Here is a 279,193-nt window from a genome sequence, read left to right on the forward strand (position 1 = left end):
CACAATCCTACCAGTTCTCCAGTCACCTACCTGAATTTCAAATGTAGAAAAACAGGATCAGTCCCACTATTGGAGGTCTATGATGTTGTGGGGTGGTCCGTATATACCACAAGAATTCCTATACCCTCTCTATTTGCTGTATATCACATCCTATTCACCGTATCTCAAGACTCATATCAAGACCTTGTCCATGAAGGAGTAGATCTCTAGTGCATGCCTTACCTCTGACATGCGGAAAGCTTGGTTATTCCCCTTCCTGCCCATCCCTAGGTTCTCACATCATTGAGCCACCAAATGGCTAAGGCTGTACTGTATCAGAGGGGTAGCCGTGTTTGTTGCTTTTTACAGATCCAGACTAAGAGTCCTTTGGCACCTTATAGACTAACAGATGTATTGGAGCATAAGCTTTCAGGGGTGAATATGTGCATCTGACGAAGTGGGTATTCACCCACGAAAGCTTATGCTCCAATACATCTGTTAGTCTATAAGGTGCCACGGGACTCTTTGTTGCTTCTTAAGGCTGTACTAATTCACAACCAAGGGAACTATCCAGCCATGGGTCAGTAAAAGTACAACAGGAGGCCTGTAGCAGGGTGGCCATTTGCCTGGAACCCCCTCGTGGCCAAAGACATTTCCACGGGGCCCTTGCTCTGTTCCCTCTCTTCAGGAGCAGCATACAGCCTCCCAAGGTTATCACCAGCTCTCACCTGAAATGGGGTTCATAGCCTAAAGTAATTCAAAATAGACCTTAAAGTCACAAACACAATGTCCATCATACTAGCCCCATAGTTCATACCCACCTCCAACGCAACTGCCATGCACAAAGCCCATATTCCACTCAGCAGACACCTCACCTACCTCCATCTGCGCACACAGCCCTGGTGCTTACTGCTGCCTTTTACACTGGCAACAGTTGACTCCTCTCAGGTGAGTCTCCTCTTGCAATAGTTCTGGCTTAGACCCAGGCTCTCCGGCCCCTGGGCAAGCCCCCCCCCGATACAAGACCTCATCCACAATCAGAGCATGGCGAGAACTGGTTTTATTAACGAGCAGTCTGGTGTTGGTCGGCTGAAGTCTGGAGTCCTTGTCTACTGTTGTCTGGTCATGTAGGGAGTGGAGCTCAGAAGTGACCTGAGGGGCAAACAATGAACCCCTGCTGACCAGGCCATGCCTAGGCTGGTGGTACCCTACCCTATTGCCCCTTGCCGTCTGGGACAGGGAAGGGAAACCATGGAACCTCGACACTGCAGTGACCAGCACTTGCAGCCTCCCAGTGCTCAGGCCTTGTTCCCAGGGGTCACCGTCCCATTGCAGTCATGGGCCCAAGACCCCATGCAGGGTATGTCCCCTCCTGCAGCTCAGGTCAGAGCAGAGCTATGCTGGGGGCTGCCCTCACTCAGGTAGGCTCCTGGTCCTGCTAGTAGCATGGCACTGGACATAGTTAGCAGGCAGCACCCGGGGACACATCCAACCAAGGGGCAGGGGGAATGTGTCCTGAGCATCACTCAACCACCTGTGCCACAGCCAGGGGCGGGGCCTATGGTAAATAGGGGCGGGGTCAGGATGGGGCAGGGCCCGTGGGAAGAAGGGGTGTGGCCACGTGCAGGGGCGCGGCCTGGCACAGGGGCGTGGCCTATGCGGAGTAGGGGCGGGGACTGGTGCGGGGGTGGGACTGCCGGCTAGGGGAGGGCGCGGCGGTGGCAGCGGGAGCCCGCGGGAGGGAGAGGCGCTGAGAGCCCCGAGCCGGCACCATGAACCGCTTCAAGGCGTCTCGGTTCCGGCACGCGGTGGCCAAGCCGGCCCGCAAGGAGGTGAGTCCGGCCGGGGCAGGGCCGCCCCCGCAGCCGCGCACTGTGCGCTCCGCCCCGCCTGCCGCGGGCAGCCCGCCCCGCCCCGGGGGGCCCCTGAGGACCCGCGCTTTCCCAGCCTCGTCCCTGGGGACCCCAACCCCCCCCCGTCCCTGCTCTCCCAGCCCCGCCCTCGGGAACCCACGAAGCCCCCGCCTCTGTGGGTCCCCGAGCCCCTTTCCCCTGCTTACCCCACCCCTGAGGATCACCCCTGCTTCCCCTGTCTTGCTCTGGGGGGGCCCTGCCCCTGAGGCTCCCTGATCCTCCACTTTTCCCACCCTGCCCTGGCCCCTGATGGTCAGTTTCCATCCCCCCCCCCCACAGGCTCTAGGGGGTAGAGGACACATGGCTCTCCCCTTGGAGCCCCTTTCCTGGTGCTCCCAGGTGCTAGGCAGAGCTGGGTGGTGCAGTTTGAGGGGCTCTGACATTTCATGATGCTGGGCAGGGTTGGCTGGGTGGGCCCCACAAGGGCCTTGTCCCCTCCCCTCTAACTCCCTCCCTGCCCATGCAGCCTGGGGTGATGGGGAAGGGGACAACGTCTCTTCCTGAGGTTGCCCAGTCACAGCTGGTCCTAGGCAACCTGTGGTTGGGATGGGCTCTGGGGTCCGAGTCTGTTTGCTCTATCACTCCCAGTTACTGCACTGGGATCCAGTGGAAGTAGAACCCTCCGCTCCCAGCTTGCTCTGGCATGAATAGCCATGTGTGGTGCAGGATGGTGGAGGTCCTGGAGTGGGGGGCTCTTCCCTGACGGACAGTGATCTCCAGGTGCCTGTCCCGGCTGTGAGTAGACGTGAGCCCTCTAGTTTGGACTTACCAGTGCTTCCCCTGTCCACATCCAGACTTCTAAACGGCATCACATTTCCTGGGCTTTATTTGATTTCAGGCCATCTCCAGGCTGCTTTGTTCTGCATTATTTTTTAACTGTCAGAAATCAGAGAACAACTCTCATCCCAACAACCAGTCCCTGAACACACATGCTGGTTTTAGATTTTTTTCATACCAACAATCACTGGAAAACAAGATCCAGCTGACTCAAAATGAGTTTTCAGTGACTTCATTGCTATCTAGGCTGTGTGGTTGGCACCCTGTCTGTAAAACACATACTGTTGTGTTCCTGTGTTGGATCTTAGCATTTTTCACCTGGGGTTATCTGCCTTATTGTAAGTGTTCTCCCTAGAAACTTTTTTCCTCATGACACTGCTCTGCTAGATATTATGGTGCCATGTGGCTTTGAAATGCTAAGTTTACCACAGTGTGCTGTTTCAATGGACTTCTCAAAGTGTTGTTTGCAACTGTTTTCAGTTTAGGTTTTTGTATCACAAGATGTTCTCAGCATTTCCGCCCTCTCTTCCTCTCAGGGGTTGAGTAACCTCTTCCCTGTGCTGTAGAGCTTTTGTCTACAGAGCAAATTGTAGCTTAACCTGCTAGGAAAGGAAAATGTTTCAACATGCCCTTTATGCTAATGTGGCAGAGACTGGCTGTGTGCATGTTATGCTACCAGTGAATTAGAGCAGGAGGTGAGGACACTGCATGACAGCGATCCACAAATGCAACACTATGGGGAACTTCTCTCAGTGCAAACTGGGAATCTTGGGTGTCAAACACTCTGAATGCAATAGGCTGGAAACTTAAGCATTAGGAAGCAGAAGAGTGAAGGTGCTCTAACAAGGGCCTCATCCTGCAGCCTGTTTACATGTGGTGAGTGGCCTCATTGGCTTCTGTTAGCCATCTCATGCAAACTAAGGCTAGAGGATCAGCCCCTTAATTTGGAGGCACACTGCATAAGCCTAACTCGTAATTGCACTATGCAGGAACTCCATTGGGAGTTAAGGATGTTCAGCGTATCTTTCACATTTCCTCACTCTTGAAAGTGTAAATTTGCGGCCGTTAAAGGCAAAAGAAATATATTAATACCCAACTATTTCCTTTACATAAACAGAAGATTGAACCTGCTCCTGTGATACCAAGGGACTGCCCAAGTCAATTCTGTGCCCCTGAGTGGTGCAGAGTGGAACTGTGCAGTCCCATGATTCTGTAGATAAGGAAGTGAGGGTGCAGACTTGTGGATAGCTCGCTGCAGTGCTGTATAGTGCACAGTGCATGCAAGTGTGAGAAGCTCTGAATGACTACATTCAAAATGATGAAAATGTTTTGTGCCTGTGTAGTAATGATCTCCCTAAAGAGTCTAAAGTTCTGTGACTCTCTGCCATGCTATGCACAGCCCTGCACTTCTGTAGCAGCTGGCTGGTGGGGATCTCGGAGTGCTGCACTGGCCATTTGCCCCAGCTCCCCTGGGGGATAGGTGAATCCCTGGCTAAGATTTTCATAATGAGTGTGTGCCTAAAGTTAGGTTCTAGTGTCCATATGGAGGCATCTAAATAATCTCTCAATGCTGAGTACAGTGGCTCCCACTGTCTCATTTCCAGTCTGAGGCTATCGATTTCAGATATGCAAATTCAGCTACGGGAATAGCGTAGCTGAATTCGATGTATCTGATCCGACTTACTCTGCTGTGAGGACGGCGGCAAATTGACCGCCGCGGCTCCCCTACCCGGGCTGGTGGGGTACACACGTCGATTTGGGGATCAATTATCGCGTCCCGACGAGACACAATAAATCGATCCCTGAGAGATCGATTTCTACCCACCGATCCGGGCGGGTAGTGAAGACAAGCCCTGAGTATCTCCCAGGTTGGTGTCCAAGATGTGCAGCCCTCCTTGACAGTACAGTTTTCTGTTTCCTTAGATTTCCTCTCACACACACCGTTTCCCCAACTTGCTGTGAAAACAGCAACAGAATTTTTGTTCTGGTTTCTCCTCAAGGATAACTGAAGGTCTTCAGTTCAGTTTTGAATTGTTGTATAGAGCTGTTGTGTGCTTCAGGTCAGTTCACTCCCCCCAGAGGTGGCTGCCTTTTTGTGGGTTGGTAAGAGAAGGGAAGTGATACGTTTGAGTGCTCAGAAATGAGAGGTGCTATATAGCTTGTCAGGCTTGTTTTTGTATAGAGCAGTATAATTGCACATGGCACTTTACAGTCACATTGGACGATGTGTCTGCTTCCAGGTGCTCACAGTTCAGTAGAGAGAGATCACTGGCAAACTGTTAGAGTATCCGACTCACCAACCGCGCTTCTGTTTAGTTTTTGTTTATTGGGCAGCAAAGTTTAGCTTTAAACATTTAATTATCCCCCTCTCAAACAGTTGATTTAATGTCCATTAGAACTGCTTGAGCCAGTCATCTTGTGGGCAAGTGTTGTGCAAACTTCACCCACCTAAAGCTGCTGTTCCGCTCCTGGACACAACTTGGCCCTGCTGATGCACCTCCGTCCTGGCCTGTAGTCCCTCTGCTATTCCGGTTTAGGATCAGGGCACAGCTCCTTGTCTTGCTGCCCGTCTCCGGCACACAGTGCTTCCCAGTGGCAGCGTAAAACTGACCAAGATCACATCTCTTCTGCAAACTCTGTTCAGGCGCACAGGGCCGATCCTGGAAGAAGGGAGGGAACTGGAACAGGAGGGAGCCTGAAAAGAGAAGGAACAGCTAGAGAAGAAATTGGGAAAGGAACGGGAGTAGGAAATGCCCTGAGGTGCCCTCTGTTGGATCATCCACTGGGAGACCAAATTTTGTCTGTCTGTATTCAGACCATCAGATGGCTAGGACTAGGGGACAGGGCAAAGGGAGGAAGTATTGCCTCATGCTACTCTAGTGACCCCATCCTGACCTGCTGTTTCAGGGCTTGGGAGGTTTTTTGACACCCTGTTATGAGAGCCATAAGGACTCTAGATTAGCCTTTCTGGGTTTGGTGGCCTTTATGGGTCAGGGATGAAGAAATGAAGGGCAGGGGACTAGGGGCTTGTTGCAGAGCCCCCCTTGAGTGGGAGTTTGTCTGTGAGAAAAGAGGCATGCACAATATCTAGGCAGGGAAGAGGTGGGTGAATTGGGTAACTGCAGGTGGAGAGGATATTGAGTTTTTTTGGCTACCAGTCTGAGGCTATGTCTACACTATGGGGGGGAATCTATTTCAGATACGCAAATTCAGCTACGGGAATAGCATAGCTGAATTCGACACATCTGATCCAACTTACCCCGCTGTGAGGACGGCGGCAAATCAACCGCCACGGCTCCTCCGTCGACGGCGCTCACTCCTACCTGGGCTGGTGGAGGATGTGCATCGATTCGGGGATCGATTATCGCATCCTGACGAGATGCGATAAATCGATCCCCGAGAGATTGATTTCTACCCGCCAATCCGGGCGGGTAGTGAAGACAAGCCCTAATTCCAGGGGGTGTAGTTGTTTTGGTAGCCCTGACTGGCTGGGTAACTGTGCATTCTGCCCTTTCCTGCGGTAAATACATTGCCTTGAATTATGGCCCCTCTTCTTCCCTGGGTGCAGGAGCACTGTGCTCAAGTAGTACTGAAGTGCAGACCTCAAATCTGTTGTCAGTGTGAAACCTGAATCTCTTCCTAGATCAGACAGAGCAGGTCTGAAGGCAAGGCAGCTCAGGCCCTGCTGATAAAAGCCAATGAGGAATTCCACAAATACCTTTAAAGAACACCGAGAAAAGAAAGGGAAGGCAAGTGTTAGGGGGTTAGGCTGGTGCCACGGTGGGTGGCCAGGCTGCAGGGTGATGGCGCTCAGCTCTCTGAGGGAGACTACAGGGCTGCCTGGCACTGGAGATTCAAGTCCAAGCAATTCAGGAGGAAAAGTCAGTGGGGGGGAGGGGAGGCTGCAGCAGTGCAGCGATGAGCCTTGAGTGTTGTGCCTGCAGCTCCCCTCTTTTAGCAGGCACAGGTGATGACCTCTTCCCTGAGGCCATGTGGCAAGGTGCGGCCAGACCAGGTTAGGGTTTGTTACTGGCTTGCAGCTGTGAGTGAGACCACTCAATCTTGCTGCCCCTCTACAGAGCACTGTCTGGACAGTGCTTGGTGCTGGCTGCTCTCCATGAGATCTGATGTGTATGACCCAAATTCTGATTCCTTAACATGAAGACTTTTTTCTCCTTCCATATTTTTAACTGCAAACCGTAAAAGTTCTCATAACCCAGGCCCTGTGCAATGAGCGGCTGTCTGCCAGCAGTTCTTGTGTGCAGGTCAAATTAATTCTGCAGGTAAAACCGGAAGCAATGCCCTAGTTATAGCAGCTCCCTGCACCTCCCAATAGGTTCTTGGCTTTGTACTTCGGACCCCAGTCAGGTGTGCAGAGCCAAGAACCCACCTGGCCCATTGATGCTTCTGGAATCTTGACTGGCTGTGGCTTAAGCTTTCTTCAAAGGGTTGATTCTCCATATTCAGATTAACAAACTGCTAAATTTCAAAGGCCTAACAGGAGCTGAGCTGCCTGCTAACAGCAGTGAGTATAAAAATACACTCTGACTGGCAGGTGTTATGGATGTCACTGCTCACGCTGAAGGCTGTGGGAGCTGTGCTGGCAGCAGGCCCATGTTTCAGCTGGGCTAGTTATGGATTTTGGTAGCCAGCAAGGTCCAGCTTCTCACAGGATGCTCATGGCTCGGTTTAGAATAGAATCAGATGCTTTGTGGAAGTGTTGGGCTGACAGCTGTGGAGAACGAACTCCTCTGCTTGCAGAGTAGGGCGGCAGTGTTTGCTCCCCTCGCTCCCACCCAGAGGAGCCACATCCAGGAGTCGGGGCAGGTGGGTCTCCATAGGCCACTTGTTGGCTTCTCTGCTGAACCTGCCCATGAAGGAACAAGGGCTGCCAGTCAGGAGGGTTTGCTGGGAATGTTGTCCAAGCCCCAGGGCTCCTGGGCAGCAGCTTGGCAACACCCATGGGGGTGTCAGGGAGACTCAAGCCTGCAGCACCAGCTGTGCTCTGTCTCTCGCTCCCAGCATGTCTTGTTGCTTTCCTTGACATCACCAAGAGGGCAGGTGGAGCTGCTGGTTAAACCAGCATCCCCCTCTAGCCTGAGAGAGGCCCCGGAGCAGGCTCCTGCTCCAGCACTTCCCCTGCCACTCCTGTGAGGTGAGACCAGGTTTGACTGGGGTGCCAAAAGAGATGGGGGCAGAGCCTAACATCTTGTCCTGGGCTCCGTAATGCCTGAATGGGAGGGGCCAGTTTCTGGTGAGTGTTTGAGGCAGCTCATCCCCTGGGACCTGGAGGGAGATCAGCAACATGCATCGCCTCTGCCTTCAGGGAATAATGGCGGCGTCACCACTGTCCTGGCCTCGGCTTTGAACGGGTGACCAAGACGCAAAGGCACTGCAGCGATCCCTGGTTTCCAGCCCTGCACCATTCAGCCTCTGGCCTGTCCACGTCCTGGGGGACAAAAGTTGCTCCCCCTCGGTGTCTGCCTCGCTGTTTGGAAGGCACCTGAGAGCGAGGCTTGCATTCTCTCTCATGAATGAGAGCTTGAGGTGTGGGAACCAGGCAGCTACTGTAGCTAATTGTCCTTGGAGAAATGAGGAGAGATGAGTGTCTGTGTCAGACTGGCCAGGCTGTGGTAGCTCCTTCGAGGTGCCTCAGGCGTTGGGGGAATGCATCCATGTTTGGCGGAGCTGTTGTCTGCTGCAAGGAAGTCTTCCCTTTGGCATGAACGAGGTGCAGGGCCGGATTAACTTTTTGTGGGCCCAGCGCCAAACATATTTGTGGGCCCCGATTGGGGAAGTAGGGCATGTGATGGGGGTGGTGGTCTGCAGAGTGAGGGGCCGGTTGGGGACAATGAGGTGCAGTGCAGCAGGAGTGGCCCCACTCAGCCCAGCACAAGGGCACTGTTTACAAACCCACAACTGCTAGGCGCACACTGGCCCGCCCAGCTCTGCACTGCCAGCGTGTCCCTTCCACCCTGCCCAGTGTCCTGCCTTTATGCCCGGCACCCCCTCACCCAGAGACTTCCCTCACAGATTCCTATGCCCAGTGCCCCCTTACCCAGAGACCTCCAGCACAGTTCCCTATGCCCAATGCCCCCAGACCCGCTATGCCCAGCACCCCCTGCCCAGAGACCCCTCCCACCACAACTGCACAGCACTCTGCACACCATACCCCCTGCCCAGGTCCCTGACTCAGATCCCCTACTGTCCTGCACTCCCTTCACAGTCCCACCATCACAGCTGTACAGTGCCCCATATTCCTGAGGGATACATATGCATACAGTGGAAAATATAGTAGGAAGATGTATACACACACACAGAGAACATGAAACAATGTGTTACCATACACACTATAATGAGAGTGATCAATTAAGGTGAGCTATTACCAGCAGGAGAGGGGGGAAAAAAAACTTTTTCTAGTGGTAACCAAAATGGCCCATTTCCAGCAGTTGACAAGAAGGTGTGAGGACCGGTATGGGGGAAAAATAAACATGGGGAAATAAAAACAACAAGGAGTCTGGTGGCACCTTAAAGACGAAGAAGTGAGGTTTTTACCCACAAAAGCTTATGCCCAAATAAATCTGTTAGTCTTTAAGGTGCCACCAGACTCCTTGTTTTTGTAGATACAGACTAACACGGCTACCCCTGATACACGGGGCAATAGTTTTACTTTGTGTAATGACCCATCCACTCCCAGTTTTTATTCAAGCCTAATTTAATGGTGTCCAATTTGCAAATTAATTCCAATTCAGCCGTCTCTCATTGGAGTCTGTTTTTGAAGTTTTTGTTGTTGTAATATTGCGACTTTTAGGTCTGTAATCGAGTGACCAGGGAGATTGAAGTGTTCTCCAACTGGTTTTTGAATGTTATAACTATTGTGTACTTATTCACTTGGGTGTCTCTGAAATTCTTCACAATCTCCTCTAGTCCTGGCTAATCTAAGTCATTGTCATCCTGCAAATATTGCCACTTCACTGTTCACTCCCTTTTCCAGCTCCAACAATATTTTTCATGTTGAGAATAATATTCCCAAGTCATAACCTTTGTCCCTCTTAGCCAAAACAGGATCAGATCCCAGGTAGGAGCATTTCTTCATCTTGTCACTCAAAGGTGAGGATTAGCATTTAAATGTAGCTAGCCTTTTAAGTGCAGATGACTAAAATGGCCAGCCTGTCCTGAGGACAGCATGATGCAGATCTGGCAAGTGCCTTTATGTGTTAAATTCCTTCCTTCCCTCAGTATCTGTTCCCCTTCCCCTGCTAGCCAGCAGCCTCCTAATCTAGTGCTCTGCTGACAGCGCTAGCTCTAACTGCAGTAATGTAACTAGGGCCCAAACCAAAACCTCTCGGTTTGAATGAAAAGGGATTGATAAAATCTAATATGACTAGAAATATTTTAAGATGGCTTTTGACTGTGACCCTTCTCCAGATCCTAGTGTCGCATGAGCATCAGGCCTGTCAGTGGCAGTTATCATCTTTGCCACTCAAGCTTAGGGATTTGCAAAGTAAAAAGTTGACATTGATTTCTGTGCATTGTTCTCGTGTTTCCCTAGTAGCTCCAGCGACTGTAGGAACAGTCATTAGCGCGGGTGACTGGGAGTCAGAATTCTGGGCTCTGTTCCAAGTTCTGCCACATATATTTGCTGCTTATATTTTGTCGAACTCCTAGATTGCAGGGCTGTGTTAACAAATTGTCTGTAAAATGGGCAGGGGCTACAGAGGTCTAAAGTGATGGCAATTGTGGATCAATCAGAGAGAAAAACAAACCTTGTAGCTTGCCAAGGATATTGTCTCAGTAACTCTGGGCATGCACAAGCCAAGTTATGAAGCTGCCAGTAGCCGCTGAGTGGGTAGAAATCCTTTGCATAGGCAGTCATAAACTGTTATAACTTCTACTCTAGAGTTGGACTTAACCCTTAGAATGTTGGTAGTTTTCAGCTTCTCAGCCTGATGGCTACTTAAAAGCATGTGTGTTTTCCTCATCCGGAGCATTAATTTCCAGCTGAAACAGGACGTGGAAGTGCTCTACCAAGTTAGTGTCCAGCAACAAAAATAACTAAGTGTTTTAGGATGATCTCAATTAAGTCCCTTTCCTCCGACCTGTCTCAGACAGGAAGTGTGCTGAGCAGAAGCAATCTACCAACATCAGTGCAAAACCAACACAACAATATTTTGTTGCTGAGCACAAAACTCCAAAGGGTTTTAAGCCAGTACCTTACAGTCTGAATTGATCGAGCTGCCTTGAACTGTTAAGAGTTTGGGAGTTCAAGAACTAGAAATTACATTGAGCCATAGCTCCAGACTGGCTATATTAGGCCTTGGACCAGTGCCACGAAAGCACTGCTAGTCCAAGGGTCCAGTGAAAGTTGACCTGCCAGGGCTACAAGTCAAGGCTGCGTGCCATTAGAGATCACATCTTTTCAATGGCGTTCGACAGGTGATTCGTAGCCCAGGTAGTTCATGAGAACAGACTTACAGCAGGGCTTTCAGTTCCCATTGTCCCTCTCTGTCCCTGTTCGGTTCTGCCCGGGGTTAGTGGGTGGCAGCTGTCTCCAATGGCTAGTGCTCGAAAACAAAGTGGTGCTACGCATGGAGCTACTCTAGGCCCCGTTTCTTGCACAGTATTAGCTGTTAATCTGCAGCTCTTGGAAAGGGGCTACATCCTGGTGTTGGTCTGGGGATTAAAGAGGAATATGGTCAGAATGGTGCTGCCCACTTCTCACCCGTCGGTGTCCCTGCTAAATGGTCACTGTGTAACTTCTTGCTGGTCGCACTAAACCTCTCCATGCTGGTCTCTGCCAAGGCCTCGTGCCCCAGAGAAAGCTGAGTCTTTCATGGTGCTGTTGTAGATGGTGAAAACTCTTCACAATTTCTGCTAAAATTTTCTCGGGCATGTGCTTGAAAATCAGGGCAAGGACCAAAAGAGTCTGGGCCCTGAAGCTGGCCTTTGAGAAGGTTGGGTGTGGACTGAGATGCTGCTGGGGGTGGCTGTGCGCAGGGGTGTGTGAAGGCTGTGGGGCGAAGGGGATTGTTCGGAGGATGTGGGTGCAGATGCTGCCCTGTTCTGCAGTGATTCAGCCGGGCTTGGGGCTCAGAGGCGAGTGCTCAGTCCCAAGAAGACTGAGTCTTTCTAGACTAGAGGAAGCAATGGAGAGAGAGTGACTCTCTTGTTTGCGGGACTTTGCCCATTGCCTGGTAATTAGGGTCAGCACCAGGGAAGCTGCTTTGGCTCCCAGCTTCTTCACACTGTTCCAGCTAGGAGCGATTGTTGAGCACGGACACACACATCAAAAAGACCTTGTCCCAGTGACCCAGTCCTGGGCCGTACTGAAGTTAGATTCCTGCTGTGGGACGTGCTTTCAGGCCAGCCAGGAAGTGCAGTTAGTGCAGAGCGTGTTTCATAGGGTATGTCCGTGTTGCAAATAAAAGGTGTGTTCTTAATGCTTGAATTCCACCTCAGGCTCCCTTACAGGTTTTAACTCCAGCTCCTAACCCAGTTAAAAGCCACGGGACTGTGTTCTTGCTGCTGTTGTAAGCCAGGTTAGCTAACCTGAGCTAAGGTCACACCTCTTGTTTGCAGTGTAGGCAGAGCCCTTGGCAGTGCAGATCCTAGAGCCCAGGTGCAGTCACTTACCAGGTGACACATCAGGTTTTAGATTTGCCCATACAAAGCTGTAAGTCTTCAGCGGGCCCTGATTGCTGGGGAGCAACTCTTGTGGTGCCAGGACTGGTGTGGTCAGCTGAAGTTTGCTGTCCCCTGGCTGGTAGCAGGGAGTTCTCAGTGAGGCATCCTTGGCTGTGAACTCAGACATGTCTATGCACCCCCTTGTCAGATAGTGCCTGGGCTGGGGCCATCAGGGTGCGCTGTGAGACTCCTCTACCATGGGGGTGTGGAGAGAGGAGGAGATGCTCATTCCTGGCCGGATGATGTGATTGTGTTTCTGCTCCTAGAGACCTGGATAGGGGCTGTTCCGCATGAGCCATCAGGGCAGGATTTGAGGACTGACAGCCTCTGGGGTAACTTAGTGCAGGCAGGCCCAGAGCAGGGCTGGATTGCCTGACGGGCACTCCCCAATCTGAGCAAGAGGGGAAGGGTCTGGGAGTGGCAAATAACCACTGGACAGGATTCCTTGGAAGCCAGCCCTGGAATGACCTGTCTGTAACTCTGGGCTTGTGGGGGTAGGGGTGGAGGGGAGATAGGGAGTGAGCTGTGGAGTACGGGGGAATGGGGAACCCCACCGATCTCTCCTCGTCCTGATGGGGGGAAGCCTTGTTTGGGGGGCTGTTTGCCATCTGCACCCCCAGTGACAGTCTGAGAATCCACATGCTCTGCACTGCCTGCCTTGCCTGCGCCCCAGGGTGTGCCCGGGCAAGCCTGCTGAGAGCCCCCTGGGGCTGGCCGGGGAGGCTGGGCAGGGCAAGTAGCTGCTCCCAGAACTAGCCTGCAGTCCCAGAGGGCGCCCAACACTGCTAGAAATGGAGCAAGGGAGAGGGATGCTGCAAGTAACCCCCTGGGGCAAGCAATGGCTTGGGGAGACAGGGGCACAGCTGTGTGGTGGTGGGTGGATGAAGTACTGTGTTTCTCCCTTGGATGCATGGGAGATCTGGCTCCATGGCTGCTTCTCTCCTCTTCCTTCTCCCCAGCTCACTCAGGGCAGGCCTCTCCTAATACTGATTTCTCCTCTGGATTCCAGGCCTGGATCAGGGATGTCCGAGCCGGCTCCACCATCTCCTGTGGGAACCATATCAAGTCCAGCTGCCACTTGATAGCGTTTAATGCTGACTCGGCAGGTAAGGAGATGGGCGGGCTGGAGTGGAGCCTTGGCGGAGAAGGGTCACTCGGATTGGTGTGGAACACGGATAATGTTTACTTTCTATTTAGACAAGACGGAGAAAGGAAACATTCCCCCCATTGGATAGGTGGGGAAACTGAGGCACAGAGGGGCAGTGACTAGAATCTGAGTCTCTTAACACTAGAGGCTCCAGACTAATAACAAGGTGTAGTGAGTTAGAACAACCAACAGCAGGGGGCACAATAGGTGGAAGCAGAGGCAGGGAGGCTGGATTACAACAAGATCATGTGATTTCTTATCTTCCTTAAAGACAAGAATATAACGGACCTCAGTGTTCAGGGCCCCTGCCTCATGGGGAAGATGGCTTTAGCAGCACAGCACCCCGTATGCCCTGCGGGGCATTGGTTCGGCAGAATGTCTCCGGGAAGCATGGTGGTACCATGTCCCCCAGCTGGTACCATGGTACACGCATGGTGGACCACGTACCCCACGTCTGTGGTTGGCGGCTGCGCCATTCGGGTACTGGCCTGGTTTTGCTTGGTTCCTGGGATCCACTGAGATGTCGAAGTGAACGGGGTGACTGTCATCTCAGTCATTACTCGCCAATAACGGACCGTAACTGGAATGTGCTATGTGAACCCTGGTGACCGTTATCTCCCCCAATAGCGCTCTGTGCTTCAGACCAGGCCGATACGAAGCTGGCAAACTCCCTTGGTGGTGCGCTCTGCTAATGATTGGTCCAGGCACTCCCCAGCAATGGCTGGGGGAGCTCTCACGTGCTTGCCCTCAGCCCTTGAGGTGTCATCTGTGACTGTGATACATCGTTAGTTTCACAACCCGAGTCTCCCTGTGAACATGCTGTGGGAATGGAACCCAACACCCACAGGAGGTGGGAGCTCCCAGCTGAGCTGGCATCAGAAGCATGTCCACTCGCCACCCCTAGCTTGCTTTTGGATGCTAGGCTTGTGTGGTATGTGGCACTCCTGGGTAGCAGGATGGTGTTCAGCAAGGGGCGGCCATGATGGACTGGTGGGCAGCTCGTGACCTATGTTGTCTTTCAGGCGTGTTGGGCATTGTGCCGCTGGAGAGCTGGGATGGAAGGAAGAGGGCTGTGTCCCAGCTGTGCTGCCATTCAGGTGAGCTCGCCAGATCAAAACATACCGAATAAGGGACCAGCGCTAGTGGGTGGGAGCCAAGCAGTCTCAAAGGCCTTTCTGACCCTACCAGGAAGGGACAGGTTTGTGAGGCACTTTCCTATATGCTGAGAACAGGACCGAGAGCCACCAGATGCATTTCATGGGTCAGCCACTGGAAGGCAAGGAGTTTCTGTGATTAATGACCCGGTGCGGATTTGAACTGGTGACCTAGCGGTGAGAGTCTCCCTTGCCTACTGCTAATCCATTAGCCATGGGCCACCTCCCATGTCCTGCACGAGGTTCTTGCAGCCAAGCAATGTCTGGATCTCTCTGTCAGTGGCTCTTTGGAAAGGAGCTGGCACTTGTCGCCCACAATCCCAATAACTGATGTGCTAGGACAGAGCGTGTGAGAGTACTTGACCACTTAGTGGGATTGCAGGGCAGCGCCTAGACAGCCTGCTGGCCTGTCTCAACAGAGGCTGCCTGCTCCAACCAGAGGATTTTTCAGGGCATATGCAGCAGATATCAGAGCCGGAGAAGTTTGTGTGTGTGTGTTTTTTTTAATGCTTTATGGGTCTGTATCTCGTCGTTTTGTACAAATGGAAAAGTACGCAGTGACCTACTTTCTTGAGCGTGCCAGATGCAGCAGAGGGGCTGTTAATTACTGTGCCAGCCTCCCTCCCCCAGGTCCCTGCAGATGGAGTTACAAGGAGTGCCTTTCAGTGGCCTGCATGCCAAACCAGGGAATCACAAAGGGGTATTTTGTTACCAGCGGCGTCGCTTGCTGAACCAGGGCCTCGAGCCGCAGTAGTGCGTCCTGACAGAGCTGTGCATCTGCGTGCTGGCCTTGGCGCTGTCTGGGCTGGACGCTGTCTGGCTGACTTCGTGAGGCTCCTGCAGATGTTCACACCAACTGTATGCCTTAGTTAGCAAGGCATTCCACTGCCTCTCTTGTAGGGGGCCAGCAATGGAAAATCCACTTGGGCTCGAGCCCTTTGATAGGTACAGAAGGCCTGAGTGCGGGTGTTAAAGCAGCAGGTTTGCTCCCATTACAGGGTGTACAAATCAAACCCAGAAAGCTGAGTCCCTGCTCTCCTGGGCTATGATGGGAGCTCTTCTGGCCTTCAGATGGGATGGCTGGATCTTTCACACAAAGTGCTTTCCTCCCAGCTGCTCCAGACATTTGAGTTGAGTAGCTGTCTCTGCTCCTCCTCCAGGGTTTTCAACGGTCTTCCGAGAAAACTGGAATTTCTTATATGGAACCAGTCGCCACAACCTCCCTTGTCAGGCCTTTTCGATCCGTCCCTAACAAAGCAGAAAGGGCACCAAGCCAGTTCTCTCCATCCCTTGGCAGGACACCTGGGACAGGCTGGTTAGCTCATGGCAGCAGAAGGGAAAGGAAGGTGTCCCACAGCGGGTTAGCAAGGGCTGAAATAGAGCCACTCTGCTCTCCTGAGATGCCTAGCTCAGCAGTGGGGCTCCAATGAGCATCTGATCTTCCGGCTGCTCGTGGAAATAGAGCTGCTAAGCCAGTGGAGGTTTGTCCATTGCTGCCTGCCAGGAGCAATGGGGTCTGGGAGAAGCATGTAGCAAGACTGTTGTAGGGCAGAGAGCGAGAAGGCCGTGGCCGCAGCAGACATGCTGCGGCCTAGGGGCTGAGAGCCAACATGCTGTTGGAGCGAACCTCTGCTCTCCTCTCTCCCCATCAGACGTGGTGACGGACTTTGACTTTTCTCCATTCGACGCGCTCCTGCTGGCGACAGGCTCCGCTGATGAAACCGTGAGTGTAAATCGAAACGGGGGCCGAGGGGGGTGCGTGCAGCAAACCCCCTGAGCAGGGGAGCGGGGTGGCCCTGTGGCTCTAGGGTCATCTCTGGGCTCTCCCATACAGAGAGCTGGCCCTGGTTTGTATGGCACCTTTCCTGGAGAGCTAAGGAGTGGGGCTGAGGGGTAGCCACAGGGCCGTGAGATGGGGATGTAAAACAGAGCTGTTCAGAGGAGGGTGCTCGGCCTTTGGACTGCGAGAAGGATGAAAACACCTTCTCAGTTGTGGGGGGAGAAGCAGCTGCCAAAAGCCCAAGGAGATCAGTCGGATGCAGGCTCAGTGCCCCCCTCAGGGTCTGGGGCAGTGACAGGCTATGGGAACTGTGCTCTGCTGGCAACAAGCCAAGATGTTCATAGCTGCCACCTCTGGCAGGGAGGGTGGGCTTGAGGGGCAACCGCACTTGTGAGGCAGGTGGGCTGTGTGTCAGCTCCGTCCATGCTGGGGAAGGAAGGGGAAAGGGCTGTGATTGCCTCGGATCTATAATCCCACACGGCACCCAGGCTGCATACCCAGTTGGGTAGGATTGGGGACCCCACAGAGGCTCCAGTCACCCTGCCTGGCAGGGACAAAGCCCTGGAGATGAAAGGCCAAGCAGTTGTCGCCAGCTTTCTAGGTTAGGGGAGCCCAGTTCAAACCCCACCTCTACACATGGGTGCTGTGACAAATGGAGCCTTCTGAGTGTGTGGCATCTTCCTGGGGGATTTGGGCATGGGGGAAGGGTCTTGCCGGGGTTCACCCTACTGTTTCGGGCTGTAGGTGAAGGTGTGGCGCCTGTCTGAGAGCGGCCAGGACCTGCCCTCCTGCCCTGGAGTGACCCTGGGGCCGGCAGGGTGCCAGGTGGAGACACTCCAGTTCCACCCGACAGCAGATGGCGTACTGGTGAGCGGAGCTGGGAGAACGGCAACGGTCTGGGATGTGGCCCAGCAGAAACCCCTGACGGGTAGGCACGGCCTTCGCAGTCCTGCAGAGCATGTGCCTTGGCCTGGGCGCAGTCTTCTCCTGAGTGAATGCTGGAGCAAGTCTCTGCTCAGCTGTACTTACTCCGGGAACTCCTGCTACCTGCCTGGGGCTAGACCCTGGGCTGGCTCTGTGTCCCCTTTGTGGATGCAGTGTCTTTCTGAACGACCTCAGTGCTGGTGAAAGCTGCCACCTGAGCAGTGCTGCAGGGCATGGGAAGTGACTTTCCTAGACACCCATCAGCATCTTAACCCTGTCCCAAAAGGGCCACCCTACAGGGAGTTCAGGCACTGTGGCCCAGTTACTCCTTGGCCTCCCTGCTGAGACACCTGTCCAGAGCGTGTGGTGCGGGCACCTGCTCCCCTCACTCTAGGGCCTGTGTGAGACCAGCAGACGTGTCATGCTGGCCACTGAACAGCCCCCCTGTTGGGATGGCACTTGGGCACTCCTGGCCTCAGCTGGGTTTGAACCAGGGCCCTATATGAAGGAGGCCTATGCTACTGCCAGTCCCTCAAGTGCGCCATTTCTCCTGGTGCTGCCTGCCTCTGAATTAGACTGGGAGTCGTTGGGGCTGAGGCATGCCCCTTGTGTGAAAATGAACCCAAATTCAGTCGCCTGTTTATTTCCAGGCAAAAATCCAACATTTGAAATGGAATTGTTAGCTGGAGAAGAGACTAATGCCTGCAGTGGTGCAAACTGCAGCCACTCTTCTAAAGTGCTGCCATGTGCTAAGTGTCTGGCCTGTGGCATGGCCTGGGATGAGACTGTATATTTGTGGGGGTGGGGTTGAATCGCCCCCCTTTTGCCCTCCCCTAGTGGTAACTGACAGCTGTGCCTGGCTGGCAGCTTGTGCCCGGCAGGGATTGACTCCAATTCTCGCTTACCTTCCCAGCACTGGAACCTCACGGTGACCTGATCCAGAGTGTGTCCTGGAAACAAGATGGCGCCCTCCTCGGCACCTCCTCTAAGGTGAGTGCAGTGGGTGCACCAGGTTGGGTGGGCTGGGAACCCCGAGTGCTATTTCCTGAGCAGATCTGGTGTGTGGCGTTCGGGGGAGGCTCTGAGGTATGATCGAGCCACTGTGTGATGGGAGCATCTGAAGATCATTCCCCTCCCTCTGCTGTGCTAGGAGTGCTGCTGCTGGAGCCTGGCCTGCTGCCTCTTCTCTCAAGCAGGCCGGGCCTGCGCCCTGCAGCACCTGTGGGCAGGCTTGTAGAACCAAGGCGTGAGCATCAAGCAGCTTGTGCACTAGATGCCCAGGTTCTCTAGCCTCCCCTGCAGCAGAGCTAAGCCTGGACTAGCCTCCTGTCTGCTAGGGAGCGTGTGACACCAGTGCAGCAGGGGATGGGACTGGACAAGCTGCTGGAGGGGCTGAGCCTGGCAGAGGAGAAGGGAGCAGGAGGGGAAATGGCAAAACGCAAAGAGCTCTCGCATGTGCCGTCTTTGGTCTTGTCCCTACTGAGCTAGCAGGCGCAGGCTGGAAAGGCCTGACCTCAGCTCTCCTTTGAACTGATCCTTGCCTACTCCCTGGCCCAAACCCCTCTCACCCCATGTGCTAGGGGAAAGGAGTTCAGCTTTTACCAGAGAAAGGGGTCTGACAGAGGTGAGTCAAGGGCCTGATGCAAGGGGAAGGGGCAAATCAGATACATGGTGGCTGATTGACCTGGTTTGTGTGCTCCAAATGCACAGTTTGCTGCTTTCCAGTGATGACCTCCCACTCCAGTACTAGGGAAACGGCAGAGCCTTTGTCTAGAGAGCCACTCGCTTTGAAAGGCAGCCAGGAAACCAGCAAATGTCTCTTGCCATGCGTGCTCTTACCCCTGCAAAACCGCTTTCCTAGAACCACGAGGCTAGCACCCTCAGTGTGTCACCTTCTGCTCCATGTGGTCCCCTCTCCTAGGTATTGCCAAGGTCTGTCATCAGCATTTCTGCTTCCCTCCTCCAGTCTCGGGTTGAAAACACTTGATATGTTATGAACAATTGGGCTGTCTCCCTGCAAAACAGCAAAAGCAGCTAACCCATCACCTTCCCCGTCCCACTGCTCTTCTCCCCTTGACAGCCTTTGCTGTTACCCTTCCTCTTAGCTCACCATGTGAACTCACTTAGCAGATTGGAGGCTGCAGTTCCCATGGTGTTCCTTGCCATAATTGGGCTGTTAATCCTGGTTCCCTGTTCAAATAGCATCACCAGTTGGGTTCTGCCTCCCTAAATTCCTCCTGCAGTTTCAACTGGGTACAATAGTCACTTCCTATCCTTAGCTGTTATGCAGTGTTGCTGTGTGCTATTCTGTTCCACCTGTGACAGACCCAGACCAGTGGGGTACAGGAGTCTGGTAGAGGGCAAATATACTGGTCACTGGAGGAGTAGTTTTCTGTGACCAGAGCAGGGGCTGCACTAGAGTAATCAGGAACCTACTAGAACCAGTTAAGGCAGGCAGGCTAATTAGGACATCTGGAGCCAATTAAGAAGAAGCTTCTAGAATCAATTAAGGCAGGCTAATCAGGGCACCTGGGTTTTAAAAAGAAGCTCACTTCAGTTTGTGGTGTGAGTGTGTGAGGAGCTGGGAGCAAGAGGCGCAAGGAGCTGAGAGTGAGAGGGTGTGCTGCTGGAGGACTGAGGAGCACAAGCATTATCAGACACCAGGAGGAAGGTCCTGTGGTGAGAATAAGGAAGGTGTTTGGAGGAGGCCATGGGGAAGTAGCCCAGGGAGTTGTAGCTGTCATGCAGCTGTTACAGGAGGCACTATAGACAGCTGCAGTTCACAGGGCCCTGGGCTGGAACCCGGAGTAGAGGGTGGGCCCAGGTCCCCCCCCCCACCCCCCAAACCTCCCAATTGACCTGGACTGTGGGTTCTCCCAGAGGGGAAGGTCTCTGGGCTGTTCCCCAACCCACATGGTGAATCTCTGAGGCAAGGAAATCCGCCAATAAGCGCAGGACCCACCAAGATAGAGGAGGAACTTTGTCACACACCCTAGAGGCTGCTGCATTAAAAGGTTCCTGTGAGGTCTCTGGGGTCCTGCATGAACACAGGATGCTGTTTTCCTACAGTTATGTAAATCCACTAGTCATGGAGTGGGAATTCAAGAGGCTGGCCTGCACTCCAGAGACCTGCTCAATATCTGAACACATCCGGTCCTAATGAACAATGTGACTCTTTCCTAATAAGAGTATCTGCAGGGAAGAGTTCGGGGGTGGGGGGGATACCACTCTGCGGAGGCAGACCCCCAGTAAGCACCCAGAGCAACGCTTCATGTAGGGACTATCAGCTAGAGGAGTAATCGCTCTCTTTGAGTGGAACCTGCATTCTGGCTAATCTTCAGCAGAAAGCCTGCCAATGTCCCTGCAGGAGAGAGAAGAGGTTGAGTGGAGGGAGGGCATGACACATTCTGTAGTACTATATGTTGCCAGCAATGACTAGTCGAATGTATGGGCGGGTGGCAAATGTGAGACCAGAGTGTGACCCTGGATTTGGTGTTGCTCCCTGAGCAGCGTGTGCTGCAGAGGTGGAGTACTCTATGCAATGTTCTAAGGCTATGTAACAGCTGGCTTGCTTGCATGGGTACCAATATAACCTTCAGGCAGCAGGTCTATGCATAAGAACTGCAATCACAGAGATTAAGTCCAGAAACAAGCTTTCCTGGGGATATGCTCAGTATGTATAGAGAACTGCACCAGAGTGCACAGTAAGCATTTCTCCAAGTTTCTTTCAAGTCTATGGTAATAGTAAACTTGATTCTTCCTTCTGTAAAATAGGAATGTAATATTAATGGAGTCACTAGATGGTGCTATTGCAGATTGTAGTTCTCTTCATCTGGCTGAATAAGAGTTAAATATTTTATTTACTAGATACAGTATTTTCAAGACACTGCCACTTAACATCAGACTTAATCAGTTATTAATGTCATCATAATCAGTAGTCATAAGGCCCTACTTAACTTGCGGTATTGTGGATTCTGCAATATTAGGCTTCCATCACAATTTTGACAGTGGGAGCCCTGCCGTGCCCTCCCGGGCAGCTGACAGCAGAAAATCGCGGGAAAGTAATAATATACTTTAATAATGGATCTTATTGTTTGTGGTAAAACTTTTCTGCAATTTCCATGGCTTGTCCGCAACTCAGCTGCAATTTTTTGACAATCATTCTGCAATTCAAGTAGAGCCTTAGTCACAAGTAGTCTGTCAGGCAGTGCTACAGAATGGCCAGCAGAGGTCACCCAGGATTTTCCATGATTCTTGATTTGCCTGGCTTCCAGCAGCAGAATTCACGCAATTGTTCTCTCTAATTGTTTACATCCATGTGCAGAATTAATTGTATTATGTGCACCAATATGGAGATGATGTGTGGTGGGGGTGGGACCAAGGGGTTCGGCATGTGGGAGGGGGCTCAGGGCTGGGGCAGAGGGTGGCGGGGGGGGGTGAGGGCTCCAGCTGGGGATGTGGGCTTCTGGGATTGGGTTGGGGATGAGGGGTTCAGGGTGCAGGAAGGGGCTTGGTGTGGGGCAGAGGGTTAGGGTGCAGAGGGTGAGGGCTCTGGGGTGGGGCTGGGGATGAGGGGTCGGGGGGGAATCATGGCTGTGGCAGAGGGTTGGAGTGCAGGGGGGTGAGGCTGGGGATGCGGGGCTTGGGGTGCGGGGGGATCAGGGCTGGGGCAGAGGATCTGGGTGTGGGGGGTGCTGGCTCTGGGTGTGGGGCTAGGGATGAGGGGTTCAGGGTGCTGGGGGGGCCTCTGGGCTGCGGAAGAGGGTTAGGGTGCAGGGGGTGGGGGCTCTGGGGTGGGGCTGGGGATGAGGGGTGCCCGGGAGGATCAGGGCTGGGGCAGAGGGTTGGAGGTGTAGGGGGGGTGAGTGCTCCGGCTGGGGATGTGGGCTTCTGGGGTTGGGCTGGGGATGTGGGGCTCAGGCCTGGGGCAGAGGGTTAGGGTGCAGGGGGGGTGGGGTGAGGGCTCTGCGGTGGGGTTGGGGATGAGGGGTGGGGGGGATCAGGGCTGGGGCAGAGGGTTGGGGTGCGAGGGCTCTGAAGTGTAGCTGGGGATGAGGAGTTTGGGGGGTGGGACTGGGGATGACTGGTTTGGGGTACAGGCTGCCCCAGGGCTGTGGTGGGGAGAGAGGACTCCCCTCGGCCCTCTCTTGCCATAGCAGCCTGAGGCCGGGGGTGAGGCACCTCTCCCCGCCTGCACAGCCCTTGATATCTGTGTGGCCACACAGCTTAGAGGGAACTTAGTTACTAGGTGTGTACAAAAGTGTTTGAGATCCTGATGAACAAAACTCCCACGGTTTACAAGTAGAACTTCTTGATCTATAATCAGAACCAACTGTATTCAAAGTAAATTCCTGCAACTTGTCCCTCTCTCTGATTGTCCAATCATTCCTGCAGTTTCTGTACCCCATGATCTCTGAGGGTATGTACGATCCTTGGCATGGCCGGTGCTGGCTCTCCCTGGCTACCTGGACTCTGCAGGCATACTGCATTTTGTGCCTCTAGAAGAGGAAGTGAGGCAGTAATATTCCTGTTGATGCTGGCAAATCTGTCTGCAGCTGGGCTAATGACTTCTAGTTGCTGACTGGGGAAGGCAAAATTAGACATCCGTGACAGCTCGCTGATATCAGCCCAGGTAATCACATGCCATCGATTGGCTGTTCCCAGGGCTGTCTCTTCCCTGTGTGGCTGCACTGGCGGGTGTCTTGTTCTTTGTCCCATCCCTTCTGTTTGCCCACGGGATTGTAGACCGCATGGCTGAAGTGCATGTGAAGGCAATCCAGTGATTTTTTTCAAGCGGCTGGCGTTCTTGTGACTCGTACTGGTCGCTGCAGGCGTCTGACTTTGAGCCCTCTGAGCGCAGGGCTTCCATTGGCCAGGCTGGAAAGGCTGATGCCACCTCTTGCCATGGCAGAGATGACATGGCTTGGGGGATTATGGGCTCCTTGCCTTAGTAGGTGATGCTGGAGGCAAATAGGACACTTCAGCAGCAAGAGGAAATTCTGGCCTGATGCTGTCAAGGGGCGTTCTGCCATTAGCTTCAACAGGCCAGGATTTCACCCTAGATCTCAGGCCCTATGCCTTAAATCCCATGGGTCCCTGAAGACTGAGCTTTGTCACTACCAATGCATGTGACTGGGACCATCAGACTCCTCCAAAGCTGTTGGGTCTTTGCTGACCTCTGTCATGGGTGGCAAGCGCATGCTTTTCCTGGCCAAGCTGTGGGGGAGATTCCAGCAATGTGTGTCACTCAGAAACTCTCTCTCTTCGCATCCCACTCTGACTCCTCCAAACAGTCCTGCCCCTCCTGCTTTCTGGGGTAGATTCTTAGCTGTATTCCAGCAGTTCCCAGGCACCTTGGCCAGGCTTGAGGTCCCATTGCGCTAGGCGCTGTGCAAACACTGATGAGACTGCTGTTGAAATGACCAGACCAATGGTGTCTGGGCGGAAGGAGGCTGTAAGAACAAACCCTGGCATGCTCAGCTCACGGTACGGCAGTGCCACCAGCCTGAGCTGGGTTTTGCTGGGAGGTGATTAGCTCACCGGCTGGAGGATGGGAAAGGGTGGGGAGTGCACGGGGCAGGTCGGGAGATGAGGGAGGACGGTGGCACCCCCAGCAGAGGGCAGAGAATACCCAGTCAAAGCATCAGACATGGTGATGGTGGCCAAAGGTTCCTGCTGTGGCTGATCCTGACCACTCCTGTGCTTGTGAGTGGCTCTTCCCAGCCTGTTCTCTTCCCCAGGGGGTTGTGGCAAGAGGTGGGGTCACTGGTGCTTGGTGCCCCATGAGGACAGTGTGGGAGGGGTAACTGGGCTGGTTTCCCCCCATAGGATGGCTGCCCTGCCAGGCTGTTTCCACATTGGATTTCAGCAGGGGCAGCACAATTACCCCTGGCACCTCTGCTGCTCATTGGAAGATAAAGGGGAGGATGGGCTAAGCTCCCGGTGGGTTCCCCTGTTCCGGGTCTCCTTGCATTGTGTGGGAGTGAGGGGCAGGCCTGCTCTGCCGTGCTGCGAGGTGCCTGTGCAGTGGGCTGATGCACTGCTCTGGTCAGTCAGCTGTGCAGAAGGGAACTGGCAATATTCAGCTGGTCTGGGGTGGGCTTGAGTGATGGAGACAGCTCTGGCTCTGAGCCCCTGGGCCCCATGCTGGTGAGAACTTGTTTCAAGGCCGTCGCTGTGATGCTTTTTGCCCTTTGTACCTGCTCATCTTACCAGTGAAGGTGTTGAGGGAGGGAGCCCTAGCTCTGTAAGGGCCCTGGGTGTCCTTGTGGATGCTTCCCATTCTTGCCAGCGTTAAAGGACCTGTTTTTGTCCCCCTGACACCTGGGCAGGCCTCTGCCTTCAGGAGGGGCAGACATCCGTTGAGAATTTAGTGGATGCCTGTGAAGAAATATGCTGCAGCTGCCCTTCCCCACTACCCAGGCTAGGCTGTCTTTGTCCCTACCAGCCCTACAGACACCAGCTTCCTCCCCCAGAGCTGGGCGGGCTCTGCAGGGCCCACAGGAGCGAGCGTGCCCCAAACACACCTGCAGCAGAGCTGGAGCATGGGAAGGACTCCCCAGCCTGCAATCTCCTCTTCATAGCGGAACCCAGCATGAGATGACTGATCTGAGCAATGCTATGGAGAGCTGTGCCAGTGGGCATGAAGCAAAGAGTGATCAAGAGGAAATGGGTGATGGGGATGGATCACTGGGTGATTACCTGTTCTGTTCATTCCATCTGGGGCACCTGGCACTGGCCACTGTTGGAAGACAGGGTGCTGGGCTAGATGGACCTTCGGTGTGACCCAGTATGGCCACTCTTGAGAGAGAGGGCAGAGTAACACATTGCCCATCTGTAGCATCTTCCCCCAAGGATCTCTAGCAGCACACGCACTAGGCACATACTTAATCCCAGCGTACGGCTCTGGGTGGGGGCCCAGAGGTAGAGCTAGTAACAAAGCTGTGACCAGAACCTGGCAATCCTGCATTCTGGGCAGCACCTCTCTCGAATATACAGCACCTAGCACAATGGGCCTCCGTTCACTAGCATAATAATGAGTCCATGACCGCCAGCCCAGCTCAGTTCACCAGAGAGATGGAGTCTTCCCTCCTAAAGAAACCTGCTGCTTACTCCTGGCCATTGGTCCTAGGGACAGCAGAAGCAAACTTCGTTCCCGGCTGAGGCAGGGATGTGTGTTAGGGTTGCCAACTTTCTAATCACACACAACCAAACACCCCTGCCCTGCCACTGTCCTGCCCCTTCTCCGAGGCCCCGCCCCCTACTCGCTCTATCCCCTCTCCCTCTGTCACTCAATCTTCCCCATCCTCCCTCACTTTCATTGGGCTGAGACAGGGGATTGGAGTAGGGGAGGACTCTGGGGTGGGGCCAGGGAGAAGGGGGCTCTGGCTGGGGCAGGAGAGTGAGGGCTCTGGGGTGGGGCAGGAGATGAGGGGTTTAGGGTGTGGGAGGGGACTCCGGGCTGGGGCAGGGGGTTGGGGTGCAGGAGGGGGTGAGGGCTCTCATTGGGGGTGTGGGCTCTGGGGTGGGGCAGGGGATGAGGGGTTTAGGATGTGGGAGGGGACTCCAGGCAGGAGGTTGGGGGGCCAAGCCCTCTGAGGAAGCAGCTGCCAGGTCCCTGAAGCCTCTAGGCACATGGGCAGCCAGGCAGCTCTGCGTGGTGCACGCTGCCATCGTGCCCACTGGTGCTGCCCCCCGCAGCTCCCATTAGTCACGGTTCCCAGCCAATGGGAGCTGTGGAACCGGTGCTGGGCAGGCCTAGGGGCCATAGGGACCTGGCGGCCACTTCCAGGGGCAGTGTGGAGCCAGGGCAAGTAGGGAGCCTGCCTTAGTCCTGGGCCCCTGCTGAGTTGCTGACCAGACTTTTACTGGCCCGGTCAGTGGTGCTGACCAGAGCCACCAGGGGCCCTTTTTGACTGGGTGTTCTGGTCGAAAACCGGATGCCTGGCAACCTTAGCTTTGTTGGAAAGTCACCAGGCACATTCTGGGCACTGTAGAAATGATGAATTGGGGGCAGGGCGTCTCAGAGCTGGCTGCGTTTGTGTTCTAGGTGGGGCATCGCAGCGCACGGTTGGGAGAGGGAGAAGGTGATGGTGTGGGACTGGCGAGCGAGCACTAGATGGTGCTTGTGACACACGTACTGCTCTGGAAGGGCCAGCTGTGTGGCACTTTCCCTGCCTGCCTCCAGCATCCAGCTTAGGGCAGGTCTCTGGATTCTGCAAGGGCAGGCCTCCAACCTTCAGGGCACCCCAGCCTTGTCTGTACTCGACTCTCCAGCAGAGCTGGGGTGGGCGGGCTGGCGCTGCTAGGGTCCTGGCACTGTACCTCTTGCTCAGAGCCAGTCTGGGGGGCATGGTGTTAACGCAGCCCTATCCCTTCTAATGTCCCACCGTTGTTGGGGCTCCCCATCACTAGAGCTCCCTGAGGAGTCTCTCCAGACCAGTTCTCTGGAGCTCTGTCCTTGCACTCCCGTCCTCCCATGCCCTTGTGGGAAGGCTGGAGCTGGGAGAAAGGCTCTGAGCGTTTGAACAGCTTGAATCGTAATCATTTCTCTCCACTGCAGGGTGCTTCCTTGTAGGGTCACAACCTTGCTATTTCTCTGCTTCATCAGCCCTTGGCTGCCTGGGGGCTCTGCTTGATGGAGGTGAGGGGAAGACGCCTTTCAGGCAGACATGCCAAACCCATGAAAAAAACACAGAATTGGGCTTGTTTTTGGCTTAATTGGCTTGCGAGTTGCTTGTTGGCTAGTTTTTGGCTTGTTGCTTGTTTGGCTTATTGCTTGTTGCGTTTTTTTTTTTTTTTTTTAAATCCGCTCCTGGCAAGCAGGGGCAAGGTGGGGAGAGTCAGGGGTGCACAGCAGGCCCACCACAGTCCCAGACTGCACACTGGGGGGATCTAGTCACCTAGAGTGTTGGGGATCTTAGGGATTGGCTTGTTTTGGCCTTGTTTTGAAATGGGATTAGCTTGATTTTTGGCTCATTGTGAAAGTCTGGGTGCTTATTTACCGCGTGAAAGTTGGCAACTGTGCTTTCAGGCCCCCTTTATAAAGCATGCCTTAAGTTCCCACTCCTCAGAGCTGAGCGGGGTCAGCCTTGCTGCCAGTTCAGCAGAGGTCCCGTGGCATTGGCACTAGCAAAAGAAGCATAGACTTGTCCTGGGTTTGTACAGCACCTAGCGCCTCAGAGTCCTGCAGTGTCCTGGGACTGCTAGGGTGATGCGCTTAATCAATAAGCCAGTGAAGAGCACTCCTGGCCCCCGGCAGGGAGATGAGCTGAGTAGCAGGGCTCCCCTCCCCATCTCAAAGTGATTTAGGAACATGGATCATCTGCAAGGTGCCATGCCAGCGGGATGCCTGAGAGGCAAGGGAAGTGTGGTGATGGGGCAGGTGACTGCGATGAGGTCAGCTCTCAATCCTGCCGCCTTAGAATCGGGCCCTGCTGCAGTTTCCCTTGGTCCAGGCATTTCTAGTCGCACCTCCTCTGGGAGCCTCTGCCAGGAGAAGTGAGCCCCCTAGCCAGGCCAGTCGGCACCTCTAACGCCCCTGTGGTGTGCTCGGAACTGTTATTGATTCCACTGAGGGCTCCCCCCACCCGTTGGCCTTCACCACGGCTGCCTTCCTCGACTCATGTTCCCCTGGACACAGGCCAGGGCACATGGGCAGACAAAACAGACCCCTGGACTCTCCTGGAACAAGATAAGAGATGGCCCCAAGAGCACAAGAGAAGAGGAAGCAGCCCAGGGACGCAGGGTTTCTAGGGCGGAGATGGAGCAAGGAATCACTGCCACTGTCCTTGTCTGCACCAGTGTCCTTGATCATCCTGGACTGTGGTCAGTGCAATGTTGATAAGGGGCTTGATCCCTGGGGCCCTGGCCTGCAAGAGGAGTTTGCAGGGCGGTCAGTGCCTGGGGGTGTTACTGGGGTGGTGAATCCAATTGGGGCCACTGTGACTGGATCCCATGGATTGTGCATGGGAACACTCCCTAACACACACAGCCCAGAGCTCTAGGGACACGTGGGGTGTCAGGCCGAGTCTGCCGACTGCTGTCACCACACTCCCCATGCATATGGCAGGGCTCTCCAGGGTAACGCTCAGACCAAGGGCTTGGTCGTTGTACTAACAGCCAGGCCAAAGGCACATCCTTCCTCTGCAGAGGCTGCAGCCTCCTCTGTCCTCCTTCCGGCCCTCTGAGCTGCTGCCACAGGGAGCTCCCCAGCCAGGCTCTCAAGAGCTGGAGGCGAGGGAGCCTGCAATTCCTTCCTTAGCATCTTTGGGGGCAGGTGTGGCTTTCCCCTTGTTCAGCTCTACTCCCCCCCACCCTGACCTATGGGCTCCTGATGGCTCAAGTGCCGGCCTCGACCCTGTGAGTGAGGGGATGGGTTTCCATCTGATGGGGGAGGAGGGAATAGGTAGGCCCCAAACTGGTTAAAGCCCCAAGCCTGCATGCCCGTGAAGGGGGATCAGGTTGGGGTGAGCACCATGCTGGCTCCATGGGAGAGCCGGTCACCCTGGCATGGGGGGAACTCTGTCCCGCCAGAGCCAGCGTGCTCGGGGGTGAGCACAGACAGCGGCTTTCCAAGCACCAGCCCTGTCAGTGCCCCTGGGGTCTGCACACCCTGCTGGGAGTTCTGCTGCCAGCGCAGACTTTGCTCATACGCCAGCCAGATAAATTCAGCGTCCTCTCCCCTAACCAGAGCTGCAGGGCTCGCCACATGTGGCAGAGCAGAGGAGTGGCATACAGAGGAGTGGCATACAAAGGGTTGTTTCTCAGTCACTTTATTTCACCTGTAAATGCACTTTGATCTCTGCCCATCCCAGTCCCCGACAGCATTTCCTAGGCCGATGGGGTTCCCTTTCCTTCCCTCATGGACCGTGAAGTGACTTTTTTAACAAGGCAGATATATAGACCTCAGGGACTTGGAGCCCATCTGCACTGCAGTCCTGGGGCACGATCGCAGCTCGGGTCGATGTCCCCAAGCTAGCTTTAACCCAGCCAGCTCAGGTACCGGAGCAGGGAAGCTGCAGCAGCTTATCCTAGCCCCATGAGTGAATCCCCAGGGGTGTGCGGACCACACGCGGCAGGTGGCTTTGTGGCTCTGGTAGCTGGCCTGGCTAGATGACAGCTAGCTCCAGTGTGTCTGTGAGCTGCAGTGACACCTTGGAGACTCCCTTAGTGGGGCTGATTGGGAGGCAGCAGGATGCATGAGAATAATTAATCAAGCTGCCTCTTAGTGTGACATGTATCAGAGGGGTAGCCGTGTTAGTCTGAATCTGTAAAAAGCAACAGAGGGTCCTGTGGCACCTTTGAGACTAACAGAAGTATTGGGAGCATAAGCTTTTGTGGGTAAGAACCTCACTTCTTCAGATGCAGGACTTGCATCTGAAGAAGTGAGGTTCTTACCCATGAAAGCTTATGCTCCCAATACTTCTGTTAGTCTCAAAGGTGCCACAGGACCCTCTGTTGCTTTTTAGTGTGACATGGTTCCTCCACTTTCCAAGCACGGTGTGTGGGACAGTCACTGGGCTGGGGGTGTGCCCCTGGCCTTCACCTCCACCTTGGGCCCAACGACCAGGCATTTGCGGGTCTCTAAATGACCCTTGTTTTAGAGTCCCCTCCTCCTCCAGGTGTGAGTGGTCCCTAGGTGCCCCAGGGCAGCAGTGCTGGCTGGTCCCCCGGGTACCAGGGCCTGCACTCTCTGCTTGCTCTGGCAGACCCCCCCCCACCCCCAAGCAGGCAGGACTTGCCAGCTATTACTCAATGGAGAAGCATCCCTGCTAGAGTCCAGGGGGAGCCCCCTTGGCTGGAACAATGCCAGCTCTGACTGGCATGGGGAGAGGAGTCAGAAAAGAAACAGGCTGGGGGACCTTTGGGGAGTCGCAGGGACCCATCTCCACCCCTGTCAGGAGAAAGCAGCTTGAATGAGGGCAAGTGTGACTATGGATCTGGGCGTTGACTCGGGTCTCTCCTGGAGCAGGTTCTCTCTGCTGCAGCTGCTGGGGACTGGAAGCTCTGGCCATTGTTCCACTCCAACAAATTGCAGAGCAGGCCCCGCTGAGACTGGCTCCTTGGGCAAAGTCTGGCTCCCCACATGCCCCCCTTCCCCACACACACACTGTTCACTTAAAGCAGACTGCATTGGGGGTTCCCCTCTAGGGGGCTTTTTGGGAAGGGATGGGGCGAGCCATAGGGGAACAGGAGCCAGCAGCCCCAAGGAGGGTGGAGGTCATGGGCTAGTGCCGTTCTGTGGCTGGTGGTCCCCCATGCATTCAGCCCAATGTGCGTTAACTGTCCTGCGTTCTCCATGGCGCTCACCTCCGACTGTTCTTGTATCTCTACAGGATAAGAAGCTGCGGATCTTTGACCCAAGGACCAAGCCAGCTGCAGCCCAGGTACTTCCTTCTTTCCTTGGTCTGCCAGCAGGGTGGGGGAGAACGAACTGACAACCTGGGAGGAGCAAAGCGAATTAGAGATTGGTGGTCAGATACCACGGTGATGGGCCCAATAGAAGGAACTGAATCGACCAGAGTGCTACAAGCGCAGATAGTCCAGAGCCTGTGTGTACGGGATCTTTGTTGTAGAGGTCTGATATTTGGGAGAGGTACCAGGGTTTGGAAGGATATCGTTACAGACTGAGCTCCTTGCGGTGGGGTGTGCTCCGGGCAGCTCCACGGAGGCTGTTCAGCATGGGATGAAGAACTGTACCAACCTCTGGGTGTTCATACACCCAAACCACTGAATCTTGGATGCCTGGAATGGCTGCTGGCTGCCGCAGGCTCTGGCTGTCTTTTGCCTGGTGAAGTCCTGCCTGTTGCCACCTCATCCTCTGGCATAGGGTCCTTTCTTGGCTTCCCTGAGGCTCTCTGCACAGAGCATGGGGAAGCTTTTAGGCCATGAAGACTTCAGTGCGGGACACCTGCTTCCAATCTGCAGTCCCCTTTCATCCTGATCCTGGTATTCTGTGAATTCAAAGTGACTGGTCAGGGTCTGTCAGCAGTCCCAGCTCCAGCGGGGAGGGAGGTGGCTCCCACATGGGTTGTTTGCCTCCAGGTTTTTCCAGCAGCTGAACGAAATAGCTTCAGCGCCATTGAGTTCTGACTGACCAGCTCAGACCGACTCAGCAAATGCAGTGATTAGAAAATAAATAGTGGGGTCGGAGCTGCATTCAGCATGGAGATTAAACACCCCCCCATTAAAGGTTTCCTGTGGGTTCTGGGAAGCTGAGGTCCTTCTCCCCTCTGGGATGGCTTGAGTTATAGGAAGCATTGAGGAGGGGAAAGAAGTAGTGGCTTCCCCTGTGTGCCCAGCCTGTGTTTCCTTCCAAGACTTCCAGCGTCCACACCCTCCAACTGCTCATGCTACAGCTCTACCATTGTATGTTAGGCCTCGCTTTTTGGTGTGTGTGTGTGTAAGACACCGGCTGGTGTGGTCTCCCCAGTCACACATGACATCAGACGGATGGTGGGTTGTGCCAGTTAGGTCCTTCCACCAGTCTCGTGGCTGTGGCCTGTCGAGAACTTGCTGCACTAATACCGCTTGTAACCAGTGGATAGTCCTCTTCAGCACCAGCACTAGAGGCCTGTGTGCCAGGAGCTGACAGTCTGCTCTGCTGGGTGTCTGTCCATCTGTCTAGGTGCTGGCAGTGGGCAGAACTTCCTCTCCCATCCCCCCCCCCCCCCCCCCCGTGTGGGAATGGGGATTAACGATGCATTATTGGCCAGAGTGCAGCGAAATGCAGCCTCTCACTGCAGAGTTGGAGAGCCATGCCACTTGGCCTTTGTGGTTAAAGGGCCACTGGCTATTCCAAGTGCTTGCCAGTAGCCCACGCACAAGGGGCTGAGTAGAGGCGAGCCTGGGGCGCCTGGGTGTCAGCTAGCTGGGACAAGGCAGCATGGGCTGGCCTGCGTCTCAGTTCTGCACCGGTCGCCCTTGCCCCATCCTTCGGCCAGTCTCAACAAATTGCTCCGGCTGCTCAGACACTTCCGTGGGACGCGGTGGAGATGCTGCTCACGCACAAGCCTGCAGTCTTCTCCCTGGAACGAGCCAGAAGGCTGGCTGTTGGGGGGTGCGGGACCTCCCTCCCTTTGGGGCTGAGTGATCAGTTTCTGCCAGGTTCCTAGCCCTTGCTGGCTGGGGCATCCCACAAGATGGCCCCTAGCGCTGTCTGAACCAGCTGGTTCATACAGCCATGCCCCCCTTGGGCTGTTCTCATCAGGTGGCATAGGCTAAGCACGGTCAGGGCAGATCAGAATTTGGATGGGTGACACCGACAGAAAACCCAGGCTGCTGCAGGAAATGGTGTGTCTGATTCAGGAGGTGGTGCTATTCCATCTTGGCTATTGAACCGGTGCACCAGCATGGTGCTAGGGGATTCCCTGCTGCTGGAAGAGCCTTAACTCTGACCATCCGGGGCTATCATCCCTCCCACAGCATCCTTCCTGCACGTCGGAGGTGTTAGCTCCGGGGTCCTGGCCTGACTTCTCTTTCCATTGGTTGCACTAGTCTGCCTCCCCTCCACAGCCGTGCTATGTTCCAACACTGAGGTGGCTATGCTCAGCAGCGAGGGAGGTGGGGGTCTCCCAGGATGAAGGGCACACAGGGAATAAGATTTTCAGTGACACTCTGAATTTACATCACTATAGCTACGTCTCTGGGGGGTGGGAAAGATCCACCCCCCGAGGGACGAAGCTATACTGACCTGACCCTTGATGTAGACACCTCTTGGGGTATTCTAATCACGCTGACGGCAGAATGCATCCTGTCGCCGTGTCTACGCTGCACTACAGCTGCGCAGCTGTTGCGTTTTAAGCCCTGACTGCCTCTTACCACACATTGCTCGGGTGCCAATCAAAGCACCTTACATACACCTGGCTTGTACACAGCCCCTCTCTCCCCTAGGGTGGCTATATGCACAGTGCCTGTTGTGGGGAAGTGGAGCAGCTAACACAAGCTAGAATGGCAAATGTTCACCTTTTGAACTGCATCTTTACCTCCCACTGCTCCAGGTGTACGCCCAACACTGCTGCAAAGCACCGAATCTCTCCTTGCTGGCGTGCAACCCCATGCTACTCCAGAGCACCTCCTATTTATTCTCTGTGAGCTCCTGTCTGGTTGTATAATGGCACGTTAGCAAAGGCTGAACTCGGCGGGTTCCAGCCGAGTCTCCCAGAAAGGGTGGGCCCCGTCTAGCTGAGCTATTAAAAATATTGTGTGAATGATGGTGGCTGTTGAAATTAGGCAGTTTGCCTCCTCTGCCGTCTGATCCATCGATGTTTGTGTCCAGTGCAAGCCCCTCATCTGTGTCTGGGGTTGCCAAGAGAAACATGCACCTTCTTGGCAGTTACCAAGAAATGCTTAGTTGCAGCCATAATCCAGTCTCGCTCATAATTAATGACGATGTTTAGTCTTCTAGAAATGCTACATATTATATTGTGCTGAAGGGAAAACCTTTAAAATACCATAAATCCTGAAAGTTTGCACAGGATTTAGTTAGCCAAGAGGAATAAAATCTGATTTTCCTGTTGCTGGAGCGGCTGGGTTACTTGGAAGGGCTTCTTCTCCTGTGGCCCAAAGCTGCTATGAAATAGTGTCATCTCAGGGCCGCCGTGGAAAGCAGTGGGTTGCTACGCTCTGTCCTTTATCGTGACCCAGTTTGTATGGCAGCTACCGAGGCAGCAGTGCAATGAGTTTTCCAGGTCAGCTGGAACCACTGATGTGACAGAAATAGGGGCAGGATGTAACTTAAAATCTGATGCAAAACTTGTGATGCTGATATCCGGAGGCTCCAGACCTCTGACACCACAGGCATGTTCTGATCCTTCATGGCATAGAATGGTCACAACCTTTCCTCTTAGAGCCTGGGTACTGCAGTTACTCAGGACTGTCTCACTAAACTGACTGCTCCTTCTTTAATTTAAAAACAATCTGACCAATGCAAACAAGAAGCCGGGGATTGGGGCTGTGACCACATGGAATGTTGGTGTCTGACTGGCAGCCCTGCGGCCGGGGGTCCTCTGTCTTTCCCTAGGACAGGGATAGTACGGGCTAGGGCCATGTGAACTTCCCTCAATAAGGTGCCTCTCCGTTGACCTTCAGGTCCGCTCCTGGGGTGGAGTAGGAGTTCTGTCTGAGACATTCAAGCCTTGATTGTTCTGCTGAGGCTGCCAACGCCCTGGTGCCAGCTGTGGTGGTGGATTTCTGCTATGCATGTCTGTCCCCTCAGCACTAGAGGGCAGGGGAAGGGAAACTATATAGTCGTCTCTTTTCTAAGCTGAACAGTCCTGATCTTTTTAATCTCCTATGGGAGCCTTGATCATCTTTCTTGCCCTTCTCTGAACCTTTTCCAGTTCTACTATATCCTTTGAGATGGAACAAATAGAACTGGACACAGTGTTCAAGGTGTGAGCGCATCAGGGGTTTATATAATGGCATTATGATATTTTCTGTCTTATTATCAATCCCTTTCCTAATAGTTCCTAATATACGGTTAGTCTTTTTAACAGCTGCTGTGCACTATGTGGAAGTTTTCAGAGAGCTATCCAGTGGCTCCGAGGTCTTTCTTGAGTGGTAACCACTAATTTAGACCCCATCATTTTATATGCATAGTTGAGATTTCTTTTTCAATGTGCATTATCTACATTTAATTTCATCTGCCATTTTGTTGCCCAGTTGTAAGATTCTCTCTGTAACTCCTCACAGTCTGCTTGGGACTTAACTATCTTGAATAATTTTGTATTGTCTGCCAACTTCGCTGCTTCATTGTTCACCTCCTTTTCCAGATCATTAATGAATACATTGAACAGCACCGGTGCCAGTACAGATTCCTGGGAGACCCCGCTGTTCACCTCTCTCCATTGTGAAAACTGATAATTTATTCCAAGCCTTAGTTTCCTGTCTTTCAACCAGCTTCTGATCCACGAGAGGACCTTCCCTCTTATCCCATGGCTTCTTAGTTTCCTTAAGTGCCTTTGGTGAAGGACCTACTCAAAGGCTTTCTCGAAATCCAAGTACACAATAAATTGACTGGATCACCCTTATCCACATGTTTTTGATCCCCTCAGAGAATTCTAATAGATTGATGTGGCATGATTTCCCTTTGCAAAAGACTTTCCCCAACAAATCAGGTTTATCTGTATCTGATAATTCTGTTCTTTACTATAGTTTCTATAAATTGTGCCCTGTACTGAAGTTAGGCTTACCAGCCTGTAATTGCCAGGATCGCCTCTGAAGTCCTTTTTAAAAACCGGCATCACATTAGTTACCTTCCAGTCAGCTGGTACAGAGGCTGATTTCATGGTTATAGTAATTTCCATAACACAGTTAGTAGTTCTGCATTTTCATATTTGAGTTCCTTCAGAACTCTTGGGTGATACCATCTGGTCCTGGTGACTTTTTACTGTTAATCAATTTGTTCTAAAACCTCTTCTATTGCCACATCAATTTTGGACAGTACTTCAGATTTGCTACCCAAAAAGAATGGATCTGATGTTGGTATCTCCCTCACCGTCTCTGCAATGAAAACTGATGGAAAGAATTGATTCAACATCTCTGCAATGGCCTTGTCTTCCTTGAGTGCTCCTTTAATTGCTGTGTCATTTAGTGGCCTACCTGCCCATTTGGCGAACTGCTTCTGATGAACTTAAAAAAAAATTACTGTTTTGTGCATCGTTAGCAAGTTGCTTCTCAAATTCATACTTATACTTTTACATTTTACGTGCCAGAGTTTGTGCCCCTTCCTATTTTCCTCAGTAGGATTTGATTTCCAAATTTTAAAGGATGCCTCTAATGTTCTCCATTACTCTGCTCTTTTGGTTCTCCTGGCGTTTTTGATTTGGGATATATGTTTAGTCTGAGCTTCACTTATGGTGTGTTTAAGTAGTTTCCAGTCACTGTACCCTTGTGACTGCGCTTTTTAATTTCCATCTATCATTCTCATTCTTGTGTAATCCCCCTTTTTAAAGTTAAATGCAACAGTGGTAGCTTTTTTTGGTACCTCCCCCCCCCCCCCCCAAGCATGTTATATTTAATTACATTAAGGTCACTATTACTGAGCAGTTCAGTTACTTCTTGGACCAGCTCCTGTGCGCCACTTAGCACTAAATCCAGAATGGCCTCTCCCCTTGTGGGTTCCAGGACTAGCTGCTCCAAGAAGCAGCCATTAATGGTGTCTAGAAACTTTGTCTCTGCATCCTACCTTGAGGTGACATGTTCCCAGTAAATATGGTGTGATAGATCCAGGCCAGTTGAGTACAGCAGAATAGCAGAAGGCAGATATACTGGCCACTAGATTAACAGTTTTCTGTTCCCTGAGCAGAGCAGGGGCTGCTCCAGGCTAATGAGAACCCCTGACTCAAATTAACTTGCAAAGAGTCAGGTGAGGCCATTAAGCTAATATGGCCACCTGACTCTAAGGCCCCACTGATACTATAAAAAGGGCTCACTCTAGTCAGGCGGGGGAGAGCTAGGGAGCCAGAGGAGAAGTGCAGCTGAAGGGCTGGTTAATGAAGACACCCTCAAGTTATTGATAAGGGAGCTCTAAGGTAAGGGTGAAGAAGGAAGAAGCAGGAGAGCTGTGGGGAAGTGGCCCAGGGAACTGTAGCAACTCTGGCAGTGAAAGGTTGGCTGCTAACAGCTGTTACCATTAGAGTCCCTGGGCTGGAACTCAGAGTAGAGGGTGGGCCCAGGTTCCCCCCTCCAACCCACCACTACAGGAACACCTCCTGCAAGGGGAAGTCAGGCCCTGTCAGGACAGGAGGCTAAACTGTTCTAAAACAAGCCTAGGAACAATAGAGACTGTGGGAGTTTTCTCACCAACCTCCTTGCTGGCTTATGATGAAAAGGGCTCAGTAGACTGTAACCCTGGCCCTAGAGAGAGAAGTGCTACGTGGAGGTCACAGTGAGCCACTGAGGCTAGCATATACCGCCTAGAAGCGCAGGACCCATGGGGGCAAGGTCAAAGCTCTGCCACAATGGGGATAGCTGAAATCCCCCTTATTAAGGATAAGATGATGTTATAGAGGTCATGGATTCTGTGACTTTCAGAGACCTCTGACATTTTCTCCCGGAGTGGGAGGCCAGAGCTGTCAGCCAGCAGGGGCCCTGGAGCTCTGAGCCACCACGGGCTGTGGGGGCCCTGGCGCCCCCAGCCCTGGAGCCCCCTTGGGCAGAGGGGTGGGGACCCAGCACGCTGAGCCACCTGCCCCAAACCCCCAGGCACCATGGAGCTATCAGGCAGTGTGGCACTGGTGATGGACTGCCGCGCGCCCTCCTTCCCCCCACCGGCCCAGCCTGGCAGAGCTATCCACAGAGATTTTATGGGACTGTCCAATTCATTTAAAATCTTCTCCTTATTTGGCTGTGCTTTTTCTAAACCCATAGTGCCACTCCCCCATTAGCATGTCCTACTCTGTTGTTCCTGGGTATTTGGTACCCTTGTATTACTGTATCCCACTGATTATCCTCATTCCACCAAATGACAGCCTTCCCACAGTAAGCTTCCAGATCAGCCACATCTTACCAGCTCAATTTCAAATGCAGGAAGACCAGATGTGAGCACCCTAGGTCTTGGGATTCCAAGCTTAGAGTTTGGTTTGGATTTGCTGATCTTCCTACTGGGGGTGTAGGTGGGAACAGTCAGTCAAGGGAAGGAGCCAGTGCATTTAACTAGAGAGGGGCTTGGTTTACTATTCGAGGCCATGGCTGTGAGTCTGCCCTGGGCCCTGGTGTTCGGAGGATGAGTCCTTGCACGCTCTAATAGACTCTAGGGCTACGTTATGATCCCCAAGCATAGCTACGTCTACAAATAAGAAACGATTCAGTAGGTCACAGACTGCCCAGTGATCACATCCTGCTCATCTTTCTGGGTTCCATAGATCCACTGATTTTTTTTCCCCATCCCACACTCCCCCTCCGACAAGACATTGAGTTCAGGGAAAGAGGGTCACCCAAATGCCCTCCAGAACCACCCAGCCATTTTCGAAGGACTAGTTTTGACAGGTTGGTTGAGGATTCAAATCCCCTCACACCTCTGGATTTACAGCTGTGCCCATTAGCCCACCTTCCCCCTTTTGGAGACCACCTTGCCTCTTTCCAACACTATAGGCCAGGATCATTTCCAATGCCAAGTGCTTCCCTTCGGTCTTTCCTCGGCCCCAAGGGTGTTCTTAAAGGTCCTGGTGGTAGTGGTGGCTTCCCTCTGACAAGAAGCAATCCTAGTCTTCCCATACCTCGATGACTTGCTAATCAAGGGCTCACAGGCGCCGACTTTTCAAAGTGCCGGGGGGTGCTCGACCCCCAACTCCGCCCCAGGCCCTTCCCCACTCCACCCCTTCCCCCAAGGCTCCACCCACGGGATCCTTGATCTCTGCTCTGAGACTATAGGGGTGGATATCTGGGAGTATTATCATGTGTTATGAGCTACAGCGATTCACCCCATCCCTGCAAAGGGCGGTAGCACATTCATTCTGCTCACTGGCAACACCTACAGTATCGCTGAACAATGCATCAGTATCTGAGATCTGTGGGGCTGCTCCATGGGCTTCGAAACCTTACTCTCTGATCCATGCTGTCAGGTCCAATGTGGCACTTGGGTCTGCAGCACAGTCTTCAGTTATGGTCTCTGTTCTGAAGCACCCTCCTCCATCTGGGGTACTGCTCGGGAGGTCGCTGCAGGGGAGCACCCACAGGGACACTGCTCAAAGGGTTACTTGCTCTGTGCCGTAACTGTGGTTCGAGATGTCTCCCTATGGGTGCTCCATGACCCAACCTCCTTCCCCTCTGCTTTTGGACAACGTTTGGATGAAGAAGGAACGGAGGGTTCGCCCATACACCCCGATGTAGTCTCGGTGTCCAGCACGGGGAGGCACAGGCCGCATGTGCGGGTTGAACGGATGCTGAAAATCAGGGCTTGAGAGGCGCACGTGCCCCTGAAGTAGAGCGCCCAGAGGGACATCTCTCAAAGAACCACAGTCCCTGCATCCCTTCTTCCCTGTTTGGGGGGATCCACCCAGAATGCTGCTCACCAATTCTTGAACTAATCAAAAGAGGGGTGAGAACAGGAACTGTTGCAGCCCTGCTGGGCCAGCGGTGCACTGGGGAAATACCAAGCTGAGCTCATTGGCGAGGCATCGGTGAGATGGCCACTGGATGGGGATGGACGTCCCACCCCCAGATCACTGGTTGAGGATCCCTAGCACACTAGCTGTCAGTGTCTGCTGAGTCGGCAGCAGGGAAGAGCTACCCCTACACTGTTTAGGTTCTGACTCCAGAACCTGCTTGGATGGAGAGAGCCAAGCAGCGAGAGGCTGATAGCAGGATGGTGAAGCACCAAGTCCCCTGTGACCAGTGTCTGCTCTGCCGTGGTCCTCGGGACAGCGCCCCTCCCCCACGCTCTCCTCTGTACTGCCTAGCTGTTGCCAGAGATTGGGTGGGGTTGTTCGTAGTGTGATGATCTGGAAATCAAGTTAGAAATAGCAGAGTGCAGGCTGCCATGGTAACCAGGGGCCATGGGTTGGGACTGCATCTGCTCCTGCCAGCTGTGCTCCCTGCAGGCTCTGGCCAGGTTAAGGTGGCTGTGCTGGGAAATTGCTGGCCAATAAAGAGCCATTAATTAATGCCTTAAACCTGCATCCTCACTCAGTGTTTCTCTCCGGGCTTTCTCCTTGCTAATCTGAGCCAACCCCTCCATTTTGATGACACCTGCCTGTACCTGTCCCTGCAGCCCCACTGTCTCCCTGGCCTGACTTGATCAGCTCCTGCTCCCACTCCAGCTTCCATCCCTGGAGTGCTCCAAGGACCCAAATCTGCATATGGGGGAAGGTCTTGTGTCCCGCACTCTGCTTCAGCCCCTCACTTTCCCTGCAAGGCCAGACACCCCGTCTTCCCTGCCTCCCTTGCGTACCTGCTCTAGTGGCACCTCTGACTCCTGTGCTAGCCTGTTCTGTGCTCTCCTTCAATACCGCCCACTTACCTGTCCCCTCTCTAGGGTCCAGTCCTCACCAATCATGATGCCATGACTGCTTGGCTGTCAGCACTTGATGTGGACCCCCAGCCTTGCTCTGCTCCTCTCATTCCCCTGCCCACTTCCCTTCCTCCTTGCTCCACTCTCTCTCCCTTTGTACAGTGCTCTGAGTATGCTGCCACCGAGGCCCTGCCTCTCTGCTTTAACCCTTCCATTCTGCTCTAGCTTGCGTGCCTCTGTGTTTCCAAGTGAATTGGTCTGTGCTGGTCCATGGCACTGGCAGGACCGGGCCAGGACTGGCTCCTACCCGTTGTGCTGTGTTTTGGGGGCAGCAGGCCTACTGGAAATTCCATTTCTGTATTGGTTAAGGAAGATCCATGCAGAGAAATGGCGTCTCCTGGCCCCAGCCTGGGAGCTGATGGTGCAGGGATGGGGGGGTGTCCTCAAACGCTTGTTAACGCCCTTCTCTCATTGCACATGCAACGCCCACCCCTTCTCCCTGTTTAGCACGGGGTACCCCGGCGATTCTCTGTGGGGCAGAACCCTGAAGGAAGGCACCAGCCTGGCACTTGGTGTGGGCTGATCAATGCTGCAGCAGCCGAATCCCAATCCCAGTGAATAGGGAATATGCTACTCTCAATGGCACAGCATAGCATGCAGTGCAGTAAGTGCCGCCTCTCCTCAGACGGTGCCGCAGTGCTGGCTGTCATGAGTTGGATGAAGGGGTGCAGTATGAGATGATGCCCTGGAGCCCCCCATTGCCAGCGCCTGGTGTTGGAATGACTGGCTGGGTGCGTCTGTGGGACGGGGGCTCCTGCCCTGAAGTGTTGGGTATGGGTCACTGCCAGGGCAGCCCTGGGGCTGGATGAAACGGGGTCGGGGGGGAGGTGTCCTTGGAAAGGCACCATGCTCTGAGCTGGCAGGGGCTCTGAGGCTGTGTTCCCTTTACACAGCAGCATGACAGTGCCAGCTCTTTACTGCCAGGTGTCTCTGCAGGGGGGGCTGTTCCGAGGGGGATCCTGGCTGGCTTGCATGCAAGGGTGCACCCTGCTGTGGAGCCCAGGCTGGTGCTGAGGCACCTGAAGACCTAGAGGGGGGTTGCATGGGCGCGCTGGGAAAGACATTCAAATGCAGTCCCTGCACCTTGGGCTGTAACCAGTCAGGAGTGTGTGTATGGGGGGGGGGGGGGGGGGGGCAGCACTGGGAGTTGCCAACACTTCCCCTTGCTGACCTTGTCCCAGCTTACACTGGGGGGGCAGGGGGTATGCATTACCTGGTGCCCTGCCTCCAACAGTGCTTACACCGGTGCTAGCCTGACAGCGGGGGAAGGGCTGGAATGCCCCAGGAGCTTGGAGGTAGCCGTGGGTGGCTGTGAGGGCACGGTCACTAGGGCCGGGTACCTGGCTAGCTGTGAGGGACGGCTCCTGCTTGGGTGGAATCAGGCTCCCAGCATCGTGCCGCCGGGGAGGGAGGGACTGGGAGCCACAGCAAAGCGACCAGGAGAATGAGTTCAGCTGTCCTGGGGCTCTGGAAGGTGCCTCTTCAGGGCCATGCTCTCCGTTGTCCCACCTCCTCTGTGCACCACCACCAGACCCCCAATGTCTGCTGTCCCTAGGCCTTGGGTCTCCCGCTTGTTGGTAGAAGAGGAGGGACACTTAGATCTGAGTGGGGAGCAGGGCGGGGGGAGGGAGACACTGGGAGGTGCCCCAGGAAGTGGGTGGCCCTGCTCTGGGGCTGTGATTTCTCACTGGAAGGCAGTGGGCCTGCTTCACCCTAGGCATGACGCCGGGCCAAGCGCTGCTCTGAGTGCAGGAGCTAGTGACGTTTCCACCTGGCTCAGCGACCGGACGGGCTTGTGCGTTCCCTTGAAATGACTCTGCAAAGGGCCCTGCTGGTGCAAACCCAGCCCTGCCCCCTACCCCAGTCCCCTGGCTGGGGAAAGCTGCTGTGAGCTGAGCGGGGGTGTGGTAAAGGAACGCAGCCCTGTTCCCCTTCGCCCACTCACTCACTCATGTGCTGCCCAAGCACTGAGTGGCCCCAGCTGTGCATCCGGCCGGCACCTGGCTTCGATTAGGGAGCCGGGACGAGGCTGTGTTAATGAGCCTCGCTGGGAAGCCAGTGAGCGTGGCCCGTGTGGGATATGCAAGAATGCAGCATCTTCTCATGAGAAACTTCTCCTTGGGTGGGGGCGGTGCTGAGAGTGGGGGCGTGGGGAGGTGCGCGTGGCACGTCCTGGAAGCAAACACCCAGCATCTATCGATCCCCTCAATCCTTTCCCAGCTTCTTCTCTCCCCCTCCCCCCCTCAGCTGCCTCTCCCCTCCCCAGGCACCAGCGCCCAGCCGCACTCCCTAAGGCCGTGGGCAGCTGGGGCAGCCTCCTCCAGAGCCATGCCATAGCGCTGCGAGCCCTGGCGGCTGTTGAGCACTGTGTGCCTCTCCTCCCCCCAGCTGTGTGTGCTGGCTCTAGAGCCTGGCCAGGGAGGCAGGGGTCAGGGCTGGGGGCTACCAGGTGAGAGTGAGCCTCCAAGCCAGCTCCGCTTCCCTCTGTCGTGACCTGGAGGTGAATCGTTGGTCCTGGGGGCCTGGTACAGAGATAAATTGAGGCGTGGGCAGGTGGCAGGTGCTGGAGCTCAAGCCCTTTCCTTGCCCTTGTGCCCAGGTGTAAGATGCCCTAGGAGCCATTGGCAGAAGCTTGGGAACAGGAATGGTGGAGACACAGGAGGGTAGGAGATGGTAACCTTCCCTCTCTGCTTGGGGGCGGAGGGAGGGGGTGCTGCACCAAGGCAGACAAGGAAGTCGAGAACACAGGCCAGACCTGGAAATGCCCTTTCTAAGCTCTCGGTGTGTCCCTGGAACCGGCTGGATCGTCTCTCCGTGTAACGTTTGTACCGGGCTCTCTGCTGCGGTAATGTGGGTGTACCGGGGGTGGGGGGTGAAGATGACTGAGGGAACCAGCTAACTGCCCTGGCTGTGCCTGGAGGAGGAGACGAGTAGGGATTTAGACACAGGGCTCAGCGGGGCAGGGACGGGTGGAGCCTGTGTAAGCCAGGATGCTGGGAACAGAAGGGGCTGCAGGAAGGCAGACTCCTGTCACTCTCTGAGAGGGCAGAGGTGTGCTAAGGACTACAGAGGGAAGGCCATGGTCACGGCCTGGGAGAAGAGAGTTGGGAGGTTGGTGAACCCAGAGAGGGGGGGAAGCCAGGAAGGTAGGAGACGGCTCCAGGGAATAGCAGCAAGGTAGGACAGTCCAGCCCTGAGCTGGTGACTGGAGGGCTCCTGAGCTGGGACATGGAGTAGAGGGTGGGCCCAGGTCCCCCTACCAACCACTGGAGGAGCCCCATGGTCAGAGCAGTAAAGAGAAGGCTGCCATCGTGTATGGAGGGACTTTTACCATCCTCACTCCCCGGCCCAAAAGGGGAAACACGTGGTGACCTGGCTTTGCCAGAGGGCCCAGTCATGAAGATGGAGCTGGCAAGAGGCCAATGGGAGAGACACTGCCAGGGAGGGCACAGCGCCTGGCTGGAGCTAATCTCCAGGATGGCCAACAGGAGGTGCCATTAGTGGTGAGTGCACCCCATCACAGGGAGCAAAGACCCCTGCTGTCTCACACCCCAGCCACTCCTTCCACCATGCCTGGTTACAGAGCTACTGAATTGTGCTGCCTCCAGCCAGCTCTCCCATTTGCTCCCCGCACTAGAGCTCTATGCAGCCCCCCAAGAAGCAGCAGGGCCCAGGATAGCTGGTGAGCCCAGCTCAGGAGAAGGCAGCAATTGGGAAATGAAGTGCAGGTGGCTGAGAGCAAGAGTGGGCTGGGGACCTTGGAGCCTCCTGCTGCAGGTGGGGCTGGAAAGGCAGGCCCAGGACGCTCGCTGTGCTTGCTGCTGGGACATCATGGTGGCTACGGGGGGTGGAGGAGGTGGGAGGGATGGCTGAAGCCTTCCAGGCACTGTAGTGGCTTGAAGGGTGAGACTCAGTGGTAAACGCCCTGTTGAGCGGTATGGAGGCAATTAATGCACCCTGTGGGGGCAAGTCTGGTCTCCTTGGTGGCTGCTGAGGACCATCCTGCAGCAGCACTGGTGTGACTCCACACTGCAGAGTCTGGGCAGCACATGCTCCTTGCTCCCTGAGTGCCTGGCTGCTCCAGTGGGATGGGAGCTGGTAGGGATAAGGGGGGTGTTCTACCCATCTTCAACACCCTCAGCCATTCTCAGATGGCTGGGCACATGGCATAGGGACTCCCAACTGCACCGAGTGGCCTGGAGGGAGTTTGTCAATCCCTGCGTGGCTAGTTGGCCGGTTTGTCTTCGCTCTGGGGTCTCCAGCAGTTCAGAGTTCATCTAGCTAAGCTTCCATCATTCCTTGTGGTGGCGCTTGGGACAAGGGACAGACTGTCACCCCACCACTCTCTAGCCTAGCCTAGCCCACCCCATCCCCTGACTGACGAGGCTGGGAGGCAAAGGGGCTAGTGTGGTACCAATCTTCAGGGCTTGCCTCGTTCCCATGCTGACGCTGGTCACTGAGGGGCTGAGCACCTGTAGCTCTATCTCTGGCTCTTATCTGGCCCCTGTCGCCATATCTGAGCACCCAGCAATCTGTGGCAGGGCAGGGCTCTTATCCCCATCACACAGATGGGGAAATGTGCCACAGGGAGGCTGTGATGTGTCAAAGGTCAACAGGAAGTATGTGGGAGAGCAAGGACTTGAACCCAACTCTCCGGCCATCACCCAAACCACTGGGCCATCCTGCCTCTCTAGGTTCTTCTTTCCCACAGACTTAGTGGAGTCGGTGGGTGTGCAGAACCTACAGGAACGAGGCCATGTGTATCTAGAATTGTGCTGTCTGCAGACTCCCCTGGCTAGGCTGGGAGCCATTGGCAGGTCTGTCTGTACATGGTGAGTGGGAGCCCTACCCAGGCCCTGGGGGGTGAGTCTCTAGTACTAGTATGCACTGCCTAGCATGTGTCCCAAACGTATTTCAAAGGCAGGCAAGTGTCTCCGTTCCCGGTTGCAGGCGAGCCTGAGGAGTTCAGGGAGCAGCTCTCAGCACGGGGGCTGCTCCCTCCGGAGTGCAGGGCTTTGGCAGCTCTCTGCTTTGAAGCTGGCACCCCCGACTGCCTCGGGAAGCAGGCAGATGCCAGGGAGTGGATCACTAGGGTAGAGGGCCTGCTGTGCACAGCACCGAGCTGCTGTTTCTAAAGGATTGTCAGTAAACGGAACCGAGCCTCCTGGCAAACGCAGCTGGGCTGACGGGGGCTGGCCTCCCGTCTGGGTTCTCCACTCACTCCTGTTGATGCCCAGGCAGCAATTATGTGAACGGTGACTCCAGCAGCCCCTTGCTGGCTCTGCTGCTCCTCTCACAGCGACTCCAGCAGCCTGCCCACATGCACAGTGCCCCCTGGGTTTGGGATTGGAGGCCTGCCTGGGGCAGGCGTCTGCTCCCTCAACTGCTATTAGAGCTGGAGCTGCTAGGTGCAGGAAGTGCTGCTGTGAAGCAGGTTGAGGGGGATTTGCTGGACTATGCAGCATTGACTGGGGTACTGAGCGCCAGGTCCTGTGCTGGCTGCCTTGCTCTGATGGCTGGGGGGTGGGCCGGGGCGGGGTCTCTCTCTCTCTCTCCAGGGCCTGGAGGAGCTGGGTCTTTGTACGTGTGACTGTCACGGTTAGGCCGTACACAGCTGTGATCCTTCTGCTTGCAGATCGATCGGAAGGGAGACCAGAATCGGGTGGTTTCTCTGAAATGGATACCAGCTGAGCCGCAGTATGAGGGGGGTGGGTGGAACCCCATTCCTGATGGGCCAATCTGTCGGGGGCAGGGATAGCTCCCCCAAGGGCAGTGGGAGAAGCTCCAGTACACCAGAGAATGCCGTGAGGAGATCCAGCACTGCTCCCTGGGGCACGGGCTTGAACGGTTCACAACGGGGGTGGGAGATCTCCCAGAGAGAGCCTGGGAAATGCCGCTGGTGAGCCAGTAGGTGGTGCCCTTCCCCCAGGTGGGTACTGAACCGTCCGCCAGCGTGCTGCAGGAGGTGCCCTCTTCCCCGTGAATGCCAACATGAGGTTCTGCCCGCAGATGAGCATTGCAGAGAAGCTAGCACCCTGACTTGTGCCTAGCAAACTTCACAGGAGAAAATTACCCTCTGCCCACTTAAATTGCCTCTCCATTTCCGAGTGGGTAACCGTATTCTTCTCTTCCTGTGTTCGGCAGCAGCCGCGTTCCGCCCCAGATGCAGCCGCGTTTCACCGGTGGGTGACGAAGTTCCTGAATAGTGCACAAAATGCTTTGGGATGTTGTGAGAGGGAAGGCGTTGGAGAAATGTCTTATTGCTGCAGTCAGGGTTGCTTCCGATTTGGGTTACGGTGTGAGATGATGCTCTTTGCTAACCAGGTTGGAAACAACCCAGGAGTCCTGGCTGCCGACAAGGTGCACCCCTAACTGGCGTCATTCGTTCCTTGTGAGGCTTCTTTTCCCCGGTCTGTGCTCTCAAACATCCCGTTTTTGACATCTGATTTGGGCTTTGCTCCTCTTCTGCAGCATCAAATGGATGCTGCAGCCGCTCCTTTGCTCATGCTGCTAAGCGGCAGACCACTGCAAATGCCTGTCGTGGAGCGGTGAGCCAAGTCTGCCGTGGCCCATCAGCGTGGCCGCTGCCCCCACAACCCATGTGGTGAAACAACTTGAGAGCCAAAGAAATAACACCTCGGATCGTGGGAATTCATCCCTCTGCTTAGGAGATCCTTCCACGACCCTCTGAATCCGCCCAGGAATCCCCACTGCACGAGAGCCCATCCGGCTCTGCAACGTCTTCTGTCACGTCTGATCTCGGGGAGTGTCCTGTGCTTGTCGTGATGTCAGATCTCAGCTGGCTGGGGATTGCTTCGGGAAGGGGGGCTGGTGAGAAAAGACTCGGCAGCGCACAGAGGTTTAATTTTCTCTCCTCCCACCTCCCAGCCGACGTAATATCCCATGTGGAGGTCACCCAGGGGGTACCTGACTCCCACCCTCAGTAGCCAAACTTCCTTCATGCTCGGAGAGTAGTCCCCTGTATCCCACATTCCCAAGGAGGCCGTGGGAAGCTCTGAAAAAGTTGGCTAGCTATGGACTGTCTATTTATAGTAACACATACTACAGGCTCTCAAGCTTCTGTTCCCCAGTGTAACTGTACAAGACTGTTTATATTTCCTCTGCTCTTCTCCCCCTTGTCCGTCCTTCACAAGAATGCTGCTTGGTATTGCAAAGATGTGAAAGCGGAGGAGGAGCCAAGAGGACACAGTGCTGTTTGGTTTGGGTACCGTATGGCGGGAGCCGTCCGCCACTGGAACCAGGCAGGGCCCTTCTGCTTTTTCCTCTGAATGGAGTGCTGGCTTGGAGAGCAGCAGCTTCCCCCATGTGCCAGCCTGTCCCACCCTCGACAGGGACATGAGCCACTTCTGGTTTGTAAGCAGGGGTCACCAGGGGAGATCTGGGATGGTGGAGAAGGCAAGAGTCTTTCTGAGCAAGCACCAGCCAGCAGAGTCATGGCAGGATGTGCTCTCCACTTCTTGCTCTGTTGGAATCTGTCCCAGTGGAGCTGGGGGACTGCAACCCCCTGAGTGCTGAAACGTCCCGGGATGCCGTCTGATGCTGGCCAAAGGCCAGACCTGTGACCATCTGGGGTGAGGCGGCTCTGGGGCTGGTGTCTATGGCAAATCCACTTCTGGGGTTGTCAGGGATCATTGTCCCCACTCAGAGCTAGAATGGGGGCAGCGCTTTGCCAGGTTGCACCCAGATTGCTCTGCTCTTGTGTCGAGATAACTATGGCTGTCCCAAGGGGCCTGCTCATGGGGATGTGCAACCTTCTGCCTCCACGCCGCAGCTTGGAACCCCTGCCAGTGCACCTGTTGACATGAGACCATGGGAGATGAGTCCCCGGCCTCGGGGCGAAGCTCTCACCAGCTGGCAGTCTCAGGAGAAGCCAAGGGCTGCCAGGGTGGTCCAGGCTGCCCTCCCTGCTGGAGGCGGTCCCTCTGGGGCAGGCAGGGCCCCATTCATGAGCAATGGGCAGGCATGAGGGCAGAAGAGGAGGGATTGCAGCATGTAGCTTGCTGTGCTGCCCATGCTGTGCAGCGTTCATGTAGAGGGCTTTGTTGTCCACATTTGGCAGTCCTGACCCTCGTCTGCCCATGTGCCCAGTGGGCTTCTGTGTTGTCTGTGCCCTCCCCTGCCCCAGGGACTCGGGGATGGGAGTAAGCATCCCATTTGTGGAGACGCCTTGCACAGGTTCCTTGCAGTGCATGCGCACCATCCATTGGGAGCCCTGAGGGAAGCTGGAGGAGTGAGAAGGGAGGCCGGCTGCCTGGTAGGGAGGGCAATGAGCAAACATCCCAGCAGGGCAGCAGCATGCCAGCCTTCTGCTCCAGAGAGACCTGGCAGCTCCCTCCCTCTTCTGGGCCTGCTGCATGCTGAGGCAGGGTCTGGAAAAAAGCTCAGGCTGGAACTGAGGGTTGAGCACTGGGTCAGACTCCAGCTGTGCCCTGGCTGGGCGGGTGCAGTGGGAATGGCTCATGCTGTGCTGCTCTCTCCATCTCTCTCATAAGTATTCCTAGCATGGCTGGCCCCTTATGATCTCTGGCCCAGTGTCTGCTCTGGCTCTGTCCCCTGTTGGACTGGCCCCGACTAGTGTTAAATCCATGCCCTCGTTTTCTTTAGATGGTAGCTGGGCTTTCCCTAGGCTGGGCAGAGGGTCTTTGGAGATCAGGATCCCCCCCACCCCGCTCTTCACCTCCCTGCAGGCCCATGCAGGAGTTCTTGGTTGAAGTTTTCCTTCCTTCGACCCTGGCCGGCTTGTCCTGCCTTCACAGCCTTGCTCCAGGGCAAATGGGGGTGGTGAGGCCTGCTCACACCAGATTCCCGGCTTATCGAACGGGGAAGTTTGTACCATGCTTCCCACCAGGGCTGAGGCCTGACCACCTAAAGCAGCATCTCCCCAAGTCTGAACAGCAGCGTTTCCTTCAGCTCAGTCACGCCCTGCTGCAGCGGTCTGGCCTACCCAAAAGGAGCACTGGCAGAAGGCTATGTAGCTCTTCACAGTGTATTTCCTCTCCTTCCTTACATGCTCTAAACAGTGAAATAGTCTGTGTCAACACTGCTGTCACCATTGGCATCCTGTTGAAACCAATGGGATGGCTCATGCCTCAGAGCTATTGTTTCAGGCTCTCTGCAAACTTGGGCACATTGAGTCACATTCAGTTTACACTTTGAGAAATTTTCTTTGCAGCCTGTGACGAAATGGGATTGTTCTTAATATTTCCTCTGAATACTGTGTGGGTGCCTCAGTTTCCCCTATGCATTTCTTAAGTCTCCAGTGTGCATAAATGGCCGACACTTTATATCCTGGCAACAAATGGCTGGGGTCCTTCCCCCTGCAAGGGAATAGCTAAAGGTGAACAAAGAGATCAAGTGACCTCCTGGCCCGGGAAAGAGACAAAGGCCAAAGAGGAGCGGGTTTCAGCTGGGAGCTGGCTGGGGACGGGGAGTGAGTGCAGACGGGGTTGTCTGGCTCGCTGGGCCCCAGAATGGACCCGGCTGAGGGAGCGTGTTCTCTGTACCTACAAGCTCTGTTTTAGCCCGTGTTCCTGTCATCTAATAAACCTCTGTTTTACTGGCTGGCTAAGAGTCATGTCTGACTGTGAAGTGGGGGTGTGTGCAGGACCCTCTGGCTTCCCCAGGACCCCGCCTGGGCAGACTCGCTGTGGGAAGCGCACGGAGGGGCATATGCTGAATGCTCCAAGGTCAGACCCAGGAAGGTGAAGCCAGGTGAGCTTCTTGCCCTGAAGACTGTCTGCTCCAAGGGAGAGGAGGCTCCCCAAAGTCCTGACTGGCTTTGTGGGGAGCAGTTCCAAAGCATCGCCCGGGAACTCCATGACACAGTTGTAACAGCTAGAGATGGATGGAGATGGAGACTCTGAAGAACAATTGAGGCCTGTCTGGCCCGTGCAGCCCTGCACAGAGAAGCTAGCAATCTCTTCCCACGACAGCCACCCACGTGCCTTTATCTAAGGCTGGTCTAGGCTGAATAGCCGTTTAAGTCTCCAGGGTGCAAGGGCTGCTGGCCATTTGCTGGCAGGAAGCAGCGGGGACAGGTCTGTGAAGTAAGAAGATATTGTGCAGCAGAATACTGTGTTCCATCGGGCTCCATTCGTCTTACGGGAAGCTGGGGGACATGAAACTAATATTCAACCATGTGCATCGTCACTGGGACCATTCGACCCATGCCAGCAGCGTGGCTCCCGTGCTAAGTAGCATGGCTCCTCCATATGGCCAGCATAAGGATGCTGCAGCTGGAATGGCTGAGAAGGACCAACCCGAGCCTACCACAGTATGCAGGCCTCTTCAACCACCCAAGAGCATGCTTCTCAGTGAGGCGCCTGGTGTGGGCCAACTCGCCCTGCCCAGATTTCTCTGTGACGTTGACGTGGTGTGAAGAATGGTCTGCAGCTGGCGTCGAGAGATGGTTTCTGACTATGCTTGTGGCTGGTTTTGCTTTGCCACGCTACTCCTGAATGGGCCAGCGTCCGTGTGCGGCCAGCCTTCACCCCTGTGGGAAAAGACAGATGCTGTCTCCCCTCTGCTCTCTGCCCAGATCTGATGCTCGTCAGAGGGCTCTGCCAAGGTGGCATGGCTAGCACTACACCTGCTAAGCAGAAGAAATAAGAAGGTGCCATTTTTACAGTGGCTTGTCCAACCAGAGCTGCCCAGGCAGAATGTACGTGCAGGATCCTGTGCCTACCTGTGCTAATAACGCGTTAGTTACACAGGTGGAGACGGGTAACCCAGCCACCGATTGTAGGGACTGAGAGCACAGCAGTGTCTGCGTAGGCAGCTCATTGCCTTTGGGCAAGCCATCATTGGTGGTCACTCTTTGGAGCCAGGAGGTGGGACTTGCTGGGCTACAGATCTGGGCCATTTGTAATTCCTCAAACTCCAGCCCTACTCAGTCCCTCTTTGCAGCCCAGCCTGGCTGACCCCAGTGTCCAGCCCTGCTGGGCACACCTCCTGCTCTTCCTGCTGATCTGCCGCAGCTAGGGGTGCCCTGGCATTGGCTCCTTTTCTTCCTCCTGACCTGTAGCGACAGAGAGAAGGGGCCGAACTCTAGTGTTTCAGGCCAGAAGGGGCCATTAGATCATGTAGCTGGACCTTGTGCACAGCACAGGCCGGAGAGTTTCACCCAGCCGCCCCGGACTGAGCCCCATCGCTTGTCTGTCACAGCTGGCGAGGGGTGGGGGGTACAGCCCGCATGCTGTATTGTCTGCCTTGTTGTGCTCAGCGTTGTATGGGGCACGGTTCCTAAGGGAGTCTCGGTACGTTTCCTCCTGCCTCGTTATTCTGACCTTGGGCCTGGCAGGTTTCTCTCTAGCTTGGTGGATTCTGGACAAAGCAATCTTTTATCCACCACCACCCTCCCCGCCTTGGGGTGTGTATGCACGCTTTCTGCACTGCCAGCTACACACGTGCATGTGCAAAGCTGCAAGGGCCTAGAGAGAGCTTGTGCTCAGCTCATTCTACTCCCGATGCCCAGCGCAGGTTTGGCTCACCAGCGTGTTCAGCTGCAGCTAGTGGGTTCAGGTGATTGCTGTAGCTGTAAAAACAACAAGGAGACTGGTGGCACCTTAAAGACTAACAGATTTATTTGGGTATAAGCTTTCGTGAGTAAAAACCTCACTTCTTCAGATGCATAGAGTGAAAGTTACAGATGCAGGCATTATATACTGACACATGGCGAGCAGGGAGTTACTTCGCAAGTGGAGAAGCAGTGTTGGCAAGGCCAATTCAATCAGGGTGGATGTAGTCCACTCCCAATAATAGATGAGGAGGTGTCAATTCCAGGAGAGGAAAAGCTGCTTCTGTAATGAGCCAGCCACTCCCAGTCCCTATTCAAGCCCAGATTAATGGTGTTAAATTTGCAACACTCTTTGCTGCTGCCTGCTGTAGCTGTAGCAGCCATTCCATGGAAGAGGGAAAACCTGATGCCCAGAGGGGTCAAGGGCATGGCCGACTCTTGCAGTGAGTTGGGTCCATGGGCTTCACTCACAGCTCCATGCTGCACTCACTGGAGCAGGCTGCATGCTCCTCCCTCAGCCCTGGCAGAGCAGGAGCAGGCACGGGAAATGAGTGAGGGGGAGGGATTTTTGGCATGACTGTGCTGATCTCCCCGCTTTGAAGTTTCCCTGTGACCCGCAGAGAAAGCAGCTCCAATGGGGCGGGGGCGGGGAGCCAGCTGATGGGATAGGAAGTTGGCGAGGACGTGTGGGATTCTTCTCTTTTTTGTAAACTTCGGCGCTGATTTGACGTTTGCCTCTTTCCCAGTGAGCCGGCTGCCGCCCTCGGCTCCCAGGGCGGGTAAATAGAACCCGCAGCAGCCCAGGCCCGGGAGGCGAGAGCCGTGTAGCTTTCAGGCTGCATCCTAGCTACGGCTGCCTGGCCTCTAACTCTCCTGCTGGCAAGGGCCGGGGCCCACTCCCAACAACCTCTGTGCTGCTGAGCAGTTCCAGCCATCCTCCCTTGGCTGTTGTCAGGTGGAAAGTCAATATTCTCCCCGCCAACTATTGCTTTGACCATGGGAGCGGAGGCTGCGTTGGGGGCGCTGGTGACTTTCCTTTGTTCCCTGCGCTCCTAGGCAGCAGCAGTCGCTGTCTCGCTTCCGCCAGCTGTTACCAGTTTGCTGACCCATCACCCATTCAGCAGCCAACAGCTGCAACTGACATGTAGCATCTACACCCCATTCACAGGACCATCTCTTCCTGCCCCTCCCCAGGGCCTCCACGTCTCTTTAGCCTGCTGCAGCCCAGCACCCTGGAGCAGCATGGCTGGGGGCTGGAGGCCTGTGTTAGCCAAGGCTGTCTCCACTCAGCAGGCTCTCTGTGTGCCAGACATGGTTTGCGTTGGGCTGGAGCATCTCCGGGCTCCCCCTGTGTATTACGGGGCCCTGGAGTGCGGCTCTGGATAGCTTGGGGGGGCACAGCTGGCTCCAGGTGCATGGAGGCTGTCAGCACCAGCGAGGGCTGGTTCAGGGAGTAGTGGGTTGAGATTAACAGAAGGAAAACTCCAGCAAAACTTCCTGCCAGGGAAGAGCCCTCCAGGCTGTGGGTCAGTCTGCCAAAAGGGGCAGAAACTCCACCTCTGGGGCTGCTCCAAATTAGCCAGCCCAGGCACTAGAGAAGAAGGGGACAAGCGTGCCAGGGCTCCTGGCTGGGGTGACACTGGGGGGGGGTCCAAGATTCTCCCCCCTGGATTTCTGGGCCTTTATTAGTATGTACAAGAACCTGCCCACCCTGAGCTGGGAGCATCCTGGGTGCTCAGGGCCGCACGCGCACATAGAACGGAGCCCACCACCTCCTCTTCAGCTACTGGCCCCCTGACTATCAGGCACAGCAGCCACCATCTGCATTTGCTCCTTCCAGGGCCTGGGGAGCTCTTGTCCTGCCCCTGGGGGCGCGAGGGCCTGGGGAACCTGGAGGGGATAGATGCTACTGGGGAACCTACTCGATAATTGCCTTGTCTTGCCTTGGGTGCTCATACCAGTGGCTGGGATGCCGAGAGGTTTGCCATGCAGTCTCCTGCCCACCAGGACCTGGCTGTAGAGAATCCAGCAGGAGCCCACCACATGGGGGTGCTATGGCACACTCCAGTCACACGCCAGCACACTCCAGTTACACACACTCCTGCACACTCGCCTCTCGCTTGTGACATCTATACTGCCTGGTGTCTCGGCCACCCCAGCAGCAGTCGCCCTTCCTTGCCAGGCCCAGGAGAGCTGGTTTGTCTGCTCCACCACGTACTCTTTGCCATTGTGGGAGCGGGACAGCAGCCCCTTGTTTCTGCCCGGTGCCAGGGGACCTCCGTAAATCCCTCCCATGGGAGCCTGGTATGTCTGCTCTGGGCACGTCTCGGTGGGGTCCGCAGGGCCAGGAGGTGACACAGTCCATCCCTGTAGTCAGGAGGTGCCCACCTCTGGCCCCCCAAACTCCTGGGGAGGGGTTCTCTGTGTGCAGGGGATAGTGGGGTGCAGGAGGATGTACCATCGGGACAGGAAGAAGTTGAGTGTTAATCTCAGCAGTAAATTCAGTTGGCCGTTTCTGGGGGGTGAGTTGGGGGAGAGGACAGATCCCCAGCTGGGGGGGTGTAGATTGATGTGGCCAGTTCAGGGAGGGGGATGAGGTCCTTTGAGCTGCTGGCACTGAGCTGCATGCTCCCAGCAGCGTGGCTCGGTGGAGACAGGGCCCCTGCAATCTAGAGCATTTCATTAGACAGCTGGGGCTCCCAGGAGCAGCTCCCTCTCCCCTACCAGGCATGGAGGCAGGGCACAGTTCCTGCCAGCCCTCCTCTAGAGCAGAGGCAGCATCTCGCCTACTCCTGTGCCCCAGCCAGGAGCTGCTTGAGATGGATGCCGAGGAGATGGCGCTGGGGAATGATCCAGCACAGCCGGCAGCCCCAGGCGGGATGGGACTGGGGCTGGCTCCGCCTGGCTTTTGGCAGCTGACTACCTCTCCCCTGGCTAAGGTGGGAGCAGATGGACGTGTCCTCTACCCAGCTCATTGCAATGCCTCAGTAAAGGCCAGCCTGCTGTGGTCTTAAATGGTGGCCAGCCTGCATGTGAAGGACTGTGTCCATGGGATAATCCTGCTTCCCCAAGGCTGGCGGGCGCTTCTTCTCCCCCAGCCCTGGATCTCTGACCCCACTCTCGCAAAGGCAGTTTGCTCTTTAGTAAGAGTGGTGCTCATGGTGGGAGAGATTGGCTGACCCCATCCCTTTCCCCTCCCTCTTCCTTCCTGACCTGCTCCCATTGCAGTGCTCATGGGATCCTCGCTGAGCCAGGGGCTGGCCCTCCTATGCTCCTGGAGGGGTGGGTGTATCACCACATGCTCAAGCTGGATCAAAGCCCCTTATTCTCTTGCTTCCCCTCTTGCCGGGGTGCTGAGCAAGTGGCAGGACAGTCAAGAGCTGCTGGCTGAGCTGTCCCTCCATCTCTGCTCCAGCGCCAGCCCTGTGAAGCAATTCTCGGCTTCAGAAGAGCCGTTTCCTTGAAATCACTTTTCCAGCCGTTCCGCATGCTCCACACACCTGTTCTTTATGGAGTCCGATGCGGCAGGGTGTTAATGGCCTTCCCTCTGGGTCCATGCAGAGGTGCTAACCCTGCTCTCCTCTCCACGCGCCTGAGGCTCCAGTCGCAGCAGAGCAGGGTGTGTGTGGGGGGGCATTAGACTGTTCTGGCCTGAACCAAGGAGTGAGTCTCGAATGTGGGGAGCATTGAGGCCGGATTAAAGAGACTCCACTGCTAAAATGAGACCCTGTGTCTGAAGTGCAGTAGAGTTGACATGGCAGTGAAGGGTCCCTTTGACCAGGCCTGTGCTGAAAGGGTGGACTGGCTTGGCCTGGGCAGGGTCACTGCAGTGGGAACGGGCCGGCCTGGGCAGTTCTGCTGTGCAATCCAGCTCGCACGCCCTGAGCCATACTGGCCCCTTATTGGGATCAGACAAGGACGTCTGTCCCTGGAGAGCTGCCGGCTGCTAGGCCTAGCTGGAGACTTTCTGTCTTGACTGGGTTTTGAATAAAACGTTTTTGTGAAAAGTGTCTGCGGAAAGTGTACCTTTGTTCAGGGACAAATTGACCACTCTGAAATGGAGAGCTTTGAATTCTGAAATGCTATCACAGTGCCTCCTGCTTCCCTTCTTTGAGCCGAGGGCCGCAGCCAGCCACGTGATGCGCCTCGCCTGTGCAACTGCCGTGGCCTGCAGCAAGGGTGACCTTGGGGCATCCTCGCAGATGTAGGCTGACCAGGGAGCCTGGCCCAGAGCGCAGGTGGGAACATGAGGCCCTAGAATCATAGAATATCAGGGTTGGATGGGATCTCAGAAGGTCATCTAGTCCAACCCCCTGCTCAAAGCAGGACCAACACCAACTAAATCATCCTAGTCAGGGCTTTGTCAAGCCTGATCTTAAAAACCTCTAAGGAAGGAGATTCCACCACTTCTCTAGGTAACCCATTCCAGTGCTTCACTGCCCTCCTAGTGAAAAAGTTTTTCCTAATATCCAACCTAAACCTCCCCCACTGCAACTTGAGACCTTGTTCTGTCATCTGGTACCACTGAGAACAGTCTAGATCCATCCTCTTTGGAATCCCCGTTCAGGTAGTTGAAAGCAGCTATCAAATCCCCCCCTCATTCTTCTCTTCTGTAGACTAAATAATCCCAGTTCCCTCAGCCTCTCCTCATAAGTCATGTGCTCCAGCCCCCTAATTATTTTTGTTGCCCTCTGCTGGACTCTTTCCAATTTTTTCACATTCTTCTTTTAGTGTGGGGCCCAAAACTGGGCCCAGTACTCCAGCTGAGGCCTCACCAATGCCGAATAGAGGGAAATGATCATGACCCTTGATCTGCTGGCAATGCACCTACTTATACAGCCCAAAATGCTGTTAGCCTTCTTGGCAACAAGGGCAAACTGTTGACTCATATCCAGCTTCTCATCCACTGTAACCCCTAGGTCCTTTTCTGCAGAACTACTGCGTAGCCACTCGGTCCCTAGTCTGTAGGAGTGCATGGGATTCTTCTGTCCTAAGTGCAGAACTCTGCACTTGTCCTTGTTGAACCTCATCAGATTTCTTTTGGCCCAATCCTCTAATTGGTCTAGGTCCCTCGGGATGCTATCCCTATCCTCCAGCATATCTACCACTCCTCCCAGTTTAGTGTCATCTGCAAACTTGCTAAGAGTGCAATCCACGCCCTCCTCCAGATCATTAATGAAGATATTGAACAAAACCGGCCCCAGGACCGACCCTTGAGGCACTCCGCTTGATACCGGCTGCCAACTAGACATGGAGCCATTGATCACTACCTGTTGAGCCCGAGATGATCTAGCCAGTTTTCTGTTCACCTTATAGTCCATTCATTCAGCCCATACTTCTTTAACTTGCTGGCAAGAATACTGTGGGAGACCGTATCAAAAGCTAAAGTCAAGGAATAGCATGTCCACTGCTTTCTGTTCATCCACAGAGCCAGTTAACTCATCATAGAAGGCAGTTAGGTTAGTCAGGCATGACTTCCCCTTCGTGAATCCATGCTGACTGTTCCTGATCACTTTCCTCTCCTTTAAATGCTTCAAAATTGATTCCTTGAGGACCTGCTCCATGATTTTTCCAGGGTCTGTGCCAGCATTTCCCAACTGATGTAAGTTGGGGGGGGTTGATTGCCCCCCCCCGTCCCTCCCCGTCCCCCATGTGAAATGCTCACTGGGGAAAATCTGGATGGAAACAAATCTCCTTTCACTTTCCTTCCATTTCCCCAGGGCATCTTCTCCGTGCAGTACGCAGGTCCCACCTCTGAGACCTTGAGCGTGCGTTAGAGACCTTTGGTGTAGAGAAGGGGCACTGCTAGGAAGCCGACCGTCTCCTTTGCCTCTCCTTTGCCTCTGCGCTGGTCACTGCAGTGCCTTGGCCAGAATGGTCCGAGTCCCTGCCCATTCACAGCCAGTGTATTGTTCTGATCCCTGGGCGCTGGGTCCAGGCAGCTTTTCCCCCAGGAATTGATGGGAGAAGGGGTGTTTGAATTTGCAGGGGGGTGCAAGCTGGGGGGTGGGGGACATGAGACCAGGAGGGCAAAGGTAGGGGTGGGCTGTATGACACCAAAGTAATAACGTGAAAAACACATGACAGTTTTCGATTTCCAAAACAAAAGATGTTTAAAAAGTATTTAATTTAAATTGACCTGTGAAAAATGAATTATAGTATAATAAAAATGTTTAGGACAGAAACTCCCTGAGCTAACAACCTCTCGAGATAGCACTGAGGTGAGATAACGACCATGGCAAATAATGCATTTTACAAACCTTGGCCTCCTAGGAAACATATATTGATATAAGTTTCCCAGTCACAAATCTAGCATTCCGGAGCCAAGTCCCTAAAACATACTAAGCTAGTTGTCCCAAGAACAAGAAATTATGTTAATTCCTTCTATATGTGCATAAACTGTCATGGAATTTCACTAACAAAAGAGGAGCTAAGCTCACTCTCTGGCCAGCTTCGTACGGTTTCGTTGGCAAGGTGATTCAGCGCTACCTCTCGGCCCCACATTTTAAACATCATAAAACACCAATAAACACCAGCATTTGAATTTCTGATGATTTATTGTTGTTTATAAATCATCATTTGAAACGATTAGGTCGGCCAGCATCGCCGAAACGAACGCGCCGATACTGTCAGAACAAACACAGCTGTGTGAGGAAGCTTGTCTTCGTTCAGACTTTTCAAACCTATTATGCTTTTTCAGGTACAAGTATTTGATCATATATCTGCTTTTAAAGTGTGTAGTAATGTTTCCATTTCAGTTCAGATTTCCAACCACCAACTAAATGGAATTGTTTTCCAACTAGAAAATTAAAACCGCTCGATCTAGTTGGAAAATGACTAAATTGGCAACACTGTGAGTAAGTAGATAGTAACTAGTTAACCACTGGGAGTTCGGGGGGAGTTCAGGTGTAGGCAGGGCTGCCGCCAGAGGGTTCGGGCCCCCCAGCAAGGGCGGACCGGCTAAACAGGGCCAACGACGGGGGAAGCCAGGCCCCAGTAATTTGTACCGGCTTCCCCCCGCTCTCGTTGGCCCTGGGTGTAGGGAAATCCCTGGTTCAAGGTTTCCTCCCCGAGGGAAAAGAGCCCCAAACCATCATTGCTGCTGTTGAGCAGAATCCCCCTTCCCTTCAGATTAGTCTGGAGCTGTTATTCTTTTCTAATGAAACAAAGTCACCATTGGGCCTAACTGATCTGCCCGTGTGCCCCCACCTGGAGGGTCTGTGTCTAATGGGGTGGGAGGGGGCCTCCCAAGGGGCCAGCCCTGCCCCTTTAATCACTCTCTTACTACTTAAGCCATGGCCATGGAAGTTCCTGCTTGTCTGTTTCCCCTTGTAGGCCCCCTCCTGGTTTAATAACACAAGGGGCCGCTTGCCGCCTCTCTCCTTCCAAAAATCTCTCTCTGCTGGAGTGAACAGCTCCCTCCCTAGCTTGCCCCTTTCCCATCTGCTAGCCTGCCAGTGCCAGTGGGTTCATCCCTTCGCGTTGCACGCAGCCTACAACAGACCTGTCCTCTAGGAATTCCTGCCCGGTCCCAGGACTCGCAAGCCCTTCACCCAGCCCCACAGCCCTGCTGGAGGTTGGGCTTTGGAGCCCCTCACTAGCCATATGACTACTGTCCGTGCTACCAGCTGTGCAGTGTAGCCTGCTCGTCGCCTCTGAAGGGCCCCTTTTGTCCCCAGAAACACTCCTCCCCCCAGCTCCGTGTGCACCGGGATCCAGACCTGAGCATCCACCTGGGACCAGTTCCACGTGGCTTCTACTGGACTGGCCCCTTTGGGTCACATGAGAGAGCCATAAGGGCACTGGCAGGGTCCCAACCCTCTGTCCAGCTGAACATCTGCCATGTATCACACACCCCCATCCAACAGGGCAGCAGTGCCAGAGCCTCCCATTGGCTGCCGCATCCACCTTGAGGCTCTCGAGGTGCTGGAACTGGCAGTGCTGAGCGTGCAGGCGAGTGCAGCCCGGGGGAGCTCCGGAACGGCCTTTGTTTCAGTGTAGCACCCTGTCACAGGCACTCTGGGTCTGGCGACATTAGAGTGGTTGTTAACCATGAACCCTCCTTGGCCAGCCCGTGCAGGGAGCCGCAGTGCCTGGGATTCCCAGAAGGGGATCTCGCTGTCAATGAATTTGCCGAGTGGTTTGAGTGGCTCTGAGGTCGGTTGTGCCCAGCGCTACGGATCCTACGGAGAACACTGAGCCCACGTGCTGTGAAACATCACCGCTGGGACGGGGACCTGGGGAGGAGGCACAGCTCCGAACTCAGCACCTAGGTTCTTCAAAGCCCAAACCTGCTGTCCCCGCAGCTGGGCTCTCGCAGGGGCGCTGCTCCCTACAGCCTCTGGCTTTGACGTTATAACTTGGTGGGTGAAGAGTGGCTGGCAGCCAGCCCCCCTCTGCACTGGTGGTGTGATCGGCTGTCGGTGTGGTTCCCCCTCGTCTCTGGAAGGAGAGGTGTGTCACACTGTGGTATGATGGCTGGGCATTTGTATCTAGTGCCCTCCCTCCCCCTCGGGCTGCCTGCTGTCCCAGGCTCTGCTGCTACCATTGTGTGACCTTGGCAGGGTGCACCCAGCCCATGCCTCAGTGTTCCCAAGTATGAAAACTGGGGTCAAACCCCCTTTGCAGAGCGCTTGAGGGAAGGTGCTCGGGGGGCAAAGCATTTCTGCATTACCAGGGCTGGAAGTGTGTCTGTTGGGTCTGTGGAGATCCCATATGGGGTGGACAGGGGAGCGGGCTCTGGAGGGGTGTGGTGGGGCTGCCCAGGTTCTCTGCGCTGGGTTCTGCAGGAGCCCTCGGGCTCTCCGGCTTCGGTCCTGTTCTGCTGCTTGTTCATTGATTCTAAGGGGACCAGCGCCGTCACTGGGCCTGGCCTCCTTGCTGAATGGGCGCACGCCATCGGCTGGGGAGTGAGGGCTGAGCGTTCCAGGCAGCAGTGAGCTGCATGCATTGGGGTCACCACAGCAGAGCGTGGGTGCTCCCCGGGCACTATGGCCCATGCTCCGGAGAGAACATAAGGCCTTCGTTGAGTACGCAGCAGGTTACCCTGTCCCCTTCCCCCTCCTGCCCTCAATCCTCCTCCTTCCCGCTTCCTGAGGCCCCAGCGTGCTATGCGGGAGGCAAGCTGGGTGGAGGTGGCTGGGCAGTGTGGAAGGGCCCACAGTCCTGTGCTGTCTGCAGACCTGGCCTGCTCCCATCTCTGCCATTCTGGGCCAGCAGGAGAGAGGAGGAAGCCGTGGGGGCAGCTGCAGAACAAAGGGTGCACCCAGCCCATTAAAATCGGCTGCATGTCAGCTGCCCGAGAAGGTTACGCTCAGAGCTGGGTAGTGCCCGTGGGCGAGGAGCTGCAGGGCCATACAGAGCATCCACTGGAGCAAACCCAGCAGGATGAGCTGTGCTCTCCCTTGGCGTGGGGGCTGGGTGCCATTGCCATGGAGCAAACGAGCACATGTGTGGTCTGCTTCCACTGCACCCCGGCACATTGCAGGGCTGCGTGTGGGACCCAAGGAAGACCCGGACACAGCCACGCTCACTGGGGCAGCTCGCTGTGTCCAGCGGGGGCAGCGCAGGGGTGGGCAGCATGAGCTTACCAGTGCTCGTGGCTCCTTGGGGTGATGGATGCCTGTGGCTCCCCGAGACACTGGGGCAGTGGCTAAGCTGGGAACACCTTTGCAGGCAGAAGCTGTTCTCTTGGGAAATGAAATCTCTGCCGTGTGTTAGCCTGTAAGTCTGTAGGACGCCCCAACCCCCAGGAGGCCCATGGTCCCTGCACCTGCTGGCTGGCTGTGCTGCCCCATGGTGCATGCCAGGCCTGGGCACTCCAACCTTGTACAGCCATGCAGGGTGGAGTGGCTCCCTGGCTTTGCATACAGTCTCTGCAGGGGGGAGGTGGGATCTCTGTTCTGTTTGTGCCAGTGGATCTAAGGATCTGTGTGGGCTCCCCTCTCGGAGCAGCGCCACTAGCCCGCTTCCTTCCTGTGCAATGCCATAGCACTGGCACGTGGTGCCATGAAGGATGCTGCTGTGCCCTGGCCCAATCCATGGGCTGCTGTAGGTGACTGGGGCAGTGGCAGGGGGAAGCCGTGGAGGTGTCTAGTTCTGCGCATCACTGAAGGTGCGATCAGTCCCCCTCCACTGCAAACAGAACAAGCCGAGAGCAGCTCCTTCCCCCAGAGCCCAGCCACTCCCTGGCTTCCTGCCAGTGGGGCCAGTAGCAGCCACTTGTGGGGCTTGGGTTCCAGGGCACAGCTCTCCTGCTGCCAGCTCTGTGCTCGACCCAGGAGCTGACTCACCGTCCTGCAGTGTCTAGGCAGAGGGTGCATGTGCATTTGCCAACGCTGGTGCTAGCAGCATCGGGAGCCCCAGCATAGGGTACTGCTGGCGCCACTTTGGTTTCTAACACCACGTCTATCAGGCCTGCGCGGGGCAGAGATAGACGATCGTGCTAGATTTCCAGCTCTGTGTTGGTGCCCCTAGCATTGCAAATCCTGCCACAGCTGGCATTAGCCGCGCTGAAAGGGCAGGTCCGTTTCTCAGCAGAGCTAACACCAAGGCAGCTCTGTGTCCAGCTGAAAGTGCAGGGAGGCCAAATGGATTCCTTGAGCCGGGATTCCTTCGGGCTGTGAGCCCTAGCGCTGGGCGGCTTGCAGATGGAGTCAGCCCTGAGATCTCCTCTGAGCACCGGCACTTGCAACCTCTACCTTGCGTCTGAGTGATCCGTGGCCCACCGCAGCACAACCCTGGGACGCTGTATCTGGGAGCTGGTTTGGGTGGAAGAGCGCCAACCCCACTTCCTGCCACACTGTCATTTCCACACAGCCGTAGACCACGCCCAGCCCAGGGGAGCTTGGGAGAGATGACGGCCTTAGCCTGAGCGGGGCTGGTGGATTTGAACGGCGCCTGCTCGCTGCCCACTTGGTGTAATGACATGGAGCTGTTCTGGCCTCTTAGTTAATTGCTAGTTCAGGCCTGGGAGCTCTTGGGGAGAGAATGAGTTCTTCTGATGTCTGGAGCTTCCTGAAGTTGCATTCCCAGCTTAGCCCTGGCAGGGGCCTTTGTTTTCCCTGACGCTCTTAAAACATTAGTGGTTTGGGGTTTTTTTACAACTAGAACTTTCTCAATAAGCGTCTAGGAAACCAGCGTCTGGTGCGTAATGGGGGTGGGCACCAGCTGATCCACCCCGCTGGAACGCCGCTAACCGCAGGGCCCAGCTGGGGGCCGTCTGCTGAGTGGCAGCCAGCCAGAGCTGGTTAACAAGAGGTAATCCTCTGCCCTTCCTCTGGAAAGAGACTTTTTGGAAATGGCGGCGGGGGGAGGGTGTCTGCATCTCACTGCCTCTGGATCGAGTGAGCTCAGCTGGCAATAAGCAGAAGCGGTCTCTGCCAGAGTGTGGAGGGGCCCTCCTCGTGGCCTGGGATCCCCAGGGAGCCTGCCCTGATACCTGTGAGCCCAGGCCATGCCCCCGGTTTGCACAGGTGCCGCTGGCTGGAAGGCAGGAGAGAGCTCTGGAGTGCTCTAGCTGCCCTTCCCCATGCGCCAGCTGAGCTCTGCCAGCCCTATAGACTCCAGCCCACCCCCAGAGCTGGGCTGGCCCTGCAGAGCCAACAGGGGGACAAAGCAGACAGCTGTTTTCAGTTGTGTTGGTGGGCAGGGGAGCTGGTGCGTGCACAAGCGAGCAGGAAGGGGCCATTTCACATAGTCACTTTTCAGAGCAGAATAGGCTTTTTAACTTGGGCTTTTCATCTTGAAAGCACTATGCAAACATTAGCCCTCGTCGGTCCTGCGAGCTAGGCCAATGGTATTTGACTGGGGAAGCTGAGGCATGGAGGTTGTGCTTTACTCAAAGCCACAGCAAGTCAGGACTGGGACACAGGCTCTCTGGCCTTTGCTCAGATTCCCACCACCACCACCACCTCTGTGGCTGTAGGGGGGTAAACAGGGTTTTGGAAGCTTCTGGCCATGCCTGGGGCCCAGAGTGTGTTGGGGCTGGCTGAGTAGACAAGGCCTTTGCTTTGGGCTTGGGCTAAGAGACCATCTGCAAAGTCCTAGGATGAAACAAGCTCCTCTCTTCCCTACCTCGCTGCGCTGCCATTGCTCTGGGCAGGGGCTGCACAGCTGTGTGACTACACTGCCAGAGTGGCATAGCCTCCTGCCAGTGCTCCCCTCCCCTCGCCCCATCTCCTGCACCACAACCAGAGATGACAGGGTGCAGAGTGGGGGCTGTAGCGCTTCCCAGCCCCGCTGCACCCAGCTGCGTTCCTGTCACTGGGAATAGTGCATCCTCCCGAGTTCGACTGGCCAGCAACTTTCTGCTCGGAAAAGTGACTGTGTGAAACCAGCCCCTTCCTGTGGCACAAACTGGCCCAGAGCTGTGCCGTTAGTGCTCCCGTGGGCCTGCACGGCCAGCCCGGCTCGGGGGAAGGAGCTGAAGCCTGGTCCGCTTCATGCAACAGCAGCGGCATTGCTTGCTGAGCTCAGTGACACGTGTGCAAACCCAGTGAAGGTCACGGGAGAGACTTCATTACTGGGGCTCAGCGAGACGTGAGGAACCCAGCCTGGCTGTTGGTTCCCAGCCGGATTATGCAGGGCTGGCAGATCAAACTCGTGTGTAAACTGAGTCCCGGAACGACCCAGGGGTGCCCTTTACAGTCACTGCACAGAGCGGCTCTGCAGTGCTGTGCAAATAGTGATCATTGGGTCTCCTTTGTGTTTTTCAGAGCATCCAGGGTCACGAAAACAACAAGGATTCCAGGCTGCTCTGGATGAATGCCAGCGATTACGTCCTCTCCGTAGGATTCAGCCAGGTATGGCCCTCTGCTCACCCCAGTGCCCTTAGCTAGGATTGTTCCTTCACTGGGGCTTTCCATCACCTCGCTCCTGCAGAGCTTGTGCAGATGGTGCTGTGGGTCCTGCTGGTCACTCTGTACGTCCCTCCCCACTGAGGGGCAGCTGGTTCTGTAGGGGAGGCCAGCTCGCCTGAGAGCGAGAGCAAGTGGTATTGGCAGAGCGCTGCGCCCACTTCTTGGGCTTTCCAAGTTCCCTGGCAGCGGTAGCAGCCAAGTAGAACAGCCAAGCCGACACTTCGTCATTTCCCTTCCGAGGGGCTGCCTGGAGCTCTCACCACCTGGGGAGAATGAGGAGACGAGGTGGCCCTGCCAGGATTTGAACCTGCAGATCTGAGGGGGCTAGGGCTCTGAGCAGGGCTAGACAACACCGAGCCCAGCTCCCCTGCGCTGCCTGCTTCTGCCATATGCTGCAGTGCCGAGCTGCGCTGCTTGGAGCACACCAGGAGGAGACTTGCGGGAAGGGCTAGCGTGGCCGAGCCCACGCTGCGTTGGAGCAGGGCGCACTGAGCGGGGAGCTAGTACTGAGCTCCGTCCCCAGTGGCCGTGTGCAAGCGAAAGCCCCTGAGCTCAGTGAGTGCTGCCGTTTGCTTGCAGGGCCATGTGCCAGGCGGTTACTCTGGACGCAGCCTGCGTGCCGGGATCTGAGTGCTCCCGCTGGCCTGTGCACAGAGCGACAGCTGCTGACCCATCACCGTGCCCATATTTTCGCCCTCCTGGCCAGCAGGATGGAGTAGGGAAAACGACAAAGTCCATTGGGAGTAGTTAATCCCGACCTGTGGCAAGCAAGTGAGCAGCGAGCCCAGAGGAGCAGGCTCACCACTGCCCACTGAAGCAGCAGCCGGGGCAGGCTTGAGAGAAACAGCTTGGAATCGGCCTCCATCACCTCTCGGCTCTCCTGGCCCCTCTGACCCCACTGCCCATCCTTGGCACCACTGAGTGCTGCACTGAAGATGGCCAGGAGCTGCAGGGCTTCACCCCTTGGTATCTGCCTCTCTGCCAGTGCACTCCACGGGGATGGATTCCCCTTGGAACAGTGCCTGATGGGCGGCCGAGCCTGCCATGTGCCGTGGAAGACGGTGAAGGCCGATCAGATGCAGGGAGAGGGCTCCAGGCAAAGCCCTCGCTGTCTAGGGAGCTCGTTCCCCTGAATGCAGTACATATGCAATGCACCTTATCAGGGTCCCCTCTCCTCGGGGGACGTGTTCATGACTACCTGCCCAGGCTGCCTGTCCCTTTCAGAAAGGGAAAGAGGATTGCATGCTTTCGCTGCCTGCTCACCCACACAGCATAGCCCAGGGCTCCCCTATGCCCGTTCCAGGATGCACTGGGGTTGCCCATGTTCACTTTTGTCCAGAACTTGCTGCTTTTGAGTCCGTGTGGAGGTGGTTCCCTGGTGTCTCGCCCTACAAAAAGGCTCCCGCTTGTGTCCCCTTGCTGGGGGTTCAGCATGAAAGCCCCTGCCCTGCCGCCCCCCGGATCTAGTCTCTGCTCCTAAAAGCCAACCGCCATTCGGCCTGCAGCTTCTGTGATGGCTGCTCATTCCTGCATGTGGGCCTGGGGGAGGGAAAACCCCAAACGGCAGGGGGAGCCGCTCTGGTTTGATCTCACTGGGAGAGAGAGTGACCCCTGCTCCGTGTGTTCCACCCGGGACTGGCTATGCCTCTAGGGCCGTCTCATTGCCACCTCTGGCTGCAGCAGCTGCTGGTACTGCCCCCAAAGCACCGTGGCTTGGAGCCCAGCACCTGGCCATGTGTGTGTCTGTATGCGCACGTGTGTGTGTGTGTGTGTGTGTACATGTACACAACCAATAAGCATGTGTCTTTCTGCTCTTGCAGATGAGGGAGCGTGAGGTGAAGCTGTGGGACACACGGCGATTCAGCAGCTCGCTCGTCTCCTTCGCACTGGACACCTCCTCAGGGTAGGAGCACGACTCCTGGTCCCGGCATTGGGGGTGGGGTTGATGGGCCGTGCTGCTGACAGTTACTGGGGTGGGGGGCTCTGAGCTTGGTCTGTGCTGTGTGGGGTTGGGTTTGCATCTGGCCGAGCCAAGAGGGATGTTCCCAGTGAGACGTGCCAGGCTGCAGCTGCCCATTGTAAGAAGGCAGCCGGCCCCTTTCCGGGCCTGGGGGCAGAGCCCCTCCAAGCACGGATGGTTGGGCCTGGGCGGGGGATGATCAGCCCCAGCTGGAAAGGGGCAGGCGATTGCCTGATGGGCGCACAAAGGTTGGGGGAGTTGCAGGAAGCAGGCTGGGCCCTGTGGCAGGCCCTGCAGCTGGGTGTCCCAGGTGGGAGGTCTGGGATGAGCTGCCAGAGCAGGGAGGGGAAGGAGCTGTTGGGTTGGTGTTGAACCGTTGGGGTTGGGGGGGTGCAGAAGATGGTTGGTGCAGCCCATGAAGGGGCCTGAGCAGACTCTGGGCGTGGTGTTAGCCAGGCCAATAGCCCACCCATGTGTCCAGAGCCCCCTGCCGCGAGAGGCAGTGAAAATGCACGCGGTGGCTTGTAACTTTGGCATTGCCGGCACTGGGCATGAACAGACGCTGGCTGCCCACTGGAAATGCCCCGGTGCTCCAGATGTGCAATCGCTTTTCCTCCCCCGGCAACGCCCGGCTGTGTGGGGTGAAGAGCGGGCACTGGGGGGTGGAGTGGGGGAGATGTTGGTGCCAGGGGAGGTGTGGCAATACTGGAGAGGGGTGTGGGGGAGATGTGGGTGACAGGGGAGGTGTGGCAAAGCCAGGGGAGAGGGTGGCACTAGAGGCAGGCCTGGCAATGTCGGGGGGCGGAGTGAATAGGACACAGGTGCCAGGGGAGGATGGGCCCAGTGCAGCAGCGCCCGGTGAATGACGTCAGTCTCTGCTTGCTTCAATGTCAAGGGGACACTGACACAAGGAGGGGGGTGGTCTCCCCGGCTCCCCTGTACTTTCTGCTCGGGCAGCGCTGGATAACATCTTCTCTGCATGCTCCATGTCATGCTGCTCGCTGGGATCCGGGGGCAAACCTCCAGTACCTCCCGCTCTGGGTCCCGGGCAGGAGAGGGCTGGGGAGGCCGGATGCCAGGGGGAAAGTGCGGCACGTGGCAGGTTTCCTCAAATCTCCTTGGCTGGGGAAACTCCTCGGGGGCAGATCTCTCTCCTCCGGCCTGTGCAGCCAATTCATGGCGCTCTGGCTGTTCAGAGACGCCCCCGACCGTGCACACAGCTCTGGGCCAGCATACGGCAAAATCCCCCTGTGGGGTCACCTGGCCATGGCCCGGCGGGTGCCAGCAGAAATTCCGCCATGTACGGGGACATGCTCAGGGTACCCTACTGAAGCCCCGGATCAGTCTCGCAGGGGCCAGTGGCTCCAGGAGCAGGCTGCAGTAATACTGTCCTCCATTCCCTAGAGCAACTGCCTGGCTTCTCTCCCCTTCTCCCCGGGAGTGGCTTATGTAGGACCACGAAATTCAGTCCGACTGGAAGTTCTGGAGCGAGGGTGCCTTGGGAGGATGCACACCCCTTGCCCCTTCTGTTGGGAATGCTGGGCAGGGTCAAGTCACTGGTGACCCTTGCACTTTAGTGGTGCCAGTGGGGGCACTCAGCCGGGGGAAGGTGCCGGGGTCTGGGAAATGCAGGTAGTTGGATGTTTGGAGAAAAGGAGATTCCATGGGGCGAGTGACCCAAACCACCAGCTCCCTGCTCTGTTCTGTGTGTGGGACTGTGTCCGCCCGTCACCTGAAGATGCGTGCGGTGATTTGGGGTGCACATGGCGTTTGCTCACCCCCTGCTTGTGGGCTGTTTGGGAAAGGCGTGTTCGTGGCCTTGGTGGGTCAGCGCTCCCCAAAAAAGCCGTGAAGACGGCTACGCCATCAGGACTGCAGATATGACTGTGCTCCCTTCAGCCTGGCGTGACCTCTCCCACGCTGGGTTGGATTTATGGCCTTACAGAGAGCAGCAATTAGAGAAGGAAATTCATCTGCAGGGGAGAAAAACCCACCCTGAAGGGAGGGCCAGGTGGGCTGGGGGGCTCTTGCCCTGCCCCCAAAGAAGGGATTGCAGCAGGGCTGGTCGGTTTCCCTTTGCTTGTCAGTTGCACGCTTGGGCTCTCTGTGCTAATGAGAAGTTTCAATTTCTGGGTTAACACTGGTCCATTGAGCAGACCTGCCTCCCATGCCATCTCCTTGCTACCCTGCTCTCTGTCCCCCAGGCGTGCAGGGCATATGTGGGCATGGGGCTGGATCCCACGAGGTTTAGGAACATCTCCGCTTTCCTGGGTGACCATCTAGCCTTGCAAGGGCTGCTGATCTGCTCCTCTCCATTGCTCCATCACCAGCAGGCCGGGGTAATGGCTTCCTCCCTGTCCTTCTGGCTGGGCTCTCAGGTAGGCATCCTGTAGCCCCTTGCCCGGAGATCCAGGATTTGTTCACCTGTTTGAAGTTGGAGACGCAGAGTTGGGCAGGAGAGTTGGGGGTTCCTCTGGGTACACGTCTGAGTTTATTTCTCTGTTGCTCTCTCACTCCAAGCCAAGCTCCTCTACCCCAAGCTGCTGGGGAGCTGGGTCGTGGGTGCTAGGCAGGCTGAGGCATCTGGCACTATGCCTCAACAGTCTCAGCCCCTGCAGGGACCACAGTCCAAAGGTGAACAGCCCGGGTCCTACGGGAGGGCAGACTGATCCTGTCTGGCCTTGGGATCTCTGCATGGATACAGTATCTCCCCTTTCCTCCGCTCCCCATGCTTAGGATAGTGCTAGACTCTGCCCTCTTCAGTGGCTGGAGGGTGGCCAGTGTGGGGCTGTGTATGGATGCTGGTCAGTACCCGGCCCACGTCTGGGATAGCAATGGCTGGTGCCAGGCTTCAGAGTGGGGGCTGGGGCTGGCTGCAGCAGGGGGGAAAGGTAGAGTGTCCTGGGGGCAACCCCCTGCGTACATACAGCTGGTCATGGCGGGTGCTGCCTGGCATGGTGCCCATTCTAGGAGAGGTCAGATGTGCCTGTCGTGCATGCGGGGGAGCCAGGGCAGACTCAGCTCTGGTGCCAGGGAGTGGGGTGGTGAATTGGTGTCGCGAGGGTGTCCCGCCAGCACAGCACAGCACAACAGCAAGGGCTGCCGTCCGTCAGGCGGTTCCTGACATGAGCAGCATAGGATCATCCTAATTCCTCCCCTAGCAATGGTTCTCCCTACTCCCTCCCTGCGTCTCCTGGGCACAACATTGCTGCCGTGGCCGGGATGGGAGGCAGCCCCGGGAGCACAATGATTAACGGGTGCTGTCTCGAGCCTTGATTGAGGCATCTGCGGGGAGTTGTGGGGAAGGCACGGTTGGATTCCCCCTCCTGTTGACAAGCATTTTGGGTGCATCCATCAGTCGTCGCTTGGCACGGGTCGCCTCGGGAGCTGCCCCGGTCACTCTTCAGGAAGAACGGGCCCTTGGGCTGAGCTCTCCCCCACCCTGCTGCACAGGAGGGAAAGGGGGGGTGCAGGGCAGTAGGACTCGGGCTGTTTGCTGTGTCAGCACAGTGACCATTCCCGGGGGCTCTGCCTTATTGCTGTCTCAGGCTGGGCGCTGGTCTCAGGTGATCTTGTTCTCTCACTCTTCCCGTCATTCTAGCTCTCCCACGCTACATCCCTAGTGTCTGTTTTAGGCAGTTCTTACTGCAGGTGCTTAAAGGGGATGATGGGAGAGACTGCACAGTAAATCATTCCTTCCCTGAATTCAGGGGTCAGAGGTATGGGGTTTGTTCTCCCAGGCTCCACCCACAAGCTAGGGCACTCGAGAACTCAAGCTGTCCCTCACAGCAGACCGAAGATGGTCTCTCCTTTCTCATGTGCTTTGATCAGCAGTGAAATAGCTGACACATAAAACGTTATCATTACACCTCAGAGTTAACACTCATCTTTAAATTAGCTGGGTGGGTCTGGTGTTGTGGGTCTCATTGGGAAGCCCAAGGCTTTGGGTTGGGGCTTCCAAAGCTGCAGGGAAGGTTAGACCCAAAACATCCACTAATGCTTGAAACAATCAGAATAGCTGTGCTGTGCTCTGTGGATCTGGCGGGCCCTCTTTCTAGACAGCCTCCCTTGGCGTGCGAGGAGCGGCGTCTGGAAGCGGAGAAGTGTTCTGTGTGACTTAGAACAGGTGGAAACGCTTGGATTTTGGCTAATTGAGTGAGGATCCTCGTCATCAGAGCCAGCTCTGCCGTTCCCTGCAGGAACACAAGGGGGCGCTGGGAGGGTGCTGACTGTAGGTGCCAGGCCTGTAGGAATGGGCACCACTCGGGCTGATCTCGCCTGCTGCTTGGAGACCTTCTCCAATGAGGCATCTCCCGCTCCTTGGGGTAGCCAGAGGAAATAGCTTGGCAAGAAAGTACAGCACTGAGGCTCCTGCTTCGAGGGGCCCCCTGGCTCCAGCAGGAGAGGGAAGGAAATGCCCTCCAAAATCACACTCAAGCCCGTAATTTGCCAGGTGTCTGCACAGCCCAGCAGGAAGCTGGGTCCCTGCGCACGGGGCCAGAAATGTCGGGAGCTGCTGGCTCGGACACCTCACAGCTCAGCCAGAGGCTGGAAGATGCTGTTAGTGAGGCCTCTCCCCAATTACCTCCTGGACAGCACCGCTCCCCTTGCAGGCTGCTCTGTGCTGCTGGGATGGCTGGAACCTCTGCTCCCCATGCCCAGCATAACTGGGCACCCTGCTATTGCTACTGTCGCTCAGATGGCTGCCTGGCATCCTCCTTGCACACCCTGGGGTGCTTTCTGCAGGCACCCAGGGGTATCACATACCCGCGTGCACAAGGGTGCTGGGCACTGCTGTCTGTTGTGTATTCTATTGCTCAGTCCTTATTCTACAACACCCCATTGAGAACTCACTTCCCAGTAAACTGTTGCTTGCTTGTGTTGACTGCAGATCTGGCTAAGGAGCTTGTCTTAGTAGAAGAAATTTGCATTAGTAAAAATCTCTGAATGTTCCTTTGGCTGCTGACCCCAGAAATCTGCCTCTGCACCTAAACCGATTCTTGTTTCAAGGCCCTTTAGAACCACTCTGGATTTATGAGCCCTAGTAATCCTCAATCCAGACCCGCTGCTGCTGCTGCGCAGAATGGATCTAATATCTGTACTTAGAATCCAGCAAGCCCAGTGCACGCTGGGCGAGGCCTCCCCCAGCCCCTGCTAGCGTGCGCACGTGGATTGCTAAGGAAGGCAGCTGAGGGGCGGGTTGGAATTCAGCTTCTAAATTAGATCCAGAAGTGCCTTCCAGCTCCGCGGCTGTGTTTTTGCAGGGTGGGATTATTTTGGCTGCTGGGCTTTATCTGCGCTGGAGGAATGTGACTGGAAGGCTGTGTGCGCGGCTCTTATCTGTGTGTCACTTCAGGGGTTCATGGGGCGCAGCAGTATCGAAATCAGAGGTGATAAAAAGAACTGGGGGGAGGGAGCAGTTGAGGGGTCAGGAGCCGAACTGATTAGAGAGGGGTGAGCCAGGGGCTCTGTCCCCCCGGGATGCACACTGCAGAACCGAGGGAGGGAGGGGTGTTTTTAGAAAGCAGTGCAGTTGGGCTGAAATAGGAAGGCGAGATTCCATTCCTCCCTCCCCCCTCCCTCTAAATCTCTTTGAAATGACAAACCAGTGCAGGGTTTTGGCTTGTTACTTGCAAATGTGATAAGCAAATGCTGTTTTTCCTCTGCTGAAAACCTTCGGCTTAAGGCTCCTCCTTGGGCTGGTTCTGGGCCCGCAGTGCCGAGGACTGAGCAGAAGGCGCTAGCTGCTGTCAGTGACTGGATTGGAGGGGCCTCCGCATAGGTGGGCTGTGATGGACCGAAGTGGGGGGCTCACACAGCTGCACCCATTTCATGCCTTCAGGGAGCCAGCTGCTTGACCTGCCTGGGCTGCCTGTGAAATGGGATTTGGTGTCTCAGCCTAGCACTGGCTTGTCCATGTCACACAGCTACCGCACGCTGTGACCTGGCCAACGTCTCTGCTCAAGATTGGCCAGGGCTGGGCTAGCAAGGGGCTGTGGGTTGGGGTTGAGGGGCACCAGCACAGCTGTGTGGGGAGCCCGGCCTGGGATAGTGGGGGTGGGGCTGCAGGTTGGGATTGAGGGGCATCGGCAGAGCTGAGTGGGCACTATACAATTGACTGTATCCTTACAAAATTCTCTGCTGCCTGATGGTCCAAGTGGAATCCTTTTCCTTACTGAACTGAGCTGAGCAAGCCGTGCACTAGGTGAAACAGCTACACTGGGTCAGACCAATAGTCCCAGTATCCTCTCTTCTGACAGTGGCTGGTGCCAGATGCGCCAGAGGGAGTGAACAGAACAGGACAATTATTGAGTGATCCATCCCCTGTCGTCCAGTCCCAGCATCTGGCAGTCAGAGGTTTAGGGCCAGAGCATGGGGTTGCTAACAGCCATTGATGGACCTATCCTCCAGGAACTTATCTAGTTCTTTTTTGAGCCCTGTTATAGTTTTGACCTTCACAACATCACCTGGCAAAGAGTTCCACAGGTTGACCGTGCGTTGTATGAAGAAATACTTCCTTTTGTTTTCTTTTAAATCTGCTGCCTATTGATTTCATTGAGTGACCCCTGGTTCTTGTGTTATGTGAAGGGGTAAATAACACTTACTTTCTCTACTCCACTCATGATTTCATAGGGCTGGTCCACACTAACCCCCCACTTCAAACTAAGATACGCAACTTCAGCTACATGAATAACGTAGCTGAAGTCGAAGTATCTTAGTTCGAACTTACCGCGGGTCCACACGCGGCAGGCAGGCTCCCCCGTCGACTCCGCGTACTCCTCTCGCGGAGCAGGAGTACTGGCGTCGACGGCAAGCACTTCCGGGATCGATCCCAGAAGATCGATTGCTTACCGCCGGACCCGGAGGTAAGTATAGACGTACCCATAGACTTCTATCATATCCCCCTTCAGTCGTCTGTTTTCCAAGATGAACAATCCCAATCCTTTTAATGTCTCCTCATATGGAAGCTGTTCCATCATTTTTGTTGCCCTTCTCTGTACTTTTTCCAAATCCAATATATCTTTTTTTGAGATGAGATAACCAGAACTGCACGCAGTATTCAGGGTGTGGGAGTACCATGGATTTTTATAGTAGTAGCATTGTGATATTCACTGTTCTATTATCTATCCCTTTCCTAATGGTTCCTAACATTTTGTTAGCTTTTTTGACTGCCGCTGCACATTCAGCAGATGTTTTCAGAGACGTATCCATGACTCCAAGATCTTTGTTGCGTCGTAACAGTTAATTTAGACCCCATCATCTTGTATGTACAGTCGGAATAATGTTTTCTAATGGGCATTACTTTGCATTTGTCAACATGGAATTTCATCTGCCATTTTGTTGCCCAGTTTTGTGAGATCCCTTTGTAGCTTTTCACAGTCTGCATTGGACTTAACTATCTTGAGCAATTTTGTATCATCTGCAAACTTTGCCACCTGACTGTTTACCCCTTTTTCCAGATCATTTATGAATATGTTGAACAACACTGGTTCCAGTACACATCCCTGGGGGACCCCACTATTTATCTCTCCATTCTGAAACTTGACCTTTTATTCCTACCCTTTGTTTCCTATCTTTTAACCAGTTACCAGTCCATGAGAGGACCTTCCCTCTTATCCCATGACTTCTTACTTTGCTTAAGAGCCTTTGGAGAGGGACCTTATCAAAGGCTTTCTGAAAATCCAAGTACGCAATGTCCACTGGATCACCCTTGTCCACATGCTTGTTGACCCCCTCAAAGAATTCTAATAGATTGGTGAGGCATGATTTCCTTTTACAAAAACCATCTTGACTCTTGCCCAACAAATCATGTTCATCTATGTGTCTGACAATTCTGTTCTTTACTATAGTTCCAGCCAATGTGCCTGGTACTGTAGTTAGGCTTACCCACCTGTAATTGTAAAATCCCTGTGAGGTGACTTTGAGTTCTTTAGATCACTCGTCTGGTGAGCAACAGGACAACCACTGTGTCCTGGCAGCCTCTTCCCCTGAGGGCAGTAGGTTCTCTTGTGAAATTTGCTGGAGTCTTTTCCTCCCAAGTGCAGATCCAGGTGGGGGCAGGTGCTGTTCTGGGTGGGTCCCTGCTCTTGCCCTGTGCCCTCCTTGGCTCAGTTACTGCCAGCTGAGGAAAATCAGCTGGAATCACCCTGTCTCTGCGAGGCACAACAAGGAAAGTGCCCCACAGCCCTTTCCCAGCCACAGGACCCAGGATTCCTCAGGTACAGCCCTGGTTCATGAAGCGCCCTTGGCCACTGTTAACCAGGAGGCCACAGGGGCAATGGAAACCACAGTTGAAAGGTCAGTTCATCTTCAGGAGCCACCAAGTGCCTGGCTCTAAGACCCCATCTGTTCACACTGTCCAGCTTCACTTCAGGGCTGGTTGCCAGGAGTTTGGGACAGTCACTCTGGGTGGAGGAAGCAGGAGGGGGCCAGTCTTGCCCCTGTGTGAAGCAAAGCTCTTGGTGCCCAGGGAGAGGCCCATTTAGTCCCCTGGGCACTGGCTATGTACTCCTCTTAGGCAGAGGGGGGCACGTGAGGCCAGGAAGGGGTGACTGGCACCTCCTTTAGGGAACCAGGAAACCACTACTTGGTACTGCCAGCCTCTCTAGTCCCTCGTACCAGCCAGAGAGTTTGAGGAGGAAGTGAGGGCTAACACTAAGCGCAGCTGGCTTCCTCCAGGGCTTGGTCTTGTTCCATGGGGTTCCAGGCTGGGCATGGCCTGAGGGCAGCCCAGAAACCCTCCTCGGGGTTACGTGCTGCAGCCCACTCTGCATACCGACCGCTCCTCTCTGCGCTCTGGTCCCCAAGAAACTGGTAGGCACTGGCTGGTGGAGCAGGGCCCAGCGAGCGGCGGGCAAGGGAGTATTTGCTAACCAAGGGTCGAGCAGCACTGGCATTGAGTGTGTCTGTTCTGCTGGGGAAGCGGCTTGGAGGGGAGAAGTTGGCATGGGCATGGGGGGCACTGGGAAGCTCTTATTTGGTCTTGAGGGAAGTGTTAAGAGGCCTCGGCAGGGCCTGGAGAACAGGGCTGGGTTTCACAGTGCAGGAGTTCTGCCAGGCCTGGAACCCAGGTGTGCCACTGCTGAACTGAGCCCTGCCACAGTGGGACACTGGGAAGCCCTGAATGAAGTTAGGTGCCCCATGGCTCTGCCCCCATGGCCCTGGGTTCCAGCTGGGTGTCTTGTGCCCTTGGCCTCTTAGCCCACCCGCTTGCTCCCCAAGCTGCCATTCCTCATCTCTTGTGTTGGCGCACAGGGGCATGCTGGGAGCGAACGTAGCTCTACTTGGGGTGAGTCTGTGAACAGGGCAGGGCCCAGGGCTCGTCACAGCTGGAAGAAAGTGACTGGCCGGCTGCTGCTATAAACATCCTCCCTCCAGTGTGCACAAGGCCTTGGATAGCTCAGCCTCTGGCCCCTGAGTCGTGCTGGAGCTTGCATGCTGTAGCTAGTGCAGCCAGAGCCCTGCTGGCTCTGTCCTAGCCTGTCTCCCAGGGGCAGGACAGGAGTACTCTCTGCACTCTGTTTTCCGGTACTTTGTCCCAACAAATTGATTCACGCGCTGTGGTGTCTGCCTACACCCTCGGGAGGTTCTGTGAGAAGAGCTCTGCTGGATTTCAGGGCCTGCTGACCCTGGAAGCTGGGAACGGAGCCTGTTACCTTCCTTCCTCTGAGCGCAGAGGTGTGCTGGGGTGGGGGAAGTGTCCCATTCCCCTCAGAGTTCACTGGCACCAACCTGGAGGAGCAGGGAGGTGCTGTCACAGGCCAGGCCCAATAGCTGGGACATTCTTGTGTTAGGGGATGCTCCGGCCCCTCCCCTGTCCCCCGCACGGCTCCCCACCCCCCAGCCTAGAGAGTTCCTTTCCCATTGTAATGCCAGCCTCCCTCGCACCAGTGTCGCAGCATCCCCTGTTGGTGGTAGCACTGGGTGTGGTAGCACATCTGCCTGCTCTGGAATGGAGCCCGGGCTCTGGTGGCTCTGCAGGCGGAGATTGAGATTAACCCTGGGAAAGGGAGCAGGTGGGCACTGCAGGGCCTGGAACGCCGGCTGACTCGGAGCGGCTCAGGTTTTCTTCTCCTCCCTTCAGTCCAAGGCAGCTGATCCAACAAACCAGCTTCTGCCCTGATGCAAGCATAGTGTCTAAACCGCTGCCTGACCCGCTGCAGCCTGGTTTCCTGCTCTCCCCTTGGCCCCGGCGCTGCCTCACCCGAGGTTAGTGTTGGACGGCCTGCACTGGTACAAGCTCTGTAAAATGTGGCCGGGATTAGCAGTTAGTTTGGTAGAACAGCCACGTATGCCTGCACTAGCACACGCAGCCTGTTCCTGCCGGAAGTCAAATGGCCTCCGTTGCACTGGGATCCGTCAGGATGGGAGGGGCTGTTACCCACTCCCATGCAGCCACCTCTGGGGTGGAACGCAGCACAGCTTTCAGGAACGCTACAGAACAGCTTAGTCCAGGAAGTGAGGGAAGAGACCGTAGCTGGGGGAGTTTAGGGAGAGGGTCTTTGTCCAGGTCCCTGGAGTTAACGTCTATTCCTGGGGGAAGATCCTGGGGCTCTTTAATGGCAGTGTGTGGCTGGGCCTTGGTTTCATGACTGTGGTACCCCCCATCTGCTCAGGGCGGGGAGTCAGCCACAGACCTCTCGGCGGCAGTGAATACATAGCCTGTTAAATCCTCCTCTGGGAGCCAGCCACTGGGTACTTGTGGGGGAGGAGGGTTTGCCCCAAGTAGGGCAACCCTGGAAACAATTGGGGCAGCTCAGAAGCGGCATTAGAAGCAGCAAGTTAAAGGAAGGCAAACACTCAGAAAATGGGGTGAGGGAGCCTGCTTTCTGCCTGGCAGAAGGTGCAGTTCCAGGACTTGCCCAGGCCTGGGGGGTGCAGCAGTTAGGAAGTGAGATGCCCAGCCGTCCCGGCTTCTCTGGTTCAGCAGCTGCTGCGATGCCAGGACTCGTATCTCAGCTACACGGTTCCCTTGCCTGGGTGTTACCAAACCGGAGTAGAGAGCAGCGCGCTGGGTTAGGGCCGCAGCCTGGGGACCACTTCCAGGAGGAGGCACTCTTGCCGTCTCCGCTGCCCCAGTGCGCTAGGCGCTGCAGCAAAGCGCTTTGGTGTTCGGTGAACTAAGTGCCGGTCCCCACTGAGCTAGCTCCGGTTCTGCCTGGCACTTAGGGGCAGTATGGGAGCCGACTCATCTTCACCCATCTCTCCCGCCTCGCTGCCTGACTCTCCTAGCCTGCCGGCTGCCTTTGGCTTTCCAGTCCGAGGGGACCAGCCTATGCTGGCAGGGCCTGCCCGGGGCAGTTCTGTGAGTGGGAGGGTCGCAAATGGCTCGCTGGGCCAAAAGAGAGCTGCTTCCGCTGCTGACAGACAATCCTCCGGCTTTGGACAAGCCAGCTGCCCTGCTGGCTTTTTACTGACAACACTTCTTGCTGTCGTGGGGCTGCAGATGTTCAACCCCCATGGAGCCTGGCGCTCCCTTCCCGCCAGGGTAGTGGCACCTGCAATCGAGGGTTTCTAAATCCCTTACGGACATGACGTCTCGTCTCCCTCGCTGGCCTTGCCCAGTGTCCCTTGCCTCACCCTGGCTCTGTCCCCTGGAGCAGAGAAGCCCGGCTGAAACACGAGCCAAGGCAGGAGCTGGGGAGGGGGCGTGAATGGCGGGACTGTCCAAGGACAGACAGCAAAGAATGGGCCTTTCATGGGCACCAGCGGGTGCCGCAGGTCAGCAGAGCTGTCGGAGCCGCCTACCATCTAGAGACGCGCTCCGTGCTCCTTTCCGGTCCATGCTCCTTTGTCTGGCTCCGGCCGGCTCCCCCGCGTAGCACAGCAGCCACTGGGGCAGCCTGAGTGAGCTCTTAGAAGTGACCCTTTCCGCTCAGCAACTCACTTCACAGCTTCCCCTGCGTAGTCCCAGACGGCCCGTCAGTGCGTGTTGAAGCGAGGAGGGTACAAAGCGAGAGGTGTCAGCCCTGCCCTAGGACAGCAGCTCCTTGCAGCCCACTGCTTTCCTGTGCCCCTCGGTCCTCACAGGTGGGGGAGTGAATGAGAGCGGGTCTGAGGCATTTCCCAAGTGGGGAGGGGATATCGTCCCCTTTACAAAGGCAGGGACACAGCTCGCGCTCGCTTGCCAGGGGCTTGCCGAACACCCGCACCCCAGGATAAAGCATCCAGCAAGGGAGAGTGGGAGAGCTTGTCTTGGCATGTAACTGAGGGAACCGTGGCCCTCAGACTGGGTCTGAGCCTCTTGCAACTGGATGCAAATTAGCATGAGCCAAAGTGACATTCATCTTTAGTGAGCACTGGCAGAGCAGGAGGCAGCAGGGCAGGACTGAGGGGCACTGGCAGAGGTGGGGGCAGGGCTGGTAGAACAGAGGGTGGCAGGGCAGGACTGAGGGGCACTGGCAGAGGTGGGGGCAGGACTGGAGTAGCAGGGGGTGGCAGGGCAGGACTGAGGGGCACTGGCAGAGGTGAGGGCAGGACTGGAGTAGCAGGGGGTGGCAGGGCAGGACTGAGGGGCACTGGCAGAGGTGAGGGCAGGACTGGAGTAGCAGGGGGTGGCAGGGCAGGACTGAGGGGCACTGGCAGAGGTGGGGCAGGACTGGAGTAGCAGGGGGTGACAGGGCAGGACTGAGGGGCACTGGCAGAGGTGAGGGCAGGACTGGAGTAGCAGGGGGTGGTAGGGCAGGACTGAGGGGCACTGGCAGAGGTGGGGGCAGGACTGGAGTAGCAGGGGGTGGCAGGGCAGGACTGAGGGGCACTGGCAGAGGTGGGGGCAGGACTGGGAGAGCAGGGGGCTGCAGGGCAGCAGTGCCAGAGTTCGTCCCTCTGGCAGGTGTTGGTCTGCACAGAGTGGGACTGGGCTGTCTCTGCTCTTTCGAAACATTGGCCCGGCATTAGTCCTCCCCCCGCAGGCCCGTTTAATCCTCGTGTCAGGCGCCCCTCTCTGCTCAGGGCCTCTCGTGGGGAGTGAGCCCCCTGCTCTGCCTCTGGCTCGGCCCGTGTGAACTGCCTTGCTTGTTCCCACCGCCCTGGCATGTTGTATCGTCATTGTTGGGAGCCAGGTTCCGCCGGGGCATCGGCTGTGCCTCTCCAGGATGCAGCACGGTGACTGCCGGGGCAGACTGGTGAGGGTGCTGCCCCCTTGCCATGCATGGGAGGAGCTGCTGTGGGAGGCGGCTGGATGAGTCAAGCAAGCAGCTTGTTTAGCTCCTGGAGGAAGTAATCCAGGGGCGGCCAGGAAGCTCAGCCCAGTCATTAGTGCAGCCGGCCCAGCGGGAAGGGAGCCGTGCTGAGCTGGCTGCTCTGGCTGACACGCCCGGGGCAGAGCCCCGCCACCCGTGCTGCATGCCAGCAGCTCAAGCGCGTGGCCGGCAGCTGGGCCTGGCCTGTGTCGGGTGTGCAGACCCTGCCGTCCCGGCTGTACTGTCCTGCCCGTCCTACCATGGGGGGCTCTTCCCATGCTGGGGTGCCGTTCTAACACCTACTCAGCCCAAACTCCTCCGTGTTGCTGCTGCAGGTTCCCAGCTCTCCATAGCAAGGGCTCTGCTCCAGTGACAGGCAGGGTCTTAGCAGTGCCCAGCCAGAGCCTTGGGACTCTCGGACCAGACTTCCCCTCCGGGCTCAGCGAGGTCTGCTCCAGAGCACCTAGCAAAGTTCAGCTGTGGCAAGCCCTCGGTTCCCCTTCCTGTCCGGCCAGGAGGAGTCCTATTGCTAGCCATGGGCTCGGCTCCTGCTTCCAGGGTAGTGCCTGGCTGCTGGGCCGGGGGCAGCCCTGGGGGGTGAGCAGCTGCTCTGAGAGGATAAAGCTGGGGGTGTAGCACCATGTGACGCCTCCCCTCCTCCCCCCGCTGCCTCCACCAATGCTGTAACCAGAGCGAGCTAGCTCGGGCCTTCTGGGGCTGGCACCTCAGTGTTTCTGCTCCCTCAAAGGGCTGGGGCTAGTTCTCTGGACCAGCTCAGCCCTCCCTGGCTGGCAGCGTTCTCCAGCGTGAGCCCAGCGCTCTGGCAGCGGAAGGCTAGGTACCCCAGGCTTCCCCGCTGAGCAGCCCCGTCCCCAGCTCATGTTCTGCGGTGTGTGACTGCTGCAGGGTGTGGGAGGGGAATGCATCCCCTATTCCCAGCAAACCCACTCTGAGCGCTGTTGCCACCTCCCCACCATGCTTAGAGATGCACCCGACTCGCATTTCCCCCTCTGCTAGCTCTCTGCAAGCTCAGGCGAGCCTTGCTGGGTTTGCCAGGGGTCTTGCTTTCCCTCCACTCGTCTCCCACATGCTGCTGGAAGCCCCTGCCTTCTCAGCCCAAATTCTGAGGTGCTGCCCTGTGTGCCAGGTGCCAACTGGGCCCCAGTTACCAGATTGGACCATAAGCACCAATAAGCTTGTACGTTCATGCAGCGCCTTTCTGCTGGAGAGCTCCTAAGACAGGGGTTGCTTTGCGCAGTGCTGACACGCAGTCACCTCTGGGGAGGAGTACAGCAGCTGCCATTACACGACACTACTCCACTCCACGCTGGGACAGGAAGTAAACAATTCCATGTCCACTGGGAAACTGTGGGGTGGTTTCATGTAGACAGAGTATAATTACCCCAGCTGGAATTCAGTCAGACAGAGAATGCCACCAGACCGGTTCTTGTGTGGAGTGCCTGGGATGTTTAAAGATCACAGAAGGTCAGGACCTTGGGCCCGAGCTACACTAAAAAATTAGCTCAACCCAGCACCGTTGTCTCTCAGCAAAGTGTAGTAACTACACCGAGGGGAGAGCCTCTGCCCTCAGTGTAGGTAGCGTCTACACCGAAGTGCTGCTGCAGTAGTATTCCAGGTGTAGACAAGCCCTTAGCTTCCATCTCGTCTGAAAGACAGCGCCCCCGACACATCAGTGCGGTACTTGTTAGAGGGTGGAGAATCAGCACTGCTCCCTGCAACACTGGGAGTGCGGTTTGGAGGTGTCCCACCCCCTGCGTCCCCGGCTTGGAGGGCGGTCATGGTTTGTGTCGCCGGGGTGCAGGCTAGGCCAAGTGGAGGTTGTGTGCAGCAGTCCGTGGGCTGGGGCTAGTCCAGATACTTTCCTTCAAAAGATGGGTCCCCAAGGGGAAGTCAGTCAAACTAGGGCAGGCAGCCACAGCCGTACCGAGTCGGACCAGTCTCCAGTCTGTACAGACACTCCTGTTGGGCTGGGGTGGGGAGCCTGTGCTCCTCCACGGGGTCTGCACCGGGCACAGCATGCATTCCAGCCCCATGGCAGTGCAGGTGGCATCCTCTGGGTGTCTGGGTTTCAGACAGGGTTAGAGAGCTGAGCGTAAGAGCAGTCCCCAGCCTGCAAGCTCGCTCACCCCTCCCCTCCCGCACCCCTCTCCCTCTGGTCCATGTAGCCAGGAGTGAGCAAGGGGGACAGATCTGGGGCGGAGGGGAATAACTGGAGGTGTTCTTCCAGCTCTGCCTGGCATAGTACCCAGACTGGGTGCCAAGCAAAACCACTGTGCAGCCCTTTATTACCAATGATAGAGTATTCTGGCTGTGGTGAGTGGTGCTGTTGTGGATGGGGTCCCCTGGGGTGGAGATCTGTGCGCATACAGATAGTGCCCACCTCTGAGGGCTGGCCGGGTGAAGACACAGCCTGCCCAGGGCTGGGGAGTGGAGCTGTCGCCCACGGAGCCCAGCCCAGAACTGTAGGCTCTCTTGGCACCCAGTGAAGGGAGAGACAGAGCCCTGGAACTGGCCTCCAGCAAGTCGCGGAGCTGGGTGGGTGGTCGAGGCGCAGGACGCACACACGGGGCTGTGTGGCTGTGCAGGGCAGCCTGGCTCACGGGGCAGGGCACCGGCGTGGGCTCTCCCGGTTCTGCTATGCCTCGGGGCGTCACCGTGGGCAGCCGCCGGGGCCTCATTCCCCTCTGTTCAGCTTGCTCAGCTTGGAGATTCGTGGCTGGGGAGTACCGGAGGAGTGGCGGGCATAACGATACTGAACTGGTACAGGTGGGCCGGAAAGGGCAGCCTCTGGGGGCCTCAGGAGGGGGCCTGGTCCTGGGGGGTCTGTGCATAGCTCAGCCTTGGCCTCCATCCTGGCTTCTGGGGAGCAGCCTTAAAGCCAGCACCCCTCCTCCCTGGTAGCCAGCCCAGCCTCCCGGCCCACTCTGTGTAGTGTGAGGTAGAGCCAGGCACTGTAAAGCCTGCAGGGCTGAGGACTGGGCCAGGTCCGCTTTCATCCTCACACTGTCACCTGATTGTGTTTCCTCCGAGGCTCCAGCCGGCCGCCACTGCCTTGCCCTCGGTGCTCCTCAGGGGGCTGAGGAGAGGGATGCCGGGGTCCAGTGCGGGGGCTGTTGTTCCCGGAGCAACCTTTCGCTGACAGAAGTCTTGCCAGCATGAGCAGCTGCCAGCGGGCCAGAGCAGGAGGCAGGGCCGTTGTGTTGATTTAGGTGGAACACGACTCTGTCACTGTCCGACGTTAACCAGTGTTCAGCAAGGTCAGGGGGTGATACACAGAGACCTCTGCCAGCTTGGTACCGTGCACCACCAAACAGCCTTTGAACCTTTGACTGAACACACGGAAAAGCAAGAAAACCAGAGAAAATGTTTCAAATGTCAAGTATTAGTCGGGCTTTCGTTTGAACAGCATACCTTGTGTCCTTTCCCTTGGCTGGAGAGAGGGGTTAGAGAACCCCCTGGTTCGACTGTCTCTCGGGGGTGTTAAAGATGGTGCTAACTGGTCCGGGGGGGGGTGGGAAGAGGGGAAGTTGGCTGCGATGGGCTGGAGCTGTTGGTGCTACTGTTAAGGTCCCATCCCGTTTCCTGAGAAGAGCAAACAAGACAAGAAGGGGAGAGAAAAGACCAGCAAAGACAGTGCAGCTTCTGGCTGGGGAGTTGATTCATGTTTGCAGCTTCAGCGCTGGAGAAACACAGGCCCAGCACACGGTCTGAGAGCTGGCACATTTGGACCATCATTGGGCTCTTGAGGGCATTGCTTTGACTCCCTCCTGATCCCAGGCTCACTGCTTTGGCCAGCTAAGGCAGCTCTTATTAGACAGAAGGCGAAAGGAGAGGGGTAGGGACGGGCGGACATAAGGTGGGCAAGGAAAAAGACACACACGAGAGGGGGTGACACCGTCTCACACCCCAGGTGGAGTTTGGGAGTTAGCTTGAACAAGGGAGTTGGAGATGTTGTCTGGGTCCTTCTCTCTGGTCTGGTCTGCTCAGGACATCTCAGGAGGAGGATGGAGAATGCCCCGGGTCCCAGGAGATGGCAGCCAGGATGCTGACGCGCATTCCTCTGGTCATTCAGTCAGCCCCCTCACCCCCACAGTAGCCAGCTCCCCCCAACAAGAGCCTCTTGTTAAGAGCCCCAAAAGGGAGGGGGGTGGAACAGCCCATCACCTCACCATTTTGTCCACCAATTAGGCCCCATTTTTGACACATTAATTTTCAGTCCCACACTTCTCTTGTCTGCTGGGTACAATCATCACCCAGCCCGTGAGTTCTCTCAATAGGCCTGGTTGATTGGACTAATTCAGCATCTGTTTCCCTTCCACACCTTTTCCCAACCGCAGTTATTGGTATCAGCTATTGTGCCGCTTTGTGAACTTTCGCTCCCTTCTTACAGCTGGGCTCACAAGTCAGCTGGTTACCGGAACACCTGCTGAGCCCCGCGAGCAGCTCCGGGAGGAGAGCTGGGGTGGGGGACAGAGCAGAGCTCTGGAAGCCAGGCCGAACATCCAGCTGGGGGACCCATACGCCCTTGAGGGGACCCTTGGTTACCGTGTCCTCTTTGTACATCCCTCTTGTGCCTCTTGCTGAAATAGCCTGAGTGAGTGTGGGAACGGAAGGGAAAGGATAACCCCTTGGAGGGGAGGAGTTATTTAGGCCGGTGGAAAATGAGGGGTAATTGGGTGAAATGGAGAGAGGGACAGTTTAGGCTGACCTTCAGGGAATCATCCTGCTAGTGGGATGGCCGGAGCTGTGGTGCCTCCTCCCCAGGGAAATGGGGGAAGCTTTCGGCATTTGGGACACTGAAAGCTAGACTAGCCAAACCACTGGAGAAAGTGCAATGGGCCGAGTCCCGTACTGGGCCTTGGGGGTGGAGTATCTCTGAGCTTGGGACCTTTTCCAGCTCTCACTGCTGGGACGGCATAGCACAGCCCAGCACATTTCCCCCTCCACCCAGCCCGTCTTTCCGAGCGCTGGCATCACTGTAACTTTCGGTTGTCAGGCGAGAGAATTCACACAAGGCCAGGCTTGCCTGGTCTGACGGGGTTGCAGGAAGATGGCGCTTGGGTTCGAGGGAACAGTGCCCAGCTGCCATTGTCTGGCAGCCAGTGCTAAGAATTCTGGTATGCTTGGGAGGGTCTGTCTGGTTTATCCTGCTGCCCATCACTGTGGTATCGGAGCGCCTATCGTGGAAAAGTGATGGAAATAGCCGAGTCCCTAGGGGACTTCATGGAGTGTCTGGTTCTTTTCTCTCTTCGGGGATGGGGGGCAGATGTGGGTCCCGTGGAAACCTTCTCTCCTGGCCTGGTGCTGGGAAGAAGCAGGGAGGAGTGGAGGAAGGGCTCCAGATTGATGCTCCGTTAACCCTTTCCCTGCCGCAATGGATAGTCTTATCAAGAGCTGTCCCTTAGGAACGGAAGACGTGAGCATGTGCGTGTTCTCCTGGCTTGGCAAGAGGCTGCTTCCCCTTTGCGCTCTGAGGAATGCGTCTCCACCTCCCCAGCCGCAGGAGCTCCATCTCATCCCTTTTATCGGCTTTAATGGAGGTTTTACGATGGTTTTTGTAGTGTGTTTCCCGAGCCCCGCGAGTGCTGCTTTGACAGCTGGCCCGGGCATGGCAGCTCTGCGACTGAACCCCAGCCAGTGGCAATTAAAGCCAGGTGGAGAGGCGCTACTGTTGCATTTGGGGAACAGGAGGGAACTGTATCTTCCCTCTTTGCACAGACGATTGCCCCAAGCCCCTGTAGTGATCATTCACTCAGCTGCAAGGTCCCTGGTGCTTTAACCTGCAAAAATCAGGGCACCTGTTTGGAGAGTGAGGGGGACTGAGCGCTGCTGGGGTCTGTGTGTCCCGGGCACTTCCTGCACCGGGGCCTTGCAGAGCCACCACAGACCTTCCCTGGCATTAAACCCCTTTTGGACGGCAGCTTTTGACGGGGTCCTTATACTCGGCACAGTCAGAATTCGCACTCAGGAGCCCCTTCAGCAGTGCTAGGCTGGTGCAAGAAGCTCTGATTTATTTTGGGGCACCCCAGGACTGCATGACTCTGAGCCTGGGGCTGTAGCTTGGTGTGTGGAGGGGGATTGTGTCTCCAGTCAGTTCCTCTCTGCTCCTGGGTGTGGGCTAGGCCAGGACTTGGAAGTGTGTTAGCTAATCGAACACCTTCTAAAGGTCTAGTGGAGGGGAGGTGGCCTGGCTTGATAGAGCACTAGACTGGGACTTCAGACCCCTGGGTTCTGTTCCCAACTTTATCCTAGGCCAGCTGGGTGACCTTGGACAAATCACATCTCCTCTCTGTGCCTCAGCCCACCTGTAGAATGGGGACAATGATACTGACCACCGCTGTAGAGTGATTGGCAATCTCAGGATGAAAAGTGCTGTGGAACGGCTAGGTGTTATCTACCATGTGCTCAGCTGGGAGGGTCCCCCTTGCTTTAACCTGGCCACTGTCATTCGGGTTAAAGTCCACACTGCTAACTGGCTGGAGCACCAACCTAGAGATCCTAGGCCAGGCAGAGCCATGAGAGATGCAAGAGACAAATGCACCAGCCAGCACCTATTGGCTGATAAAATAGGAAACTGGTTTCCTTTGCCTCTGCTGGCCACGTGCCTGCCACCTAGTTCTTGTCCAGGGGCAGAGCTCTCTGGCTAGCTCTGGTCTAATACAACAGCAAGAAGTTGTAGCTCTGTCTGGAGCTTCAGTGGCCCCCACAACTGCACTATGTGGGTACCTCAGTCCTCAAGGTATTTATCCGTGAGCTGTCCTACATGGGCACTGAGTCGCAGTGAGCCTAAGGGACTTGTCAAGGGTCACAAAGGAAGCCTGCGGCACAGCAGGGAACTGGACCCAGATCTCCGGAGTCCCAGGCTAGCTCTCTAACCCCTAGGCCAACTTTCCTGTCTGCCACGGTCCTGGCATGTGTATATGGGGCCTCCCAGGGGAGTTCTCCATCAGGCAGGGGACCTGGTCCTGGGGAGCTGGATTGGAATGTTAGATCATCTCTGCCTCTGTCCCCCTCCCCCAGACACACACACACAGCACTCTCCTCTGCTCTGCGTTTCCATGGAACACGTAAAGGCCGGCTGCCCAGAGACCTGGCCACCCCCTGTGGCTAAGGCATCTGGAGGTGCTGTCCCTGTAAGTGCTCCAGAGGTGGGATAAGGGTATTCCCATTTCTGTTGATGCTGCTGTTGTGCAGAGGCAGGTTCTGGAAACCCAGCGTAACTCGGGGCAAACCCTGATATGTGCACTGCACTCTCCCAGCTGGCAGGCCAAAGGCAGAACACGGCAATTGCAAGCATGGTGCCATGTAAGTGTCTACGTTTTTATATCATTCCCTTTGCAGTGCTATCAGAGGGCCTTACAAATGGGAGAAGTAATCCGCCGGCTCTTGAGTTTAAGATGGAAGTGCTGGATGGAGCCCCATTAATAATCCAAATCTGAGGCAGTTTAATCAGTTGGCCACAGCATTTAAAACCATCTCCAGAGCAAGCCGCGTGGAACAGCCGAGCCATGATCAATCCAATGAGCTCTGCCAGGGAAAGGCTTGAGATGGCCCCAGGGACCCCTGACAAACACAACCCTGATCATATAACTTTCTCAGTGAAGGGCTGGGAGCTTTAGATTAACCCCTCCCATCCCGCTGCCCCCTGCACCTGCTGTGCTGCTGCTGCCCGGTGACCTTCTTCCAGTGACACTCTAACATATCTGTGCCATTAGCGGCATGGCCAGTTTGCTCTGCCTTGGATGTTCCATTGCTGGTGCCTTTGGCCGTGGGAGTGTAGGAATGGCCGCCTGGGATCAGACCAATGGGCCAGCTAGGTCGAGATGCCATTGCAAACAGGCCAGAACTAGATGGTTCGGAGGCAGGTGTCAGACCCACAATAGCCATGGTGGGATAATCTGCCTCCCACACAGAGCTCGGGTAATGGGTAGATCTCGGCTCGGCCTGGAGCACAGCATCTGAGAACCCTTCTGCAATGAGGGTCATTCAGTGCAATCATTCTGGATACACTTGGTCCATTCTCAGCCTCAATGACTTCCTGGGGCATAGAGCAGCCGGGAGATGGCGCAGCCTGGGAGGTATGGGCCATATCTGGCCATTTCTCATGCTGCTGCGCCCCGCGCATATAACTAGGAGCTCAGACAGGACAGCACTCAGGCACCGCCTGTGCCCTAGCAGCTGCACTGCTACTTTGAGTGTGCTCGCTCAATCCCAGCTAGAGCATGCATGGGAGTGACAGCTGCCAGGCAGGTTGTCAGCAGTCTGAGATGGTTCCTTCTGGGGAGGGGGAAGTGAGTAGAATGAGCTTTCCAGCCTGCCAGTCTCTTCCCAGGACTCCCTGGAGTCAGGGTGCAAGTCTCCAGGATATCCGCTTCCCAGGGCCCTTGCTAGGCCAGTCCAGCCGGTCAGGGTCTGCGCAGAGCCCTCGGTACCGAGCCCGGTTCTGGGGCCGCCACTTTCGGACAGCCGATGTGGAAGGCATGGCAGTGAGCTACCAGAGACATTAGGCAGAGATGCTGGAAGAGCGGGGGACAGATTTTCAGAGGTACTTCGGCATGTGAATATCTTTGAAAACCTGGCACAGGGAGCTTTATCTCTGCTGCTCCTGCTTTGTTGCCCCTGCTGCTCTGCCTCTTGCCCCCGAGTGGTGCTAAAACCCCTGCTTCCCCTTCTCCCATGTGCCCGTCTCCATGGCCCAGCCTGCTTCTTTACCAGTGACTCGTAGCCTGTGTGCCAGATGGGTGTGGGGTTTTGTTAGCAGTGGAGAGCAGAGGCACTCGCCAGTACTTGGAACGCCAGCTGGCAACATCCTTGGCAGGCTGGCTGCCTTCTTGCCATACTGGGAAACTGGTTCCCACCCCACCGAAAGAACAATGTGACTCTAATGCTCAGCCCCCAGCTTTGGCTCTGAGGGATCCCTAGGAGTGAGTGGTAGCGCCCCATTGGAGCTGCTCCTGCTGTGGCATTGCAGAGCTCCCCTAGCTCAAGGGGTGGAGTTGGGAGTTCTAGACCCAGCTCTCCTTGGGGAGTAGCACAAGGATCCAGGACAAGGCCACATTTAACCCTTCCCTGCCTGGCTCTCCTTGCAGTTGGGTGCTCCTGGGCGAGGGGGAGGGGAAGTTGCCTTTGACCCAAGTTCAGAGGCTGTTTCCTCTTCAGCGGCAAGGGGCCAGGCCGGCAGCCTGCAAGGCTCTGGGTAGGCCCAGCCACTACTTGGTGTGAGGACTCTCTGGGACGGTGTCAGCTGCTGCCGGGGAAATGGGTGACCCCCCACTCGGGTCCCAGCAGCTGAGGAGAAGAGGGAATTCCTGACTCCCCTTTGTTTGCAAACCACACTCCTTCAGATCCAGCCCTCAGTCAGTGGCCTCTGCTGCCCCCCAGCAATGCTTTGGGCTGGAGGTGGCTGCTGTCAGTGGGAAGGGGGCTTTCCTCCTTCCTTTGCCAGTACTTCACTGGGGAGAAGGGGCTGCAAAGACCGAACGAGGGGCTCAGAAAGCTGATGGGAGCCGAGGCCGTCCTTGAGCTGCAAGGCCTGCACTGGCCCCCGGGCCAGGTGCGATGGCTCAGCTGCCCACACATAATTGATCACCAACAGTTCTGGCGATTTCGTTCCCCACGTCCTGGCTGCCTGGGGGTTATAAACTGGGGGCTTGGCTGTCACTCTGTGGGTGTTCCAGCCTCCCCGGCTGTACTGCGGAGTTGCTCCAGCCAATCCCAAACCCGCCAGGCTCCCCTTTCGAATATTGTCCTTTTTCTCCCAGGGTTCACTATTCCTGGCGGCTGATCCCCTGCCATCAGAACCAGGCCCGCTATGCTGATACGGTTGGAGCCAGTGGGGGGTGAGCCAGGTGTTGGCAATCCCATAGGGCAGCTGCTTGCTAAGCCTTGCCGAGAGAAGCTGGCATTCTTCTGGTCCCAGAGGCTGGGGCTCCAATGTTCGAAGGGTCCCAAGGCAGTGAAGGCAGTTAGCCCCAGCTGTCCCTTAAGCCCTGAGAAAGTCTCCAGGCCCTTTGATCTTCCCTTCCACTCAGCTGGAGGGTGAGCTGAGGCCCTGGAGGGAATGGACCGGTGAGCATGGCTGCAGGCACTGCTGCTTGCAGGTGGTGAGCGCTGATCCCTGGGACAGGCAGGTTCCCGGGTCTCGTTTTGAGGCCCTGGCTCTGGGCATGCCCCTGCCAGCGGAAGCCTGCAGCTGTGCTCCCAGCATTGAAGCGATTTGCGGTCTCTTGAATTCCATTTCCTCTTGTCGCTCCCACATACCTGAAACAGACAGAAGTTGGTGATGACAGCGTTGAGCTCAGGGAGGGTTGGGACCTCGGCCCTGACGTGCCAGACCCAGAATTCTACATGGAACTCAATGGGTAGCGAGACTCCAGCGCTGGTACCCAGCATGGCCCCCTGCTGCGTCTGGGCAGCAGCGAAGGCTGCCCAAGGGAGATCCCCATTTACCACCAAGATCGAAGCCTTTGAAATGGCTCCCCAGGGCAAGGGTTATAACATGGCATGCCCCCAGGTTAATGTGAGGCTGGCCTGGAAGAGGGGGCTGCATTAAGCCTGGGGGCGGGTGCCGAACCTCCCCTGGGTCTGGGTGATTCAGGGAGGTGGCGAGCGAGCGAAGGGAGGAGTTCGTGCTGAAGCAAGACGTGGGGCTGTTTTTCCATGACTGGACAAAGTAATTCTGGTGATGGGATGGGGTGAGAAGGCAGGGCCTGGGTAAGTGCTGAGGGGTGTAGAAAGGGAGACCACATCACACAAACCACCCGCTTGGCTGGCCATCGCTGAAGACTGAACGGAGCCATGGATGCCAAGGTCAGAACTGAGGCACATTGTGGGGGGGCAGCCCAGGGAAATTTTGTCCCTGGCGCTGCCCGGATGCTGCAGCTGAGCTGTGGCTTGTCTCTGAGATTGTCAGCCTGGCCCCTTTCACCAGCAGGGAAAAACCAGCCTTGCCAAATGTTTGCTGTCAGCAGTTTGTTGTCATATTCAGCACTGACACAGCTCTGTGTGGTGTGTGCAGATTCCCTCCCCACCTTGTGCCACTGTCCCTCTCCCCCTCCATGTTGCTGGCACACCCAGATTGAGACACAAGGTGAAGAAATTCAAAGGCAGGGGCAGATTCTGCTCTGGCACTGCATGGTATGGTGCTCTCATGAACCCCCGCCTGGCCCAGGGCTCCCACCGCCCCCGGAGCATTGGCACCCGTGGGACGGCGCGTAGCCTTGATTGCAGCGTCCTGAGACGCAGGCCTGGGAGGGCTCGGGACTGGTGCTGCTAGACGCATCGCTTTGCGTGGACGCCGCTTGAAGAAGCGGCTCCCGAGGTCGTCTGAAGGTGATAGCCAGCGTTTTGTTGGCGAGGGCACCATTGCACGCTGTGCCAGAGACCAGCGCGACGCCCTCCCCACGGGGAGAAGGGATGCACGGGAGGAACTCCTGGAGAGAAGTGGGAGCTGCCATGTGGGTGCCCTGGCACCATGCATGGTATCTCGGCCAAAGTCTGCAGGTGCCATTTTCTCTGCTTCTCCCCCTGAAAGGGTTAATGGTGCCTGGTGAGCCGGGTTGCTGCAGGACAGGGCTGACCTGGTAATTGCTCCCTGTAAAAATAGCTGCGTGCAGAGTGAGGGGCCAGCGGGATGATGGAAGGCAGCTAGCAGTGCAATTGCTGAAATGATTCCCAGATGGGCCGGCGCCCTCGCCCTGGCTGTGGTTCTGGCGTACGCCTGCCTGCCTGCACTCAGGCCTCTGCAGCTTACCGGGAAGCAGGCGATTGCTCTCCCTTGCGCACGGGCTCTACATGGGAGGCAAGATCTAGATACACCCCCGTGCCCTGCGCTGGGTGCTGGAATGCTGCATGTGTCTGAGCGAGCTGTAGCTATGTCAGAGCACTGAGCTCTAAGCATGGCTAGCAGAGGGAGCATGTTGGAGTGCTGATGAGCTACCCTGCCTGAAAGTGCCCCTGAAATCCCACTGCTGGCCGCCCCGTCCCCCTCGCAGATTTTTACGTAAGGAGGATTGTGCCCTCGTGTTTTCTCTTTAAATCTCCCTCCATCAGAGCATCCCAGCTGTCCAGCCCTGCTGCCACATCTCCCTGGCCAGTAGGGTGGCACACAATTAACCAGCACCCTTGGTACCAAATCCCTCGCAGCTGCCATGGGGCTGGTGGGGGGGAAGGGGGGAGGGAGCTGCAGAAAGCACAGAAGGTGTAGCAGGAAGTGGAGGGGTCCCTGCTGCTTGAGTTACTGAAGAGGAGGCTGGCCAAAGCCCTGCAGACCACCCTGCCCAGCTGGCCTTGGTCTTTTTGTGTCCAGTCTGAGTCATTTGTAAACTGTCAGTGACCATCTATAGAACATGCTGAAATACTTCCCTGGGCCAAGGACAGTGAGGAAGGTCTGCTGGAGTCCATTGAATGGGGCTGGATTTACCCACAGCCACTGCAAATGTAGGCTGGTGACCAACAAGCCCTCCTCAGGTGGGGAACCTCTCCTGGGCTGGAGCAAAGGTGGAAAACCTTGTGTAGATGCTGGGCACAATGTTGGAAGACAGAGAAAAACCTGTGCTGGATTCTTATGGCCAGCAAGCTCTAGCCCTGTCTAGTCTCGGGGAAAAGATTGGGGCTGCTAGGTTTAGAGAAGAGTCAAACAATGGGTTCTGGCTTAGAGAAGGGAGATCAGGATCATCTAGTTCCCTTTCTCACATGAGAACAAGGGAACAGCTCATCAAACCGTAAAGGATGCTTTAAAGCTGACCAAAGGACATGCTCTTTCCACAGACACACAGCCTGTGGAACTCATTGCCACAAGAAGTCAGTGCGGCCAGGAGCTGAGGGGTTTGCTTGGCTGTTTCTGTGGATGATGCGAACATTCAGAATTACAATAATAAGGATTAAATGAAGAGTTTGGGAGGAGCTATAAACCCTCCTGCTCCAGGGCATGAGCCAGCTTCTAATTGCCAGGATCAGGAAGGAACTTCCCTTGTGGCCAGGCAGCCCAGAACTGCAGGGCTCTCACACCTTCTTCTGGAGTGGCTGTGGCCAGCGTCAGAGACAGGATCCTGGTTCTGCTCCAGCCTGGCCATTGCTATCCTCTGTGATTAGAGCTGTCAGAGAGTGCTTGGCATGCAGCACCGGAAGGAGAGAAACCCCACTTAGATTAGCAAATGGCAGCCTTGCCGAGTGTGGGTCTGGTGTGGGATGTGTGCCCCACGCAAAGCTCCAAGGCTCCGGCAGTGGCTTCCTGCTCAAGGTCTCAGTTACCAGCAAGGGCTGGATTTAATAGCAAGAGGGATTTGGGGTTTAATTGCAGGGGTTTTGCAACCTTCCTTGGTGCTGATTCAGCACCCAGGAATTAGCCACCGCTGCACAATGGGCCTCCTCTAATCTGCTGCTGGCGCACTCCGCCTGCATTGCTGCTGGCAGTGGGGCACTGTCGGTGTCAGGAAGCTGCGTGGTAGCTTTGGTCTATGATGGAAGGTTTGCGCCAGGCTGCCCTCGGACGCCAACTGCTGGGCCACGGTTCTGAAATGGCTGTGGCTTCCCAGGGGCCCTGTGGGCTGAGTGTCTGCAGATTACGGGCACAGTGATCTGTGGCGGTGGTAGAGGATCTCCCGCCACCACACAGCCTCCTGTTCTCTGCCTGGGGCTCCCAGGTCAGACCCTAAGCACGGCAATGCTTTGGTGTAAGTGAAGTGGGGCTCAGCGCAGGGGCATTTGGGCTGTGATAGGCAGGAGGATCTAATGGTCCCTTCTGGCCTTGATCGCTATGGAAGTAGGAGGACTTCGGTTTCCAGGGCTGTGGACCCAGCAGCTTTCACCAGCACCAGACTCACATGGGATCACTTCCTGGTGAAGCTGTCTGTGCATCTGGGGCCCTGTAAGCTGCCCTTACCTGGCCACGCCTCGGGCTGTTGTGCAGCCCAGCTGGGCTTCCTGTGGCCGGCACTGCATCCTCTCGACTCTTTGCAGTATTGTTTGCCAGCAGCTCAGGTCTCCTCTGTCTCCAGTCAATGCCTGGCCCTGATCCAGTGGTGAAGGGTGACAGTCCAGTCATGGCCTGACAGCCTGAAGCCCTCCCTCTCCTCCCAGGACCTGTGCTGTGAAAATCACGCCCTTCTGGGGGGTCTCAGGTAAAATCTTGGCCGGGGTCTTTAATGCCAGTGTCCTGCTCAATTCTAACTCTGAGTGACGTGCTTGCTACCTAATGTACCCCTGCTATTTCCGTTAGACACATCAGCTTGTGGCAGGAGATGAAGTGGAGTGTTGCTGTGTGCTGTTCCATAGTTGCTGTGATCCACCCTAGAAGTGGCTGCATTTAACCTGCATGAACCATCTAGATCCCTTTCTTACCTCCCAGGGTGCTGGGCTGCCTACCCAGCTGGTTTTGTAAGGTGTTGTCAGGGCTGCCAGCAGCTGTCTCCGTCTATATGTTCAGTACAGCCAGTTGACGTACCTGTTAGGCCATGCAGTAGGCAGCATGGTGCCCCTTGTGCTGACAGCCCTGGCAGATGAGCTGGACCCTCTCTGGAGAATCGGGTTGAGGAGCTGAGCCTTCTCGCTCTGTGCTGACCTGTTGTCTGAGGGACTGTGTTGCCTGGCCAACTGACATGGCGAGACATTTCACCTGACCTAGGCCAGGCCTGCCACCTCCGCCCTTTCTTTCCCGAGCGGACCAGGAAATACAGTGCAGGGCTCTCGCTTTCCCCCCTCGTGTGTATGGGAGCGGGTGTCGTGCTGCTGTTCTGCACACATCTCCCGACAACTACGGTGCAAAGCCATATAATGCCTCATTTGTTGCCTCGTGTTGGAAGATCCAGCGAGTGCAGTCTGGCTGCGATCAGCTGCTTCTCTGTACAAGTCTATTAACCCAGCAGGTCAGGAGCCAGTGCCTGGACAGCTGCCCATAGGGTTTGGAGGAGGTGAGGGTGGCCGAGAACACTGCAAAGCAACGGTTAATATTGCAGCCAGTTCGTCCTGGTGGTCTGGACGCCCCCTTCTAGCCGTCCACCCACCCTCCACTGGTTAACAGAAAGCTTGGACTTCAGAAAGGATTTTTCATCTCTTCGTTGTGGGGATGGAAAATATACAAAGCTCCCCGCAAAAATATTTAGTCAGCAGCAATTTTCAGAGGAATTTGGGATGTTAATTTAAAAAATCTGCTGGGAGGGGACTACAATGGGCCCTTTGAAAGGGAGAGGGCGTCCCTCGCGCCTGGCCGTGGAGATCTGAGTGCCAGCTCCCAGAGAGACGGCCCCTCCTCTAATAGAAAGCAGCCCTCCAGGAAGTCCACCTGAGGAGTGACTCTGAAAAATCTAGCTCGGGCCAGAATCCTCCGGGCGCAGGGCGACTTCTCGCGCCAGGCCGTCTGCAGGCATCAGCCCTTGGCACCCGGAGCTGCCAAGCTGCAGCCTCACAGTAGAACTCCAGGAGTCCTTCTGGCTCCTCTGCCCTGGGCCAACTTCAGCTCTGCTCAGACACGGATTTGAGGCTGAGCTTTGGGGCTGGGTGAGGGAGTTAAACTTACGACCCGTGTGAGGGAGCTAAAATCCAGCTGGTTGTTAGGCATGTGGTTAGCGCTCCTGGGAGAAAGGATGAAGGCAGCCAAACTCTATCCATGTAATAGCTACAGTCTTGTAATCTCCACCTCACCACTTGCCCACCCCAGTCCTTGGCTTCCCCTGCCAACAAAGGGGCCAGCTAGTTCCAGTGGACGAGGCTGTTTTTTATGATGTGCCTGCTTGACCACGAGGAACTGGCCTGAGATCAGCATCCGAACTCGCCTGGGCCCCATTGAACTGAAGTAATAGCTCCGGGACTGTACCAGTCTGAGTCATGTTCACACTGGCTAATGAGGGGCAAAGGCTCCATTTCTCATTACCAGCCCCAGACCACGATTCCATAGACCGGGAGTATAACCTCTCTAGCGCCCTGTAAGGGAGTAGGGATGGCCAGTGGTTAGGGTGCTAGCCTCTGAGATTCAGGAGATCTGTAGCCAGGTCCCAGCTCTGCCACAGACACCATGTGGGACCTTGGTCAAGTCACTTTGTCCCATCTGTCCAATAGCCCTGCCCTGCTCCTCAGGGACGAATACAGAAAAGGCTGTGAGGCACCCAGCTGCTCCAGTGATGGTGGCGAGGGACGTAGCAACAGTAGATATTATTTATGATAGATTACCGCAGGGCCTGGCGGCCCCAGCATTGAGCAGGGCCCCATTGTGCTAGGTGCTGTCTAGCCATGTGATAAGAGGCAGTGTGTGAAGGGAATGTGGAGATTTGGTGTTAAATGCTCCAAAGGCAGGTGCAGGGGCTGAGGCAGTATCCCTTAGCCCTCCCCTAGGCACTGTTCTCCTGCTGGCATCAGTGCTCCAGGAGCTGAGGCAGGTGACTGGAAAGGTGACCCAGCCCTGCACCATGGTCGGGTGTGCGAGAGAATCGCTCCACATGTTCACTAACCGGCCTGCTCCAGAGCTCCCCACTGCTCCTTGGGGAACCTGATTTCCAGGTCACAGTCCCCCTTTCACATGGGGTAACCCTGTCAGTCCCGCGGCTGCTAGAAGCCAACAAACCTCTGTCTGACGAGATGAGCGGCTGCGTCGCTCTCCTGGCAAGCAGAGCGGCTGACCTGTGTCTGCTCAGATGTTCCAGATGAAGCTGCGCACTGAGCAGAGACAGGCCTGCAAACTCCAGCCTGAAAGGGGAATGAGTCAGAAACTGCTGGGTGTGTGTGAGTGTGAAGTGTGTGCATGTGCGTGCGAGGTATGTGCACATGTGGGTGTGTGCTCACTTATATTCAAGGCTGCTAAGCTGGATAGTGCTGGCCCACAGGAGATGTCAAGCGAGCGCAGGCCAAGTGAATGTGTTGTGCTCTGTGAGACACATGCAGGCTGCACCGAGATCTGCGGTCTCCTGTGTACACGTGTGCGGCTGGGTCCTTAACAGTCCTGTGACGCTGCCCAGCAGCAATCTCATTGAGCCGCCCAGCACCCCAGCATGGTGCATCAGTATCCTGGCCCACAGCGAGTTCTCCTGGGGGGTGAATGACGACACTTGGAGGACTCGGGAGAATATGGGGAGCCTCCCACCTCAGCTCTGAAAGAAGGGGCGTAGGCAGTGTGCAGGAGGGACAGGGAACAGCCGTCCGAGCAGCGGGGAGAAGTGGCCTTTGAGCTGTGTGTTTATAATGGCACAGCCTCGCCTTGGCTGAGGGCCCAGGTCTGCCACCCTTGCCCCTTGCTCCCCGTGGGGCAGCCCATAGGCTGCAGCTCCATCCGGCAGAAGGCAGGGCAGTGGGACGTTGGCTGGCGCTCAGTGCTGTGCTCACAGCGGGGTCCATGTCAGTAGTGTCAAGGAGATCGTTAGACCTGACCCCTGCTGCGTGGGGTGAGCTTTGCACACTCAGGCTGGATCATCGGTGCCGCGGTTAGCGCTCTGCCAAGTACAGATTCCTGGTACATTAGCACCTTGGAAGGGAAAGCCTCCAGCCCAGCGAGCCAAGGAGCTAACTGCACTGACCGGATCCCAGCCTCTCCCAGACGCTCCCTAGGACTGTCTCATGCCTCCGGCAGCCACACCCAGCCAGGCTGTGCCAGCCCCCCGCACTCGCAGCTCACCCGGCAGAACCGAGCTGCTCAGGGGCCAGGGCTTGGCACAGGGCGCTCGCTTCTCCAGGCGGCATTATTGTGTGTCCGCACTACCACACTTGGCAGGCAGGAAAGCTTTTATCTGCATGGTCGAGGACAGAAGTAGCCAGGCTGGGGGGCCAGGAGCGAGGGGTCTGGGCAGAACTAGGGGGGCAGGCCCAGGATTGAAATAGCAGCAGCGCAGGTTGGCAAGGGTGGGGTATTGGCCCAGCTCTGGGGATGCAGGCGCTCGGTGGCTGCTTGCACTGGGCCTGACTCAAACCTCTGCTGTTCTCTCACAGCTGAACTTGTCTGGTTGGCAACACCTGCTCGGCAGAGGCCCCACGCTGGGAAACTCAGGCTGCTGCAATAGAGAGGGAAAGGGAGCCGGGGAAAAGCAGTGCCGCGGGGCCTGACCATCTCAGGCCTCTGATCTCCAAGAGCCCTGCCTGCCCCTGCACTTTGGAGGGGAGCTGGGCCAGGGGCTGCAGGCCAGGCCACACTCTGCTCCATGCGTAATCCGAGTTCTGTAACGCTCCGTTAATCAGAGCCAGGCGGCCCGTCAGCAAGCGGCTTCGGGGGGAGGGGGGCTATGCAGGGGGAGGCAAGGGTGGTGGGTGAAGAAATGAGAGGCAGCTGTGTAAATATTGATGGAATTTGGCTAAGGAAAAGTGAAACCAAATGATTTCTAAATTCTCGCACTCCCAAATCTCCATGTAAACACACTGGGGCTGCGTAAAGCCAGCCAACTCTCCTGCAGGCACATACAGCGCCAGGAAAACTGCCCCCTGCCCCCGTATACCCAGTACAGCATGCGCTGCGGGGCAGCTTGTCTTTCATTCATCCCCTGGGCTGGGGCATGATGGGCCGGTTTGAGTACAGCGACCCAGCCCCCGGTGCCTGCCAGGCTGGGGCTGGGCAGGGGACCCTGATGGTGCTAGCTCTTTGTCCTGTGGCTGAACTGTCCCCTCTGCCCTCTGATGTGCCCACAAAGGTGGAGCGGAGCATGAGATCTCTGCTGAACGCCTGTCTCAGCTTGTAGGCAGGACACGTCCCATCGCTGCCGGTTTTGGGGTCGTTGGACAATGGTGGGATCAGACGGAGGCAGGAGAGAGAGGGACCCTGCAGCGAGCTGGCGTGCATGGCTGGGAAAGCCATTTTCAGGGGCTCCTCCAGGCTGATCCTATCCTGCGCTTCAGCTCTACCCTGCATGATAGTTCCACCTGCAGCCGTACCCCCTGAGGCTGAGTGCCCATCTGACCCCCTGCGCTGCAGGAAGTGGTGTTGCTGATTCCGTAGGTGGCTGTCTCTTCCCTACGCCTGCCCTAACCCAGCGTCCTAGCACGGTGCCAGGAGGACTCTGCCTGTGGAGGTGATATCGGTCCCGAGCAGGCTCTCACCCCGATGTCTTGGCCAAATTCCACTCCAGTGGTTATGGTCTGTTTTCTTGCCATTCCATGGGATATGGTGGTTTCTTCTTCACTTTCAGGCCCAAGCTGTTGGGTAATGCTGCTATGTTTTAGCCGCTGCTGCTTTCTGCCCCCCAGAGGTGGCTGCATTTCAGTGCTGATGTGTTACACACCGAGCATGGGGCTGCTGTTTTCGCAGCGAGCAGGGAGTGGTCTCCTCCCTGGAGCGCCTTGGCAGCAGCCTGCCCTGCATTTCCTGGGCATAAGGGCCAGGGTCTTTTGCACTGCCGTTCCCAGTGCTGTAATGCTGGCTCCTGTGGGGTTGGGGCTCAGCACTGGGCTGGCAGCCCAGCCCTCCCTTAGCTCTGAGGAGCTTTGTTCATTGATTGCTAATCAGCCAGGTGGAACCTGCAGCCTCGCTGCTGGGATGGAGAACTCACCATTCTTTGCTTGGCGACTAACCGGCTTGTGGTCTGCACCCTGCTGTTGGAAGGTGGGCGGCTGGGGAGGGATGTATTCTTCACTCTCTGACCTCAGCAAAACCTTTGCTGCAGCAGCTCTCTCTGGATGTGGGTAGAGAAGAACTAAGCTAGCAGGACCAGTTCCTGGCACCTCCACCATCCCCACAGAGGGCGCGCGTGTAGTTCACCTGCTCTGACTGCTAGGAGTTCCCTGAGTGTTTCCAATGAATGTCAGGTCTCATTCAAAGCTGAGCTGCACAGGAGTACCATACAGGCCTTCAGTGTCGAAGGGGGGTTGGATTTATGTTTTTCACATTAGAAATGTATGTTCTGCCTACCCTGGAAGGTCTGTGGCTGACTGGGGAACTGGTAGCTTATTGGTATCTGAGATACTAAGGAAATAAAACCTGATGCCTGGAAGCGCAGTGAGTTTTATTCAGGTTGTTTAAAACTCTGGTTGTTTTCTTGTCAACATCTATTCAACATGGGGGGGGAGGAAATATCTCATTAGGGTCAATGCAGCAAAGGGCTGAGAAAAGACCCAATCCACATCTGAGTCCTCCACCAAAACAGGAAGCTCAGAGCTGATGTTCCTGCTAGTCCAAAGGTTAAAGACACAAAACAAACCCAAACGCACAGTTGCCCTCCTCAATCCAGAACCGAAGCCAAGAGAGACCTACAGCCGGTGTATTTCCTTTGCAAGTCACCTTTAAAAGGGAGGAAACAAAGAAGTTTCAGTCCTCCATAGCTTCAAAGACCTTTCCCAGGCTAACTGACATATGGATGTCTGCAGACATGCTGTGGGTCAGCCCAAGAGAAAAGAGCTACCCCACCCCAGCTTCATGGGGCTTAATAATGGGCTGTAAACCTGGGAATCCCAGAGGCCTTGCCTGCACTGAGGAAGCACACACAACCCCATACACCCCAGGGGCCTAGCGCGATACCGTGGAATGGTGCCAAAGCCAGTGGGAATCGGTAGCGCAGACGTGACCCCACGTCCAGCAGTGCCTTGAGCCACCTTTACAGTGGCCACTCCAGGAGCCTCCAGAGCCGGCCCTCGGTGGGAGTTGTTCTGTGTGTTTCTCTTGCACAGGGGGCTGCTGAAACGCCAGCTCAGTCTCCAGCTGACTCGTTGATCCACTGGGCGGCACAAACCTCCATGTCCCAGCCTCCCCCCAGATAAGCCTTGAGCTAGGCAGAGCCAACCACTGCAGAAATGGCCACTCCCGTGACTTGAGGGGAGGGAATTTGCTGGACTCCTCAAAAAGATGAAATGACCATTGGTGCCCTGGGGGCAGGAAAGACTTGGGCATAGTGGGGCAGGCAGCTGGATTTCCCAGGGCTTCCCTCCCGCATCTAGCAGTGAAAACTGTTCCTGTTTCATAAGCTAATAAACCCCGCTAACGACTGACTGTCATCTGGTGTTAAGCAAGGAGGGTGGAGCTTGGGAGAACAGCAACTAGCGATACCGAAATCCTGCTCATTTTGGCTCAGAGCCTAGTGAAGCGTCTGGTGCTCGTGTGTTTGCATTGCACCAGGACTCTCCTCCCGACACTTCGGGCCGGAGGTTCATTCAGGGAAAGGAATTCACCTTATCAGGCCGGCCTGCGGAAACAAGCCTGAGCAGCCACTGACAGCTCCCCCATTAACCCTCACTCCCCACCCTCCCACAGAGAAGATTTAGATGAGGCTTTTGGTCTTTTTAACAGAAAGAAATCTTGTCAGAGCATTGTCTGACTCATGTACTGGACAGGACCAACCTCCGTTCTCCATCCTGCACAGATCTTGCCTGTCTTCATCTCTTGTCAGCATTTTGAGGCAGGAACTTTGTGTTCTGTGTTTGTACAGCACCTAGCACAGTGGGGGGCCTGGTCCATAACTGGGGCTCCTAGGCTCTGCTTCAATACACGTAACTAACTGCTCGGTATGCAACACTCCCCCGCTGTAATCTCAAAGCATTTTACCAACCTGAGTGAGCATCATTGAATGGGAAACTGAGGCAGAGCTACTCACCCAAAGCTGCACAGTGGGGAAGTGGCAGAGTTGGGAACAGAACCCAGGCATCTTGATTCTCCACTTGGTGCCCTGACCCTTGGACCATGCTCCCACCCCAGATGGTGCAGATCTGCCACCAGTTCTGCTAATGGAAATGGTGGTCTGGTTACAGATGCTACAGAGAGGGCAGGCTGCCTTATGTTAGAGGGCCTTTCACCACTAGCTGACCTGTCCATGTTCCCTCCAGCTCACGAGGGACCTACTGCCCTTCCCATCTGCTGGCTGTGCAGAGCCACTGCCTGGTGGCAGCTAAGTTTGGTCACAATTCTGCCTCAGGATCCACATCAGGGAAGCCACCCGCACAGTTGGTGCGAGCAGACAAACTGCCAAGCAGTGGCTGGCCCTGCAGATGGAGCCCCCACTCAGCCAGAGTGGGCAGAATCTCATAGAATCATAGAATATCAGGGTTGGAAGGGACCTCAGGAGGTCATCTAGTCCAACAGGACCAATCCCCAGACAGATTTTTTTACTCCACTTCCCTAAATGGCCCCCTTAAGGATTGAACTCCCAACCCTGGGTTTAGCAGGCCAATACTCAAACCACTGAGCTATCCCTCTCCCTGCTGGGGAAGCTGCAGTGGCCTGGTGAGTGCTCTCCCTGCCCCGGAGATAGAGAGGGTTCCCGTGTCCAGGGCATGCTGGCCGGTGCTTTTTGCCAGCATTAAATTAGTGCACTCAATTTGAACATAAATGGAAAGCTGCAGCGGTCTGTTAAAATCAGAGACTCACTGTAGCTCCTGTGGGGCTGGGGCTCGAGGAATTAAAGAAAAGGGATAAAGAACCCTGACAGCTGGAGTTCTCCAAGAGCTTAATTTTTTCCCCCTAATTACACTGTGAGAACCAATTTTTTGCACAATAGTGAAAACTCAATGCACACCCCACCCAGCCATCACCACTGCTCTCCCCACGATAACCGGACTCCTGCAAATCATCTCCCATGGGCAGATGGGAAACTGTAATTCCTCCCAAGGACACTGGACTGCTCCTCAAAGCTGGAGTGGTAACTCGGAGTTTCCACTTTTCGGTGGTGTAGGGAGACACTGATGTGTCGGTCTGTGCCTACGTCCTTAGCATCCCTCACAAGCCGGACGCAGCTAACGCTGTACAAAAGATTTTATTTTTGTACAAAAAGCATCCTCCTTCATCTATTTTACAAAACAAAAGGACACAGATCTGTGTTAGAAAAGAGCTTTCCCAGAAGAAATGGGAAATAACCATGTATAAATATTCTCTAAAAGTTCTTAAAGCTTTAATTCCCCGGTGGTTTTTTCCTTCAACGCACTGGGGGAGTAAGTCCAAGAGTCCCTGCACCTCTGGCTGTGTGTGTTGGGTTTTTTCCTTCCTTTATTGCTTTTCAGGTAGAACTACAGAGGAGTCTGTTATCCGGGGCAGCACTTAGCTAAAGGAGCTTTTGTTACCAGCACACTGAGGCCTCTTAACTAAGTCACACATCTTTCTCTGTAGCAGTGGCTAAAAACCTTCTCTCTACACACATAGCAGGGCAGCCAGGGAAATGCAGGCACTTAGTCATGTGCTGAGCAGATAAATTACAGTGTCTACTTCCTAAGCCTAAGCCTCTAGGAAAATTGCACATTATGTGAGGTTTTGTCTTAATTTAAGTTAACCCTCGATGTCCTTTGTCCCATGCGGAACGTACCCTGGGTACTAACAACGGTCAGCCCGTATCCCATCCATCCAGGCTCTGGAATTTGTGAATGGCGACTCTCTCATGGTCCCTCTTGTGCTCTAGAAATAGGACGGCTTGACCGCTGGGCTGTTGTTGTTACTGGGGTAGCGTTGGTGCATCAGGGGGACGTCGCATTCTAAGCCATTCAGCACCACCACGTTCTCTGGCAGCTTTTGACTGTGGGTCGCTAAGTCTCTGTTTTCCAGACACGTTTTCACCCCTTCCAGCTCCAGAGGGCTGGAGTCCACCCCGGCATTGGCATGTGCCTTAGCCCGTCGGTGCCGGAGATAGTACGTGACTGCTGTCACAGCAATCACCAGCAGCAGCACAGCAGCCAGCGCTGGCACGATCATGAGTGTCAGGTTGCTGTCTTTGCTCTGGGTGACGGGTAGGTGCTGCTGGTGAGTCCCCTGCACAGCAGTGTGGGCCTCGATGCAGAACTCCCCTTCTGAGGGCTTCTCCCCCAGCGGCCCAGTGCAGAGGCGGTAGGTGGAGTTCGGTCTCAGCGCGCGTACCGTGTATTCGGAGAGCGACGTCGGCAGGCTGAGCGTGACCGGCCGCTTGTCGGGCCCGGACAGGTTGCGGTAGGTCAGGCGGATGCCCTTCAGCTGATCTTTGGCCTGTTGATAGTTTTTTAAGTCCACCGTCAGTGAGGTGCTGCTGACCTGCTTAACACTGATTTGCTTGCTCTGCGTGGGCGCTTGGGTGATAGGGGGCAGGGTTGTTCTCTGGATCTCGGCTTCGCAGTACAAGCCCGAGAAGCCGTTGGGGCACTGGCACTCCAGGTGGTTGTGCGCGTCTAGCTGGCAGGTGCCCCCGTTTAAGCATGTCCGGGGAGGGCAGATCTGCATCTCGGGGCTAGTTGGCCCCTGCGCAGCCGTGTGTGGCGTGCGAGTAGAGCTGTCCTGCTGGGGCGCGGGCTCATGAGTGGAAGCAGCAAGGCTGGGCTCCAGCGCAGAGTGCCCGCTGCTGGTGAGAAGCACGGCCGGCTGCAGGGAGGTGGTTCTCAGGGTGGGGGTGGGGGTTGGGGTGGCAGGACAGCCGAAGTCTGCATATTCCAGGTGCTGGAGGAGCTTAGCAGCGTTCTTGGGAGGGAAGTGGCACCTTGTCTCGTCGGACCTCCTGAGCGTGACATGGCTGGTGTGTAGCCAGCGCCCAAACCAGCTCAGCTGGCAGAGGCAGTTGAATGGATTCTCGGCTGCGGTGATGGCCCGGAGCCTGGGGAAGACGCTGAAGAAGTCCTGGGGGATGGTGTTGAGGTTGAGGTTGCTCATGTCCAGCTCTTGGAGGTTGGGCAGCTCCCCGAAATCCTCCGCCTGCAGCTGAGCGATTTGGGTGTTCCCAGCCAGGCTGAGCCTGGTGAGACCCCGGAGCCGCCGGAGCACCTCCGGGACTCTGCCCAGTGAGTTGTCCGAGACGTCCAGCTCGTGGAGGTTGTTCAAGTTCTGAAAAAGCTCCTCATCCAAGCTGCTCAGCCCCAGCCCTGCGATCTTGAGAGACTCTATGTTCACCGTGCGAAAGGCCCCAGCTTCGAGGATGGCAATGCTGTTGTGGCTTATGTCTAGCAGCAGGAGCTTGGGAAGGTTCAGTGGAGGAACCGAACGTAGCTGATTGTTCTGGAGCTTCAGCTCCAGCAGGTTCTCCAGCGTGTCCAAGGCAGCCGGGTGGATGCGCTGGATTCGGTTCCGGTCCAGGTAGAGGCGCTCCAGCAGGCGCAGCCCATGGAAGGTTTCGTTGGTGATCTCACGCAGCTGGTTGGATGACAGATCCAAGTTGACAAGGTTGGTGAGTGGCTGGAAGACATTCCTCTGGAGGCTGGAAATCTTGTTCTGGGAGAGGTCCAGCTGCTGCAGTGCTGGGAGGCCCCGGAAGCTGTCGTCGTGGAGCGAGGTGATGCCGTTCTCAAAGGCGTACAGGTAGGCCGTGTCCGGTGGCAGGCCACTTGGGACGACGTGGCTTCTCCGGGCCGCACAGAACACAACTTGTGGCTGGGTGCATTGGCAGCCTGATGGACAGCCCTGAACCTGGGCTGCGGGGCACAGAAGCAGCAGTGTCCACAGGATCAGGTGGTCCATGCTGGACTCTCTGTAGAGGGGAAAACCAGAGAAATGTTACCTGCCAGATGACATTGGGGGTTGGGAATCAAGTGTCTGACCCCATTGCATTTCTTCTGATATGTCTGTAAGGTTACAGCCAGTCTCCATACCCCAAGGGGTTAATTGGGCAGGGCTTAGGGTGGGCAAGGTGGGGCAGAGAGCTGCTTACAGGGTCAGGTCTGCAGATAGTGTGTCATGCGATAGCAAACCCCTGAGAAACCTTGGGAGGGGGCGAGTCATATCGCTGAACTGGGGAAGGTGATGGGCTTAGAGAGTAAAGCCACAGAACTTGGATCTGGATTTCAGACTCCCTCCTCCCGCATTCATGGACCCAAACACCCTCAAACGTTGGGGTCCGTGTGGCATCATTCTGGTGCCCCATGGGCAGCAGCTTGAACCCTGCTGGGGGAGCCGATTCTGCTGGGGAACCCAGCCTGAAGGAGGAAACGCTCCTGCAGCAATCTCTCCTGACACAGCCAGCATGACACGCTGGATTTCCACCCCACAGGTCAGTTACTGCAAAGGGCTCATGCAGAAAAGCTTTGGCTGGATTTCCCGTTTCTGATAAGTGACCTGTCTTGGACTGACGCTGGTGAAGCCAGGATGAGCTGGGCAGCCTCCAGGGCCGCTGGCTCTGCAGTGTTAAGGGGGCGATGCTGGGCTCCCCTTCCTCCCTGCACCCCCCTTTCCTTTAGCCCAGCGAGGATGATTCTGATGAAGCCCAACTTGAAGAAGGATGGGGGTATACAGGTGTGAGGAAGAGGGGCAGCTAGAGAGCCATTCCCTATAGGGACCCAGGCTCTCTTCTTACAGCAACGTCCTCCGGTTTCCATGCCTCGAGCTGCTGCGTTTACTGGCTGTCAGACGAGGCCGGATTCCTGCGATTCCAGCTCGTTTACCAGTTCCTCGCCTCTGCGCTCAGGGCAGAGAGAGCCAGCCTGCTGTCAGCAGGGGATCACGCACTGCTGCAGCTACATCTAGACTGGGCCGTCAGTACTGCCGAGACTTCTGCCAGGCAGAGGGTGCCCAGGCACTTAGACCATCCCCCTCCTTTCTCTTGCGGGCTCAGTGGTCCATGGCCGGGAAACTGCCCTGCCAGGGCTCCCTGTGGCAAGCCCACTGCAGGTGAAGCGTCGCGCAGCCTTGCAGGACCAAAGGGTCCCCATGGTGCGCAGGCCCGGCACAGCAGGGAGCGTGGGAGCCATTCAGTGTCATCTGCAGCTCCTGGCTGAGCAGGGGCTTTGCATGTCTGACCACAGGCCCCCTACCGGGACCCCTGCCGTGCTGCATTGCTTTTCCTGAGCTATTGCTCATCCCTTCTTGGTTCCTGGATTCCCTTAGCGACCCCACGCTCTGGACTATTCTTGCCTGCTTGCTCTGGTCACCAGCACCCGCCCTCTAATGTCCTTTCCCTCCCCGGCTTGCATGCAGAGATCCAGCATTGGGCTCTCAAGACTAGGCCACGGGTGACATGCTCCCAGCGCGCAGTGTTTGAAACCAGCCGCCTGGCGCAGTGCTGGCTGGCTGGGGACATATCCTCACTCCGCCCCTTGGAGACCTCGGCAGGATGAGGCAGCTCCTCTGGCAGCCTGCAGTGCGGAGCTGCGGAGGGTCTGGCCAGCCTGTGCTGGAGTATGCCTGACGTGCTAGCATGCGCGACCAGCCCCCCATCCATCCCTGGGGCTTCTGAGACTGTGTCCTTTGAACCCTGCACAGCTGAGAGGGCTGACAGGCCCCCTTCCGTCCTCTTGCCCAGCTGCCCTGCCTCGGCATCCCCCAATGTGCAATGTCCGTGCATCCCAAGGGGCTTCCCAGGCAGTCCGTGGGAGCTGGGTCGCTGGCTCGCTGGCTCGCTGGCTCAGTACAGTGGGGTGGATTTCTTGGCAGTCCATACTCAGGCCTGGGGAGTTGATTTGCAAAGCGCCAGTGAAGACAAGGCAGGACAATCTCTCCTGCCCATGTGTGTCTCACCACAGCCCCCGTGCGAGATCAGCGGGGGAGAATCCTGCCTGATGCCATGCGCACACAGTACCGTTCTCCTCACCAGCAGCCAACACAAGCCTCACCCACGGAGCGGGTGCTCGGCCCGTGCAGTCTGACCCGCTGGCTGCCTTAGTGTCCCTGCCTGAAACAACCTAGGATATATTTCCATTCCACAGTGCAGCGACATCGTCCGGGGCGGGGAAGGCCCCATACCGGGACCCCTGCCGTGCTGCTTCCTCATCCTCTTCCTCCCGTACTCTCTGGGCCAGTCACCTGAATAGTCACAGTCCCTGGCCCTGCTCCCTTCCAATCCCTGGCACCAGCCTCTCCTCAGCTCCCTCTTGCTCCTAACGGCACACCCCTGGTTTTGGCAGCTTCCTAGCACTGTCATCCATCCCCCCATGGCTCGGACAGGATCTGGCTCCTGGTGGTACTTGGCTGGACCATCTCAGTGTTACTCAAAGCTTGGGCTCCCTTGCAGGGCGGCTGTGGGAGAGGGAACATTTCATCCCAGTGACTCACATCCTCCAGCGCTCTCTTCCCTGGCTGCCTGGGGCTCTGTGCAGCAGGCCGAGCTCCGGGCACTGGGGACCACAGTGAGGGCCCTGCTCTAGGCTGTAGAGCAACTAGAACTCTGGGCTTCACCTCCCAGCCTGGCACATGTCAAATCCTCCCGCTGGGCAATGCCCACAAGTGCCAGCCATTGCTGGCCCCTTGGCACACCAGTTCTGGTCGCTGCTGGAACATGCCAGCAGGGGAAAGAAGCTCTAGAGCACTTGCCCCTGGCTTCATGGCCTCCTGCTTTCCCCTTTGCTGCCATCGCCTGGAGTCTGCTGCCTTCACCCTGCAAACAGATCCCCTTAGAATAGCCAACAAAGTCTCTGCCCGTCCCTTGGATGCTATGCTGGGCACAGCCTGGCACTAGCATGGACAAGCACTGGAAGGGCCAAGGGCCACCACCTCCGCAGCGGTCTGAAATTCAATGTGTGGGTCATGCCATCTTGACTCTGACAGATACACCCAGCCCAGTCCCCAGGGGAAGGGGGAAGCCCCCAAGGTCCCTGCCTACATACATGAGTTGTGGGGAGGAAATTCCAGCCCTTTGCATATCAGCAGGAGTCACCACAGACCATCTAGTCCCCTGGATCCTCTGAGATGGGACTGGGGAGCCAGGAGCTGCTCCTCATCCCACCCCTGGCTGCTGGAGGGCAATTCACCCAAAGAGCAGCTGCTTTCAGCCCTGTCCCTGATCAATGGGCAGCGCCCTTCCTGCTTCAGCCAAGAGATCACCCCAGAGGAGAGCAGCCCCGAGCACTACCGCTGGGCATGGCAGCCACCTCCCATGAGCAGGGCACAGTCTGCACTCAGGAAGGGAGCTGCTTCCCCTGCCTCATTGCTCCTGAAAGCTCTTTAATCACCTGCTGGCTGTCCCTGGGCGCCCTAGCGGCTGGTTTCTGAACACTTGCCTTTTCTTCCCCACTCTCTGACGCCAGAGCAGAGCTGGTCACACAACTGCCCATGCAGGAGCCCAAGCGCTTGGGACGGCCTGGAGAGCCCAGCTGACTCATTTTCCCCTCCTCCCAGCCCACGTGCAGCCAGAGCCCCATTGCTCTGGTCAGTGCTCCCGGATCTGCCCCAAACTGGGGGAAGCTGCTGTCAGATGTGCAGCAAAGATGTGGGGAGCACCACAGCCCTTGACATAGCCTCTGTCCTAGCAACTGGGCTGGCTGCTGTGGAGCCGGGGGCAGCAGAAGCACTGTTAGAGATGTTACAGGGGAAGTGGTGGTTGCAGGATCCAACCCCTCAACACACTGGGGCATTTCTGAGCATTTTTTTTTTTACTGTTTCCAGAATTATTTCTGGGCCCACAGAATGGCATCACATCAGGGGATGCCCAGAGCTCTTCCTGCCAGGAACACTCCACCAGGTGCCTTCGCTGTGTGTGTGCAATGCACCCACATTTAGCCACAGAAGAGCCAAGCATTCTTTACACTCTGTGCCAGTGCCTTCAAGCTTGGCTCTCTCCAGCCATAGCTCTGCATTGCGGGAGGGCACTTACCACAACAGCTGCGCCATGCCCACGCTCAAACTAGTGCCTACTTGTCCCCTAGGCGAATGTATTGCTTCTAAAGAGACTACCCCAGCTAGGGTCAGGCATCATGCAGACAGCCATTGTCCAGTGCCCCACCCACACAGCTCTGCCAGTGACTCTGGAGCCAGGGCCATGCGATGACGGCCTGAACTAAGTGTGTTCCCCCTCCAGACTGTGATGAGAAACCACTGTACTCTCGCCTTGTGACCCGACTACGGTGAAGTGGCAGTTGGCTGACAGCACCGAACTCCTCCATGCCTCGCCATCCCGCTCAGTCCCTGGCTGCAATTCCTCTGCCTGGGTGCCTTGGATGTTGTTATAGGGAGAGAACACAATGGGGCACTCTCCAGCAAGCAGTGCACTGGCACCCCCACTGACTGCTGTGAGGGCCAGGGGGCTTTGGCTGATCTCACCCTGTTCATTCACCCCCTTCCTCTGCCTCCCCCACTGCGGTGCAAAATAACTGTCAAAAGCCTCTTGCAGTGCATTGCCCAGAGAGTTCTGCCCATGGCTCCCCAAGAGCCCTGTGGCCATCCCCTCCCAAGTGCCCCAGAGCTCCCTCTTGCTCCATGCTCATGCTGGGCAGGGGCCAGCAAGACCTTATGACTTGACCTCACCACTCGCCCCCCACACCTCTTGGCGCCGTTTTCAGCCCAGCTCTTAGAACAACTGTTGGAGGCACCGTTCACTGCTGGATTCCTTCCACCCAGAGTCCTGGCAAGGCAGCTCTGAAATCCAGCCATGCCTTAAGTCATTGCTCTGGGTGGGAAGCATCCAGAGGCAGTTGGGAATGCAGGGAACATCCCTGGGCCTTGTTTAAGATGGAGCACGGAGTCTCTGCTGGCTTTAACCGTATGAATCCTGGAAGGAGCTCTTCTCGCCCCACTGGAGAATGGGCTGAGCCCTGCCCATTACCCTGGGCACCAGCTCTGTAAGGAGCTGCATGTTACAGCAGCTGACCTATGCTGCTCTCCCACTACTGCCTGGCAGCATCTCAGCTGGGGTGTATTGGAGCTCCCTTTCCATATCCTGCCTCCCACCCCCAACATGGCTTCCCAGCACCTGGCTCAGCTGTCTGCAAGCTGGAGGGGTAGGAAGTGGGCACCTGAAGCTCAGACTGTCTCTGTGGGAACAGCAGCAGATTGCCAAGCTGGAGTGGGGGAGGTGGGGGGAAGCAGCTCATTGGCACATCTCTTGTGTTTGCCCAGTGGGTGGCACTAGACTGAGGAGCAAGGAATATTGCAGCGACTGGGGGCAAGCTAAACGCTAACTAGAGACAGAGGCTCGCGCCAGAGTGTTTAGAGAGGCTGATGGCGTGGTTGAGAATGCTGCAAGGTCTCTGCCATTACCTGCTATTTAAACTCCAGTAGCACCCACACTACTAAGCAGCTGGCACCTGCCCAGTCCCTCTGCCCCATGGAGCTCAGGTTATTTCTCTCAGCTCCTGTCAGCTGGGGGTTAGGACCCTGGCCCATGGCTCCAAGGTGAACACCCCAGGAAGGCTGGAGGCATTTGCCAAGCTGTCATCACTCAGTTATTATTACAATTAGATTTATTTGCAAGAACACAAGCAGCCTCTGCAGGAGCTGCACTTCCAGACCCTCTGGGGATCCTTCCCGGCCAGCCTGCAAATTCAGATTCTTCTCACAGGGGTCTGAGCTGGGGGTGAGGGAGAGTCTTTGTAACTGGTTGCTGTGATTGGTCTGCCTGGTATCCTACCCTTGGTAAGGGCAGCCATGGTCCCCTCTTGCCCTGTGTGTCAGTGTGTGTGACACTGCACCCCACCCCTTGAGCTAGGGTTACCATATTTCAGCAAGCAAAAAAGAGGACGGGAGGAGCCCCGCCCTAGCCCCGCCCCTGTCCTGGCCCCGCCCCCGTCCTGGCCTAGCCCCGCCCCCACCCTGCCCCTCCCACTTCCCGCCCCCCCAGAACCCCCAACCCTCCCCCCCGTTCCTTGTCCCCTGACTGCCCCCTCCTGGGACCCCTGTCCCTAACTGCCCCCCAGGACTCCACTCCCTATCTAAGCCTCCCTGCCTCTTGTCCCCTGACTGCCCCAACCCTTATCCACACCCCCACCCCCAGACAGACCCCTGGGACTCCCAAGCCCCATCCAACCACTCTCCACCCCCTGACAGCCCCCCCCAGAACTCCCAACCCATCTAAACCCCTCTGCTCCCTGTCCCCTGACTGCTCTGATCCCTCTCCCCACTCCTGCCCCCTGACAGCCCCCCCCAGAACTCCCAACCCATCTAAACCCCTCTGCTCCCTGTCCCCTGACTGCTCCGATCCCTCTCCCCACCCCTGCCCCCTGACAGCCCCCCCCAGAACTCCCAACCCATCTAAACCCCTCTGCTCCCTGTCCCCTGACTGCTCTGATCCCTCTCCCCACTCCTGCCCCCTGACAGCCCCCCCAGAACTCCCAACCCATCTAAACCCCTCTGCTCCCTGTCCCCTGACTGCTCTGATCCCTCTCCCCACTCCTGCCCCCTGACAGCTCCCCCCCAGAACTCCCAGCCCCCCACTCCGCTCCTTGTCCCCTGACTGCCCCCTCCTGGGACCCCCTGCTCCTAACTGCCCTCCAGAACCCCACCCCCTACCTAAGACTCCTTGTTCCTTGTCCCCTAACTGCCCCCTCCTAAGACCCCCCCCAACTGCCCCCCAGGACTGTATCCTGACTGCCCAAAACTTTCTCCACTCCCCCCAAAAAGCCCCCCCCGTTTCTTGACTGCCCCCTCCAGAACCTCCCTGCCCCTTCGCCTGCCCCCCCTTACCCTGCTGCTCAGAACAGGGTGTTGGGCTCTGTGCGAGCGGAGCCGGACACCAAAACCCGGTCCCTGGCCCTGCACAACAAAACCCGGTCCCTGGCCCTGCACAGTGCTGCCGGACCGGGTTGCAGTGGAGAGTTGCCCCTGGCTCAGAATGCAGGGCGGATCCGGCTCCTCTACAGCTGCTCCTGAGTCCAGCCCGGGACTTCCCTGCAGCCCTCCCAGCCGCTCGCTCTGCCGGGGGAGGGGGGAAATCCCGGACATTGTGAGTGCTTTACAAATTCCCCCCGGACGCTATTTTTAGCACGAAAAGGAGGACATGTCCGGGTAAATCCGGACGAATGGTAACCCTACCTTGAGCACACCTTCCCATTCCCTGCCCCTCAGGCAGATGTTCCGTTCTACCTACAGCCTGCAGGGAGGAAGTGGAAACTGGTGGAGGAATGGTGACAGGCTCCAAGCACATGGTTGGGTTTTGCAGGGGACACTTCAGAGTAATCAGACCCCATGCCAGCTGGTCCCTGCAGGGAGCCCATGGGAGGGAAGGAACACCAAGATGCCCATTTAGCCATCCTCACCCAGGGCATGGTCTGGAGGGAGCTAGCAGCCTGGAGGGAGGGTACAGGCCCCCAGGGAGCCAGCATGCACCAAAGCACAAAGGGCCACTAGGATCACAGGGGCTGCTTGGTTCTCAGCCTGTCTGTCAGTCCTTTTAATAAGAGAAGTAATTACCAATTGGGGGGAGGGGGAGATCTTTGTAAATATCAGCAGAGCTGGCATGGGCCAGACAGGTTCCAGCCAGGTAATAAATTGTGGAATGTGCAGCTGGGCTGGGGGAGGGGGGGGCTGTGATTTGCAGCCCCGACAACCCAAAGAGCCTAGGAGGGGCTAGTAGAGGGCTACAGGGCACCAGGCCAGGGCCAGAGCTGCTTATGGCAAGGCCAGACTATGGAGAGGAAGAGGCAGGTTGCAGGGAAAGCACTGCTGCTAGCCAGACACACTAGCCCCACTGCCCACAGAGGAGGCGATCAAGCTCCCCCCTCCATCACAGAGATAAGGAAAGGAGGCAACTAGCAGGAAAAGCTCCAGGGAGGCTGGGAAGCCTGAACTGTTCCTTTAGCCAGGCCCCATGGGATAGCATCAGGCACTCCCTGGCCCGTGTCTGCCCAGAGGCCTCCCGTGGCCTGGAGCCTTTGGGTAATGGGAGCCAGCTGTGGCCAAAGGAGGCACTGCCAGGCCAAGTTAGCAGTGGAGGGTCCTGTTGCATTATCAGCAGCAGGAGAGAGAAGTGGGTCTGCCTTGGTGTCCCCTCCTCCCTGGGGAATCAGCAGATCAGCTCTTGGCCTTCCCACAACAGTCTGTTACAGAGCAGTGGGGGGCCTGCCTGACACAGGACTGACCCCAACCCCCCCACTCTAGACCAGCCCTGCCTCCCCCCAGCCACGCTCCCCACTAGCCAAAGTGCAGGGTTCCTCTGACCCAAGGCTGTGCTCACAGCCTCTCCTTACTCCAGGCACCTGCTCCAGGCCTGACCCAGCAACACACAAGTGGCCACTGCCAGCTGCAGCAGAGCACACTCAGCCTGCAGCCTCACCAGGGTCATTGTGTCTCAGATCCTGGGGGAGTCCATGGCCTTGGCACAGAGACAAACCACTGGCAGAGCATGAGTGGCGCTGCTCTGGTGGGGGCGGGGGGGGGGAGGGTTACTGATTGCTGATAAAGAGGTCCCCACTGCCTCATTCAAACAGTTGCCTTTCTGCTGGCATGCACTAGGGATTTGCTTTGTACAGGGTTCTGGGCAGGAGCAGGCCCTTAGTGCCCACAGGCAGGATTGCTGTACAGGGCAGACAGGCATTGGCAGGATGAAAGCAAGGGGCCTCAGGGTGGAAGGTGCTGTGGAGCCACCCCTGCAGAAAGGGACAGGGTGGGGGGCTGTCTGAACTGTCCACCTCCCCCCCACCCCCCATCCTCCATGTCCTTTTCTCCAGCTGTACTCTGCTCTTCCCACAGGTGCAGCTCCTGGCAGGCAGTGCTCTCCCATCTTGGGGCACCAGCTGAGGGCTGTGTGGCCCATGGCATGGCTGTGACTGGCCAAATTCACAGCTGCAAGCTTTGGGCCATGGGCAGGCAGCCTGCTGTGCAGGGCAAAGGCTCCCTCCTGCTTGCCTGGCACTGGGCTGGAATTTTAAACCCCTCAGTTGTGGCCACAGGTGGCATCTGTTCTCAAGATGTGGGGACTTGAAGCAAAGAGGAATCCAGCACTTCCACCCAGGCCAGCTTTAGCTGAAGCAGGAGGGAACACTGAGCCCCAGCACCTAGATCCCCACTGTGAGGTAGGGAGCACCCCCCAAGAATGGCTCCTATTAAAGGAAATCTTATACCCTCAGCACCTGGCAAGGGCTGTGGCTGCAGGGACAGGACCGGCCTGCTCTGCTGCCATCTGACACTTGCTCACACAGCACAGCTGGGCTGTAGAGCTGCCTGCAGCTAGGCTGGGCACTGCACCGTGAGGTGCAACCTGTCACCCAGGCAGCAGCAAGGGGGATGAGCTTGCACTGAGACGCCTGGCCAGAGAGCATCATGCTCAGAGGGGGGCACTGCCCCCCCAGCGAACTGACCAGTAGGTCAGTGTTTAACCCAGGATAATGAGTGACGAGGCACGTATCAACCCCAGGGCAAAGCTCTCTGTGTCACCCAGCGCAACCTGCCTCTGAGCTGCCTGCAGAGCGTTGACCCAGAGCACTGCCTGTGGCTCTCGCTGGGACACTGCTTGCTTTGGGCCTAGCCTGTGGGGACGGCCTAGCAGCAGGGATCAGGAGCCCTGCCAGCTCCTGTGCCTTCTTGGGGCCTCCATTCCCCCGCTGTAAAACAGGGATAATGCTGCTTTGCTGCCCAGCGCAGTAATGCTTGTCAAGTGCTTGGAGATCCCCAGGCAGCTGGCACTAGAGAAGGGCAGAGTGCTGGGTGGCTGAGCTAGCCAAGCCAAGCGAAGCTCAGACCACAAACCTGCAGTGCAGCTGGGGTCAAGCACGGAGAACCGGGGCTGTACCTGCAGCAGGGAGGCCAGGGTGGACAAGGCTTGCAGACTTTCCTACCTAGCAGCTGTGGGTGCTAGTCCAGACCAAGGAGCCCTTGGGACTCATCAGGGCCCCTTGACACAGCCAGGGTCTGTGAGGAGATCTCCCCCAGCATGTACCCCCTGGTCCTGCTGCCATCGTGGCTCTGGCTCTCTGCAGGGAAGCTGGGCTGTGTCCAACCCTAGGAAGTGGGATGGGGATGAGAGTGGCAGGGGCTAGCCCTGGCTCTGAGGGGCACTGGTTCAGCCCACTGGTGTTCCCAGCAACACTTTTGTCCAGTGAGGGCTGCAGCCAGTCAAGTGCTCTTGGGAAGCACATGGGGCCTGGCAGGGCACCAGAGCAGGCGTGCTGCCAGCACTGGGGTGGGAGTCAGTTTTGAAATGCCAGGGTCAGGTTTCACTGATGTGTCTGGCACTGCAGCCAAGCTGCTGACTAAACTGCTGTCCCTTTAATTGTGTGGGCATTTCTTCCCCACACTGCTGGGTCAGGACCAGGCTGCCGGGTGGCTTTGCCCCACCCATACTTAATTGTGGACTGAAGCTCCCTGCCATGAGCCCACCCGCACCCTGAGGGCCAGGCAGGGACAGCTTCCTAATTGCACTTCCGTGTGATGAGTCCCTGCCTCACCCTGCCCTTCAAATGCAACCTGGCAAAGTCTGAGCCAGTGGCTGGCATCAGGGCCCCTCCCTCCTTTACATGGTGACCTGAATGGGGTCACCTGTTCCCCCTCAGCTGTCTCCCCTCCAGCCCAGCTCTAGCAGTGAACAGCTGACTAGGTGCATGGTGCTGGCTGTGGGCTGCTGCTAGAAGTGAGCCCCGGGCTAGTGAGGCAACAGGGCCCAGCCTGCATTCCTCCCCACCCCCCACAGGGGCATGGCTGAGAGAACTAGACAGCCAGAGGTCCTGGGCACAGTGGCACTCCATCACACAGTGCTCACTAAGTGGAGATGTCAGACCATGAGGGGTTAACCATATCCCGGAGAAAGCTTGCTGGCTTAGCACTGCTCAGACAGGCTTACACCTAATAAACAGGGGAGACAGGAAAAGGGGGGCCCAGTGAGGAGCTGAACGGGATGGAGACAAAGCCCTGCTTCTCTGGGAGACATTAAGCTGCTAATGCTGGCAGCACGCTTGCTTTGCCATGGGCCCAAGCGAACACAGCCAGAGCACTAAATCCAGCCCAACCTCCCATCCTGTGGGCCTGCAGCATAGAGACTTGCTGGATTGTTCATCTTTTCCAGCTGCATGTGGAGCTGGGCCCAGGCAGCCCACTTCCCTGCCAGCCTGCCTGGGGTTGTTTACTTGGTGATGGGACTGACCCAGAGGGCTGTACTGAACTCATTTGCCTTGGAGACAGAGCCCAGCCACCCCCACATGAGCCACCTGCCTGCTGTACTCCTCCACTGCCCACAGGCTTGGAGCAAACACCCCAGCCAGTTGAGTGGGGTGGTACTGGCCTGCAGATCCCCTCCCTGCAGCTCCTGTGTGCCCCAGCCAGTGCTAAGGGATGCTAGAGAGAAGCCTTTCCCCATGGTGCAGGCACAAGGAGGCACTGGGGGATGGTAAAAGGCAGAAAACACAAGGTTTTTAAAAAAAAAAAACTGAAGTGTGAACCTGGGGAAGTCCCTGCTGCAGGCTGTAATTCAAGGATACATATGCAAGTGGGGTAGGTAGTGATGTGAGCTTGGATAAAGCCCCAGGCCTCCCATCCTCATGCTTCCAGCTATAAATTGACTGTCACTAGGGTCAGGAAGGAGTTGCTGCCTTGGTGCTCTGTGGCACTCAGATTTTCTCCTTAGGTAGCCCAGGGAGGGGCACACCCTCCCAGCCAGCCCCATGCAGGTCTCCCCATCCCCCCCAGAGCAGCAGACTGTTCCTACAGCTGCCCTCTTGAGCACTCTGCCAATTGGGGGCAGCTTTAATCTTCTCTGAGGGCTTCTACTGAATGGAGACTGCCTTGACTCTGTCCATGGGGCTGCATTCTCTGGGCCTGCTCCTCTTCCTAGCCCAGTGACTGCTGGCCATCTGCATGCCTCCAGGCCTAAAGCTCTCAGGCACCTTCAGCCCCCACCAGCCTTCAGGCAAAGCCCCCTCCCCTCCATGGTCTTACAGATTGGCATAAAGCAGGGCTGAATCTGGCCCCAAGATTCACCTGTCTCCCTCCAGTCCTATGGCCCGAGCAGCCTGGCACCATGCCTACACATGTGGAACAGAGCAACCACCCACTGCCTGGAATTGGTCCCCCATTTGCTGCTTTCCCCAGGGGAGCATTGCTGTACCCTCCCCCCTGGGCACAGAGTAGCCTTCCAGTGCCTTGGGCTCAGCCTGACCTGGGGTGGCAGAGGGCTCCCTGGGGTCCCCCACACTAGGGTGCTGGGTGCCCAGCCTAGAGCAGCTAGAGAGAGGTTTAGATTTCCCTTAAAGCAGCCAGCACAAGTTTGGCCCCAGCTCATCACCGCACTGTCTGTGGGCCTCCCTGGTGGACATTCAGCACCACAGCTGCCCTCACCATGTGCCTGTTCTCCTCACCTCTCCCCAGGGCTGCTGGGGCAGGGGCTGGCATGGAATTCTGGTGACCCAGCATGTGCACATCACTCCATCTGTTAGTGAAGGCAGGCTGGGGGGCCTGGTGCTAAGGGCAAAGGATGGGGAGGTCAGTGAGGGCCTGGGGAAGCCACTGCACAGCCTGGTCTGGCTCATTGACTGACCACTCTGGCTGCATTAGCCAGCATAGCATGCCTGTCTGAAGCAGGGGATGGGCTGGCTAGCATGGAGCCACTCCTGGATTGCCCAGGGGACTGTGGTGCCATGGCACTGGGTGCCCTCAGAGCCTGGCTGAGAAGCTGAGGGAGCTGTGTGGACTCTGATGCGCTGTTACCTGGCCATGTAGGCCCATAAGCTGCCAGCACCACTGGGACTGTGGGGAAGGTCCTCTGGGCAGTACCAAGGGGACAGACTGGGGGGTGGGTCACTGAGAGCCACACATACAGGGGGGAGCCTGAGGGAAGAGCTGGAGCAAAGCAGGCTGTACAGGCCCCCCCACCCCACACCCATGACTGCCCCACTGCAGCACCTGGGTTGGGTTTGGCTGATGCAGGCTGGGAGGGGACAGAGCTCAGTTGTACTTTGAGGGCAGGGACAGGGAGGCAAATACAGAGCCCCAGCATGCACCTTCCCTGCTGCTTGGCTCCAGGGGTGCTGCCCCCCTGAATGGTATGGCTAGTTCTGTCCCTTCATCGTGCTGCCCACGATTGCTGCAGCATCCTGCCTGCCTAGCAGGTGCTGGGTTTACACCTCATGTTGTCAGGGACCCTAAATGGTACAGCCAGGCTGGGCCTCCCTGTGCTGGGCACTGTACCAACACCAGGGCCCAAAGAACTGTGTGTAATAGCCACTCACACACAGCTACTCCCTCACCCCTCTGTGCCAGCCCTCTGCCCCAGCTTTAATTAGCTCCCCACCCTGCTGTTTGAATCTAGCTGTGAATGGAGTGTTCAGCAGGGGGCAGCATCAGACAGCCTGGCAGGACAGACTGGTCAGCTCTGCCCTTCCCATGCCACCTCCCTTTGTGCTCAGAGGAGCAGCAGCTCACTGCCCCTCTGAACATACCTCAGCTTGGCTCCACCCTTCTCTTGCCCTCTGTTCCTGTGTGGCCTGCCCCCCACTCCCACCGCCCTGCACAGTTTCTAGCAGTGGGAACAGCCTCCTAAAGGGTGTGTGCCCTCCCCACCCAGCACCCCAGCCCAAAATATGCCAACTAAGGGCCAACACCCAGAGGCCAAGCCCCACGTTCTATGGGTTGATGCAGGGGACAGAGCTTGTGCCCCCCAGAGCTCCCACATGGGGGGCTTGCCTCTGAGCAGCACCAGCTTCCCTGCCAGTGTGCTGGAAGCCATCAGCCTGGGCAGCAGTAGGGCAGTGGCACCTGTGGTGTTTGTTCAGTGGCACCAAGGGCTTGCTGTCCTGGTGAGGAGGGAGCCTGATGAGGCAGAACCCCCCTGGAATCCCCACCTCAAGCTAAATGGAGTCTCTCCTACTCCATGCTCAGCCCAGGGAGGCAGCAGCTGGCTCCAGCATGCCAACCTGGATTTCCAACACGCCTAGGGCAGGGATCTGCTGTGCCTAAACATCAAAGCACAGCTGGGGCCAGTTCCACCCCTCTCCCCCTGCCCCAGGACAAAGGCAGTCAGATGCCACATGTGGCCCTTGACCCCAGCCTGCACAGCCCCTTGGCCACAGAAGCCCTGGCAGGCAGGCTGTAATTAGTGCACATAGCTGCAACCCATAATTGGGAAGGGCACTTAGTGGGCAGCCAGCCTTCCTGTGGCTAGAGAAGGAAAGACACTCCCAGAGCTGCCGGGCCTGGGAGAGCCACGTCAGCCAGTGGAGTTTGACAGACTGGAGTATGCAGGGTCCTAGATGGCACCAAGGACTTATCCCTCCTATGCCCCATCCCCTCCATCATCATCTATCCTGGGCAGCCCCCAAGGTCTGCATCCTGCCCAGGGCTCCAGCCCCTTGTGGTTTTAAGCAACTTTTAAGCACTGGGGTGTCAGGGGGTTGGTTCAGGCCCATCTCCAGTTTAAATCATTAGGATTGGATTCTGCTGCCTCCTACACCACTATAACTCCATTGGCTTCACTGGGGTGACTCCTGATTTACACTGGGTGAGCAGAACACCTGCTGCCTCCCACTGGACAGTGCATGAACTGCAAGACAGTAACAAATGCAGGGCTGGAAGGGCCCTTGAGGGTTGTCTACTCCATCCCCCACACACTTAGGCTTGGTCTATGCTAGACCTTTTGTCAGCAACATTGTGTCATTCAGGGGTGTGGAAAAAACCCACCCTGCTTCCTGACTTAAGTTTCATTGAAAAAAGCACTAGTGTGTACAGTGCTGTGTCACTGCTGCCACTCGTGGAGGAGCGGGGAGTAATTATGCCAGCAGGAGAGCTCTCTCCCGCCAGCATAGTGGTGCTACATAGGAGACCTTAAAGCAGTGCAGTTGCAAGGTCCATAGTGTAGACATAGCCTTAGACCAACCCCAAGAGGTTGGTGGTGTCCAACCTGCTTTTAAATCCTCCAGTGATTAGGATTCCACAGCCTCCATTGGAAGCCTGTTCCACAGCTCAACTATCCTTTGACTTGGACAATTTTTCCTAATATCTAACCTAATCTCCCTTGCTGCAGACCAAGTCAATTCTGACTTGTCCTCCCCTCAGTCAACATGGAGAACCACCTTTTACTGTTCAGGTCCATCCCCCTGTCTCCCCTCAGCCTTCTCTTTAAGGCTAAGCATGCCCAGTTCTTTCAGCCTTGCCTCAGCTCATTTTCCAAACCTCTGATCTAGTTGCTTTTCTCTGGATACAGACTTTAAAGGCCAGAAGGGACGACCATATGATCCTGTCCTCCTGCACATCACAGGCCACAGACCCATACCCAGCCCCTCCTTTAACAGACCCCTAACCTCTGGCTGAGTTACTGAAGTCCTCACATCATGATTTAAAGACTTCAAGTTACAGAGAATCCACCATTAACTCTACAGTAGAGCCTCAGAGTTATGAGCTGACAGGTCAGCCACACCCCTCATTTGGATCCAGAAATAATCAGGCAGCAGAGACAAAACAAGCAAATAGAGCACAGTCCTGTGTTAAATGTAAACTACTAAAAACAAAGGGAAAGTTTAAAAAGATTTGACAAGGTAAGGAAACTGTTCCTGTGCTAGTTTCATTTAAATTAAGGTGGTTGAAAGCAGCTTTTCTCTTCTGCATAATAAAGTTTCAAAGCTGTATTAAGTCAATGTTCAGTTGTAAACTTTTGAAAGGACAACCAGAATGTAACTCTGAACAAAACAACCTCCATTCCTGAGGAGTTTGTAACTGAGGTTCTACTGTAATTCAGACCAGCAAGTGACCCATACCCTATGCTGTAGAGCAGGGGTGGGCAAACTTTTTGGCCCGAGGGCCACATCTGGGTATAGAAATTGTATGGCAGGCCATGAATGTTCACAAGGTTGGGGTGTGGGCTCTGGGGTGGGGCCAGAAATGAGGAATTCAGGGTGCAGGAGGGTGCTGGGGCAGGCCTGGGGGAAGCGAGGGCTCCATCAGGAGGTATGGGCTCAGGGGTGGGGTTGGGGGATGAGGGATTTGGGATATAGAAGTGCTCCAGGCTGGGACTGAGATTTGGAGGGCAGGAGGAGGATCAGGGCTCTAGCAGGGGATTGGGGCACAGGGGGTGGCTCAGGGGTGCAGGCTCCAGGCAGCACTTACCTCAAGTGGCTTCTGGAAGCAGTGTCATGTCCCCCCTCAGGCTCCTATGCAGAGGTGCAGCCAGGCAGCTCTGTCCCATCTGCAGGTGCTGCCCCCACAGTTCTCATTAGCTATGGTTCCTGGCCAATAAGAGCTATGGGGGCATCACTTGGGGCAGGGGCAGCATGCAGAGTGCAGCCCCCTGGCTACCCCTATGCGTAGGAGCCAAAGAAGGGACATGCTGCTGCTTCTGGGAGCTGGGTGGAGCAGCCCCAAACCCTGCTCCCCAGCAGGAGGGCAGGATTAAAATGGCCTACGGGCCGTAGTTTGCCCACCCCTGCTGTTGAGGAAGGTGAAACCCCGCTCCCCAAAGGGACTCTGCTATATTTGGGGTTGGGGAGGGATTTCCCCTCAGGTCAGATTGGCAGTTAGACCCTGAGCACATGGACAAGACCCACAGCCAGACACTTGAGAGCAAGAATTCTCTATAGTAACTCAGAGCCCACCCCAGCTAGTGTTCCATCTGCAGCTGCTGGAGATACTGGCTAATAGTTACAGCTGGGCCATATGCCATCATAGGCAACCTCACCAGGTCTTCCCCTCCATAAATTTATCAAACTCAATCTCAAAACAAGCTAAGTTTTTTGTCCCCACTGCTCCCCTCAGAAGGCTGTTCCAGAACTTCATTCCTCTGATGGTGAAACTTGGTCCAATTTAAAACCTAAACTTAATGATGGCTAGTTTATATTTGTTCTTGTGCCAACACTGTCTCTTAAATAACACCTCTCCCTCCCTCCCTGGTATTTATCCCTCTGGTACGATTGTTCTATAAATGCATCTCCCCTCAGTCTGTTTGGTGAGGCTAAACAACCCAAGCTCCTTAAGTCTCCTCTCATAAGGCAGGTTTCTCCATTCCTCTGATCATCCTAGTAGCTCTTCTCTGCCCCATTCCAGTTTTAATTCATCTTTCTTAAGAATAGGAGATCAAAATTGCATGCAGTATTCCAGATGAGTAATGGTACTAACACTTCTGTCTACTGGAAATACCTTGCCTGATGCACTCCAGGACGATGTTAGCCTTTTTCACAGCTGCATCACATTGGCAGCTCATAGTTCTCTTGTGATCAACCAACACACCCAGATCTTTCTCTTCCTGTAACTGCCAGCTGATTCATCCCCAGCTTATAGCTCAAGTCCTTGTTGTTAGTCCCTAAGTGCATGACTTCGCACTAGTCAATTTCATCCCATTTCTATTACTCCAGTTTTCAAGGTCACCCAAATCTTCTTATGATATTCCAGCCCTCCTTTGTATTTCCTTTGACCAATTTTTTAGACATTTTCTCAAAGAAAGATCAGGTTGGTCTGGCACCATCTATCCTGTGTGACACCATGTTGTTTTCTATCCCAATTACTATTTACCTCATTGTCTTTAATTACTCTTTCAAAAGGTGTTCTTAGACCTTGTATACAATTGAGGTCAAACTAACAGGCCTGGAGTTTCCCTGATCACTTTTCTTAATTCAGATGCTCTCATTGCAATTCTCCAGTCTTCAGGTACGACCCCTGAGTTTAAAATCCTTCCTATTGACTTGCACATTCACATGCCAGTTCCAGCCTCTCCCCAATTGTTCTCCTCTTCAAAAGAGATTATGAGGCCAGTGATCAGTTACTCTCCATGCCCACCAGGGCAGGGTGCAGAGAGTTGGGCAGGGCTCCGATTATGAGCCCAGCTGTTGGAGCCAAGGAAAGAGGCCTTGAAGCAGGGAGCTGGCTCTGGTGCAATGAACAAGAGCAAACCTAATGTCAGCACATCTCCAAGTCAGAGGTCTCCCTCAGTCCTTCCTGGGACACCCTGCTCCTGGGTTAGACACCTAATGAAAGCTGCTGCCTGTCTCAGCTAGAACTCCATGCTCAGCCAACCAAGCCTTCCAGCCACACTATGCCCCTCACCACAGGGTCTGGGCACCACAGTATCTAAGCTGAACCTTATTTCAGAAGCAGGGTGTTGTTGCTGCAGGTTGGAGGAAGTCTATGGTGGATTGGCTGGGAGGTGGAGCATTCCAGCTGCTCACTGCCAATGCAATGGCAGCTCAGGGGCTCTGGAGCGAGCGTGCTGGGTATGAGCCTGTCCCTCATGAGGGATCTCTGCAGCATAGCCCTGCAACTCAATGGGACCTGGCTGAGAGCGTAGGCTGGACTGGAAAACAACCTGACTCTCCGGCTTGGGTTGGCTCTTCACCTCCTGCCGGTCACCTGCTCCTGCCAGCCACTGCTACCTCACTGCGCAGCACATGCCATGGAGGGAGCATGTTGGGAAGTGAGCAGCATACACAGCCAGCAGGGGGCAACAGCTGGCATAGCAGGGCAGCACTGGGTCAGGTCAGAAAATAACCCTCTTCGCAGGCTTGAGCCTGGTTCAAGTCTAGGTGGGGTTTAAAAATTAGGCCTGAGGAGCCTTCTACTCCACAGGGAGGCCAAGACCACCTTTGTGCTGGAGGAGAGTGGTGCAGGCAGCAGTGGGCTGTGCCAAAAGGGGTACTTCTTTCCCTGGGTTCCAGGTCCCCTTTTAGGACCAACACAGCGGGTGCTCAGCAAGCCTGAACTGGTCTCACATCTCAACCATTTGCATGTGCCAGGCTGTGAGCTTGGTACAGTCTCTCCTAGTAGGAAAGCTGTGCTGGGCACCCTCCTGTTGCTGGGCATGCATTTGCCAACTGCCTGTTGCTGGCTACGTTTCTTGGCCCCTGGGGCTCCCCACCCCCAAGCCTCACTACCAGATCCCTCAGGCCCCTGGCCCAGCCTGGCAGTGTCAGGTTGCAGGCGCTGCTCCGCCTGTCACTCCACATCTGAGGCCTTCTCTGTGGGCTGAGCAATTCCCCCCTGACAAGCCCACTTCAATGTGTGCCCTGGGAGCAGGCAGGGGGTCAGGCTTAGCCACTTAATCCCCCTCCCCTTCATCCCACCTCCTCCCCCACATCCCCTTCCCACTTAATTAAGTCTCTGAGGCAGCCCCAAAGGAATGTGCGGGCTGTTTGTTGCATTCCCTCCAGCCAGCAGCAGCAGGCCAGGGGGCCTGGGCCTGCGTGGATCCCCCAATCCTCCCGCCTGGCTGTAGAGTAGAGAAGGGGATTTTCCATCCTGTCTCAGCAGCACACTGCCCATCCTTTTACTAGGCCCCCCCTCGCTGCCCTGCTGAAGGGCTAACCCAGGTGCTGGGCGTGACAGAAACCAGCAGGGCTGCTTTCTTGAAAGCAACATAAGCCCATGAATGCAAGGGAGGCCTGGCTCCGACACCCAAACCCACCCACACCCTCAGCACTGTCTGACACGCGTACGCCCAGCCAGAGAGCTCCTCGCCAAGCAGCCACTAATGAGAATTCCGATCCCATGACTCCAGCTGCTTAGCTGGGCCTGAGTCTGGCAGGTTTGCTCCAGGCTGCGCTGGAGGGGAGGGAAGGAAGGGTGCTCAGCAGGTGAGCCAGAAGGAAGAAACCCCAGCCCAGCCAGTGAGTGGCCTGAGCTGGGAGTTACGTCAGGCCCCAGTGTGAGCCAACAGGGCGACAGAGTTGTGCGGACTATAAATATAGTAATTAACCAGCTGTCATCCTCAGCACAGGAAACGCCCCACCACTACCTTGGGCAATGACTGCCCCCTCAGGAGAGAGGCCATGGAGATCCACAACGGGTCTGCCTCCAGGTCAAGACCCAGGCCCATTGGCCAGGCAATGGAGGGGCACTTCCTGTGCCACATGGCACCAGCTGTGGGTGAGGCAGATGGGTCTGTGCTACCCTAGCTGCCTGCAGAGGGCTCCTAGCATGCAGAGCTCCATGCAGGAGCATGGCTGGGGGCCTGTGGTGCTGGGGAACTGTTCTTACAGTGACCTAATGCTTTCTTCTTGCTCCCACCCAGACCAGCCTGCCCAGGGGCTGCCCCAAGCATCTTCTCCCCCCCCCCCCCATGGGAGTGTTGCCAGCCCCGGCATACATCCCAGCACCACCCAGACCAAACACACAGCTATGTGAAGTTCAGCCCAGCTGTAAACAGAAGGAGCCTCTTCCCTGCTGGGCACAGCCTTGTGCCACCTGAGGCTGGCATGACCCAGCCATCCCCCATTCTAGAAGCCTGCACTTAACTAAGCACCTGGGCTGAAGGCCAGTAAAATCCACAGGGCCATGACTGAAATGCTGGCTGGCCCCAGCCCCCAGGCTCTGGGAGCCAGCCAATGGCCCTTCCCTGAGGGGTTAGGGCTACTCAAGCTCAGGGCTTTGGGGAGAGGGTTGTTTCAGGTGATCCTCTGCCAGTGGTTGTGCCCCAGATGGGATGAGAGAGGACCAGTTTGCAGTCAGCTCCTCTCTCCAGTGTATCCCAGGGACAGGCCTGCCCCTGTGCTGCTCACAGCCCTGCTGTGAGCCATGGACTCCCCATGGCTATGGAAAACAGGGCCCCTGGCATGGTGCCACTGGCAGGAAGGGCCTGTGTGGCTGGTAGGCTCTCTCTGCTAGAGCTAGGCAGTGCAGTCTGAGCTTTGCTTTCTTCACAGATGTGTCTAGCCCTTAAACTCAAGAGCATAGCTTCTCCCTGTGCCACCTGCAGTAGGCTGGGGCAGGGCCCTTTGAGGCAATATCCTGCTGTGGGGTCACACATGGCACTGCATCATGATACACAATCCTAATGCCAAGGCTGCTGAGAATACTGGCTCATTTGAGCATCCCTCCCCCCAGCTGTTCCCAAGACCCCCTCCCAGGCATGTGTTCCTGACCCTGCACTCTCCCCCCATGCTTCCCAGCACCAGCTCTGTGCCCCCTCCGGCAGAAGCAAGGGGCCTTGCTGATAGGCAGCTCCTTGGGCTAGAGGTAGGCCAGCAGCAAGGGAGGTGTATTCCGCCAGCTCTGTGCTGCTGGAGAGCATCCAACCAGGCTGCTTATTAACAGAACCCCTTTCCTGTGTCTGACACTCTATTTACAGAACCTCCTGTGTCCTACTAACAAAAGAGAGAAGAAAATAAACACTGCCAGGCAGGGAGGGCTGCCCCACAACACCCAGCATCCCAGCACTGCACCCAGCACTGCTACAGACTGCTCTGGAAACTACCCCCTAGCCCCCACCCCCATACAGCCACCTCCTCTGGCTCAGAGAGGTGACAGGCCCTGCTGGCTTTTCTTTTGGCTGAGATAATGTGCAGTATGCGTCTTGGTCACCGGCACTATGCCCTTGGCCACCCTTGCTGCCCACCTCCTCTTCACTCAGACTCAAATCTGCCTACACCCTGGCCTGCTCCATCCCACAGGCACCCGGGTGGGTTAAAGTGCCCGTGTGCTGTTGGGAGGGGCCTGGCTAAGCCAAAGTTGGCAGTGGGGCTTGGGAAATATTGCATTAGATAGAGGCTGCGCCATTCCTCACACCAACAAGCCACAGGCCTCTGCCCAAAAAGACTTGTGGAATCTACTGGCTCCCTAGCCCAGAGGCCACTAGGCCAGAGCTCCAAGCCTGCCTACCGATGCTTCAACCTCATGTCACCTCCCACCCTGGCGTCTGCCAAGGGTCCTAGGTAGTGCACAGGGGGTCTCTGCCAAGGGCCAGCCCAAATTGTGGGGCTGGTTCCTCTGTCCCCCTAGCCAGGGCGCTACGGGGAGTGCACAGACCCAGGGCAGGGTCACGGCGCTCAGGGACTGCCCCTCACGCGGCGCTGCAGAGTTTCACTGGGCTGATTGACTCCCACTTCTTCCTTGCGTCTAGTTAATAATTGGGCTGGCCGCGGCTCGCCCTCCAGGGAGGCTGGCTCCCGCCGTGCGAGGGGCCCGCCCGGCTGTTCGCCGGCAGATCTTATCGGGGCTCGCAGTCTATTAAGACTTAGAAGTCCCTGTAAAACCGATCGCGAGATGCGGTCGCTGCTGGCCCAGCTCCCTCTTGCCATTAACGGGCGCTGTTCTGCTCCGGGTCCAGGTGGGGAACGCGGGGAGGGGCTGGCCCGTGTGACTGTCCCCTGGGTATGGCAGTGGCCCCCCCACCCCCTTCACTGCCTTCGTGCCTCTGTTCGGGGGTCCCCGCTTCCTCCCGGCCGCAGGCTGCGCCCTTCCCGCGGGTCCCCCGACAGCCCATGCTCGGGGAGCTGGTTGGGGTTCATCCCCCTAGGAAGGGGCAGGCGGGGAAGGAATGGAGAGGGGCTGCGGGACCCCCACCCGGCCCCACCGCTCCGCATGATGTCCTCGGGACAGGCAGTCTAGTCTGTAAGCTGTGCCCACTACCTGCCTGGATCAGCAGCACCGTGGGGCCAGGCTCCCTTAGCCGGGGCAACTCAGCAGCTAGCCACGGCGAGCTCCGGGGCTGGCGGGGCCGGCCCCTAGCCCCAGCAATACCGGTCCTCTCGGCAGCGCACGGCCCGTGGCAGGGGCCCTGGCCCCCCACGAGCGGACCAGCTGCTGCGGCCGGCGCCCCGGCTCCCCACCCCAGGTACCCATGGAGACAAAGGCCGGCTGGACTCACCGGGCGCGGAGCCGAGCCGCTGGGGGCTAGCTCCGGGCGACGCAGCCTCCAGGTTGACCGGCCGCGGTCAGCTAGTGGGCCCGGCCCAGGGCTGCGGGCACCGGCTGCAGCGCCTCGCACCCCGTCCTTTGCACCGCGGCTCCGAGTTGTAGCCCCAGCCACTGTGCGCCGCCGGAGCCTTTAAGGGAAAGTGGGCGGGACCGGAGGGCGGGGCTCCCGGGCAGCGCCTTTGGATTGGCGGCACCGCCTCCGTGGAGAGCGGGGGGCGGGGCAAGGGATGGGGGGGCTGGAGCGGTGTGTGAATGGGACACTGCGAGCTTTATTGGAAACAACTGTGACCCTGTGTGTGATGGAAATCTCACCCGGGGGGCAGCACCCCTAGTTCCAGTACCTCTGCGTGACCCTGTCGTCCGCGTCAGCCCCATTCTCATCCACACACACACACATCCCGGTGTCAGTCCCGATCTCACCCCCCCACACACACACACATCCCGGTGTTAGCCCCCATCTCCCCCCACACACACACATTCCGGTATCAGCACCATCTCCCCCTTCCCCTCCCCCCGATCCCGGTGTCAGTCAACCCCAATCTCCCACTACCCCAGATCCCAGTGTCAGCCCCGATCTCCCTCCAAGATCCTGTCAGCCCCAACCCCCCCCCCACCCCCAGATCCTGGTGTTAGCCCCGATCTCCCCCCAAGATTCTGTGTCAGCCCCGATCCCTGCCCTCCCCCAGATCCTGATGTTAGCCCCAATCTCCCCACCCAGATCCCGGTGTGAGACCTGATTTCCCCCCCCACACCCCTGATCCCAGTGTCATTTTCGATCTCCCCCCCAGATCCGGTGTCAGCCCCAATCTCCCCCCCAGATTCGGTGTCAGCTCTGATCTCCCCCCCCCCCCCAATTCGGTGTCAGCCCCGATCTCCCCCCCCCACTCCAGATCCCGGTGTCAGCTCTGATTCCCCCCCCCCCCCGCAAATCTGGTTCTGGAGTGCCCCCGGGGCAGCCAGCCCAGCAGCACCCCTTTATTATGAGTACAGATGGCAGTATCTGAGCGTATGAGCGGGGCGTGGGGGAAGGAAGCCTGGCGGAGCAGTGACTGACTGTGCATGGGGATGCTGGGCGGGAGCTGGGCGCTTGGGCAGTGCCAGCCAATACGTAGCAGCCTGTGGTAGCCAGCCCAGGCCCTGGCAGGCAGTCTTCTCGGCACACATGCCAGCCGCATTAACATGCGCAATATTTGTATAACTGGTCGTGCCGATAGTTGTCAAAACCGGATTGAAATGAACCGCCTAGCGCTTGTTTGGCTTCTGACCACCCCCTCTGGGCTGCTCAGCATGGAGGGGGCAAGCTCGTGTATTTCCTCTCTGCAGCAGGATCTTGGCTGCTTATTTCCTCTCTGCAGCAGGATCTTGGCTGCTTGAGCAGAGCTTTCCCCTGCCTTCCTCCTCCCAGCAGCTCTGCGGTGCCCCCAGTGAGAAAGCAGGGGAAAGCCGAAGGGGCTGTTTTAAAGAATGGGAGGATGCGCCTGGTGCTGGGACCCCACAGCTAGAGATGAGCCCCAACCCTGGGCCCCTTGTTCAGATTGGCGGTAGCTGCCTTTTGGAAGCAGGCCATGAACTTAATGAACATGGTCACGGTCTAGCCAGGTAGGGCTGTTCCCTGCAGAACCAGCAAAGCAGGTGCTGCCAGCACGGGTGCATTTACCCCGCTGATCCTGGTGGCTTGGCTCAAGTGCCCTTCCCCCGAGTGCCCCATGCCCCTGGCTGCCCAATACCAAGGCAACCCCTGGCAGGCATGGTGTAGGCACCCAGATGAGTGTAGGCCGGTTCCTCTTGCTCTATTGCAGATATGGGCCAATTCCTGGGCTGTCCCTGTGCTTTGTCAAAAGCCCCCCCCGCGGAGGTTGGGGATCTGTTCCACCATCTCTCCAGAGTATATGCCCACACACCCACACAGCCCTTCCCTCGCCGGTGCCCTGTGGTTCCCCTGCACACCCTGTGTTGTTGCTCAGCAAAAGAAACAGTATGGTGCTGAATGGCTCCATTGCCTGTGTTGAGACCCTGCTTTGAGAGCCAGAGGATTTGCTGACTCAGAAGCCGGTTTGTCGTTCGCTTTCTGTCTTGCATTTTTTGTAGGATCCCAAAGTGATTTTTCTAGGTGCAGGAGTCACTCCACCCAGCACTAAAATGTAGCCACCTCTGGGGTGGAACATGGAGGCAGTTGAACAGTGCACTGTGTATACATTGATTAACTGGTGGTGTGAATCACCAGAATTTTTCCCTTTACATTTTTTTAACATAATTAAGCTTCAGATTCTAAGTGTTCATTGTCTGTAACCTGTATGATGGTGAAGGTAACCTGCAAAGTGTTAGCGAGGTATGACTGATGTAGTAACATCTGCCTGAGTCTGTAGAGAGCCTGAAACAATTGCTTGGAGAGGACTGTGCCTGCCCCATTCCTCACAAGAGGATGTTACCTTGGAAGGCTAACAATGCACCTTCATTGCCAGTGTAATTAACCCTATCGCTGCTGACCCTGCTGTGCTCCTCTCCCACTGATGGAAGCAGGCTGGGGGTGGTGTCGGGGTGGCATGAAATCACGCTGTTAATTGCGGTCAAGGCTTGCTTGGCTGGAGAATTCAACTCACTCTTCTTGCCCTTTGGTCCCTGCTCAGAGAGAGTCACCCCCTTTCCTAATGGCAGAAGCCCCAAAATGCCTCCTGGGTTCTGCAAACCTAAAGCTGACTTCCCTCCAACAGCCTCCAGAGGGCAGTTAGAGTCAGCTGGAAATTGGAGTGTGACAGGGGCGGGTGGGGGGACTCTTATATCCAACTAAAGAAATAACCAGTGCTTCTGGACTGGACTGGGACGAGACAACTCGAGGGTGCAGTGCCACACAATTCATGTGCCCCCCACATAGGGCTGGGGGCCTGGACCATAGCAGGCTGCAGTTTGGGACAGGAAGTGAATGCTAGGTCAGCTTCCCAGTCAAATCCCAGTGCAGATTGGCAGTGCCTATCTCCCTCCCTCGCCCTGGGTAACCACAAAAATGTCAGGCCGAAAATAATATATGGTCCCTTTGTTCTCTTTAAAGCTGAGTGTTTAGTTTGCTCCCCTGCCCCTATCTTAGGTAAACAGCGGCGCTGATTAACCGTGCTCTGTTCCAGGTTTATAGCCTTGTTGTTCTTTTATCGCCCCAGCTAATGGCCCCTTCTCCATTTCAGTATCCCCCCCCCCCCCCGTTGGCCCTACAGTGCAGTGGGCGAAGTCCAAGGCGCTAGGCTGATAGGCTGCTGGGGAAGGTTTTGTATACACCAGGCTGCCATCCTGCAGCGGCTGTGTCTCTCTGCCCCGGAGCTTCCGTCACCTGGAGGGGTGTGCAGGAGTGGGCTAGGAGCGTTCCTTTCCTCCTCCTGACTAGCATTTGGAATGACCTGCCATGGCGGGGCCAGGTGGCGGTCTGGGATGTTGCTGGGTCCAATCCCAGGTGGCTAGGTACCAGGGGGGCTCAGCAGGTGCTGCTGGCAGGGGTCCAAGGCCAAAGCCCAGCCTCTCAGGAGGGCTGGGAGCAACATCCCACGCCAAAGCAGCGAAGGCTTGTATGGCAGGAGCAGGGACTGATGGGCCCATGTGCTGAGTACACACGGCCCCAGCCGGAGTCAGTAGGAGAGTCGGGCGCTCCGCACCCCGGAATGCCTGAGCACACTGGACAGAGGTGTCCAGGAAGAGCTCAGGGGGTCGCACAGTGGCCATTCTCGCATGCACTGTGGTGAGCTACCCGTCCTCGGGGATAGGAGCTTTTTGCTGAGTTTGTTTCAAAGGACCCCGAGGACCCTACACACTATGCAGCAGGGATGGCTCCCCCCCCACCTCCACTCCTGAGATGCAGCCTACTCTGGAGTAGAACACAGCCTCTGTCTGTGTTTTGCTGCCTTAGTGCCGAGCCATGGTGTGAGCAGGGGATTTTCCTCATCTGCCCTAATGCATAGCCCAGGTGCTCTGAGCAGGGTTGGCACTCGAGCAGTAAGATGATAAAGTCCAGTGCAAGCCACCTACCCAGGGCTGGCAGCTTCTAAGGTTCCAGCACGGGGCTAATCAGCCCCACCCCTAGCTCTCAGCCGGAGCAGCCCAGCTTGGAAACCTGCCTCCTCTCTTCTTCTTCCTCATGCAGTCAGCCTACCCTGGCAGGTAAGGCACTGAATCCAGGACAGACCATTATCCCCTCCCTGGTCCAGTGCTGTGTTTGTCCAGCTCAACTTGTTGGAGTGATGCCACCAGCCCGGGGGCAAGGAGACATCCTTCTGCCTCAGATATGGAGCCTGCCTTTGCTTGGTGTTTCTGCATGCAAGAACCCATACTGGGCAGCACCTCCAGCCTTTCCTTAATGGCACCAGTGAGTGCAAAGGTGACCAGGAGTGAAGGGCGCTGGCAGAGCTGTGTGTAGGGAGCCCAGGATTGGAACAGCAGGAAGGGCTGCAGGCAGGGTTGAGGAGTGTTGGCAGTCATTGTTATTTGTATTATGGTAGTGCCTAGGAGCCCCAGTAGTGGCATAGGACCCCATTGTGGTGGGTGCTGTATCTTTATTAGGTGTATTATGGTAATAATAATAATTAACAGAGATATCCCATCTCCTAGAACTGGAAGGGACCTTGAAAGGTCATTGAGTCCAGCCCCCTGCCTTCACTAGCAGGACCAAGTACTGATTTTGCCCCAGCTCCCTAAATGGCCCCCTTAAGGATTGAACTCACAACCCTGGGTTTAGCAGGCCAATGCTCAAACCACCGAGCTATCCCTCCCCCCAGGGCCCCATAGTGTCTAGGTGCCCCACTCATGGCCCAGGACCCCATTGTGGTGGTTGCTGTACCTTTATTAGGTGTATTATGGTAGTGCCTAGGCACCCCAGACTCCCATGTGCTGGATGCTGTACGCTTATTAGGTATATTATGGTAATGCCTAACCCCCTTCCCCCCAGCCTCCAAGTGCTAGGCATTGTACATCTGTTAGGTATATTACAGCAGTGCCGAGGCTCCAGGCCCTATGTGCTGGGCGCTGTACGGACACTGAACATGCAGCCAGTCTCTGCCCCAGGAGCTGACAAGCTAAGATCTGTGTGTGGCATCTCAGGGCTGGACTATCAGGGGGGCATGGATCAGGACTGGGGGGTTTGGACCGAGCTGTGGGACACCAAACTGGGGGTGGGTAATGGCACTGGTCTAACTCCTCTAGCCTGAAGGCAGAGGGCCCCCCAATGCAAGCCAGCCCAAGCCTCAGGGGGTGAGGTTGGGGGAACCAGTCAGTGGCGGGGTGGGGAGTGAGCAACATACCGGGGAACAGGGTGGGAAGCAGGTACATGGTAGAGCAGGGTCTTGGCTACCCCCAGTTCCCCACCCCGCCTGGAGGTTGTTCTCCCTGTCGCACCTGTGCCAGGCCCTCGCTGGGGGGTGGCACAGGCTGAGATGCCCACAGGCTCGATGGCTCTCACGTCCCATCATGCACCCGCAGCCTCTGTGAGGGTGGTGCCAGGTGAATCCAGCTGCAGCGCTGCGCAGCACCAGGGTGGGTGTGGTCTGGGCAGCAGGTCTCTGAGATCTTAGGGCATTTCTTTGACAGCTCTGTGGCCCAAAGCAATGGCTGGCGGTGGACAGGAGCTGGGTATTGCTAACCCAGAGGAACCCACGGCGAGCAGCTTTCCACCTGAAGGGCTGGGGCAGGGGATGGGTGGGTGGCCCTCAGGAGGAGAAAGGCGCCAGGGAGCTCCGTGGGCGTGCAGGAGCCCTGGCACAGAGGAGGCGCCAGTGATCTCTGAGAGTGGGAGCCTGGCACGGGGAAGGCACCGGTGAGCTCTGCGGGAGGGCATGGGTCCTGGTATCGAGGAGACACTGGCAAGTTCCATGTGCCAGGGAACTGCTAAGGCAGGAGGGGCCCTTGGCACAGCCAGGTGCTGTCAGGAGCACACTGGAAGCTCGTGCAGTGGATGGGTGAGCCCCGTGGGTACATCTACACTGCAGCAGGCAGCGAGCCTCCCAGCCCGGTTGTGGCAGAGCAGAGGCTCCAGCCAGCCCCCAACCCTGGCTCCCAGCTCAGTGTGCAGCCCGAGCCTCCACAGTAGCAGCCAGGTTCCCAGGCTATCTGTAGTATGCTGGTGTGAGCCCTACTGGCGGGAGTCTGTGTGCCCAGGCTGGGCAGCTAGCCGGTCTGCATCCAGGGGACTTTCGGCCAGCATGGACCAGCCCCGCAACAACCCCCTCCCCTCCCTTCCTGCCCAGCAAGGCAGGCTCCCTTGGGGGTTGAAACTGGCTGGGGCATGGGAGCTAGGGGGTGGTGCCCAGGCTAGAGCTGAGCCCCTTCTCCATGACTTTCCAGGGACCACCTGATGCTGGGCCCAGAGGGCAGGACCCACCTGGGTCTCCTGGGGGGCTGGCGTGGTCTGTGGGCAAACCTGGTCAGACAAGACCTGGAGGCAGGAGGGTCCAGTTCCCCCAGAGCCTGGGGGATTAGGTGACCGGATTAGGTGACCAGATCTCCTCGCTCTTCCTGATCCCCTCCCCCTGCGGCCCCCCATTCCTCCTCCACCCACATCCCCAACGTGGCCATCTTCCCTTCTTAGCCCCTCTGTCCGCTCTCCCCAGCATGGCTGAGGGTGCTAGCAGTGGTTCTGCAAGCTAGCAATGGATACCAGGAACTCCTGCCTATCGAGGCTTTCAGGGCCACCCCATCTTGTGCGAGGCCGTGCTGTGCTGCTGGAGCTCCTGGCGCTGCACCCACATGGCTTTGGCTCCAGGGGTTCCTGCCATGAGCTCTGTTGGCCTGGGGGCGAGGTAAACCTACCGTGCATGCTCCGGGCCCTGTGCCGGGGACATGATCCCTTGGGCCTGTTGGGCCAGGCCATTGGGAATCCCACACGGCTGCCGGCTGCCCACGTCAGGCACCTTGCTTGGGCTTTTTCACCCAGCTGCTGGGTCTGTAGCTGCAGAGGCAGGAGCAGCCCCAGCATGGAGAGGCTGTGGGGTCCGGGCTGCGATTGGCGGGTGGTGGGGAGGTGCCAAGCAGTGAACTCTGCCCCCCGCCTCATGTTTGGAAACTGCCATCCTGGCACGGCCATGATCCTCCCCCGGGCACTATTCCATGCTGGCATTGGTGCTGCTTAAGTGTGGGAGAGAGAGGGGCTGTCCTGGTGCCTGGGGCCTCGTCCATCTGGCTGGCTAGCCCTGCACGGGGTGGGCAGAAGCTGAGCCAGGTGCTGTCAGGGCCAGGTGGTCCCTGGGGAGCAAGCGGGGGGAAGCAGCGCTCTCCGCTGCGCCAGGAGAGCAGGGAGGGGTTGCCAGCAGAGAGCAGTTACCCTCGCTGAGGTCCCTCTGCCTTGGAAGCCCCGATTGGCCAGGAAATGGGGGGGCCATCCTGGAGGACTGTCTCTCCTCCACTCTCCGTGCCCAGCTCACTCCTGGGCCTCGGCTGAGGCTGCCAGTCAGAGGGTCACTCGGTGCCAGCTGGGCTGGTGGTGGCTGGGACGTGGACTGAGACCTGCCACACTCAGTTCCCAGATGCCAGCATCAGGCACTAACAATTTTTGGCCACCTTCCAACCAGGGCCGGGGGGCGCGGCTGCCCAGGTGCACCCGGGGCGTTCTCCAGGCCATGGGAGTGTTTCACTGGAGCAGGTACCTGGATGCGGAGGCAGCGTGTGCCAAGCAGTCAGAGGCTGGGAGGCAGTGGGGTACAGGAACCTGCTGCAGCCCAGCCCTGGGTGTGGCTCAGTGCAGGAGCCCCAGACTGGGGGGAGCTGCGACTGGATCCCGCCGGCCTGTAAATCAGGGCCCGGCGGGCAGATGTTCCCAGGCATCAGTGAGTTCCCAGCAGACAGGTTCCAGGAGAGGCCACTGTAAACACGTCAGGCCGGGCGTTGTATATTAAAGGATTATGACATGGGAAGCCATAAATCAGGGGAAAGTAGACAGTGCTGCAAAGCGTTCTCACAGCCCGGTGCGGAGGCAGGGGTGGGGGAATCTCCGCTGACCTCTCACGGTGAGAACGAGTCCTGGCACAGAACCTGCCCCCCTCTGCGTAGTGCGGGCTGGGTTCTGCTCTGCGAAAGCAGCACTGATCCAGTCACTCTATTCAGGGAGTTCCACCATGCTGCAACCCTGGCACCTCCTTAGTGCTTTGAAAGCTCTCCCACCTCTACCTCTGCGAGCCTGCCAGTGGCAGCATCACCCTGCTGTGTGTGCTGGGAGAGCGGGAGCATAGCAGGGGGCACTGGAGAAGCATCTGCCCTGCTCCTGGGTACCAGGGACATTCTGCTGGTCCAGGGAGCAGAATGGAACGATAATCAGAGTGGAGTGAGGAGATGGAGTTGCAGGTCAGGAGCGGGGGATATTGAGGGAGCCAACCTTTGAGGTTGACACAGTCATGACTTCTATGATTTTTTTACATTAACTTTCAAAACAAAAAATGTCTGAGTTAGTCTCCTTAGTTCTCAGATGCCAGCAGGGACTAGGAAAGTGGGTCTCATTTCCAAATCAGTCCATCAGGGCGTTTGTTCTTGCCTAGAATTAACTGCTGGGACTCACTGCTGCAGGACGTCCTGGAGATGAATCTCACGGGTGTATCCACAAGCCCATAGAAAGGTTGGCTGGCTGCTGAGGAGGGCTTTGGTTGGCTGACTTGGATTGTGATCCCTGTCACATGAGGCATTGCCGTGTTTAATGGAGACCAGATTTCTGGGATTGATGGGGCAATCTCAGTGTGAAATGGAATCCGTTACCAAAACAGTGAGTTAAACATCATTGCGGGCCCTGCCCTGGCCTTCCTGCCAGCATCTGTGGGGTCACAGGCAAACGGTCCTGTCTCTGAAGAGGGTTTCTCTCCTGCTGCTGTTTGAAAGGGAACAGCAACTGGACATCAAGGTGCTGTCAGATGAACTCACTTAAGGGGTTGGGAGTGGAGGGGACTGTCTCTCTCTGATCGGCATCTTCCCTGGTTCTGGCCCAGCTGTGGAGATAGCCCATGATGTTCTGCTGGGTTGCTGGAAATCACTGAGCTGATGGAATTGAAATGGTTGCAGGAGCGTATGTTTGGTTGAAATTTTTGATGGGAAGCTATTAAAACTTTTCCTTGTGGCCAGTCCATGAGGCCAAAACACAATTTTTCAGAATGTTTCATTCCATGAAATATACTAAGTTTTCTACTTTTCATCCCAATTTGGGATCCGGGATTTCCCTGGAGACGGGGGACCCAGTTGGCGACTGGCTTGCCCCTGCAGTCTTCAAACAACATCCAGTGTCTGTGATCTGGAAGGGGTCATGACCCCCGACCATCCCATCTCATCTAACCTCTTTCCCTGGTCCCCTGCACTTGCTGGTTTTTCTGGTGGCTCTGTTAGCGCAGGCCCATCGATGCCTGGCAGGGGGTGCTAAGCAAGGGACCCAACTTCCCTGGCATCGCCAGGCCATCTCTCAGCTGGCTGGTTAGCCCAGCAAGCTTCATGCCAGGCTTCTTGGGAGAGAGGGAAGCTCAGAACAGGGGAATGGAGAGGAAGAGCTGCCAGATTCTCATCCAGATCTCTCCTGGGATGGCTTCCCAGTTTCAGATGTACAAATAGTGAAGCCGGGCGGCATCTCTGTTTAACGCGGGGACTGCCCGAGGCGCAATCTCCCTGCTGGGTTGGAGCGAGGTGTGTGTGCCACATCCAGCCCGTCTGGGCTGCCAATCAGGCCAGTGGCCTTTGCAGCTCCAGGGGCTCTCTTCAGGAGCCTGGCCCCCAGGAGATGGTTTGCTGAGGGAGGGGGAAGGTCAGCCCCCATCTGCGCTGGCCCTCGGATCTGGCTCTTTAATTAACCGCAGAGCTGTTTGGAGAATGCTGTCAGATGCCCAAACACAACAGCTCGGTGGGAATGTGTGAGCCAGAGGCCCTGCCTTGCCCCTTGGGTGGCCGGGTACACCCGGTGCCAGGGGAATGTGAGATGCCCCCTTCCTGGCTGGTAGTGTCTTTGCACTGGGGCAAATGATGGCACCAGGACAGTCCGGGCCCCAGCCAGTGACCCCGGCTAGCAACGGAACGGGCACGCCCAGACAGTGGCTATTTGTGAGCTAGCTGGGGCTGGCAAGGAGGTGCCTGTTTCTTGGTGCCCTTTGGCACCAGCTGAGCTCAGTCACTGCTGCATTGCACTGGAGTGACCCCGGTGCCATTGCCACACATAGCAGACGGAGTTGCTGCTTCGTGCATTGCGATGCTTTGCCCTCCTGCAGTGCAGGGCTGAAACCAGCAGTGTCTCTGGGGACGTGGCCTCATTCAGCCTGGGGTCCCGGGGTGCAGGAGGTTAGCTGTGTGGGTCCCTCATTCAGCCTGGGGTCCCAGGGTGCAGAGGGTTAGCTGTGTGGGTCCCTCATTCAGCCTGGGGTCCCAGGGTGCAGAGGGTTAGCTGTGTGGGTCTCTCTGCTGGCTGGCTGTGAGGCAAAGGAATCCCCGTCCCCCAGGCATGTGGACAGGGAACTAAGGGACTTTTGCTTTGCCCTAGGCAGCTGGGCCAGAAGCAGTGCTGGGACCAGAGAGAGCTGAGCGATCTCCTCGCTCTCTTGTAACGATGTGGCCAGGACACTACTGAGAGTATCAATGCAGGACAAATTGCTTAGAGCAGGGCAGTCACAGCCCAAGTCTGGGGGGTCCTTTGCACACCCAACCAGCCAAACAGAGAGGACTTCGGTTTTACCCCAATGGCTAACCAGAAGACATACAAGCAATTCCCTCAGACACTCCAGTTTTCCAGTATCACCACCAGCATCACTCCTTATGGGGGTGAATGGTTATGAAAACCAATACCCCAGTAAAAGACAAAAAGGTTCTCCCGATCCCAAAGGATCAAGCCCCAGACCCAGGTCAATATACCAGTCAGATCTTACCCACAAATCACACTGTTGCCAATCCTTTAGAATCTAGAATCTAAAGGTTTATTCATAAAAAGAAAGAAATATAGATGAGAGCTAAAACTGGCTAAATGGAATTAATTACATACAGTAATGGCAACATTCTTGGTTCAGGCTTGTAGCAGTGATGGAATAAATTTTAATTTGCTCTAGAGAAACATCTTCCTGAGCCTTATCTAATGCCAGATTCAATTCTGAGATATCAGACAGACACCCAGAAATGTTTTCCACATATGCACTGCTTCTTTGCACAGACAAACAGCCATCTTCCTCAGACAAACATTTGGAGAAACCCTCCATAGGCAAATCCTTGCCCCTAATAGACACAGGTTCAGGATTATTTCTTTCCTGTGACTGGTTTATGTCAGCCTGACTGAATAAAGCTTTAATATCATCCCCAATCAAAAGATCCTTAGGCAATAACTTTCTTACACCAGTTATAACTTCATGTTTAACACCATTCCATTCAAGCTGGATTCTGGCTAAAGGCACACTTACAGTAAACTCAGAGGATGACAGTATTCACACTCTTATTTGGTAAATAATCTTCCTCTTTGACAAGTTCTGCTTTAACAAGAGTGATGTTAGAATCTGTAATTTGCCTTAAACAGCTTTTACCGTTGACTTTTACATAGGGTTACCATATTTTAATTTTTAAAAAGGAGGACACTCCATGGGGCCCCAGCCCCGCCCCAACTCCGCCCTTTCTCCGCCCCCAGCCCCGCCCCAACTCTGCCCCCTCCCCTGAACGCTCTGCCCCCTGCTCCTGCCCCTCCCCTGCTTCCCGCGAATCAAATGTTCGCGGGAAGCCTGAAACAGGGAGGCAGCAGGTAAGCTGGGGCGGGGTGCGGCGCGGCCCAGTCCGGCCAGCCCAGACCAAGAGGCTCTGGCCCCGGCGTCTCCCGCCCGGCTCGGGCCCTGGGGCGCCGGCCCACAGCCAAGTGCCCGTGTCCCCGACCCCAGCCGGGCACCGCGCCGGCCGAGTGCCCGCGCTGGCCCCGGCCCCCGGCCGAGCGCCCACCGCCCCAGCCCCTGCCGAGCACCGCGCCGGCCCCCAGCCCCGCACCGCCGGGCCCTCCCTCCCTATTTTCCCGGACATGTCTGGCTTTTTGGGATTTCGCCCCGGACGGGGATTTGAGGCCCAAAAAGCCAGACATGTCCAGGAAAATCCGGACGTATGGTAACCCTACTTTTACATTTCTACACAAGTTATGGCGTTCCCTTCACCTGAGCTCACAGTAAAAGCATTTACATAGAAGGTGCCAGCGTTGCGGTAAATTTGGTTACACACAGACAACTGTTTAGAGTCAAACAACATACCAACATTGTTACAAACTGGATAGATTCTATCCCCATCTTTGTTGTTGAGAGGGACTAGTTTTTCAGTATGATACAGTTCCCGTTGTTCCTTATTCTCATGAGCTGGAGCTCAAGTCTGTCCACTTTTGCCTTAGCTTCTAGTTCCTGCAATCGAATGTCTGCCATTTTTTGTTCCTGTTCAAAACACAGGTGTTCTCTTTCAGTAACTTCTCCTTCCATATCATCTATTTTTGCTTTTGTTCAAGTTCTAGCTGCTGGTTTCTCACTGCAAGGATTTTTGTTGGGTCTGCTTCCTTATCACCGGTAATTAACAGATTTTTCAGTTCCTGCTCTGGGTCCTTTAGTTTAAAATACAACCCTCTCTGTAAGCACAATTCTTCCAGGCTTTTTCCGTTAGGATCTTGATCATGGGTCACTCACTGTAACTATGATTTTTAACCCTTAATCCCTCCAATATCAAATTTAAATTTTGACAAGCATGTGGTTCTGAACCAAAAACCCAATTAACCTGTGGTAATGTTTATCCAAGCCCGACTACGCCACTGTAACAATGTGGCCTCTGGCAGGACATGACAGAGTATCAATTCAGGACAAATTGCTTAGAGCAGGGCAGTCACAGCCCAAGGCTGGGGGTCCTTTGCACACCAAACCAGCCAAACAGAGAGGACTTTGGTTTTATCCCACTGAATAACCAGAAGTCATACAAGCAATTCCCTCAGACACTCCAGTTTTCCAGTATAACCACCAGCATCACTCCTTATGTGGGTGAATGATTATGAAAACCAATACCCCAGTAAAAGACAAAAAGGTTCTCCTGATCCCAAAGGACCAAGTCCCAGACCCAGGTCAATAGACCAGTAAGATCTTACCCACAAATCACTCTGTTGCCAATCCTTTAGAATCTAAAGGTTTATTCATAAAAAGAAAGAATTATAGATGAGAGCTAAAACTGGCTAAATGGAATCAATTACATACAGTAATGGCAATGTTCTTGGTTCAGGCTTGTAGCAGTGATGGAATAAACTACAGGTTCAAATCAAGTCTCTGGAGTACATCCACAGCTTGGATGGGTCATTCGGTCCTTTGTTCAGAGCTTCAGTTTGTAGCAAAGTTCCTCCAGAGGTAAGAAGCAGGATTGAAGACAAAATGGAGGGGTTTCCAGGGCCTTTTATAGTCTCTCTTTTGTGGGCGGAAACCCCTTTGTTCTGTGCAAAATCACAGCAACAAGATGGAGTTTATTAGGGTTACCATATTTCAACAAGCAAAAAAGAGGACGGGAGGAGCCCCACCCTAGCCCCGCCCCTGCCCCTCCCACTTCCCGCCCCCCCAGAACCCCCAACCCTCCCCCCGTTCCTTGTCCCCTGACTGCCCCCTCCTGGGACCCCTGCCCCTAACTGCCCCCCGGGACTCCACTCCCTATCTAAGCCTCCTTGCCTCTTGTCCCCTTACTGCCCCAACCCTTATCCACACCCCCACCCCCAGACAGACCCCTGGGACTCCCACGCCCCATCCAACCACTCCCCACCCCCTGACAGCCCCCCCCAGAACTCCCAACCCATCTAAACCCCTCTGCTCCCTGTCCCCTGACTGCTCCGATCCCTCTCCCCACCCCTGCCCCCTGACAGCCCCCCCCAGAACGCCCAACCCATCTAAACCCCTCTGCTCCCTGTCCCCTGACTGCTCCGATCCCTCTCCACACTCCTGCCCCCTGACAGCCCCCCCAGAACTCCCAACCCATCTAAACCCCTCTGCTCCCTGTCCCCTGACTGCTCCGATCCCTCTCCCCACTCCTGCCCCCTGACAGCTCCCCCCCAGAACTCCCAGCCCCCTACCCCCCGCTCCTTGTCCCCTGACTGCCCCCTCCTGGGACCCCTGCTCCTAACTGCCCTCCAGAACCCCACCCCCTACCTAAGACTCCCTGTTCCTTGTCCCCTAACTGCCCCCTCCTAAGACCCCCCCCCCAACTGCCCCCCAGGACCCTACCCCCTACCTGTACCCTGACTGCCCAAAACTTTCTCCACTCCCCTCCAAAAGCCCCCACCCGTTTCTTGACTGCCCCATCCAGAACCTCCCTGTCCCTTCTCCTGCCCCCCCTTACCCTGCTGCTCAGAACAGGGTGTTGGGCTCTGTGCCAGCCGGACACATGGCTGAGCTCCCCAGCACAACACAAAACCCGGTCCCTGGCCCTGCACAGGGCTGCCGGAGCGGGCTGCAGGAGGAGGAGCTGCCGGCCGGCTCAGAATGCAGGGAGGGGGGGGTGGGAGGAGGAAGCTGCTCTGGAGTCCAGCCCGGGACTTTCCTGCAGCCCTCCCAGCCACTCGCTCTGCTCTGCCAGGGGAGGGGGAAATCCCGGACATTGTGAGTGCTTTACAAATTCCCCCCCGGACGCTATTTTTAGCACACAAAAGGAGGACATGTCCGGGTAAATCCGGACGAATGGTAACCCTAAGTTTATAGCCACATGGGCAAGTCACATGTCCATGCACAACTTTACAGGGAGAGCAGCCTTTGCTCACATGCTACCTTGAATGTTCCCAGGAAGACTTCTCATGTGGATTGGAGTCTCCCAAGGTCCATTGTCAGTTAAGTGTTTCCTGACTGGGCACTTAATCTGAAGAGTCCCTTCTCAATAAGCTGGCCATATGCTTCACTGGTGCTACTTAGAATCAAACACATTGAGATGCAAGTACATAGCCAATATTTATAACTTCAAATATAAAAATGATACATGCATACAGACAGCATAATCATAACCAGCGAATCATAACCTTCTCATAGACACCTCACTCGACAGTCTTTGTACAATATTTGCTGCAAATATATAACAGTGGTTGCAACAATGATCTTTACAGTTGCAGTTCACGTCAATAATGTCACACCGCCAAAGCAAGTTTGATGCAGGAAGGGATGACAAACATCATTGACTGCATCCCAAGAACTCCCCATCCTTGGTTCTGTCTTACTACAGCTAGTATTGGTGTAGAACAGAAATGGTTTATTCGAGTCATGTTCAATAACCTGATTGTATCTCTTTACAAACTCAAGGTAAAACTTAGTTAGAACAATAGTGGATTGGATCTGCTCTTGCAGCATGGTTCCTGTATGTCTCATGTGATCTTGCCAAGAGCTAAAGAACATAGCTACTTTATCCGAACAAGCTCTGGCAAATGTTTGGAACCCAGTTAATATCAAGTCAATGTAGATATTAATGTTGTCCATAGTATAGGAATCCTGGCATTTAGCTGTGAAAGCAATATAGTAGTGTGCCTCAGTTTCCCTCTTCATACAGCACATCAGGTCTGGAATGTCTTTTCTCCTGTGAAAAGTTCCAATACTGTTTACAGGCATTAACTGTGAAACATCACTATAACAAGGCCTTTTAACATTAAGTGTGTTCTTATGTATCCCTTTGCTTTTAATATGTTCAAGGGTTTTTCCAAAAGATTAGGCACATTGTACATTTGTACAGTTCTTGGTAATAGCAACACATTAGTTAAAAAAATTACTATTAGCAATAACAACAGATCCATTGCAAGTGTCCATTTACAATCATGTTTGTCATGCCACACCTTTGGCTCAATACCATTGGGGTTTGGGCCTTTTAGGGTTACCCTGTGGCTTCCCTTTGCAAAATTAAGTTCTTTTTTCTCCTTGTCCTGTAGGATCAAAGCCAGATTTCTCTTGCTGAACAGAATCCACTGGCTGATTGGGTGTGCTCTCTTTGCTAACAACTATTAGCAAGTCTTTCTTCTTCCTGCCAGCTAGGTAATTTGCATTAACACATTAATTTCCAATTTCAAGGCTGGACACTCATTCTTCCCTTCAGCAGGATTGGGTTCTTCCCCACCCACCCACCCACCCTTTTTTCTTAGGGGGTTGAAAATTGAAAATTTCCTGCTCACAGGAATTCCTTTGCTGGCTAGGTGTGTTCACCAACTGCAGACCCTTTGTGCTATGAACATCTACACAGAGGCTCTCCTGCATGCTTTATCACCATCAGCAACTTAGAGACTAGACTCTGTTTTAAAGAGATACCAAACAAATTCAAAGTACCTAAGGGTGAGAGTTTGCCTGCTCTCCCCTGCATCCTTAGGAGTTCAGTCACAAGGCTGTTCTGCTCTGAAAAACCAGTAACCCAATCTTTCCTCAGTTCCTTGATTAAATTACTTCCACACCCTTCAGTTGCAGCAAACTGCTTGCAAAGACTACCCTGAAAATTTCTCTCTTCAGGAATCTTTTTAAGCACCAATTCATCTTTACCTTGCTCCACAGAAGCATTGCTCTGCTGAGCCACTACTAACTCCTGAGTTTCACTTACATCCAGGATCACCTTTGGCCCATCAGGAGGATTCCTACACAATCCCCTTTTAGGCAAACTGCTAGATTTCATAGACAAAAGGTTAGAAGCATTCTCCTCCCCTTTGCCACATACAAGCTCAGGAATCTTTTCCTTTTTGCTACAAGTTTCCAAAGTGTTAGTAAGTAACACAATCAAATTACCTTTATGCTTTCCTTGTGCCCCAGCTAGGGTATCACCCTGATCAGATAGCAACAGGCAAAATAAAAGCACCAGAACTGTTTGGTCTCTAGGACACTAACTGGATGCAACCTAGTTACAGTTCCATTCTCCCCAGCAGACACAAACTTAGAACAATTCCCTTCCTGGGCTTTAGTTGAATCCAGAACCAACTCTGAGACAACTGCACTACCCTCAACCATCACAGGCTGAAAGGCACCTTCTGTCTGTTCCACAGACAAAGAAGAGCTGGAGAAATCTTCCCCTTTACAGAAACACAGCTTGGGATCTCATTTCCCTTGTCCCAGCACACAGGGCTGTTCACAGACAACTGCTTGGAGACTGGGGTAGCTCCCTCCATAGGCAAGTCAATACCCCTAACAGACACAGGTACATTCCCTTCACTGCAGTGGCATAGCCAGCTTCTAAGAGGAGGGGGAGCAAATATAAAAAAGGTGCCCCCTTGGCTCCTCCTCCGGCCACGCCTCCCTGACTCCTCCTCCGGCTGCACTGCCCCTCCTCCCATGGCTCCTCCGGCCCTGCCATGCCACCCACGTCCCACCCCCCCCCTCTCGCTCCTCCGGCCGCAGCTGCCGGCCACCATGCTGCGCCCCCCCACTCCTCTGGCCGCGGCTGCTGGGGCGTGCTATGGGCCGCCAGACTGCAGCCCCCCCTCGCTCCGCCAGCCGCGGCTGCCGGGCTGCACTGCAGGCCACATGCCGCGCACCCCCCACTCCTCCAGCCGTGCCCGCCCCGCTCCTCTGGCCATGCACGCCACCGCCCCCCCCGGCTGCCGGCCATGCTGCGGGCCACCAGGCTGCGCCCCCCCCCCCCCCCCGCTTCTCCGTCCGCAGCTGCTGGGCCGTGTTGCAGGCCGCATGTCGCGCCCTCCCCCACTCCTCTGGCCGCTTTCAGAAAGGCGGGGGAAGCGGCTGCTTCTCCTGCACCCTGCTAGCTACGCTACTGCTTCACTGACACAATTCTCCACATAGGTAACAGGTAAGGTATAAGGATACTCATTTTCCACTATCCTTGCCTTCCCGTACTACTGATTAGACAAAGCCATCAGCTCACAAGGCTGCCTAGGCTCATCCAAACTTTCCTTGCCTTCCTCTCCCTTGTCCCAGCACACACAGCTGGTTACAGACAAATACTGGGAGAGTGGGGCAGCTTCCTTACCAGGTAAACTGCTGTTTTCCACAAATAGAGTCTTATTACACTGAGCTACTTTAAGCACATCACTTTTACCTGGGTCAGGTTTACTTTCCCAACCTTTACTAGCCAACAATTTATCACTCACCAAGAATGTCCCCCTTCCTTCTTCAGTTAGGGCTTTAACCTGATCATCAATTTTAATTTGCTCTAGAGAAACATCTTCCTGAGCCTAATCTAATGCCACATTCAATTCTGAGATACCAGACAGACACTCAGAAATGTTTTCCACATATGCACTGCTTCTTTGCACAGACAAACAGCCATCTTCCTCAGACAAACATTTGGAGAAACCCTCCATAGGTAAATCCTTGCCCTTAATAGACACAGGTTCAGGATTATTTCTTTCCTGTGACTGGTTTATGTCAACCTGACTGAACAAAGCTTTAATATCATCCCCAATCAAAAGATCCTTAAGCAATAACTTTCTTACATGAGTTATAACTTCATGTTTAACACCATTCCATTCAAGATGGATTCTGGCTAAAGGCACACTTACAGTAAGCTCATAGAGGATGACAGTATTCACACTCTTATTTGGTAAATAATCTTCCTCTTTGACAAGATCTGCTTTAACAAGAGTGATGTTAGAATCTGTAATTTGCCTTAAACAGCTTTTACCATTGACTTTTACATTCTCTACACAAGTTATGGCGTTCCCTCCACCTGAGCTCACAGTAAAAGCATTTACATAAAAGGTACCAGCGTTGGGATAAATTTGGTTACACACACACAACTGTTTAGAGTCAAACAACATACCAACATTGTTACAAACTGGATAGATTCTATCCCCATCTTTGTTGTTGAGAGGGACTAGTTTTTCAGTATGATACAGTTCCCGTTGTTCCTTATTCTCATGAGCTGGAGCTCAAGTCTGTCCACTTTTGCCTTAGCTTCTAGTTCCTGCAATCGAATGTCTGCCATTTTTTGTTCCTGTTCAAAACACAGGTGTTCTCTTTCAGTAACTTCTCCTTCCATATCATCTACTTTTTGCTTTTGTTCATGTTCTAGCTGCTCTGGTTTCTCACTGCAAGGATTTTTGTTGGGTCTGCTTCCTTATCACCGGCAATTAACAGATTTTTCAGTTCCTGCTCTGGGTCCTTTAGTTTAAAATACAACCCTCTCTGTAAGCACAATTCTTCCAGGCTTTTTCCGTTAGGATCTTGATCATGGATCACTCATTGTAACTGATTTTTAATCCTTAAACTCTCCAATATCAAATTTAAATTTTGACAAGCATGTGGTTCTGAACCAAAAACCCAATTAACCTGTGGTAATGTTTATCCAAGCCCGACTACGCCACTGTAACAATGTGGCCTCTGGCAGGACATGACTGAGAGTATCAATGCAGGACAAATTGCTTAGAGCAGGGCAGTCACAGCCCAAGGCTGGGGGTCCTTTGCACACCAAACCAGCCAAACAGAGAGGACTTTGGTTTTACCCCACTGACTAACCAGAAGTCATAAAAGCAATTCCCTCAGACGCTCCAGTTTTCCAGTATCACTACCAGCACTGCTCCTTATGGGGGTGAATGGTTATGAAAACCAATACCCCAGTAAAAGACAAAAAGATTCTCCCGATCCCAAAGGGCCAAGTCCCAGACCCAGGTCAATATACCCAGTCAGATCTTACCCACAAATCACACTGTTGCCAATCCTGTAGAATCTAAAATGTAAAGGTTTATTCATAAAAAGAAAGAAATATAGATGAGAGCTAAAACTGGCTAAATGGAATTAATTACATACAGTAATGGCAACGTTCTTGGTTCAGGCTTGTAGCAGTGATGGAATAAACTGCAGGTTCAAATCAAGTCTCTGAAGTACATCCACAGCTTGGATGGGTCATTCGGTCCTTTGTTCAGAGCTTCAGTTTGTAGCAAAGTTCCTCTAGAGGTAAGAAGCAGGATTGAAGACAAAATGGAGGGGTTTCCAGGACCTTTTATATTCTTTCTCTTGTGGCCGGAAACCCCTTTGTTCTCCTGTGCAAAATCACAGCAACAAGATGGAGTTTATAGCCACATGATACATGCATACAGATAGCATAATCATAACCAGCAAATCATAACCTTCTCATAGACACCTTACTCTATAACCTTTGTATAATATTTGCTGCAAATATATAACAGTGGTTGCTACAATGATCTATGTGGTTACAGTTCATGTCAATAACGTCACACTTGCCCTAGGAGGTGGGGCCCAGGCTGGTGGGGGGGGAGGCCACGCCACCCTCCCTCCCTGTCTTCAGTCTGAGCCCCACAGAGTGATGGGGCTCTCCTCCAGCTGGGGGTGTCTGCAGGTGGGTCTGCCACCACAGGGGGTGTAGGAGGGGAGATTGCGCCCTCATGCACCAAAAGGGACCAGCTGCTCTCCCTGGGAGTCAGAGTCTCGCCTGGGTGAGCATCATGCCATCTGGGGCTCCCCAGGACTCTGGAGCAGGCAAAGCCCCACTCTGCCCAGCCCCTGCAGCTGGAGCTCTGTGAGGGGTGGAGAGGGGCCAGAGCAGCTCTAGAGTACGGGGGGGTCACTCCCGAGCAGGCATGGCAGACAGGTGGAAGAGAAGCAGTCACACGGCGGGAGGGGATTGACCCTGAAATCCCTCCAACCCAGACAAATGCCAATGTGGCTCCACCGCAGCCTGACCAGGGGGCAGGGAGGGCATCTGGCATCCGGCACCAAGGGCCCTTGGCGCCCATATGCTGTTTCTGCCATTGTTATGCCAGTGGGCGGCTGGGTAACATGCCCGTAGCTGCCAGAGGGTGTATGAAGAGTGGGCACCCAGGCTGGAGCAGAGAGAGGGGCTTTCTGGGGCGATGCCCAAGCTGCGCCGTGCAGCGAGTGGTGACATGCAGGGCATGTCTCCGGAAGCTCCCTGTGAGGTGCTGGACATGGTGGGGGAGCTGCTGTGGCACAGCCTGCTGAAGTCTGTGAGATGGTGGGATTGGAGTGCCAGCGCCCTGGGTAATAGACTGATGGGAACGCTGGCAGGGCGAGCGCCAGCATTGCCCTCAGAGATCTGGTGTCTGTGGGGACTGGCTGACCGGTGATGCCAGCGCAGATGGGGGCAATTACCATTCCTCCTTCTTGGCAGCATCTGATAACTGCTGGGGTGGGGTGGTGCCCCCAGGATGGTGCTGCACATTGCTCAGGGCACGAGGCTGAGATGGGGAAGTTGGCCTCTCACCACAGCTTCAGGAATAGGCAGGCCAGGGCAGCCGGGCAGGGCACAGCCTGGCACCCCTCAGGCCCGTGGAGTCTGTTACTCTGTGATTCTTAGTTATGGGGACTCTGGCACACACCCAGCTCCTTCCCCCAAGCCCTGCAGGGGGCGATGTCATGGCAGCACTGATACCAGCATCCTGGGAAATGCAGCCGGCTGGTTTTGGCCTGGCGCGTAAATATTTTCAAAGAAATCTTGCCGCCGAGGAAAAAAGTGGTTGCTGCACTTTTAACACCAGCTGCTATATCGGCCATAGCACCAGTCTTAATCTGCTGCACGCTACCCTGGCAACTGAGGGGCATTGGCACAGCTGTGGATGCGGGTAGGACCTGGGGCTGGACTAGCAGTGAGGGGCAGGGTTAGGGTTAGGGTTAGGAATCAGGGGCATTGGCAGAGCCCAAGGCTGGAGGAGTGCTGGGCTGCAGGGCAGCATGGGGAGCGTTCTTTCAGTAACTTCTGGTCCCTGTGGGGACAGCCCGGGCGCCGAGCTTTAACTGGGCCCCACTGGCACGGTCCGGGTGCTGAGCTGTGACTGGGCCCCACTGGGACGGTCCAGGCGCCGGGCTGGTACTCAGCCCCACCGGGACGGTCCGGGTGCCGGGTGGTACTCAGCCCCACTGGGACGGTCCGGGTGCCGGCAGTGACACAGCCCTGCTGGGACTGTCTGGGTACCGGGCTGGGACTGGGCACCGTTGGGACGGTCCGGGCACCGGGCTGGGACTGGGCCTCGCTGGAATGGTCACTGGGAGCTGGTCACTGAGCAGGCTGGAGTGCTGAGGCCCTTTGAAGAGCTTTATCTGCCTCTCCCTTTCCTTTCCCGCATCTCTCAGGCGCACTCAGCGCCCCCGGCTGCAACCGGCTGCTGTGTCCGGCAGCTCAATCTCCATATAAGGAGCTCGCTCAAAGCTTTTCGGCTTCAATGCATTTTTGTCCATTTCCAACTCGGGCAAAGGCTGTCAGCCCGGCCCTCAGCTCCTGAACCCCACAGGCTGCCCCCGGCTCCCTCAGGGAAAGCCCCCTGTGGGGAGGGCTAGCGTCTGGCCATGTCCCTGCACCTGTGGGTGGTCATTCGGCTGGCCTGGGCCTGAGGGAAAAACAGGGGAGTCAGAACCAAACTGAAAAACCGGGATGCTGCACTGGTGCTGCACCCTGCTGGGAAATATGCCCCAGAGCCGCTCCCTACTGAGGAGCCGTCCCACAGACCAATTGAAAAGCCCAGGGTTCTGCTGGCATTGCCCATGGCGACCTGCTAGCTGGCGCTGTCAGTGTGTGCAGGGCTGGGGCCCCTCTGTGAGTTTCGGCAGCGGCGTGGCTGATCCATAGGCCTGGCTCCGAGCAGTTCCGCTCACCAGGCCCCTTTGTCTTTCAGGGCAGCGATCCCACTCTTGGACCCCGACACCGGGCTCTTGGTGGTGGCTGGAAAGGTGAGTGCTGGGAGAGCAGAGGGACCATGCTGCAGCTGTTGTCACTGGGGGGGCCAGAGCTGTCCTTGGGGGCTCGGGGGCTCTCACCCCAAAGCATTTGGGCCAGGAGCATGGTTTCCCCCTAGTTCCCGTGGTGGGGTTCAGCTGAGCAGGGACCCCTTGTTTTAGACCCCTCTGCTCCCCCTTAGGTGAGGTTGGGTGCACTGCATTGGGGGGCATCACTGCCCTGTCCTCTTAGGGGGTGTTCCCAGGCGAGGGGTCTCGCTCCATCCCTGGGGTGGAGGCAGCAGAATTTCACTGTCTCTGAAGCCCCAATGGCGGCCGGTGTGTCCAGGCGAGAGTTGGCTGCAGCGGTGCCGAGCCTGGGCGGGGGCAGCCCGTTGTGCCTGCCCAGGGCCTGTGCGGCCATTCTGGCCCTGCCATCTTGTCTCTGTTTCAGGGTGAAAATCTCTTCTACTGCTTTGAAGTGTGCCCCTCGCTGCCAGCCCTGACACAGGGTGAGTATCCATCTGGCGGCCGCCCCGCACTTCCCTTCCCAAGCCCGATGGACCTGGGGTACCCGGCCCCAGGCGCTGTTCTCAGGCCGTGGGAAGGGCTGACATGGCAGATGGGAAGCTGCCCGCTTCTTTGGGGGGAGGCCTGGGTATTGGGGTCCCCCTGACTGCCCCTCCCCCCCCAAGGGACCCTCTGATATTAGCCAGTGGGCTCAGTCCACCTGAGCAGTGCTCCAATAATCCAATAATGGTGAGTGCCCGCGGGACATCCCGGGATGCTGTGAGCTGTGTATAGTCTAAGGGCTGAGCCTGGTGACAGGGAATGGGTAAGAGCCCAGGCCAGCTGGCAGCCCAGCCCATGCCAGGACAGTCCCTGACACAGGGCACGGTGCTATGCTACACCCCCACAGTATGCCTGGCCGATGCATTCAGTCGGTCACCGTGAGCGCCACAGGCAGGGGGCTGCTCAGTGGGACCACCTGTGTGGTGTGCGCTGGGCATGGCCGGGCGACACAGCCGAGCCCTTGTTTGTGGGGCTAGCTTGGGGTGGGAGGAGGCCTGCTAACGGAGCAGCTGTGCAGCCTGCAGGGCACACAGTGTCACACTGGGGGAGCAGGGGACCTCGATCCCTGGAGGGGCTGCCCTGGATACAGGGTCCTAAGAGAATTGGACCCCAGGCGAGGGGACAGCCTGCAGGTCCCTGGGTGTCAGGGGCCACATATGGCAGCGCAGTGAATCGCGCCAGCCAGCGGCAAGGGGATCACCTAGCCGCAGTATGAGGGGCCCCAGGGGGTTGGCCTGGGACGGGGAAAACTCTGGGACGACTCAAGAGTTGGCCCCGGCCGCCTGTGTGCTAAACTGGCCCTGAGGCACCCTGATTGCCCCCACACCTGCTGCCTGGTTTCGTTGGGTCAGCATGTCCGGGGCTTCCCGTGGTGCACATGGCGTGGGCTGGTCCAGTGATGCTGGCTCCTCCTTGTGCCACTGGCCGAGCCACACGAAAAGCAGTTATGAATGCCTGAAAGGCCAGCGTGGGGTGGTGGCTGGCAGGGGTAGTGCCCACAGGGCCAGGTAGATTGGCCTACGTGCTGAGCACTGCCCTGCCTGAGGCTTTGGCAATTGAAACAAGGCCTTGCAACCTGGTGCAGAGAGGGCTCCCGCCCGTGCCCCGGGATGGCTGATCGGGGAGCTTGGTCTGTAACTGCGCTGGGCACGGATGTCAAGTGAGCGACAAGCCTACAAGGCTGTGCTGGGTTTGAGAGCATGACTAGCAGCAGTGCCCAAGGGCCAAATTCAGCAGGGCTGGAGCGGGTACGTAATGGGAAGGCCTGTGCCTGACTGGGGTCTGGCAGGGCTGGGGTCCATGTCCTCACCCCAAATGGCTCTGACGCCAGTAAATACCCGCTGATAGTCCCACAGGCTGCCCGGCCTCTCCAGGTGTTGGGCAGCGCAGCCCTGCTCACACCGTGTCTCCATTTCCCGCTAGTGACCCAGTGTCTGACAGAGGGCAAGGCCAAGGGCGCCGCCCTGGTGCCAAAGCGGGCGCTGGACGTCATGTCCTGCGAGGTGCTCAGAGTCCTGCAGCTGACGGACAGCTTCATTGTTCCCATCAGCTACACGGTGCCCCGCAAGGTGAGCCGGCGCGGGGGGAGCCAGGGCGGCCCTGGGCATGGATATCTGGCAGCCCCGTGCCACCGGGCCAGCCTGAGTCCGAAGGATAATGTTAACCGTTCTGAGCCTGGTTCTGAGCCGTGCTCTGTCCCTTCGCCCCCAGGAGCACATGGCTCAGCAGGTCCCACACGAACCCCAGGGGGCAGGTGCGGCCAGCTGCCCTGGCTACTGAAGAGCAGGATTGAGTCTTAGCCTGCACCCCCTCTCCCCAGTGAGGTACATGCTCACAGCGATGGTCCTGCCAGGGGGCGGGATCATGCCAGCCCTTCCCTGGCATATGGTCGTTCAATGCTACTTACAGCCTGTGTCTCTTCCAGTCCTTGCAGGAGTTCCACGAAGATCTGTTCCCGGACTCCACTGGGCCCGTCCCTGCGGTGTCAGCGCAGGGCTGGTGGGCAGGAGACAACAAACAGGTACCCACCCAGCTGCTGACTTGGCCTTCGGAGACCTGGGGTGCTTAAGGAGAGGGCCTTCTACAGCTTCTCTCCATTGCTACCCAAATTGGTGCCGGGGTGTCCTTCCCCTCCAATGGTGCCAAGGGTGCGAGCCCCCCCATTGGTGCTGGTGGTATAAGCCCCACCATAGGTGCTGGTGATATAAGCCCCCACATTGGTGCTGGTTGCGTGAGGCCCTCCCATTGGTGCCAGTGGTATAAGTCCCCCGGTTGGTGCTGGTGGTGCGAGGCCTCCTCTGTTGGTGCCAAGGGTGTGAGCCCCCCGTTGGTGCCACTGGTAAAAGCCCCCCCCATTGGTGCCAAGGGTGTGAGCCCCCTCTGATGGTGCCAGTGGTGTGAGGCCCCCCCATTGGTACCAGTGTACAAGGGGCCCCCCGTTGGTGCTTGGGGTGAGGCCCCCCATTGGTGTCATTGGTGTGAGTCCCCCCACCCCTGTTGGTGGCGGTGGTGTGAGGCTACTGTGCTACCCAGTGCTACCGTGGCATTCGCTGATGAGGCTGGTCACCGCCAGGGCAGGTCTCCGTGACGTGGCGTTTTGGAGCCAGCGCCTTGTCCATTCCCATCATCGCTTAGCTGAGGGTGGCAGCTCTGGGAACCCCCCCATGTAGAGCAGGCTGGGGGTTCTGCCCCGCCGGGGTGACCATTCCAGGGAGCGCCGCCCTCTGCAGGCTTCAGAGAGTCCCCTGGGGGTGATGAGGGGTTGGGGTGGCAGCCACAGTGCTGGGCAGTGACCCTCTGCTGCTGCCCGTCAGGTGGAGAAGATGAGCCTGAACCCTGCCCGCAGGCCCCGGGAGACCTTCACCTCCTGCCTGTGTCCCCCTGCCCGGTGTGAGGAGCCTGCACCACCCGCCGCCCAGCAGCCCGCCGCCCGCTCTGGGGACGTGGACAGGAGCGTGAGTGCCAGGCCTGGCTGGAGCTGCCAGCCCACAGGGCAGGGGCTGCCTCGGGGTCCCACACACTGACACATCGCTGGGGCGCTGCCAAGCTCCCAGCGTGCATTGGGGCGTGGGGCACACCTGGCCTAGGGCGTATGGGGCAGTCACCCCAGAACCTGGGTGGGGGTGTGCAGGGTGGCACAGGAGTAAGGGCGGAGCCAGGACTGTGACAAACGGCCACGGAAAGGGTTGGGGGGGGGTATTAGTGTCGTGTGGGGTGAAAGGCTTGTGGAGGGCGGGGGCAGGCCTTGATCCCACACCTCTGTCAGTGTCTGAGTGCTATAACCCCACACACTGCCCCTTTGATCCCAACCAGCAGCCCCCCAGCTCTGCCAGCCTTGCCCCCCACCTCTGCCAATGCCTTCCAATCCCGACCTGCCCACCACCTCTGCCAGCCCTGCCCTTCACTTCTGCCAATGCCTTCCAATACCAACCTGCCCCTCAGCTCTGCCAGTCCTTCTGCCCCCAACTCTGCCAGTCCTGCCCCCCACATCTGCCAACACCCTCCAATCCCAACCTGCCTCCCAGCTCTGCCAACACCTTCCAATCCCAACCTGGCCCCCATCTCTGCCAGCCTTGCCCCCCCATCTCTGCCAATGCCTTCCAATCCTGACCTGCCCCTGACCCTGCCAGCGCTGTCCCTGGCTCTGCCAGCCCTGCCCCCAGCTCTGCCAACACTCTCCAATCCAATCAGCAACCTCTGGCTATTCTACCCCAGCATCAGATTCTCCCAGCTACCCCCCATCCCCTGATGACTCCCAAGAACTGCAGCTCCCATCCCCCATGGGTTGGCACCTGACCACTGTCTGGTTCCCTGCCTGGCTGCGTTGGGTGGAAGGCAGGGGCTTTGGCCGGGCTGTTTAATCCCCTGACTCCCTGTGGGGTCTATTCTTCCCCCAGGAGGGCAGCGGCCTCTCGTCTCCCCCCAGCTCCCTGAGCTCTCCCTCCAGCTCAGCCCCATCTCTCTCCACCACCAGCCCCAGTCCCAGTCAGAAGTCCCTGCAGAGCATTCTGGGTAAGTGCGAGCGGCCGCTCAGGGGGCGGGCGGGAGATTGGCTAGGCGGGTGGAGCTTGGAGCCGGGTGCGAGGCAGCTGCCATGCCCAGGGCACTCTGCTGTCTCCTGGAAGATGGACAGAGAGAGGAGCGGCAGCTGGCGCCCGGCTCTTCCTCGGCCCAGGCGGGCAGCCAGAGCTGGGGATGGTCCGTGAGGCCTTGTCCTGGTTGGGGGCAAATCCCTCACTCCTGCCCTTGTCCCCCCCAGGGCCCAGCTCCAAGTTCCGTCACACCCTGGGTACGGTGCTGCCCCGCGGCACCCACATCACCAACCTCAAGGGGCTGAACCTTACCACACCGGGAGAGAGCGACGGCGTCTGCGCCAACCGGCTGCGCGTCGCCGTCCCGCTGCTGTCAGCAGGCGGGCAGATCGCCGTGCTGGAGGTAGGTGCGCAGCGGGGCTGGGCGCTGCTGGGACATGCCACGGCATGGGCCCTGGGAGGGCAAGCTTCCCTGCCAGCATGCCTCCACCCCGCCCCCCCAGGGCTGAAAGAGCCCTGGCCTGCTCTGCTGTGGCTGGTGCCCGCTGCCCAAGAGGAGCGGCTGGAAGTGCTGCTGAGACTCCATTCCCTGGCTGGCCCAGCCCCCGGTACCGCGGTATCACACAGTGGACCCAGTGGGGCTGGACTCCTGGGTGTGGGGCCTGGCTCCCCCCAGCCAGCCCCGCTCTGACAGCTCAGTGTGCTGCAGGCACATGTCCCTGAGGAGATCACACATGTGGGGTGAGAACTCTGGTGTCAAAACCCTCAGCCCCACCAGCCTGCACTGAAGGGCTGCTCCCCTAGGTGGTAGCAATAGCGGGTCTGTAATCCCCTCTGTGAGACAGCTTATCACGCCTGGCCAGGGGAGGGTGGTGCTGAGACAGGGGGAGGGGAAGTGAGGCGCCATCCTCTCCACCGGGGCACGCCTGGGGATGGGGTGAAGGTAACCGAGCTGCGGCGCTGCATTGATTGCGGGACTCTGCTGCAGCTCTCCAAGCCGGGCCGGCTCCCCGACACATCTGTGCCCACCATCGAGAATGGGACACCGGTCGCAGACTTCTGCTGGGACCCCTTCGACCTGCAGCGCCTCGCAGTCGGTGTGTGAACTCTCTGTACTCCCCTAACTCCCGGCTCCCCACTGCAGGGAGTGGGGCTGTGCTGCTGGCCTGGGAGAACTCTCCTCATTCCAGACCCATGTCCAGGGCTGTCCGATGCTCTCCCCATCCCAGGACACACTGTAAAGATCAGCAGTCCCTCTTCGCTGCCCTTCTCTGGTGCCTTCCTCCACAGATCTCCAACGTGCTTTGTAGACCTTCAGTAAGCCCCCAAGCCCTTCCCCCGCCTCACCCACAAAGGGAATCTGTGTAATCCCATTTTACAGATGGGGAAACTGAGGCACAGTTTCTATTCCCTCACCCAAGGTGAGCCAGGTGGCAGAGCCAGGAGTAGAATCTCTTGATTCCCAGCCCTGGGATCTGGTTCCCCTCCTCCTCCATACTGCTGGATCTCCTCTCATAGGCTAGTGAGTTCCTGATCTTTTGGTAATCACTGCATGAGCAGTGTGGTCTAGTGGTTGTATCAGGACCCATTGGGCGGGTTGGGTTCTAGCCCCAGCTTTGCTGTTGACTTGCTGAGTAGCCACAGGCCAGTCACTGCTGTAGGACAGGGCTCCGTGCCTCAGTTTCCCCACCTGTGGAACGAGGCTGATGCCACTGACTCCAGGAGAACCGACAAGTGCAGAATGTGCTCGTTTCCCAAATATTGTTGCCATTGCCTTGGGGCTCCTCGGCCGGATCCCTTCCCCTGTGGATTTCAGTGGGTGATTAAAACAGGCCAAGCAATCTCTGGGAAATGGGAGCGGGAGGTTTTTAGGAGTGGTTGAAAATGAAGTTTTAGCAGTTTTTAAAACGTGTTCGGGGCGGCCACTCGGGGTGTGGGCACATTTCAGGTTGTCCTGCTGCCTCGGCCCTTTGTCCTTTCCAGAGGACTGCTCGCATCCCTGATCTTCGCCTGCCCAAGGCCCCAGCATCCCCAGGGGCAGAGGCTGTTAGTGCCTGCCTGCTCCTGGGGCCTCCCAGGCACTGGTGCCCAGCACCCATTAGCACCCGGCTCATTCTTTGTCTCTGTTCGGCAACCTCGGGTGTTCAGCGGGCGATGATGCCAAGATCCGCCTGTGGCGAATCCCCCCCGGAGGGCTGCAGGAGACGCTGCTGGAGCCTGAGGCCGTGCTCAGAGGTAAGGGCTGTGGGGGCGTCTGCGCTGCTAGCAGCCAGGGAGAGGCTCCACGTGCCCTGCCTGCTGGCTGGGTTTACCTGGCCTGCCCCGCAGTCATGCTGCGCTGGAGCGAAGCTTTCCCTTAAGCCGATGAGTTCGTCTCTAAGCTGGGGCCTGCAGAGCAAACCATCTGGAGGGGACAGGAGTGTGGCACTGCTGGAGAAACAGGGCCCCAGGATATGCCAACTGGCTGGCTCCCTTGGCGCCAGGTGGGGTGCAGACGGGGCGCTGGCGCTATCACCGCTCTGTCCCTCTAACCAAGTCTGGTTTCAATAGACCGGGCTCGCCGGCTCCTTGCTCTGGGCTTCACACGCCATGCGCTTGGGGGCTCTGAACAGAGCGTCAGGGCACATCAGCTCCTGTCGCGCCCTGGCTCCCTTGTCCGCGCCAGGCCACGGAGATCTCCCCTCTCTCTTCCCCAAGGTCACACGGAGAAGATCTACTCCCTCAAATTCCACCCCCTGGCTGCAGACATACTGGCTTCCTCCTCCTACGACATGAGCGTGCGGATCTGGGACCTGCAGGCGGGCAGGGAGGAGCTGTGCCTGAGGGGGCACCGAGACCAGGTAGGGGGCAAGCGAGGCCAGGGCAAAGCCATGCGCCCGTCCTAGGGAGCTGGGCAGAGCAGTGCCTGGCGTGGGGATCTGTGTGGGGAAGGCAGGGGGAGGCTGGTGCTGGTGGATGCCCTGATGTGCCAAGGGGCAAGGAAAAGGAGTCACCATGGGCAGGCAAGGCCTGCAGCTCCCCCACACTGCAACAGCCCCACGCAGGAAGGGAGGATGCAGTCAGTGACATGGAGCGTGGCTGTCGCTGCCGGAGAAATACACAGGGCTTTTTAAAATGCATAAACATCTGCAGCCGGCCATAGCCGGGGAGATGAGAATCCCCCACAGCCCGCTGTAGGCTGCACCTTCAGAATGCTAAACCCCTCCCAAGAGATGGTCAGTCCCAGAATGCTCCCTTGGGACACCAAGCCAGGCAAGCTTGGCCAAGAACACAGGGATAGCTTGTGTCTGGCAGCTGGGGCGTGTCAGACCTCCGTGCGCCAGGGATCAGCCCAAAGACGCACGCAGGGGGGTAGCTCCCTCCAGCCAGATCCTTCCAGATGAGCTCGCCACCGGCCCACTCCCAGACCAGCCTGACTCTCCGGGCTGCAGCGCCTGCCCGGCCTGGCTGCTGGCACATGCCCAGGGCAGCACCGGGCAGAGCTCTGGCTGCAGGGGCATAAGCTCCAGTCACTGTCCCAGGGTCAATGCGGATGAAGGCAGGGTGTGAGCGGAGAGCCCAGGAGCTGTACTACGAAGCAGTGCTGTTAGTGTCTACGCCCCATGCCCCCACACTCTGAGTCCCGGCATAGCACGTTCAGAACAGAAGCACTGCATCCTAACTGGCCTTTGCCAGCTTATAGCCATGCCAGCCAATGTCTCAGCTGAACCACTGAGCCTCATGGCGGCGGTGCTGGGAGGGCCCTGCCCACGGCCGATCCCCGCGCTACCCAGCAGGGCTTGGACAGATGGGACCGCCTTGGCAGGGGGTGGGAATCAGCACCTGCCGGGTGTGTCTGTTTGCCTGTGGGCATGCGGGGGACTGGGACCTGAGCTAAGGGAGCCCCTGTCTCTGGGGGGCCTGTCTGTGGGGCTGACGTCTGGATCCCACCCTGTGTGCCCTCAGGATTCCCATCCCCAGCTGGTGTGGTTCAGGAGTGCAGGCCAGCCTGGTGTGCCCAGAGCCACGTCCCTGTGCCGGTGCCAGGCTGTGTGGGACACACTGGGCGTGGGCTACAAGTGCCAATCGGAAATCTGAGCATCTCTGTGGGGGGAGACTGATAGCTGAACTGATTTAAACTGGCACGGGTTCAGCGTGGGAGCGAGGCCTGGCAGAGGCAGCCGCAGTGGACCTGTGGCTGTCCCGGTGTGGGGCTGGGCCCCCTTCTCCAGCACACATAGATTGATTCAGCCAGCAGGCCCCCTGCTGATTCTCCCCTTGCCTGCAGAGGTCCCTCCACTGCCACGGTCCATGCTGCCCCACTCTGCTTTAACCCTTCCAGTGTGAGCTGCCAGCCTCTCCCAAGCCAGCTCCTCAAGGTCACAGCTTGGATTGGGGGGCCCCACCCTGCCCGCTCCGTCGCTGCCAGCCCTTCCCTGCTTACCATGCTCGATGAGCACCACGCGGCTGGTGCCCTGGGCCAGGACATGCGTGACGCAGGCAGCGGGTGTCTTTCAGATCTTCAGCCTGGCTTGGAGTCCGGATGGCCGGAAGCTGGCCACAGTCAGCAAGGATGGCAGATTGCGGGTCTATGCGCCCCGCCAGTCCCCGGAGCCCGAGCAGGTGAGGGGTCAGTTGCTTCCTCCTGGGAGGGTGGAGGGGAGGACATGATAGAGGCAGGCATGGGGCTGTGGGGGGACCAGGAGGGAGCTGTGGGGCACAGGGGTCCCTGTGGGGGTGCTTGGCTGGCAGCAGGGGGAGGGGGCAGCATGGGAGCAGTGTGCTCTGCTGTGCCCAGCCAGTCACATGCTCCCGCTCCTGCCTCCCTGTCCCGCCCCGAATCTGCCCTGCGCAGCCTTTTCCCCTTTCCCCGGGGTGGAGGCAGCTGTACGGGGAGCATGGGGGGCGTGTGCTGGGGAGTCATGGTTCTCTCCTCCCCACAGGAAGGCCCCGGCCCCGAGGGCGGGCGAGGTGCGCGGCTGGTCTGGGTCTGTGGTGGCCGCTACCTGCTGGTGTCTGGCTTCGACAGGTAAGGGCTGGTGCTGCATCCCCAGGCCATCAGTCACCTGCGCAGGTCACCGCCCTGCGATAACTTCCATTGCCAGGGTCCTGGCAGTGCAGCCACCTCTGCAGCTGACCCCACATGCAGGCTGTGGCTCCGAATTGCACTGATCGCTGGTCCCAGCAGGGCTGTACCCTCAGCCAGGCTGTGCCGCCTGCTCCGCAAGGCAAAACTCAGGAGCGAGGGATGCCAGCTTCATGCCAGTGCCCGGAGCAGCGTGGCACCCACGCCCTCCCCAGAGGGAGCATCCGGGGGGTCAGTCACCTCCTGGCTGGGTTGTGTGGCTGGCCATGCTGCAGCGTCCCAGCTTGGATAACTGCTCTGCTGGGGACTGGGGCCGGGGGTTGCTGGTGGGCAAAGCAGGGCTTCACTTCCTGTCCTAAACTGCTGCTGCATTCTGGCCCTGCTGCCCCACGGGGCTGCATTCCCAAGGGGGCCACGCACTCCCTGGGACACTGGGGTCGCTTTGTGGAGGAAGCCCCAGGGGGTCCCTGGGGACCAGGCAGGAGCCTGCAGCTGCGCCAGGCGGGGTGGAGAGCAGCTCTGCTAGCGCAGCAGGAGGCCTCGTGAGAGGTAGCTCGAGCGAGGGGTCCAGGAGGCAAAGCCAGCTGCCATTCTGCAGATCTCCCCGCTGGGAGCCAGGCCTGGGCCCTGAAGCCAGCTCCATCTGCCCTGCTCTGCACCTGGCCTTTATCTAGACACCAGGTCAACACCCTGGCACTTCATCCATCTCCCTGCTGCCCAGCCTGCGAATTCCTGTGTCCCAGCTCCCCTGCTCAGCCCGGTGCACATCCTGACTGGGAGGCAGCCACAGCCTGAGCCGAGCCGGCCTCTGCGCCATTTGGCCTCCTGCATGGCAGTGCCCCAGGAATGGGATCGCCAAGGGAGCAGCATCTTCCCGCAGGAGGGTGAGGGCAGCTGTGTGGTGAACCGGTGTCGGGCCCCACTGATCCGCGCCATGTTCTCCACGCAGCCGCAGCGAGCGCCAGCTGTATCTGTCTGACGCAGCGTCCCTGGCAGCCGGGCCCCTGGCGGTGGTGAGCATCGACACGGCTCCCTCCACCCTCATCCCCTTCTACGACCCAGACACCAGCGTGGTCTTCCTCACGGGCAAGGTGAGTGTCTGGGGGAGGGGCGGCTCAGCCAGTTCGCACAGACAGGGTGTCTGCCAGCTCCTCACCAGCCATGCCAGGGGCTGGGCATCGGAGCCAACCTGGAAGTGAGTTGCAGAGCGAAGTCCCGGTGGAGCCAGGAGCACGACTGGGGCGTTCCCAGGGCTCAGACCGACAGGTCCCATCCTTGTCTCTCCATTATCGCTGCGGGTGGCAGGTCCCGGCCGAGCTGCCAGGCCTCAGACTGTGCCAGGAATACAAGCGAGGCTGCCCCAGGCCAACCAGCAGTTGAAGAGCCTGTGGCATTAGAGAAAGGGCTGAGCAGCATCTGTGCTCTGCCTGTCGCACAGGCCCCTGGCACATGTGTGTGAGCCTGAGAGAGGCAGTGCCCGGCAGCCCAGCGGGGAGTGCCCCCGTGCCCGGCCACTGGGGCATCAGTGACCATGCTCTGTTTGGGGTGGGGGTCTCCAGAGAGCTGGGCCCAGGATGATGGAGCGGAGTCTCCCTGCGCGGGGGAGCAGCTCCCTGCCTGGCCCCCCCGTTGGGAGGCTGTTGGCCCGGACAGCCCCACTGGCTCCGTCCCACGGCGGCCAGGCTTCAGGCCATGCTCTCCGTGCAGCCAGCCCTGGAGGGCTGGGGGCTGCTCCTCCTCTGGGTCCCGCCACGGAGCCTCCCCGCGGAACCATTGCCTCCCTCCCCATGATGCCATGAGGCTGCTGCATCCCAGCTCACTCGCCACACATCGCACCTCCACGACAACGCCAGGGGGACACGGCAGCTGCCCCCGACATCGGCACCCGGCCTGGCCGTATCCCGTACGTCGCCAGCTCTCCTCTCACGCGACTTTCCTTGCCCTTGGCGTTTAGGGTGACACGAGAGTCTTTGTCTACGAGCTGGTCTCCGAGGCACCCTTCTTCCTGGAGTGCAACAGCTTCGCCTCCAGCGACCCTCACAAGGTACCAGGGCTGGCGGGGAGAGGGCCCTGGGCAGAGAGGGAGCAGGGTCACCTCTGCGGTGCCAGGCCATCTGCCCGCTCACAAAGGCGGGGCTCCAGCCACCCCCAGTCGGGCTCTGCCTGTGCAGCGTGTGCCCTGGCCTCCCCCAGTCGAGCCAGGCCTGGGGGCGGTCTGGCAGCGCCTGCTTTTGCTGCTGCCCTCCCTGTCTGGTGGCAGGTTTCTGCGAGGCTGGGTGGATGGGGCAGCTGTCCGGCTGACTGTGTTGGGACAGCCGGATCTCCCAACAGCTGACGAGGGCAGAGACCCCAACGCCTCTGCTCCCTGGCTCAGTCCCGGTCTGTGCATGGGGGGCAATTTCTGCATCCACCGCTTGAGCAAGGAGACGTGAGGTGAACCATGCCAGCTGTCCTGGCTCGAACGGCCCCAGGCCATGGGTGGTTCTGTCACACCAGGGGCACAGTCCTGGTCCAGGCCACATCGCTGCATCAGAGCACGGCAGAGTGGGCAAAGCCGGGACCTAGTGACGGCAGAGCCCGCTGCGTCCCATGGGTCCCCGTGCAGGGCTTTCCCCCATCACGCCTTCCCCAGGTCTTGACCAGCCCAGGGCTCAGTGTCCCAGGGACGGGATGTGTAAGCCCTTCCCCGGGAGACCGGGCCACATCCCCAGACAGATCCACCTCCTCCTTTTCCCTGCCAGTCCTTCTGCAGCCCGGAACTCGCCACTCCACTCCCTTGTATAGCAGGTGCAAAGCTGCCCTCTAGTGGCCGTCCAGGGGAGTCACTATCTCCAGTGTGCAGGGGCGTTATAGTGTAGCAATTCCCCGCCACGGCCGCTAGAGGGCCTCGTGGTGCCGTGGGGCATGTGCAGGGACACTGGTGTAAACCCGTGCTACGTGTGCAGGAGGAATCCACTCCAGAGATAGGTGGAGCTTCCCACCCGTGTGTGCAGGCGAAGCCCCCTTGGCAGTGCCCCCAGCCTCCCCCCCAAAGTCCAGGCTGGCAGCTGCCCCCCAGGCTGCTGGAGTTTACAGCAGTCCCTCTGCAGCTGGCCGGGTGTGGGCAGGAGCACCACATCCTTCCCTGGGCATGGGTGTCCATGGGTGGGCACCAGGTTAGAGGTGCGCCCGGAGGCTTGGCTCTCCACAGTGTGGGGTGTGGTACAGGGAGGGAGAGAAGGGGGTGCTGAACCCCTGAACTGCCCTTCCTCGTGCTGGGCCCCAGGGTCTGGCATGGTGAATGTTGCCCACATAGGCAGCCGACAGACCGTTCCCATGGGAGTAGGGCCTTTCTCGTGGGCTTTGGGCACCTGGTCTTCACAGCCCAGCCCAGATTGCACCAGGAGCCCTGTGGCACAGGGTGCTATAGAGACTGCCGGGGAGGGGCAGAAGCGGGAGGAGAAGGTGGGGCCAGGGGGCAGCACCATCCTTTGTATGCCACCCCATGGCAATTTTTGCAGGGGTCGGGATGCCAGCCTGGGCTCCTGTTCCAATTGGGGTGAGGATGTTCTGCCTCCATTCAGCCCCACTGCAGTGCCAAACGACTGTCAGGTTTCTTCATTTGTATGCTGTTGTCCTGTACTGTTAATCAGCTGCCAGGTTCCACACCAGAAGTGGCTGCATCTTACCGGTATTGATGGTTCAGGCCTTCCCTCTCTGGCTTTGCCTTGTAACTCTGCAGAGTGCCATGGGACCTGCACAAATCCTGTGCCCTGAGTAGGCAGTGCCAGGGAGCTGGTAGCACTGCCTGAACATGACCTCCTGAGGGCCCATCACTCCGCTGCCATCCCTGCCCCCCCGCTGAGCAGGAGATCAGGACTTGGCGGTGTCCCCAGGGCCCGGGAAGTGAGGTTCACGGGGGCCAGGCCCCCAGGGGGTGGAGCTGCCAGGCCAGGAGGGACTCTGACATCTCCCTCTCTGCTTTCCCAGGGCTTCGTGTTCCTGCCCAAGACGGAATGCGATGTGCGAGAGGTGGAGTTTGCCAGGGCTCTGCGCTTGAGGCAGAGCTCCATCGAGCCGGTTGCCTTCAGGGTCCCCCGAGTCAAGGTGGGTGGCATTGGACTCCCTGGGCTGCACGAGGAGCGAGCCCTGGCGTGCTGCCTCCCCCTTCCCTACGGGGCTGGGCAGGCTGAGCTCCTTTGCCCTGCACAGCCCCTAATCCCGGCCTTCCTCCCCCGTGCAGAAGGACTATTTCCAGGACGACATCTACCCAGCCACCGCAGTATGCTGGGAGCCGGCCCTCCGTGCCGCGGCCTGGCGCGCAGGAACTGATGGGCAGCAACGCACCATCAGCCTGCAGCCCCGGGACATGACGCCAGGTGGGCGAGGGCAGGGCCATGGGGGGGAGGGGCCCAGAGCGCCAGGTACAGCACAGGTGGGGGCTGGCCCCCGGGTGGTGCAGAGTAGGTCCCATGCACCTTCCTCTTCCCCACACGCACCAGCGTCTTGGGGTGGAGTGAGGGCGCTCAGGAGAGGAGGCGTCCCTGGCTATGTGGCACTGGGAGAAGGACCCACAGCCCCAGCTGAGGCTGATCAGACTGGCAAACGCTTGCTGGGCTCAGGGCGGACAGGTGAGGGGTCCGGGGGTCCTTGCCAGGCTCTGGGCGGGCAGGCTGCACCCCAGGCTGGCGTCTCTCTCGGGGACTGGAGGAGGTCATGCAGAGCAGTTCTCTGGTGGCCCTTTGTGAAGGCCGGTGAGTTCAGGGCTGGGCGGTGCCGGGTGGGGCAGGGGGTGAGGAGATGGGTGCTAATGCTGCTCTCTCCTCTGGACCCGTCTGTGCCAGTGAGCGCGGCCCCACAGGATGTGCCGACCCGGAAGTATGTCCCAGCCTCGGTCTACCTGGAGGAGAAGTCTGATGAGCAGAAGAAGGAGGAGGTGGACTGCCCCAGGGACCCGTGTGCCTCTTCTTGCCTCGGCTTGCCCACCCCAGCCAGCACTGCCCAGCCAGGCCACCCTGCCCCCACAGCTGCAGGCTGGACCTGGCCCAGTGCTGGGGACCACTGACCCTGCTGGGTCCCTCCATTGTCCATGCCAGGCACTGACCCCACCCACGAGCCCTACAGAGCCTCCTCCCTGCCTGGTGCTAACCCTGCCCATGAGTCCCACAGAGCCCCCTCCCTGCCTGGCACTGACCCTGCCCGCCAGCCCCCTGGAGTCCCCTCCCCACCTGGCGCTGACCCTGCCCATCAGCCCCCTGGAGTCCCCTCCCCGCCTGGCACTGACCCTGCCCACCAGCCCCCTGGAGCCCCCTCCCCACCTGGCGCTGACCCTGCCTGCCAGCCCCCTGGAGGCCCCTCCCTGCCTGGCACTGACCCCACCCACCAGCCCCATGGAGCCTCCTGCCAGGCACTGACCCACCAGCGCTCCTGGGGGAGGGGGAGTATCTGGCACACCAGTGCCCACTGGACAGTTAGTCTCCATTCCATGCCCGGCGCAGGGGAGCAGGGCTGCAGAGCCCATATTCCCCCACCCGGCCACCAGTAGCAAACACCGTGGGGGCAGCGAGCGCTGGGAAGGCCCCCTGGGTCCCATTGTGGGATGGCACCGATGCTCTGCCCTTCTCCCTGCAGCTGCTGAGCGCAATGGTGGCCAAGTTGGGTAAACGGGACGACCCCCTGCCGCAGGAATCCTTCGAAGGGGTGGATGAAGCGGAATGGGTAGGGCCGGGGGACCTGCTGCAGGGGTGACGGGGGAGTGTTGTGACGTGCTCCCCCGGGGATGGGGGGCAGGAGCCAGTCACTTGGTTCGCTGTCGTGAGGGGAGGAGAGCTGGGGCCATGGTGCTGCCTGGACCCCCACCTCCTGCTCCCCACCCTCATGGGGGAAGCTGGGCGGCGGGAGCTATGAATGGTTCCCTGAGGAGAAACCCTCATGGCCCTCTGTACCCAGAAGGACTTGTGAGGCTCTGGAGGAGGCAGAGAGCAATCACACCTCTGTGCCAGGAGCCCTGCCCAGGATGTGGGGGGATCCGGAGAGGGCAGTGTGCCCGGCAATCACACCTGTGTGCCAGGCGCCCTGCCTGGGATGTGGGGGGATCTGGAGAGGGCAGCATGCCAAGTGATCACATCCGTGTGCCAGGCGCCCTGCCTGGGATCTGGGGAGATCCAGAGAGGGCAGCGTTCCCGGGATCATACCCCTGTGCCAGGAGCCCTGCCCGGGACGTGGGGGATCCGGCGAGGGCAGCGTGCCCAGTGATCACACCCCTGTGCCAGTAACCCTGCCTGGGACATGGGGGAACCCGGAGAGGGCAGCGTTCCCAGTGATCACACCCCTGTGCCAGTAGCCCTGCCCCGGTTGTGGGGGAACCTGGAGAGGGCAGCGTACCCAGCGATCACACCCATGTGTCAGGCACCCTGCCTGGGTTGTGGGGGAACCTGGAGAGGGCAGCATACCCAGCGATCACACCCGTGTGCCAGGCGCTCTGCCCAGGCTCCCGCTCACTCCATCTCTTTCTTTGTAGGACTAGCCCTGGAAGGGCGACTCCTGTCTCCTGGGACCGCAATCTCCTCCGTGCCAATGATGCTGGCTCCCTGCCTGGCCTTCGCAGCCCCCACGCTGAGGCCTTGCTTTTCGCTGGACTGTGCCCACACCCCAGGGCTTCGCCGCTCCCCAATCCAGCCCCGATCTCCCTGGAGGGGCTTAGGCCCAGCCCCGGCCCTTTCCCAAAGAGCCCGGGAAGCCAGCTCTGTGCCGGGCTCTGCCTTGTTACCTAAGGTCTAACGGACTGAGTGAGCCAGATCCTGCCAGCTTTGCCAGGCTGCACCCTCCACTCCATGTGGGATCTGGCTAGGGTTACCATATTTTGTGCCTCCAAAAGGAGGACACTCCACGGGGCCCTGGCCCCGCCCCCTCCCCCTCCCCAACTCCGCCCCCTCCCCAAAGTCTCCGCCCCCTCCCCTGCTTCCCGCGAACATTTAATTCGCGGGAAGCCTGGGCAGGTAAGGGGCGGTGTGGGGGGAGGAGGTGCGGCCCAGGCTGGCCCCCCGGCGGCTCCAGCCTGGGTCGGCTGCGGCCCTGGGGTGCCGGCCCCGGCCCCCGGCCGACCACCCCCGGCCCGCCCAGCACTGCCAGCCGGCCCCTGGCGGCCCAGCACACCCCCCGGCTCCCGGCCCCGGCGGTCCAGCGCACCCCCCGGCTCCCGGCCCCGGCGGCCCAGCGCACCCCCCGGCTCCCGGCCCCGACGGCCCAGCGCACCCCCCGGCTCCCGGCCCCGGCGGCCCAGCGCACCCCCCGGCTCCCGGCCCCGGCGGCCCAGCGCACCCCCCGGCTCCCGGCCCCGGCGGCCCAGCGCACCCCCCGGATCCTGGCCACGCGGCCCAGCGCACCCCCCCGGCGGCCCGGCTCCCGGCCCGACCCCCCGGCTCCCGGCCCCGCGGCCCAACGTACCCCCCCCCGGCGGCCCAGCTCCCGGCCCGACCCCCCGGCTCCCGGCCCGACCCCCCGGCTCCCGGCCCCGCGGCCCAACGCACCCCGCCCCCCCGGCAGCCCGGCTCCCGGCCCGACCCCCCGGCTCCCGGCCCCGCAGCCCAACGCACCCCCCCGGCGGCCCGGCTCCCGGCCCGACTCCCCGGCTCCCGGCCCCGCGGCCCAACGCACCCCCTGGCGGCCCGGCTCCCGGCCCGACCTCCCGGCCCCGCTGCCCCGCGCACCCCCCCGGCGGCCCGGCTCCCGGCCCGACCCCCCGGCCCCGCGGCCCAGCGCACCCCCCCGGCGGCCCGGCTCCCGGCCCGACCCCCCGGCCCCGCGCACCCCCTCGGCGGCCCGACCCCGCGGCCCCGGCCCGGCTCCCGGCCCGGCCCCGCGACCCCGGCCCCGCGACCCCGGCCCAGCCCTCCCTCCCGATTTTCCCGGACATGCCCGGCTTTTGGGGGATTTCCCCCCGGACGGGGATTTGAGCCCCCAAAAGCCGGACATGTCCAGGAAAATCCGGACGTATGGTAACCCTAGATCTGGCAGGGCTACGGACGCTCCGCTGTGCTGCCAGGCCGGGGCTGGCCATGCTGCCCGCGGCTTTGGCCAGGAGTTTATACCCTCTGCCCGTTGGACCAGCAGGCTCCTCCGGGCACCTCAAACCACCCACCCTCGGGCAGAGCTGCTCGCCGGTTGGCTGACATTCATGTTGTGCTTGGGCCCCAGCCAATGGCATGGTGGTGGTAACCACCATGGGCAGGGACAGAGCCACCCGGGGGCTGCAAGGCTGGGGAAGGAGAGGGCCGTGGGGAGCTGGGGGTGCCACTGTGGGGTCTGGGCCTCCCAGCCTGGCCTTTCATAGCCACCAACCCTTCCTGTTCTGTCAACACAATCTCTTCAGCCCAACGGAGCACGGCTCCCAAGCAAGGGCGCAGCCTGCAGCCCTGCTCACAACGCACGGGGTTTTAGGGGTCTGACACCCAGGGCAGCAGGTGCCTTGAACACCTCCACAAGTCTACCCCGGAGCGCTTGCACGTGCCTCATGCTGCTGAATCGGGGTCTTCTTTCAGGCTGCGGGGAGCAAGGGCCGGAGGCTGGAATGACCGCGGCACAACATACACCAAGTGCCTTCTCTGTGTCAGGCTGTCGCCCCGGCTGCCCCTGGCTCGCTGGCACCTGTCAATCCAGTGCAGGGGCCTGGCTTGGGATTGTTCTTCAGTTCAGATCTGAAGGCGGAGTCTCACTTGTTCTGTTTCCCATCGGGCAGACGTTCAAAGCACAAGCCTCCCCAAGGGGGGCACCACACCCTGGCCTCGAGGGCTGCCTGTCCGGAGGGTGGGCAGGAGTTGCTGGTGGGTAGCCTTGGCAGAGAGCAGGGATGGAACAGGCCTGGAGCTCAGCACTGCGGTTCAGCTGCACCCCGAGAAATCAGGAACCCAAGGGTGCCCGGCCTGTGTGGCACTTCCAGCCCACACCCGGGCCCAGCCCCACTGGAGCTGCCACTGCTACCCCACTGCCATGCCTCCAGAGCCTCCCCTCTACCCCAGGCTGGGCTTGGGGCACAGGCTGCTGTTGCAGGTGGGCATTGTCCCCTTGGTTTCAACTCAGACTCACATCCCAGGCACTATTGCTGATTTCCCTCTGACCCTGGCGTTTAGTGCAGCTCGGGCAGGCGGTACACGGAGATACTTGCCCTGCTTCTTGTAGGGTACCCAGTCTGGACACCTCCAGGCTCTAGGGCTGCCAGGCTGGTATCCTTCCCCAGCATTACATTCACTCTGCGCAATATTTCACCAGCAGTGTGAGCCTTTAGCTCACCTAGGCGGTGTCTAGCAGAGAGCGCGTGATGTCGCCCAGTATGTGACCTGCCTGGGCAGTGGGAGAATGTTCTCTTGGGGGGAGAGAGCAGAGCTGGAGCCAGAGAGCTGAGCTACCCCGAGCCAAGGCCCATAGCTGTCCAGCCCTTCCTGGAGGGCCTGGCACCGCGAGGGACACTGCCTTGCCAACAAGCCCAAGTGCCAGATCAGGGCCGGGGCTGTGCTTTGTACGGCACAGGAATCTGGGAGTGGGGACTCAGTGGGTGCCCACTGGAAGAGGACAAATGCCAGCAATGCAGCGGTGGGGAGGGGGCTTCTGAAACGGCGTCGCGAGTTTTAATAAAAAACAGTACTTTAACAAAACAAATTGAGGTAGCAAATCTATAGTCCCTGAAAGGCAGCATGGCAGGCAAAGCCTCCTCCTCGGCTGGCTTTCTCCGGGGCTGTGGTGGGACGGATTCTCACACCTGCCTCTTGGCCGGCTGGTGCTGCAGCTCCCGGTCGATGCTGGCCTGTGGCCAACTCCCACTTGCCCGTCACCTGGCTGGCTTTATGGCCAAGCTCATGGGCTGTGGCTGCTGTCACTGGGAGGGCCAAGCCCATCGCAGGTAGCCAGTGTGGCTTAGATCACGTGCTGAGCACCCTGAGCAGGGAGTCCCTGAGCCGCTGCAGTCGACTGTGCTTTCTCCCCTCAGACCCGGTGCTCCCGTGGGTGAGCCTTAGCGCTCACCACCGCCGTTGTGGCCAACGGAAGGTGCCTCCCAGCCCTCCATTTTCCTTGGTGGGGTACAGGGGTGCAGCGGTGGTACACCCCAGCCCCCGAGCCCAGCGCATTGTCCTGCAGCCAGCAGTTTTCAGTGCCAGGCACCCTCGGCTCCCGCTAAGCGCGTCACTGACGCTCCGGCCTGGCCCGCTTGGAGCCTGCAGGGGCCGTGTTCACAGCTCAGGGCTCCCTGCAGCTTGGGAGACAGCTGCCCCTGGTGCGGGCACTGCCTGGGAGCGGTTGGGAATCGCAGCCATGCTACGCCTGGGCCCAGCTGGGTGAGGCTGTGACCCTGTGGAGGTGACCCAAAACATGGAGGGGATTGAGTTCAGATGCAAGGCCCTGGGGGAAAGGAACTGCCAGTGCCACGGGGTAACTGGCTCCCTGTTGTTCTAGTGAATGCTATTGCATCGGACATGGGCAGGGGACTGGCAGCAGGGGCAACCTACCAAAGCCCACCCCACCTTGGTTGATAGTTTGAAGTCTGGTTTTGTTGCGATTTAGACCCAAACCTAAACATGTCGAAATTGGCCATTCAAGGGACTGGAGGTCTGGCTCAGGGGTCGTTCACCTGTCGAGCTGCCCAAGAGCCACGGCTGCCCTGGAGTTACAAGCGTAGGAGCCCTGGGGTCTCCAACTCTGTCGACGTGGCGGGCTGCCCCAGAGCCGGGGTGCCTGCCCAGGGCTTCCAGGCTCGTCTCCCTGCCAAGTGGGCGGGGGTGCTGGCCAGACATCAGACAGGGCTCTGTCAGCACAGATCAAAACAGTCTGATTTTGACAAATGCAAATTCTGACCTAAAATGTTTGTCTGGAATTTTTCCACCTGGCTCCAGTTCAAGCCCAGAGTCCGAGGCGCAAATGTGAAGATGTTTTTAAACTGTGAAATATTGTGAATTATTGTGATATCGTGAGAAAACATCTTTCCAGCCCGGTTTTATGGTTCAGAATAGGTACGGCCACTGTATGGCACACAATGCTCCACCGCACAGGTGTTGTTTATCACACCGGTCAGCTGCCGGCTCCCAGCATGGCACCGTTACAGGCACAGCACACACACACCAAGCTACACGGTGAGTTTGGCAGATCAGTCCTGCCAAGCTGCCAGGCCTCGTCAGTGTTTGAACGGGAGAGCACTAGTGAGAGCGGGCCAAGCCAACCCGGTAAGGGGGCTGCATCTGTTAGCCCTGGATGCAGTGCCCCCACACGGTGCTGTGCCATGTGATGAGATCGCAGCCCGAGGGCTCTGCCCGAGCTAGTGTTGATGCCAGGGCAATCTGCTCACCAGGGCCGGCTCTAGGCACCAGCAAACCAAGCACGTGCTTGGGGTGGCACATTTTCAGGGGCGGCATTCCGGCCATCTGTTTTTGGTTTTGTTTTTTGTTGCTTCGGATGGCAAAAGCCTAGAGCCGGCCCTGGCAGCAGCAGTGCGTGATTCACGCAGGGCACCCTGGGGCTGCTATGGTTCACAACCTTGCTATTCACAAGGTCAGCTCCCAGACTGCTGCACTGGGCAGTACAGCATGGGGAGAAGGTGAACAGCCCTCTGTCGAGAAAGAAGTGGTTCGGGACTATTTAGAAAAGCTGGACGTGCACAAGTCCATGGGGCCGGATGCGCTGCATCCGAGGGTGCTAAAGGAGTTGGCGGGTGAGATTGCAGAGCCATTAGCCATTATCTTTGAAAACTCATGGCGATCGGGGGAGGTCCCAGATGACTGGAAAAAGGCTAATGTAGTGCCCATCTTTAAAAAAGGGAAGAAGGAGGATCTGGGGAACTACAGGCCAGTCAGCCTCACCTCAGTCCCTGGAAAAATCATGGAGCAGGTCCTCAAGGAATCAATTATGAAACATTTAGAGGAGAGGAAAGTGATCAGGAACAGTCAGCATGGATTCACAAAGGGGAAGTCGTGCCTGACTAACCTAATTGCCTTTTATGATGAGATAACTGGCTCTGTGGATGAGGGGAAAGCAGTGGATGTGTTATTCCTTGACTTTAGCAAAGCTTTTGATACGGTCTCCCACAGTATTCTTGCCACCAAGTTAAAGAAGTATGGGCTGGATGAATGGACTGTAAGGTGGATAGAAAGCTGGCTAGATCGTCGGGCTCAACGGGTAGTGATCAATGGCTCCATGTCTAGTTGGCAGCCGGTTTCAAGCGGAGTGCCCCAAGGGTCGGTCCTGGGGCCGGTTTTGTTTAATATCTTTATTAATGATCTGGAGGATGGTGTGGACTGCACTCTCAGCAAGTTTGCAGATGACACTAAACTAGGAGGCGTGGTAGATACACTAGAGGGTAGGGATCAGATACAGAGGGACCTAGACAAATTAGAGGATTGGGCCGAAAAAAACCTGATGAGGTTCAACAAGGACAAGTGCAGAGTCCTGCACTTAGGACGGAAGAATCCCATGCACTGCTACAAACTAGGGACCGAATGGCTAGGTAGCAGTTCTGCAGAAAAGGACCTAGGGGTCACAGTGGACGAGAAGCTGGATATGAGTCAACAGTGTGCTCTTGTTGCCAAGAAGGCTAACGGCATTTTGGGCTGTATAAGTAGGGGCATTGCCAGCAGATCGAGGAACGTGATCCTTCCCCTTTATTCGACATTGGTGAGGCCTCATCTGGAATACTGTGTCCAGTTTTGGGCCCCACACTACAAGAAGGATATGGAAAAATTGGAAAGAGTCCAGCGGAGGGCAACAAAAATGATTAGGGGTCTGGAGCACATGACTTATGAGGAGAGGCTGAGGAAACTGGGATTGTTTAGTCTCCAGAAGAGAAGAATGAGGGGGGATTTGATAGCAGCCTTCAACTACCTGAAGGGGGGTTCCAAAGAGGATGGAGCTCGGCTGTTCTCAGTGGTGGCAGATGACAGAACAAGGAGCAATGGTCTCAAGTTGCAGTGGGGGAGGTCCAGGTTGGATATCAGGAAAAACTATTTCACTAAGAGGGTGGTGAAACACTGGAATGTGTTACCTAGGGAGGTGGTGGAGTCTCCTTCCTTGGAGGTTTTTAAGGCCCGGCTTGACAAAGCCCTGGCTGGGATGATTTAGCTGGGAATTGGTCCTGCTTTGAGCAGGGGGTTGGACTAGATGACCTCTTGAGGTCCCTTCCAACTCTGATATTCTATGATTCTATGGTTCATGCTGTGGGGGAGCAGCGCCCGTACCTTGTGGCTGGGTCGAGCAGGAGATACTTGTGCTGGGGGCCGCCCTGCGGGGCACAGGGAGCCACCTGCAGGTACCGCAGGGCGGCCGCCCCCCAGTGCTGCAGCCGGGGCTGGGCAAAACAGCCCAAGCTGCCCAGGGACTGCAGCAGGGCAGCCAGAAGCAGAAGCAGCAGCGGGGCCATAGAGGGCGGGGTGCTGCCATGCGGGGCCCGCATCCCGCTCTCCGGGGCTCCCCTGTCCCGGCTCCTCAGCCCCCTGCCGGGGCAGTCCCCCAGCTCTGCCCTCCTAGGTCCGTCCGGTCCTGGAGGTGGGATCCCTGGCTGGAGGGACCCTGGGCTGAGGCGTGGCCCGAAAGCCCCACTGCTTACCCCGACCCTGCCAGCGCCGGACTGGCTGGAGGCAAGGGGGAAGCGGGCGGAGTCAGCACTGGTGGGGGGGGAGCCCAGAGCTGGGGCGGCAGAGGGTGTGGGTGGGGGGAGAGGAGCGAGCCCAGGGCTGGGGCTGCAGGGGGTGTGGGTGGGGGGAGGAGAGAGCCCAGGGCTGGGGCAGCAGGGGGTGCGGGTAGCAGGGGAGAGAGAGACCAGGCCTGGGATGGCAGGGGGTGCGGGTAGCAGGGGAGAGAGAGACCAGGCCTGGGATGGCAGGGGGTGCGGGTAGCAGGGGAGAGAGAGACCAGGCCTGGGATGGCAGGGGGTCTGGGTGGGGGAGGGCACTGGTGGGGAGGGTGAGAGCCCAGGGCTGGGGTGGGGGGCAGCCAAAAATGTTTTTGCTTGGGACAGCAAAAAACCTAGAGCCAGCCCTGCTGCTCACCAGGGGTGGGTCGTGCCAGGGATGTGGCCAAATGCCAGCTCAGCCAGTTCCTGCTGCCCCCGTGTTCTCCCTGCCCCACGGCTGGGCCAAGCCCCGGGGCACACTCGAGGGGCTGCGGGTGCGGAGCGTGGCAGGAGGGGCTGGCAGATCTCGGGCCGGGCCACGACCCAAAGCCCAGACCCAAGCGCTAGAGAAGTGCCGTTGCGCTGCTGCCCCCCAGCGCGGGGGGTGGCTGTGGGTCAAGCCGTGGGGCACGCCCACAGCACGTGGCACGGGGGTGCTGCTGCGCTGGGGCCAAGATGGGGATGAGCGGCCTGGCTCCCGGGACAGGGCACCCCGGCCCCGCCCCCGCTGCAGTCACCCGCCGTCCGTCAGGGGGCGCGCTCCCCTCTCGCGCGGCGCTCGGCACCTGCCGCTCGATGGCCGCGGGGACACTCTGCCCGGCACCGTCTCTATGGCGCCCCCGCGGTGGCCGCTGCCCTTCGCTCCCTGAGCCGGGGCCTGCTGCAGGCCGGAAGCGCCGAGGACATGGTGAGCGGGACCGGGATAGCTCCCCCGAGCCGGGGCTCCCCCAGCCGCGCTCCGTCCTGCGCAGGGCCCGCTGGGGGCGGCCCCGGGGTCCCTCTGCCCGGTGCGCGCCGGAGAGTCGGTGCTGCCCCGGGCCCCGCCGCCTGGCACGGGCCGGCCCCCGGGCCCCGCAGGGAGCGTTTCACCGACTTGCCCACGGGGCCCCTTGCGGCGCTGGGACAGACCCCGGCTGCCCGCCCGGCGCCCGGCCCAAGCTCCTGCCCGTGCAGGCGGAAAGCGGCTGGGCCGGGGCCGGGATCGAGCCCGGCGCGTCCTGGGTCCAGGCAGCTCGGCCGGGGCAGGACCTTCGTGGCTCTGCCAGGCGGCAGCAGCCCTGGGCCGTACAGAACAGCTCCATGGCCCCGGCTGCCGGCCCGGCACCCGGTGACCTCACCCCGGTGTAGACGGCGCTAGGTCAGGGAACAACTCGTCCATCGGCCTAGTACCCCCTGCCCGTGGAAAGCAGCCCTGGGCAGAGCGTGTTTGTGCAGAGGCGTCCCAGGCGGGGGGCTGTTAAAAGCTCCCCTGGCTCAGGAGAGAGGGGCCAGGCCAGCGCTTGACCCGCTCTGCCAGACAGAAGGTGTCACCTGCGCGGGCTCCTGCGGTGCCCGCCGTTCACTTGACTCTCTGGCTGCCGCGGCTCATCAGCACCACCGGTGTGAGGGATGAGCCCAGTGCCTGGCATCCGTGTACAGTGGCCTGTCTGGTCGCTTTCACTTCCTAATGCAGGGACATTAGCTGCTCCTCCGTGTCCAGTGCCCAGGGCCGGGCTGGCCTTGCTCTGCATACAGCCAGCAGGAACATGCAGCTTCCTGGCCACTAGAAGGCACTCGCTGTGTAACAGGAACACCCCGGGCTGCTGGGTGCAAAGGCTGCGGCCTCCCTTCCCTTTTGAAACCAGTGCCCAGCGAGCATTGGGGTCACATCTGGGCTCCCATAACTAGTGATTTAACTAGTCCCAGGGCACTGGCCCCGATCTGTCCCTGGCTCTTCTGGACCATGTTGCGTCACTGGCTGGGTTAACTGATTGCTGGCTTTTGGCAGGGTGAATGCTTTGAGGGAGGAGAGGGCTTTTAAGCTGACTAGTGCTCGAGTTGTGGGGGGAGAGGGGAAGCCACTGGATCTTCGTAGTTATCTGATGCCCTTCCTGAACAATGCAAGGTCTGAGGGGTAACCTGGGCACACCCACGCAGAAGGCCTCTTCTGTAGGCCCCTGTGGGCAGCGGGTATTTGACTGCTTGTGCTTTGTCTGCAGGCCAAGTACCTGGCGCAGATCATCGTGGTGGGGGTGCAGGTGGTGGGCAGGGCCTTTGCTCGGGCACTCCGGCAGGAATTTGCAGGTAAGCACCAGTCACCGTTGCCAGCCTTGTCTCTTCCACCCAAGGGGGGTAGCTATGGAAAGCTGGTGTTGTCCTTGAGGGTGACCCCTGGCCTTGACTCTGGTTTAGTGTCTTTGTTTTGCATGTTAGAGGCCCGCTGGTGGGAGCGGGGCACCGGGCCTGTGCTGCTGGGGGAAGGCAGCCTGGATTGGCACCATTGTTTGTGGTAACTGCTCAGTAACGTGCATTAGTGTTAGCGGGTAACCTTCACGGACCTAGGTTAGTAACACGAGCTGCTGCCAGACAGGGAGCAGGGATGGGGACCTGGGCTGGGATTCCAGTCTCTGGGGACCCCAGATTTGCTGTCAGAGTTGGCCTCTGCAGCCCGGGGAGCAGTGCCCCCAAGTCTGGCCCCAAGTGTTTCCTGGGGGCCCTGCTCGGTGGCTGACTGGGCCAGGCTTACTGTGGCCCCGGTGGGGACAGTTCTGAGTGCTGTACAGAGAGCAGGGGGATCCTCTGGGAGGGAGGGCAGGATCATCCCCATTGCCCCACACAGCCTGTGACAGACTGGAATTGAACCCAGGCATCCTTGGCTCATGTTGCCACCCTCTGCCCTCACTCTACCCCGCCCCCCATTTCCTTATGTCCATAGAGGTCCTGTGGCACTTCCCTTTGCATGTTCAATAGCCCCAGGCAAGCTCTCCTGTGAGCGTAGTGGCCAGGTGGACCGGGGAGAGCGGGCTGTGATTGGAGGAGTGACCAGCTCTGGGGTCTCTCTGAACAGCCAGCCGAGCAGCGGCCGATGCGCGGGGACGCGCCGGGCCCCAGTCTGCTGCAGCCACCAGCATCTCGGGGATCAGCCTGCAGGAGGCCCAGCAGATCCTCAACATCTCCAAGCTCAATCCGGAGGAAATTCAGAAGGTAAAGCTGCGGCTCGGAATGGGATGGTCCAGCAGGCAGGTCTGCATAGCAGCAGGTTGCTGAAAGGCCAGCCCCTTTTCCCCAGCTGCTGCAGCCTGGTGTTCTCGCTCTGGCAGGAGATGGCTGGGTGGTGGCGTGTTTTGCTCCAGGGAGTGTGAGTATGGGTAGCCAGTTGGGGCTGGGCACCTCTGTTCTCAGTGCAGCAGCTTCCTTCAGCAGGCCTGTTACCCATGGTGCATTGAGGCATTCGCACCTTCCTCTCTGCCCCGGGACCCTTCTTGGCTTGCGCTGTAATCAGGGCTTTCCAGTGCTGCAGGAGGGAGAGAGGCTCTGGGCTGAAGTGCTTGGACTCAACCCCCCATGACAGCCACCCAGTGAATTTGCATGCCCTTGCTGGCCAAGTGTCAGTGAGCGAGGGTAGCTGCTCCCTCTGCCTCAGGGCACGGGCACTGCCATGGCTGTCCCCTGGAGGGACCTGTCACTATGGCTTAGAACAGCCAGCTGGCAGCGCGCTGAAATGCAGAGCGAGGGGCAGCCGGAAGAGGCAGCTCACGGTTGGCTTGTTTCCTTTGGCAGAACTACGATCACTTATTCAAGGTGAATGACAAGTCAGTGGGGGGATCGTTTTACCTGCAGTCTAAGGTAAGCGGGGTGTTGGATGGGTCTGGGCATCCGTCCTGCTCTGTGCCAGGCTATTGGGCTGGCCTCGCAGGTTTGGGAGCCGGCTGGCTGTCTTGGGAGCTGGCACTTGGGGCTGGAGGCGCTAAGGCTGTCATCGCTGTTTGTGGCACTCTAATTACCCCTCTGAGCAGAAGCAGATCTTTTCCGGGGTCTTTGCCAGGGTGAACGTCCTGCTGGCAGTGCCCTCTGGGTGTTTCCATCCCCACACCCGCCCACATGCCCCCACACCTCTCTGGGCCCCTGTCACACGGGCTGGACCCTGGGTGTCTCCGATGGCAGCATGTTGGACCCTGAGAAAGGATGAGTTCCCTGGGGTCTGGCACAGCGTCCGTTTGCCATCCTGTGCTCTCTGGGGCATGTGGATTGTGGGGGCAAACTGCCCTGGGCTGCAGCGTCTTTCTCAGGCCCCTCTGCTGCTGCATGGTGGGGCCTGGCCTGGAGCCACTATCAGCAGCCTCCTCATGCCAGTCACCAGTGTTCCCTCTAATGTTTTACATCCATGTGCGGAATGAATTTTGTTATGTGCATCAATATGGAGATGATGTGTGACACCTCACCTTCGTATTGGTGCACATAACAAAATTCATGTGGTGGGGGTGGGGCCGAGGGGTTCAGAGTGTGTGAGGGGACTCACGGCTGGGGAAGAGGGTTGCGGTGTATGGGGTGCAGGCTCTGGGTTGGGGATGAGGGGTTTGGGGTGTGGGAGGGGGCTCAGGGCTGGGGCAGAAGGTTGGAGTGTGTGGGGGGGCTCTGGGGTGGGGTCAGGGATGATGGGTTTGGGGTGCAGGCTTCCCTGGGGCTGCGGTGGGGAGAGATGACTCCCCCCCCAGCCCTCTCTCGCCACAGCAGCTTGGTGCTAGGGGAGAGGCATCTTTCCCCAGCCGCAGCAGCTCTGGCGGGGCGGGGCTGGGCTGGGCTGAGGGAGGGGCTCCTCCCCAGGCCAAGGCAGGTCCACACTGGGGCCGGGCTAAGGGAGAGGTTCCTCTCTCCCAGCCGAGGCAGATCTGTGCTGGGGCTGGGCCAAGGGAGGGGTTCCCCTGCCCCGGCCACAACACGTCCATGCTGGGGCCAGCGGGGAGGGGCACCTCTCCTCGCCTGAGCCCCTGCGCAGGGCTTAATAGGCAGCTGCGCAGCTTAGAGGGAACTTAGCCAGTCATGCAGTTGGCTTCTGCTGCCTCCTCCTGGCTGCCTGGTGAAGTGCAGCCATGTCCCTTGGCTATCCTGGGCCTGAGGCCCGGCCCGGGTATGGCGGACTGTGTGGTAGGTGAGACTCATTGGAGACACTGTCCTGCAGGTGGTGAGAGCCAAGGAGCGGCTGGACGAAGAGCTCCGAATCGAGGCCCAGAGACAGAGTGAAAGAGAACAGGGGCAGAAGCCAGAGACGTAACTACCCTCCATGCCCTCTTCTCAGCCCCTCTAAATTATAGCCAGCCAATAAATCCCCTCTCTGCAGCTTCCTCTGTGTGGTTTGGATTCAGGAGATTCCATGGGAGAGATGGGGGGGTCACGGCCTGGCCCATTGCTTGCGGGCAGCTGTATCAACTACCGAATGGCCAGGGGCCTCCCATAATGCACTAGGACAAGTGGGCAGTGAGATAGATGGAGGAGGAGCATTCCTTCCTGGACCATTCTCCCTGAAACATGGCGTCCAATTGCCCCCACCCACCGCAGAGCCAGAAATGCCTGGTGCTACATGCAGCCAGTTGGCTGCCCCCTGGGAGCCCCGTGCTTTAGAACAGGGGTGAGCAAACTACAGCCCGCGGGCCGCGTCCAACCCATCAGACCTTTTAATATGGTCCTCGAGTTCCTGCCAGGGAGCAGGGTCAAGGGCTTGCTCCGCTCCGTGTTGCTCCCAAAAGCAGCAGCATGTCCTCCGTCTCCTACACGTAGGGGCAGCCAGGGTGCTCCACACGCCACCCCCGCCCCAAGCACTGGCTCTGCAGCTCCCATTGGCTGGGAACCCAGAGCCGGCACTGCATCTCTGCGTAGGAGCCGGAGGGGGGACGTGCCGTTGCTTCCGGGAACTACTTGAAGTAAGCGCCGTCACGACCCTGCACCCCTGACCTCCTCCCACGCCCCAGCCCTATGCCCCAGCCCTGATCCCCCTCCCACCCTCCAAACCCCTCAGTCCTAGCCCAGAGCACCCTCCTGTACTCCAAATCCCTCATCCCCAGCCCCACCACAGAGCCTGCACCCCTGCCCCAGCCTGGAGCTCCCTCCTGCACCCTGAAGCCCTCATTTCTGGCCCCACCCCAGAGCCCTCACCCCCTCCTGCACCCCAACCCCCAATTTTGTGAGCATTCATGGCCCACCATACAATTTCCATAACCATATGTGGCCCTCGGGCCAAAATGTTTGCTCACCCCTGCTCTAGTAACAGGGTTTCCGTGTGCCCCTGACTCAGTGTGATGGGGGCTAGACGCTTTCCACTGCACCCACCATCACAGGAATGTATCTGCCCTTCCACTCCCTGGCCAGGTCCTTCAGCAGCCTCAGGACGGTGTCTGCTGGGGAGGAAGACTCAGACAACATGGGTGGAGAACTGGTAGGATGTGGGGAAGCTGCCGTGCGAGGAGACCCGCTGCTGGGCCCCCGGGAGTCAGTGTGAGCCCACCCTACCTGACTGGATCCCTGTACACCCAGCTCTGCCTGGGGACGAGGGCAGCCTAAAGAGCCCAGCAGTTTAGCGGGGCAAGGAGACAGTAACCAGGGTGCAGGGCCTGGTTTCACCTGGGGGCTGCAGTGACGCATTTTCTGCTCAGCCATTTGGAAAGCCCCAGCTGCTTGTCTGAGCCACTCCTGTCCAGCCATGGAGGCCAGGCGCAGATGGGCTCTTGGGACCAGACTGAGCCCAGGGGGCTCAGGAACCAAATCTCGCCAGGCACCATTTCTGAGAGCGTTTTGCCAAACTAGAGTGCAGCAAATGGCCCCTCTGTGGCTCCTTCCCAGGAGCCAGGGGAACAGCTGAGCCCAGGAGCTGTAACCACCCTGCTGCTGGCCTGTCACCACCACAGGAAAACCTGGGCCCTGTCAGACTGGGGAGAGCAGCGGCCCGCATGGCTTCTGGGGGCTCCCCCATAAACTCCAGGCTTCAGCTGCCCTGAGATGCTTGGAACATTTCCTGGGATGCAGTGCTGTTCCACAAACCCCTCCATCAAGGTGAGTTCTGGCCACCACTGATCACAACAGCTGTCAGACCCGTGCTTCCGCCACTCCTGATCATCGTAACTACCAGAAAAAAGAAGAACAGGAGTACTTGTGGCACCTTAGAGACTAACAAATTTATTAGAGCATAAGCTTTCGTGGACTACAGCCCACTTCTTCGGATGCATATAGAATGGAACATATAATGAGGAGATATATATACACACATACAGAGAGAGCATAAACAGGTGGGAGTTGTCTTACCAACTCTGAGAGGCCAATTAATTAAGAAAAAAAAAAAAAAAAAAAAAACTTTTGAAGTGATAATCAAGCTAGCCGAGTACAGACAGTGTGATAAGAAGTGTGAGAGTACTTACAAGGGGAGATAGTCAACGTTTGTAATGGCTCAGCCATTCCCAGTCCTTATTCAAACCGGAGTTGATTGTGTCTAGTTTGCATATCAATTCTAGCTCTGTAGTCTCTCTTTGGAGTCTGTTTTTGAAGTTTTTCTGTTGTAATATAGCCACCCGCAGGTCTGTCACTGAATGACCAGACAGGTTAAAGTGTTCTCCCACTGGTTTTTGAGTATTTTGATTCCTGATGTCAGATTTGTGTCCATTAATTCTTTTGCGTAGAGACTGTCCGGTTTGGCCAATGTACATGGCAGAGGGGCATTGCTGGAACATGATGGCATAGATCACATTGGTAGATGTGCAGGTGAACGAGCCCCTGATGGTATGGCTGATGTGATTAGGTCCTATGATGATGTCACTTGAATAGATATGTGGACAGAGTTGGCATCGGGGTTTGTTACAAGGATAGGTTCCTGGGTTAGTGGTTTTGTTCAGTGATGTGTGGTTGCTGGTGAGTATTTGCTTTAGGTTGGGGGGTTGTCTGTAAGCGAGGACAGGTCTGTCTCCCAAGATCTGTGAGAGTAAAGGATCATCTTTCAGGATAGGTTGTAGATCTCTGATGATGCGCTGGAGAGGTTTTAGTTGGGGGCTGAAGGTGACAGCTAGTGGTGTTCTGTTATTTTCTTTGTTGGGCCTGTCTTGTAGGAGGTGACTTCTGGGTACTCGTCTGGCTCTGTCAATCTGTTTTTTCACTTCAGCAGGTGGGTATTGTAGTTTTAAGAATGCTTGATAGAGATCTTGTAGGTGCTTGTCTCTATCTGAGGGATTGGAGCAAATGCGGTTATATCTTAGAGCTTGGCTGTAGACAATGGATCGTGTGGTGTGTCCTGGATGGAAGCTGGAGGCATGTAGGTAAGTGTAGCGGTCAGTAGGTTTCCGGTATAGGGTGGTATTGATGTGACCATCGCTTATTAGCACAGTAGTGTCCAGGAAATGGACCGCTTGTGTGGATTGATCTAGGCTGAGGTTGATGGTGGGATGGAAATTATTGAAATCATGGTGAAATTCCTCAAGGGCTTCTTTTCCATGGGTCCAGATGATGAAGATGTCATCAATGTAGCGCAAGTAGAGTAGGGGCGTTAGGGGACGAGAGCTAAGGAAGCGTTGTTCTAAGTCAGCCATAAAAATGTTGGCATATTGTGGGGCCATGCGGGTACCCATAGCAGTGCCGCTGACTTGAAGGTATATATTGTCCCCAAATGTGAAATAGTTGTGGGTGAGGACAAAATCACAAAGTTCAGCCACCAGGTTAGCTGTGACATTATCAGGGATACTGTTCCTGAAGACTCCAAAGAGAGACTACAGAGCTAGAATTGATATGCAAACTAGACACAATCAACTCCGGTTTGAATAAGGACTGGGAATGGCTGAGCCATTACAAACGTTGACTATCTCCCCTTGTAAGTACTCTCACACTTCTTATCACACTGTCTGTACTCGGCTAGCTTGATTATCACTTCAAAAGTTTTTTTTTTTTTTTTTTTTTTCTTAATTAATTGGCCTCTCAGAGTTGGTAAGACAACTCCCACCTGTTTATGCTCTCTCTGTATGTGTGTATATATATCTCCTCATTATATGTTCCATTCTATATGCATCCGAAGAAGTGGGCTGTAGTCCACGAAAGCTTATGCTCTAATAAATTTGTTAGTCTCTAAGGTGCCACAAGTACTCCTGTTCTTCTTTTTGCGGATACAGACTAACACGGCTGTTACTCTGAAACGTAACTACCAGGCCACCCGGGGGGCGGCAAGCGGCATGTTCCCAAAGCGGCGCAATCCTGCAGCTCTTGGGGGGGATGGCAGCCCCCACCCCGTGGGGGGTTAGCTTTACCAAGTCCTGAGATCCCTGTGCCAGGGGAACAGACCAGAGGGAATAACCCTGCCTGAGCCCAGCTGGCATAGTAGATTGTTTCCATTTCCTAAGGGCCATCGGTACCACAATGACACACACGCACAGCCTTTGTGGCACTGCCCTCTGCTGCTTGGCACATGCCCTTCTTGGCCCCCTGGCCCTGCGGGGCGGGCTCCGAGATTCCCTCACTCGCCTGATTGCTCTGGGCTGGCTGCACAGGGAGGTGGACACTCTTGAGAACATTGAGGTTCATCCCAAACCCTTACACGAAGGTTTCTAACCATCAGAGGAGTGAAGTTCTGGAACAGTCTTCCAAGGGGAGCAGTGAGGGCAAAAGATATATCTGGCTTCAAGACTGAGCTTGATAAGTTTATGGAGGGGATGGTATGATGGGATAGCCTACTTTTGGCAATTAATTGATCTTTGACTATTAGCGGTAAATATGCCCAATGGCCTGTGATGCGACACTAGATAGGGTGGGATCTGAGTTACTACAGAGAATTATTTCCTGGGTGTCTGGCTGGTGAGTCTTGCCCACATGCTCAGGGTTTAGCTGATTGCCATATTTGGGGTTGGGAAGGAATTTTCCTCCAGGGCAGATTGGCAGAGGCCCTGGGGGTTTTTCGCCTTCCTCTGCAGCGTGGGGCACGGGTCACTTGCTGGAGGATTCTCTGTACCTTGAAGTCTTTAAACCACGATTTGAGGACTTCAATGGCTCAGACGTATGTTAGGGGTTTGTTGCGGGAGTGGATGGGTGAGATTCTGCGGCCTGCGTTGTGCAGGAGGTCAGACTAGATGATCATGTTGGTCCCTTCTGACCTTAAAGTCTATGATTCTAAGCCTGACCTGGCTGCCTCCTTGGGGCCCCTTCTCCCCGTGGGGGGAGACGTCGGTACCAGAGGCCTTAGTGGCTCCCAAACTGGGGGTTGCAGCATCCTGGCTCCCCCTCTCTGTTTCGGTAGCATCTGCGGGCCTTGTTGCGCTGGGCACTGGCCAGACCTGGGAGGAGGCAGGAGCTTGTGGACCAGCTAGGCACTGAGGGAGAAGGGAAATGGGTGGCCACTTGTCCAAGATCTCCCGGCAGCTCTGGGCTCAAATCCAACTCTTCCCAATCCCACACCAGAGCCCTACCCGCTGCCTCTCATTGCCAACAACTCCTGTGCATCCCCCCACCCATTCCCAGCACAGGCAGTACCCATCGCTGGCACCTAAGGGTGGAGGTGCCAGTGGGAGGCTGCGATGTGCTCACAGGGGTGGTGTCCCTAGGCGGTGCTGAGCAGGGTGGAGCCCCCGAAAAGCAATTACAGGCTGACACAGCCAGGGCAACTTGTCAATTCACTTTATTGTTTTCTTAATAAACTTCCTCTCCTCTGGAGGCCGAGAGGGGCAGTCGTGAGCATCTCGCTTTGTTTCTTTAGTTAAACGCTATGCTAACAGCAATGGAGCCAAGAGGAGAAAGAACGTACACTACCAGAGAAAGGCACTTAGAGACGGGTAAAATACCGAGAGCCTGGAATGTGCGACGACGACCGAAAAACAAAACGTATACCGGCCCTGGCAGGCCTAGTCTATCACAAAGCACATGCTGTGCTACTGTTAACCCTTTGAGTGGCATGCTGCTCGCCCGGCCTGGGGTGAGGGGGCAGGGATCTCTCGGCAGCCCCAGAGCTGGCAGGTGTGATGCTCGCCCGCAGCAACAGGTTCCCCCCAAGCGTTGGCTCTGGGGGGCTGGCTCCCTGCCAGCCAGGCAGCAGTGCTGTAACAGCCAGACCCTGAGGGCCCCTTCCTCCCTCCAGCAGCTGCAATGGTGCTTTTGAGGTGGAGGATGTGGCCAGTGAGGGGGTCTAGAGCCTGGCTAGGGGGATCTCCTGGTTGGAGGGTGGCAGCAGAGCAGGGGTCCTGCTGAGGGCAGGGGAGAGGTATGCAGGACCCCCTTGTGTATCAGGAGGAGCGGAAAAGACAGCGAGACCCCTCCTGCAAGGGAGGGATAGTCCGGGTGGGCCCCTTGGGGCGAGCACTGAGCAATCCCTCTGCAGGGGAGGGAGTGTCCAAGGGGCAAGCGTGGGGAGGGGGAGAGGCCAGGAGACCTGGGCACAAGCGGTGGCTGCTTGGAGATGCCCTGTCCTCAGGAAGTGCCTGCTCCTGCAGGCACAGCCATGCCATGCCCAGGCCTAGCTGTGCTCAAGGAGCTTGGCTCTGGAGCAACCACTCAAAGTGCTAAATCAGTCTAAAGAGTTTATGTAGCTTATATGTCCATAGGCCAGCCTGGCTGGCCCTGGAGTGTCTAGAATAGCTTACGGTACATACTGCGCGGGGCCATCTGGCCAGCACCAGCTGAAGAGACAGGCTGAGCCCATGGGCATCACCCACAATGGCTCAGTGCAGCTCTGTGGTGCCAGCCAGCCAACATGCCTGCCCTCTTTGGCCACAGCTGAACCTCCAGACCTATGTTGTGCAGGGGCCAACCCTGCCCAGATCTGCTCCCTGCTGGGGGCAACCACACCAGGCCCTCACCAGGTTGGGAGGAGCCCGCTGGGCCGCATGGCATGAGCCCAATCTGCACATTGTTGTGACTCTATTCCTTATGGGCAGGTGTCTCCTGGAGACTACAGCTCCCAGTAGGCACTGTTCAGAAAGGGGTGGAGTGCCTGCTGGGAACTGTAGTCTCAGGCCCCAGCCTTGGCCACCCCACATTTAATGCTGTAACTTAGGCTGGCTTGCTGCCCCTCACTCAGGCAGAGCCCCAGCACCTCACCAGCCGCTCTCCCCCCACCCCCTGAGTGAGGGCTGTGATGCCCCATGGCTGGGAGGTGCAGACACCTCAGCCCCCAGTGCTGTGGGGTAGCAGAACCCTCCCACCAGCCTGCACCGTGGGCAGTGAGAGTGGCCCTATGCTTTGTGTGTAATTAGCTTTCTAACCAGCAAGGTGCATGGGGGAGGGGGGGGCAGGAGACCAGCTAGGGGGAGCTCATGCTCCCCAGCAACTGGCACCCATAACCACAGTGCTCTGATGGGCCAGGCTCTGCCTCCTGCTGCTCCTCCCCTGGACCGGGTGCCACAGGGGCATCCAGCTGTCACCCAATGCCGCTTGGTCTCAGCCTGGCACTGGGCCTGCTGCTCACCAGGCTGCCACGGGGCTGGCTGGGATGTCTCCAACCAACCCCCTGGGGCAGGGACAGCGGGGAGGCACAGCTGGGCCCATCAAGGGAGCCAGAGAAGAACATGGGGCAGCTGGCTGCACCCAGCCCAGGGGCATTACTCTGTGTGTGGGGGACAGGGCTAATGGGGTCCCTCCCACCTGCATATGCTGCAGCCCCTGGCTGAGGACAGGCCCAGGGGAGCATTCAGGGCAACAGCCTGCCCAGGCCATGTGCCCACAGGCAGCCTGGCAGCCACGCCTCAGGAAGGTGGCGTGTGCCAGGGCAGGGCTAGCCAGGGCTCCGGGCAGTGGGGCTGGGGCTGGGCTGGAGAAGGTTGCAGCTGCTGAGCCAGTCACTGGGAGATGGGCAATGGGTCCGTGGGGTGAACTGCCCAAGGGGTGGAGGGAAAACCAGTTTGGGGACCATCAGCAGCAGGCCTTGTGGGGGGAGGAACAACAGCGGGGGCTCAGCCCCAGGCCTGATGGGGCTCACCTTGGCAGCTGGCCAGAATGGGGGCTTGGCAGGTGCAGCACCAGGTTGTGGGTGGTGGCCCAAGGGCTCCCTGCAGTGCTGGGGGAGGGGGGGCCCTGCAGCAGTCTGCCCACTCAGGGTGTTAACTGAAGTACTGCCCCTGGCACCCGCCTCCCAGCTGGGCTGGCCAGGACACTAGCGGGCCAGGGTTCACAGCTGGGCGGGACTCCCACCCTGCAGCGCTGGCCAGCCACACACACTCGTTGTTGCATGCTAAGGTACTAACAGAGCTGAAGGTGATCTTGCCCCCGTCCTCCCCCCTCGTTGGGGAAGGGGCATGGGAGCCGGTGAGCGGCATACTCAGCCAGTATGCGTTGTCGGGGGAGGGGTCCAGGGGCAGGGCTCCCCACGGGACTGGGGGTCCGTCTGTCTGTCTCAGTCCAGTCAACCCAGGGCTGAAGGGCAATGGGGCTGCAGTCCAGAAGTTCATCGTGGTCTTGTCTTGCCGGCATCTCCACCAGGCAAGCCCAGCTGCGGGTGAGTAGCTCTGCCTCCTCCGCTGGCCCAGGGACGGCTGGGTGCATTCGGGGCCCGGCTGATCTGCTCTTGGGGGTGGGGTGTCAGACTGGGCAGGGCGCCAGTTGGCTGGTGGGAGCTCCGTCAGCTGGGGGGTGACAATGGGAACACCCCTGCTTCGGCGGCTCCTGGTGGTACCACATGGCTGGGCTGGCTGCTCCTGGGTCAGCGCTGGGTGGCAGGAAAACACCACTTGGCTCCAGGGGCGCTGGCTGTGCTGCAGGCCGGGCTGGTGCAGGCACTGGGAGGTGGGTGATGGAAGAGGGCCAGTGGCAGGTGTTGGGGCAAGTGAGGCGCTAGATCCCCTTGAGTGGGGGCTCCTGGAAATGAGCCAGCGTCCCACCGTGTGCGGGAACCGGAGCTGGAGTGGAGGGAGCCTGCCAGACCAATGCCATGGCAGTACCAATCCTAGGGTGGGGGGCTTACTTTGAGCCAGAGAGGAAGGTGCCAAGGGCTGCCAGTGCCAAGGGGGCAGCTCTGCTGCAGGGGCCAGGGGCCACGGCCCCCAAAAGCCGCAGGCTGGGGGGGTGTCAATGGGCCCTTCCTCTGGGATTGCTCAAACCCACCCAGCTACTGGGCTGCACACAGCCAGCAGAGGGCGCTAGTACATGAGCACCTGGCACTGACTGGGGGTGGGCATGGGCTGGGTGTTGGGACCTCAATGCAGGTGGCTGCGTGGCTCAGGCCTCAGGCAGGGGGCGCCTGGTCAGCACCAGGGACAAGGGCCCGACGCGGGACCTGTCAGAGTGGGGGGTTGGGTGAGATAAATAAATAGCGGCGCCTCCCACTGCCTTAGGCCTGGGGCAGGCAGCCCCCAGGGAGAGACGGGGCGATGGCACACCAGGCTGGCCCTAGGGCCCTGATCCAGCTCCACGCCCCATTGCTCCCAGAGCCATGGCCTGGCTCGGGTCCCTCCGCAATGGTCCCTCTCTGGCACCCGCTCTGCTGCCACAACCGACCCTGGTGCTCCAGCCCAGCGCCTGCCAGAGCCATGAGCCTGCTCCTGCTGTGTCCTGTGCCAGCGTTGGCAACCCCTGGAGAGCCAGCAGGAGGCGCCAGGGTGCGGCTGACTCAGGGAGGGGGCAGTTAGCTGTCTCAGGGGGTCCCACGAAGAGGCCTCTGGAGCGGCCTGCGCTGGGCCGGTGGTGCGGGCGGGGCTGGGATGGGGATTATTGCTATTCTCAGAAGAGTCAAACTCTTCTTTCGTGAAGGGTCCAAGCGAGACCCAAGCGGCAGTCGCAGGGGAAGGGGGCAGGAGGTCCGGCTCCCCCCCACCCCGCTGGCGGATTCACCCGTCAAGACTCGGGCCAAGGTGGTGCCTTGTCTTGCATCTGGGCTTCGTTCACTCAGTTCACCACGGCCGGCTTCAGCAAGACGGAGCCAGGGGGGATCACCACCCAGCCGGGCGGCAGGGCCTCAGGGCTGCCCATAGAGCTCACGCTGGTGGACAGGTCCAGTACTGCGCCGGGCAGCAGCGGCAGGCTCTCTGGAGCACGCCTGAGCCGGGCCCGCTCAGTCCTGTCACACGAGTCTTTGCGGCTCTCGAGCCCCTGAGCTTTGCCCGCTTTGGCCACCCTGGTGTCACCCATCTGGCACTTCTCCACGTCCGTCTTGCCAGCAAGCAGGGACACCACTGGCAGCCCCAGCCCGCTAGCCCCAAAGGGAGATGCCAGCAAGGGGCTCTTGGCCAAGTTGAGTGGCGCCCCATTGAGGGACAGCACGGGGCTGGGCAGCCCCGACAGCGCAGCAGAGCCCACGGCACCGCAGGCCAGGGTGCTGAGGTCCAGGGGACCCGGGGCCAGGGGGATGGGCAGAGAGGCTCCCAGGCCGGGCAGCGCGTGCCCGCCAAAGAGGGCGGCCGGGTTGGGGATGATGAGTTGCGCCCCGTTGACGTAAGGCACTTCCGCCGAGGCGACGGGGGTCTTGGGAGGCTGCTGGAGTTTGAGCAGCTCCTGCTGCTCGTGGGACACAAAGTGGCCATGGGCCTTGATGTGCTTCCGCAGTGAGCTGGGGTCCGTGTAGCGCTTGTGGCAGCCGGGCATCTTGCAGTAGTAGGGCTTGTCCACGTAGTGGGTGCGCGTGTGCTTGAAGCGGTCGCTGGAGTTGGAGTAGCGCTTGCTGCAGCCCTCGTAGGGGCACATGTAGGGTTTCTCGCCTGCATGGGGACACAACAGCCATGAGCTGCCACAGGCTTCTCGACCCGGCATGCCATGGGGCCTCTGCCGCCAGGCCATGGGCTGCCACGGGCTGCCTAACCCAGCATGCCACAGCACTTCCGCGGCCAGGCCATGGGCTGCCTGACCCAGCGTGCCATGGGACCTCCGCCACCAGGCCATGGGCTGCCTGACCCGGCGTGCCATGGGACCTCCGCCACCAGGCCATGGGCTGCCTGACCCGGCGTGCCATGGGACCTCCGCCACCAGGCCATGGGCTGCCTGACCCGGCGTGCCATGGGACTTCCGCCACCAGGTCATGGGCTGCCTGACCCGGTGTGCCATGGGACCTCTGCCGCCAGGCCATGGGCTGCCCTACCCAGCATGCCACAGGGCTGCCGCCGCTGGGCCATGGGCTGCCCTGACACTGACTTGTGTGCAAAGGGGTGACACCCAGGCCCTCCATCCCTGACACTGACCTGTGTGCGAGCGGTTGTGGATTTTAAGATTTTCCAGCCTGGAGAAGCTCTTGTTGCAGGTTGGGCAGCGATGAGGCTTCTCATTGGTGTGGGTGCGAATGTGGATCAGCATCTTGTACCTGCCCCAGGGAGAAGGGAACCCAGCTGGGGTGAGCCCGCCCAGCAGGGCGCCACGGGGAGAGGGGGGCCCGGCTGGGGTGAGCCGGCCCGGCAGGGTGCTGTGGGGCTGCAGCTGCCATGGGAACCCAGGGAGCTGATGGAACAGCTGTTCCCCTCTCCCCGTCACAGGACACACAAATCGCCACAGCTGCCCCCAGGGGGGCCAGGAACAGTCCCCAGCTCAGAGAGGACACGGACTTGTCCAATATCATACCCAGCAATTAGGGCAGAGCCCAGATCTGCTCCTGCCCCCCCACTGAATCCCTGTCCTGCCCCATAACCACCCCACCCAGATCCCCTCATCCCTGCCCCATAACACCATAAGTGCCCCGCACCAACCGCCCCAATCTCTGCCCTTTAACCACCCAGCCCTGATCGACTCACCCCATAACAACACAGCATGGATCCCTGTTCCATACCGTAACCACCCAGCCCCAATCTCCCCATCCCTGCCCTGTAACTGCCCAGCCCTGATCCCCCCCCATCCTTACCCCATAACCAGCCAGCGTGTCACTAACAGTTGTTGGTGTAACTGACACACGTGGTTCCCTGGGAAACCACAATCTGCCTGAATCTCTCTTTCCTCTTCCCTCCCATCAGTCTCGGGGTCCCGAGCCGCGTCTCCCTCCCTCCCTGCAGCTCGCTGTCCCAGCCTCAGTGCCCCCAGCCCCCACCTGGCATTGAAGCCCCGGCCATGGCGCGCGCAGCCCTCCCAGTGGCAGCAGTAACCCGCGTCCTTCTCCGGCTTGACGTGGAAGTCGTTGACGTGATCCACCAGGTCTTGGAGCAGGTCGAAGAGCTGGTTACACTGCGGGGGGCAGGGTTGGGTCAGATGGTGGCTGAAGGGGGAGCCCCACTGTGTCTGGCTGCGGGAGATCACAGGGGGGCCCGGCTGGGGGAGGGGCGGCTGCAGGGGGCCCGGCTGAGGGCGGAGTGGGTGTTTTGATGCACGGCAGGTGGGATTGAGTGGGAAGTGGCTCAGGCCCCCCGAGGACTGGCCAAGATGTACCCACCCCGCCCCGTCACTCCCTAGTTCAGACCTGCCACGGCTGTGCCTGGCCCCAGAGGCTGTGGGTGCCGGGCTGGGAAGGGTGACTGGGACAGGTGGCCCATTGAGATCCACCAATGGCCAGGAGGGGCAATGTCCCAAAGACCTGTTCCATGGCATCCGCCACGCAGCCCCGTGGCACACCCCTTGAGCACGCCCCTCGCAGCCCCCTCTGCCCCACCCCCCTCTGACCCTCATAGCCCCGTGGCACACCCCTCACAGCACCCTCTGCCCCACCTCCCTCCACCCAATGGCACACAGCTCGCAACCACCCATCCCCATCCCCCCTGCCCCGCAGCACGCCCCTCGCTGCCCCCCCACCCCACAACACACCCCTCGCTGCCACCCTCTGCCCCGCAGCATGCCCCTCGCTGCCCCCCCACCGCATGACATACCCCTTGCTGCCACCCTCTGCCCCGCGGCATGCCCCTCACTTCCCCCATCCGCCCCTCAGCCCCACGGCATGCCCCTCGCTGCCGCCATCTGCCCATCCCCGCGGCATGCCCCTCACTGCCCCCATCCGCCCCCCAGCCCCACGGCATGCTCCTCGCTGCCCCCCAGCCCCACTGCATGCCCCTCGCAGCCCCCCTCTAGGACGCAGATGTCAGGGGATTTACCCTACACAGGACTGGGGCCATGGGCTCAGCCCCCCGGGGCCCGGCTGCCCTCCTCACCTTGGCCCAGCGACACACCAGCTGCTGCGGCAGGGGCAGCTCCGGGGAGAGGCGCTTCTCCTTGGCGGGGGTGAGGAAGGCCGAGGCTGGCAGGTGCAGGGCGCCGCCTGAGCCCAGGGGCAGGAAGAACTGGAAGGAGCTCGGGAGGCCGTCGATGTAGCGCAGGGATGGGAAATCCTGTGGGGGAAGAACAAAGGTGCTGGGTCAGAGACACTGGCTGGAGCAGGGAGCTCGGGAGGGGGCGGGGGGGCTGGGGTGGGTCAGAGACACCGGCTGGGGCAGGGGGTTGGGGGGGGCGGACGTGCCCCACCCTGGGGATCAGGAAGGATGAAGAATATTGCACAGCTGGATCCCAAAGCTTTGCAGTGCAATGAGCCCCCCCCTTGCACCCAACCCCCGCCCCGTCCCAGCTGGGGCCAGCTCCCCCAAGCTCTGCTGCACTACTACCCACATACCAAGCGTGGGCCTGGTGCCCATCCCCAGGCAGGCACAGGCCGGGCGAGCCACCCTTCCCCCCCACAGTCCTGCCGCAGCCCATCCCACTCCCTTCCCCCCCATCCCATCCCTCTCCCCCTGCCCCTCCGCCCCCCCACCGCAGCCCGTCCCTCTTCCCCCGCACTCCAGCCCTCCCTCTCCCCCTCCCTCCCCGCCCCAGCCCATCTCTCTTTCCCCCCACCCCAGTCCATCCCTCTCCCCCTCCCTCCCTGCCCCAGCCCATCCTTTTCCCCCTCCCCTCCCTGGCGGCCCAGCCCAGCCCAGCCCAGCGGGCGGCCCAGGGCCTAGGTCTGGGGCTGCCCTGGGCAGAGGGGCAGCCATCTGGAAAAGTCTCTTCCTGCTGAGTCGAGGGAGGGAGCTGCTGCCACGGTGTCCCCAGCCCCCTTCCCAGCAGCTCCCCTGTCTGCCCCAGCCCCTGCCCTGCCATAGCGCATCACTTACATGGGGGTTGGGGACCATGGGCAGGTCCCCGCTGCCCTGCCGCTCAGGGGACAGCGAGGTGCTGCCACCGGGGGAGTCCAGGCCGGATGGGGGTGACAGGCTGAGGTCCAGCAGGGGCGTCGAGGAGAAGCGAGCGTCCCGTTTGTCGTGGTACTTGGAGGCCAGCAGGGGACCTGGGGAGCACAAAGCCAGCGGGTGAGCAGCAAATCCCACCCCAAGCGCCTTTCCCCACCACTGCAATGCAGCCACTTCTGGGGCAGGACGCGGTAGTGACCCCCCCTCTTCCTCAGTCCCTGCGCCCAACCCCACAGCTCATGGCCTGCCCCAAGGGATCCCAGCATGGCTTGGGGGACCCCAGTCGTGTTGGCCCAGCCCCAGGGGCAGGTGGCCAGCAGGGGGCAGAGTGTGACCCAAGGCTCTCTCACCACCGGTTCCACCCTGAGAAGACTGCACACAGGTGGTACCCCCTGGTGTCGTACCAGAGGGTGCAGGAAGGCGGTCCCCCCGGGTGGGGCCCTGGACGCCCCTCCCCCTCTCACCGGCCAGCGGGGAGCCAGGCGAGCCGGGGCCCATTGCTGCGGCATCATCATCCTGGCTCTTGAGCTCGCGGTGCAAGCCCCGGTGCTTGGTGCTGCCCAGTGTCCGCTTCTCCCGTGCTGCCCGCAGCTTGGAGATGCTGATCTTGAGGTCGAGGGGCTCATCCAGGGAGTGCATGGTGCCCGGCTTGGCCACCAGCAGCGTCCTCCGGCAGGGAGCAGACGGTGTCCTCTGGGGCCTGCTCCCCCTGCAGCCCGGGGACAGGGGCAGGGTGCCCAGGCAACCTGCAGTGGAGCAGAGGGGCAGGGGGGTGAATTAGGTCGTGCTGCCCTCTAGGACCCACACACGGACACCCATGCACCCCCCTGCATAGAGCCTGTCCCAGCGGCCACAGGATCGGGCCATCTGGAAAAGTCTCTTCCTGCTGAGTCGAGGGAGGGAGCTGCTGCCACGGTGTCCCCAGCCCCAAGGGGCCAGGAGCTCCAAAACCTGCCGCCAGGAGCCCCCCCACTCTGTTGCCAGGAGCCCCTCCCCCCCACCCATAGGTGCTGGAACTGAGGGGTGCTGCATCACCCCACAGCTTAAAGTGGTTTCCATCATACACAGGGTTTAGTTTGGTTCAATGGCTCTCAGCACCCCCACTATACAAATTGTTCCAGCACTCCTGCCCCAATCTGCTGCCAAGAGCCACAAATCCTGCCACCAGGATCCCCCCCAACTTGCCATCAGGAGCCCCCCAAAACTTGCCACCAGGAGCCCCCTAAAAACTTGTTGCCAGGCCTGCTCTTAACAGGGGGCTGGGAAATGCAAGGACAGATTCTGGAGAAGGAACAGTTCTATGTACAAAAGTAGGACACTGGGACAGGCCACTCCCCCCTCAGCTCTGCTGGTGCCCCTCACTCTTGACCTGCAGCCCCCTGCTAGCCCAATCCTGGGGCCCCCTGAACCCCATTACCGCCAGACCTCCAGAGCTGAAAGGCAGGTGCAGTAGATGCCACGACACTGCCCCTGCCACCCATCCCGTCCAGCTCCCTCCCCTGCACAGTGCCCAGTGCTCCCCCCGAGGGCAGAGTCCTGGCAGCCTCTCACCACCCTGGCTGCACTGGAGAGTCCCAGCTCCTGCTCCTCCCCTGGCCTGGCTCAGAACTCAGCCCTACATTTTCCATGGAGTCCCATACCCATACCCACTCCCACTGAGCCAGATGGGGGCGGGTCCTATGATCAGTGAGGAGCCATCAGGCAGGGGCTGGGTTCAGTGACCGCCTGCCTCGCCTAGCCTGCCAGGCGGGGAGGGGAGGATGGGGCCAGAGGCAGCCGGCAGAACTGGCTGAGCTGGTCCAGAGCCATGCTGCAGCCCCCCCAGCACAGTGACCTGTCTGGAATTACAAGCAGCTGTTTCCCCTCTGCCTGCAGCAGCCACAGCTCAGGGGGCAGCGCCAGGAGCCGCAGGGCTCTGCAGGGCGGGGCCCAGGCCAGGGTGGGGCCCAGCAGACACCAGCCCAGTCACATGCCAGCCCTTCCACTTTACACGGTTACTCAGGCCTATGCGGTGCTCACAGACACCAGGGCAAAGCCAGGCCCAGTGTGGAGGGGCTCTGGGCAAGCATCCAACCGATGCCCCTCACTCCCAACCCGCAGCCCCCTGGGGTTTTCAGGTGCTTTGAGATCCTCGGCGGGGCTGGGAGAGGCAAAGCTCTGACAGCTGGGGAAGGAGCCTGCCCTGGGCCTTGCTGCTCCTGCTGTCCAGGGGGAGATTACAACACATCATGGAGCTTGCAAACCTGGAGCTCAGCCTGCTCAGGGAGGACAAACTCCCACATCCTAGGGCTCTGGGCAGGGAAGGCCAGGGAGTCTGAACCAGGCCTGTGCCGGCCATGTGGGGAGCCCAGAGCTGGGCTAGCAGGGGGCTGCAAGGCGCCTCCCCATCACCAGCAGCCCAAATCTGCTGGAGCCAGGAGGGGATTCAGCTTGGCAGATTTGAGGGGCAGCAGGGGGCCAGAGAGTGGGGGCGGGAGCAGGGGCCCAGAGAGCGGGGGGTGGGGGTGGTGCAGCCTGGGGCCAGGCAATGTGGGAGGCAGCCTGGGGCTGGGGAGAATGGGGGGAGGAGGGGGCTGCACAGGACCAGGTGGGGGGGGGCAGCGTGGGACTGGGGAGTATGTGGGCGGCACAGGGCCGGGGAGTGTGGGGGGAGGAGGGAGAAGGGGGCCAGAAAGCAGGGGGGGCAGCAGGGGGCCAGGAAGCGTGGGAGGCAGCCTGGGGCCAGGGAGCAGGGGGGCACCGTCCCCAACACAAGGCTCCCATACATGAGAGGTGCCCACTTCACAGCCAGCCTCACTCTGCCCCCTGCCTGCCAGCCCCAGCCCGCGCCAGAGCCAGCCCAGAGCCACTCAGCTCAGGCCAGGCTGGCCCTGCTGGGCACCATGAGGATTGCGCTGAGCCTAGGCACCCCAAGGCCTGGCTGGGGTCCGGCAGCCAGTCCCCGAGGGCCCTGGGCCCCTTCCTACTTGGCAGTTTTGGATCAGCCCAGAGCCCAGCCAGCAGACCGTGCCCCTCCCCCGATCCTCGACAGCCCCCAAAGGGCTGCTAGGCTCTCCCTGCTCCTGGCTGGGGGCAGTCCCGCTGGGGTGGGCAGGGAGGGGCACCCCGCGCACCCCCCTCCAGCCGGCCTGTGGCCCCCTGTCTGGCTGCGCCGGGCACAGGGAAGGGGGAGGAAGGAAGTAAATATTTATCTTCGGCAGTTCAGAGCCTGGGAAGGCTCCAGCTGCATTCACGGCCTCCCTCCTTGGACTGCCCTGCCCTGCCCAGGGCCTCTCCCTGGGGCAGGGGAGGGGACCTGGCGGGCTGCCAGCTGTCTGCTAGCTGGTTCCTTATGAGCCCGGCCAGGCGGGCCCTGCACTGCCATCCTGGGCTCCTCCGTGGACACCAGGCCTGGCTCATTTCCTGCCTGCTTCCTGCTGTGGCATCATGCCCTGGCCTGCCCACGCACATCCCACCCCCGCCATGTGACTCAGTTTCCCCACCTGGCCATGGAGACAGTGATAAGAGGTGGCAGTGCTCGGAGAGCCCCCAGCACCCCACACAGCCTGATCCCAGAGGTGCCTGTGCTGCAGTGAGACCCCAGGCAGCTCCGCAGCTGGCCCTGCCCAGGCAGGGGCTGTGCAGGAAGGGGCTCTGCTGAGCGCCTCAGGCCAGCTCAGGCAGGGCCCAGGCACTTTTCCTTGGCAGGGGAAGGGCATCATCCATCTGCCACCCACCACCTGTGAGAACAGGGGCATCACGGACAGGTGCCCGCTGCCCAGCCCAGGGGATTCTTGTCCTGCCACTGTCCCGGCTTCTGCCAACGCCAGCAGATCCAAGAGCGAGATGCCCAGCCCCCACCCCCTTCGCCTCCCTCCGCGTGGGATGCACTCGGCCCTGCAGACCCCTTTCTGGGAGTGAGCAGCCCCACACCCTGCGCTGCCTGCAGCAGGGCATGTGCCACAGGCCCCCCCAGCCCCACACCCGTCCCCCCCCGCCCCATGGTGCCCACACCCAGTCCTGCCCCAACCCCACGGTGCTCCCCTGGCTCTGCAGCACATGCTGCCTCTTCAGCCGCCTCAGTTCATCCCTGCTGCACCCACTGGGCCAGCCCTGCAGCATCCCTCCACAGCCATCCAGCCCCGCATCGCACACACACGCCAGCAGGCGTGCTCACCCCCTTCCAGCAGGGACTGGACAATGCAGGGGGCTGTGTACACACCAGGCCAGCTACGCCCCCTTTCCCCCCCAGCTCTGCCGGTGCTCCTCAATCCCAACCCACAGCCCCTGCTGTCTCAGCCCTGGCACCTCTCTCCCGGGCCCTGCCCCCTCCCCCCTCCCCCTGTGCAGAGCAAGGTGCCCACACTGGCTTTGGAGAAGGGTCTGTTTTGCAGCTGGCTGAGAACAAGGTGCTCGTCTCAGCTGTGATCTCAGCCAGCTCCTCCTAGAGCCCAGGGCTCACTAGCACCCTCTCTTGGGAGCCCCCTACCACCGCCTCCTCACCGCGACCCACGTCAGGCCTGGACTGCCAGGACTGCCAGGCCCTGAGCCAAGCATGGGGAGGGGACCACAGAGCCAGCCTGGAGTCAGGCTGGGATATCAGTGCTTGGGCTGGGCAGAGGTTGGCGCAGCGCAGGGCAGGGACACTGGCTGGGCGCGGCAGAGAGGCAGCGGGGAGGAGGGGCAGGCGCAATGTCCCCAGCTTCTAGCCCATCCATCCCTGCACTCAGCACAGCCTGGCTCAGGCCCACATGGCCTGGTCGCTCCCCCCTACGGGGCCCCCAGGACCACAGGGGCTTCAGTCTTGGGTCCAAGACATTCCCACACCAGGCTTAACCTCTGCAGCCTCCTCCCCACCGCAGGGCTGGAGGGACGGGCCAGTGACGGCATCAGAGCACTCCCATTCCAGGGGACAGACGTCCTGGGACTGCCCCCACGACCACCACCAGGCCCCTCCAGCCCAGAGCACAGCCAGCTTCGGGCCTCCGGCACTGACATCTGGGAGGGCTCCATCCCCCACCCCGGCACTGACCCCCTAGGGGGTTCCATCCTGCACCCCCAGGGACCCCAAGGGCAGAAATATCCTAGGGCATCCCCCGCTTTCTACAGGTTCAAGCAATTCCCCCCCGACACACACACAGGCCCCATGCTGTTCCCTCAAGCCAGGCTCTGTCTCAGTGGGCACTGCTCCCCGGGGGCGGTTGCTGGCCTGGGCTCTGTGCCAAGCCCTGCCAGCATGGCACTGGGGGGCACTCCCGGCAGTGCCCCCCGGCAGTGGGACGGGTTCGTTTTTGTTCTGCTCCTGACCCTCTGACGGGCCCCGCGCCAGCCCCTACCCCGCCTGCGTCTGCAGCTGCAGCCCAGCGCCTGGCGCATGAATGGGGGGCTCTTTCCTCTCCAGCGAGCCCGGGGCTGGCAAGCAGGAAGCAGAGACTTCCGCGGAGCCGAGGCCAGCCCTTGCTCCCCCCTGCACATCCTCTCCCCCTGCCAGCCTCCTTCTCCCCCGCCCAGGCTAGAGCCCCTGCCAGCCGTGCCCGTGTGGCACCTGTTCCCTGGCTCTGCCTGGTTCGAGCAGGCCTGTCCCTGCCCCCGCGCCCAGGTGCCCCCCCCATGCTGGCACCGGGCCAGGCCAGGCTCAGACGCTCTGGAATGCAAAGCGCCTCCCAGCCCTGCGTGGGGGGCGAGGATCGGCCAGGGGCGGGGGCTGAGCGCCAGGCTAAGCAGGGGCGGCAAGGGGGAGACACAGCCCCACCCCGGACTCCTGTCTTCCAGCTGGGGCGATGGAGCCTGTGCCCATGGGGCCAGGGCTGTTGCATGGAGTGTGGGGCAGGGCTGGGGGCAGCTGGCTGGGCTGGCAACAGGCAGGGTGAACTCACAGAGAAGGCAGGACCCCTGAGCGATGCGTCAGTGGGACAGGCCAAGCCCAGTGGCACCAACTGGCCCCGCACTGGCAGGCTCAGCAGGGCCATGGAGCCTGGCCCAGCCTCTCCTCCCAGGTCCTTACAGCTCCGGCAGAGATGCTGGGCAGGGCGGGGGAGCCAGGCACGCTGCACTGACTTGGGCACTCGGGCCAGCAGGAGGCGCCAGAATAAGGGTTGCTACACACACCAGCCAGCCCCAGTGCCCCCCCACCAGCCAGCGCCCCCCACACCCAGTGCTCCAAACATGCATGCAAAGCGCTCCTGTCCCCTCACACCATCTCCCCTCCCCATCCCCTGCAAACACACCCCTCCTCTCCCCCATCCACTGAACACACCCTCCCCCCACCCCTCTCCCCTGCCCACACCCCTCCCCCACTCCCATTACCCTGTGCACACCCCTCCCCATCCCCTGCACACACACACCCCTCCCGCATCTATTGAACAAACCCTCCCGACCCCTCTCCCTTGCACACCCACCCCTCCCCTTCCCCTGTGCACACCCCTCCCCAACTGCCTGCAGACAGCCCCCCCACCCTTTCCCCTGTGCACACCCCTCCCTTCCCCTGCACACACCCCTCCCTTTCCCCAATCCCCTGCACACCCCTCCCCTCCCCTCCCCTCCCCAACCCCCTGCACACACCCCTCCCCCACCCTCTTCCCCTGCACACACCCCTCCCTTCCCATCCCGTGCACACAAACACACACACACACCTCCCTTCCCCCAATTCCCAGCACACACACATGAGCACTGCCCCTCCATGGCAGGTATCCCGAGAGCAGAGTGGGCTCCTGGTGAAGTCGTGGGGGGGGAGGGGATCAGCTGATCATGCCCCAACTCCACCACCTGCTCTGGGACCCCCAGCAAGTCTCTTTGGGCCAGACTTCTAAAAGCGCTCAGGACCCAGGGGCTCCACTGAGAGCACTGGGGGACCCCCCACTGAGAGCATTACAGAACCCCTCCCCCACAGGGAGCCAAAGGAGATGCTGGGGGTGAAGAAGCCCGACTCCCTCCCGCAGCCAGTGCTTAGCTCCCCCCCACCCAGTGCTTTGTTCCCCATGATGCTCCTTGGCCCCCTGCAGAGAGACGGGGTCCCTGCTTGCCAGGTATCAGTGTGCAGGCAACTGGATCTGCCATTGTCTTATCAGAGGCGCCACTGATATGGGGACCAAGACCCAGACAGCCAGGTGACGCCCATGCTATGTCTCTTCACCTGCCCTGAGAGCAATCAGCCTTCTGCCACCCCTGAGGCAACGATGCCACATATAGGGGAAACTGAGGCACAATCTGGCCTCATCAAAATATTCCCACTTCGTCACAGCCTATCAGGGCCGGCCACTCCGGACAGAGGCAGCAGGTCCAGCTATTCGGCGGCAATTCGGCGGACGGTCTCTCACTCCCACTAGGAGCGAAGGACCTTCTGCTGAATTGCTGCCGCAGATTGCGATCGCGCTTTTTTTTTTTTGCTTTTTTTTTTGTGGCTGCTTGGGGCGGCCAAAACCCTGGAGACGGCCCTGCAGCCTATCCATCTGCCCACCTGCTAGTCTGTCCATTCACCCATGCACCTGCCTGTCCATCTGTCCCCCCACCCATCTGCGAGATCCATCTACTCCCCACCTGTCATTCTGCCTCACCGCAGGGATGAGGCGGGGGAGAGCCGAAGGAGGCAGGAGAAGAGAAGAGAAGAGAAGAGAAGAGAAGAGAAGAGAAGAGAAGAGAAGAGAAGAGAAGAGAAGAGGGCCGGGGAGAGCAGGGAAATGGAGCAGAGGAGAGAAGTGGGGCCCAGGGAACAGGGCAGGAGCCTCACCATCATCAGCCCTTGGGGGAGGGGTGCTTGGGGGAGGGGGCCAGGAGGAGGTCGCCCACTCAGGCAGCAAGTTGCCCTCCCTGGCAGGAACCTGGCAGCCCCCACAGCCGTTCCCAGGTAGACTGCGGGCGGGGAGAGGAAACAGGGCTGGTCAGTGGGGGCCGGGAGAGCAGCGGGAAACCCCACACTGCCCCCCCCCAGCAGGGGGAGCTCCTCTCCCATGTGCCCAGGGCCAGGCGCCCGCACACCACAGAGCTCGTGGCAATGGGGATGGAGAGATGGGGCCAACGCGGGCCCTTGTTTAAGCTGGGCCACAACACTCTAACCCCAGCCTTGCCGCATGAGGGAACCTCACACTCGTCCTGTCCCTGACAGGCCCTGCCCCCAAGACCACACCTGCGCTGTCCCTGACAGGTCTGGGCCCCTAGACCACACCAGTACTGTTCCTGATAAGCCCCGCCCCCTGAGACCACATCTGTACTGCCCAAAGCTCCGCCCCTAAGGCCCCGCCTGTGCTGTTCCCGACAAGGCTCGCCCCCCAAGACCACACCAGTACTGTCCCCAACAGGCCCTACCCTCCAGACCATGCCTGTACTGTCCCAGACATGATCTGCCCTTGAGACCATGCCTGAACTGTCCACAACAGGCCCCGCCCTGAAGATCACGCTGGCTCTACCCCCGAGACCACACCAGTACTGTCCACAACTCGCCCCGCCTTCCGACACCACATCTGTAATGTCCCTGACAGGCCCCACCTCCCGCCGGTACTGTCCCTGATAGGCCCCACTCCCTGAGGCCACACACACTATAGTGCCCCACCCCACAAAGAGACACCCCTCCACCCCACAAGAACTGCCCGGCCTTGGAAAGTGCAGCAGGCGACTAACTCCTGGTTCTATTCCCCAGCGGGGTCCTCAGCCTACAGGCTGCACCCTGCCCACAGGCCGCACCCTGCCCACCTGGAGTGATGCCCTGGGTTGGGCAGGAGAACCCAGGCCCAGGCCCAGGGGTGGCAGGGCGTAGCCAGACAGCCCACTCTGTCTGCAGCTTGTCCCCTACCCAGGACTGAGACAAAACCTAATGTGGTCTGCCCACTGTCATGAGCGGAGGGCATCACTTTGGAGAACGCCCTGCCCCCACAGATATGACCTTGCACACAGTGGTGGGGTCACACTGCCAGAGGTCACGCTGGCGGGGCTGGGGTCACGCCACGGGAATGTCCAGTATTCTGGGGCCGTGGTGGTGGTCACCCAGCAGGCGCCCGGGGCCGGCGGAATCCCCGCTCCCACCCCCAACTCCACCCCCCAACTTCTCAGCCCAGATTCCAGATGCTGCCAGGGCATTTCCCAGCCTGCTGAGCCCGGCCTGGCAGACCCGACACCATGCCAAGGACCTGGGGTTTGTACATGGTTCAGGGCACAGACAGCCCCCAGGACCACAGCCCCTCGCTCACACCTTGCAACCCCAGAACCCCCCTGGCCTCACATACCTCCCCTCACTGCCCCATCCTGCACACGGCCTCACCCCTCCACACACATATGCACACCCGCACACACTTCTGCCAAGGGGCCCAGCACCCACTTTCCCACAGTGTCCCAGCGCAGTCCCCAGGGCACTGGCATTTCCCTCATGCTCAGAGGCTCCTGGGTCGGGCCCAGCGCAGCAAGTAGGGCAGGGTGAGGCAGGGCAGGGCGAGGGCAGCACAGAGTGAGGGCAGGGCAAAGGCAGAGCACAGCGAGGACAGAGTGAGGGCGGCACAGGGCAGGGTGAGGGTGAGGTCAGCCTGCCTTTAGAGCCTGGCTTGAGCCCCATGGACAGGCAGGACCCTGCTGCCAGCCCTGGGGAGGCAGCAGGGGCAGGACTGGCAATGCCCAGCCTGCCCCCAGCATCCATGCCTGAAGGACCCCCAAGGGCCACATGCTGGCCAGACAGGACGATGGCACAGGGAATTCCAGTGCTGGGCACCTCCATGCCCAGCGGGTATCAAATGGGGGAGGGGCTGCACCCCTAGTGCTGCCCCATCAGCCTCTGGTGGCACAGCCCTGGGTGCCAGCCCGGAACCAGTGGGGGCAGGGGGCACTGGGGTGGGGATGGCCAAGGCCTGTCAGAGCCTGGAGCCCATCCCCTGTGAGGGTAAGCGGCTTGAATCTGCTGTGAACAGGAAGCAGCCGGCCCAGGGACCGGGGTTGCCCCGGGGCGGGAGTCACACAAAAGGATGCTAGGAACTCAGTGCATGCAGGGCTAGCGATGGGACAGGCCAGCCATGAGCTAGACATCCACTGCACTGCACCCCACCCCCCACATCTACCCCTCCCACCCACCCCCATCTGCTCCCAGCTTCCTGGAGCCAGCAAGGGGTGCTGCTGACAGCACAGGCCAGCTGGGGCTGGGGAAGAGCAGGGCATGCCCTGGGGGAAGCTCCTGCAGAGAGGGGGCAACTGGCTATGGGGAACAGAACCCGGGTAGCTGCCAGGGCTGGTCCCGATCCCAGCTCCACCCTGCCTGACCCAGCTGCTCCACTCAGTCCCCCCAGCCCAGGCGTTGGTGGCTTTCCCGCCCCATCCGATTGGGGCCCCAGCTCCACCCGGCAGGGGCAGGCTGACAGGAGGCCTGAGCAAAGGCCAGGGGTTTGGCCAGAGGCCCAGAGCCTGTGCGCCAGGGCAAGGCACAGGGCAAGGGGGAGGGGGAGCGAAGGGCCTTCCCCCACCCATTCTCCCCAGCCGGCTGGCCTCATCCTAGATTCCTGAGCTGCTACTGGGAGCCAGCATGGGTGGGGCCCGCTGGCTGGGAAAGGGCTTCGAACCGCGGAAGAAACTACTCCCGAGTGAGCAAGCAGCTGCCAAACCAAACTGGCCCTGAAGCACAAAATTCCTGGGAACAAACCTTCCTCGAATCCAGAGGAACCGGAACAGCAAGAGACGCCCTGCCTTGCCCCCCAGACATCGCGGCCTGCCATGCCCGCCACAGCAGGGGCAGGCTGGGGGGCCGAGAACACGGCCTGTGGCAGAGCACAGCTAGGTCCTGCCGACGCCCCTCACTCCTGACCCACAACCCCCATTAGCCCAGCCCTGGGTTCCCTGCCCAGCTGTGCCAATGCCCCCCACTCCTGACCCACAACCACCCACTAGCCCAGCCCTGGGCTCCCAGCTCTGCCGCTGCCCTCCAGTCCAGACCCGCACCATGCCCAGCTGTTCATGTCCTGTCCCTCAGCTCTGGGGGTGACCCTCGGCCCGGCACTCTCCTGAACAAAGGGGGAAATTGTGCAGGGTTTTGTGACGTGACCAGTTTTACTTGTGGTTCAGAGGTGGCTTTGGATTCAGGCGTCCTGAGATCCATACCCCTCCTTCAGACAGATGTAACAAAGGGGGAGCCAAGCATGTAAAAATGGGGCAATAGCACAAGCTGGTCCATGGGCACAGGGTAGGTGGCAGGGGCAGGGTAGTCCAGGTGCTAAAGTGTCTCACTCACCTGGGGGAGAGACGTCCCTTCCCCCACCGTCCTGGTCCCTCCCCTGAGCCATTTGCACCCTGCATCTGGCTGCTTTGAAATGCCAATGCCGGGCACTGGATGGCCCAGCCCTGGGGGACTGAGGCTGCCAGTTCCAATCCGGGTCAGGACAGTTGTGCCACCCAACAGCCTCCATGCAGTTGGCAATGGAGCCTAGCACTGCCCCGGGTTGGCAGGCTCTCCAGAGGCCCCACAGACTGATTCTCTCCAGGGGTCCCCCCAAGACAAGGGAGTGTATGGAAGTTCTCATAGACTCATAGACTTTGAGGTCAGAAGGGACCATTATGATCATCTGGTCTGACCCCCTGCATGCTGCAGGCCATAAAACCGTCCCTACCCCTTCCCTGGACTCTGTTGTTGAAGTCCCCAATCCTGTTTTTAGTGACTTCAATCGGCAGAGACCCTCCTGTTAGAGATCCCTGCCCCATGCTGCGGAGGAAGGCGAAAAACCTCCAGAGGCTCAGCCAATCTGCCCTGGAGGAAAATTCCTTCCCGACCCCAAATATGGCGATCAATAAGACCCCGAGCATATAGGCAAGAGTCTCCAGCCTGACCCCTGTCAGCCATTATACTAATTACCTACCATTTCTTGGTTTTCCTTGACTACTATGTTTTACCATTAAACCATTCCCTCCATAAACTTATCTAACTTAATCTTAAAACCAGACAGGTCTGTCGCCCCCACCGTTTCCCTCAGAAGGCCGTTCCAATATTTCACCCCTCTGACGGTCAGAAACCTACGTCTAATTTCAAGCCTGAACTTCCCCACGGCCAGTTTATATCCATTCGTTCTCGTGTCCACATTAGTACTAAGCTGGAATAATTCTTCTCCCTCCCTTGTATTAATCCCTCTAATATATTTAAAGATAGCAATCATATCCCCCCTCAGCCTTCGCTTTGTCAGACTAAACAACCCAAGCTCCTCTAGTCTCCTTTCATACGACAGGTTTTCCATTCCTCTGATCATCCTAGTGGCCCTTCTCTGCACCCGTTCCAGTTTGAGTTCATCTTTTTTAAACATGGGAGACCAGAACTGCACACAGTACTCCAAATGAGGTCTCACCAGCGCCTTGTACAACGGAAGCAGGACCTCCTTATCCCTACTAGATATACCTCGCCTAATGCATCCCAAGACAGCATTGGCTTTTTTCACCGCCACGTCACATTGTCGACTCATAGTCATCCTGCGGTCTACAAGGACCCCTAGGTCCTTCTCCTCTTCCGTTACTTCTAACCAATGCGTCCCCATCTTGTATCTAAAATTGTTATTAGTCATCCCCAAATGCATCACCTTGCACTTTTCACTATTAAATTTCATCCTATTTCTGATACTCCAATTCACAAGCTCATTCAAGTCTCCCTGCAGGATATCCCTGTCCTCCTCCGAATTTACAACGCCTCCCACCTTCGTATCATCCGCAAACTTTATCAGCCCACTCCTGCAATCGGTTCCGAGGTCAGTTATAAATAGATTAAATAAAATGGGTCCCAAAACCGAACCTTGAGGCACTCCACTAGTAACCTCCCTCCAACCTGACAGTTCACCCTTTAATACGACCCGCTGCATTCTCCCCATTAACCAATTCCTTATCCACCTCTGGATTTTCATATCGATCCCCATGTTTTTCAGTTTAACCAATAATTCCTCATGGGGTACAGTATCAAACGCTTTACTGAAATCCAGGTATATTAGGTCCACCGCATTTCCCTTATCTAATAAATCCGTTACTCTCTCAAAGAAGGAGATCAGATTCGTTTGGCACGATCTGCCCTTCGTAAAACCATGTTGTAATTTATCGCAATTGCCACTAACCTCCAGGTCCTCAACTAGTTTCTCTTTCAGAATTTTCTCCAACACCTTGCACACTACAAATGTTAAACTAACAGGCCTGTAGTTACCCGGATCACTTTTTTTCCCTTTCTTGAGATCCCCAGGAAATCACAGCACTGCTCCAGGGGAAAGCGCCAGCGGCTGTGGAGGAGGAGGGCCGGCCATTTCCATGTGCCAAACATGGGCATCCTGCTCCCCCAGCAAGTTGGTGTCACCTGCAGGGGTTGCCCTGGAAATCACCACTCTTCCATCGGAGAGCCTCGGCTGCTGAATCCTCCCTGACCCAAACCCACTCACAGGAGCCTGTCCCCTGGCAAGCTCAGTCCGCCACCCAGCTGAATGCCTGCTTTGCCCTGTGAGCCTGTAATGTGCTCTACAAGGGCCGGGGATCGCAGACTTTGAGGGCAGCACAGGGTATGGGGAGGGCAGACACCAGCGTCTGCAGCCTGGCAGCACCTCCAATGACCCGAATCCTGCTCAGCTTCCCCGAAGCATTGGGGGAAAATCATGATTGTACATAAATCAATTCAGTCCCCATTGAAATGCAGCCACCTCTGGGCTGGGACAGGGCAGCTGTTTTAACAGCAGACAACAACTCGCTATCCCAGCGTAGGGCAGGCGGTGACAGGGAAGCTAAGGAGCCAGCATGCTCCAGCTAACACCCCAGCTCTTGCTAAAAAGTGGCTTTCTGGGCACTCCAGGCCGGCAGAGCCTCGGTTTGCAGGTTTGTCCCAAGACGGGTGTGTCCATTACATGGGCCTAGGTGCAGGCCAGCTGTAGCCACACAGAGGTGTCAAACGGGGCACCGAGAGCAGTATCGGACCCTGCCCACACACACGCAGCACAGGACTCTGTGGGTCCCAATCTCCTCCCATGGCACAAGAGCTCCCCACTGGGCACAGGCCATGTCCCAGGAAACAAAGGAGATTGAGCTGGGGCTGTGGCAGGAGGGAATCGCGCACACACAGGCCAGGAATCCCTCCGGGCCACAACTCAGAGCATTGGGGCCAGGGATCGCTAGCTTGGTGGGCACCATTTTCAGAAGCAGCCTGTGGTTTGGAGGGGCTCCATGTGCTCAGGACTCGGAGGGGCTCCATGTGCTCCAGGGACTGGGAGCTCGTCAGATCACCCTGTCAGGCTGGACTGCCCAGTAGCGGGGTACAATTCATCAGAGCCAGGGCCGGCTCCAGGCACCAGCTTGCCAAGCAGGTGCTTGGGGTGGCCACTCTGGAGAGGGGCGGCACGTCCAGCTATTCGGCGGCAATTTGGCAGACGGTCCCTCACTCCCACTTGGAGCGAAGGACCTTCTGCCGAATTGCCGCTGCAGATCGCGATCGCGGCTTTTTTTTTTTCCCCTTGGGGCGGCAAAAACCCTGGAGCCAGCCCTGATCAGAGCAAACCCAAGGGCCGCAGGGCTGGCAGGCAGGCTCTCTGCAGGAGCCAGTGCTGTGCAGAAGCCCCTGTGTGGCACTAGGAGGCGCTGGTGTACAGCTGGGGTGTAAAAGCAGGGTCCTACCTGCTCCTGGGTCCTACAAAGCCCTGCCACTTTGCCCAGTGAGCAAGGACAACCCCAGCATGCCAGTTGCCTTCCACTGCTGCCCAAGCTGTGGGGCCAGGCGTAGTCAAAGGGCTCTTGGGCGCTGCTTGCTCTTGGGTGCATAGGAGATGAGCTGGGCCATGGAGACAGACGTTATCATCAGGTTCCTAGTGCACTGAGGGCTGCTTTGCTGGCCGGTTTCCTCCATGCCCCCTGGCAGGAGCACACTGGGCAGTGGGCATCCCTCTCTACAGGGGTGGGGGTCTGGCTGGGAACAGAGGGGGGCTTCAAGAGATGCCACGGAATGAGAGTCTCTCTTTGCAGCCCAGCCTGGCCTCACCACAGTGCCCAGCTATGACCCCACGAACACCAGGGAATGGCCGATGAAATGTCACATGGGGGATCTTGGGTTGCAAAACGGTGAAAGTGGGTCCATCGCCTGAGCCTCCCCAAAGACAAACCAACCCCCAGAGGGTTCTCTAAGGGGGACTAAGAACCAATGGCCTGGAATTGCGTAAAGGCAGCAGAACTCGACCAAGCTGCTATCTGGCACGGGAGGAGCCGCTCTGCCAGTGGGGGGGCTCACGAAGTGGGGATCCAGGCTCTCTGGACTGGACAGGCGCTGCAAGGCCTGACTTCGCCAGGAAAGTCAGCTGGTAACAAACACAGGCTGCATTATGGCCGGTGCTTTTCTTTGACCCGGAACCTGGTCCGCAATCTGTGCGCTTGCTTTCATTTGACCCTTTATCTCGGGCTCTGTTAAATCAACTTCCCATCTCTGCCCAGCTCAGGAGCATGTTGAGCTGAGGGGGAAGTGGGGTGCAGCAGCGGGTGTGCACGTCCAGGAGACAAGGGAGGGGCACTCAGGTGGGCTGTGTACATTGCTGGCCCGCCCTGGGAAAGAGCCCCATATGAGCCCCCTGCCCACTCATATGGGGGGCATGAGCGGGGCTTGTGGAACCCGGAGCAGAGCGCCCGTGGTGCCAACAGCTGGGGAGTTTCCCCTGGTAGGCCCAGCCGGCGCTCACTCTCTCTGTGAGCAGGTGCTAGGGAGACACCCCAGACCCTTGGGGAACCCCTAAAAGTGCATTGGGGGAGCTACCAGAACACTGCAGCCAGCGCAGGCTGAGCCCACTGAGCCAGGCAGTTGCTGGCCCTGCACCCTACTCTGGAATGTGGGTGCAGAAGAGGGGATCAGGGAGTAGTCCCACCCCATTGGCCTGCTCCTCCTGGCCTGGCCGTGCCCTGCCACCTTCACTTCTGTCCAGTGGCCCAGGGGCATGGTGGCCCACAGGGCCATAGGGTAGGGGCCTTTGCTAGGCAGATCCCAATCACCAGCCTAGGATTCTACAGCCATCTCCTGCCATCCTGCCCCTTGTGGGATGGCCTAGTGCCTCCTCCGCAGGGGTCGTACGCAGGTTAAAACCAGTGCTTCCCCTATGAGCGTCCCTCCCCCCCAGCTTTGTGTCAGGCTCCCACTGACCTACAGAGCCAGTTCTTGGGGGGGAGGGCGCCAGCCCTGAAGTGCTGCCATTAGCTGCTGCAGAACCAGGGCACAGCTGGGTCTTGTCAGGTAATGGCCTGGAGTGGGGTGTAGGTTAGTCAGTGTCTGGCCGTGGGCTCAGAGGCCGGGTGCATGGTGGGTGGGAGGGAGCCATTGGCACCCACGGTGAGGGCAGCATCCATGCCCTCAGTTCAAAGTCAAACATGGCTGCCCCGCAGCAGAGCATTTGCCAGTTCCACAGGCGTGATACTCTCAGATATCCCGGGAGAGCTGGAGCACGTCCAGCCCTGCCCCCGATTCCTCCAGGGCATGGGCAGCCCCAGCGCCATCGCAGCAGAATCTGCTAGGCCCGGGAGGGGCCGAGAACAAGCCAGCAGCATCCTGAATGCTTCACCTGGGCTCCTGCCAACGGGGAGCTGGCCGGCCCCAAGCTGTCTGTGGAGCCGCAGCTGCGTCGTGAAGCTGGCCAGAAATAGCAAGGGAGAGAAACAGGGAAGGTCCAAAAGACACAGGGATTGTCCTCATCTGTGCTGCCGTGCCAGGGCTCAGAGAGGGAGGGGCAAGCCCTTCCCAGGGAGCCTCTGCAGGCACTTCTGAGCCCTAGCAGGGTCCAATCCACCCTCATGCTCCAGGGCAGAGGCAGGAAGGAATCGCCCCGCGGCCCCATCAGGTAAGTGGGGAGGGAATCAAGGCTCCCTCCTAAGCAGCTGGCTGGAGAAAGAACCAACTTTGCCGTGTATCCAGGGGAGAGAGAGTGGGGCAAAGACCAGGGCCAACCCTGCACCCCACCAGAGCAGCCTCCACCCCCACAAACACACGCAAGCAGGGCAATGGGCCCTGAAATGCCCCAGCTGCCTGGCAGCACTCGCGATGGCCCGCGGGCAGGCTAACGGCAAGGCCAGCGTGGATGGGGATGGATGGGCGATGCTCCGGTCAAGCCAGAAGCCCGGGCAACAGCAAAGGGGAGCCCAGCCACCACTCCTCTGGAGACGAGGCTGAAAACCACGCCCGTTCCATGGACCCCCATGAGAGAGGAGACCCGGGCCCCTAGTGCCTGGGTACTGAGAGATGCTCCCGGAGCCACAAGCCCATCTGCTCCAGGCTGGATTGCACATACCAGCTGTGGCCGGGCACCTGCTGCACAGCCCTGCTGGGCTGGCCAGGCAGGGCATTGGGGTGGGGAACAGACCCGGGGCGGGGGGAGATGGATGCAGAAATGGGAGGCGGGGTCTGGCACCAGGCATGGGATACACCAGCTGTGTGTGCCAGCCCCCTGTGCAGTGCTGTGGACAGAGCCACTGCGCCCCTAGTCTCATGGTGACACATCAGCCTGGCCCAGGGAGCCCACACAGGTGGGAGCTGAGGGGATTCAGGGAAGGATGGGGGTGGCCGGGGAATTCAGCCTTCTCACATGCAGGCTGCTCCGGGAAAGAAAAGGGATGTGGGAAAAGGGATAGGAGTGGAACCCTCTACCCCAGCGCTTTCCCCTGCTTCTCTGATGGTGTGGGGGAGCTGCGGGACCCCTGCGGGGCCAGCACCCATGATGGACACATGGAGCATTAGAGGCTGGTTGTGTTAACGCTATCCATGGACTGCCAGGTTGGCAGAGATCATATTCCCGGCTAAATGGGTCACATAAGGGAGGCCAACCGTGGGAGGAGTGGGGGGAGTAATTAATGCAAAGCCCCAGGAGTGGAACAAAGCAGGTAACAGCTGAAGCCGCTCCTCCACTCCTGGAAACAGCCCCCGGCCTGGTTTGACCTGGTTCAGCAGACAAAGGGCCCTGAGCAGTAAAACAGCCTGGCCTGGGGAGAGGGTGACTCACTGAGAGGCAGGAGGCTGGGACCAGAAACAGCCCTGCAGGAGGAGACCAGCCAGACCTGCCCAGACGTTGCTCAGTGGGATCATGTGTTTTAGACACTTCCATTCTGAGGAAACAGTATTTTGCCTTAGGAGCTCTAGCTGGGCACTGGCTGCCCCTGCCCCGGCAGAACGGGACAGCAGGTGCTGCACTGAACTCAGACCAACAGAGGGGATCACAGAGAGACCCGAGAGTCTGCAGCCTCGGGCCCGGTCTGGAGGTCACAGGATCCTGCCCTGAGACAGGTGAGGGCCGGAGGCCTGAATGGGTGAGAGGGGTAGCGTGCATCCCACCAGCGATGCCAATACCAGCATCAAGAGAGGTGCTGGGGCTGCCCACCTGCCCCCAGCCTGGGTCTGGAGGAGCCAGAACCCCTTTCCCACAGTGCAGGAGGGCAGCAGCAGGAACCGAACCCAGAGCTCTAAGAGGCCACATGGATGCTGTGGAATATGCTGCTCAGATGAGGAGGCAGCGTGGATCAGCCAGATGGTACTTCTAGCAGCTGGGTTGGAGTCACGTGGCGCCCTGCCCTGAGACAGGGTGGGTCTGGGCCAGGCTTTCTGTTGAGGAGCAGCGGCCTGGAAGGGTCAGTCGGCTTGCTGTTTGTTTTTTCCATTAGAAAGTCAGGCCTCATCCCCTCAGCTTTCCTGGGAAGACTCTGGGTAAGAGGGGAGCAGGAGAATTACAACCAGAGGGAGAGGGTTGACCATAAGAAGGTAAGAACGGCCATACAGGGTCAGACCAATGGTCCATCTAGCCCAGTATCCGGTCTTCTGACAGTGGCTGGTGCCAGGTGCTTCAGAGGGAATGAACAGTACAGGGCAATCGAGTGCTCCATCCCCTGTCGTCCACTCCCAGATTCTGGCAATGGAAGGTTTAGGGACACCAAGAGCATGGGATTGCCTCCCTGACCATCTTGGAAAAAGCAAACGCCGGCCTGTCAGTGTGGCATGACCAGCTATTGAACCTGACAGTGGCCTGCTCCTCCTTTTCCCCATGTGTCCACAGGAGTTTCATCAGGGGCTGCTGGATACAGTTGAGTCCCACCACGCTGCGTCCCTCCTGCAATGCTGTTAGAACAGCCCTGGCTGGTCCATGGATGGGCCAGACCCTCTCCAGAGTGGCTGGCGGAGGGGAGAGGCTGTAAAAGGAGGTGCAGAGTGTTTCCAATACACTGGGGAGAATCTCACCGGTGCTAGGAAAGAAAGCATCTGAATGCTGCGGGGGGGGGGGGAGGGGAAGTCCCCCCCACATCCCCGGGCTGTTCAGAGTGATGCCAGCCGCCAGGGTGGCCCTGCTCACAACATGTGCACCCAGCACCTGCAGACTGCCAGTTGCAAGGGCAGAGTGTCCCTGGAACTTACAGAGGGAGGATGGCTGGACAACGACCCAGGAGAGCTGCGTCCAGTTCTCAGCTGTGCTACTGGCTCCCTGGGGGACTCTGAGCAAGCCCCTTTGTCTTTGCGGGCCTCAATTCCTCACCTGGCCAGTGGGGTGAGAACCCTTCCTCTGTCTGACTGGCTCAGTGGGCAGGGTCGGCCTCTCACTGGGCAGCACCTGGCACAATGGGCACTACTGCCATCCAGTGAGTTACTGTGAATACTCCTGCACTATATGGATCCCATGCTGGGACTGCCACCTCCTCTGATGCCCCTTAGAGCCTCCCCCTCCAGGACACGCCCTGCAGATCCCTCTTCCCTTCCTAACCCAAGACGGGTCCTGCACAGAGGAAAGAGTGGGAACCCTTCTCTCCTCAGCCAGCAGGGTGTCGTACCCAGGGGGCCGTGCAGGCACTAGGCTGGCAGCTGGTGGTCTGATCGGGAGGCCAGGTGGCTGCTCCCTATGGCCCCAGCCCCGGCACGCAGTAGCCAGATTGGCTCGTCTTGGCTGCTGGGCAGGACGCGGCCCTGAGCTACAAAATAAGCCTTTCAAACAAGAGAGCCTTTTAGCAGCTCGCAGCCTCCTTGGCACCGGGGCCGTCTGCCGAGGCCTCGCGAGGGCAGCAGTCTGTCTGCTAGCTCCCTGCCCCTTTGCGTCTTGCCAGGCTGGCCCTGGGAAATGCCAGGGGCTAGGGCTTTTGCAGGCAGCCCACCCCCCACCCCCCTCCAGCACCATGGCAGAGCTGGAGGACAGGTCCAGCACCGAGGCAGACGCTCCTGTGCTTCAGTGTGGGAAAGGCTCCGCCAGCCAGTTACTGCCCCCTGCCAGGAACGAATGCACAGTTCCGGGCAGTTTCGGGAGTGGCAAAGCGCACGCTCAGCTGAGCCACATCACACGGCTCCCCGGATGGGCCCGCAGGCATGAGACAGGCTGGGGTCTCCCCGGGCTTTGCAAGGTGGGCACCTAGGGATACAAGAAAGCCAGGATGTGCAGGGAGGCTCTGCCTTGGGGCCTGAGGATAGAGAGCCTGTGCCTGGGGTAGATGAGCAAGGGGGCTCCCTTGGGCTGGGGGTAGAAGGGAGCCCAGGGCAGGGACGGGGCCAGGGAGCTCACAGAGCCCACTTCGCTCCATCTGTTTGTTTCCCAGTGGCTTTTCCCCTGGGAAGGGAGCCAAATGCAGAGAGCTCTGGCTCCCCTGAGCACCTGCTTGAGAGGTGAGGAATGTAGGTGGAAAGACGCAAGGAGGGAGAACCTGCTGCAGACAGGGCCCAGTTCACGAGTGGGGCAGCCTGAGGGCAGGATCAGGGCTGTTCTCACCCCAGCACAGGGGTTAGGGACTCTAGAAGGTGGGCAGGTCCGGCTCAGGCTTTGGGAGGGCAGGTGACCCACCGGAGAAGGGGCTCAGCATGCTGCAGTACACAGACAGCAAAGCAAACCAGCCGTGGGCTGAACCATGGCAGCGGGTAAAGTGCCACTTGGCACCCTCGGGCCATGGGACTAGGAGTGGTAACAACTCATGGTGCAGCTCTTTCTCCCCAGCCAGGCCGTGTAGGGCCCTGCTCTTGACAGGGGCTCTGCAGGGGAGGGGAGCTTTCGAAGGCAACGCACGCTAGCAATTTCAGCACGGGCAGGGATTGAACTCCGGGGCCCAACGCAGTCACCTCCCAAGCTCTGGGTGCTGAAGTTGGAGGACCCCAGCGGGAGGGAGAAGTTGAATATCAGATCCCTGCGGGAGGGGGATTTATTAGCAGACATTTCTCAACATGCAACACCTGGAGATCAGCCCCAGATACCCCACCCCAAGCCTGTCGTGGCACTAGATCCTGCCCCTCTGCCTTCCACCCCAGCCCCTGCCACCCCCCCCAACTTCCCCAGCACTTGTTCTAATGCCCCAAGCTCCTGAGCTGAGTCAGAGAGCCACCGTCTTCCTCAAATCCATCTGCCAGAGAAAGGTCTCCTCTTTTCCCCCCTGAGACATGAATCCCCCATGCCCCCAACCTCCAAATTACACCAGCCTGAGGCCCTGCATGGCCAATACACCCAGGTGATCATTCTAGGGACAAACAAAGGATTGCAGGTCCTTGTTACAAACACTTCCTACTGCTGATTTCTCTCTCTGCCTGGGCTCTGCACAGCTGGACTCCTGCTAACTCAGGGCCCTGGAGATGGAGGGAGACAAGAATCCCAGTGCAGATGTGGGGCACACGCCGAGCCTGTGAGCACTCAGCGCGGCTGGCCTAGCACAGCTACTGGCCTGCCCTCATGCCCATCAAACCCCATCAGGGGGTCCCCCGCTTACGTCACACGGCTCCCCCACCATGGAGCATCATGAACCTGCAGTTCAGGTTGCTGCAGCGCATTTCCTAGCAACGCAATCATGGAATAGACAGGACATCGCCAGGGAAAGCCAACGTTCATGGACCATGTCAACCTCCCCTCCCCCGTCCGGCCACCCAAACGCCCACATCACCCTCACCTCCCCCACCCAACCACCCAAACGCCACCACCCAGCCTCTTCTTCCCCACCCAGCCACTCAAATGCCCATGTCACCCTCTCCTCCCCCACCCGGCCACCCAAACGCTCACGTCACCCTCACCTCCCCCGCCCAACCACCCAAACGCCACCACCCAGCCTCCTCTCCCCCACCTGGCCACCCAAACGCCCATGTCACCCTCAGCTCCCCCAGCCGGCCACCCAAATGTCTCCACCAGCCTCCCTTCCCCCGCCTGGCCACCCAAACGCCCATGTGCGCCACATCGCATAGGCTGGGGGAGGCTGTGCCTCCCCAAACAGCCTGGAGTGATCCCACCCACATTCCTCTTCAAAGCCCTGCTTGCCCTTCCCTGCTTGGCCCCAATGGCCCAGCCCAGGCAGGCCACTCCTCTTCAGGAAGCAGCGTGTTGGGGCTAGGGTGGCCAGGACTTGGGGTGGCTGGGGACGCCCTGCGCTGGAGGGCCCCAGCTTGGGGGGGTGGGCTGGAGGCACTGGGGCTGCCCACCCTGTATTTGGGGGGCCTGCGTGCCACCCACCCGCCCTCCCTGTGGTCAGGGGCTGCGGAGGGGGGGAGGGAGGACTACACGTTGCCCATCCCCCTTGTGCTTGGCAGCTGGGGGGGGTCGTGCGCCGCCTGCCCGTCCTGTGGCTAGAGGACAGGGAGGGAGGGCCCACGCACTGCCTACCTGGTGCTCCAGGGCAGTTGGTGGCCACGGGGAGGGGGAGCTCTGGCAGAGAAGGGGGGCGGATCCTCAGGCGGGGGGGCAGGGCCCTCTGGTGCTTCACCTGCCACCCATGCAAATGCCTGTGCCAGCCTCCCCTCCACTGCCTGGCCACCCAAATGCCCTCATCAGCCTCCTGCCCCCCACCTGGCCACCCAAACACCCATGTCACCCTCCTCTTCCTGCCTGGCCACCTAAACACTGGTCCCAGCCTCCCCTCCCCCACCTGGCCACCCAAATGCCATTCTAGGCAAACACATTCACACCCTACCAGCTGCACCACAGACCCTCTTTCAGCTCCAGCACCCAGTACACCGTCCCGCTCCCCGCATCACACCACCAGCCTGAGGAACGCATGTTCTCCACAGACGGAGGCGCAATGCTGAGCGTGCCCACGGTTTGGGCTGTACGTGTGAATATGCTGGTGAGGGCCTGGGCATGCCGTGGCTGGGTGTGTGTTGGTTGGAAGGCAGCGTGCTATGTTTGGGTGGCCAGGCGTGGAGCTACCATGGGAAATGAGGCACAAAGGTGACAGGCCCAAGGGCTGAGAGCTGAGCTGGGACAAGTACCCAGGTCTCTAAATCACCCTCCCGCTTCAGCAACTGCCACTGTCAGCAACCAAAAGCTGGGGGGAGGGGACCTCCTAGGTTTTTGTAAAAATCCATATTTCTCATCATAGGAAGTCATCCCGTTGGTATCGCTTGGTGGCAACATCCATCCACGTTAGAAGCAGAATGAGGTAGGGGGCTGGAGTGGAGAAATCCAGGCTGTGCAGAGGGGCACGAGGCTGGGTAGGCAGGGAGCAGAGCTGTATGGGGCTGTGTGGGGAGGGGCACTTGCTGAGCCATGGGGCTCTCTGCTGTCTCCTTGACTCCCACTGCACAGCCATCCCCAGCCCTGCTGCCTGATCTACGCCCCAATACCCGGGCCAGCTCCCTTCCCTTCCCCCTCAGTTAGAAACTGTTGCTATTGATTCTCAACATCTTTTCCCTGGGAGGTGCTGGGCACAGGGGCGGGGAGTTGGGGTTTATTAGCCTTGGGGTGACCTTCAAGGTCTGGGGAGTGTGGGTTTATTAGCCAAAGACCGGAGCGTGCCAGGGTCAGATTTCCAAAAGGCTCACGGTTGAAGCGTGACCTGACCACAACAACGGTACAGAAACGTCAGCTGTCCTCTGCTGCATCCTTGTGCTCGGTCCAGCACTGTGGTGTTGGAGAGGAATTTCAGCCTGGCGTGAAGGGCAAGTCTCAAGTGAGTCGCTCATTTCTGCCACCTCCACAAGACTCCAAACACACGTCACCCACCACTGAATTGCTACCACCTCTGGAGGGAAACCCAGCAGCCATTTAACAGGGCACAGCAACACTCCAGTTTAATTCAGGGAATGGGGGAGAAGATCTTATCCAGATGAAACTACCAGGGGAAGTTTAGCTACCCCAGCTAGGATTTGGCCAGAATGACCCTTCTGTGGTACAAAGCACGCCATGACAACAAGCAGGCACAGAAAGACCAGCAGATGGCAACACAGTGCTCCCTAGTACCAAGGTGGGGCATTGGGCCCATATTGAAGAGTGTCCCCTAATGAACCAGCAACACCATAGCCCACTTCTTCTGGTCCCTCCCTTACATGTCTCCCATCCCAACCCTAGCCAAGGCAGACCCTGCTTAGCTTGAGAAGTGCATAGCCTGATATCACTATAAACCACATGGTCAGTCAGGGATGGGCTCCATCATCCCAACACACCCATGGCCATGGGGTCTAGGCACCTGCAAGTCCTGAGGTGCCAGCACATGAATTCCCAAACCAAACCACTTAGCTGGACATGCCACTAGAGATCACACATGGCTGCGCAAACCCACCAGCCCACATTGGCACAGGCGCTACAGCAAGGGGCACACAGCCCAGCAGCCTTAGGTTCCATCTCTTCTTGGAAGAGGCAAAACAGACAAGCACGAGCCAGCAGAGTTAGCCACGCCACCACGCTCTCACACACGCATGCATCACCAAAGGGACCTGCTGGAGGGACAGAGCCAGTTCACTGCAGCCTCCACTCCTCAGCCCAAAGTGCGCTGGAAATTCCGGCTGAGCCAGCAGGGGCCAGGCAGACGGTGCCAGCCCAGCTTCCTGTTCATTTTCCTCTCCAGAACAGGATCCCTCTTGGGCACCAGAAACTCACTGCCAGAGCCAACAAAATGAAATTCAGGCCTACTTTGATTGTAAGTGCTGTGGAGCAGGAGTCTCGTCCACTCTCACTGGGGAGCACCCTGCATGTTGGCAGCACTCTAGCAAGACATAAGAAAACTGCAGGGCTCAAAACCAGTCCAGCTGAGGACTCGAGTTATTGACACCCAAACCTGGCCTGCCCCTGCAGGGACCTGGGAGCCCCTCTTCTCTTTGCAATAGCTATTTTCTCTTCCAGTGGTGTCTGGAGAGTCATGTAAGTCATGCAGCTAAGAGCCCTGGCCGGCTGGAGCCTCTGGTTAGCACCATTTTATACACACTGCCCTGCATTTTCTCCCAGGGCGCCTGAAGTGCTTGGCAGAGACAGAGAAAGAAATGTCCTTTCTGCTTCCAAGAGGAAGAGAGGGGGCAGGTTCACTGGAGGGTGACTCCCTAGCCAATCTCAGCAGCCCTGGGCATCTAGACCCAAATTGAAAAGAGGGTGTATGTGTGGGGGGGGGGAGGTTACTTGTTTACTGGTAGTTGTGTGTGTGTGGGGGGGTGTTCCTTTGAAATCTGCCCTTACTACAAAGCGTTTGCTTCCACTTAATGAATGTTCATGACACACAACTTCCTCCTGCAATCCAGAATACCCCCCCCACCCCGATAAAGGCAGCCTGCTGCAACTGATGGCTATTTCCAAAAATGTCTGTGTGTGTGTGTGGGGGGGGGACTTTCACGCTGAAGTTTTCTGCTTTATATCTGAAATAAAGGTGTGGGGGGAATAGGAGGTCTCACAACAGCACAAGGTGAGTGGCACTTACTGAATCAACATACAAACTAGTTATTAACAACCTGCTCCCCCCTGCACTAGCTCTACCATATCAAACCCAAGACACCCCCCCCCAACAAAAAATCCGGGGGAGATCTGCAACCAATCTCTTGCAATCTTTATGGAAAGTGACTCCGCCAGCCAACCCCCGCCCCCCCAACAAGCAAACAGCACGACAAAGAGTTGGCAATATCACAGCCTGGTGCACTGAGGGCAACGCGGATTCCCTTACCTTTTCTACGGGGGAGGGGGGAGACAAGCCTCTGCTCCTCGCCGCTTTGTGTGTCTCTTGCCTGCTGCGGGGGTTGAGATGGAGGGGGGTGTCGGAGGATCGTACCGGAATTTTCACAGCAGACTGCAAATTGGTGAAGCAGGGAGGACAGGTTTCCACGGGGCCCCGGGAGCCGAAGCAAATGGGGAGCTCGCCTGGAAGAAGAAAGAGCTGCTTTCCCTGGAACACCCCCAGCGCCTGGGCCGTCGGCTGCTCCGCCACATCTGCAGCTCCGGAGATCAGGGATGTTTGCCGTTGCCTCTAGCGCTGGATTTGTGTCTCTCCGTCCTGGGGAAGGAGGGTGGAGGGGCTGGTCTCTGCTTCCAGGCGGCAGGCTCCTAGGTGGGGAGGGGGCTTGCGGCGCAAAGCGAGCAGGGGCTGTGGGGAGATGGAAGCGTCTCTTCTCCTCCTCCGGCTTTTTTTTTGGGGGGGGGGGAAGTGAGTGGTTTGAAAGGAAAAGGCTGCGGATCAGAGGTGATCGCCTGTTTCAGGGGAAAAGAGGAGAGGGAGGGAGGGAGAAAGGGATGGTGGGTGGGTGGATGGATGGATGGGGGTGTGAAGGGGGGTGTTATTTCCCAGCGTGATTTATTGCAGCCCTGCGGAGCTGTCTGAAATTGACCAGCGCTGATCAGTTTCAGACAAATTCTCCATTTCAAGGCTGAACCAAACCCTGGGAGCTGAGCGCATGCCCCCCAGCAGCTCCTCCCCTGGCTAGAGGGCAGCACTAGGACAGGCTGGAGAAGCAGGCACACAGCGCAGCCGGGGGGGACGGGGGACGCGCACAATGCAGTCCCAGCCTCGGCCCACCACCCACCTCCCCACATTCCCCAGGAAATCCCTGCAGGAATCCAGCTCCCCGCTGCGCCAGGATCAGGGAAGGTCACAGGCTGCAGCCCGACCGCTGCAGGAAGGCGAGGAGAGCTCCTCCGGGCGCAGGGGTGTGAGCAATGCACCCCGGGGGGCAGCTGGGAAACGATGGCTGCCCTGCATTCCTCTCTCACACATCCTTTGCCCGTTCCCTCCCTCAGCCCTGCGGCAAGGCCTGAAAGGATCGGAGAGGGGTAGGAAGCCCCAGGGGAGTGGGGGGCAGGCAGGTTCCACAGCAGCACTTTTATTTTTGGTGCCCTTTTACATTCCCCGCTGTTTCTCTTTGCTAAGTGGCTTAAGGGAGTTGCGAAGAAGGGGCGGGGGCTGCGAAGAAGGGGCTAGGTCTGGTGGTTCTATCAGGACTGGTGGAGTCTCTTCTGAGCTCTGCCACCGATTTGCTGTGTGGCCACAGGCAGGTCACTTTGCCTCAGTTTCCCATTGGTAAACTGCTACTATTAATGAAGTGCCTTAGGGGGAACTGCCAGGCTCAGCCTGGGAACTAACACCTGCAAAGTGGTTTGAGGTCCTCACGTGAGAGGGGGCACAAAATCCTTGCAGTAAATGAAACTGCTGTGAATTACGTGGGCATAGAGGGAAAGGAGAGACCAAAGCATCTGCGTGAATGGTGTATGTGTTCAGACTAGAGTTGGGGCTAGCTTGGTGCCCTGCAATAGTGCAAGGCCAGGCAGCATCCCTGGGCTCTGTGCCCACCCCTCCTTGCCAGCATGGGGCTTTGAGTGCATGCAGGCCAGGGGAGGGTGCAGGGCGCTGGCTGGGAGCCCTTCACCTTGCTCCAGTGACCCTGCAGCCAATCCCGATTCTGAAAGTTCTGCCAACTACCTGGTCAGAAGGGGGCAGCCAAAGGCTCCCATAGGGGGGCTGTAGCAGTAGATGGAACAAGAGCCTAAGCCAGTGCAGAGGGGGCGGGCAGAGAGGAGGGGAATTTGCACAACCAGGATTCATCCCCTTTCTTCTTTACAATCTGAAACCTCAGCAACGTTTTGAGATTGGAGCATTTCCAGATTCCCGAGAACTCAGGGACAGCGCGGGCAGCCAGGACAACCAGGGACTATGGGGCTATCGAGAGGACTCGCGACGCCTCTTTAGAGGAGGAAGGGCTAAGGTTACAGCTGTGCCCACATGAACAGGCATAAGTTCCAAAACAACAGCCAGCCACTGCTTTGCTCCCTAGCCACAGCCTCGCTCCTGGGAGCCGCCCCTTTATCGGCCTTCCCCACAGGAAGTGATGTAGTTTAAGACAGCAAATGTAGCCAATAAAGCCGCTTTTCCCTGGCCCCTCCTGTTGCCACTGAGCCCTGGCAAAGTCGGTTTAAAGCAGGGGCAGGTGCTAGGGAATCTGGCCATGGTGCAAGACAAGGGACAGCAGGTCCCCGTGTCTCTCCAGGGAGCCCATCACACAGCGCCGCCCCGGCCGCCTTCAGCGTGTGATGTCATCAGCTCACCCTGATGTCATGGCAGCTGGGCGTGACGCGCAGGAGGGCGGTGGTGGCTGTATGGCCTGGGTGGCCTATGGCTATTTCCGTCGGGCGGAGGCCGCTGCCCCGGCCGGGCCCCACGATGGGGCCGCCCCGCTTCCGGAGGCAGGAGGTGGGGGAGCGCTGAAGCTCGCGCCGCGCCGCGCCAAGGGGCGGAGCGGGGAGGAGAGATTCCCCGGCCGTGACTAAGTGGAAACTCCCCGCTGCGGGCTCGGGGCTGCTGGGCAGCGGCCAGCTGGGGCTGGGCCGGGCGGGGAACATGAAGGGCGGCAGCAGCCACAGCAGCCAGGGCTGCTCCCCGGAGGGGCCGGTGGCTGGCTCCCCTTCCGGGCCTGGGGGGCTCAGTTCTGCTTCCCTGGGGCCCGCTGGAATAGTGCCCTGCTGCGCGGGTCGGGGTTAAGGAGGACGGGGGTTGGGTGAGACTACAGCGGAAGAGGGGAGAGTAGGGCCAGCTGAGCCCAGCTTGAGGGCGGGGGGTTACAGTAAGCACAGGAGTTGGAGCTTCCTCTGCTGGAGCCAGTGCAGGCTGCTCTCCCCCTTCCCCCCCAGCTGCTGTGGAGGGTCCCAAGCCATGAGGATTGCACCCCTGGCTCCATCTCACTGTCTGTTACTGTGTCGCTGCCTGGTTTGCAGGGCTCTTTGGGAGTGGTCCTGTGATCCACAAGAGCCAAGCAAGCCCTGAGCTCTGGTCCTAGATGAGCCCCTGACTCACCCTGTGACTGTGGCCAAAGGAGGCCAGCTGTGAAAAGGGGTGGGCAGAGGAGCAGGAGCTTCCTGACAGAGCAGATCAGAGTGTTGGCAAAGTCCTATCCCAGTGACTGGGAGAAGTGGGACAGGTGCTGGAGAAGGTGGGCAGAAGCAGAAACCTGGCTGACCCCTGGATGCAGGGGTGGCTCTATGTATTTTGCCGCCCCAAGCATGGCAGTCAGGTGGCTTTCGGTGGCATGCCTGCGGGAGGTCTGCTGGTAACGTGGATTTGGCAGCATGCCTGCGGGTGATCTGCAGGTCCCACGCCTTCAGCGTATCCACCGCCAAATTGCCGCTGAAACCGCAGGACTGGCGGACATCCCGCAGGCATGCCGCCGAAGGCAGCCTGAGTGCCGCCCTCACGGAGACCAACAGGCCCCCCTCCCCCCCCCCCGCGACTTGCCGCCTCAGGCATGTGCTTGGTGCGCTGGTGCCTGGAGCCACCCCTGCCTGGATGCCAAAGCCAAGCTTCCTTGGAGAGTGGATGGGTGAGTGGGCGCAGCAGGGTCTGTGGAAAACCTATTCCAAAGTTCTCCCTTTAAAAAAAAAACAGAGTTCTTTACAAAATGCTGAAGCTGCTAAAGGCCCCAGGTCCTGCTGACCAGCTGGATGGGAAAGGGGAGTTCAGTTTCTGTGGCTCTATCAATCCTCACCTTCTTTGCTGCTGCCTGTGAAAGGGGCAAGTTAATTATTTTGGGGCAGGTCTCTGGCCTGAGTTACAGGAGGACAGAGTAGGTGATCGCTGTGCTTCTGCCCTTAAAATCTGTGAATTGGAAATACATTGAGATCAGCCCTCATTTCAATCTGGGCCACAGGTAACCTAGGAGTTAATGTCAATGGAGCCAAGCCATTGAGCTAGAGGGAAAGATTCCGGATCTCGTGGCCAGGGCCTCAAGCCATCCTGGACTCCTGGGGCTGACTCTGAGGTGCTTCATGAAGGGTTAGTTGAATCTAATTTTCAAATCCATAACCCCTCCCCTGGGTGAACTCTCATGGCTTGAAGCCCCATCTCTCACGGTGACAGGTAAGCTGTGCTGCTGAACGAGAGTTGAAACATGGCTTCTGCCCATGAGGCCATGCAATAACAGCATGTGCACAAATGTCCCTTGTTTTCCCAGCAGCGCTGGACAAGTGGTGAGGATAGAGCATGCTGCCACGTTAGCAGCCCGTTAACAGCCCTGGTGTGTTTGCAGAGAGCAGAGAAACCATGGGCATGTTCCAGAGGAAAAATTGATCAAGAGGCAGAGCTTGGCCCTTGTCAGCTTGGGGCATTTGGAGCAGTGCTCAGAGAGGCAGAGATGAAGGGAAGAACAGAACAGGGCACTGGGGGAAAAGGGAAGAACTGCTGGGACTAGGGGGAACAGCTAATGGCTGTTGCCCCCCCGCCCCCATCCAGCTAGCCCAGGAGGGCTGCCCACACTGCACAAGAATACACAGCTAGCAGGCCGTGGGTGGCAGGTATAATAGGCCAGGGGAGGCCTCCCCTGGTGAAGCTGCTGCCGGACACCTGAACTATGTTGGCTCTGCCCCTTCCCTGAGGCCCGTGCTGCCTGGTGAGTCCTATCCTCTCCTCCACTCCACCCCTCCTCCCGGCAGTTCCCATGACTCACTGGGGGTGGGGTGGGGGGTGTCTTGCAGTGAGCAGGAATGTGCCCAGCGGTGGTGGGGTGGCTGAGTGGGGAGGTTATGGAGCCTGGGGCAGGGCCTGTGATGGAGCGGCGGTGGAGTGTGGGCGGGGTCATGAGTGGAAGAGGTGGGACAGAAAGCTAACCTTCCCCAGGGAAAGCTTCACCCCCGAACAATGGAATTGGCCCACGCTAGCAATCTACCCCTCTTTCCAATCTCCATCCATGTTAACATAAGAACGGCCATACTGGGTCAGACCAAAAGTCCATCAAGCCCAGTATCCTGTCCTCTGACAGTGGCCAATGGCAGGTGCCCCAGAGGGAATGAACAGACAGGTTATCATCAAGTGATCCATCCCCTGTCACCGACTCCCAGCTTCTGGCAAACAGAGGCTAGGGACACCATTCCTGCCCATCCTGGCTAATAGCCATTAATGGACCTATCTTCCATGAATCTATCTAGCTCCCTTTTGAACCCCATTATAGTACTGGCCTTCACAACACCAGTGTTTTCCTATCTTCTGGGATATGTCAGTGTCTCTCGATTGTATCACCGTAATTGTACAAGCAGCTTGCACTTCCCATGCAAGGACATGGCAAACAGTGTGTTAAACAGCATCATGGCCCTCTGAGGCAACTGTGATTGCCACATTTTACAGCTAGGGAAAATAAAACACAGAGAGAGGCAAAGTGACCTGCCCACAGTCTGTGGCGGAGCAGAGGCTGGAATCCTGGCTTCCATCCACCAGTGCTTCCTTGTGAGCTCCTTCCCTCATGGTCCTTTTACATTCAATAACATTGCACACTATGCTAAAAAGAGAGTTAAGATGGTAAAGTCAAGCACTCAAATGCGAGGAAATGCCAGAGTTAAGGTGGCCTGTGCCACCTTAACTCTACCCTATTGTCCATATGCATTATGACACAGCTTTTAATTATATCATTACAACCCTGCTTCTTAGAATACCCAAGGAGCTGACTGAGGAGATACCTGAGCCATTAACTATTATCTTCGAAAACTCATGGAAGACAGGAGAGATTCCAGAGGACAGACAAATATAGTGGCATTTTCCAATCTATAAAAAGGGGGATAAAAACAACCTGGGGAATTACAGACCAGTCAGCTTAACTTCAGTACTAGGAAAGACAATGGAGCAAATAAGCAATCAATTTGCAAACACTTAGAAGATAAGATGATAAGTAACAGTCAGCATGGATTTGTTGAGAACAAATTGTGTCAAATCAACCTAATAGCTTTCTTTGACAGGGTAACAAGCCTTGTGGCTAGGGGGGAAGTGGTAGATGTGGTATATCTTGACTTTAGTAAGGCTTTTGATACTGTCTCGCATGACCTCATAAAGAAACTAGGGAAATAGCTGGACCTACCATAAGGTGGGAGCATAACTGGTTGGAAAACCCTTCCCAGAGAGTAGTTGTCAATGGTTGAGTCATGCTGGAAGGGCATAGCGAGTGGGGTCCCTCAGGGATCAGTTCTTGGTCTGGTTCTGTTCAATATCTTCATCAATGTTTTAGATAATGGCATAGAGAGTACACATATAAAGTTTACGGATGATACCAAGCTGGGAGGGGTTGCAAGTGCTTTGAAGGACAGGATTAAAATTCAAAATGATCTGGATAAACTGGAGAAATGGTCTGAAGTAAATAGGATGAAATTCAATAAGGACAAAAACAAAGTACTCCACTTAGGAAGGAACAATCAGTTGCACACATACAAAACGGGAAATGACTGCCTAGGAAGGAGTTGTGACGGGTTCGGTCACAGACACCCCCTTGGGACTGTCACCTGATGTGCTGGAATTACCTTTGAGCCCGTTTTCCCTGCCATCTTGGGACTCCAGAACCCTGTCTTGTTGAGCCAGACATGCTAGTCTGCTGCAACACAGACCCAGGTCTGGTCCATGCCCCCCAAAGCTGCTGACTTTAGCCAAAATCTGCTCAGAAAGTCACTTATTTCCAGCTCCCAATGGGATCCAAATCTCAAATAAATCTGTTTTACTCTGTATAAGGCTTATACAGGGTAAACTCATAAATTGTCTGCCCTTTATAACACTGGTAGAGAGATATGCACAGCTGTTTGCTCCCTCAGGTATTAATCACTTACTCTGGGTTAATAAACAAAAGTGATTTTATTAAGTATAAAAAGTAGGATTTAAGTGATTTCAAGTAATAACACACAGAACAAAGTAAGTTACCAAGCAAAATAGAACAAAACACACAAGTCTAAGCCTAATACATTTAAGAAACTGAATACAGATAAATCTCACTCTCAGAGATGTTCCAATAAGCTTCTTTCACAGACTAAACTCCTTCTTAGTCTGGGCCCAATCCTTTCCCCGGTACAGTTCTTGTTAGTTCTAGCTCAGGTGGTAAATAGGGGTTTTCTCATGACTGCAGCTCTCTTTGTTCTGTTCCACCCACTTTTATATCTTTGGTACAAGGCGGGAATCCTTTGTCTCTCTTGGGTTTCCAGCCTTTCTTCTAAATAGAAAAGCACCAGGTTTAAGATGTTCACATGTCCTGTGAGAATTCATTACTCACTGGCTGGCATCCACATGTACAGGAAGGCTTACAAGTATACAGAGCCATTTACAACCAATTGTCCTGGTCAATGGGAGCCATCAAGATTCTAAACCACCATTAATGACCCACACTTTGCATAATTACAATAGGACTTCAGAGTAATACCTCCTATTTCCAGCTTCAGATACAAGAATAATACATCATACAAATAGGATGAACGCACTCAGTAGATTATAAGCTTTGTAATGATACCTTATAAGAGACCTTTTGCATAAAGCATATTCCAGTTACATTATATTCACATTCCAAGCATATTTTCATAAAGCATATGGAGTACAAAGTCACAGGAGTACTGCAGAAAGGGGTCTGGAGGTCATAGTGGATCACAAGCTAAATAGGAGTGAATGGTGTAACACTGTTGCAAAAAACCAACATCATTCTGGGATGTATTAGCAGGAGTGTTGTAAGCAAGACACAAGAAGTAATTCTTCTGCTCTATGTTTTTTTTTTTTTTTTTTTTAAATGGAGATATCCTATCTCCTAGAACTGGAAGGGACCTTGAAAGGTCATTGAGTCCAGCCCCCTGCCTTCACTAGCAGGACCAAGTACCAATTTTGCCCTAGATCCCTAAGTGGCCCCCTCAAGGATTGAACTCACAACCCTGGGTTTAGTAGGCCAATGCTCAAACCACTGAACTATCCCACCCCCCAATTAGGCCTCAACTGGAGTACTGTGTCCAGTTCTGGGTGCCACATTTCAGGAAAGATGTCAACAAATTGTTGAAAGCACAGAGAAGAGCAACAAAAATGATTAAATGTCTAGAAAACATCACCTATGAGGGAAGATTGAAAAAACTGGATTTGTTTAGTCTGGAAAAGAGAAGACTGAGGAAGGACACGATAACATTTTTCAAGTACATAAAAGGTTGTTACAAGGAGGAGGGAGAAAAATTGTTCTTTTTAACCTCTGAGGATAGGACAAGAAGCAATGGGCTTAAATTGCAGCAAGGATGGTGTAGGTTGGACATTAAGAAAAACTTCCTGTTAGGATGGTTAAACACTGGACTAAATTGCCTAGGGAGGTTGTGTGCCTAGCGGAGCTGGGGTGGTATTTCCCCCATTTTACACAGCGGGAATGGAGGCACAGAGGTTCAAGTCAATAGCATCAGCTAGTTTGGGTGCTCTACTGGAGATGTGTGTGTGATTTTTAGAGCACTCCACATTTTATAGCCCTGTGTCTGTTCAGAGCCCAGCTCCTATCAACTGCAGTGGTTGTTGTGAGTACTCAGCACTTCTGCAAATTAGACCCCAGTGGTCACCTGTGAAAATACTTACATGACTTGCTCGGCATCAGATAGGAACACTGTGGCACAGGCAGGGATGGAATCCAGTTCTCTGGGGCAGCAGTCAACTGCATAAACCATGAAACCATCCTTTTTTTCCTGCCTCATTTACTGCTCACCTTCCAGCTTCTATAAAAAATATGAGGCAGGGGATTGCCTCCTTCACTGCACAGCCCTGCCCCATCCCCTAGCTGGTCTGTCTTGTGCACTGAATGAGACAGGGGTCCTATGGATATGTAATTATGGATGTCTGTGATCATGTAATTAAAGACTTGTATCATGGACAAAGGGGCAGAGTTAAGGTTGCATGGGCAGCCTTAATTCTGGCATTTCCTATCTTTTGAGCACCTGCCTTTGCTACCTTAACATTATTTTAAGTAGTTTTCAATGTAATTTCCTACATTTAAAAAAAACCCTTAAACATTGAAAAACCCAAACTGCAGACCCATTTTGACCCTGCCCCATGAATCACCTTTAGATCTACAGCACCAACCTCTACAACTATTTGGGCCTGCCACTAGAGGGTGATGGAGACACATTTTGTCAGTGGGCTTCTCAGCTCTTTCCTAGATAGAGAAGGCATGCTGAGTTCAATTCCAGGTTCTGGAGGGGAGTGTTCTCTAGTGGTTACAGACCATGTTGCCCCCATCCCCCAGCCTCTCCCTGTTCTCTTCTGCTCCTGTCCCCTCTGCTGCCAACCATGCTCCCACTTCTATTCATCCTCCCCCACCTCTCTCTGATCCCCTGCCCCCAAACCCCTCCCTCTGCTCCTGGTCTTCTCCCCAGCTCCTGCCCTTGGCTCCTCCTCTTTATATCCTTCTCCATCCCTTGTTCCTGCCCCTTGCCTCCCACTTGTTCCTGTTCCCCTACCTTCTGCCCCCCTCTGCTCCTGCCCTGTCTCCAGTTCCTCACCCCTTTGCATTCCAGCCAGGCCATTCCTCCTTCTCTGTGCTGCCTGGGCACCAGCAGCTGCAGGGAGGGTGTTGAGAGCATAGTTGAGACAATCTCCAAGCTTTCAGCTCCAGTGCCCAGCATGAGAGAAGCCCTGACAGCCAGGAGAAGCAATTGCAGGGCAAGTTCTGCTCAGCCCCTGCATCCATGAGATGGGGCATGCTCAGTTGCCCTGCAGAGATGGCGCATGTTGCCACTAAGTGCTGTGAGGGGCGGGAGCATGCCCAGGGCACCCAGATCCCTTTGAGGAATGTAGCTGCCGGCTTCTAACAAGTCCCACCTCAGCATGCATGGATGGAGATTTTTCAGCTGTTTATAACAAGGCCAGATTTGGGGGGATTTTTACCAAAGGCACCTCCCTGACACTAGCCCCCACCCCTCATATTCCAAGTCTTTGCTCCATAACATGAAGCCACTAGAGCTTCTCAATACAACCATTGTAAGGATTTTTTTTAAACATGGGAAAACAACCTGGTGATGGATTGCCCCCCACCCCCGAGGGTGCCACCTGATGTATTGGAGTACCACTGAGCCCACTGGTTCCACCAGCCTGGGCTCCCTAACACTGCCCTGCTGAGCCAGGCCCTCAAGCCTCCTCCTGCACACACACAGGTAGGGCCACAGCCAGCTGCAGAGAGAGACAGACGCTGAGATCAGCTCTGCCTGGGAAGACTCAGGGAATTGCCCAGCACTCAAGTGCACACCCCCTCTGGGGTGTAAATACAAAATGATATCGTCTTGCGCTGCACAGAGAACTGTACGGGGTAAGCTCATGAAATTCGCTCCCTCCCTCGATGTGGAGGAAGATCTGCACAGCTTTCTGCCCCCCAGTTATGAATTGCACAAACTGGTTTAGAGAAAACAAAAACAAGTTTATTAACTCCAAAGGATAGATTTTAAGTGATTATAAGGGCTAGCCAACAGATCAAAGCAGATTACTGAGCAAATAAAGCAAACATGTAAACTAAGCTTAATACACTAAAGAAACTGGTTACAAGTAATAATTTCTCACATAGAATGAGAACAAAGACATGGAATCAATCCACGAGGGGCTAGAGTGGGAGCTGCTGGGTGCGAGCGCCAGGCTGGGAAGCTGCAGGCCAGCTGTGCAGCAGTGGAGAATCACGCCCATGTGCCTCTCGCACCGACAGTCCAGGGAGTCCTAGATTCCAAGTCCAGAAGGAACAACCGGGCTCATCTGGTCTGGCCTCATGTCTAACAGAGGCCACATGACTTTGCCAAAATAATTCCTAGAGCAGATCTTTTAGACAGCCACCTGTAACGCTGGCAGACCAGGTGCTAGCTCATGCCAAGATCCCCGCATATCAACAGAACACTCACAAATGCAGATCTGGAAGCACTCTGGCTCCCTGGTGCGCTAGCATGGTTAAAACAGGGAATGATTCGGAGAGTGTGTTTAGTGTTTATGGTGTGCTTGTGAGCTGCTGCCAGCATTAATTTCCCTTAGAACACCTGTATCCCCTACTGAGTGGTTATACTGTGAGCCTCTGGGATTGTGAACCACCAGACAGGAGAGAGACAGTAACGAAAGGCTGATCTCCAACAGCAGGTGTCATGTCATGCCCAACAGGAAAAGTCCATCATCACCAGGTGGACTGTCGTGGGATGGTAAACTTCTCCCCCTCCCATCCACCGTGAAGATGAGTCATGCAAGTGGATTCCTTCCCTCAGCTGAGTTTGCAGCTCAGAGCACATGGCAGGCGGGGGATACAAATCCTGTATTCTGCTTGGACCCCAGGGCAAGGTGTTCTTGGCATAAACAAAAGACCCCTAGCTGCTCAGCTTGGGCACATAGAGATTATAGACGTTTCTATTACTTTCTGAAATGTAAGATTGTAACTCATTTGTTTGTATGGACATTTACCTGCTTTACCTTGTACATAACTCTCTCATTTCCTTCTCCTATATCAGATAGCTTTAGATAGTTTATCATAGAATTGGCTACAAGCATTGTCTGTGGTGTGAGATCTAAGGTGCAATTGATCTGGAGTAAGTGACTGGTCCTTTGGGACTGGGAGAAACCTGACTATTGCTGTGATCCTGGGTGTCAAGGACCATCTATCACACAGGTAGGCTGACCTGGGTGGTGAGATAAATCAGAGGACCCTGTGACTCCAGGTTTAGGCAGTGATAGCACCAGGGGGATTGACACTTAATAACTGGTTGGTGAAACGTGAGTACAGAACTCACAGCCCATGTGGGGGCTGTGCCCTGGTTTGTGGCAGTCTGCCTTGAGGTTAGTACCCTGCTCTGGAGTCACTGCAGGCAGCATTACAACAGCCCATCTTGAGTTAAAAGTTGTCAGTGGTGGCAAATCCCCCATGAGCCTTAGTGAATTGTTCCAGTGGTTAACCACCCTCACTGTTAAAAACGTGCACCTCATTTCACTGTTACCAATGTATGCCAAAGCTCTTTAGGTTAAAGCCCTCCCACTGGTTCTACCGACAGGGACTTGGAAGGGCGGGGCATCAGTGGAGTTAGAACAAGGATGAATCTGGTTCTCAGCCACTGGCCTGTGGCTGCCAGGAAGTAGTGGAGCTGGGATGAGAATTCTTGACTCCTAGTCCTGTGCTCTGACCGCTGGCCCATTTCCTCGGATGCAGCGGCTAGACGGGAAAGCAAACAGCTTTTCCAACGCATTTCTCAGTGTGCCCCCAGCTCCAGGCAGGGGAAGTGGCACCCAATGCTCAGCACAGAGAATCCAGCTGTTTCTCCAGTGGTTTGGGCAGACAATGGTTTGAGGTGGCAGAAGCTGCTTTAACAGCCCTGGAGGCTGAAGGCCTCTAGGCACAGAACGGGGCAGCGCCAAGCTCCCTCAGCCCACTGCACACTTTCTTGGAGGGACCCCCACCCCCTTTCCTGGAGCGGAGAGTAGCTCAGACCCTGCGGGCCTTCTCCTGCTGGCCATGCCAGGGCGGGTGGTCTGGCTATGGAGGAGGCTGGGCAGTGGGGCACCATGGCCTGGTCAGGTGGGCAGTGGTCTGAGCTGGAGAACGAGGGGGCTTCGTCAGACAGCGGGACCCAGATCCAGCTGACCCTGCCTTCATGAGGGCCACCCTCCCCCCACAGCATCTGTTGGCTCAGGGCCCTGGCAATGTGAATTCAGGCCCTGCCAATGAGCTCCAGTCAGCAGCTGCAGCTCCACATGGTTCCCATGAGGCTCAGTGGTCCCATCCCTCCCAGCCCAAGGGCCATCTGGCTCCCTCCCTGGGGCGGGAGTTCCCTGGTGCTCGACCCCCTCACTAACCATCTTGGTGGCTCACCCGCCCCAGAGTCAGCGCATTGCTGGGGAGTCTCCTAAGGGGCTGTAGTACCAGGCACTTAGCCACTAGGGGGTGCACAAGGAAAGCAGGTGCTGCACTGTACCCAGCCCTGTGGGCATTGTGCACCACTTTGCACTGGGGTGAGTGCACCATGTGCCGGGCAGGGGAGAATCAGCCCTGCAGAGCGCTGGGTTTGGCATGCTCCTGACCCTGCCCATCCCCACGGGACAGCAGCCAAACAACTATTGTCAAAATTGGAGAGTGCCTGCAGGAAGGGGCTCCCTCTGCCTGGGGCACGCCGTGGCCTGTGCCAGGGCCTAGGGTGACCAGATGTCCCGATTTTTGGGTCTTTTTCTTATATAGGCTCCTATTACCCCCCACCCCCCTCCTGATTTTTCACACTTGCTGTCTGGTCACCCTACCAGGGCCGGATGGGAAGGGGGCTCTCTTAGGCCTGGCGATTTAGGAGCCAGTGACCCTGTGGCCAGATGAAGTCACATGCATGCCTGCCTGCAGGGACTTTTTGCTCCTCTCCCATTTTAAATCACCCATATTGGATGAAGGGGACCCCGGAGTGGAGGTGGAGCCTCTGGGGCTGGCCCGGATGCTGAGTCCCATACCCAGCCAGCCCTGGCATGCCTCGCTTATGTGTAGGGGGGTGGGGGGTGGAGGGGAGGCTCGGTCTGCGTGTTCACCTTTGGAATGCGGCTGATTTGCAGCAAAGCAGCCATGTGCTGCTGCTGGTTCTCCAACATCTGGAGGGCTGAATTCCTGGTGGGAGAGCTCACAGCTTCCTGCCAGCACAGGCCACTGCTTGGCAGGCCCAGCAGAGAAACAACATGGGGGAAGGGGGCGGGGGGACTCCCTGTGTGCTCAGGAAGACAAGAAAATCACCCTCAGAAAAGGGCCAGGCCTGTCAGAGCCAGACAGCACCACACAGCATGAGCAGGACAGTACCAACACAGGACACCCAGCACAAGAGGTCTGCTGCATGACACCAGCAGCTGGTGGAAGCCCTCCCCCCGCCCCTGTGATCCTGTTCTGTTGCTTTGCCGGGCCAGGGATTCAGTCCAAGGCCCAGCCCAGACAGCCTATATGCAGTGCCCTCTGCTGTCCAACAAGTGACCCACCACAGATGCAGTCCCAGATTCAGTCCCAGCTCCTTAAGCTCCTAGGCAGGTAGGAAGACAACAGCACCTTTCAGGGCATGAGTCAATGGGCTCCAAAGTGCTCCAATTCAACGCCCTTAGTTGGAGATTATCCCTGTTTGGGGAAAAGGGAACCCGGGGGAGAGGGAGTTGGTGGGAATCCTTGGTCTGCAGAAGGGCGAAAGGCCATGCTGGGAGAGCTGGAACCCATCCACTGGGGCACCTGGTTCTGCTGGTCCCCTCCTGCCCGTGCCCTTGGCACACTTGGGATGCTCCTCCTCTGGGCAGCACCCCCTACTCCTGCACCCTTCCCCTGGGAAGGCTGCAAAGGAATGGCACCTTCTGAATGATGGGGCAGGGCCTGAAGGCTGAGCTGGGCTCAGGCTGGGCTGTTGCTTTAGTTCTGTGCAAATTTGGTGCTCATGAAAGCAAGGATCACACTGGCTGTGGCCAGGTGTAGTGTACTTTCACAGCTTCCTTCAGCTCTGCCAGTACCCCTCAGTCCCAGCCTGCAGCCCCCTGCTATTCCACTCCCAGGTTCCCCATGCAGCCCTGCCAATGCCCCTCAGTCCCAACCTGCAGCCCCCTGCTATTCCACTCCCAGGTTCCCCATGCAGCCCTGCCAATGCCCCTCAGTCCCAACCTGCAGCCTCCTGCCACTCTAGTTTTGCCCTCCCACCTCTAAACAAACAAAATTGCCAGTGCTGAGTCATGCCCCACCCGCACCCCTATTCCTCTAGTTCTGGGGTCTCCTCTGGGCACATGCTGCCAGTTCTGATAAATTCTGGTTTTTGTTCTTTGAGGTGGGCCCATGCTCATGACCTGTAGGCTGAGACCCCATGAACTTACTTCCCGGGAGATGTGAACCACCTGGTTCCAAGGCCGAGCATTTGGACGGGGTCTGTGCCCAAGAATCTTACGCATCTCCTGCCTGGCATAGCTGGGCAGATCCAGAACAGAGGTCATCTGCTCTCCACTCAGAAATCCTGCTGGGCGGGGAGTCCGGGGCCGGGGAGTCCTGAGCACTAACACAGCCATCCCCTGCTGCAGAGAGCCAGAACCCCCCCGCCTGCAGCAACACACTGGGTGCAGGAGTGAGAGACCACAAAGACCACACTGGATGCAGGAGTGTGAGACCTTGCCAGCGACTTAACCCCTTCAGTGCCTTAGGGGGACAGACAGTACCCACTGGATGAAGGGAAGCTCTCTGGGTGCTGTGGACAAACAGGAACCCAGGTGTTCTGCTGCCTCCCCGTTTCTAGCACCACTTCAAACCGGGAGCGACCAAAAGTCTGATGCGTCCAGTGGCTGTTTGTGGCCTCCGTCAACTGAACTTGTGGTGGCAGGCCTGGTCCCAGGGGCTATTTGTATGCAGTACGGGCCACCGGCTCAAGGCCTCCTCGGCAGGAAGTGGCCAAGGACCAAATTGGCCCTGGAGCCTGAACTCACCGCTCCCATGAGGTCAGGGCTGAGCAGATTGGGAACAGGCTGGGTAGGGGGCAAGCTTGGCCACATGGAGAAACCAAGGATTTGGTCTCCGGGGCTGCGGAGCCAGCACTAAAGAGACAAGGGGGGACGACGGCTGCTGGGGAGAGAGAGGAGCGATCATGGGATGGCCACGGCTACTACATGGCACACAAGCCGGCACTAATACCCGTACAAGACTAGCCTGGCTGTCTGGTAGATGTGACTATATGCACAGGTGTGGGCTGAGAAGGGTTAAACCCAGCTCCCCCGGGGTGAACCCAGGATCCTGCATTTGGGGGAGTCCCTCCATGGCTGGGGGAGGGAGGTTATCAGGTCTCCAGCACCCCCATCCCTCCTTAAGCTGCATCTCAAAGCGGTGGGCGGTGGCGGGAGGAGGCGGGCACTGTTATCTCCGCCCCCTTCCCCCCTGCCCTTTCTCCATGTCTCCCTGGGGCTGGGGGAGAGGGGTGTTCACAGATTGCCAGGCCCCAGCCGCCTTTCACGGAGGCTGCAGGAGGTTGTTTTTGACAGGTCTCACTTTCTCCCTCTCCCAGCTGCGTCTCACCCTGGGGTTGGGGGGTGTTCAGGAGTGGGTCCCTCCCCATGTGGGGGCACAGCACCAGGCAGGATTTACCTGTTACCAAGAGGGGGCACTGTTGGACTATAGCCAGTGCTCACTTGCTCCCGGCCATCCCATGGGGGCTTTCAAACTTTCCCTGGCAATGATTCTGGGAGAGCAGATTGGGATAGAGCAGATCCAATCCAAGAGAAGGAGGCCTCTAGTCTAGACCATCCATCCCAGCCACTCAGCCCCCAGGAGAGGGATTAGAGAGGCTGCAGCATCCCAGCACTACCAGATCTGCTCCCGCAGCTACTTCTATGCTAAGGGATAGAGGCGGTGAGCATTATAGACAGGCCCTGGCTGAAGAGCTAGGGCTGGACCGACTCCCCTGATTTACCAGCAACCAATGGCAGCTGGTAACACAGGGTTAATGGGGCTAAGCCCCACCCCTTCTGTTATTACTTTAAACAAACACACAGCCCTTTGTGGCAGGTGTGGTGCTGTTCCCCTCCCCCCTCATTGGGCTAGGGAGCAGGGGGTGGCTGATCCAAGCTTCTTCTGCACAGCAAGGGAGAGGCATCAAGCTTCTTCCTCTATGGAAAGCTATAGCAGTGCTGGGAGTGGCATGTACTCCCTTTTTAACCCCCAGCCCCTGAAGAGCAGGTGCAGTGCAGAGAAACAGCTGGGGGAACTGGCCAGGCTGTGATTTCAAGGAGCCAGCCAGCGTTGGTGTCTGTGCCTGAGAAAAGAGAGGGATGGGGGGCTTTTGAACCAGCTATGGGGCAGAAAGGGGCCTGTGACTGTGGGAGGCAGGGGCTCTTGATCTTGCATCTGGCAGGAAGTCTGGGAGCAGAGTGGGATGGGGCTGTGGACTCATTTTTCAGGAGGAAGAGCAGCAGGAGTCAGATAAGCCCCATGTTCTGTAATTGGTTGATTTGGGGCCAGAAATATTTTCACGGGGGGTGGTAGCTGCCTGCCAGCCCCAGTACTTATCCAGCACTTATCCTGTCTCTGCTTGCCACTGGTACCAGGTGGAATGGGCATCCGGGGTAAGGGAAAGGAGAGCAAGCTGCAAAGCGTTCTCCGGCTTCTATTAAAAGGGCACCACTGCAGGAGATTCAACTAAGGAGCCTTTTGGGGATTGGCCAGCTTTGTCTGTGGGCCAGCCTGTGGCTGGAGGAGACTATCAAGGCCCCTTGGAGGGCTGCATGGAAGGGGTTGGAGTTGAGACCCAGTTGTGGTGGCTGGTCCCAGGTTTGGACCCTAAAGTGCCTCTGACAACTAACGGGCCAGGGGGGCGCTGTGCTGGGGATGTTGTTGCTCATGGATGTTCCAAGGAACGTGACTGGAGCCACTGGCCCGGATACACAGACGTGCTTCTGAACTCTTTGCAGGTTTGTGCAGCACTTTTCTACAACATAAAGACCCTCTTGCCTTGCCACTCCTGGCCTTGTGCTGGCTTGTAAGCACTGGGAGAGCACAAAGCCATAGTGATGGGACATAGTCCCCAGGCCCTCTCCTTTATCCCTGCTCGGCCAGCATGTGACTTTCTAGATCCTCTGCCATGTCCTAACTAAGGAAGTATTTGCCCTGCCTGGTCTGTGCTGTGAATCTGCAGTGCTGAAGAGGATGAGGGGGACAGCTGCAGAGGGTATCAAATGTAAAGGCCGTGGCAGAACATTTACTGTGCCCCTAATTACATCCTTCCTGGGTCTCTACCTGTGAGTTGTTGCAGTTTAATGGGGCTGCATCCAGCCCTGCCTGTGAGGAGAGGAGCGACTGACTGATGCCTTTTCGGTGCCCGTTCTAAGGATTCATTCTAAGAGACCGGGTGCCTGGGGGCCACGTGGGATGGGGGTGGAAGGGCCTGGAACTGCTCTCCGAACCGCTGCACGCTGAGACGTGCTTGCCACTAGAGAGAGACGATTTCTGTGCAAAAGGCTCAGGTGCATCTTTCTTATGTCTTCACTTGATAGCCGGGCTCTTTGGAAAGATCCAAGCGCTTCCTCCGAGCAAAGGACGATGGAGTTTTCATCAGGCTAATGTGGCAGTGGAAATGTGGCAATGCCAACATCATCCCAGTCTGCTGGGGCAGCCACAAAATACCAGGGGTCAGGGATCAGGTCAGAGGGTAAAAGATCGGCTGAGCAGGGCCAGCATGCCCCACCGTGATAGCATTCTTTGGGCTACCAGATGATGTGTACATGGCAAGCAGAAACTCAGGGCAGCGAGTCTACAGGCTCGGGCTCCGGTGCTAAAAATAGCCCAAGCCGAACATCTACACAGCTCTGAAGCTTAGGGAGAGGGCTGGCCTGAGCTGCAGCCCAAGCCCAAATATCCACACAACTATTTGTAGTGCCGTAGAGCAAGCCCGGATCTGTAGACTTGCTGCCATTGGTTTCTGTTTGCCATGTAGGCCTCCCCCCGGTGACCTCCAATGTTGAACTCTGATGTCTCATCATGTCCTTATAGCTAACAGGCCTGACTGGAGCTTCGTTCCCAGCTGCCACCATCCTGAGCTTTAATGAATGTATTTACCAGCTGCCCACATGATGCCTAACTCTTGCCAGTGCTCAACTGAAAAGAACCCACAAATTGAGAAATAGTTTAACCTTCTATTGTTACATGGGAAGAAAATGCTGTAATCTCTCTGGGTTCGCTGGTGATTCCTGTGCTGCTCTTGTGGCTTAGGCTGTCTCCAGAAACCCTTCAGGGAATTTCTTATTTTTACTTAAGAAAATCTTTGTAGTTCAGCTGCTGTTGAACAGTTTCCAGTGAGGACACTGGACTTTTCCATGAGTCTATTGTCAGAGACGGAGAATCCTCCACGACCCTTGGCAAATTATTCCAATGGTTAATTACTTTCACTGTTAAAAATTGGCTCCTTATTTTGGGTCTGAATTTATCTAGCTTCAACTTTCAGCCATTGTATCATGTTATATTTTGCTCTGCTAGTTTGAAAAGCCCATTATTAAATATTTGTTCCCTACATAGGTACTTATAGACTGTGATCAAGTCAACCTTGAACCTTTTCTTTGTTAAACTAAGGAGACTGAGCTCCTTCAATCTATCGCTATAAGATAGGTTTTCTAATCCTTTAATTGTTCTCATGGCTTTTCTCTGAACCCTCTCCAATTTATCAAAACGTGGGGGAAAGGCCCTTCTAAAGGGAATTCACAGGCTGCTGTGGGGCATGTTCCTATAGATCTGCCAATGTGCATCATCTCTCACCTGGAGGACTGCTGCTATGGCAGACAGGAGAGCTCAGTTTCCATGGGGACTCAATCACTTGTCTCTCTGAGATGACCAACAAGGGATACCCCTTGGAGTGGTGTGTGCTTTTTATTGTGGACATCTCTGTGTTAAGAATTGGACTGAGGCCTGCCAACTCTTTAGCAGCCTGGGTGAATGCCATTAGAAGGTGACGACTCTCAGTCACTCCCTGCCTGGGATGACTTTGAACTGAGAACCTATTAAAGACAGGCTTTAATAGCAGTCCCCAGAGCAAGCCAGTAATGTCCCCAAAGCCTTGTTAAACAATGGGCCTTAGGTTCTTAATTTGTACTTAAAACTCCCATTGAAACTCTTGAGAACAGATCTTGGAATCTGGGCCACTGTGAACAAATTGAACTGGCTGGCCTGTAAGAGGGAATGAGATGCCATTCTAAAGATTAGCTACCCTGCATGCCGAAGTTGTTTAGATACATATAATGAATTTTTGGAATAAATAACTTCTTAGTTGATCTGGTATTATAGGAATAATAACCTGACACCATCATCTGAAATTAGGCAGCTGCTTTTCTGTTGCTTATCCAGAGGCTGAACAGGAAAGAAAGTGGCAGTACGCTACTAGTAGTGAGAGCAAGTGTTCGTTCTCTTCCTTTTCCCAGGACTTTTTGTCTCTGCACTTCTCTTCTGTCTTTCTCCCACATTCCCTGCTGTTATCTTTGTATTTCTCCACTCCAGTTTTTACTTTTTCCTGATTTGTCACTTTTTTTTTTTTTTTTTTTTTTTTTTTTTTACACTCTCCTCCCCCTTTCTTGCCTCTTTGCCAGGCTCAATGTTAGAGATTGCAGCAGGGAACTGACTAATCCTAAACCCTGATCCTGCTGCACAGACTTGCCAGCATGCTTAACTTCATGCACTGTAAGTAGTTCTGTTGACTTAATTGAAGCTACTCAGTGCATAAAGTTAAGCATGCACACATTACCAACTCTTGTGATATTTGGTAGTTTTGGTTTTTCTTAAGGCACCAGCTTTAAGAGAATCTCAGCTGTCACTTAAAAAGTCTAACTCTTCCGATTGCAGAGAAAAGCTTGTAAATGTGACCTCTATAGGCTCAACAGAAAGCAAATAAAAAGTATCCACAGTGCATTATTTATTTAAGCCAATTTCATGATCTTCTGGGGCCTCACTCATGATTTTTGAATATACTATGCATACATCTTAGCAGGGTCAGGATTTAGGATTGTTCGTTTTTTCTCCTGCATCAAACTCCCTACACACTGAGCTGTATTATTACAAAGGGAAACCGGCTTAGTCAGTTTCTGCATAAAGCTGAACTAGATGCAATAGGAAACTGACTAGGATTAGTCAATTTCCCTTGGCCTCCACCTCCCCTGTTGCTGGGCTCATCTTAGATCTGCCCCCTCCCCCAACTTCGTCTCCTCCCTTCCAGCTGCTGAGCAGCAATGTGAAATTAAGACTATTAATTTGCAGGGGGAATCTGCAAAGTTTCAGTACATTTTACCAGCCTCTGGCACCACCTGTTCCTCTTCCTTCATCAGTGGGGCTAGTTCTTGTTTTCACACTTGATGTTTATATCACAAGAAGTTTGATATGACTGAGGCTATGTCTACACTACAGAGGTGATGCTGGCGGTGCCCTGGAGTTAGACACTGTTTATGCTGACAAGTTTTTCTGCTGCTGTAGGAACACCATCTCCCTGAACAATGCCAGCGATGCTGACAGAAATACTCTTGGGTCTTGCTGCATCTACACTGCGGGGCTTCAGGGGTTCTGTCATCTGAGGTGTGGTTTTTTTCACACCCTGATCAACATAGCTATGCGGGTACAAATTTTAAGTGTAAACCAAGCCTGAGTCTAACCACCACTGATTTGACTCATATTCACCTATGTTACAGGGTTAGTTGCTTACCCCAAGAGCGCCTTTCTGTAACCTATTGCTATTTCTTGCTACTGTGGAATAGCTGTGTCCAGTCTTGGCTTCACTAACATTACTACAATATTACAGTCCTGTCCAAACACATGTACCTACTGCTGGAGAAAAGACCTACCACTGGAGTTTGTGTTAACATGCAAATTTTGAGAGAAACAACAGCCAATTCTCTGGCATCGTTAATTGGACACCTGTATTAACAGCTGGAAACTGTTTTCACAACATGGCTAGCAATTCAATTCCAACTCTATTTCTTTGATCTAGTGGTCAGGGCCATTGTCTGAGAGTCAGAAATTGGAAGAATTATTCCTAACTCTGTCATTAGCTATATGATCTTGCACAAGACCCAACCAACGTACCCCAGTTTATCCATCTGTTACTTGGGGATGCTGCTTACCTAAGAGGAGTGGAATTTATTGTATAGTGGTTTGTCCAAAGATAATCTGAATTTCAAAGTTGGTGTCAAACAAAGTCTTTCACAGTTTTTTTTTCTCTCTCTCTCGCACACGCACACATACACACTCACTCTCTCTGTGTATGTTAACTTGTATGGAATACTGTGTCCCTCTCTCAAGGGGAAGTACTGTATGTACCTTATCTTCTTTAAAATCCCTGGATACACTGACTGGAGCCTCTTACATGAGATGGAAAATTAAAACTGGCTGAGTTTCTCTGGCCTGGCTACATAAGGAAATTAGGTTGGTATAACTACATTGCTCAAGGCTGTGAAAAATCCACACTCCTGAGTAAGGCCGTTAAACCCACCAAATCCCAGGTGTAGATAGCACTAGCTACCACCTCTGGGGGAGATAGATGAACTATGCTGACAGGGGAACCCCACCTATTGGCATAGGTAGTGTCTTCACTGAAGCACTACAGCAGCCCTGCTTTAAGTGTAGACAGGCCCTAAGTTATCATCATCAACAACAGCTGAGAACAGGTCTTCTGTAGCACTCCTCATTCTCAAAGTGCTTTACTAAAGAGGTCAGTAGCATTAACCCCATGTTGTGGGGAAACTAAGGCACAGAGCAGGGACATGACTTGCCCAAGATCTCCCTGTGTCTGCTGTGTATAGTAGCCAAATCTCCTGAGTGCTAGTTTGGTGCTCTATCCATTAGGCTGCACTGCCTCCCACTGTGCACACCTTGGGGAGAACAGGTATGGCATTCCTCTCCTCTTGTTTTACCCCTCCTCCCCCTATGTAGTTGGGGGCCCAGCTATCTCAGCATAGGAGTTCAGCAAAGCAGAGCAGGGCACATCTGCTACTTTCTCCTGTTTCAGGCTCCCAAGGGCCCTGAGGTGGAAGGCTGGCCTTCATGCACAGCCTGGCCTTGCCTATTGGTCTGGTCAGTCTGTGGGGGAGAGACACACAGGACAAGTTTCCTCCTCACACCTGCTAGTCAGACAAACAACAAAGCAGCCTGCGGCTGGCTGGGTGCTAGAGGGATCCCTGGCATACTGGTAGCTGAGGATGGTGGTAGTTAAAGGGGAATGCAGTGACATCACCAGGGTGCAGGGTACAGCCAGGGCACAGTATGTACAGTGGGTAGAGCCAGGCCTTAGCAGGGTAGGAGCACAGTGCTGGGGCAATGATCTCTTGCTGATGTCCGCTCACCCCCTCCTCGAGTTGATAGGCACAGATTCCCTGCCCCCGGATGGGCTGGAAGCGAAGATCCCACCTAAGGCCTGGCAACTGGCACAGCCAGGCAGTAAGGAAGGTGGGGGCTAGGAAAGGGGGCTCCCCAGGCAGGTGAGTGGCCCTGGGGAGGAAAGGTATGCACTCCAGGACATGCCTCTGGAGATTGATCCTAGGCAGTCCCTGTAATAGACATGGGGCTGGAGCAGGATTCAAACTGTGGGAGGCTCTGGCCTGGTGCACCAGCCCCCAGCTTCACGCTGCCACCCCGGGGAGCAGGGTGGGGAGAGAACCGGGCTGGCACCCTCTGCCCTGGGAAGGGTGATCCTGAGGCAGACAGGGGCAGGCCCAAGTGTGGGGTTAGGGCTCCGGCGATCCCTGCAGCGCGGTGCGAGCTGGAGGGCGGGATGCCGGCCGGGGGCCAGGAAGGTGCTTTCCGCAAGGGGGCGGCGCTGCGGCCTGTTCCCGAGCTCCTGCAGGGCCCACCCGCGCGGGGAGCCGAGCGCGGCCCAGCGGCTCTGGACGCTGCTAGTATAGGGCCAAAGCGCCCTGCGTCGCTCCGGCCCGGCCCACTCAGCCGGGGGAGGCGCCGCTCTGGGCGGGCCGAATCGGCACCGCCCCCGTCGGGGCTCCCCGGATCGCGGCTGGGCTGAGCTGTTCAGCTGCTCGCCAGCGGCTACCCCGGGCCGGGCGGTGTCACTGCCGAGCGAGCCCGCGGGGACCGGGCACGGGCCACCCTGGCCGTGCCGGACACGGACCAGTGCAGGGGGACTCCCCCAGCGCAGACGCGCGCTACCGCCTCCATTCCCGGGGCAGCTCTGGCTCTGGGTCCCCTCCCCGGCCGTGCAATGTGCCCGATCGGCCATGCATCCTCTCCCCCATGTGCTGAGCCAGCCCTTCCCCTCCCCCGCCTCCCACCCAGGTGCGGGGCAAGCCCTATCCCTTTTCCCCCCGTGCGGGACCAGTCCTACCCCTTCACCCCCACCCCATGTGTGGAGTCGACCCTGCCTCGTGTGCATCGCCCCATCTGCAGGGCTAATCACCCCCCTTCCCCACCGTGCATTGACACCTCCCCGTCCGGGGCCAGCCTCCCCCCCTTCACCGCGTGCATCCCCCCAATGTGTGCCCACCCCTGCCCGTGCATTCCCCCCCCCCCCCCCCCCATGTGCGGGGCCAGCCCAACGCCTCTCTCCCACTCCCCCGTGCGGGGCTAGCCCTACCCCTTTCCGCCTCGTGCATTTCCTTTACCCCCCGCCCCCCCATGTGTGGGGCCGACCCTGCCTCGTGCATCCCCCCCATACGCAGGGCCGGCTCTGCCCCTCCCCCCGGTCGTGCATCCCCCGCCCCCCTTGGCTGCTCCGGGCCCCGCTTGCCAAGCTGTCAGCTGATGGGCCGCATCACCCCGTAGTGGCGCAGGGAGCCGGGCAGCCCGGGCGCGGGTGGGGGCGACGCTGGGGCGCGGGCTGCGGCGGGGTCGCTGCGGGGCGGTGGCGCGGCACTGCGGGGGGGGTGCGAGGGGGCGGTGGAGGCCGCGGGGGCGGCGCGGAGGGGGCCGGGGCGGCGGCAAATAGTCCTTTGTTTACATGGGCCGGTGGCTGGCGGAGGCGGCGCCGCCGGGGGAGGGAGCGCTGCGCTCGCACCAGCTGTTTCCCGCCTTGAGCGGCAGAGGCGCGGCGCGCTCAGCTGGGGCCGGTTCCCGCATGGAGTACTTCATGGTGCCCGCGCAGAAGGTGCCCGCGCTGCAGCACTTCAGGAAGTCAGAGAAGGAGGTGATCGGCGGGCTCTGCAGGTGGGTGCCGCCCGCGCGCACCGGGGGGCTCGCGGGGCGCGGGCCGGACGGCGCGGCTTGCCGGAGCACGTGGGGCCGCGCGTGGCGCTGAAGCCCGGGGCCGCGTGCGGGGCCCGGCGGGAGCACCGCGCCGCCGGGCTGTGGCGGGTCCCCCCTCCCCCCGGACCGGGGTGCGGGCCGGGCCGTGTGTGCCCTGCCTGCCGGCCGCATGTTGGGGGAGCTTTAAAGGGGGGTGTGTTTACTACGGGGCCTGGCCGTGACTCGGCAGCCCTCCCGCGGGGGGCGGGCCCGCGCGCCGGGGCCGCCGGGACATGTAGTGCGACGGCCGGGGCCCTGTGGGGAATGTAGGCGCCCGGCCACGCTGCCCCACACAAAGCGGGCCCGGCCCTGGCGGACGCGTGGGCCGAGTGCCGCGGCGGAGCGAGGAACTGCCTGTTCCCCGCGGGGGTTGCAGCGCCCCGGCCCACGCGTGCGCGGCCCACGGTGCGTGCAGCAGCTGGTAGGGGCGGGCCCAACCGCCGCTCGCCACAGGCTGCGGGGAAGGAGCGGGCCCGGCCCAGCAGCGTGGCCATGTGGCCGCTCCGGCGGACTGTGTTGGGCAGGTGCCTCCGGCGGCCCCGTGCCCTCTGCTTGGAGGGTTGGTTACAGCCCGGGCCCCTGCGCCCCGAACGAGCCCGGAGCCGCGTGCGGGCTGCACGTGGAGATGCACTCCCCGCTGGGCCGGGGACACAGCCCGCGGGCAGCACCACTGTGCGGGGCCGGGAGTACCCATTGAACCTGTGTCGGGGCCACCTGGGGAGGCAGGAATGGTACCACTCAAAGCTGGTTTTCTTTCACCCCCCTCCCCCTGGCACATTAATGCCCCCCTGTATATTTGGACCTTGGAGATCCACTGTTGGTTGACTAAGTTAAACAGCATCGCTATGGCAAGAACAGTGGGGAAACTCTCCCAGTGTCTCCAGAAAGATGTTCCATTTACAAATTGGGGACATGCAACTTACCAGCTGTATGGATACTGGTAAGGTCTAAACGGATGTGCTAAGTAAGGCTCCAGAAAGTCCTTTTCATCATCATCTTTCACACTCTTGCCCATCTTAGTGGCCTGGAGGGATTCGCTGTATAGAAAGAGTTGGACTCTTACACTTGTATACTAATCTTCAGAATGAAAACTGAGAGGGAAGTAGCCAGAATACACAAATGCTGTAACTAACTTGGATCCATTTACAAAGGGGGACCTGCTATTGAGCAGCTTGCATCATGAGAAGGAAATTGTCCTGTATGCTATTGTAAATATTGAGGATCACAATTTAGTGTAGTCTTTGCCATATGAATTGCTTCACACCTTAGCATAAACTAATACATATATATATTTAAAAAGTACCTTCAGGATATTATCTTAATTGTGGGAGCAGCACTAAAATATAAGCTTCTCTCTGCCTACAGGATGCTGGCTTTATTTAAAATGTCTCACAGCTGGCCTATTTCCTACTCAAATATCGGTGCTGGATAGGTGGTGATGGCCATCTTTAGTTAACCACAGGGGAGATTCAAACCTGTGTTTGAAGGCCTGCCCAGAAGGGTGCCACCAACAGTATTCTTAAAGAGAACAGGAGTACTTGTGGCACCTTAGGGTACATCTATACTACAGCGGGGAGTCGATTTAAGATACGCAAATTCAGCTACGTGAATAGCGTAGCTGAATTCGACGTATCGCAGCCGACTTACCCCGTTGTGAGGACGGCGGCAAAATCGACTTCTGCGGCTTTTTGTCGGCGGCGCTTACTACCACCTCTGCTGGTGGAGTTAGAGCGCCGATTCGGGGATCGATTGTCGCGTCCTGACGGGACGCGATAAATCAATCCCCGAGAGGTCGATTTCTACCCGCCGATTCAGGCGGGTAGTATAGACCAGACCTTAGAGACTAACAAATTTTGTTAGTCTCTAAGGTGCCACAAGTACTCCTGTTCTTTTTACGGATACAGACTAACATGCCTGCTACTCTGAAACCTGTCAGTATTCTTTCTGTGGCTCATTAAGCTTTCTAGAAGTTTAGGATAGGAAAAAGGAATCCTTCCATGAGCACCTTGAAGCTGTATTCATCTAGAACAGTGGTTCTCAACCAGGGGTCCAGGGGCCACGAGCAGGTTTTAGGGGATCCGCCAAGCAGGACCAGTGTTAGACTCGCTGGGGCCCAGGGCAGAAAGCCTAAGCCCAGCTGTGCAGGGCTGAAGCCCAGGGCCCTGAGCCTGCCACCTGAGGCTGAAGCAGAAGCCTGAGCAACTGTGTGAGGCGCCCTGTGGCAATTGCTCTGCAGGCTACCCCTGAACGCCAGCCCTGGCTTTTCTATGTAGAAAACAGTTGTTGTGGCACAGGTGGGCTGTGGAGTTTTTATATCATGTCCGGGGAACCTTGGGAAGAAAAAGTTTAAGAACCCCTGATCTAGAATATCATGCTTAGAAGGGCATTGACCATTACTTTGGGTAGAATTTTACAGAACGATGTATTCACTCATCCCCTGGGAAGCTTGAGAATAAAATCTGCATCTTTTCAGTTTCACACACATTAGATAGTTACAGAATAGTTGCCCAAGGGTGTTATTTCTGAATTTTATTTTTTATTGTTGGAGGGAGGGGGGAGCACTGAGATGCATTTGTTTTAGATTAATAAAACCACCACAACTTTTGTGAGAGACAGAACAGGTTTGTATCTTTGCTTTCACTTGGTGATTGTAACATTTTCCACTTGACACCAGGATAACATTAACGTCTTAGACGGTAAGGGGATGACTTCCCATAGTCTGTTTCACTGCTGAAGGAGAAGATGAAGTTCTACTTAAACACCCAGAATGCTGTAGGAAGGGTGTATCCCTAGAGTTCTTTGGAATATCGTGGGTTCGTAGAAACCCTATGATCACTTTCTGTAGGAATTTCATTTTATTCTGAGACTTATTAGTTTGGGTACACTTGTGCAGGAACAACTAGCACTGGTGAGAGTGAACCTGTTTTCAAATACCACCTTCATACTGATGAACAAGTCATTGGTATACAGGTTGGAAGACTGACTACTGCTTACGTCTCCATATCTTCGGTGTCTGGAGACTGGTTTATTGATTAAGTGGGTCTCACACTAAATATATAACTTTAAGAATCTCCAGTGAGAACTCCCTTCAGCTGTTTTATATAGCAGCTTTATTCTGCTGAATAACTAGCCAGTGTTTGTACTTAGCATGCACGTATCTTCCAAGTGAAGTGTGGTTATTTTATTTATTCCCAACTAAATGAGAGCTGAAGTTACAGAGACAAGGAGGGTGGGGACCAAAGTCTGTTGGTGAGAGAGACAAGCTTTCGCGCTTATACAGAGCTCATCTTCAGGTCTGGGTGAAGTTACAGGTATTTCATGATGCTGCCATAGAATTCCCTAATGCTGTGCTGCGAGTTCTAATCCAAGACTCAGTATGTCAACACTGGTTTTTGTCAGTTTCCTCTCCCCTGTAAATGATACGTGGGGCAGAAGTATCAGGAACCCCATGGCAGAATTGGTCCTCTGTCAGAGACTTGAGTGCAATTGGTAGTCTTCTGATCCAGTAGATTAGAGGCTGGTATCGTGCAGGCTGGTTCTAGGCAAGCTTCTTCCTGCCTAGCTGTGTGAAAGAACCTTGCTTCTCATCTGCAGCGTCCTACTCTGCGCTGGATCTCTTTTGAGCAGAGACTGAGTCATATTGAATTGTATTTTTGTGGGGGGCGGGAAGGGGCTATGAATAAATGTCTGAAGGGAGACTCACATGAAAATCCATTGAACTTGCTTTATTTGTGACAGATGTCTAAATCTGCACTCTAGCCTCCCAAGGTAAAAGATCAAGGTACTAACTTCCACTGTCATATTTAATCCACCAGGCTAGCTTCTAAATGCATTTTTCTCTGTTTAGTTCTGTCACTTTTTAAAAAAGTCTTTCCCCAGGAAGAACAGTTTGGGGGAAGGTTATGAGAGGTCCCCGATGAGGAAATGGGCTCTTCCTCTTTCTCTCTTAAGAACCTCTGCTTCCTAGATGGCCCTCTTGAGCCACCTTGGTCTAATTTCCTCATGGGCCAAAGGTTTAGACTCTCCCAGACACAGATAGGAGCTGGGGCTCATACTTGTGCTCAAAGGAAAGCCATAGCGGCCAAATGCAAAACTTCAGGGTTGCACTTGCAAAAAAAATAAAATTAAAATTAAAATAAAGTAGGCATCTGCAATCTGCTCCATCTTTAATATGGGGATGATGATCAGAAAGGCTACAGGCCCAGCTCAGGCCAGAATGGAGCAGATCACTGCCTCGTTAAAGACGAGGATGGCTTCGGATTTTTGGTGTAGAACAGTTGGACTAGTGGGTCTTGTTCCGGCCAAGCCTGGGTTAGAGGAAGTCCTGCTGTCCCACTCGGTGAGGTTGGCCTTCTGGCTTGTGGCCACCGACCAGGGTATTTCTGGACCGATCCAGGGGGAGTTTGTGGGATCACTGGTTTTGTGAGGATGTAGGGTAGGAAAGAGTTAACCTCAATATATGTCAGAGGGGTTGTTATATCCTTCTCTCTTTCGGCAATCTGTTCTTGCCTCCTCATTTCCTGTAATGAGTGGTGTAATCAGAAAGAGTTTGATCCTCTATCCCAATGTAATCCCTTATTCCTCCCCAATATCAGTTTTACTCAGCCATGGCTGTGTTCACAGGAGTTTGTGACCTACCTGCTGTGACTACGATACCTTTGCTCCTTCTCCTCTTTGCTCATCTCGTTCTCCATTTACCTGATGTTTTATCTGCCGCATCAACTGAGGTTTTCGCTGACACTGAGGCTGACAATCCCCAGCGTAGAGCTATAGTGCTGGAGGTGGAGGGCCCCAGACTGGAACTGCCTATGCCACAATTCAGGTTTGAGCGTAAATCTTGTTACTTTCAGGGCACAGTGTAAGATCCCTCCCTCCATACAAGCATCTTCCCCCTCTGCCTCTGTAAAATAGCCTGGCTGCCTTCTCCTAGCTCATACAGTTAAAATGCCCTCTTTCGGACAGGAGCTATGGTGTGGGTTGCAGAGCAAGTTCAGCTCCTATTCTGGACAGTGGCCAAAGTGACTATGTATGTGCCTATATTCTGCAATGTTGAGTAGATTCAAGATGCAGCTGGATAAATGGCTTTTCCCAAGCCGACTTAACCCTTCTCAGCCCAGGGATACTTATTTACCCCTCTTCTCCCCCCCCACCCCCCCCAAGTATAAAGTGGAGGTGGAATTCTTGTTACTCTGCTTCTGCCTCATCACTTATTGTCTCTGATGCAGAGTGTAGGGCTGCATTGCTGTTCTGATGAACCTCAAGGAGTAAATGACCCCACGCTCCCCTGCTAGCAACCAGGTCCTGCTTGTGTGTCCCGGAATCCTTTGTGGCATGTCACCTAGCACTGCAGGAGTCTAGATTTAGTGACTTATGGGATGCCCTTGGCATCTGAGGAGAATTCAGTTGTGACTGTTGACTGTACTTCATCAGGAAATGAAGGAATGCCTGGGGTCATGCTAGGCCCTTCTCCAACATCCCCAATGCAACCAGTTCTGTCAGCTTTCTTGGAGATAAGTTGTGAGCCCGCTGCAATATCCAATCTGAGGGATCCATTTTTGGCTGGTCCATTTCATCACTGTTGTCTCTTCCCCCAGAGAAGGTGATTCGTGCTGTGTGAGCTCAGAGACTGGCTTCTTAGCATGTAGAAATAAGATGACTGTTCCCATGGGGATGTTTCACAATAGTGGGAATGAAAGGTGAGGGCCCCCAGAGCAGCTTTCTCAATGGTCCTGCCTGCACCTGCACCGGAGTCATGCTTGCCCCATGAAGCCCTGCTATCCACCTGCAGGGCCAGAGCTGATCTGCAAGATTGTTTGCCTTGAGTGGGGAAGTGGCCTTAGAGTTAGTAGTGAGAGACTGTCTTGTCTTGTCTTCAGATCCTTCTGAATATATTTGGTGAATAGTCATGTACTTTCACTTGTGCTTTTTTCACTCTTGCTGTGTGACCAATAGCACAATGGGGTTCCATGTTCAGTGACTGTGGCGTAAGAAGGTATTTCCCCTAACTGTCAGGCTGTGAACTCTGAGAGACAAGCTGGGTTCCTTCTTGCCCATCTTCCTCAGTAACCAAGGCACTGCCAGATGCACGGCTCTGAGTGATACTTGTGCAATCCCATTGCCTTCACTAGGGTTGCTCAGGAAAAGTTGAAAGTGGAATTTGGCTCAGCAGTTGATTTAGTTAAGAAACCTGGTGTGCAAGACTGAATAGAGCAGACCTGTGCTCGCTGGGCTAATGCAAGCCAGAATGTACTTTCAGGGACCCTGAATAAACATGGGCACAGGTCTGACAGCTGCTCTTCAGAACAGAACTGTGCTTTAAGGGATAGCTCAGTGGTCCACCATCCGCTCGGTAGAAGGGGAGACCGCCGAGAAACCAATCCGCAGCAGCATGAAGCAGGGTTGCTCCCTCAGCCCGATTGTCTTCAACCTCGCACTCTTGTGGCGTGAACCCCAGTCTCGGTTCTCTTGTCACTCCGGCTTTCGGAGCCTTCTGCTTCCTGGGGTGGTAAGAACGTGTCAGTTATATAATGCAGAGCTCTTGTCCAGGGGCTTTGCTCTTTCCTCTCCTGTTACCTTGGCTGTGATGTGATGAACTTGTGGGTGCTGCCTTGAAGTTCAGCAGCTTCTTTATGACTTGACATTACTGGCTACTGACCCCACCCTTAGCGGTGACCTTAGAAGTTGGACTTCAGCCCACAAAAGGAGAAGATTGAGAGGTCTGGCTGAGTCTCTGGCCCTGTTGTGCCCAGGGGCTGGCTCATACCTCATGTATTGGATCACCCCCATTAGCCCTCTCTGCATTTTGTTGTATAACATGAACAAAAATGTGCAAATAAACCGTAAATCTCTACCTGCAATTTCAAGCGATGTGATCTTTCTTCGCTCTAGGAAACAGTTGCTAGTCTTTAGTACTTTGCATTTGTATAGCTCCTTCTATCTGAGGATCTCCTAGCACTTGTGGTGTCTTCCTTTGCTGGCTGACTATGCAGGTTGATTGTAGTGTGCTTGACACAGATGGCCAGGACTGGTGACTGCAAGACACATCAGGGTAGTTAACAGAGAGGAAAGTGGTTGTCAGGGTGAGTTAATACGGAATCTCTCAGGGGCTGAGATCTTGCTGGCTGTTAACAAGTGACAGTGAATAGCAGGTGGCTGGAAGTGCAATTTTCATTGTTCTTGAATTCCAGCATGACTTTAGTAACTGAATTCTCATGCAGTCTTGGCTATCATGCATACATATGGATAGTCCATACCCTTAGAAAGCTGCTTTCTAAGTCTAATTCTTGATATAGCTGCTACTAACATCGTGATGGGAAAATACAAGAAATGCAAGATAGTAATCAGAAAGATGTGGTCTGTGGTTTTTTTAAAGGCATGCATCTCATGGCTGGTCAGGGCTAGAAACCACCTCTCTAGCATTAAGTAGCATTCCCAGCTCTCCAATGGCCTAAAGCTTTTAGGTGATTTGCAAGGTATGTGACCTTTGAAATTGCCACTGGTCTTTCTTAAAGCGTTGTGTGTCTGGCAGTGGGCCAGGATTGCTATTCCAAGGCCTGGGCCATGGATCAGTCTCCGGTTGCTCTGTGAGATGGGCCACATGGGCAGGTTTGTTAGGAGAGTGAGGCTGCTGGTCGAGCATTGCCTGGAAAGCATGGAGGGGTAGATCCAGAGCTGGGGTTGCTGTGTAAACACTGCTTCACCTCGTTGTGGAGTTCAACTTCCTCTTTTGGTTTTAATAACCCTAATACAGAATATATTTTAAGTCATCCAGTTCTCTTTTCCTTCCCCAGGCCTCAAAAATGCCATCTGTTGAGGAAAAGTCTGGACTAGGAATATGGGTTGGCATGGTTTTAAACACTAGTGTAGACAGGGTTTAAAAACTTGTGAGCCGGTCATGGTCAAGCCCGCGTTCCCTCGCAGGACTGATCCCAATGTTTCTTCCTCCTTCTCTCCCTCCAGCTAGCTGCTTGGTGGTGGTTGGTGTGGGAAGTGTTTTCCTGGCCAGTCTGCCAGATCACTCGGGAACGGAACGCGCAGCGGAGGCAGCAGGAAGCAGGAGGGAGCCGTGGCTTTGGGTGGGGCGGGGGCTGCCTCTGCTGGGAGTGATCATCTGGAAGCCATCAGCAGGAGGGGGAGGGGGCCTCTCATCCGATTCTACCAGGGCCACACACACAGGCTGGCCCTGCAGGGACCTCAGCTTAGATGCTTGCCTCTTTCTTACCATGGGGGGGGGGGAGGATGGTGAGTAACCAGAGGCCCTTGCTGCAGCTCACAAGCTCTTTTAATCTTTTAATCCTCCCTCTTCCCTACCCAGCCCTGCACCTTTCAGCAGCCCTCAAACACCGGTCACTGCAGGAGCTGTGACTCCTCAGCTGCTGCAGTGACCAGCTCAGGGCCTGGCTCTGCTCTGCTGGCACCGGAGGGTCCCTTTACCTGGGTCTTGCTTAGCACCTTTGAACTGAAGGATTCCAAAGACTCTTCCCATCTTTCTGTATTGGAGTCATTGTGTCAACTGGTGAAAGAGAGCCCTGCAGGGGCTGACACCTAGCCATTTCATAGTGCAGGTGACCAGTCCACAGCAGGGTAGGACAGCAAGGAGAGGCCACTGTGTCCAGTTGAAAGTGAATGGGTTGTTCAATGAAGTAGAAGGTAATGACCAAGTTAGAAGTTGGGCAGGATGCTGGGGCTGACACCTTGTCTTACAAGAGGTACCCTGGGCCCTAATGAATACGTATGTCCAGGCCCTCCGTTCTAAGCCTTATCTGAAAGATGCAGGATCCTTAGTCTCATGCCGGGGCATTGGGTGTTCTTAATATTAATTCAGGGAGGAGTGCCACCTACTGCGTCACCACTTTCTTCAGCACCTTGGATTTTCTTTAGTGGCCTCCTAGCCAAGCTTTGTTCTGCCCTGATCCTGCATAGCTCTGGAGGTTGCAAGAAATCCCAGCCTGCGGTGGTGTGGATGTAGAATGAGAATTGGGGAGTGGACAGACTTTGAATCCTACCTTCTGCTTGCAGTGAGGGTGGGGAAACTCCTCTTTTTCCCCACCTCGCTTTGGGCTCAATAAACTGTCGCCATTAATAGGAGCAGAGTCCCAAAGCAGTTAATTTCTCACTTTCTCTGGGACTCAGTTTGGAAAGCTGATTGCTCCCCCAACCACTGGAATGCTGTGGTGTCCCTCCCAGGTGTGGTCCCCATTCCTAGCTCTTCCCTCCCTCTGCCCTAAAATCACATGGATGCTGCTCTGTCCTCCAGGGCAGCAGCACCTTGTCTTCTGCCTCTTCTGGGCAGAAAGTGCTTTAGGTAGGAAGTATGAGGCTGACGGGGTTTGGTTAGTTTCTGGAGGTACAGTGGCCCAAGAGGGAGTGACTGACACTGACTAGGTTTCTGTCTTTCCTTCAGGAGGATCAGCACCATCTTTACCTGCAGGACTGTCCATGTGGCAGATCTTAAAATGCAGGGTCCCAGCAATCCTTGAATTTTTAAATACCTGGAGAAGGACCTAGGGACTGAGTTCTAGCCTCAATTTGGATTAGCCACATTCCCCAGACACCTCCAAATTGTCATGAAAATGACCCCCGTCCTACTCCAGGCGCAGGTATGCTCTCAGGTTATGATCACTGCCTGGAAAAAGGACTGTAGATCCATAGCTTGTGGTGAAGTGCAGGAGTGGCCGCTTCTCCATCTCAGGAGAATAGTCTTTTGTTTGGTTCCCTGAAAGTTTCTGTGCATACCAATCTGGTCCTTGCAAAACAGGTAGCATCTGGGAAGAGCACCCTCTGGGGTTCTTTCCTCTAATGCAATGTATCATCATGGTAAGAGTGAACCTCCATCTGCAGGTTGGGAGTGGGGGCTCTTGAGCATTGGCTGTCCTCGCTAACCTCTCTCTCTCTCTCAGCCTTGCCAATATCCCACTGACCCCAGAGACCCAGCGGGATCAGGAGCGGCGGATACGCAGGGAAATCGCAAACAGCAACGAGCGAAGGCGGATGCAGAGCATCAATGCCGGCTTCCAGTCTCTAAAAACCCTCATTCCACACACAGATGGGGAGAAGCTCAGTAAGGTGAGGGGGAGTCTGTGTCTGTGTGGCTGTGAGGGTGTGCACGTGCCCCAGGGTCGGTCTCCAGATTCTGTCTGAGCTGCCAGGATCCTCTAGCTATTAACTTGTTGCTGACCCATTGCTTTGTAGCAGTGACATTCTGTCATTAAGTAACTAAACCTCCCAACTATGTGGATCTAAAAAAGTCTCTAAATAAAATAAGCTCACTCAGAAAACTTCAGCTTGTTTTAAGGTTGCTCTTGTGATTATGTAATGAGACGAGAACTTGGAGGGAGGGAAAGGTAATGTGAGCACTGAAATTATAGCGAAGGTAAGTAATATAGATGTTCCCTTAGCCTTGTAATTCATAGACTACACTAGTGATTGATATGTTAAGAGTTTGTAGACGTATTGTAGAGCAAATATGCAGGTTGCATTTTTCACGTCAAACCAATGAGTGGCGCGTGGCAAGATAACTGGAATATTTAGGTAAATTACCATCACTGGCCACTTCCCTGCTCTTTAGTGAGTAGGGATTGTAAAACTGATGGTCTTGTTGCCTCATATGAAGCTGTTGCCAGTGAAGCAATTTTACCTGTGCTAATAGAACGTTCTGTGTGGGGAATTCCTGGGGCATGCACGTGCGATGTGCTTTAAATACCCAGGACATTGAAACAATCAAGGTGGCATAAACATGGAACGCTCTGCGTGCATTTGTTGATGCTAGGTCCCGGAGCCAAAAGTCCCAGCGCTGCTTCTGTCCTGAGCAATTCCTCCCAGGAGTTCTGGAGCAGGGAGTGGTGGTGGTGACAGGACTCATTCATACATTTTGGGGTGGGGTTTAGCAGTATCTTAAACCCTAGAGAGCTGAGAGCCTTTTCCCGTCTCCTGCAAGACTTAGGAGCTCTGTGGGAGACAAGGAGCAGAGTCTTACCTTTAAGAGTTCCTGGGCTTTGCAGGATGGGATTCTTTTGCCAGTGAGCCCCTTACAGCTTCTTGCGAGCAAACTGGCTTCCGCTGAAGCACATCATGGCCTATGCACGTAGCCAGTTAGGCACTGAAGCACTTAATTTCTACTAATATAAGACCAAGGAGCCCAGCAGGGTTTAGGAGCTCCTAAATCGCGGTGTTGCTAAAGTTCCCCCATGGTGTCTGGGCCACCTGGCTTGCTCTGTTCTCCCTTGGCCTTCCTGGAGCATATAAAGTTGTGGCAAATAGTGCTAGTAACTTTGGTCTTTGCAGCTGCTATTTATGGATGCTGCTGTGGACGTCTCATGCAGAGCTACAGCTTGCTATGGCTTTCCTTTTGCACCTGAAATGTCTTGTAAAAAATCGCAGGCATCTGAACAGTGGTAGACACCATTCCTGCTGTTCAAAAAGGATTAATTTAACCCCTTCAGATTGCAAAATGATCCCGTGACTTACATGGAGCCTTGCAGCCCATCCCACGTATCCCCTTGGTGTGAGAATGTTGTCACACGTTTGCTTACACAGGGCTGTAAATGCTGCTCCTGCCGTGCTAAGTAGGCAACTGCTAATGATGCTTCCAGAAAGAAAACATAGTGCTGGGGGAAAGGTGGTGGTTTGGGGGGGGGGGGGGGGGGGGTCTTCTGTTTATTGGTGCAGCATGGGCATCTCCCATGTTGCCCTGCCATTGTGCCTAGCTGACCTGGAGAGAATGCCCTCCCCATGGAGGAGAGGGAACTTGAAGTCTCATTTAGTTCTCCTCAGACTGCGATCAAAGGGGCCAGTTAGTGCTGCATACGCTGGTAGATTTTGTAACATGGAAACTTGTCCACTAGGAATTGGGCTGAGACCAAGCAACTTGCATCGCAGGCCACCAAGTAACTCTCAGATGCTAACCCCTGACTCTTCGGGGCATGGGCTCTGGAGCTTCCAGGAGGCAGCAAGCATGCTGTGGGTGGTCTAGGAGGCTGATGCTGGCATGGCCCATTGGCAGAGTGCTAGGAGCAGGTGTAAAGGCACGCCCAGAACAAGTTGGGGCTCCAGCTGGGGAAGGAGGTGGCTCACGGCTACCACCAGTGCACCAAGGGCCAAGGTGCATTTCAGTGTCTGGGGGGAGCTCCTTTTAGCACTTCACAGGCACTGAGATGTGATTGTAAAGTGCTCGGTCTGGTCAGGGCTTGAGTGGCTTAGGGACCTGGGAGGCAGATGACAGGGGACTCCTCTTCACATGGAGCTACTACACTGATGGGAGAGTTAATCTGGGAGCAGTGGTAGTTTGTCTTCTACCCCAAGTCGCCATTTGGTGCAAGGACTCCAGCTGTCTGACCATTCTTTTTGGAAGAGGCACACGAAAAAAATCTCTGGTTATATTCGTTGATGGGGGGGGGGGCGCCATGAGAGGGGAGATGGCTTGACACACTGACCTTCCTGTGCCACTAACCCTCTTTGCTGGTTCTCCCCAGGCGGCGATTCTCCAGCAAACAGCTGAATACATCTTCTCTCTGGAGCAGGAGAAGACTCGGTTACTGCAGCAGAACACACAGCTCAAGCGGTTCATCCAGGTAGTGTAGCTGCTGCTTTTCTCTCCGCTATTCCCCTTCCCTACCTTTCTGCCAGGAGAGCTCCAGAACATGGAATAACCCATGCCCCTTGGCCAGCATGAGAAGCATTATTTATTGCCCAGTGTAATCCCCACCCGCCCCGGTCTCTCTCTCTCTCGCCCACCCACACCCCACAGTACTGGTTAGCTGATGGAATGTCGCTGGGTCTCTCTGTGCGTCACCTGTTGGGAGTTATTCTGCTCTCTCTGGGTGCGTGGCCAGTCGGGCCTGTTGCTTCACCCCCAGACTCTTCCAGACCAGGAGTGGAAACCCTGCGGGGGTGGGAGGGGGGACTTCCTGCCACTCATCCTTGTGAAAAGAAGAACAGGAGTACTTGTGGCACCTTAGACTAACAAATTTATTAGAGCATAAGCTTTCGTGGACTACAGCCCACTTCTTCGGATGCATATAAGTGGGCTGTAGTCCACGAAAGCTTATGCTCTAATAAATTTGTTAGTCTCTAAGGTGCCACAAGTACTCCTGTTCTTCTTTTTGCGGATACAGACTAACACGGCTGCTACTCTGAAACCTGTCATCCTTGTGACATGCTGAAGTTGGGTATAGGCCTCTTCCCTGCCTGGCTGTGTATCCCAGTTGTCTTAGCTGCTACAGCTGCCTTGTTGGCAGTGACTTTCCACTCTGATAATGTGCTCGATGCTTATGTAAGTGAGGGTCTGGTCTGTTTAAGTGTCTGGTCTGGGTTCCTGACCTGCAGCCCTCCTCCTGGGACCCCACACAGCTACACCGAGGTGCACTGGCACAGCTATCTGGGACTGTGCAGTCAAAGGCTGCAGCCATGCAGCTCTCAGCACTAGTGGCGAATGCATGATGAGCCCAGAGCTCACATTTGCGGGTTTTTCAATATTCTGGCAGGGCCAAAGGCGAGCTCGGTTTAACCCCTCGCTGGTGGGATGGCATTCACAGTGCTGCACCATCCCCTTGCTACTCCATTTCGGTGCGTCAGTTACTTGGGTCCAGGCTGGGGAGCCGACTGGTAAATCTAGTCGCATGTAACCAAAATGTTGATGGCTTTTACAGGCTGGGTTACAGTTCTCTGGCCTTTCTGGAGAGTTGTCAAAGAAGGATATAGTATGGCTGGAGTGTGTCAGTGGCTCGTCCCTGGCTGTGATCTTATTGGCTATCAAGTGAAGCAGGGTCAAGCCTGGGGATGGATTTTGTACGGGAAACTGACGAAAACTTGGGCACAGCAGGAAGTGGTGGTGGTGACTGAGGGGAGAGAGCACTTTCCCTGGGCGTGGGTCCTGAGCCCAGCATGGTGCCAGGAAACTACTGTGCTCCTGGAGGTGTCATGATCTGCTCTACCGGAGTGTTTGCTGAAATCTGTGTCACTAGGAGTGTTAACCCCCAAGTCTAGGCAAGTGCCAATGGGGTAATTAGTAACTGCTGGCACTTAGCCCTTTTCATCTGTAGGTCTTTTTTCACAAAGGGGCGGGGTAAAAGTTATTATTTCCCCCCTTCAGAAGCTGAAGACTATAGTTGGATACAGAAAAGGAGTCTCCTGACTCCCAGCATTGCCACCACTGCCCTGCGTTTACCCCGATATGGGTTCTTCGCTTGCTGCTGTCATGTTCCTGTGTGCTACTGTGTTCCACTCCAGAGGTGGCTGCATTTTGCTGTGCAATCTGTGGCATGCTCTGGGATCCCTGTCGTGATGGAAGGGTGTTCATTGACAGGCCTTGTGGTCACTGTTTGGTCCCTTTCCCTCTAACTTTGTGTTTGATTGGCAGGAGTTCAGTGGCTCCTCTCCGAAGCGGCGGCGGGCGGAGGACAAGGACGAGGGCATTGGCTCGCCGGACATCTGGGAGGACGAGAAGGCAGAGGATCTGCGCCGAGAAATGATCGAACTCCGACAACAGCTCGACAAGGAGCGGTCGGTCCGCATGATGCTGGAGGAGCAGGTGAGGCCTGTAGGGGTGGTGTGGGCAGCCTGGACACAAGGTAGCCAGTGCAAGGAGGGTGCTCTGCTGTCCAGGCTGGGGTGTCCGGGGGAACTGACAGCCTCTGAGGAGCCTGTTCAGGGTAGTGACTGGAGGAAGGAGAGGACCCAGCCTGCACCACCTGGCTATGCTCTCAGCAGGGTGGTGGAGGCAGTCTGCAGTCTTGTGGCGCCCTCTAGTGCACAATGGCAGATCAACACAGATGAGATGTGCTGAGACACTAATTTCTCTGAAGTACCATCTGCCAGGAATCTTTGTCTTGGTGAAGCGACTACAATTTGTAAGCAGGTGGAGTGGGATCCTGGCACTCTGCCAGATGCTGTGTGCTATGTCCTGAAGGATATACACACTGCCTTCCCAGTGTTCCAGCCATTTCCCCCCTTGGCTAAGGAGCTCCTGACGTGCTGTTGCTGCCCATGTCATTGTTTGCCTGTCAGTTGCCTACGTTCTGTGGCCACAGCATGTTCTTACAGCCAGAGCCCTGATGGGCTACATCAGCCTCAGCCTTTCTGGGCACTCTCGTGTCTCTTGACACTCCATGTCTTCGCTGGTGTGCGTCGGAAGGTGGAGCAGAGCTGCTCCTGACCTCCAGGTTATGTCTGTTTGGCAGAACTGTGTCTGTGATGGATGCCTGTGCTATCTCCCTAGGCCAGGATGTGCAGGGTGGCTGTTGTCTACAAGTTTTGCTCATGGCATTGAAATGTGGGGCATCTCCAGGGAGACTCCTTGAAGTCCAGTCTGAGGCTGGCCCCAGGTGTTTCAAAGAGTAAACTTCAAAACTCAGCCCTGAGCTAGTCAAAACAGCGGAGCACCAAACTGCACTTGCACCCGGTGATGGTGCAGACTGGGCTGTGAACTGCTAGGTCCAGTGAAGCACACAGCTCCATTCCCATTGAAGCCACGGGCTCTGCCTGGTGCTGGCTCCTTGGTGCACTTGGGCCTTCAGGACTTGAAGCCTGGATGCAGAGCTCTAGGTCATGAATGAGGTGGAACCTCCACAGTCGAGATGGAGGTGCTGACACTCCCTCCCTGAGGGCCCTGGCTCCAGGCAGCTTTGCATCAAGGCATTCAGATTTCTCCCCCCTCCAGAACTCTCCACTGAAAGGGGAGAGGGAGTGTGGATTCTGAGTATTGGTGTATGCTTGGTAACCTACCCTGATTGCTCCTGGTTCCCTGCAAGTTTTCAGTGAGGCCTTCCTTATCTGCTTGGAAGCATCTCTCTAGCCTGGACCCAGCAGATGGAGTTGGAGCACTTGTGCTGAGGCAGTTGGCTCTCCCACCACAGATGTCGATGTCTCTGCTTTCCAAAGCTAAGGCCTCCCAACTCCTCCCCCAATCCCCTCGATAATTCCAGCTGCCTGCATCAGGGCAGGCAGAGAACCAGGCTGACTGAGGCTGCTCTCTGGACTCGGATGATGCTAAATTCTCTCTCACTGTGGGAACACCAAATTCGTTCTCTTCACATGAGGATTCTGCTCTTCCCTGGTTTCTACTGAAGCTCTTCAAGGTGGGTGACTTGGAGCTGAAGCCAGTCTGGGATTCCACCAGGGCCATGACTGAGAAGTACCTGGGCTAGGAACTCTCTCCAGCCAGATTGCTGTGCTCATGTATTTCATTTTGGATCAGCTAGTGAAGGAGGGGTGCATTTGGCAGTTCTGTGACTACAGGGACCACATCGAAGTCGCTGGAGTAATGCATGGTGCCGTGGCCAGGCTAGCTTGGAACTAGGCGGCTGTTTCAAGGCAAGGCTGTCTCGGGGTGTTTCTGTTGCAGAGATCCTGTAACCCAGTGCTGCAGTCTCTTCTCCACACATACAGAGCCTCACTGCCTTGATTTGCTCTCAGTAGGGAATGCTATTACAGCTTCTGAACCTGGTCCCAAGGCCAGGAACCCCTTGTTCTTTAGCCCTCAGAGAGGTCCTGTTTTCATTGCAGGATGTCCCTTATTGCCTGTTTTTTGTATGAAGTTTTTTTGTTTCTAATTTATGGTCTCCTCTCAGGTGCAAAACATCAAGCGGCTGAGACATTCAAGAGCCATCTTACCTCATTGAGGTGTCTATTAAAGCACAGCATGTTCTTGCCACTCCATTGGCTGTACTCCTTCTCTTGGTCATTCTGTGAGCTTCTTACTCTGCGTGCACCTCCTTGGATGGTATCTTTAGGGAGGAGAGAGTCCCCTCTCCTCAGAGAAGCAGAGTGAAAGGGATCAATCAAACAGGGTTGTCACCTGCCTACCCAGTGTCTCTGATTTTGGGGCTCTCTCTTCCAGGTGTTCTGCTTGCACTGTTTCTGTTGGAGCCGAGGTTCTGACCATCATGACTTGTTATGGGAACTTCACCTTCAGCAGAGCTGAACAAAATGACTGGAGCTTCTGGAAGGCTGCATTTGTGTCCCCTCTGGAGGGTGACCGGTAGGGGGCCTGGTTCATGCTCCAGCCTGCTACCGCTGCCCCGGGGGATGAAAATCCTTTCAGAGCAGTGGGAGTCCTGTTGGTCTCATGCTAAGATCAAAGAGCAACAATCCTGTTGCAATGGTCTCCTCAGTGGAGTGGAGTTTCAGGTGGATAATTCCCTGCCCGTCTCTTCCAACACTGGTGGTAGCGATGGCTGGAACTCTCAGTAGCATGGCACGTGGATCACACTGGTACGGGAGTTTGAAGACAATGAATTGGCCCTTGCGTTAGTAGAGCAGAAACTTGTCAGGAGTCCCCTGACTTGATCCTGTGCAAGACTGGCATGTAACCGTCTCAGCCTTTCAACAGGGGACATCTGCGCTGACCAAGGAGTGGAGCCCAGGCTCCAGAGTCATGTTAGATCTGTTCCTCCAACAGATCCGCATCTGATTTGTATCTTCCCTTGTGGGACTCTTCTCCAAGCGGTGTTCACCTAACACATAGCCTCACTGTGTTCCTCCCAGGGGCATGCTGTCAGGAAGACAAGCTCTTTCCTATCTCTTTGCTTCATTCATCCTTCTTCACCGCAGAAGCGCAGCATTAGGGAGTATGTCAGCCACGTGCTGCCACCTTGTGTAGCTGAGGCACCGGTTGCAGGGGCCTCACCACAGAGGAACATCCTTTGGCATTTGGCACTGGTTGCTCTCAGCAGTTGCTGAATTCTTTTGCTGCTGCTATGAGCAGCTCTGCCTTGTGGAAGCCTTGGGGGTAGGCGGTGTGAGGACCCGTGATGTGCGCTGGTGGAATCCCTGGCACTGAAATGGATTCCACTGGAGTACCAAGCCACCAGACTACCTTGGCGCCATCTTGATAAGCAGGGTTGGTATATGTGTGGGGGTGGGGTTGTGCTCCTCTTCCACACCCAATGGTATGGGCTCCTCTCTCTGATTGGCTGGCAGGTGCGCTCCTTGGAAGCCCACATGTACCCTGAGAAGCTCAAGGTGATCGCCCAGCAGGTGCAGCTCCAGCAGCAGCAGGAACAGGTGAGATTGCTGCACCAGGAGAAGCTGGAACGTGAGCAGCAGATCCGAACGCAGGTGAGTGTGCTGACCCTGCCTCCCATCTCCCACCGCCCCAACCCCCTTGAGATCACATGTGGCCCAAACGCTGACCCTGTCCTTAGCTCCCCTGCAGGGAGATTTCAGATCGTTTTGCCCACAGCCTCATGTGCAGGTGTTTAAATCCAAGGGTGTTGGGGGGAGCGGCCCGACGACATGATGTGCTTCCCATCAGGAAGACCTTGGAGTCTTTCCATCCTCGGGCTGGCTGGGGCTGAGAGCATGGTGTTGGCAATGCTCTCGGCTCCAGGGGAGGGGGAAGGGGTGCAGCACGTATGGCCTTCTCGCACCTCCCCTGCTGGGAGGGGGCGACGTGGCAGTGGTGGTGGTGAACTGTCTTCCCAGCTCTCAGGCTGAGGGCATCATCTGAGGCTGCTGCTGGGGAAGGGCTGGCTGAGTGTGGCTATGGGGGCCGAGGGAGAACCACAGCTTGTAGCTTAGTCCTTTTGCTCTAATCCTCCATCCAGAAGTCTTGGTCACGTTCCATAGGTCCTCCTCTCTCTTCCTTGGGTAGCAATGAGCTGTCTTCACCACTGGTGGTGGTCCCACTGGGGAATGACCACATTGAGGAGGGCCTGGGTTATCATGTTGGATCAGATCTTGTGCCTGGATGCCAGTCGGGGATGGGGGGAGCTAGAGCTATAGAATGAGACCTTTGGCTCTGCTTGGGCCTATGTCCGGTGCGGTCTGGTTAGTGCTGGGTAGACCGCTCTGCTGGCTGGAGCGTGATGTCCACCTTGCAGGCGCAGCATAGTTGGCAGCCAGGTGAGACACTCCCTGAGTGCTGCCTGGAGGGGTCCATCTAGGAGTAGGGGGAGTTCGTTGCCAGTTCAGTCCTTAACTCTTCTGCTGAGGGTAGGCAGGGGCAGTTCTTGGGTTCTGGTTTGTAGAAGTCTGTCCACGAGGACCTGACAGCTCTCCTCACGCAGGACCTCTGTGAGCTAGCTGCCATCACAACAGACCTGGTCTGTGTTTGGACTAGCAACCTAGTGCCAAAAGCACCCGCTCCACCCCAAGCCAGCCCGTTCCCTCAGGGCCGTCAGTGCCTCTTAGCCTAATACGTGCTGACATTCCCCTCCTTTTTCCCCCCCTCTCCCCATTCAGAGCTTCTGACTCCACCCAGCATATGATGTGTACCCCCCACGAACTCTCCATAGAAAAGCCTTTCCGTGCCCAAGAAAAATGAAATATCCTTAATCCTCACGGCAAAGAGCAGATAGATGGATCACGTGGGCTGTGAATGTCCAGTTTGGCCAGGCCAAGCTAGCATGCTAAGCATCCAGAAGTCAGGACATGCCCAAGTGACGGTTGCTGCATAATCTGACCCCTGTTCCCTTCTTGGGCATTAATGTGCAGTTGAATTGCATGGTCACGTACAAGATTCTTCCTGTAGGTCCTCTGCCTCATTGAGTGCCCTGGCTGTGCAGAGTGTAGTGAATGAGGCAGGGTGGGATGTTACTTTTTAAATCCCCTCGAAGCGATTAGCTCCTTCCTGCAAAGCTGATGTTCCCTGTCTTGCCGCATTCTACATTTTGCAGCTGGTTCCTGCTTCAGCACAGTCTGCAAAGGAGCTCACTGCAGAAGACTGCTGGGTTGGCCATCACTCTAGCCCTCTGTCGGATCCCAGCATCCCAATGATGCTTGTCAATTCCTTTTCAGTACCTGTACCCAATTGTCAGCTCTGCCCTTGGGCCTTTCGGTGCCTGTCTTCTGCAGCACATAGTGTCTGGTTTTTTTGGGGGGACCCCCTTAGTCTTTGATGCTTTCCACCTTATCGTTGGTGTGTTGGTGCGCCAGCACTCAGTGTAGGCATTCTGGCTAAAAATCTGGGCTGCCAGCTGGAAGGGTGCTTGGTATCGGTGTCTGCTCTGCTGTTTGGTGTCCAGATGACTTTGTTATGTGGAGTTTGCATGTGCCAGTGCTTCCCTGAATGTGCTGGTGCCCTGCTGTCTCTACAGGAAAGGTGTGGGGAAGGAGCCCATTCAGAAGCTTCAGATCTTGTCAGTGCTGCAGTCCTGACGGTCACACCATTAGGGTCTGCCTTGGAGCCTAACACAACGTGCCGGGATGCCAGGCATGTGTGTACATGTTATCCTGAGCATGTAAGAATCATGGAGCAAGTCTGCAAGTCCTCCCTGAGGCACCGTAGGGGGAGACCTGTAAGTCCAACTCCAGGCTGGGCTGGAGTGCTCTGGGGAGTAACCTCTCCAAACTAAACCCTGACTGGGATGAGACAAGTGCGGGTAAAACAGTATCTCTGCGGTCCCTCATTAGCTTAGTGCAGGGCTTGCGCTTTGTGTCAGTGGGATATTACTGTCCTGCCAAAGCTTATGGAAGTGCCTCTTGGACTTGCTCCTCGTGAGCTTGTGTCTTACACAGAAGGGGACTCTCCTGGTGCCAGTGACTTCAGCTCGATTCAGAGCGAGTGAGCTTCAGGCCCTCGTTCTATCTTTCTTATTGCAGGCTCTTCAAGGGAGATGGCTCTCCGAATTCCTCCTGAAGGAGGGGATTGTCCTGCCAGCGTGCTTCCATGCCCATCCTGGGGAGGCCCTTCTCTGTACACTCCATCCTACGCTCACACCTGCCTGAACATGACACAGGCCATCAAAACGTGCAACAAATGCCTGAAATGTGCTGCACCTGATCTGTGATGGGCCATAACGAATTGGATATAATGGCTTAATTCCCCAACCTGTTCTTTAAAGGACAGCTTATTGCTGTGTGACCCAAATGGGTTTTAAAGAGAACTGGGCAAACAAATTCAGTCCTGTGCAACCATAAGGGCTCCCTGCTTGAGCCATCAGCTTGGTTTGAACCATGGACTTTCGGATCCCAGCACAGATCTCTACCATTTGAGCTAAAGGAGTAACTTATCCTCTCTGTGGACCAGCCACCAGATGGGGGGAGTTGGCACATTTTGCCATTCTTTTCCTTTTTGCTAGGTGTGATGGGGTGTTCACCCCACACTGGAAAGGAAGAGGTTAAAAGCAGCCTAGGGAGGTTGTCCAGGGAGCATCCAATCAGAGAGAGGCTGCATGAAGCAGCCAATCAGGGCCCAGCGGGCTTAAATAAAAGATTGCTGCAGGGCAGAGCCAGGTCAGTTGCTTCAGGGAGCCCAAGGAGAGAGGATGGCGCTCCTAGTGGGCTGCAGGATGGTAGCACCTTGGACAGAGCGGTTGGTGGCAAGGACTGGAGGAGCTAAGAGGTAACTCTTGGCTAGCTACTGGGACTTGCAGGGCCTCCAGCCTGTAAAGAGGATGAAGAAGGTGCAGGGGCTGTGGAGAAGTGGCCCAGGGAATTGAAGCAGCACTGGCAGAGAAGTTAAGAAGAGGCTGCTATCTAGAGGGTCCCTGGGCCCTGCTGCCCCCCACTCACCACTGGGGAAGTGGCTGGACTATTGATGGAGATACTCCTCCCTAGAAGAGGGAAAACACAGATGGTGACCCAGTCGGAGGGCTGAGACATGAAGAGGATATTGCGGTTCTAGGACTGAGGCAAGTCTGCAGGCGGAGAAGGCAGCGAGAGAGGCACCACCAGGAGAACACGTGCCAGCTGGGAGAGCTAATCCCTGAGATGATCAGCAGGAGGTGCCGCTCTGTGAGTGAACTCCGTCACATTAGGCAGCAAGCAAATGCTGGAACTCAGGAATTCCTGGTCCCATTCCTGGCTCTGGGAGGGGACTTTGATTTAATAGAGCAATGGTTACAGGAAGTCAAGCACTTTCATTCGGAGAGGCAAGGCTTGGATCTACTGTATGAGACCTGGGTTTAGTCCCAGTTTTGCATGAAGGGACCGTGTGCAATCTGTTACCATATTGTAAAATGAGGGGCCGATACTTGATTGCCTCCTAGGTTAACGAGAGAGGCTCCATTCAGTAATAAGGGCTCTGACGAGCACAGAAACAGTTCGCTAGAGATGCGACAGTGCATGGAGCTGGGAGCCAGGAGTTCTATCTTCTTGGCTATAGAGTGCTTGGGTGGGCAGTCTCCCTTCTTCTCCCTGTTCCCTTGCAGGACTACGCTGTTCTCAGCGGTCCTGAAGAACAGGCAGCTTGGATCGTTGGAATGGGGGAAAGTCCTGCAAAATCTGGTGTATGTGGGAGCGCTGTGCCGCATGTCAAAAGGTCCCTAGAGTTTGCTGTTAGCTCTGGGAAGGTCTCCTCATTTTAAACCCCATGTGCTGGCAGTGCTGTTACTGAAAGGACTGTGGCTAAGTCTGTGTCTGTCTGTCTGTGTGTCTCTCTCTCTCTTTCACATTGCTAGGACCTGAGTGATCTGAATTGAGAAGGCCGCACCAAGGGTTGGGGCAGTAACTTCACCCTGGCCTGTCCTAGGGATGCATTCATCACAGATGTTCTGTAACATAGCTATATCACCTGCTCTGCATGTGCTTACTGAGCTCTGTGGCTTGGTTTGGGAAATTCCCTGTTTTAAGGGTCTCCCTTCTCTCACGCACTCCTGGGTTTGTGAATTTCTGAGGCACACTTTTTTTGTGCATTGATCAACTTGTTTGCTCTTTGTGGGAGCTTCACCTTCTCATAGGAATTGTCCGAAATGGTCCGAAGGCATCATTTTACCTTGGCAATGGGTCGCACATAGCTGCCATCGGGAAGCCTGGCTTGTACTTTAACCCACTTCCGCTGCTGTTAAGAACTAAGGGAGTTCCACCAATCTCCCGCTAAGAGGCAGGAGTGAGAGCCCTGTACTGATAGTATCGGAAGTGAAAGTCCTCCTGAGCAACAGCCAGTAGTTAAAGAGCATGTGAAAGAAATTCTCGCAAACCCTGTACTCCATAGGCCACACGCATACCTCTAACAATCCCTCCCCTCCGTCTAACCGCTGGTATGCTCATGAAATCAACTTCTCCCTTTCTTCTCCATGTCACCTTTACATCTAATTGTAAAACATTAAGTTTGTAACTTTCGATTCAGTCCAGGCTGGCTCTTAAGATTGTAGGGTTTTGTGGGGTTTTTTTTTGACCACGTTATCAAGATTTTGTGCTTGGTCTGAGATGAGATTGTGTTTACACCGAGTACAGATGGTTTTGTCTTGCTTCACCAAGTTCCTTGCTTCAGAAGGGCATATGCACCTCTAACGTTTTGGGAGAGGGCTGTTTGCAGCGGCTAAGCCTGTAAGTTCTTTTTTTGGCCTTTCTGGGCTCCTTTAGGTTCAGATCTAGAACCTGCTCTAGTAGCATATAAATCTGGATGACCTCCTTTAAAAAACGCAAAAGTGAGGTGGCTGTTAAGCCTCGCTCAGTTCCACAGTCTGTTGCAAAATTCTAGGCTGTAGGGGGTTGTCATCCTGCTGGAAAGGTGCCCTGTAAGGAACTCAGAATGGCCCCCAGAGGCCCAGCAACAAAGTCCATCCATGGTACAGAAAAGAAGGGCTACAGCAGAGATCCAGCCATCAGATCTGGCTTTCCTGGATCCTAAGACTCCTGGCAAGGGAAAGGGTTCTTTAGGTCCTGGCTGAGTAAAGTGGTCACCTGCCTGGGAGTGTCCATCAGATTTCACCTGGTAAGAGTTCCAGCAGCGCCCAGTCGCGGTTCTGGTGTGTGCGTGTGAAATCCCGGGATGTGGAATTGACCCCTATGTACTCCCCCACAGGCTCCATTGGATTGCTTCCTCCAAAGTTCTCTCCAGAACAGTCACCTTCTGGCACCATGGGGATGAGTCCTTGTGCAGACTGGTGCTGTCATCAGAGCTGTAGGCCCCCTGCCCAGCTCTCAGCTTGGTACTATGGCAGTCTTAGATCCAAGAGTTCTGCTGCAGTTCTGCCTCGGGGGGAACCTTGTTCAGGCACAAGAATGGCCTTGGAGCCTTGGCTGTCCTGTTGGACAGCCCCAGGATTTGTGAGATTTAATACACATGGGCGCTGGGCACCTTTTAGCCCTATGCTGCTCTTCCTTCTAAATTGGCCTCTTCTACAAGGAGTGAAGCCAAGGTCTCCTCTTAAGATGATAAAGGTTCCTATGGGGATTCCTCTACTGCAGCTGCCTCCTGAGTCCCTGGAGTAAGTGGTGGTGCTTTTAGGAAGCCACTTTCTCTTGAGGAGGAGGAAATTGCTTCTGGGGGGACAGTCCTTGGAGGCATCCTCTTGACTCCTCTCAAGATGGGACTGACTTGACTGCTTCCTCCAGCCTTTGGAGCTGTCATGGTGTTTCAGGATCTGCTGGGCAGCGTGCTGTTCCTCTAGTAGCCAACCCCAGGAAGCCAGTCAGGCATTTGACATCTTGGAGCTCAAGGCCAAAAGGAACCCTCTTACCTCCACTTCTGTTAAGTGAAAAATGTCTTCATCCTTCAGGCTAGATCCTAAGGGACGCAGGCTGGCCTTTTCTTTTCCAGCATCCGACCTTGGGGCTAACTTGTGGCTGCTGCTGCAAATGGAAAGTCTAGAACAGAGGAGGAGTCATCAGTGTCCAAGTGAGTGGATGTGTTTGGAAGGGAGATTTAGCCTTCATCTGCCTGGTCTCTGAGAGCAGCCAGTTATGAGGCAGTTACGGTCAGATAAATTCTCTCATTCTGGTCCAAAGCTGCCTGTAGTACGTTTGGGCCGAGGTTCGGCCCTTAGCGGGGCTGTGGGGTGTCCCGCCGCCTCGCTCTGGTCCGGCAGCAGTCTGGGACAACAGGCACACAGTTAGGGGCTCAGGCCCATAAGCAGGGGCTGAGGCAAAGTCTATAGCAGCCCAGGCCCTAAGTCAGGGCGGGCAGCAAGTAAACAGTCAATCAGTGGCCCAACCTCTCTAGGCCAGGGGAAACAGGGGGAGTCTGCCACCCAAGGAGTGGGTGGCAAGGGTGGGACGCAGGCCCTCCCACTCCACTGCGTCCCAGCCCGGGGCCCTAGCAGCAATGGAAACTCGCTGCTGTCACTGGGGATCCTGGCCGTAACACACTGACATCGGCTCTGGCAGTGCAGTAGCCAGACTGGGGTCAGCTGCCCCCCGGCTACTTCCACACTCCCCCTCGTATGGTACCTGGGCCGTCTTAGTGTCGTCGGTACTCTCCACCAGCATTGGCTCCTCTGGGTAGGTAGCGGAGGGTAGGCTCGGCCAGTCCTCCTCGGGGTAGCTGGCACGGGGGAGGCTTGGCCAGTCCTCCTCGGGGTACCTGGCGAGAGAGAGGCTCGGCCGGCCTGGTGAGTCAGGAGGCTGGTCGCGGCCTGCGGCTGTTTCCCAAGCAGGAGCTCGGCCACAGACGTCTGCTCTCTCCGCCGGCCTGGGCTCCACTGAGCTCTGCCGGCGGACCTTTATACTTCCAGGTCGGGGCCGTGACCTCGGAGGGGTGGGCTCCGGACCTGGTGGCTCCGCCCACATTGGGATTAGGGGAGGTTCGGCCCTCAGTGGGGTTGTGGGGTGTCCTACCGCCTCGCTATACACACCCACCCCCTCAAGGCTGGCTCCCGTCCCTCGGGGCCAGACCCGTCTAACTCTCCCATGCGGGACAAGAAGTCTGCGTTCGCGTGGTCCTTACTGGCCCTATGGTGGATGGTATAAGCATAGGGCTGTAACGCCAGGTACCACCGCGTTAACCGCATATTATTATTCTTCATTCGGGCCAACCACCAAAGTGCGGCGTGGTCCGTGACTATTATGAAGGGGGCCCCTAGGATGTAAGAACGCAGGGCGTCACAGGTCCATTTTACCGCTAGGGCCTCCTTCTCTATTACTGCGTAATGTCTTTCTCGTGGGAATAATTTTCGGCTGAGATATATAACGGGGTGCTCCTCCCCATCCACCTCCTGAGACAGGACCGCCCCTAGTCCTACCTCCGAGGCGTCGGTCTGGAGGACGAATCCTCTATCAAAGTCGGGGCTGTACAGGATGGGTTCGCGGCAGAGACGGTCTTTGAGGGCCCGGAAGGCGCTGTCACACTCCAGGGTCCATTCCACCCATCTGGGACTGGTTTTGGTGAGGAGCTCTGTTAAGGGGGCTGCAATGGAGGCAAAATCGGGGTTAAACCTCCGGTAATAGCCCGCCAGTCCCAGAAATTGGCGTACATGGCGCTTCATAGTGGGCGGTGGGCATGCTACTAGGGCTTGAACCTTTCCGACAAGTGGCTTCACTTGTCCTCCTCCAATCGTGTAGCCTAGGTAGGTGGTCTCCTGCCACCCGATACGACATTTCTTTCTGTTGGCGGTTAACCTGGCAGCTCGTAGGGACCTCAGGACAGCCACTGCCCGCTCCAGGTGGCTCTCTCATCGGTCACTATAAATGACTACATCGTCCAGGTATGCAGCCGCGTATTCCCGATGAGGAAGCAGGAGGCGGTCCATGAGCCGCTGGAACGTCGCAGGGGCACCATGGAGATCGAAGGGCATCCGGGTGAATTGGTAGAGGCCCGTGGCGGTGGCGAAAGCAGTTTTCTCCTGTGACGTGGGGTCGAGGGGAATCTGCCAATACCCTTTGCTTAGGTCAAGGGTCGTGAGGAAGTGGGCCTTGCCTAAACGGTCCAGCAGCTCATCTACCCGAGGCATGGGGTAGGCGTCAAACTTTGAGATGGAATTAACCCGGCGGGAATCGATGCAAAAGCGCTGTGTGCCGTCCGGTTTAGGAACCAGGACTACTGGGCTGCGCCACTCGCTTTGGGACTGTTCAATGACGCCCAGCTCTAGCATCGCTTGGACTTCCTCGACGACCTGACACATATGATAGGGAAGGGGTCTCGTTGACTCTCGGATCACCATCCCCGGCTCCGTCTGAATGTTATGGTACACGAGGGTCGTGTAGCCCGGCTGGGTGGTGAACGTCCCACGGAACGCCTGCAAGAAGCACCCGGTCTGTTTCCGTTGCTCCACAGTCAAGGACTCTCCGAGCTGCGGCGTGCCGACGTCCTCGGTTGGTGTAACCCGAGGCCCTAACTCGGGCTCTGGTGGACAGGGATTAATCAAGAGGCCTTCCCGTTCCCACCAGGGTTTCAGGAGGTTGACGTGATATCGCTGGGCTTTTTTCCGGTGTTCGGGTTGGTTGATCTCATTGGGCCGGTCACCTATCTTCCGGATCACCTCATATGACCCCTGCCACCGTGCCAGTAGTTTGGACTCACTGGAGGGTAAGAGAAGGAGAACCCGGTCGCCAGGCTGGAACTCACAGACTCGGGCCTCGCGATTATATGTTTGGGCCTGAGCTTCCTGCACGACCTTCAGATTCTCTCGAGCGAGAGTTCCCGCTTGTGCTAGGCGTCCGTGCAGCTGGAGGACATACTAGAGAAGGCCCTGAGTGGGTGACGGGGCTTGTTCCCAGGTCTCTCTCATGAGATCCAGCAGTTCCCTCGGACGACGGCCGTATAATAGCTTGAAGGGAGAGAATTTGGTGGAGGCTTGGGGTACCTCACGGATGGCCAGGAGCAATGGTGGGATCAACTGGTCCCATCGGTGCAGGTCCTCAGGGGAGAACTTGCGCAGCATGTCTTTCAGGGTGAAGTTGAACCGCTCAACTAGGCCGTCGGTTTGCGGGTGGTACACAGAGGTGCGCAGCTGCTTAATCCCAAGGAGTCTGCAGACCTGCTGCAGCAACCAGGAGGTGAAGTTGGTACCCTGGTCGGTGAGGATCTCCTGGGGCAGGCCCACGCAGGCAAAGACCTTGACGAGTTCGTCGGCAGTGATCCTTGCAGTGATGCTCCAGAGCGGGACGGCCTCGGGGAAAATGGGTTGCGTAGTCCGCTATGACCAAGATGTACAAAAACCCAGCCCGGCTCCGTGGGAGGGGTCCCACCAAGTCCATGGCCACCCGCTCGAATGGGGTCTCCATAATGGGCATGGGGACTAGTGGGGCCGGGGCCATCCGTGGGGGAGCAGCAATCTGGCACTCCGGGCAGGAGCTACAATAGTTTTGCACCTCCTGGTGCACTCCAGGCCAGAAGAACCGGGACGGAATCAGTGCGAGGGTTTTCTCTTGACCCAGGTGCCCGGCCACGGGGACGTCATGGGCGAGCTTCATCACCGCTCGTCGGTGGCACCAGGGCACCATCAGTTGTCTCTGGACCTCCCCGGTGCGGGAATCTCGGTCGACCCGATAGAGGTGGTCACGCCGTAGCTCGAACCGGGGCCACCCCTTGGCCCGGGCGGGATCAATCAGCGCATTGTCTACCGCGGCCAACTGTTCATAGGCCCTGCTCAGGGCCTGATCCTCCCTCTGGTCTCGGCAGAAGTCCGTAGCGATCTGAGGGTCGTCTATTGGCATTAGTGGGAGGTCTTTAGGCCCTCCTTCCTGGCTCCGATGTCCTGCTTCTTCAGTCTCCTCAAGGGGGTCCTCGCAGCAATCCCCTTCCAAGGCGGGGGTGATATCGGGGCTCTCCTGCGCATGGGAGCCTAGGACGCCTGGGAACTCTGGCCAGTCCCGCCCCAAGATCACGGGGTAAGCAAGTCGCGGGGCCAGGCCCACCACCATGGTCCGCGTGACTCCGTCAACGGTCAGTGGGACTCTGGCACTGGCGTAAGGTCGAACGTCCCTATGGATGCATTGCAGGAGGATGTTCCCCAGCTGGGGGTCTTCGGGGAAGCCCAGGCTTTGGCGGACTAGGGTTTGTCCACAGCCCGAGTCAACCAGGGCTTGGGTCTGGCAATCTCCAACAATGACAGGCACGGTGACCTTGGCGGCCTGCGGGGGTCGGGCACGGTTCTCCCCGGCGCACACGTGCCCAAAGCTGCAGTCCATCTCAGTGCAGTCGCGTTGGAGATGCCCACGCTTCCCACAGGAGAAACAGGGCCCGATTTCTGGTCGCCTGGGTCGGGCTGAGCCCCGCACTTGGTTCCTAGGGGGACTCCGCAGGCCACGGCCAGTCCCGCTCTCAGGTCCCATGGGCGCAGGCCAAGGGGGACCCTCGGGACATCGATACTGGGGTTCCTGACTCCCCGGGGGATTCCGTGGTTCGACTCGGGGGTTTGCCCATCTCTCGGGGTTGGGGCGATCAAGCCCTGGAGGATGGCCCCTATACCCGGCCCCACCGGGGTTTCCGCCGCCAGGAAGTCCTCCATGAGGGCAACGGCAGCCGCTACAGTTGGAGGCCGGTGGCGGAGGACCCAAGTCCTCCCCCAGGACGGGAGGATATGAATGAACTGTTCCAACAGAATTTGCTCGGTGAGCTCCTTGGGATTCCGCCTCTCGGGCTGTAGCCACCGCCGACACAGGTCCCTCAGCTCCCGGGCCACCAACCGAGGCCGGGCGCCCAGGGTGTAGGACAGAGCCCGGAACCGCTGCCGGAAGGTTTCGGGGCTGATGTCTAAGGCGTCTAAAATTGCCGCCTTTACCCGGGTATAATCTCTGGCCTCCTCCACAGATAAACCCCGGTAGACCGCTTGCGCCGTCCCCATCAGGTATGGTGCCAGGAGGGTGGCCCACTGGTCTGGCGCCCACCCGGCAACATGCGTGACTCTTTCTAAAGTCACCAGAAAGGCTTCGGGGTCATCCTGGGGTCCCATTTTGGTCAGTCTTACAGGCAGGGTGAATCGGGGAGCCCCGTCTGGATCTCCCGGCTGAGGCCCTACAGGCCGGGCCCGGGCCGTTGCCAACTGCTGTAAGCATTGTTGCTGGAACTCCCGGTTTTGCACCGTCAAGTCCTGTATCAGCTGCTGCTGTTGGGCTCCCAGCTGCTGGACAAGCTGCTGGTGCTGTTGGAGCTGGGCGGCCTGCTGTCACTCCTGGCTCTCCGTCAGGAATGTGAAGAGCTTGGTTATATCCATGTCTCCTGTGGGGGACCGCTACCCCCTTCCCCCCGGACCCCTTCTCACAGGGGTCAAGGGCTCGTGCCCACATTTCTGGGCAAGAGGTCCCCACTTCTGGTACCACGTGTAGTACGTTTGGGCTGAGGTTCGGCCCTCAGCAGTCTGGGACAACAAGCACACAGTTAGGGGCCCAGGCACATAAGCAGGGGCTGAGGCAAAGTCTATAGCAGCCCAGGGCCTAAGTCAGGGTGGGCAGCAAGCAAACAGTCAATCAGTGGCCCAACCTCTCTAGGCTAGGGGAAACGGGGAGTCTGCCACCCAAGGAGTGGGTGGTAAGGGTGGGATGCAGGCCCTCCCACTCCACTGCGTCCCAGCCCGGGGCCCTAGCAGCGATGGAAACTCGCTGCTGTCAGTGGGGATCCTGGCCGCAACACACTGACATCGGCTCTGGCAGTGTAGCAGCCAGACTGGGGTCAGCTGCCCCCGGCTACTTCCACACTCCCCCTCGTATGATTCCTGGGCCGTCTTAGTATCATCGGTGCTCTCCACCAGCATCGGCTCCTCCTTGGGGTACCTGGCACGGGGCAGGCTTGGCTAGTCCTCCTCGGGGTACCTGGCGAGAGGTAGGCTCGGCCGGCCCGGTGAGTCAGCAGGCAGGTCGCGGCCTGCGGCTGTTTCCCAAGTGGGAGCTCGGCCATGGACATCTGCTCTCTCCGCCCGCCTGGGCTCCACTGAGCTCTGCCGGTGGGCCTTTATACTTTCAGGTCAGGGCCGTGAACTCGGAGGGGCGGGCTCTGGACCCGGTGGCTCCGCCCACGTTGGGATTAGGGGAAGTTTGGCTCTTAGCGGGGCTGTGGGATGTCCCACCGCCTCGCTACACTGCCCCTTGAGCAGCATGTTTCCTGAGGACAAAAAAATTCCCATTCCAGAAGCTCAGACACTGGGTGCCGTCCCATGAGTGAATGCTGAGGTGCAACTCTTGGAGAGTCGCAGTTACTGGTTAAGTGACCTTTCTTTTCTGGAGATGTTCCAGGAGGTGTCTGGTTCCCTCAAGTCTTTCTTTGTTGTATCTGGATGTCTCTCTCAGCACATGTTCCTGGCTCAGGTTTTTTGGTCACTCTACTGTAGCTCAGGTGTAAGCTATGAACTGACCTTGTGAAAGCACAGATCTCTTCAGCTCAGAGGCAGATGTGGTCTTGGGAAAGATGGAAGTCCATGGGTGCATCCCTGGGCTTGAGTCTGTGTGTTTTCCACAGGAAATCTTCAGTTAGATTCCATAAGGGACACTTAACAGCAGTCCTCTTCAGGAGCTGGCTGCCTGCAGAGGCCCAGACCATTTAAGAAGCCCTTCTGATCCAATCAGAAGACAAGTCTTGTTCTTTGGCCTCAGCTCCTGGTGGCACCAGAGGACTTCAGACCAGTCATGGGACATTGAGTCCTCATGCTTTGTTTTACCCCTCCCTTTGTGGACTATTCCCAGTATTTTCAGGACTGGCAAGACATTTCTTCAGACTGCTGGTTCCTAGCGCTTATGGAATGGAGGAAGCCATGCTAATAGCCAAGCCCTCTTCTCCTGTTCAAGGATCCCGCTTACACAAAACTGCTCCAAGAGGAGATCTTGCCACATTGAAAAGTGGGAGCCGTAAAAGAGTACAGGAACCCTAGCAGGGAAAGGGCTTGAGTCCCAGTATCCTTATTTGCAAAAGAAACTGAGGCCTGCACCATATTCTAGACCTCAATGCATAGGACAAATACCCAAGGGAAATCCAATCCTGCTTCGTTTTTCTGGGGAGTGTAATCCCTGCTCTCAGCCCTTAGGACTGGTTGAGGGAGGGCCCTAAACCTTAGTGATTTTATTTCCATATCTCAAGGCGAAAGTCCAGGAAGCCCCTCAGATTCATGATTTGTAACTACCAACATAAGAACATAAGAAAAGGCTGTACCAGGTCAGACCAAAGGTCCATCTAGCCCAGTATCCTGTCTACCGACAGTGGCCAATGCCGGGTGCCCCAGAGGGAGTGAACCTAACAGGTAATGATCAAGTGATCTCTCTCCTGCCATCCATCTCCATCCTCTGACAGACAGAGGCTAGGGGTGGTTGGCATCCCCAGGGCATTTAAGCACTTGGCTGTAGATGCAGCCTCTTTGTGTTGCCAAGACCTGCAGGGGTATCTGGAAGACTAACTTGTGAAGAGGCAGTGTCAGTCAGTGGATATGGCCCTGGAGTGGGAGTCAGTAGACTTGGGTTCCAAACCCTACTCTGCCATTCACCTGCTCCCTTGGGCAAGTCACTTCACCTCTGCCTTAGTTTGGGGTAATGCTACTTGCCTTTCAATGTAAGGCACTTAGAGATCTCAAAGTGAAATGTTCTACATACACCTTTACCCCACTTAACCATACTCTAACGGCGGCGGTGTCCATGCCCTGGGGGAGACTGTCTCTCTCTGCAGATCTGAGACAGACAAATCTGCCACGATCCCAACTTGGGCTTGACCATCCTGGGAATCTCCCTAGATTCCAGAAAGGCTCTAGTTGCCTTCCTCTAGGATGTCATCCAGGCCGGTGAGCTAGCCACACCCAGGGTAGAAGGTCCCAGTGTAAGTTCTGAGTTCTAGGCCTGGCAGCCTGCACAAACCCCCTTTCCCAGTGTCATGGCTGCAGAGGTGAAACCTTGTGTGCCCACCAAGCACTCACCGCGTGGACGTGATCGTTCCCCTTTGGCGTCTTGGATGCTCTCAACTCTAGTGGACGCTGCCACAGAACGTCTTACAGGGGTGTCCTGCTCGTCAGTTGATGCGGAGGATACTTCCAGTCTAGTCTGAGAGCACTTCAATCCACCATCACCAGTGACACGAGTTCTAAAGCATGGCTCATCCTGAGCAGTCACTCACTCTGGGGCTTGTCTTGAATCTGCAGTTGGGGTCACCAGGAAGTGCACTTGTTTAGTACACATCAGAACAAGCATCCCAAGACCTACCTGAGAGCAGGCAGTGATCCCCAGTATGGATCGGATCCCTTTTACGCTTGCTTAAATTTTCCTGCTTCCTCTCCTCCCCGAATACTGAGTAAGACTTGTCAGGACAGAGCCAGAGTGATTGTCACTGCCCCAGCATGGGTGAGGCAGAAGTGATTTTCCATTCTCAGAGCTTATGGCTCTGTCCAAATGCCATCCATTCACTCCTCCCTCTTCAAGTCAAGATCTCTTATCCCAGCTGGGTAGTGCATCCAGACCTTGCAGCATGTTGGATCTCTGAGGATCTGTGCTTCCCTCAGGAGATCAGGGGAGTGCTGTTAGATTCCAGAAAGCCGCCTGCTCGGAAAGTACCAAATGGAGCTAGGTGCTCAAGGTCAAGGCCTTGACTTTTTCTTGTCTGTTTCGGACTTCTCCTGTCTTTGCAGTTGCCAGGGTTAGCTTTGACAACACGAAAAGCTTCCTTGGTTGCTATTCCTGCCTCCTGTATTTCTGTGAAAGGGACCTCCCAGTTTTCCCTCCCCTAGTGAAACCATTAAATGTTCTTGTGAACTTTACCCTTCACTCAGGGGCCTGCTGTTCCATGGAGCTTGAACGTGGGGTTATCCAAATTGCCTTGGGTATCTCCCTGTCTATGCCCCTCACACTGAGGGGATTGGAGCTAAAATGCCTGCTGACCAATTCCCCTCTTCTGACATCACCCCCCCCCCCCCAAAAGACATGGTGGTGGTTCAGCCTCATCCCAACTTCAGACAAGCTGTGTTGACTTTCATTATGGCCGTTGATTTCAGTCAGTCGCTACTGTCTGTCTCCCCCAAAGCCAGCCTTGTGCTGAGGTGTGTGTGAATTTGTGGGTTAAGAGCTGGTAGCTGCTGCTCAGAACTAAGCAGTGTGGAAAGCCAAACTGGTTTGATCTGTGGCCTCTGGAGAAAAATCTGAGTCAAGCTAGGTTGTCCCGAAGGCAAAGTGGGTAAGAGTCTGCGTCCATTCCTGTGACAGGCCATCTTGAGCTGACTTGCTTAGCGTGATGGCAGCTCAGTGGTGTTTTCTGAAATTGTGCTGAGGCTGCTGTCAAACGCTGCAGCAAAACAGATGCTGCTTTCTGGGGCTGAGGTTTGGTCAAATTTCACCTGGCAGGGCTTCTTGGCCCGCCTCGGCAGAGGTCACTGCTGGCTGCTCTCCTGCAGTGGGTATCTGTGAGAGTCGTTGTTGGGAAGGAAGGGATCAGTACAGCTACATGAGGACACTGTCCAGAAGTAACTCCTCTCCTTTGAGGTGGTCTCTGTGTGTCCCCTCCTCATCTCCCCTCAGCCTGGTGCTGCTGGAAGCCAGCTGGATCTGGCTAGCTTTCTGGATTTCCGATTGCAGGACACATTCACGTGTGGCAGAATTGAGGATGACTTTTTTAATGGAAGTTTCTGCCCCTCGTGCTTCTGAAGATAAATGTCCAGACGTGAACCAATGCAGAAATTCCTGAGTCTGCAGCCACCCTGAAACAGTAGCTGGGGGAAGGAACTCTCCCAACACCCCTCTGTCTCATTGGATGTTAGCTCAGGCTGATGCATTGATGTAAGCAGCACTGATTTTATTGCAGATCCTCTACCCAATGGAATGGATAGGGGCTGGACTGTGCCGCTCCTCTTTGTGCCCAAAGGGGGCAGTGAGCCCTCGGCGGAGGGGTAGGCTCAGCTGGGAGGGAAGTGGGATCCTAGAGCAAGGGGCTTGGTGTCAATACTTATGCAGGCTGGTTAGCGCCTTAAACGAGAGCCCTCCCTGTGCCCATGGCCTTCAGACCCCAAGAACCAGCACTGGAGGGCTGGGGTCGGGGGCAGAATCATTCTGAAATCTGAACCGAATAGTTGGTATTTAGGGGAAATTGGTGATGAGCTTCAGCGCTGGTGATTGGCTTGTCTTGGTGAGGTTCTCAAAGTGCTCTTAGCCATGCAAAGGGTTAGAATCTGTGTGAAGGCTGGGCTTTGCCTCCACAATTCTGGACTCCCCAGACTAGGTGGTGGGGATAGCATGGACATGGCCTACCGTAAAGGTCTGCGCTCAGCGAAACCTACTATGATAGCACCCTGGATTTCTAAGGCTGCCAGCCGTGCGAGCCCTGAGAAGGATGTGTGGGGTCAGACGTTTCCTCCGGCTCCGAAGAGTTCAAGGGAATGAAAGAGTTGTGGACTCATTTCAGCCCTCTCCCCTGGCTGGGGGTGTAGTGAATTACCTCTTTTGTCTCCAAATGCCTGGACTCAGATCTCATCTCTAATAACAGCAGAATGAATCTCACCCAGCTCCCAAAGCCGCCTCTCTGATTTGGCGCCATGTGGACTGAAATGGAAGGGGGCTGCAGGTCGGGATTGAGGGACATTGGCAGGTCTGCTTGCATCATTTGCCTGCCTCAGTTTATCAATCCTTCAGCCTTCCTAGCTGTTTGATCCTGTAACCTTTATTTTTGGATTGTCCCTGGAGGCATCCAGAGGGCAGCGACCCTGCTCAGGAGTATGGCAGAGTTGACAGACTGGTTGGCATTGCAATGTCCTCATCTGGTGCAGGCTGGTGGGCGGCCAGCAGAGTGCCTGGCTGGAGCCCCCAGCTGTGCCCTCTGGGGACTTGCCAGAATTGTTCTCTTGGCTCAGTCCACAGAGAGCTTGTGGCTGAGCTCCTACCCGTAGGCGCAGAGGGCGAGCCCTTGTGAAGGGGGGAGGGCAGGGGTGTGCATGGCAGGCTCCTCCCCACAAAGCCGGCTGTCGACTGAGTATTTCCTGGGCATGGAGCCTGTGTGTTGGCTCCATTCCCTTTGTTGGGGTGCTGTGACCTGTCCCCCTTCGGGGAGCTCCTCCCCCTTCCTGCACCCTGGAACTCATGGGCACTGGATTCACCTGCGCTGCAGGCGTTGCTGGGCAGCTTCCATACTCAGTGGCGTCTCTTTCTCTCCCCAGCTCCTGCCGGCACACGGTCCCCCAGCACCCACCCATCATCCCACTGTGATTGTACCAGCGCCGCCTCCTTCCCATCATGTCACCGTGGTAACCATGGGCCCATCCTCCGTAATCAACACAGTGTCTACATCCAGGCAAAACCTGGACACCATTGTTCAGGTATGGGGAAAAAATCTGGGAGGGAGGAAGCCGGAGGAACTTGAGGGTACCTGTCAGAAGAAGGGGAGAATTTTTAGGACAGGGCACCTTCCAAGGCCAGGATTGTCCTTG

At 56.9% G+C, this 279,193-nt stretch overlaps 5 protein-coding genes across 8 annotated transcripts in view; 3 read left to right on the plus strand and 2 right to left on the minus strand.

Moving 5' to 3' along the window:
• The first annotated feature begins 1,705 nt into the window (after positions 1–1,705).
• On the plus strand, positions 1,706–166,976 carry CORO7 (coronin 7). The gene is made up of 28 exons (XM_054041318.1): positions 1,706–1,811; positions 13,363–13,459; positions 14,523–14,597; positions 16,307–16,377; positions 17,179–17,362; positions 18,272–18,348; positions 30,696–30,746; positions 64,625–64,711; positions 66,589–66,671; positions 150,448–150,502; positions 150,942–150,999; positions 152,483–152,628; positions 152,985–153,080; positions 153,874–154,014; positions 154,957–155,071; positions 155,319–155,494; positions 156,080–156,188; positions 157,240–157,326; positions 157,789–157,931; positions 159,589–159,693; positions 160,014–160,099; positions 161,106–161,247; positions 162,111–162,200; positions 164,126–164,242; positions 164,379–164,514; positions 164,980–165,071; positions 165,767–165,853; positions 166,656–166,976. Exons 1-28 carry the CDS (start codon positions 1,752–1,754, stop codon positions 166,659–166,661), a joined length of 2,772 nt encoding a protein of 923 aa, XP_053897293.1. The 5' UTR covers positions 1,706–1,751; the 3' UTR covers positions 166,662–166,976.
• VASN (vasorin) lies at positions 102,561–128,053 on the minus strand. The gene is made up of 2 exons (XM_054041319.1): positions 127,894–128,053; positions 102,561–105,234 (listed from the first exon to the last, which is right to left on the minus strand). Exon 2 carries the CDS (start codon positions 105,222–105,224, stop codon positions 103,209–103,211), a length of 2,016 nt encoding a protein of 671 aa, XP_053897294.1. The 5' UTR covers positions 105,225–105,234; positions 127,894–128,053; the 3' UTR covers positions 102,561–103,208.
• Positions 166,977–174,581: 7,605 nt separating the features above from the next.
• Positions 174,582–179,099, plus strand: PAM16 (presequence translocase associated motor 16). The gene is made up of 5 exons (XM_054041320.1): positions 174,582–174,690; positions 175,982–176,066; positions 176,830–176,966; positions 177,543–177,608; positions 178,942–179,099. The coding sequence occupies exons 1-5, from the start codon at positions 174,688–174,690 to the stop codon at positions 179,032–179,034; spliced, it is 384 nt and encodes a 127-aa protein (XP_053897295.1). The 5' UTR covers positions 174,582–174,687; the 3' UTR covers positions 179,035–179,099.
• A 5,280-nt stretch (positions 179,100–184,379) lies between these two features.
• On the minus strand, positions 184,380–219,207 carry GLIS2 (GLIS family zinc finger 2). Of its 2 annotated transcripts, none has more exons than XM_054042602.1 (7): positions 218,531–219,207; positions 193,171–193,512; positions 192,692–192,864; positions 191,756–191,932; positions 190,708–190,841; positions 189,875–189,993; positions 184,380–189,397 (listed from the first exon to the last, which is right to left on the minus strand). In XM_054042602.1, the coding sequence occupies exons 2-7, from the start codon at positions 193,403–193,405 to the stop codon at positions 188,589–188,591; spliced, it is 1,647 nt and encodes a 548-aa protein (XP_053898577.1). In that variant the 5' UTR covers positions 193,406–193,512; positions 218,531–219,207; the 3' UTR covers positions 184,380–188,588. The 2 variants fall into 2 exon arrangements, with proteins under 2 accessions (XP_053898577.1, XP_053898578.1); XM_054042603.1 differs by having other exon boundaries at positions 193,231–193,512; positions 218,531–219,048.
• Positions 219,208–243,017: 23,810 nt separating this feature from the next.
• The window catches only part of TFAP4 (transcription factor AP-4), a 38,688-nt gene continuing 2,512 nt past the window's right edge, over positions 243,018–279,193 (plus strand). The window contains exons 1-6 of one of the 3 annotated variants that reach the window (XM_054042561.1): positions 243,018–243,200; positions 253,178–253,343; positions 255,749–255,847; positions 257,635–257,805; positions 261,195–261,332; positions 278,924–279,082. In XM_054042561.1, coding sequence (XP_053898536.1) covers positions 243,112–243,200; positions 253,178–253,343; positions 255,749–255,847; positions 257,635–257,805; positions 261,195–261,332; positions 278,924–279,082 — 822 coding nt within the window. In that variant the 5' untranslated portion in view covers positions 243,018–243,111. The remainder of the gene's footprint in view (positions 243,201–253,177; positions 253,344–255,748; positions 255,848–257,634; positions 257,806–261,194; positions 261,333–278,923; positions 279,083–279,193) is intronic. The other 2 variants (XM_054042563.1, XM_054042564.1) reach the window with 2 other exon arrangements.

This window comes from Malaclemys terrapin, chromosome 10, assembly GCF_027887155.1.
Source record: "Malaclemys terrapin pileata isolate rMalTer1 chromosome 10, rMalTer1.hap1, whole genome shotgun sequence".
NCBI lineage: Eukaryota > Metazoa > Chordata > Testudines > Emydidae > Malaclemys > Malaclemys terrapin.

Excerpts from the sequence above, each read along its gene's own strand:
- CORO7 (XM_054041318.1), top strand. The coding sequence starts at position 1,752 with ATGAACCGCTTCAAGGCGTCTCGGTTCCGGCACGCGGTGGCCAAGCCG. Across the intron at positions 14,598-16,306 it reads CCAGCTGTGCTGCCATTCAG|ACGTGGTGACGGACTTTGAC; the intron begins GTGAGCTCGCCA and ends TCTCCCCATCAG. Across the intron at positions 156,189-157,239 it reads CCTGCAGCGCCTCGCAGTCG|CGGGCGATGATGCCAAGATC; the intron begins GTGTGTGAACTC and ends TCGGGTGTTCAG.
- VASN (XM_054041319.1), bottom strand. The coding sequence starts at position 105,224 with ATGGACCACCTGATCCTGTGGACACTGCTGCTTCTGTGCCCCGCAGCC.
- GLIS2 (XM_054042602.1), bottom strand. The coding sequence starts at position 193,405 with ATGCACTCCCTGGATGAGCCCCTCGACCTCAAGATCAGCATCTCCAAG. Across the intron at positions 189,994-190,707 it reads GGCCGGGGCTTCAATGCCAG|GTACAAGATGCTGATCCACA; the intron begins GTGGGGGCTGGG and ends TCCCTGGGGCAG. Across the intron at positions 189,398-189,874 it reads CCACAACCGCTCGCACACAG|GCGAGAAACCCTACATGTGC; the intron begins GTCAGTGTCAGG and ends GTCCCCATGCAG.
- PAM16 (XM_054041320.1), top strand. Across the intron at positions 176,967-177,542 it reads ATCCGGAGGAAATTCAGAAG|AACTACGATCACTTATTCAA; the intron begins GTAAAGCTGCGG and ends TTCCTTTGGCAG. Across the intron at positions 177,609-178,941 it reads CGTTTTACCTGCAGTCTAAG|GTGGTGAGAGCCAAGGAGCG; the intron begins GTAAGCGGGGTG and ends ACTGTCCTGCAG.